The 270,182-nt window shown below is 50.4% G+C and overlaps 12 protein-coding genes, 1 long non-coding RNA gene and 2 other non-coding genes across 18 annotated transcripts; 5 read left to right on the top strand and 10 right to left on the bottom strand.

Annotated features, from left to right (window-relative positions):
• Positions 1-6,070: 6,070 nt before the first annotated feature.
• On the bottom strand, positions 6,071-7,763 carry LRRC10B (leucine rich repeat containing 10B). Its single transcript, XM_049779876.1, has one exon. It carries the CDS (start codon positions 7,678-7,680, stop codon positions 6,793-6,795), a length of 888 nt encoding a protein of 295 aa, XP_049635833.1. The 5' UTR covers positions 7,681-7,763; the 3' UTR covers positions 6,071-6,792.
• Positions 7,764-23,179: 15,416 nt separating this feature from the next.
• Positions 23,180-31,194, bottom strand: PPP1R32 (protein phosphatase 1 regulatory subunit 32). Its single transcript, XM_049779996.1, has 13 exons — positions 31,086-31,194; positions 30,581-30,680; positions 30,228-30,381; positions 28,967-29,095; positions 28,333-28,396; positions 26,738-26,850; positions 26,101-26,160; positions 25,878-25,964; positions 25,586-25,699; positions 25,408-25,502; positions 23,755-23,919; positions 23,440-23,522; positions 23,180-23,274 (listed from the first exon to the last, which is right to left on the bottom strand). The coding sequence occupies exons 1-12, from the start codon at positions 31,192-31,194 to the stop codon at positions 23,453-23,455; spliced, it is 1,260 nt and encodes a 419-aa protein (XP_049635953.1). The 3' UTR covers positions 23,180-23,274; positions 23,440-23,452.
• Positions 31,195-58,533: 27,339 nt separating this feature from the next.
• On the bottom strand, positions 58,534-67,272 carry SDHAF2 (succinate dehydrogenase complex assembly factor 2). Its single transcript, XM_049779924.1, has 4 exons — positions 67,207-67,272; positions 64,100-64,317; positions 63,902-64,011; positions 58,534-58,826 (listed from the first exon to the last, which is right to left on the bottom strand). The coding sequence occupies exons 1-4, from the start codon at positions 67,243-67,245 to the stop codon at positions 58,696-58,698; spliced, it is 498 nt and encodes a 165-aa protein (XP_049635881.1). The 5' UTR covers positions 67,246-67,272; the 3' UTR covers positions 58,534-58,695.
• Positions 67,273-68,036: 764 nt separating this feature from the next.
• Positions 68,037-107,980, top strand: CPSF7 (cleavage and polyadenylation specific factor 7). Of its 2 annotated transcripts, none has more exons than XM_049779681.1 (9): positions 68,037-68,101; positions 81,658-81,876; positions 82,622-82,725; positions 83,101-83,246; positions 88,529-88,943; positions 89,606-89,724; positions 96,213-96,381; positions 98,073-98,240; positions 106,741-107,980. In XM_049779681.1, exons 1-8 carry the CDS (start codon positions 68,048-68,050, stop codon positions 98,233-98,235), a joined length of 1,389 nt encoding a protein of 462 aa, XP_049635638.1. In that variant the 5' UTR covers positions 68,037-68,047; the 3' UTR covers positions 98,236-98,240; positions 106,741-107,980. The 2 variants fall into 2 exon arrangements, with proteins under 2 accessions (XP_049635638.1, XP_049635637.1); XM_049779680.1 differs by having other exon boundaries at positions 83,101-83,273.
• A 5,787-nt stretch (positions 107,981-113,767) lies between these two features.
• On the bottom strand, positions 113,768-114,100 carry LOC126017948 (uncharacterized). Its single transcript, XR_007498905.1, has 2 exons — positions 114,045-114,100; positions 113,768-113,843 (listed from the first exon to the last, which is right to left on the bottom strand). It is a non-coding gene; the product is annotated as an uncharacterized LOC126017948 (long non-coding RNA).
• Positions 114,101-115,319: 1,219 nt separating this feature from the next.
• TMEM216 (transmembrane protein 216) lies at positions 115,320-119,076 on the bottom strand. Its single transcript, XM_049779962.1, has 5 exons — positions 118,990-119,076; positions 118,561-118,662; positions 118,174-118,266; positions 116,139-116,340; positions 115,320-115,867 (listed from the first exon to the last, which is right to left on the bottom strand). The coding sequence occupies exons 3-5, from the start codon at positions 118,217-118,219 to the stop codon at positions 115,852-115,854; spliced, it is 264 nt and encodes an 87-aa protein (XP_049635919.1). The 5' UTR covers positions 118,220-118,266; positions 118,561-118,662; positions 118,990-119,076; the 3' UTR covers positions 115,320-115,851.
• Positions 119,077-125,733: 6,657 nt separating this feature from the next.
• On the bottom strand, positions 125,734-132,730 carry TMEM138 (transmembrane protein 138). The gene is made up of 5 exons (XM_049779927.1): positions 132,717-132,730; positions 130,641-130,918; positions 128,781-128,952; positions 126,259-126,334; positions 125,734-126,133 (listed from the first exon to the last, which is right to left on the bottom strand). Exons 2-5 carry the CDS (start codon positions 130,766-130,768, stop codon positions 126,021-126,023), a joined length of 489 nt encoding a protein of 162 aa, XP_049635884.1. The 5' UTR covers positions 130,769-130,918; positions 132,717-132,730; the 3' UTR covers positions 125,734-126,020.
• A 482-nt stretch (positions 132,731-133,212) lies between these two features.
• LOC126017842 (lysosomal membrane ascorbate-dependent ferrireductase CYB561A3) lies at positions 133,213-144,150 on the top strand. Of its 3 annotated transcripts, none has more exons than XR_007498896.1 (8): positions 133,213-133,286; positions 137,262-137,361; positions 138,265-138,463; positions 141,274-141,482; positions 141,967-142,121; positions 142,756-142,912; positions 143,383-143,573; positions 143,909-144,150. XR_007498896.1 is itself a non-coding variant. In XM_049779904.1 (7 exons), the coding sequence occupies exons 3-7, from the start codon at positions 138,280-138,282 to the stop codon at positions 143,404-143,406; spliced, it is 729 nt and encodes a 242-aa protein (XP_049635861.1). In that variant the 5' UTR covers positions 133,213-133,286; positions 137,262-137,361; positions 138,265-138,279; the 3' UTR covers positions 143,407-144,150. The 3 variants fall into 3 exon arrangements, 1 of the variants encoding a protein (XP_049635861.1); XR_007498897.1 differs by having other exon boundaries at positions 143,383-143,731; XM_049779904.1 differs by having other exon boundaries at positions 143,383-144,150.
• A 1,134-nt stretch (positions 144,151-145,284) lies between these two features.
• TKFC (triokinase and FMN cyclase) lies at positions 145,285-158,940 on the bottom strand. Its single transcript, XM_049779985.1, has 17 exons — positions 158,633-158,940; positions 154,342-154,531; positions 152,064-152,174; positions 151,791-151,972; positions 150,000-150,078; positions 149,767-149,856; positions 149,222-149,256; positions 149,059-149,143; positions 148,892-148,981; positions 147,975-148,091; positions 147,688-147,807; positions 147,388-147,525; positions 146,413-146,519; positions 146,222-146,328; positions 146,079-146,112; positions 145,891-145,980; positions 145,285-145,699 (listed from the first exon to the last, which is right to left on the bottom strand). Exons 1-17 carry the CDS (start codon positions 158,633-158,635, stop codon positions 145,541-145,543), a joined length of 1,737 nt encoding a protein of 578 aa, XP_049635942.1. The 5' UTR covers positions 158,636-158,940; the 3' UTR covers positions 145,285-145,540.
• Positions 158,941-160,178: 1,238 nt separating this feature from the next.
• DDB1 (damage specific DNA binding protein 1) lies at positions 160,179-204,343 on the top strand. The gene is made up of 27 exons (XM_049779975.1): positions 160,179-160,359; positions 162,434-162,582; positions 165,480-165,596; positions 166,801-167,022; positions 172,995-173,109; positions 177,537-177,634; positions 179,616-179,774; positions 180,747-180,830; positions 181,571-181,687; positions 182,249-182,351; positions 188,733-188,808; positions 188,907-189,015; positions 191,635-191,813; positions 191,906-192,069; positions 192,150-192,257; positions 192,418-192,625; positions 193,484-193,579; positions 193,693-193,804; positions 195,468-195,591; positions 195,891-196,055; positions 196,626-196,720; positions 200,079-200,249; positions 200,739-200,848; positions 201,077-201,246; positions 201,431-201,533; positions 203,159-203,282; positions 203,618-204,343. Exons 1-27 carry the CDS (start codon positions 160,299-160,301, stop codon positions 203,699-203,701), a joined length of 3,423 nt encoding a protein of 1,140 aa, XP_049635932.1. The 5' UTR covers positions 160,179-160,298; the 3' UTR covers positions 203,702-204,343.
• LOC126019252 (small Cajal body-specific RNA 18) lies at positions 170,243-170,323 on the top strand. The gene has a single exon (XR_007498986.1). It is a non-coding gene; the product is annotated as a small Cajal body-specific RNA 18 (non-coding RNA).
• LOC126019921 (U6 spliceosomal RNA) lies at positions 185,753-185,859 on the bottom strand. Its single transcript, XR_007499528.1, has one exon. It is a non-coding gene; the product is annotated as a U6 spliceosomal RNA (small nuclear RNA).
• Positions 204,344-210,389: 6,046 nt separating the features above from the next.
• On the top strand, positions 210,390-233,317 carry VWCE (von Willebrand factor C and EGF domains). The gene is made up of 20 exons (XM_049780861.1): positions 210,390-210,484; positions 213,648-213,742; positions 213,838-213,927; positions 214,395-214,520; positions 216,182-216,298; positions 217,426-217,542; positions 218,258-218,386; positions 220,215-220,615; positions 220,694-220,787; positions 223,893-223,975; positions 224,708-224,795; positions 226,141-226,226; positions 226,552-226,669; positions 227,491-227,576; positions 228,358-228,454; positions 228,891-228,973; positions 230,017-230,107; positions 230,203-230,285; positions 230,534-230,624; positions 232,683-233,317. The coding sequence occupies exons 1-20, from the start codon at positions 210,390-210,392 to the stop codon at positions 233,240-233,242; spliced, it is 2,730 nt and encodes a 909-aa protein (XP_049636818.1). The 3' UTR covers positions 233,243-233,317.
• Positions 233,318-236,639: 3,322 nt separating this feature from the next.
• LOC126017687 (pepsin A) lies at positions 236,640-246,120 on the bottom strand. Its single transcript, XM_049779733.1, has 9 exons — positions 246,065-246,120; positions 245,376-245,535; positions 242,992-243,109; positions 241,499-241,617; positions 240,810-241,009; positions 239,690-239,806; positions 238,225-238,369; positions 238,036-238,134; positions 236,640-236,789 (listed from the first exon to the last, which is right to left on the bottom strand). The coding sequence occupies exons 1-9, from the start codon at positions 246,118-246,120 to the stop codon at positions 236,640-236,642; spliced, it is 1,164 nt and encodes a 387-aa protein (XP_049635690.1).
• Positions 246,121-253,385: 7,265 nt separating this feature from the next.
• Positions 253,386-268,724, bottom strand: LOC126018765 (pepsin A-5-like). Its single transcript, XM_049780860.1, has 12 exons — positions 268,672-268,724; positions 266,506-266,633; positions 266,210-266,238; positions 264,271-264,388; positions 264,056-264,174; positions 263,171-263,370; positions 261,940-262,056; positions 261,134-261,278; positions 260,937-261,046; positions 259,258-259,402; positions 255,596-255,790; positions 253,386-253,505 (listed from the first exon to the last, which is right to left on the bottom strand). Exons 1-12 carry the CDS (start codon positions 268,722-268,724, stop codon positions 253,386-253,388), a joined length of 1,479 nt encoding a protein of 492 aa, XP_049636817.1.
• Positions 268,725-270,182: the final 1,458 nt, after the last annotated feature.

The following is a 270,182-nucleotide window of genomic DNA, read 5'->3' as shown; positions in this document are numbered from 1 at the left end:
GGAGTCACCACATTTCTTGTAAATTCAAATTTTTCTCTAGTGTAGTTTTTGCTTAAAATGGGAGTAGGCACCCACCATTCTCTTCAGGGGGGAGGGTGCCCCTCTGGAGGCTGTGTTGAAGAAGGAGGCCTTGTAGACTTGTCCACCTCCACCCCGGCCTCTGACCACCACCCCCTAGGGTTCCTATACTCCCCTCCCTCGGGAAGCCAGTTCACCCCTGGGGTCCATGATCCCAGGGCCCCTAGGACCCTTATGTGTCCAGAGGGTGGGGCAGCCCTTTTGAGCCACGCCCATTGGAGCTTAGAGCCAATCAGCTTGCAGAGAGCATGGGGGGGGGGCGAGTCTATCTCCATCTCATCACCAGAGGGCTCTGGGATGCAGCCGGGATGCAGGGCAGGGGCATCAGATTGATGGGCCCAGGGAGGAAGAGCCTGGTACAGGGGAAAGCAGGGCGGGAGGCGGTCTAGGGCTCTGGGACTAGAGAAAATGGGGGAACTTGAGAGTGGGTGAAGGGCACCGGAGCCTCACCAACCGGCCCAGGGCCTTAGGCAAATCACCCACACTCCCGGGGCCTCAGTTTCCCCATCTGTAAAATGAGGGTAATATGCTTCACCTACCTCATGGGGGAGGTTGTAAGGCCGCCATCACCTGACTTGGGGGGGTCGAAGGAAGAGGATTCTGAAGGTGCTGTCGCGAGCCAGGAAAGCAAGGCCCCCCCCTTCCCGCCTCCAGGCATAGCCGAGGCCCGCCCGCACCCCCCATCTCTTCTCTACTGTGTCCCTGGTTCCTTCATCAGCCTTCTTTCTCTGCTGTCTTTGTGGGCGTCCTAGTTCCGTAGTGATCTTGTTTGGTACCCCTTTTTTGTGACTCCGTCCCCCACGTAACTGCTGTACAAATTCCACCTACCCAGGACCCCTGAACCTGCCCACTCGGCATTAGTCACCTGGAAAGGGGCAAGGAAAACAGCCACCAAAAAAAAAAAAAAAAAGCCAGGGCTTTGGGGGTGTACCCAGATCCCCCCCCAGTCAGCTGAGGCCCCAGGGGTGGGGTTTGGTGGCCACGTGTTTGTATGGTGTTTAAGTCTTTTGAGCGCAAGTGTTTTATAAAAAACAAAACTCACTATCACCAAAAAGGAAAAAAAAAAAACAGTGAAGAGAAATGAAGAGAAAAAACACACACACACACACAAACTGGAAAATAAAATAAAAAGGGAAAAATGAACCATAGCAACTTTCCAGCACACGCGCCCTCTTAAGCCAGCAAGAGTTCCTCTTTGCAAAACCCCTATTTTTGTGGGGATGGGTCCTGCTTTTTGTGGGAAGGCCCATTCTGATTAATAAAGGATCGTGAAAAAGTAGGCCCTTGGCTGTTTCCTCCATGGGTCCAAGTCCTTCCTCACCCACCAGGGAAAAGAGGTAATGGGGTGAGGGGGCCGGGGACCCTGCGGTGGGATCTTCCAATCTGTCCCCTTGGATTTCGCTGTGCTGGGGACGAGGACCCTTCCTGAGCTTGCAGCCGATCCTTTCTTGACATGCCTACCCTCACTGCCATCCTGACTGGCAAGGACTCCCTATAACCAGGGAGGGCAACTTCACCTCCCAGATCAGGCCCTGGCAAGCTGTTTTGGGAGTGTAGAGTAGCCCCCAAGGCAGAAGGGTGGTCTGTCCATCCAGCCTCTCATCCCTCACCACTCTCCCAGGCAAATTAGAGGGACTAAGAATGGACACCTCATTTCTGCAGACATACCCATACTGGTTGGCCCCCCCACTTTCCTTGCCCCCAGAAAGGAAAGCTGGAAAGTTCTGGGAATCTGTGGTCAGGACCTAAAATTTTCCTTTCCTGAGTTAACAGGCAGGAATTGGATTGGCTGGCTTCTCTAGAAAGCTGGGACCCTTCTCCCTTCCTCCAGCTCCTGTGACCCCACCCCATCCCACAGACAAGCCATTCTTTCTTAGACATGTCAACTGCGTTCTTCAGTCACAGAGCAATAATGCCCTACTCCTTCCTGTCTCATATCCAGGGAACTGAGGCCGTGCTCAGGGCCCTTCAGAAGGAAGGTGCTACAGCTGTTAAAGGCACCTACAGAGATTGCATACCCCTATTGCCTATGTCCCCTATCCCTCCAGACTTGGAGGGGCTAGACCTCCTGTCCCCAGCCCTGCCCCTTCAGGACACAAAATGACCCAGTTTCATGTCCCAGGTTAAGGTGATGCTCTGGGCTTCTGGTCTCTTGTGCCTGAGACTGGAGGGAGCCTCAGAGCCAGGTAAGTAGCCCCTAAATTCCCCCTTTTGCCAAAGCTTTTGTTCAGTGTTTCTCTGAGAAATGGGCTCTGGAAAGAGCCCAGTGCCTGAAGCAGAGATCACTAGGCCAGCGAGGGGACCCCTCTACCCTGGGCTTAGGGCCCCCCCTCTGGGACTTTTCTCTTTGGTTTTTGCTTCCTTGTCAGTCCTCATTCATCCCCATTGCCATTGGGCTCTGGGTCCAGCCCTCCCCTGCCTGGCATCTCCGCCCTCTGCTTTCTTCTCTCTCCTGCAAGGCCTTCTGAGTTCCACTGCTTTCTGGAAGACCATCTGGGACCCTGGGCTGCTCTCCTGTATCCCCCTTCCCTCTTGAACACTGGACGCCCAGCCCAGGGCTCCCCTCACCGGCTGTACCCCTCCAAGATGCGCCCGTCTGTGTCTGTGTCTTGTATTGTGTCTTGTTTAGACTGTGAGCCCCACCCTGGGCAGGGTCCCCCTGTCCCCTGTCTGAGCTCGTGTTCTGTGGGGCACACCTGGGTGTGCCAATAAACATTCATCCAAACACTAAGGCACACGTGTGGTCAGGAGGCTTTGGGACTGGTGACGGAGCCAGCATGGGAGGGCACCTGGTTCTGATTCCACCCTATTCTGTTCCCTAAAGTTCCAGGGGTGCATGAGAAAAGGGGGTTTGCGGTGACTAAGCTAGGATGGGACTCATCCTCAAGGACAGGTCTGGCCCACAGATACCCAACTGCAGGGCTAACTGACAGAGCAAAATCAAACCACAAATCCCATCCCCCTGCTACCCCCTGGCCTGTGTGCTAGCCAGAACAGAGGAGACCCCCACCCCTGCAACCTGGGGATCCAGCCCTAGATTCTGACACCTCACTCATTTATAGACAAATCACTTCCCTCCCGGGCCCAGGCTACACCCTTTCTTCTTACAGCCCCCAAAATCACCCCTGCTCAGACCTGTCCACTCCCTTTGCCCTCTGCCCTGCACTCTGGCACAAACATTGCCCTGCCAGGCTTCATGCCTTTTCCCCGAAGCAACTGCCCTGGGACAATGTGGGGAACCACAGACATGGTCCTTGTTACAAGGGTCCCTCAAAAATCATCCCTAGGGCTGGAGAAAGGATGCAAAGGGCTAAAGGCATGTCTTGCATACAGAAGGCCCAGGTTCCACCCTGGCATTTCATGAGCACTGAGCTAGGAGCAGCCCCTGAACATCACTGGGTGTGGGGTGTGACCTAAACACCAAACACAAGCCAAACCCAAAGTCCATCACTTCCCTCTGCTCCTTTTTCACAAATTGGGGAGTCAGGTGAATGGGTTACAGGTATGTAGGTGGGGGAAGGCCAGGACTCCTGATACAGTGTTCCTAGAACACTCAGGGGAGCATCCCTGAAAATAGGCTCCTTGACACCCTAGTCTTCCCAACTTTTTCATGGAGACAGGGATGCTCAAAAGTGCCCTCAGCCAGACATCAACACTCACAAAAGCTCAGAGTTCCCAGGAAGAACTTCCTGGTTCTGGATATGGAATGGAGCATGATTGAGGAGCAGATCCTGGGCAGGGTGGCAGAGGGGGGCACTCATCACCCATCTTGACCTGGGCAAGACAGGCAGGAGCCGGGCAGACAGTGGAGAGGGAGGCTGGGCTGAATTTTCTGGGTGAACTGGAGCACCCCATTCTGATCTCATCCCCAAGGCCTAATATTTGCATGGAGGGGAGGGGGACAAACCCTCAGCTGGCAGAGCACTGAGCTATAGCCCCCACTCTCCATCCTCAGGTACAGGTGGAGAAACTGAGGCTAGCAGGCAGTTTGGGGAGTGGTCCTGAATCTCTGTTCCTGGGGCCATGCTGAGTGGGTTGGGGAATGTAGGCTTTGCATGTAGGGACCCCCGAGTGCCACCCCCAGCACCTCATGATTCTATTAGCCACTGGTAGTGAAGGCCGGGAGTAGCAGCCTACAACATGGGGTTCAACTCCTCTCCCCCAAAGGGCCATTTCTGGGACCTAAGAAAATGATAGTGGATAGAGTACAGTGGATAGGGCACTTGTCTTGCACACAGATGACCTGGATTTGATCTGGGCACCACCATGGTTCTCTAAATCCAGGAGTGATCCCTGAGCACACAGCCAGGTGTGCCCCCTCCCCAATAAAGAAAAAAAGTAAAAGTATAGATTTATCTTAGGTCATCCCCACTGGGGTGCTCTGAGAGCTCAATTTTAACCTCCAGGTTCCCAGAACTCAACAGAAAATATGGGTCCTGGGAAACCTAAGAAGAACAAAGCCTGAAGCCAAACCATGGCCCCTCTGGGACCTCCTTGAGCTGGAAATCTACTCACCAACCACTGACTTTTAAACTTGTTTATTTGGGGGAGGGGGACCCAGAGAGAACATAGCTGGTAGGGTGCCAGGTTCTATCCAACACTCCATATGAACCTGAGTCCACTAGGCCTAATCCCTGAGCAGAGAGCCAGGAGTAAGCCCTGAGTACTGCTGAGTGTGGATCCCCCCAAATAAAAAATTTTTATGGGACCACTGGAACAATAGTATAGTGAGTAGGATATTTGCTTCACATGTGGCCAACCCAAATTTGATGCCTGGCATTCCATATGGTCCCCTGAGCACCACCAGGAGTGATTCCAGGGTGGGGAGAGAGAGAGAGAGAGAGAGAGAGAGAGAGAGAGAGAGAGAGAGCTAGGAATAACCCCTGAGCATTGACGGGTGTGGCCCCAAAACAAAAAACAACAACAACAACAACATTTTTTTCTAAAGGCAACTCATTGCAGGTCAAGTCTCTAACACATCACTTCCTAGCACAGGCCCCGACCAATGGGCAGCAGAACCAGCTGGCGAAGCCTGACCTTTTGGCCCTGTATGACCTCAGTCCTGTTACCATGGAGACACAGGCCTGGCAGGCTGTTCCCAGGAGGGCTGGATCTCTAGGCAAGTTTGACAATTTGCTTTTTAAATCATTTTTTCCTGGAGGAGGAGGTGGAGGAGGGGAGAAAGTACTAGGACTGAATAATAAAGACTCAGAGGGAAAGAAGGAATGGAAAGAGAGAGACAGAGACACAGAGAGACACATAGAGAGGAGATGGTGGAGAGGAAGCTAAGTCCCCAGGGGGAAGAGGGGCAGAATTAATCCCTGTGGAAGGAAAGAGAAAGGTCAGCCCAGCTGGAGAGAGATTCAAAACCAACTCCTGAGCCGGGCACCTGAGGATTATGCTGGAAAAAAAAAAAAAGTAGGAGGGAGGGATGGAGGCTGGCAGAGAGAAGATCCCACCAGCCAAAGGGCTGCCTTGAAACTTAAACCAGAGGGGTCCTGCCTGTCTGACTGTACTGGGGCTCCCAGCACTCCCCAAAGCCTGGGGATTCAATGCTCCCAGGGCTTATAAATAAACAGGCATGTAGAAAACACGCATACTTTCCTCCATGAAATATAATTTATGTTTACAGCCAGTTTTTTTTTCTTCTTCCTAAAGAAGAAGGGTTCCTGCCCCTCCTCTGCCATGTCCCTGAGTGACCCCGGCCCTGCCCCTCTTCCCATCCGTTATTGCTCAGATGGGAAAGCTGCGGGCCCTGGGAACAGCAGAGCCTGGGGCCCCACCGCTTGGCCCCATGAGGCGGTCCCAGCGAGGGAGTGGAGGCACACAGCGCCTGTCCGTGCCAGTCACCCCACTGTGCCCATTTAAGGGCAAGGAGCGTGCAGGCGGTGGGAGCCGCTGGAGCAGGAGACCTGAGAGGCACTATGGCTTCTTTTCAAACTTGCCAGCTGGAAGGTTCCAGCCAGCCGCCAGCCCAAGACTAGACTCCAAGCAGAGAGAGTGCGGGAAGGGGATGAAAGGAAGGGCAGGCGACCCCACCTTCAGTGGCCCCGTGCCCAATACAAATCTTTCCGGGGTCAGGAGTCATAATCCAGTGGGCAGGGCACTTGCCTTGCACGCAGCCGACCCGGGTTCGATCCCCAGCATCCCATGTTTTCCCTGAACAGTCAGGAGTGATTCCTGAGTGCAGAGCCAAGGAGTCAACCCTGAGCAAACACCAGGTGTGACCCCCCCCCCAAAAAAAAAAACTTACAGGGGGATCTAGGGAGGGAGAGATGCACTGTTGTACTATGAACCTCTCCACTCGGAGCTACTGATTTAGGGCGACCCAACCCAGACCCCAAGACCCAAAGTGCTTCCTCATCTGCCTTCAGCCACCTGAAAAGCTCCTGCCTCCCCCCACGCAAGAAGGCGGGTCACCCCCAGAGTGGGCGGCCAGGGAGGAGGGGTGGCCTGTGGGTCCCTGCGCATTGGGACTCAGGAAATCCTGCAATTGTGGTGAGTGTACCCCCCCCCAAGAGAGAACCCCCCCCCCCAGGGGTTGCATTCGGACGCCCTCATCCCTAAGGAGCCAGCAGAGCCGGGTCTCCACACCTTGTGCCTTCTTGTGCCCAGAGTTCATCTTAGGCCTCCCTGCTGCCCGAGGGCGCGCCCCCCACCCTGTCTGCCTTTCGGGGCGCCCTCCAAGGAAGGACAGCCTTGGAGTTGGGGCTCTCAAGTGTCCATCCCAGGAGCCGCTTCCAGGGCGCGCACACTGCCTTGGGGTTCCCCCAGAGCCCTGGAGCTGCCGCCACCTCCTCCCAGGAGCAAATCTTCCTCCTCGTCGTCGTCGAAGGCCCGTACGGGCCGGCGGGCAGGCGCCCGGGCCACGGCAGGCTCATCGCGCTCGGCCATGCGCTCCACGGCGCCCTCGCCTACGAGGAACACGGTGTCGGCGACGCGCGGGGGCCCGGTGACCGGGTTGTGGTCGTAGGAGAAGACGCGCAGGGCGCGCAGCGGGTGCAGGTCGGGGAAGCCTCCCAGGCGGTTACGGTCCAGGTCGAGGATGTGCAGGCGCCCCATGCGCAATAACGGGGGTGGGAACTCCTCGAAGCGGTTGCCGTAGAGCCACAGGCCCCGCAGGCCCGTCATGCGGGGCAGCTCGGCGGGCAGGGCCCGCAGGCGGTTGTCACCCATCTGCAGCGACTGCAGAGCCGCCAGGCGCAGCAGAGGCCTGGGGAAGCGCCGCAGGTAGTTGCCCTCGATCCACAGGCAGCGCAGGCTCTGCAACTGGGCGAAGTCGGCGGGCAGTGCCAGCAGGCGGTTGCCACCCAGGTAGAGGCGCGTGAGCCGGGGCAGGCGGCACAGGCCGTCGGGCAGCCGCTCCAGCTTGTTGAAGTCGAGCGCCAGGATGCGCAGCTCCCGCAGCTCCTCGATCTCCTCCGGCAGCTCCCGCAACCCCGTGCCGCTCACGTACAGCTTCTGCAGGCGGCTCAGGGCGCACACGGCGCTGGGGAGGCGTCGTAGCCGCCGGCCGCTCAGTTCCAGCTGCTGCTCGCCGTTCCGCAGCTGCTCCTCCGCCTCCGACGGCAGCTCGTCCGGCGTGGACTCGGCGATGCCCATGCTCACGGGCCCCGACCGGGGCCGCCGTCGGTGGGCATAGCGCGCCCGTCCCCGGTGCGCCCCGACCTTGGGGGGCCGAGGCCGCGCAGGGAAGGAGGCTCCGGGGACGGGACGGGAGGCCCCCCGCCCCGGCCTGTGCCAACGCCGGGTGGGGGGCCCTGCCGCGCCCCCCCGGGAGGAGGCGCCCACCCCGGGCTTGGGCTCTGGCTGTCCTGTCGCCGCTGCCAACCGCCGTGAGCCTCGCTCCGCCGCCCGCCTCCCCCGCTCCCGCCGCCGGAGGCCGACTGGCACCGCTTGGCGCTGCTGCCGCGCCTTCGCCGCTTAGCGACCCGTCGTCCTGGCAACCCCCGACGCGCGAGCCGCTGCCAATGAGGCGGAGGGAGGGCGGGGACGGGGCGGGGACACCCTCCCGGGGTCCCCGAGTCCCGGCACCCCGGTGTCCCGGTGTCCCGGCGTGCGCCCCTCACCACTGCGCCTTTACGCACCGACCTAGCCCGGAGCGCACGAGCCGAGGAAGCCGAGGTCTCGGCTAGGTGGACTCAGACCCGACGACTGTCGCTCTTGACATCTCCATCTGCGCCCCGATGCACTCCCTCTGGACAGGCCGGCGGGTCCGAGAGGAACCTGGGGACTTGGGGATGCCCAGGACGCAGAGCGAGTGACTCACGAGGACACGGCGAGGGAGGCGCGGTCACTGGCGGGCATTCGGGGCCAGCCGGCCAGAGAAAGTCACTTTGGGGATGATCACTCAGATCATTAGGGCGCTTTCTTAGATTTGGGGTGCAAGGGGGCGTCTCCTCGGATCTGCGGGGCGCACAGCCCAGCTCCAAGGCCCTCTCCTTCTCCTTACACTAGCTTGCCCAGGGCCCTCCCGCCGCAGGGTTCATCTCTTGCCGTGTGTGTGTGTGTGTGTGTGTGTGTGTGTGTGTGTGTGTGGCTGCGGGGGGGCAGAGGAGAAGGACACGTGAACGCCTTTGAGCACACCCCCAAGGGTGCCCACTTCTTCTTGCGCTTCTTCTTGCGCATGCTTCCGCAAACAGCCGGTGCCCCTGCCATCTCTCCCCTCTCTCGTTCTGAGCCCTCCTGCCGGAGTCCCTGGCAGAAACACTCGCTTTGCTAGATCGCCATGTGCCCAGCACTACGTAAAGAGCATTGCGTTGAATCCTTGCCACACCGCCTACGAGCTAGGGACTTCTCATTGGTGTGTGTATGCGTGTGTGCGAGTGTGTGTGTGTGTGTGTGTTTGTGTGTGTTTTCCTGGAGAAACTGAGGCTTTGATTTGAATAGGTGGCAGGCACCAGGTCACCTGCCGATGAGCAGCTGAGATCTGCAACTGGTGGGGCTGACTCTCTAGACAGTGCTCTTCACCAAGTCCCACTCCAGACATATAAAAGAGGACACCCTCTCTGGCTGTGACCTTGCTTCCAGGGCTCCCTCCAACTCTTTTAGAGACACACCTTCAATCTCACACGAAATGGGGGAGGCAGGGTCCTCAGAGGGGTCCCCGTCCCATGGGGTGTTCCAACCCAGACCCACCAGGTCTCCCTTTTGAATTTGGATGGTGGGACCCGTGTCCCCTGACCTCTGAGCCTCGCTGCCAGCTAGGAGGTAGGTTGGCACAAAGCAGAGTGGGAGTGGCAACACTACCAGGCACCTGGTGACCTTCCCCTGCCCCCACCAGCTCTGCAACTCTGTCTTCTTCTCCACAGAGACAGATGTTCACACTCCACTCCGGAACTCAGAGGCAAACTTTGCCTCCAGCGACAGAGCCTCCTCGGATGAATTCTGACAAATGGAAACTTCCCTGTAGGTTTTTTTTTTTTTTTTCTCTCCACTCCCAGATTCCCCGGGAGCCTCCCTCAGCCAATCCCCGGTTCCCAGAGGCGACCGTGGCCCTAACCTCGATCTATGGCTTGCTTGTGCCTGTTATTGCATTGCAGAAGGACGAAATTGCTTCACGTGTACTTTGAGTGTGTTTTTCCTTCTCCTTCTGGCATCCCGGGTGCAGATACTCAATATCTCTCTGTGTGTAAGTCTGATGCGGGAACAGAAAGACAAAATTATTGAAGTTGTAAAGGACCAAAGCGGGGGAGTCAGAACTGGGCAGGCGAAAGGCTGCCAGGTAAGCAGCAGGTGTTGTTCTGAGTTGGAAACCAATCCTAGAGCCCTGAAAGAGGAAACCAGGAATCCAGCCAAGAGATGGGGAGCTAGACACCAGCTTTGGGGTGTCAGACACACACACACACACACACCCCAGCCCAACTCTGTCCCTTTCACTCATTTGGGAGGACTTCTTGGAAGAGGCGTGTCTGGTCTGGTCTCCCCTGAGACCACAAAACCCAGAAAAAGCCAGCGGGACTGTGGAGAGGAGGGTGAGTCTCTCCTCAATCCACCCTCCTTCTGCACCCCCCCTTCCACCCCCACCCCAGCAGCTTTCCCAGGGGAACATTCGCTGTGGAGGAGGAAGCCCAGCCACTGCCCCCCACTGCACCACCTGCTCAGAGGAGCTGCACTCTCAGCACCAGGCAGTCCTCCAGGGATGGCATGGTCTGGGGAGGGGTGGGGGGGTGGCATAACTTCACCAGTCCCCAGAACCTTGAAATCGGCCTGGAGGAACTTCCTGGGTTCAAGGGCACGATGGGGAACTTGCCCTGTTCCTCCTCACGCTCTGGGTAGATGTTGTATCTTTGCCTCCCACCAGGCCCCTTCGCAGTGGGTAAAGGTAAAATGTACTTGCGTTTCTGGGCCCACGCAGGCTGGCAGCAGGGCAATCACGTTGATGAATCACACTGGCACGGCAGGCGCCCGGGCCTTGTTGAGGCGGCACTAATGAATTAGCTACACCTCAGCACGGGGCCTCTCAGCCTTACCCCACTCCCCAGCCAGGCAGGAAACTGAGCCTTGCAAGGGGGGAGCAGGGCAGGGAGAAAAAGGGACTCCCATAACACCAGGCTGGAACCAGACCCCAGCCAGTCCCTTTGTCTACAGCCTAGGCACCACGGGTGCCCAGAAACAGCAGCTCCAGTCCAGAGAGCCTCAGCTGCCAGTTGTTCTGCCCTCCGCTGTCCTGTTCTCTCTGACTTTTGTAATGCAGAATTGGCACAAAGCTTCCCAGTTCGCCACCCCTGTGCCCGGCATTCAGCCATGACAATTGCTCACCTGTGTTGTTCTGGCTTTTCATTTCTTGGCTTTTAAATAAAAAGACGGGAACTTGGGGGAGCTATTGAGGTCTCTGTCTTCTCTCCTGAGTCCCCACAAGCCCTTCCGCTCCCTACCACGGCAACCCTGGTCAGGCCCCCTGTGGTTTTTCATTTCCCCCACTCTGGAGTCAGGACCACTGGTAGCAGCTAACACTGACCTTTAATCCAAAAATAAAATAGTGAGCACTGAGGTTCCGAGTGATAGTATGGTAGGAAGGGCATTTGTCTTGAACTCAACCAACTGAGTTTGATCCCTGGCATTTCATATGGTCCCCTGGAACCTGGCAGGTGTAATTCCTGAACACAAAGCCAGGAGTCAGCCCTGAATATCACTGAGTTTAGTTTGGCCTACAAACAAAAACAAACAAAAAAATTGTGAGCACTGCGGGTTCTTGGAAAGCAAGAAACTGAGCTGATGAAAGCCAGAGCTGGCAGAGTCAGGAGGGGGCCAGGCACTTCCGGGAACTTGCAAGCTGTTTGCTGTAAGAAGGTACAGAGAAAGGGGCCGGAGCAATAGCACAGCGAGTGGGGCATTTGCCTTGCACAAGGACCACCGGGTTCAATTCCCAGCATCCCTTATGGTCCACCGAGCCTGCCAGAAGTAATTTCTGAATGTAGTTAGGAGTAACCCTGAAGTACTGCCAGGTGTAGCCCCAAAACAAAAACAAACAAAACCAGGTACAGACACAGGACAGAGAGATAGGATAGATCATGGCATCTTGCAGGCCCTAGTTCAAATCCTCAGCACCATATAAGGTGCCTTGAACCCTGCCAGGGCTGACTCCTGAACACAGAGCCAGAAGTAAGCCCTGATCATAGCCAGGCATGTCCCCCAAACAGACGAAACAGAAATAATGGTGCCTCCCTTATCTAGGAGAAAATCAGCACCCCAATACTGCATGCAATTCCAGCAAGGTCTTCACTTCCACCCCCCTCATGTGACAAAGAAAGACAGTGACAGTGTCTTAAGTCCATGGTTCTGTACCTTTTAATATAGGCCTTACCTATACCCCCAGAACCGAAGTTTCACTGCCAGGTAGCAACTTCAACAAACATAAAACCCCAGTGTCTGAACCCCCAACCCTGGAAGGGTTTGAATGAATGCAAAGACCAAAACAAGGGTGGAGAGGACCCAGGCAGAGCCCTGGGGGTCAGGGAGGCAATTGGAGAAAATGGAACGGGGAAGAGTAAGTGTAAGCAGGAGGATTCACCCCCCTTTGAGATGCTAATCCGAGTGTAACTGACATACAACAGTCTATTAGCTTCTGGCAGTGGCGTGGAACATGATTTGATCGTTATGGCTCGAGAGATGACAGTGACAATCAATCCAATTACCATCCATTGGTACAAATACATTCTTTTCCAGTGGTAGATGAAAGCTTTTTAGAGCTGCTCCCCAAGCCACTTCCCCGCACGCCCCATGTGACTAACAGCAGCGGGTTGTGCCTGGGGGACATTCGGGGACTCTGATGAGGACACAGGGCCTGGGGAGCCTCGTGGACTGGATGACATTTGCGGGAAGATGGGAAGGAGAGGCACCCGCCTCGCAGACAGATGTCTGGGGGAAACGTGCCAGGCAGAGGGGATGGCAGTGCCAAGACCCCTGAGACAGGAGCATGCCAGGGCACTCCCAGAGCAGCCAGGCAGGTGTGGCAACAGATGAAAATGAGAGGGATGGAGATGGGGGCCTCTGGGGAGGTGCCAGCTTTGATTGTGGGTAACTGCGCAGGCAGTGACACCCCCTCATATACTTAGGTACTTATTTATTTAGATTCTGGTCCACATTTAGGGGCCGGAGCAATGGTAAGGCTTTTGCCTTGCAGGCCACTAACATAGAACGGACCGCGGTTCAATCCCCCGGCCTCCCATATTGTCCCCCAAATCAGGAGTAACCCCTGAGCATCACCAGGTGTGGCCCAAAAACAACAACAAAAAGATTTTGGCCCACACTCGGCCATGTTCAGGAGCTTACTCCAGGCTTTGGGCTCAGGGGCCTCTCCTGGAGATGCTCATGGAACCATATGTGGGACTGGGAATGGATCTGGGGTGGGCTGCATGTATGGAAAGCATCTTACCTGCTATACTTTACACGTGTGACCGGATCTGTTGGGCCCCAGCTGTGACCACAGATTTGTGAGCATGAATGTGTGCGGATATCCATGTGTGTGAGATGTGTGAATGTATGTCTGTGTGTATATATGTGGGTGTGTTAATGCGTGTGCATAACTGTGAATATGTGTGTTTGTGTCAATGTGTGTGAATGTAAGTACATGTGTGTGTGTAGATGGATGAGTGTACATGTGTGTGTTAGAAGAAAAGAGTTACACGACTCCTTTATTGATGGGTTTGGGGGAAGGTGGGTGCCAGGATGGAACTGAGACTCCTGCCACATGCCCGCATCTACCCCTGAGTCTCTTCCCTGGCCCAGCGGCCCCACACACAGAGCATCCCAGAGGGCTCATCGTTGCCCTTTCTCCGCCCTATTACAGACAGGGCCCTTCCTTACTGTCCAGGAAAAAGACTTTCCAGAGTGCTTTCTTGATAGTCCCACTGCCCTTGAGGGTCAAAGCCCAGATGCAAGGCCCATTGCTTTCTCCTTGGCTATGAGAAGTAAGATGGTGGCCATATTGCAAACAAGGCAGTTGGGGCTACCCCACTGGAGAGTTAACCCAGAACCCCTCAGGGCAAGTAGAGGAACCTCAGATAGGTTCAAGAGGGCAGAAAGAACCAAGAGACCCCCATATCCAGAGGCACCCTAAACCTCTGGTGTGAGTTCAAGGTTTGCACACAAGCAAATTTCAGGCTCTGCATGTTCTGGCAACGCTTCAGCCCTCAGCCCTCAATAGTCCAACACAGAACCCTACCAACCTGCCCCGCAGGTCCCCCGAAACTAGATCTGACACCCAGGAGATCCTGTTTCCTGGGACCTGGAACCTGAGCTCTGTAACCACCCACTGTTCTGCTGAAAGTAGAGATCCTGGTCCCTCCCTCTCAGGGACATCAAAGCCACATGACAGAGGCCAAGGGACTGAAGCACCCACACCAGGCCCTCAACTGAAGCCGAAGCTTCATGCCCCAAGTCCAGGGCATTAGAGACAGGGTCTGGAAGCAAACGCTAACACAGGAAATAATCCACAAACAGTAAAAGGGATTTAAAAAAAAAAGGTTCAGGAACTCCCACTCACAAGATGACTTCCGCTCCTAAGAAGCAGATAGCTCAGTGGTGAAAAATTGAAAACTTCAAGCAGGTTTTGCTCTGAGACCCAAGGTCTTTATTAGCAAGCACCAGACCACACCCTGGTGTGGAGAGTAGGTGGTCCAAGGCATTAATCAAAAGGATGCTATCATCCAAAGGTGCTTCCAACCAATGAGTAACAAACATAGACTGAATAAGGTGGAATCCGGTTAATCCAACACCCAATTACAGACTGACACCCCCCCCCAAAAATGATTTAAATGGGCCTCCAGGTTGAAAACTGGGTCTGGACATTGCTGAGGTGTGGTGGAAACCAAACCCCCACTCCTCTAGGTTCTTCTCAGGCTGGACAGGTAAGTACAGCACTGTTAGGTTAGCAAAGAGAAAACCAAATCGATTTCATGACACACACAGAGGAAGACTTAATAGGACTGTGGATTCTAGAGGAAAAGAGAATCCAGAGGAGAGAGAAAGATATTTCCCCGGGGAAGGGAGGAGTGGCTTCAGCTTCTACTCTGAGAGGAAAGAACCTTTTCACGGAGGGATCAAAGTGAAGATGGGGAGGTAGGATGCCTGCCTTGCATGCGGCTGGCTCCATTTTGATCCCTGGCTTTCCATATGGCCTCGTGAGCACCTGAGCACAGAGCCAGGAGTGGCTCCTGAAGCCCACTGAATGTGACTCAAACCACTGCCCTCAAAGAAAGAAAACAATAAGAAAAAGAAAAGATTCCCAGATAAGAGGCTTCTTTACATGGTGGTAAAAGTGCCTGCCTTAGGCCAGAGAGAGAGAGTACAGTGGGCAGGTGTAAAAATAAAATGTAGAGGGCCCGGAGAGATAGCACAGCAGCGTTTGCCTTGCAAGAAGCCGATCCAGGACCTAAGGTAGTTGGTTCGAATCCCGGTGTCCCATATGGTCCCCCTTGCCTGCCAGGAGCTGTTTCTGAGCAGACAGCCAGGAGTAACTCCTGAGCACAGCCGGGTGTGGCCCAAAAACCAAAATAAATAAATAAATAAATAAATAAATAAATAAATAAATAAATAAATAAATAAATAAATAAAAATAAAATGTAGAGGTTGGAGAGATACCATGGAGGTAAGACATTTGTTTTGCATGCAGAAGGATAATGGTTTGAATCCTGACATCCCATATGGTCCCCTGAGCCTCCCAGGAACAATTTCTGAGTGTAGAGCCAGGAATAACCCCTGAGCATCACCGGGTGTAGCCCAAAAACCAAAATAATAATAGTAATAGTAGTAGTAGTAATAATAATAATAATAGTAGTAGAATGCTGCTGGGTGTGACCCCCAAAATAATAAACCAAGAAAAAGATAAAATATAAAATATAAAACCACATATTGGGGGGTTGGAGAGATAGCATGGAGGTAAGGCGTTTGCCTTTCATACAGAAGGTCGATGGTTCGAATCCTGGCATCCCATATGATCCCATGAGCCTCCAGGGGCAATTTCTGAGCACAGAACCAGGAGTAACCCCTGAGCACTGCTGGGTGTGGCCAAAAAAAAAAAACAAAAAACAAACCCGACATGTTGGATGAGACCACACCAGGCACCATGTTTCTAACCCCTCAGGCAGACGGGTCTTATGAAGCAGGCTAGTGACAGAAAAATAATACCAAGCCTGAGGCCGGAGTGATGGCGCAGAGTAGGGCATTTGCCTTGCACACAGCTGACCCAGGACAGACTGCAATTCAGTCTCCCCCACCCCGTGTCCTATATGGTCACCCCAAGCCAGGGGCGATTTCTGAGTGTATAGCCAGGAATAACCCCTGAGCATTGCCAGGTGTAGCCCAAAAACCAAAATAATAATAATAATAGTAATAATAATAATAATAATAATAATAATAATAATAATAATAATAATAATACCAAGCCAGTGAGTTAAAGTTTCATTGGAGTTAGTCCGCTTTTTGCCTCATGGCCTTTCTCTGCCATATGCAATCTTTACCATGTGCTGGCTATGCCATGTGCTTTCTCCCTCGTGGCCAAAGCCAGATCCCTTTCTTTATTATCCAGAACCCTACCCACCAGGGTGGGGGGAAGGTCCTGTCATCCAGGTGGGCTTTTACATGCCAAAAGAAGAGGCTTGGGAAAAAGGAAGTTTGGGAAAGGGTTGACTTTACAAGCAGGTGCTACTTGCCTTACACACCTTTGACCCTGTTCAACCCCCGGCTCTGAGAACTACCAGTAGTGATCCCTGAGCACAGATCCAGAAGTAAGTCCCCAGCAGGAACGGATGTAACCTCCCAACAAAAGTGCCTATCTTCTAAGTGGGAGTTCCATCCCACAATGTTGATGTTGCTCCTAGGGACTACTGGAAGGTGATAGGGCCCAGGAAAGCACCCTGGGTCCCAAAGACTGGCAGATGACACCTGAAACACTCATCTTCCACAGGCTCTTTATTTCTGCCCCATTCATGCTCAGACCCCTGAACCTGGATTCTTAAATCTGGAGAACGAGTGTGAAGGAAGGGCTGGGAGTTTTTGAGGTGATGTCAGGGTGGATGGGAGGAACCACAGGCTTGAGCAGGAGAAAGACAGGATCCTGTCCTGTCTTGGTGGAAACTTCTGGCACCAAAATACAGACCAACTCATGTTCGGGCTTTCGGGATTTGCTTTTGAGAGTTCTTGATCTCCATCCAGGAGTTGGGGGCAGTTCTTTTCATTCTTTTGCTTTTGTGCTAGGGAAAAATAGTGTTTGGCTCACCCCCACCTCCGGCCCGGCCCGACCCTCGGATAGGCACATCACGCATCACACATCACGCACCACACTGGGCTTTTCCCCGCAGTGGCAAGGAGAGAGTGCGCCTGGGCGCTGGGGCTTAGCAACGGGAGTAGAGAAGCTGACTCGCCCAGTCTTTATCTCCAGCTCCCTCGGATCCCAGACCAGAGTTGGCTTCCTACCTTGCGCAGCTCTCCAAGGGGAACTGAGAACAAAGAGTCAAATCCGTGGCTTTGAGTTGCAAAGGAGGCTTTGAAACCCAAGGCTGAGTCGCTTGCCTTGCCAGGGCCTGGCTTTGAGAAGGATCTTTTGCGTGGGACTCAAAGCCGAGCTTTGAACTTGGAGCACAGAAAGCTGGCTGTACTAAACCCTGGAGTGGGGTGCTGGCGTCATCTCCCGAGTTAAGGTCCCACCCAAAAGAACTCAACAAGGGACAAGGGGGACGGGACGAGCATCGTAAAACCCTCAACATGGAGTGGGGGAGTCACACTTTCTAAACCCAGCCCTAAGGCTGCCCTGGAAAAAAGAAAAGGTAGAGAAGGGGACATCCTCTGAGAGGACATCAAGACAGAGGGGACCTGGATGCCCCTTTACCCCTTGTGGCCAGAAGCCAAGACAGCTTCCCACTTCACTTGCCCACAGCTGAATGGAGATGCCTTAAACTAGGGCAACTGGTGGGACTCAGCCCCTCCCTGAACCTTTCTCTTGTCTTGGGAGGGGGGTTCCAGAAGTTTCGGCACCTCCAAGAGGGGTGTGGGTGCACGCATATGGTGGGTGCGTGCATGATCCTTGGAGAGGCAATGAGAGGGCTAATGGTGTGATCTAGGCAACCATTTCTTGCTTCAGCGCAGGATCCCAGAGGGCAGGCAAGGGTGGGCAGAGCCTGCAGAGATGGCGCTGCAGGGAGCAAAGTTCCTCCTGGACCAGGCCCTGGTAGGCCTGAACTCAGTGGCTCTGAGCTCAGAGGCTGTAAGGGAGGGAACAGAGATTTCTCGCACCAGGAATGAGTTGCTAGTGGTTGAGCAGGGCTCAGTGAAACAGCTTTGCTGCCCAGGCATGAGGAGAGCCACGCTCCTGTCTCTCCCATTGTGCCTGTGAAATCAAACCCAGGATTGGGCCTGATTGAGATCCAGAGCTGCAACGTAAGATGTGTCTGCGGCCAGGGGAAGTGGTCACTCTGTCACTGTTTTGTTTCCAAAGGGCTTTTATTTATTTATTTATTTATTTTGGTTTTGGGGCCACACCCGGCAGTGCTCAGGGGTTACTCCTGGCTGCTCAGAAATAGCTCCTGGCAGGCACGGGGGACCATATGGGACACCGGGATTCAAACCAACCACCTTTGGTCCTGAATTGGCTGCTTGCAAGGCAAACACCGCTGTGCTATCTCTCCGGGCCCTCCAAAGGGCTTTTAGACAGAAGTGCACCCGGTTTGTAGGAGCTGGTGGTGCTGGGGAAGTGCCTTCTCGGCTTCCCTGGCAGACTGGTGTCATTGTCGTGGGACTGGACATAGGGTGGTGGAGCAGAAGGGGATGGCCTGATATGGGAGCCCGGAGGACCTGGAGACAGCAGCCAGGACCCAGTTAAGGGGGAGGTCGTGCCACCCCATGGAACAATATCTCAATGGCTTTATTCCCAGAACCACCGGAAGTGCCTTCGAAGCTTCCAGGCTCCTTCCATCTTTTTGTTTCTGCCTCAGGAACCCTGGTGGGTCTGGGCTGGAAAGACATCACAGGGTTTAGGGGCCTTGCTTTGCATTTAGCCCATCTCAGCTCCCACACACACACTCAACACCATCTCCCAGATTCCCCCAATTACCACCAGGAGTGAGCCCTGAGACAGAGACAAGTGTAAGTTCTGAAAATTACTGCATGTGACCCTCAAAACTAAAAAATCAGACTCTAGAGGATTTCAGCTGTGTGTAGAGAGCCCAGGCTGCAGCCTGTATGACCAGAACATGGCCTGTGGCCACTAAGGGGGTGATGGGGTGATAGTAGTTCTGTCACACAGAACAGTGTCTCCTGACCTGGGTTTAGAGTCCTGGTCTTTTTTTGGGGAGATAAGTGGGACCCTCTTAAACTGAACAAGCATTATTTTTGGGGTTTAGTTTTTATTTATTTTATTTTGGGGCCATACCAGCTGGGCTCAGGGTTGCTCCTAGCTTTGAGCTCAGGAATTACTCCTAATGGTGCACAGGAGACCGACCATACCAGATGCCAAAGATCGAACCTGAGCCGTTTTATGCGAGGCAAACGCCCTACCTGCTATTCTGCCACTCTGATTCCAGCATTACGGATTTGTTTGTTTTTGGATCACACCTGGCAGTACTCAGGGGTTACTTCTGGCTCTACACTCAGAAATCGCTCCTGGCAGGCTCAGGGGACCATATGGGATGCCTGGATACAAACCACAATTCGTCCTGGATTGGCTGTGTGCAAAGCAAACCCCCTACTGCTGTACTATCTCTCCAGCCCTGGTTTGTTTTTAAGTATTTTCTTGGGGAGAGAGCGAGAGAGAGACAGAGATAGAGAGACAGAGACAGACAGAAAAGGACACAGAGAGAATGTGTATAGCAGGTAAAGCACTTGCCTTGCACAAAGTCAACCCAAGTTTGATACTCGGCCCCACCATATAGAGTCCCTGGAACCCTGCCAAGAGTGATCCCTGAGCAGAACCAGGAGTCAGCCCTAAGCACTGGTAGGTGTGGCCCCATAGCAAACTGGTTTGTTTGGAATTTTTGGGGGTGTTTGGGGTCACATCCGGCAGTGCTCAGGGTTATTCCTGGCTCTACACTCAGAAATCGTTCCTGACAAGCTCAGGGACCAGATGGAATGGCGGGATTCAAACCACCATCCTTCTGCATACAAGGTAAATGGCCCACCTCCATGCTATATCTCTCTCTCTCTAGCCCAGCAAACTGTTTTTTATTTGTTTGTTTGTTTGTTTACTTGTTGTATTTGACTTATTGGAATTCTTTTCTAATGATTTAAAGCCCCAGCTGTAAGCCTGATACCTTGCTCTTTCAGAAAGCTAAAAGAGCCCCTGCTGTTACCTAGGGGAGACCTGAGGGGCTCAGTGAAGTGAGGATAAAGTCCTTTTTTCTGAGCAGAGTCCCCAAAACCCCTTTGCTGAGCAGAGCTGTGAGACACTTTGTCCCTCAGGACCACACTGGCCCTCATAGAGCCCTTTGTAGGCAAGTTTTTCCATGAGTCTTGGCTAGCTGAGGGGTGACCCTGACAGTCCTCTGTCTTCACAGAGGCTTCCTGGGCCCCTTTGTGCACCTGATTCTTCCAGGAGCTTTTCATGGGGAAAAGAAAGTCTTTCCAGATGATCAGAGAGGCAGTCCGGGGTCAGACTCCAGTGTGTGTACATTTGTGTTTTTTTTTGTTTGTTTGTTTTGGTTTTTGGGCCACACCCGGCGGTGCTCAGGGGTTACTCCTGGCTGTCTGCTCAGAAATAGCTCCTGGCAGGCACGGGGGACCATATGGGACACCGGGATTCGAACCAACCACCTTAGGTCCTGGATCGGCTGCTTGCAAGGCAAGCACTGCTGTGCTATCTCTTCGGGCCCAGTACATTTGTGAGTAGCTCACCCACTACCCTACAGAAGCCCCTGTCAGGGGCCATCCCCAAGTTTCCCAGTTCCCACCAGCTGCCAGGTCCTTGAGCCCAGGCTCTGCGTAGTAGCCCTATGACTAGGACCAGATGGCATCTGTCAACATTAGTGCCACGGTCACATGACAGCCTTGTCTTGTGCGTCAGAAGGTGCCCCAATGGCATGACCCCCACGTCTGTCCCCAGCCTGCTCCCAGCCTCCATGTCACTGCTGTCAGCCCTGCACCCACCTGTATCCCCAAACCTTTCCCGGGGGAGGCCCTCCAATTGCTCCTGAGCACAGAAGGGCCCACGAACTATTCCCAGCACCCCGTGAGCTGTGGGGGTTTGATGAGGTTAATCATCATTGTGCACTGCAGAACTGACGGCTGCTGAAACCTCTTTGGGGTGCAGCTACGTGGGATGGCTCCCGGGGATACAGAGGCTGGGCTTGAGGCTGGTTCCCCACTCTAGGCGGTGCCTGAGGTTCCAGGAAGGCAAGGATAAGGGATGGTTCACCCAGAAGGGGCCGGTTTCCAGAATTAAACAGCCAGGACCAAGTGCAGAGAATCACCCCAATATTTCAACAGGGCACTAGGCTCAGGGGTCTCCCTAGCAGGGCCACTTTCCACCCCCATTATCACCCCTCAGCTCTGAAAAGCTGCTTTGGGCCTCTGCTGGGAGTGAGGGTAGAGGGGTGGTCACAGAAAGTGGAGAGTGGGAATTCAAACCCAGGCCCTCAGACTACAGGCTCAGCCTCTTAAGGCTCATTTCTGGGCCTGGGAGGAAAGGGGTTCCCACTGTGCTTATGCTGGCCTGGTTAGACCTCTGAGACAAGGGTCCGAGTCCTTGGAAATGGAGCGCTGGTTTATCAGTTCTTACTCAGGCTTGGCAGCACTGAGGGATGACTTGGCCCAGAAGAGCTGCAGGGACAGAAGAGCCTGACCTTGCTCACATGGCATCATGGAACCCAGGACTTGGTATATCCTGGGATCAAGAAGGAAATGGGGCTTTTGAGTCCTTGCAGGAGCTGACTGGAAATGGTCTGGTTGGCACATAGCCAGGACAGAGCAAGGGCACCTGGTGAAAGAAAAGCACCAGGCATGCCCAAAACCACATAGGGCCACAAGTTGGGGCACCTGGGCAAGTGCAAGTGGCTAAATGAGGTCTCCCCTGCCTGCACCAGGCCTGGAACCAAAGCTGGCATCACAGTACAGGGAGGAGAGGCTGGCTCCTGCACCTGGTGGGCAGAATTCATTCAGACACTCATTCGTTCACTCCTCCTCGAATCCCAAAGGGCTGGGCACTGTGGAGTTTCTGGGTGAGCGCCGAAGATGGTCCTTAACCTTGGAGAACCACAGAAAAGGACTCCAGCCATGACCCTAAAATCTTCCTCCTTCTTCATGGAACCAGCCCTTGGCCACACTGGTCACCGAGCCCTGTAATTCACAGGCTGACCCCACCTCTCCCTCCACGGGGATATGGCCAGGAGGGTATGGCATGTCTGACTGGCACCTGGCACCTCTGGGCACAGTTCTTGATGACTGGGACAGGCACCCCTTATACTCCCATCAGGGAAATGGGACTTCTCAGCACCCTGTGCCAGGCAGGGGCCCCAGATCCATCCCTTTTCTGCCACCCCTTCTCATCCAGTCATTTCTAAATGCAGTCCAAACTGGGGAGACAGGGAGGGGGGTCTCTGGGAGAGGGGTGGAAGGGCAGAGGTCAGGTGGGGGGCATCCAGGCCCATCTGGCTGGGCTAGTGCTTGAATGGGGCCAGAACCCCAGCTCAGGAAACAGCCCAGAGTCACCCCAACTCTGATGTCCTGGAAACAAGGTGTAGGATGACAGAATGGCAGAGGGTGATGGAGAGAGGGTGTAACCAGATCCGGTGAGTGGGGAGCTGGAGCCGTAAGAGGGTGCATGTGGTGGGGGGAAGCCACAGTGCAGTGGGGCGGGCACTTGCCTTGCACGTGGTTGACCTAGGTTCACCTCATGGCACCCCATATGGTCCCCTGAACGCCACCAGGAATGATTTCTAAAAGCAAGCCAGGAGTAGATGAGCTCCCCACCTCTCCTCTGAGCCCCGTCTGGGCAGACCCTAGACCTGCCAAACCCAACTACCAGGTACTGAGATGCAAAGATATTGAAGTCTGCAAAGATCAAGGGTGGAGTTGGGGCTGGGGGCCTAGTGGAAGCTCTGTGTGCCAGGTAGGACTACAAGAAGCAGGGGAGCTGCTGCCTCTGTCACATGTGACCCCCCAGCATCTCATGTGCCCTTCCTGGCACATTTCCCCTTTGTAGATGAGAACCTAGTGATGTTGGCAGTATACAGGTATACAGTATACAAGCGTGCCCTGCTGAGCTGAGTCACCTATCCACATCTGCCTTACAAGATGCCCCCTTCCTCCCAAACTATGCCTCTTCTTGCCCCCACAGTGTCTGTGCTCCAGCAGGCTTGGGGTACTCATTTTCACAAGGGCTGCCCCTCCCTAGGTCACTGTCCATGTGTCCAGTTATCTGGACCCTTCTTAGTCTCTGGCGAGAGATCTCTGTGACCCTTCTAGTTCCCCCGGCAATTATCCTTTAAACTCTCCTGTTGAGGAGGTATTGGTCCCAGATAGAGGTACACTGAGATAACCAGGACACAGAGCTCTCACCCCTGCCACCCCATGATCCCATATCTAACAGGCCGACCTCCCGTCCCAGGAAGAAGAGCCTGGTCCAGTGTCCCTGGGAATCCAATCAGGCCACAACATGCATCTGACACCAGCTGGGATCCACTGTTCTTTATTCCCTTAGGGATTTAGCCAGTGGGCACAGGGAAAGGGGGACAGTAGCCAGGATCCTGTCCTCGGGAGCTGGCAAACCTGTGGGGAGCAGACAGAGAACTGAAAGACTCAGAATACCCCAGGCACATCCTTCTCCCCTCATGGTGATCCCCATCATGGCGAACCCCCATTAGCCTGTCCCCTCCCCACCCTGTCCATGCTGACCTGGGAGCAGGTATGGGTGGGAGTCCCTCAGCCCCTTACCCAGGTCACAAGCTTAGTTGGGAGCCTTGAAGTTGTTGCTATGAGGTAGGGATCGGTAGAAGGGGTCTGTGGCCATCAGGGTCCTTCAGGCAAGAAGGGGACACAGGTAAAGGTTAGCAATCAGCTAGGTAGCCTCTCCCAGAGGCCACTCTGCCTGCTCAATGGGGGGAACATGGCCACTAGGGTGTTCTTGGAGGAGCTGGGTGGAGTCGGAAGGGCCATTCAGCTTTGTCCCCCAACTGTCCCCAACCCCAACCCTGCAGAGGGAACAGGGAGCAAGCCTGAAAGATGTGTGCCTGGGGGGAGCAACCCTACCTTCCCACATGGGGGTGCAGACGCCTCAGGCTTTCCTCCGGGCTGGGGGTGCTCTCCAAGCGGGTGGGCGACTGGTTGAGAGCAAAGCCCCCAGGCTTCTGAGGCTGGATGCCCCCTCGGGTCCAGCCTTCCCGGTCCAGCCCCTTGGGTATGTTTTCAAAGTAGCTGCGATACATTAAGAAGTTGAATTCAGCTGCCTCTGCAAATTCGTGACCCTTCTCTAGTGGGAATTTGAGTCCTCCCAGCCTCCTTGTCTTGGCCCCTTGACACCCCTCGTTTTTGGGGATCACACCTGGTAATGCCCAGGGGGGTTACTCCTAGCTCTGCATTCAGAATTACTTCTGAAAGGCTCAGGTGATCATATAGAATGCCGGGGATCTAACCATAGGCAAAGCAAGCGCAGACCTGCTGTACTAATGTTGACGCGCATCTTGACACAGGTGGAATTACTTCTCTGGATCCTGGCCTCACCTTCCCTCCTGGCCCTGCCCACCCATCTTGGTCCTCCACTCCCAATTCTGGATCCACTTTCCGTCCTGGGTTTGCCTCCCCCATCCTGATCCCAGCCCTCTATGGCTCTGAGATCTGGCATTTGGCACTGAGCTTCCTCCTGGTAACCCCCTGGATGCCAAGGATGCTTGCTCACTCCTTGCCCAGTGCAAAGCTGAGGGAGCATGGAACCCCTCTGCCATGAACTGGATGGAGTGTCTTAACAGATGCCCGGCTGGGCCACCTCCAGTTCCCTTATTCTTCCCATGCCCATTAGCCTGGTTGGCTAAAGCCAACACTGTGTCTCAACTTTGCCTTGGCCGGGAGCTAGCTGGATTTAATATTGTCCCTGAGGACTGTGATCAACAAAGGCCCGTGGATGCTGGGGTGCATATACGCTTGGTTGGGATAAATCTGAGTTGAGTTGTGCTCCATTTCCTAGAGTATTCCCTCACCCTACATACTAGCTTAGAAACACTCGGTATGGCCTGCCTTCTCCCACACCCTGCTACTCCCTTCGTACCCCATTCCAATAAAGGGCTTGCACTCAAATCCTGGCCAGTCATTGGGGGTAGTTCCTTAAAAATTCACTACTGTGGGCCCGGATGGATAGCACAGCGGCATTTGCCTTGCAAGCAGCCGATCCAGGACCAAAGGTGGTTGGTTCGAATCCCGGTGTCCCATATGGTCCCCGTGCCTGCCAGGAGCTATTTCTGAGCAGACAGCCAGGAGTAACTCCTGAACACCGCCGGGTGTGGCCCAAAAACCAAAAACCAAAAAAAAAAAAAAAAATTAACTACTGGTGGGACTGGAGAAATAGCTCAGTGGTAGGGCATTTGCCTTGCACACTACCAACCCGGGACAGATCTGGGTTCAATCCCCAGCATCCCAGGAGCCTGCCAGGAGCAATTTCTGAGCACAGAGCCAGGAGTAATCCTTGAATGCTGCTGGTACGGGCCCAACCCCTTACCCCAGAAGTTCATTACTGGGGATTAGGTGCTTCCTAGAATAACTGGGCTCAGGGTCTGCGGAAAGGGTCCCCAGAGCTTTACTGTGGCCCCTCCACAGAAGGCTTTGAGCTCCTCACTGTCCCAGCCTTGGCCTTTCTGTCTTCAGAATGGTGGCACCTCACAGTCCACTTGGGTGGCCAGATGGGGGTCTCACCCTTGGTTGTAAGTGGTCAGGTAGTGATTATCCACAGCAGGGTCATGGGGGCTCCGGACATAGCTGGGGTTATTCAAGGTGTACCCTGAGGGCTCCTACACAGTGGAGAGAGGGTGGACCAATGAGGTAGGGGGAAGCTGGGGAGTTAGGGGTGAGAGGTGGTTACTCCTGGCTTCACCTTGTTGCCCACGGCCTCCCGGCCGAGCAGGGGCACATTGGTCTGTTGCATCCGCTGGGGCGACTGGAATTGCCAGAGGTTCGTAGTGCTGGGCTCTGTCATTAGGACCGGCACCTGTGGGGATGGGGGCGCAACTCATGTCCCAATATGCCCCCAGGGGCCCTGGCAGTATGGTCACTATCGAGTCCCCATCTCCCCCACTCCAACTATCAGACTGCTCACAGCCTTCTGCAGCAGCTGCACCCAGAAACACTCCCCCCACGTATAAAAGGAGACCTCCAAAGCCACTCACTTTGGGGTTCACGTTCCGCTCACTGGGTCTGCTGAAGCCCGTCTCCCGTTTGGTCCCTCTGGACAGTATAGGCAGGAATTCATTCCCCTATGAGGCAAACCAGCCACTGGCACGGAGCCCACCCCCCCAAAAGCTGGTTCACCCTCCCAGTTGCCCCCTCTTTCCTCCCCCCATCCCCACCCACAGGTGTTAGCATCAACATCCTTCCCAGAACTTGGCTTACACGAGGGTAGGTTATGGGGACAAAGTCCGATTTGGTGACACTGTGGCTGGGGACAAGGACCTGAGAAGAGGCCAGAGGAGCATCAGCCCTGCAGGTCAGCCTCCTCCCTCTGAGTAACACTGACCTTTCCCCCCATTCCACAACCTGCCACCCCCTCTGGACTGTCCCAGCACTGATGAAAACAAGAAAACAATTGGGGTAGCACGGAAAAGGGTAAGAGATAGCACCATTTGGAGGGCCAGAGTTGTCCATAGTTCGATAAGGTCACCTGCACACCTCCAGGTATGATCCCCCAAATCAAACAATAAAAAGGGTTGGCCATGGTGAGTCTCTTTGTGGAACCTCAGCTTTTCATCCATATAATGGGAGACTTTCAGAGCTTGTCTTGCACGTGGTCAACCCTGGTTCAATTCCTGACACCTTATATGCCCCCCATGCCCTGCCAGTAGTGATCCCTGAGTGCAGAGTCAGAAATAAATCAGTTGTGAGCCCCCCCAAAAAGAAAACTCCAACAAAAGGAAATTTGAGCCAATGCTGCTGGTGAGTTTATCTTGTGTCAACCAAGGCTGCTGCTCAGGTTTTGGGAACATGCTGGAAACCCCCAGGCAGAAGGGGTTCATTTTTCCTTGGGGCTCACCGGGTCCCCTGGGAGAGCCTGGGATGGTGACTGGAAGAGAATGGGGTTCTTGGTAGACGCCTCGGTGAAGCCAGTTTCCTCCTTAGGGCCGATGGATTTCTTCTGCAGGAGATCTACAAAGGATCTTTATTTGGGGGAGACTGATCCTCTCCCTAGCTTCCAGACCCCACCTACAAAGTCTCATTAGATCTCCCATAATGCTGTTTCTAAACCGCCTGACAGATAGAACCCCATAGAGCGACTGTTCTGGGATTCTCCTTGAGCGAAAGCTTCGGGGGCACCGCTCCAGAAAGGACAGCACAAAGAGGGGTACTATGGTCTCCCCATGATTAGTGGTTGATCTCAGGTTTGACTCCAGACTGTCCCTCCTCCCTCACAGAGAGCTGTGGATAAGAGCGATCTCCTATCAACCTTTCAGGCCACTTTGATTATCTACCATATTGCTCTCAAAACATTCCTAAGCTCCAATATTTATATTTATCTTCTGTCTGCTGCTGTTCACTACCCCTTGGCTATGCCTCTGCCATGTTTGGACTCTGTCATCCTGCAGGTATCCCAGTTTCTCTTGTCCTAAATTCGCACTATTAGTAATCAAGTGTCACCAGTCATCATCCTAGGATCCAATCCTTCCCTGTCATCAGCTGGGGAGGACATCCTTGGTCTGAGTGCAAGAAGAGGAGAGAAGTGGACCTTTGTTGGCTGACTGGGTCAACCCAAGTCTCCAGAAGTCCAGGGCCTCATTGGGCTAAAGTGGGGAAGCATCTAGTTCCAAAGATTCAGAAGAGAGCCAGAGGAGTGAGGGTTGTGACATCTGTCACCCCACTGATTGCCAGGGTTGACTTGGCTGGCAAGATGGCTTCCCAAACACTCTCTCTCTCTCTTACTCATTCTCTTACTCTTTTCTGTCTCCTCTTTCTTCTCTCTTCCCTCTCTCTCTGTCTCCGTCTGTCTATCTCTCTCTCTCCTTTTCACCCTCCCCCCCCTCTCTCTTCCCAAACTTTGTGCTCAGTCGAAGAGGCCAGCCTTCCCCTACTAGAACCTCCCAACAAACTCTCAGAGGCAGGATGAAGCTATAGCACAGCGGCTAGGGCATTTACATTACATGGAGCTGACCTGGATCCAATCCCTGGGATCCCATATGGGTTTCCCTCAGCCCCATCAGGAGTGATCCCTGAGTGAAGAGGCAGGAGTAAGCCCTGAGCACTGCCAGGAAAAGCCCAAACACCAAAACCAAACAAACATCTGCAAAACCCAAGGATTCAGCAGTTCAGAGGCCTTAAGTCACTAGCATGGTGCATGCTGGGAGCACTCAGAGCCCAAGGTCCCAAAGGGGAGGCAGCATATGCCAGAAGACCTCTAAAGCAAGCAATGCCATATTCTTAGGGACTGGAAGGCACAGAGGTCAACCGGGCTAGAAAAGTTCCCCGAAATTGTGGGTGTGTCCTCCTTTGCTTCCACTGGGGACTACACCAGAGCCAACCCCAGACACACACACACACCCAGTCTCTCTCCCAGAGGCCTGAATCAATCAGCAGGAGGGAAGCCTGAGGACAGACAGACAGACAGACACACAGACAGACAGATGCATGCCTTACCTGACTGGCTCGGAGGCTCCTTAGTATACTTGGAATTATACTCAGACACCATAAAGCGTGGGCCCTGGAATGCAGAAGGTGGAGCTTTGGGGATGCAAGATCAAGCTGAGGGTGTTCCCTGGAGCTCTGGGGCTTTGTGCACTAAATGTTGAGACTGTAAGGAGTATATCCTGAGAGGGAAGGGCCCATCCCACAGCCCCGAGATGAGTTTCCCTCTAAATGCAAGAGCGGGTCTGCCTGAGAAGGTACATATCAGAAGTCAGTCCATCCAGGATGTAAGGAGCAGCGGTGTCCAGAGCCCTGGGTGGGCTCAGAGGAAAGTAGGTGCAAGATAATGAGGTACCTGTGTGTGTGTGGGAGAGGCAATGGATCCCAGAATCCTATTCAATACTGAGCAATCTGCTATCATTTCGGGGAAGGGCCCCATCCAGTAGCATTCCTGGCTCTGTACTCAGGAATCACTCCTGGCAGGCTGGGAGGACTATATGGGATGCGGGGATCTAACCTGGGTCAGTGTGTGCAAGGCAAGCACCCTCCCGACAGTGCTATCGCTCTGGCTCCCCATACCCCATTATTTCTGAATGCCTGGCCCTCCACTGGGCCTGGCCCTCCCACCCTTGAACTGCCCACTCACGTGCCGGGCATTCTCCCACTCCAGGGAGCCCTTGCCCTGCTGCTGATGGAGCAGGGGCACCTCCTTGGGTTCCAGCCCCGTGATGTTCTGAGGCCCATAGTCTTGAGTGTCAAAATGGACCTTCCTGACCTGTGGAAAAGAGCGGCCAATGACCCCCCTCCATAACAGCCAACAGGTTCCTGGTCCAAACATGGGGCATCGGTTTATGTCCTTCATCCCCTGAGAGCCAGGCAAATGTGGTCACAGAGCTTTAAGAGGAACCCCATGACTGTTTATCCCTCTGTGTGGACAGCCAACCTCTCTCCTTGCTACACCCCAGTTACACTTGCCTCCTTGAAGCTGTCCCTCTTTACCCCATACTCTTCTGCCTCAGAGCCTTTGCACATGCTTTCCGCACTGCCCGGGACACTCCCTGGCCCAGCTGTGCTGGAGGGGACACTCAGATCTCTCGAGTCTTTGTCCGGGATGTCCACAGCAGACACTTTCTCAGCCCCCTCTTTCCCCACCTTCTCTTCTTTAGTTCTGCCTCTTCCTTTTTCTTTCCCTATCTTGTCCCCCTCTGGCATTGATCCTTCAGAATCGGAACCGATGTTTGGGATGAAGGAGTGTCGGTTTCGGTGGTGGTGATAGCAGGAATGTGGGTGATAATGGTGATGGAAGTGGCGGTGCGGGAGGTGATGGCACATATGGAAGTGGCGTGGGCGATGAGGGTAATTGTGGGGGCTTGGTGCTAAGGAGGGCATGGGGTTGTCAAGCTGATGGGGCTGGGGTGGGGGAAGGGGAATTGGGAAGGGTAGGGGTGAGGGGGAGAGAGGAGATGTGAATGGGGAAGAGGACACTGAGGAGGTGACAGCAGGGGGGAAGAGGGTGATCAGTTGTGATGGTGAAATCACTGGTGGTGAGAAGGACAGGGTGGAATGGAGGGGAGGGGAGAGAGAGGGAAGGGAGAGGGCCAAGGTGACAAAGGCAGGTGGACCCCACCCCAAATTGTGTCTCTCCACACTCAGCCTTGGCCCTCAGTGATGCAACCCTGCCCATTGGGGAGACTCCCCAGCCTATCCATCCTGGCCCAAGGGAATCTAGCTCTCACCTCCTTGTTTTAAGTTTTTTGGCCACACCCAGGGGTTACTCCTGGCTCTACACTCTGAAATCATTCCTGTCGGGATTTGGGGGCCATAGGGAATGCCAGGGATTGAATCTGGATCAGCCACATGTCAGGCAAGTGCCCTCTCCCACTGGGCTATCTATCCGACCCTCTCACCTCCTTGGAAGGGATAGAGGAACTGACTTTCTCCCGGGAGAAGCCGGACATGGTCTGGTGCAAGCTCCGAGGCAGCGGGAATTTGCCATCAGGCACCTCCAGGGGCCGGTAGTTCTGGCTGTGCAGGGTCTGGTAAGTGTCTCGGGGGTGCTCCCTGCGGGGGTGGGCAGGGAGTGCTGACTAGGACCGATGGATGGAGCCACTGTTCCCCCTAACCCCCACCTTTGTCCCCTGCAGGGGGTAGTATAGTGCTGTTTCCGGGCGCATCCCCCATCCCTGCCACCCCTCCATTCCAGTTCATGGGAGAAAGCAGCCAACACAAAGGGACCAGCCAGGAGGGTGGCAGCCACTACCCGCTGGCTAGATTGTCCGAGAAGTTGACCAGGGACTGCGAATTGCTCGTGTAGCCTGTACCTCTGTGGGTGCCCAGGCGGGGCTGGAAGTCCTCTCGACCTGAAGGGGGGGGCGAGCAGGGGTGAGGAGAGGGAAGAGGAACATGCTCAGAGGACTCAGGAAATGCCAGGGGATTCCCAGAAACAGGGTGGGAATTAGCGTGACAACTATCCTGGGAGCTCTGGACAGGACAGCAGGAAATGGGACTAGCCTGGTCAGTGTGGGAGCGTCACATGGTCAAGCCCAGCGGAGGGGTTAGGAGGGGCACAGGCTGGCAGCAGGGGTCTGGACCGGCCCTGAGGGGTTTGAGGATTGGATGAACTGGGAGTGTTGAGGTGTCTCTCTCCCTGTGTTATGGGCCAGGATGGGGCAACTCCGGTTCCAGGGAAGCCCCCCCCCCATCTCATTTCCTAGAAGGCTTTTGTGTGTGTGTGTGTGTGTGTGTGTTTGCACATCTGTCCTTACCATAGGCTGTGCAGTAGCTGGTGGCATAGAATTTCAGGGGGTCCGTACAGCCCCCTGAGCTCATTTTCACATAAGGAGAAACGGCCCCGAGGGGCAGTTTCCCCATCATGACGCTCTGGGGCAGGGCCCTGGGGGACCTCAAGAGAAAGTACATACATAGCACCCAGTCAGCCCAGCCATCGAGAGGGTATGAACCCCCTACCCAGGCTTGTAACCTCTCTGAAAACACCCCTAATACTCAAGGGACCATCATGTCCCACAGCTGGCAAACAGAATATGTATGTCAACACCCCAGCCCCTGGCCCAGGCATTGGCCCAAATGGGACAGCCTGAGCTCATAATGGGGGGCAAGGGGTGCTCTGTGGGAGCTCAGCGGCAGCTAGACCCCCACACCCCACCTCCTGGTCAAGCTCTCGGACCCCTCAAGTCACCATCCAAGCCCCAGGCCCCAGGCCCCAGGCCTCAGGCCCCAGATCAGCTTTGACACTGGCCTGGGTCTAGCTGGCTCTGGAATTGGGGGTTGACGGGGGGGGGGGGGGGCAGAGAGCCCACAGCAGCGCTCACCCTCACCCCTCACCTGCCCTCCACGAAGACAGGCCGAAGCTGAAGGGGCAGGAGCTCCTGAGAAGCTGGGCCCTCCGGAGGTGGCCAGGCCAGAGACACAGTGCACTGCCTAGCAACCAGTGCCTGGCAACAGTGTCCCGCCTCTGAGGCCCTTCTGAGGGGCTGGGGGGCCCTCAAAGGGGTTCATCTGGCCCCAAGGACTCAGGCACTTCCCAGGCCAGGAGCCTGGTCCCAGAATACAGATCCTGTTCCCCCGTTTTTTTTTCAGACTCCCTCCCACTCAGTTGGGCCCTGAGGGTCTCTGCTAATCCCCAGCCATGGCGTCCCTTGACTAAGGGCCCACTTGTCAGCAGACATTCTCATTCACTCCATCTCCTTTCCACCCAAAGCCTCTTCCAGGTCGCTATTTTTATCCCTAGTTTCACTCAGGGAGAAGAAAGAGGCTTAACAAAGCTTCGAGGCCACACTGGCCCAAGCTCTCGTCAGGGAAGAGCCAAGTAGAGAAATGGCCCTGGAGGGGACGCACGCTTCTCTTAAGCCTCTCGGTAAATTAATGTTGACTATCTTCTGCAGGAGCCAACATAGGGGCCTGGCCCTTCAAGCACTTCCCTTTGGGCTAATCCCCAACCCAGCAGAGGAGATCAGGCTCTGTTATTCCCCAGCCTGTAAGACACAGCGATTCCTTCCCTGCAGGTCAGAGCCGGAAGAGGGGACACCACCCCCCTTCTCTGTGCCTGTAACTCTTCCTGCCTCAGAGCCTGCTGGCAGGCAGTGGATGCCCCCTTTTAGAAAGCAGCTGCTCCTCCCCCCAGTTTGCAGGGGGGACTTTGACTTTCAGACCAATGACACTAAATAAAACCAATTTAACTGTAGGCTAATGGACCTCAACAAGAGTTAAGTAGGACTGGAGAGAGAGTACAGTGAGTAGGGCAAGGCAAGACACCTGCCTTTGTCAAGGTTTGATCCCTGGCACTCCATATGGTCCCCCTGAGCACCACCAGGAGAGATTACTGAGGGAAGATCCAGGAGTAAAGCCTGAGCATTGCTAGGTGTAGACAAAAAAAAAAAAAATCTAAAAGAAAAAAACAAGTAAGCAAACAAACAAAAACACAGAGAAACTGGAGTCATGTTCCTAAAAACATTAATAAAATTTCAAATAAAACCCCCAAACACTTCTTTTGTGGGAGTTGGTGCTCCTAAATAGTACTCAGAATGCCTGGAGGTAGATTCTAGGCTGATAGTCCAGGCATACATTACTACTTGGATCCTAAAGCAATGCTGGAGGGCCTACACCTGATGTTGTTTCTGAGAACCATGTGGTGCTGGGGATGAAATCAGGGTTGACTTCCTTCAAGACATGCACCTTAGTGCCTATTATTGTCCATCTGTCTGTCTGCGTCAATACTTTTTTGTTATTGTTGTTGGTTTGGGGGCTATACCCAGCGGTGTTCAGGGGTATTCCTGGCTCTGCATTCAGAAATCGCTCCTGGCAGGCTCAGGGGGACCTTATGGGATGCCAGGGATCAAACCTGAGTCCCTCCTGGATCGGCTGCATGCAAGGCAAATGCCGTATTGCTGTGCTATCAGTCTGGCCCATGGGCCAATTTGAATAGCAAACTATCAGACCAGAGATATAGTACAGAAGTAGGGCACTTGCTTTACATTGGCCAACCCAGGCTTAATTCCCAGAATCCCAGATGGTCCCTACCCCAAACATCACTAGGGTCTAGCTCTTGAGCTGTACATACAGAGAAAGAAGTTTGTGAACTGCTTTGAGCCTGCGGGCTGTTCTCAAGACAGACTCAGCTATGAAGGGTAAAAAGCCAAATTTAGGGGCCAGGCGGTGGCGCTGGAGGTAAGGTGCCTGCCTTGCCTGTGCTAGCCTAGGACGGACCGCGGTTCGATCCCCCGGTGTCCCATATGGTCCCCCAAGAAGCCAGGAGCAACTTCTGAGCGCATAGCCAGGAGTAACCCCTGAGCGGCACAGGGTGTGGCCCAAAAAACAAAAAAAAAAAAAAAGCCAAATTTAAGGGGGCTACTGCAATCTCTGAGGTGTCCTGAGCTGACCGTACCTGACAGCCAGGAAGCTTGGGACTCACCCAAGTCCTGGACTCCATAGTGACAGGCTAAACAGAGGTGGGGCAGACACTGCCCTGCAGAGGAAGTGCCTTTGGAGAGCAGGAACCATGAGTGCCCCAGAGAACCCCACCTGAGCTGTGCACAGGGACCTAGAGGTAGAAGGGCACCATCATGATTGGGGGGGGTCCACCCAGTTGGAGGAAGGGAGTTGCAGTTAGAAGCAGAAGCTTGGCAGAGAAGAGGCCACGGGCCCTGGCCTCGCTTAGTAGTACCTGCAAGACAGGGTATGTGTGATTTGTGTCTCTCTTTCCTCTTCAGGAGAATGGTGTGCTGATGGAACATCCCAGTCAGAGGGGCCACAGGAAGGGCACTTGGCACTTCCCTGGCCCCTAGAGAGGATAAGAGGCCCTGAGGAAAAATATGGAGCTCCAGAGCTCAAAACAGAAATTTCCCGGAGCTCTGCCCACAGGCAGCCCAGGTCAGTAGGGGGGTGTCAAAGGGGGCCTCTGTTTCAGCTCAGGAGTCAAACCCCTCTCCAGGTCACTCACTGGTTGGTGGACTCAAACCTCTGAGTTTCTGCTTTGGCAGGCAGAAGACAGAGGGCAAAGGGCAGAGGGCAGAGGGCAGTCTTGGGAGGTCATTGATGGAATCCAAACAGTGTGTGTGTATGTGTATGTGTGTTGTTGTTGTTGTTGGAGAAGAGATTATGTGTAACTCTATGTGGGGTTGTGAGTGTATGTGAGAATGTGTGTGAGATTTGTGAGTATGTTGTGTGTGTGTGTGTGTGATTGTGTCTGTGTGTCTGCAAGTCTCTGATTGTGTGTGGGTGAGGGGGTGCAGGTGGCAGGGGGGCGAGTGTGACTGGGAGTGTGTGGAAGGAACACTGTGTAAGAAGGAGAAACAGCCACCAAGAAGATTTGTCAATTAGCTCTTGGTGGCGGGCAGAAAGGTGTGTTGGGTTTTGTCCAGGTGTCCAGGCGGGCAGAAAGGTGTGTTGGTCTCCAGGCTGCGACCAAACAGGACCTTCCAAGGCACTGCACTGCACTGAGCTTCTCCGAAGGATTTTTTTATCATGAGGCGACACTCAGCGGTCTCCCGGGGAACTGCAGGCCACTCTGCCCTCCTGAGGCTGGGGACTGCAGGTGGGAAGGGGATCTTCAGCCAGCTCCCACCCAGCCCAACCCAGTCCTCTGCTCTGAAGCTGGGGGCTTGGCCCAGGAACCAGTGAGTCCACTCCATGGGGGACAGTCTCAGGGACCTGAGGGAGTCCCTGACCTCAGGAAGAGTGAGTCCCAGACAGAGCAGAGGCTCGGTGATGATTGAGCCCTGTTCAGGCCCACTCAGCTTTGCAGAGTGAGCCTCCTGGGACCCTGGAGAAGGACACCCCAATTGTGTGTCTTCGGCTGGGAACACATGTTTTCAAGATTTGCATTGAGGGCAGGTTGGAGACAAGAAGAGGGTGTGGGAGGCAGGAAGGATTTGTTTACACCCAATCCTGGGGGTGCAGGGGTTGGAAATCTCCATGACAGCAATTCTGCCTCCTGAATCTGCTCTCTCCTTTTCCTCCTCCTTTTCCTTCTCATATCCTCTTCCTCCTCCTCTTCCTCTTTCCCTTTTTCCTCCTTTTCCCCCTCTATCTCCTCCTCTTCCTCCTCCACTTCATCCTCCTTCATTTCCTCCTTCCTATCCTTCTCATTCTCCTACTGCTTTTTCTCCTCCTCCTTCACCTCAACCATCTCCTCCTCCTCTTCTTTTTATTTCCTCCTCCTCTTCCTTCTTATTTTCCCCCGTCTCCCCTCCTCCCTCTCCACATTAACTGTCTTTGTCATCTTTTCCTTTCTTTCCTCCTTTCTTTATCTTCTCCTTTTTCTTTGTTTTTTTTTTTTTGTTTTTTTTTTGGGGGGGGGCCACACCTACTATGCAAAGGGATTACTCCTGGTTCTGTGCTCATATGGGATGCCAGGAATAAAACCCGAGTTGGCCACATGCAAGGCAAATGCCCTACCTGTTGTACTATTGCTCTGGCCCCTGTCTTTTTTTTTCTTCTCCTCCTCCTTCTCGTGCTAACTATTGAACCCAGGGCCTCACTTCTGCAAGCAAGCACTCTACTGGTAGGCTACCTCTCGAGCCCAGATGCTTGATTTTTCTTTCAGTGTGGGGATGAGGAGGGCCTGGAAAACCACACCCAGCGGCACTTAGAGTTTTGGGGATCGGTACTGGCAATGTGGGGAGGACCACATAGTGCTGATGATCGAACCTGGCTCTAGCATGCAAAGCAGATACTTCTGTCCTCTGAGCCATCTTCCCCAGACACAAAGTTGGATGGAATCAAAGTAGTCTCTCTCTTGGGATTCATGAGGCCCCCCCAGGGCATCACACAATAACACATGGAAACCACCCCTGCTTCTGTGTGGTGGGTGGATCTGTACCTCGGTTGAGTAGAAATGGAGATTTGGGGAGGTGGGTTCATGGGCCCTCCTCAAGGAAGACAACAACCTCTCCATGCAGACTGGGCATGACGGAGATCTTATATGTCTCATTTTTGTTCACGTTGGTGAATCTTTGTAATCTTTTTAGAAAAAATAATTTATTACTTTTTTAAACATTTAAGACTGTTGTTCTCACACCATGTCACCACCACAGTGACCTGCACTCCACCAACGTCCTCAGTGTCCCACCCACCCCTTAAGCCTGTTCTCTTGGCAGGCACAAAGTAATTTATTCTATAATGCTTGGAACAACTACATGGCTAATGGAATTTTTGAAAAATACTTCAGTAAGAAAATATTTGTGAAATTTATTTTATTGAGGGGCCGGCGCAGTGGTGCTAGAGGTAAGGTGTCTGCCTTGCCAGCGCTAGCCTAGGATAGACCATGGGTCAATCCCCCTGCATCCCATATGGTCCCCAAGCCAGGAGCGACTTCTAAGCTCATAGCAGGAGTAACCCCTGAGCATCACCGGGTCTGGCCTGAAAACCAAAAAAAAAAAAAAAAGAAATTTAGTTTATTGCACTGGGGTCCTTAAAATCATGGTCTGAGGTTTTACTGAGACGGTTGTTGCTATTTGAACCTTCTGTGGTTTGTTTTTTTGTTTGTTTGTTTGTTTCTGTTTTTGCTTTAGGGCCCACACCCAGCAGTACTCAGGAATTACTCCTGGCTCTGCACTCAGAAACACTCCTGGAAGGCTCAGGAGACCATGTGGATGCCATAATTGAACTTGGGTCAGCCACTTACAAGGCAAATGGGCCTCTGTGCAATCACTCTGGCTCCTGTGTGTTGTTTTTGTTTGTTGAGAGGAGTTGAATTCTCTGCTACTTTCCCATCTCATTTGTGCTTCTACTTGAGAGTCAGTATTGAAAAATTAGAGGGGCTGCATGCCCCAGGAATCCAAGAATCTATAGAATTGTGCTTCTGAGTTTACATGTTGGCTGGGCTCTGGGAATGTGGGTGTTGCGAAGGCTTCAGGCAATAAGGCTGGAACGGGTTCTCGACCCTGCTCAGAGAAGACCTCATAATATACAAATAAATGTAATCATGTACTTTAAAATCTTGGGGCAGGAGAGATAACATAGCCAGGCAATTTTGTGTAGCATGTAGTAGATCTAAGTTGAATCCCTGGCACCATGTAAAGTTCGCTGAATACCACAAGGCATGAACCTTGAGTGCAGAGCGAGGAGTAACCCCTGAGCACAGCTGAATGCGGCCCCCAAACAACAACTAAACAACAGATCAGAGAAATAGCACAGTAGTAGGGCATTTGCCTTGCAGGTGGTAGGCTCAGAAGGACCCAGGTTCAATCTCTGCATCCCATATGGTCCCCAAGTCTGCCTAGAGCAATTTCTGAGTGCAGAGACAGGAGTAGCTCCTGAGTGTAGTCAGGTGTGCCCCCCCCAAAAAAAAAACCAAAAAAACAAAATAAAACAAAGAAAACCCCACAACTTAACAACCCTCCAAAAATATATATGTTTTTCTCTTTCTTCCCTTTATTGTTTCAATGACTACCAGGGACTCCAAGATGCTCCACCACTGGGAGAGCAGTGCGCTGGGGTTCAAACTTGGGGTATCAAGCATGAATGCAGCAGGTGCTTGGGGTCCTTATATCTTTATTCAAAATGCTTCCTTTCCTGCTCTTTCCTGCACCCAGCTCCTCAGTCTGTGCGGGTGTCACTGGACCCAAATCCACAGGAGAACGCTGAATATAGTCCAAGTAGGCCGAGATGATGAAGAAGGGAGAAGCAGGCCCCAGGGACACGTTGGAGAGAGCTGAGGCCTCCTGGCGCGGGAGGCTGCAGCATTTTCATTATTGTGGTTAAGATTAACAGAGCACAAAATCCAGCAGTAACAGGTGAAGCATCGGGTTCTGGGTCCAGGGATGTAGTCACATGGAGCAGTCAGCCACCATCCATGGACAGGATGGTCTCACTTTCCCGAAGGGTCCAGGTCACCAGCACCTCTGGGAAGGGCCCTGCTTTGGGGGAGATGGGAGAGTCTCAAGGGCTGCAATCCAAAATGTTCACTTTTGGGCCGGAGAGATAGCACAGCGGTAGGGTAGGGCATTTGCCCTGCACGCAGCCGACCTGGAAGGGACCCTGCTCAATCCCTGGCATCCCATGTGGTCCTCCAAGTCTGCCAGGAGTGACTTCTAAATACAGAGGCAGAAGAAGCCTTTGAGTGCAGCCAGATGTGGCCCCAAAACCAATCAATCAATAAATAAATAGTTTGGTTTTATTTTGGGTTTTGGGCCACACCCAGTGACGCTCAGGGGTTACTCCTGGCTCTGCCCTTGGGGATCACTCCTGGCAGTGCTGGGTGATCAATCATATGAAATACTAGGGATCAAACTCAGTTCAGTCTTGTGCAAAGCAAATATCTTACCTGCTGTACTATCTGTCCTATCTATCCAGCCCTCCAGTTTTTTTATTTTTGGGCCACAGTCGGTGATGCTCAGGGGTTACTTCTGGCTATGTGCTCAGAAACAGCTCCTGGTTTCCTGGACCATATGGGACACTGGGGATCAAACTGAGGTCTGTCCTGGGTCAGCCGCATGCAAGGCAAATGCCCTACCACTGAGCCATCGCTCCGGCCCTCAATAAATAAATAGTTTTAAGGGAAAAAAAAGTTCACTTTTCTCTTTGTTGATTTTTGGGCCACACCTGCTGTGCTCAGGACTTACTCTTGTGTTCAGGGATCAGTCCTGGAGATACTTAGTAGATCATACACTGTGCCAGAGATTGAACTAGAGACAGCCACATGCCCCAGTACAACTTCTCTGACCCCCAAACAGCCCTTTTCCAAAGGAGACTGATGCTCTTTTCCAAGTGGCCTGATTGATTTCCCTGCCACTCTCCACCACCACCAACCCACTCCTCACTGTGACACAAAGCCTTGTAGTTTGCCGCAGCTGGAAAACCCGAGGTGTCCTGGAAGATCTCTAGTCTGGCACAAGCTTATTTGGTCTTTTCTGCCTGTTTTGTTCTTTGTCTTCTCGGGGTGACCTGGTTCATGTCACATCAGGTTTCAAAACTCCCTCCCAAGCCAGCAAGAAAGCGATGTTCGGGAAAGGGTGGAGCAAGAAGCCTGGTGCTGAATTCCGGGCAGACAGAGACCCGGGTGGGCATACCAGCCCCACCTTTAAGTGGGTTTAGATGGACACAGGTTGAGTTTCAATCTCAGCCTAAGAGAATGGTTTGTTGAGGCCAAAGAGATAGCATGGAAGTAAGGTGCAGGAGGGCGGTGGTTCGAATCCTGACATCCCATATGGTCCCCCAAACCTGCCAGGAGCAAATTCTGAGCATAGAGAGAGAAATAACCCCTCCGTCGTACCGAGTGTGACCCAAAAACAAAAAAAAAAAAAAAGAGAGAGAGAGGGAGAGAGAGAGAGAGAGAGAGAGAGAGAGAGAGAGAGAGAGAGAGAGAGAGAGAGAGAGTGGTTTGTCAAGCTGGAGGCCCAGAGCAGAGCCATAGCATAGCGGGGAGGGTGCTTGCTTTCAATGCGGCCGGCCTGGCTTCAATCCCACTCTAGAGGACCTGACCCGGATTCGATCCCTGGCATCCCATATGGTCTCTTGAGCACCACCAGGATTAATTCCTGAGTGCAGAGCCAGGAGTAACCCCTGATCATTGCCCAGTTTGGCACATGGAAAAAAAAAAGTTTTGTTGGAGAGGTTACAACTGTAGGAAAGAAGGAAGAGAGTTAAAATGTTAGGGCTGGAATAAGAGCACAGCGGGGAGGGCATTTGCCTTGTATGTGGCTGACTTGGGTTCAATCCCTGACATCCCATATGGTCCCTCAAGCCTGCCAGGAGTGATTCCTGTGTGCAGAGCCAGGAGTAACTCCAGAGCAGTGCTGGATGTGACCCAAAAGCAAATAAAACAACTGGAGATTCAGATGGTCAAGGGTTTAAGGTCAAAAACAGTGAAGAGGAGGAAGGGAGAAGGCGGTGGTGCTATTTTTACAGAAAGACAGGCAGGAGCAAACTCTAAGAAAAGCAGTGTCTTTTTGGCTCCACTCACCTCCTCCCAGGAGCATGCAGGGGTCTCAAACTCAATTTACCTGCGGGCCACAGGAGGCAAAGTCGGGGTGATCCTTGAGTGCAAAGTCAGTAGTAAGCCTTGAACATTGGGGGGTGTGACCCAAACAACTAAAACAAAACAAAACAAAAAAAGATTCCTCTAGGGCAGGGCCACAAAATGTTGTATGGAGGGCTGCAAACGGCCCGAGGGCTGCGAGTTTGAGACCGAAGATTCTTGGGGATCCCATCTCCGCTCTTTTGGCCAGTTTTGAAAAGAAATCAGTAGTAGTGGGGCCAGAGAGATAGCATGGAGGTAAGGCATTTGCCTTTCATGCAGGAGGATGGTGGTTTGAATCCCGGCATCTCATATGCCCCCCCCCCAGCCTGCCAGAAGCGATTTCTGAGCATAGAGCCAGGAGTAACCCCTGAGTGCTGCCGGGTGTGACACCCCCAAAAAAATTAATAGTAAAGGGGGTTACTTTCAGGATAAACTTTTGTGGGGAGGAGGCCACTCCTCTAACAAGGCTCTAACTTGGGGATCTTGCAAATTCTGCACTTTGGGGTGAATTCTCAGCTGCTGCCTCACTGGTGGCCTCCCACCTCTGGACTAGACAAAGCCATATCACCAGGTTCTCAAAGGAGACATGTATCTCATCTCATCATTACATGGGTTTCCAAATGCTGCTGAAAGAAATCCTGGGGCTGGAGAGATAGCATGGAGGTAAGGCGTTTGCCTTTCATGCAGGAGGTCATCGGTTCAAATCCCGGTGCCCCATATAATCCCCCATGCCTGCCAGGAGCAATTTCTGAGCCTGGAGCCAGGAATAACCCCTGAACACTGCTGGGTGTGACCCAAAAACCACAAGAAAGAAAGAAGAAAGAAAAAAGAAAAGAAAAAAAGGAAGGAAGGAAGGAAGGAAGGAAGGAAGGAAGGAAGGAAGGAAGGAAGGAAGGAAGGAAGGAAGGAAGGAAGGAAAGAAAGAAAGAAAGAAAGAAAGAAAGAAAGAAAGAAAGAAAGAAAGAAAGAAAGAAAGAAAGAAAGAAAGAAAGAAAGAAAGAAAGAGAGAAAGAGAGAAAGAGAGAAAGAGAGAAAGAAAAGAAAGAGAGAAAGAAAAGAAAGAGAGAAAGAGAGAAAGAAAAGAAAGAGAGAAAGAAAGAGAAAGAAAGAGAGAAAGAAAGAAAGAAAGAAAGAAAGAAAGAAAGAAAGAAAGAAAGAAAGAAAGAAAGAAAGAGAGAAAGAGAGAAAGAAAGAAAGAAAGAAAAGAAAGAGAGAAAGAAAGAGAGAAAGAAAGAAAGAAAGAAGAGAGAGAAAGAAAGAAGAGAGAAAGAAAGAAAGAAGAGAGAGAAAGAAAGAAGAGAGAGAGAAAGAAAGAAGAAAGAGGGCCCGGAGAGATAGCACAGCGGTGTTTGCCTTGCAAGCAGCCAATCCAGGACCTAAGGTGGTTGGTTCAAATCCCGGTGTCCCATATGGTCCCCCGTGCCTGCCAGGAGCTATTTCTGAGCAAACAGCCAGGAGTAACCCCTGACCATCACCAGGTGTGGTCCAAAAAATAGCAAAAAAAAAAAAAGAAGAAAGAAGAAAGAGAGAGAGAAAGAAAGAAAGAAAGAAAGAGAGAGAAAGAAAGAAGAAAGAGAGAAAGAGAGAGAAAGAAAGAAGAGAGAAAGAAAGAAAGAAAGAAAGAAGGAAGGAAGGAAGGAAGGAAGGAAGGAAGGAAGGAAGGAAGGAAGGAAGGAAGGAAAGAAAGAGAGAGAGAGAGAAAGAGAGAGAGAAAGAAAGAAAGGAAGGAAGGAAGGAAGGAAGGAAGGAAGGAAGGAAGGAAGGAAGGAAGGAAGGAAGGAAGGAAGGAAGGAAGGAAGGAAGGAAGGAAGGAAGGAAGGAAGGAAGGAAGGAAGGAAGGAAGGAAGGAAGGAAGAAGAAAGAAAGAAAGAAAGAAAGAAAGAAAGAAAGAAAGAAAGAAAGAAAGAAAGAAAGAAAGAAAGAAAGAAAGAAAGAAAGAAAGAAAGAAAGAAAGAAAGAAAGAAAGAAAGAAAAAGAAGAAAAGGGCCCGGAGAGATAGCACAGCGGCGTTTGCCTTGCAAGCAGCCGATCCAGGACCAAAGGTGGTTGGTTCAAATCCCGGTGTCCCATATGGTCCCCCATGCCTGCCAGGAGCTAATTCTGAGCAGACAGCCAGGAGTAACCCCTGAGCACTGCCGGTGTGACCCAAAAACCAAAAAAAAAAAAAGAAGAAAGAAAGAAGGAAGGAAGGAAGGAAGGAAGGAAGGAAGGAAGGAAGGAAGGAAGGAAGGAAGGAAGGAAGGAAGGAAGGAAGGAAGGAAGGAAGGAAGGAAGGAAGGAAGGAAGGAAGGAAGGAAGGAAGGAAGGAAGGAAGGAAGGAAGGAAGGAAGGAAGGAAGGAAGGAAGGAAGGAAGGAGAAAGAAGAAAGAAGAAAGGAAGGAAGGAAGGAAGGAAGAAAGAAACCCTGAGCACTGAATCAGGAGTAGTCCTTGATCTGTGCCTGGTGTGGCCCAAATACAAAAGAAGAAGAAGGAGGAGGAGGAGGAGGAGGAGGGAGACTGGAGAGATAGGGAGAGATTGTACAGTGGATAAGGTGCTTCCCTTGCACATTTGCTTTGTACATGGCTGGGTTCAGTCCCTGGCATCCCATATAGTTTCCTGAGCTCACTAGGAGTGATCCCTGACAACAGAGCCATTAGTAAAAACTGAGTTCTGCTAGGTGTGACCCCCCCCCCAAAAAAAAAAAAACAGAACCACAAAATATAAAAACAAAAACTTCAGCCACAGGGAGTCAGAGCAAGAACAACCTTGCACACAGATGACTTGGGAAGAACCGGGTTAGATTCCTGGCATTCCATATAGTCCCCTAAGCCTGCCAGGTGCAATTTCTGAGCACAGAGCCAGGAGTAACCCCTAAGCACCACCAGGTTTGGCCCCAAAACCAAACCAAACCAAACAAAAAGAAAACCTTCAGCCACAATCACAATTGCATTCTCTGTGTATAGTTATTACCTTATGATTTTGGCAAGTGATGCCATTGATAAGAGCTTTTCGTTTCTAGTTAGAAATGTTCCTTTTGACGGTAATTGCTGTTAAAAAAAAAAGGGGGGGAGGGGGGTGGCAGAGAGATTGCTTGGTGGGCTGAGCGCATGCTTTGCATATGCAAGCACAGGTTTGATTCTTGGCACATCATGCTCCCCTGAGCACCACTGGAGCAACTGTCGAACCCTGCCAGATACTGCCCTCAGAGCCAAAAATAGATGAATCAATCAAGAGAGGGAGAAAGATAGTAAATAAATTATTAGCAGAGATGGATCGGAGAGAGAATACAGCAGGTAAGGCATTTGCTTGGCTTACAACTGACCCAGGTTTGATCCCACATTCCTCCATAGGGTCCCTGGAGCCCTGCCTGGAGTGATCTCTGAGCTCAGAGCCAGGAGTCAGCCCTGAGCACCGCCAAGTACAGCTCCAAACCCCAAAATTTTTTTAGCAGAGATGCATGAGAAATGCATGCCAGTCTCCTAAGGTCCAGATGGAGCGGGCCGAGTTGGGGAGGGTGAACCCTACAATCCCGCCTGCATTTCTGCCCTGTCTGGCTGCAGCCAATCCCTTTGAGGACAGCCTGGTGGCCCAGGAGACTGTCATTTTGTCTCTGCAGAGCAGAGGCAGAGAGCAGTGCAGCCTGGGAATTGCTATGAGGACAGGGGTGAGGACTGGATAGGAGAGGCCAAGTCCCCTTTGAAGAGTCAAAAAGGGGCTCTGTTTATTGAAGGGTGAAGGAGACAGCACCCTGCTGCTGGGGACCCCACAGACCTCACTCCACTCCTGCTCTTCAACACCTTCTGCCTGAGATAAATGTATTGGCCATACTCAGTGTTTGTTCAGGAATGAGGGCTCTCTACTCCCCACTCTGCCCCCCATGCTGCACCCCTAAAGTATGCCTAGTTTTGGGCTCTGGCTGCTCTTCACCTCCAGGCCTGCCAGAGGCCTGGGCAGAGAGTCAAGCACGACACTTTCCATTGCGAGAGACGCATCTGATTCATCACCATTGTCTCCCAGAGCAGGGCGCCTGCATCCGGGAGAATGGAGGTCTCGGGTGTGTGTGTGGGGGGAATCTACCACAGCAGGGGGCCCAGGAGACCCTGCCCACAGGTGGGAAGATGGACTTTGAGCACTGTAGCTGGGTTGTTAAGGCAACTAGGCATAGTGTGTGTGTGTGTGTGTGTGTGTGTGTGTGTGTGTGTGTTTTAACCATTTTTTTAAACTTCATTTATTGATTGATTAATTGATTGATTGGTTGTTGGGTCACACCCGGCAGTGCTCAGGGGTTACTCCTGGCTCTACACTTAGAAATTGCTCCTGGCAGGCTGAGGGACCATATGGGTGACAGGAATTGAACTGGGTCCCTTCTGGGTCGGTCACATGCAAGGCAAATCGCCCTACTGTGGTACACTATTTCGTCGTCGTCTTCTTCTTCTTCTTCTTCTTCTTCTTCTTCTTCTTCTTCTTCTTCTTCTTCTTCTTCTTCTTCTTCTTCTTCTTCTTCTTCTTCCTCTTCCTCTTCTTCTTCCTCTTCCTCTTCCTCTTCCTCTTCTTCTTCTTCTTCTTCTTCTTCTTCTTCTTCTTCTTCTTCTTCTTCTTCTTCTTCTTCTTCTTCTTCTCTCTCTCCCTCTCTCTCTCCCTCTCTCTCTCTCCCTCCCTCTCTCTCTCTCTCTCTCTCTCTCTCGTTTTTGGGTCATACTCAGTGGCACTCAGGGTTACTCCTGCCTGGCTCTGTGCTCAAAAATTGCTCCTGGCAGGCACATATGGGATGCCAGGATTTGAACCACCCTCCTAAATTGGCTATGTGCAAAACAAATGCCCTACCGCTGTACTATCTTTCCACCCACCCCACTTTTGTGGCTAGTGAGGCTGAATAAGATATAGGTGACACATTCCAATTAGGACCCTCCCAGGCCACCTGCAGGATTTTCTCATATGGGATAATTTGCTTGGCACATGGCTGGTCTGAGTAACACGCATGGGCTGTGAGACCCTCCAAGAGTGATTCCAGATCACAGAGGCAGGAGGGAGCCATGAGCACCATCAGGTATGGCCCAACCCCTAATCACTCCCAAAAGGAAAAATAAATAAAAGAAACAATGTGTGGGAAGAGCTCACAACCATGACCAATATCTACCCTTACATGAGCCAAACGAGCAGGAAAAAAATTTTTTGTGGGCCAGAGAGATAGCATGGAGTAAGGCGTTTGCCTTACATGCAAAAGGACAGTGGTTCGAATCTCAGCATTTCATATGGTCCCCCCGAGCCTGCCAGGAGAGCAATTTTTGAGCATAGAGCCAAGAGTAACCCCTGAGTGCTGCCGGGTGTGATCCAAAAACCAAACACCCCCCAAAAAATTGTTTTTTGTTGTTTTGGGTCATACCTGACAGTGCCTAGGACTTATTCATGACTCTACACTCAAGAACCATTCCTGGCAGTGCTCAGGGAACTATATGGAATGTGAGGATTGAACCCCGGTCAGCTTTGTGCAAGGCAAGGGCCCCATAAACCAACAAACATATTTTTTAGTTTAGTTTTGGGGCCACAACTGGCAGCACTCCTGGCTCTGCACTTAGAAATTACTCCTGGAGAGCTCAGGGGACCATATGGAATGCCAGGGACTGAACCTGGGTTGGCTGCATGCAAGGCAAACTCCTTCCCCACTATGCTATCTCTCTGGCCCCACAAACATTTTTCTTGCTCCTGACACCCACTCACCCTTTCCTCTAGCCCAGTGGTCCTCAAACTACGGCCCGCAGGCCACTGTTGTATTTGTTCCCATTTGTTTCTTCACTTCAAAATAAGATATATGCAGTGTGCATAGGAATTTGTTCATATTTTTGTTTTTACTATCCAACAATCTGAGGGGCAGTGAACTGGCCCCTGTTTAAAAGTTTGAGGACCCCTGTTCTAGCCACAACCAAAATATTGTCCTTTTGCCATGGAGTGGATTGTAGGGTGCTCTGGGGACCCTGATACAGTAGCTGCTTCTCACCAAGTAAGTGTGGTTTCCTACAGGCTTTGAGGAATGGACTCACGCGCCCATTCTTCCCAGGGGCCCCATTTCCTCCTCTAGGACCTTCAGCTTTTTTCACCAACTGATCGGGATGTTCTCCAGAGGGTGGGCCTCTCCCTTTTGCCTTCTGCACTGTGAGTGGTGCTTCTGGGTTGGTTTGGGGGCCACATATGCTGGTGCTCAGGGGAAATTTCCACTGATGCTGGACACATACCTGGGCCTCCCGTATGTCTAGCTCACATAAGAACCCTTTGAATTCTCTCCAGGGCTGCGGAGGGTGGTTTTATAACAGCCTTGTCAAGGATTTTTCCTTTTTTGAGAGGAGTGGAAGAGCAGCTTTGGCTCATAGTTCTCTGAACAATTCCATTCTTCACTGACTTTTCATCTCCTGGCTTCTATTTAATTCCATATGTCCTCGACAAAGCTCCTCTGGATTCTATTTTTCCTCCACTTTCTTTTTAATTTTTTGGTTTTGGGGCCACACCCAAAGGTGCAAGGTAAATACCCTACCTGCTGTGCTAACTCTCCAGCCCTTTCCTTCACATCATGCATGTGTGTGTGTGTGTGTATGTGTGTGTGTGTGTGTGTGTGTGTGTTTGAACCACATCCAGTGTCCAGTGTTGCTCAAGGGTTACTTCTGGCTCTACACTCAGAAATTACTCCTGACAGACTTAGGGGGGCGCGTATGGGATGCCGGGAATTGAACCCAGGTTCATCCTGGGTCTCCTGGGTCGTTCGCGTGCAAGGCAAACACCCTACTGCTGTGCTATCACTCTGGGTTCTTTTCACATCATTCTTGAGCCTGACTTGTTCTTCTGTTTCATCTTCCTGCTCTCACTGGCGATCTTGAGGCTATTGGGGACAATAAGCAAGAGACAGCCTGACTCACTATTAAGGAAAATGTCTCCCTGGGTCTTGGTGACTCAAAATGAGATCATAGCTCCTCTTTTTCTGCCTCAGGTGATGGGAGATAGTACAGTGGGGAGGGCATTTGCTTTGCATGCGGCCAACTGTGTTCTATCCCCTCATCCCATATGGACCCCCCAACTACTACCAGGACTAATTCTTGAGTGCAGAGCCAGAAATCACCCCTGAGCATTTCTGGGTCTGACCTAAAAACTGAAAAAAAAATTTTTTTTTACTTCTGGAGATGAAAGATCTTCCAATAATCTCGTTTCTAGATTTTGTTTTCTCACCATGAAAAGGACACCAGCTACCCTCACTTTCCTTTCCGAATTGATCTCCTGTGTAAATGCTCATCAAACACAGCCCACACTAAGGCACCTTCTTTGGGTCTGCAGAGAGACTGCAGCTGGCCCAGGTCAATTCTTGGTACACAGAGGATCCTCTGAGCATTGCCAGGGTTCACTCCTGAGTCTAAAATCAGCCCCTGAGCACTGTCAATCCAAAACCCTACAAAGGAAAGAAAAGGACATTAGCCCAGAGAGACAACTACCTCTCTATTTCCCGATGTCTTTCCTACAGTTTTCTGGGGATGTGAAAAGCCTGTGGGAGCACCCCAAAATGAAAGGCAGTGAGAACTTCATCTCATCTGGTGCAAGACATTGACCTTTCTCTTCTCCAGGGTCCTGCATCAGCCTTCTACCAACTACCAAGAGGATATGTGCTACCCTTTCCCCAACTTTCTTCCTCTCTCACCTGGATGGTGAGACCCTCCCACAGCTAGGAGGAGTTTGTGGTTGATAATTAAGGTTTGTCTGGGGGGAGGGAAGATGGAGACCAACAAGGGAGAGAGATAAGACCCAGTATAGATGCAGAGCAGCAGGAAAGAGGCTGCTTAGCTTAGAGGCCAGGTGAAAAAAAAAGCACATGGCAATTAGAACCTTGTAATAAAACTGATGTCTCCTGAAACTTCAACTGATTGCCTGTGGATCATTTCTTCGCTATCACCCTGCAACTACAGACCTGCTGGCTGATGGGGCTTCAGGCACTGGGCCGAGCCAAGAAAGGCCTCACCATCCATTCACTAGGACTTTATAAATAACGATTAATATAACATATGTGTGTAACTCAATGTTCATTGGCAAAACGCAGCTGATAGAAGGGCTGACTACAGGGATGGAACCCACCAGGCAGGCATGGAGTTTGCCTGACACTGCTGCTCAATGTCCAAAAGAGGGTCAGGAGATGGTGTTGCATGTAGGACACTTGCCCTGAGTGTGGCTGTCCTGAATTTAGCCCTCTCTGCACCACATATGGTCCCCCAAGCCCTGCCAGGAGTGACCCCTGAGTGCAGAGTCAGGAGTAAGCCCCGAGCACCACCAGGCATGGCCCCCCAAATAACAACAACATAACACAACATTGAGGAGGCCTCATGTCTGCCCACACAGAGTGCTATCTTGCATTCTCAGGAATGTGATATACTAAACAACCACCTTTCTTCGACTTTAATGTCATCAGTTCTGTTGGGGGACAGAAACACCACTCAGGCTTGCCAATCAGCCTTGTTTCTTCTCTGGAAGCAAATCTACTGGGAGAATCCAATTCCCATCTGTATCAGTTACCAATTACTAAGTTAATGCTGCCTAACAAATCACCCCAAACTCGGTCACTTACAGGAAGATGTGTTTATTGAGCTTATGGGCCTGGGGATCAATATTGGGGATTAGATTTAGCTGGCGACTCTGTCCTGTTAGATTATTTTTGTTTTGGTTCCTGGGCTATAGCCAGCAGTGCTCAGGCTGCTTTTGTCCTGGTGCTCAAAGAGATATGTGGTACCAGAAAACCCAACCCAGAATTTCTACTTGTAAAGCATGAGCTCCACCCCCTAAGTTAGCTGTTCTACCCCTAGGTTTAGTTGGTTTGTTTTTTTCTTTTCTTTTTTTTTTTTTCTTTTGGAGTCACACTTAATGGTACTTAGTGCTTATTTCTCTGTGATCTCAGCGATCACTCTTGGAGGCGTTCAGGGAACCATTATGAGGTGCCAGAGATTGAGTCCCAGTCAACTACATGCAAGGAAAGTTCCTGACCTGCTATATGATTGTGCCAGACCTCTGGCACTTCTGTTTGCTGACTTGAATTCTCGTCTCCCAGAAAGCACTGCGACACTGATTTTTATAGGGAGCAAAGTACAGGAGCAAGGACTGATCTAGGAATAAAGAGTTTCTCAAGGCTCTATTTGTCCCAGGATCACCCACATCCTCTTAGCCAAGTGAGGTGCTGGGTAACCTGAGCCCAGGTAGTAGGACCACAAAATCACATGGTGAAGAGCCTGACCAGGGATCAGCAGTCTGAGAGCCTAATCAGTGAGGATGCATTCAGCATTGTGCATTCAGCACAAGACAAGGGATACTCATGTGTGGGTCATAAACAGAGCAAGGAGACAGGGCTGGAGCGATAGCACAGTGGAGAGGGCTCTTGCCTTGCATGCAGTGAACTCGGATTTAATTCCCATAAGTCTCCTGAGTTTGTCAGGAGTGATTCCTGAGTGCAGAGCCAGGAGTAACTTCTGAGAGCTGCCATGAGTGGCCCAAACAGCAAAACAAGCAAACAAACTAATAAAAAAAAGCCACAGCATGAGGATGTACAAACCTATGGGCAACCAACTCTTGGCCTCTGGCAACTAAACTGAGGCTACATGATAGGGAAGGAAAGAAAGACAGTGGAAGAGAGTCTTTTTTTTATGTTTTTTTTTTTGGGGGGGGGGGGTCTGCACCTGGCGGTGTTACTCCTGGCTCTGCGCTCAGAAATCTCAGGAATCACAGACAGTGATTCCATATGGGTACCATATGGGGCACTGGGGAATTGAACCCAGGTTGGCCACATACAAGGTAAGCATCCTACCTGCTATAAGAGGGTCTTCGGTACTTTGATGGTGGAGGGAGGCAGCAACTTTAAACATCAAAGCATAAGCATGACTGGAAACTATGTTAGCTCAGTAACAATGAAATGAAAAATGAAACTTCAGGAGAAGTTTCCAGTGTGCTGAACATACCCTTTGCATGCTGGAGACCCAAGTTCTTAGTCTTGTTTGTTTTGGAGCCACACTTGGTGATGCTCAGATTTTATTCCTGGCTCTTCACTCAGAGATCTCTCCTGGCAGGCTCCAGGGACCATATGGGGTGCTGGTCATTGAACCTGGATTATTCATGTGCAAAACCCATCCCCTACCCCTGTATTATGTCTTCAGGCCCAGCAGAGGTCAAGGTTCTCTCCTGTAAACACTGCAGGGAGTGATGGCCAAGCTCAGAACTGGAACTAGGCAGCCAACATTGCTAAGTGAAGGGGAAAAAATTGGTGTCTCAGGGCTCCATGGCAGGTGTCCCCATCTTTAATATAGGGATAGACATGTCATCTAAGTGGACCATCTCCCAGCAGTGCTCCAGACTGGAGTCTGGGATCCAGGGGCCCATCCCGACTCCTTGTCCATCTCTGTTCACAGGCACTGGGGACCTGGGTTACATCTCATTCATCTCTGCTTCCTGGGCTGGCACTGGGCCTTGAAGAGTGCCAACAACTCCTGCTCAGGAATCAATAAGACAGTAAAGCAGAAACAGCCAGACCTGCCCACATCACTCTGCTGAGGGCCAACACTGAGGGAGAGGCAGTGGTGAATGGTTCTTTTATTTTTTTTGTCCCATTTTTTGGGCCACACCTGGCGGTGCACAGGGGTTACTCCCGGCTCTGCAGAAATCACTCCTGCCAGGCTCTGGGGATTAAATGGGATGCCGGAGATTGAACTCAGGTTCGTCCTGCATCGTCCTCATGCAAGGCAAATGCCCTTCTGCTGAGCTATCCCTCCAACCCCAGTGAATGGTTCTTATTGCATTTCTGAGCAGCACTTGGTCTGTTTGGCCGAGACTGCCCACCTGAAGACATGGGGACTAGTACAAGTCAATTAAAGCCTTCTCACCTTAGTGGGCCCTATTGGGGTGCAGGGGGAGAGAGAAACAAGGGGGCTGGCTTCAGTGCCTGGTCCCCAAACTAAACAAAAGTAAAACTAAACCTCCATCAAGTGCAGTTGTACCAGGCCTCAAGCAGAGGGGGGCCAGGACCAAAACCTGACTCTAGAAATGATTGAATGTTTTGTAAGACCCTTTGTGGAGAACTTTCTCCTCCTTGGGTGTTACCCCTCCCTAGGCTAAATGCTAATTTTATGGCCAGACCAGCCTACTTCTGGGAGGGGTCTATGGAAGGTAACAAAGGGTTGCCTGGGGTGGGGTGGAGAAGGAGATTCAGCAAGAAGCCACAGAGGATGGACTGATGAGGGAGAGAGCAGAAACAAGTTGAGGTGCAGGGCAACTTATGGAGCCTGCTTAAAAGGTTAGCATAGAAGCCACACATGGTGGCTAGGGCCTTATTAATAAAGTTTGTTATCTCCTGACTTCTACTGACTGCTTGTGGATCATTTCCTCGCTGCTACCCTGAACCCACAGACCCGATGGCTGGAAGGGGTTGCAGGCGCCTGGACCAGCCAAGAAAGGATCCACCATCATCCACCACCATCAAGAACAATTATTAATTTAATTAATTCTACAGGGGCCTTCCTTCCTTGCCTTCCTTCCTTCTTTCCTTCCTTCTTCTGTCCTTCCTTCCTTCCATCCATCCCTTTTTCCTTCCTCCCTCCCTCTCTCTCAATCCCTCCCTTCCTTCCTCTTTCCTTCCTTTCTCTCTTCTTCCTTCCTTCCTTCACCCCTCCCTCTATTCCTTCCCCTCCCCTTCCTTCTTCCTTCACCCCTTCTTCCATTCCTCCTTCCTTACTCCTCCCTCCCTTCCTCCCTTCTTCCTTCCTCCCTTTCTTTCCTTCTTCCTTCTTCTTTCCTTCCTTCCTTTTCTTTTCTTTTGGGGGAGATCATACCTGGTGATGCTTAAATTCTATTCTTGTCTCTGTGCTCAGGAGTGATTCCTAATGATGTAGAGAAGACCATATGTGATGCCAGGGATTCTAAGAGGTCATCAGGATTCAAGAATCTTTGGTGGGGAAAGGGGAACATCCAGCAGTATTCAGGGCTTATGCCTGGCCCTATACTCAGGGATCACTTCTAATGAGGCTCAGGAACCATTGGTGTTGGGAATTGAACCCAGGTTAACTGTGTGCAAGGCAAATGCCTTATCTGCTGTATTCTTTCTCACAGGTTTTTAAAATACCATTAATTTTTAAAGTGAATTTATGCATAATAGAAGACTAAAAAAATTTTAAAAACACCAAGAAGCAAAGAACACAATCATAATTATAAGCGATTATATCTGACTGTCCTCCTACTCTGTTTATGTACTTGCACAACTTAACATGATGTTATTAAGATAGTTGGGTATTGAGACAAAGAGATAGTACAGCAGGTAGGGCGTTTGCCTTACACAGGGCCAACCAGGGTTTAATCCCCAGCATCCCATATGGTCTCAAGCCAGAACCAGGTGAACACCACTGGTGTGTCCCCCCCAAACACCACCAAAACAAAAAAATAAACAAAGATCATTGGGTGACGTATTATGCTTTTTTTTTTTACACACTATGAATATTTACCACTTCAAAATACACAAAACTATTTGAGTATTTGATAACCAAGAATACATTACACCAACTTTATCTGGAAGAAAAAAAAAACGCTATCAGCCAGTTTTTCTTGGCAACAAAGATTTTCTTAAAAAGACGAAAATAGCAACAGGCCTCGAGCTAAAGATATTGGCATAGTTACATTTAAAGACTGAATTGCTTTAGTGTTCCATGAAAGATGAGATGAAGCTGCATCACACAGTCTGACACATCTAAGATCATTCATTATCCAATCTATACTAGTAAAATGTTAGCACAAAGGCCAAGTGTTGCTGAAGTCCTGACAATGTGCTCCGACAAGCAGCCAGAGACTCTCACAGCTCCTTCCTCTCCGAATCCTTCTGCCCCTCTGCTGAGGGAACAAGACTTGCTACCTTATAGCTCAGGGATTTATTTGTTTGTTTGTTTGGGGGCCACACTCAGGCATGCTCAGGACTTACTCCTGGGTCTGCACTCAGGAATCACTGCTGGTAGTGCTCAGGGAACCATCTGGGATGCTGAAGATAAAACCCAGGTTGGCAGTGTTTTAGGGACTAAGTCTGGGATTCCATCCTGTTCCCAGAATTGGATCAACAGACTGACAGAAGATGCTACTTCCTAAAACCTTACAAGGAATCGTCTAGGTATTAGTTCACTAAGATTACTTTTTAAGTATACTTTGAGCATTAGGACTTACCCTTTTTCCCTTTGTTTTGGGTCCTACCTGGTGATGTTCAGAAGTGACTCCTGGCTCTCATTCAGGAATTACTCTTGGTAATGCTTGGGGGACCATAGAGGGTACAGTAAATGGAATCTGGGTTGGCCATGTGCAAGACAAGCACCTTGCCTGCTTTACTATCACTCTAGCTCAGGACTTATCGTTTAATATATAGTCATGTGAACTAAAATGCACACATGAAGTGGAAGACAGTCTGAACTGAGGCAAGAGTCTTAGCCTTTGACTCACTCCAATATCCCCTGCCACCCCAGACCGTTGTTTCTGTTTCTTTTTTAGAGTTTTAGGCCACACCCCACCATGCTCAGGGCTTACTCCTGGCTTCTCATTCAGGAATCATTCCTAGAGGGTGTCTTCTGATTCCTTCCAGGAGTGATCTCAGAGCAGAGGCAGGAAGAAGCCTGTAGGCAACACATTATATGGGGAATCAGGGATAAAACCCAGGTCAGCCATGTGTAAAGGAAGGTCCCACTCATGTACTATAACTCTGGCCTGGGCTTTGTCTCTTAAATCCCAAAGAGTACCCCTTTCTGGAGGCCTTGCTCCCCGACTGACATTCTACATGACCAAGGAAGCGTGTCGGCTCCCACTTCCCGTGGGCTCACTGGGAAATGTAGGGACCATAGAATGGCTGGTCCACCTCATCCATATGGCAGCTGCAGAGTGACAAGACCACTATCCTGTGAGACTCATGGGACGCAGCCAGCCCCCACAGTCTCTTAGACCAGACTGCCATTAACTAAAGCTGTTCCTTTTTCTGGCTCTGTCTAATGGACAGAGTCCGACTCAAGGAGCAATGTCAGATGTTCCACCCTCCCTGTGGATCCATCCTCTTTCCTTAGTGATGTTTTAAAATATGGACTAAGGGGAGCCCAGAGAGATAGCATAGTGAGTAGAGCATTTGCCTTGCATGCGGCCGACCGAGATTCGATCCCCGGTATCCTATGTGGTCATCGAGCCTGCCAGGAGTCATTTTTTAGCACAGAGTCAGGAGTAAGTAACTCCTGAGCACCACTGGGTGTGGCCCCAAAACAAAACAAAAGTTGTGGACTAAGGGCTGGAGAGAGTGTACAGTGAGTAGGAGGCTTTGTCTTGTCTTTGGCAGACCCAAGTTTGATTCCCTGAGCCCTGTCAGGTGTGATCCCTGAGCACAGGGCCAGGAGTAAGGCCTGAGTAAAGCTGAGTGTAGTCCCAAAACAAACAAAAAATTAGAAAAATGAAATCAAATATGGGCAAAATCGGTGTGGGGGCTGCCCAGCTGGAGCTGGGGACAGAGAGGTCAGCCTCCAGAGTGCCCTTAGGTACCCCCTGTTTCTTTGTGATCCCCCCCATCAGATAACACCCTCTTTCACAGACTCCAATCTGCATTGGAGGTTGAGAACTAATCTTAGCCCAGAGCTTGGGCAGAAGGTATTTGGCAAATGGAACTGGGTGACTTGAAAGGACTCAGCGGGCAGAGAATGGCCTTCGGCAGCCAGTTTTTGCCACGTCCCATGGGAGCAGGTGCAAAAACTCATGAGACTTCAGCTGATTACCTGGTGCGGTGCAGGCTCGGAATGAGGTCAGGGAGCGGTGGTGTCAGTGGGGACAAGGAGCTTAGCTTCTGGGTCTTGGGGGGGGCTGCCGGCCCTTGCTATGTTTATTAACTGCTTAAAAATGCATGGTGGCCGGCCTAGTTTTTCTGAATGCCTAATAAAGGGAAAAACCGTTTACTTAGCACCCCTGGGTCTGACGCTGAGCAGCTGAAGTTAGCAAGATCCTTCCCTTTCAGAGCTGACACAAGCCAGCAGCAGCCTGGGAAGAAAACAATTCCTTTTGAAGCAGCCTCATTCCCAGGTGAGAGGCAGGGTCTGTGCTTTGTTCCCTGAGGCGAGACGAATTTGGGGGAGCTCAAACCCCAAGGGAAAGTGCCCGAGTGCATCGTGGGCTGCAGTTCCTTTGTTTCTGGGCCACATGTGGTGGCATTCAGGGCTCTTTCGCGCAGGGATCATCTGGGGTACCTGAGCTTGAACCTGGATCAGCCTCATGCAAGGCACTGCTATCCTCTCTATCCCCGGGCTGCTGTTTTTTTGCTGTGACATGCGTGTATGATGTTCTGGGGTGGCTGGGTGAGACATGATGCAAATCATATACATCTTGACAGTCTCTCTTGCTCGTGTGGTGTCTCCACAGCCCATAAAATGAGGCCTGATGGGCAGGAGAGATAGCACAGCGGCAGAGCATTTGCCTTGCTTGCAACTGACCTGGGAGGGACCTGGTTCAGTTCCAGGCACTCATATGGTCCCCTAGCCTGCCAGGGGCAATTTCTGAGCACAAAGCCAGGAGCAACCCCTAAGCACCACTGGATGTGGCCCCCAAATCGATCAATCAATCAACAACTAAAGTTAAAAAAAAATAAAACAGGGCTGGAGCGGTGGCACAAGCGGTGCACATGCTAGCCTAGAACGGATCATAGTTCAATCCCCCAGCATCCCATATGGTCCTCCAAGCCAGGAGAGATTTTTGAGCACATAGCCAGGAGTAACCCCTGAGCATCATCAGGTGAGGCCCCCGAAAAAAAGAGGGAAGCCTGACACAGTGGTCTGTCTGTGGTCAGCTCCGGGGGGGGGGGCACCTCTCCCCACCTCTCTTTCTTTCTTTCTCTTTCTCTCCCCACTTTCTTGCCTGAGGTGAGTGCTGGATATTTCCCTCCAAGGACTCATCACCACGGTCTGTTTTCTCTCCTGTCTTCTTGGTAAGACACACTCTGGTTCCTTTCATAGGCTCAGACCTCCTATCTGCAGACTACCCTGTGGGGACCACACGCATGAACACACACACACATCCCCAATACACACACACACACACACACACACACACACAGTGTACTTTGTCCCCTCATCTGATCTCAGCTAAGACACAGAACAGTACCAGGCCATTTCATAAATCAGGAAACTGAGGCTTGGCTCATCTCCTGAGCAGATAGCAGAACTGGGACATGGCCCCAGAACCAGCACCTGTACTTCCTGTCCTTACCAGGGTGCTTGGTGCTGCCTGTAGACCTTTCTGCACCCCGACATGACTGGCGCCTGTCACCTCTCCTAACCACCCTAACCTTTCTGGACTCAGAGTTTTCGCTCCATTGCTCCGAGTCAGTCAGTCAGCAGTTCCGCTAGAAAGCTTGTGTGCTTAGAGAGGCGTACCGAACTAAATGAGATTCTGGCTCTTCCACTAAATAGCTCCTGGGCCCTGGACAAATCTATTTACTCTCAAAGCCTATTTTCTCATTTAAAGAAAAAAATGGGCCCAGAGCTGGAGCAATAGAACAGCGGGCAAGGCATTTGCCTTTAGTCTTGAGTACTGCTGGCTATTAACCCAAAACAAAAACAAGACCTAACATCATCTAGGCAAAGGGAGGCTGCAATGAGCTCATAAGTGAAGGCCAGATTCTGTCTTTTGTCCTGAGTGCTAAGAACAGGTGGGAGCATCAGCTCTGAGGGAACTTGTAGTTCCAGGTAGGAGCGTCTCTGCTCATGTATACCGATTCTCAGGACACTCAGTGATGATCCGGCTGGTCTGGATGATGACATTCTGCCTGCATGACAGTTGGGGACAAAGTCCCTCCAGTCTCCTGCTTCCAGCTGTCAAGTCTGACCCTTGGGCCAGAGCGAAAATACAGCAGGGAAGGGAGCTTGTCCTGCACGTGGTCACCCTGGGTTCAATCCCTGTCATCCCACATGATTCCCCAAGCACTGTGAGGAGTCCTTCCTGAGTGCAGAGCCAGGAAAAAGCCCTGAGCATCACCCAGTATGGCCCCAATCCCAAAAGCTCCTGACTCTCAACTCAACCTTCCTTGTGTCTCTTAGGGGGTCACCTGTGATGGGGCTGGGGGAGCGCAAAGCTGTACACAGTAGTGTCTGGTTGAACTCAGGGCTTCTAGCATGTGCCCCACAATCTTGGCTATCTTCCTGTGCCCCATTCTTGCTCCCTACATAAGCCTGTTTTGCAACTAAGGTCATTGTCAAAAGTGTAGAAAATGCAGAAAAAACTGAGGTACTACTTAGAGACGTGGCCCTGCAAAAGTTGGACCATGGAAGTCACTAAGGGTTGGGAACGGCGATGTTGCTTTTGTCACTATTCCTGAGCAGACTGTCATCTCTCAGCTGGGGACTTGGGAAGGGAAAAGACAGTTGTCCGGAGCACCATCTACCCCCCTGCGACTCCCTGTTCTCACAGGCCTGTTGAGTCTCAAGTACCTTCTGTGGGCAGAATGATCATGTTGGATTGGAAGGAAGTGCACAAACACAAAGCCTCAGGCGGCTGGGGTGGGGGGGTCTGACACCCCGAACTCACAGCTGGTCTCTCAGCACACCAGCAGGCTGCCAAGTACATTTCCTGGCGGGGCAGAGAAGCATCGCTGCTGCAACACTGCCCTCCTGTGGCCGAGTCGAGTTCAATCCAGAAGCCTTACAGTGACAAATGGATTTATTGGAGGGACCACTCCCTCCAGCAGTGCTCAGGGAACCAGAAGGTGCTATCTCCTGTGTACAAAGCATGTACTCGGCCCATTGAGTTCTAGATCTGGCTCTTTTGGTTGTTGATTTAGACTGGTCTTTTGGCCACACCCGGCAGTGCTCGGGGGCTTGTTCCAGGTGGGGCTGAGATGCTGGAAATTGAACCCAGTTGCATCCATGTAAGACAAGTACCCTAGCCAATATACTGTCTACCTGGGCCCTGGCCCATTTTTCTTGGTGTGTGTTTGTATACCATACTCAGTACTGTTCAGGGGCTACTTCTGGCTCTGGGTTCAGAGGTCACTAAGTGGTGCTTCAGGACTATGTGGTGATGGGGATTGAACTAAGGCTGGCTATGCTCCAGGTGATTCTTGGTCAGACACAGTGAGGAATAACGGTATTCAGGGCCCACCATCACTTGCACCGCCTGGGTCTGTTCTGTACTACCAGAGCTACTGGCCCTGGTCTCCGAAGAGCTGCTTCTGAGGCTCATAACCCAACAGAGAAGATCAGAACGAGTCACATGGAAACTTTACTGGGAGAAGTAAGGTCATAACTGGAGGCTGGACCAATGGTGTGGGTTGGCTGTGCGTCTACGAGAGGCAGAAAGTCAAAGCCAGGTTTGAGCACGGAGTAGGGGTCCAGGCACGTAGGCCACTGCCGATGGAGGGAGCCAGTTCAGTGTGGCTTCTCAAACAAGTACTCTAGGTCCGGTGCCCGCAGCCTCTGCTCCTTGTTTTTGTTTTTTGCAAAGTCTCTCAGCTGAGCCAAAACTTCATTTTCAAATATTTCTGGGGCTGGTTTTGCCTCTGCAGGAGGGGATAGAAATGTTCATATCTGAACCAGGAGCCCCACAGAAAGCATATACAATGGCAGGTATACATCCCCCCAAATATATATATGTATATATATACCTCTATCTGAAGGAATACATGATGGCGATTACACACATGTCCACACACATACCCCACCTGTCAGCATATATATGATGGTGGCAGAAAATATGATAGTGGACACTGTGACACACATCTGTAGGAATATATGATGGCGGCTGCACACACACTAATGTGCACATCCAAATGATCATTGTGTATAGATGCTGTTGCTTATCAATTTTTTTGGCATTATTTGTGGGGGTGCATAGCCGGCAGTTTTCAGGGATTACTCTTGTCTCTGCACTCAGGAACCACTCCCTGCAATGCTCAGAGGACCATGAGAGATGCTGGAGATCAAAGTCAGTCAGTTGCATGCAGGGTAAATGCCTTCCCTGCTGTACTATTGCTCTGGCCCCTACTTAGCATTATTTCAGCAACAATTTTTTTTTTAACATTTTTTACTATGTTGTTTTAAGAAGACATTGCGGGGGCTGGAGAGATAGCATGGAGGTAAAGTGTTTGCCTTTCATGCAAGAGGTCATCGGTTCGAATCCCAGCGTCCCATATGGTCCCCTGTGCCTGCCAGGAGCAATTTCTGAGCATGGAGCCAGGAGTAACCCCTGAGCACTGCCGGGTGTGACCCAAAAACCACAAAAAAAAAAAAAAAAAAAAAAAAAAAAAGAAGACATTGCTATGAAGACACTTTTGTCAGCTAAAGATAAACTTAACTGGGAAGGAGGGGGCGTTGGGGCCACTCCTGATCCATACTTGGCTCATGTGGCTCAACACGATACCTGGTGATGCTGCAGGGGTGTAGGGGCCATGCAGGGTTGTGGAATTAAACTGGGCTTGGGTGCGAATCCTATAGCTCCTGTGCTGTCTCCCCAGCCCTGCAAATTTAACTTCTATGCACTAAGAAAGTGGTGAGATCTGTGTGTTCCCATGTGGTGCACGGGGCTCAAACTCAACCTGCTCAGTCCCCCTGGGAGATTCCACCTGTGAAGGGGCCTCCCCTTCGTGTGCTGATAACTCAGAGAGACAGTAGTAACCCACACAGTCTGGATTTGTCAGTGGTTGTGAGGGAACAGCAGTAGCTGTTGTTGACATACTGTCCTGGGTAGCCTGTGGAGAGAGGACAGAACTGAGCAGTTGAACAGAGATCAGATGGCTGCGAGGCAAGGCCCAATGGTCTTGCCCAAGGCTCTCTGGTCTTTTAGGGCCAAGGTTGTTGGTTGACCTTTGTGCCTGGCCAGCTTGGCTTGTGGACCTGTGCAGGGCTGTTTTTCACCAACCTTGACACATTCCCTTGCAGTAAAGGTTCTTAACTGTCAGTGAGAGGCCAGTAACTCAATGCAGCCTGGGCAGAAAGGAGTTTAGGAGAAGTAACTGGAAGCCAGCACCCCTCAGCAGGAACCTGGGGAACCCTCGAGAATAGCCAGGTGCCAAGGGCAAGTAGAGCGGAGGGAGGGCTATGCCAGCCTCAGGCTTGAGCCTGGAATGGGCTCCATTCCAGTTATCTCCAGGCCCATCCCATCCCACCCCCATTCGAATCCTAAGGGATGCCTCCCACTGGGAAAGCTTAGGGCGTGTGTTCTGGAAAAGTGCTTCCATCAAGACTAAGTACTGTGCTGGGGTAGGCATCCCTCTGAGCAAAGTTCAGTGCACTCACTTGGCACCAGGCCTGGCATCACAATCACAGGAAGATCCCAGGATGCTGGAAAGAATACAGCGCTGCACTCATGCTAAGATAACGCCATTTACGAGCACAGGAAAGAGAAGGCAGCATGTAAGATGCTTGCTGTGCACGCAGCTGACTCCGGCTTCATTCCCCAGCACCACATATGGTTCCTTGAGCCCTGCCAGGAGTCAGCCCTGAGTTTTGTTCCACTCAGAGGAGCTCCACAGTGCTCAGGGTTGACTTCTGGCTCTGCACTCCTGGAAGTGTTCTGGGGACCATCTTGAGTGCTGAGGATCCATCCCAGTTGGCTGTGTGCAAGGTAAGTCCCTTACCTGTGGTGCTAGCATTCCAACCCTCCCAAGATAATTTTTCTTCATGTCACCAGAGACCTAATGCCAAAGGGCAACTCAGGAGAACAGAATCTAAGGACAGGGGCCAGAAGAGTGTGTCAGGATATAGGATCTGCCCAACCAGCCCACTCAGAATGAAAAAGAAAGGAAGCGGAAGGAGGCAGAGGTCCTCGACACAGAAGCTGGACGAAGACACTGGGCATAAAAAAGAGCCAATAGCCCAGTAAAAAGACAATCCTGAATGGCATTAGAGACTGAATCCAGGGATTCTGTGTTCAAGGCACCCAGCCCTACAGCGAAAACAAGTGTGAACTAACCACATTCTTCTGGGCGTCCACCCTCAGCTCAGGTTCCTCTCCACACATCCCTCTGGAGCAGGCTCCTGCCAGAGCAGGAGAGTGGACAAGTCTGATGGCAAAAAGCTCAGAGCCCAGCCTGGCCTCTCTCCTTCATGGCACAGAGGAAAAACACCATGCACGTTCTGGTTCCTGAGCTGTTCTGCCAAGCTGGGCAGTGAGAGGAAGGTAACACCCCACTTCCTGTGGAGTAGGGGGTCCCTAGGGAAGGCCACCTCAGCACCAGGGGCCAGAACGACCTCAAGGTGGCTAAGGATTCTGCAGACAACAGGAAGCTCTAGCTAGGGCGGAAGAGCTGTGGCAGTTTAGACGGACGCACGCGCTCTTTCTGGGATTATCGCACTGGGGTCATGACCATCAGGTGAGACTGGAGGACTGTGCAGGGCAGGGTCTACTTAATACCAGATGCTCTACTACTCAAGCTATAGCCCACCTGAAGGTACCTTAGAGAGGGACAAAGTCGCCCACAGAGAGAGATCAGGGAGGAGGAGAAGTTAAGACCATCAGACTGAGATGCAGGGAAACTGTGACTATGACGAAGGTTCAAAGTTTACTAGGAGCTAAGGAATTCCAGTAAAATTGGAAACAGAGAAAAACCATAAAGTGAAATGCAGATGCGAACATAGCTCAAGGGGAAGAGCACGGGCCGAGTGAGAGTGAACCCCCCAGTCATTACATGTGTGAGGCTCTGAGTTCAACCACTTCTAGTTATGTGTCCCCCCTCCCCAAGGCCTCCTATCACCTCTGTGCAGGGCCACTCAGCACATCCCGGTGGCCCTGAACACCTCTAAGAGTGCCCCTAGCAAAAAAGGAGTTTGAGGAAGTACAAACAACTTCATATCTTTCTTTTTTTTTCTTTTTTTTGGTTTTTGGTTTTTGGGTCACACCCGGCAGCGCTCAGGGGTTACTCCTGGCTCTATGCTCAGAAATTGCTTCTGGCAGGCTTGGGGGACCACGTGAGATACCAGGATTTGAACCACTGACCCTCTGCATGCAAGGCAAACGCCTTACCTCCATGCTATCTTTCCAGCCCCTACTTCATATCTTTCTATGAGAGTGAGTCTGAGAGAAGAAGAGCGTAGACTCACTAGGATGGCTGGATGTAGCCCCCAAGACCCAAAAATCCAACCCTGTATCCCTAATATCCATTCTCTCACTTTTCCTTGGTAATGTTTCCCAAGTTAACTTCACACTTGGAAGAGACTATAACTCCTTCCTCATGGTGTAGTAATAAGACTAAGCCATGGCTGCTGAAAGGTCTTAAGTTTCTTGAGAAGGACCCATAAATCAGGGAGCCAGTGTACAGGGGGGGGGGAGGGAGGGAGGGAGAGAAAGAGAGAGAGAGAGAGAGAGAGAGAGAGAGAGAGAGAGAGAGAGAGAGAGAGAGAGAGAGAGAGAGAGAGAGAGCTCAAAAGGCCAGAGCACATGCTTGGTATATATGAGGCCCCAAAAGAGTTCTATCTCTCATGCTGCATGGTCCTTTGAGCATCACTAGATGTGGCTACAATGGCTCCCAGCACTGCTAGGCCCAACCGATGAACCACCTGGCCTGCAAAGCATGAGAAGGATTGCTGGGGACTCAGAGTCCTGCTAAGGAGGCCTCAATGGGAATAAAAGGGTGCTGCCTACTCTTTTTCTAGCTGAAGCTTAGACAGGATGAACAGAGTGTCAGCAGTTATCTTGGCCCACGAGATGGGCAACTCAGAGGCAGTAAATGGAGGAAATGAAACCTTTGTTCTCTTCAAACTTCCCTGGAGCACTTAGTCTAGAGTGTCCGAGAGAAAGAGTTGCCTTGTTAAAAGCACTGCTGTTTCGAATTTCAGTTTTCTCATTGTGCCAGTTTTTCCATTGTGAATCCGAACTTTGCACTTAGTGTCTGTTACTACAAAACTGGCACCAGAGGGCATCTTCTATGGCTCTTGGACACACAGGGCAAGCCACGTGCTTCTACTCCATCTCCCCAGCCTGGTTTTTGTTCACCTGCCTTCCAATACTCGGAGCTCCCCACACAATTCCATGAACTTCCGCTGGGGACTTAAACACAGAATAGATTTCTACTATTTGCAAATAAAAGAATGTCCATTAGTTAAAACAAGTTTTGCATGCTTTTGAGGGGTTTGTTTTGGTTGTATACAGGGTTTACTCCTGTATTCAGGGTTTATTCCTGGCTCTGGGCTTAGGGATCACTCCTAAAGAATTCAGGGAACTGTATGTGATAATGGGGACCGAATATGGGTCAGCTACATGCAAGGCAAGCACCCTACTTACTGTACTATCTTATCTCTCTGGCCCGAAGTTGTATATATTTTTGTTTGTTTGTTTGTTTGTTTTGGGCCACACCCAGTGACACTTAGGGGTTCCTCCTGGCTAGGTGCTCAGAAATTGCTCCTTGGGCCGGAGAGATAGCACAGTGGTAAGGAGTTTGCCTTAGAGATAGAAGGACGGTGGTTCGAATCCCGGCATGGTATATGGTCCCCCAAGCCTGCAGGAGCAAATGCAGGCAAGGCAGACGCCTTACCACTTGGGGCACTGCTCCAGCTCCAATATTTTGAGGGGGGAAAAGTGGAGAGTATTTGGGTTGACTGCCCCCCCTTTTGGGGGGGCATTAGGCTGTACACCCCATACCTGTGGCCCAGTAGTAAATGTCCCAGTCATTACTAGGTTCATTGATTAGGCGATCGTAGAGATTCAGCTGCTCCTCTGTCATTCGGTGCAAATGCTCTTTAGCAAACAGGCTGAAAGCAAAAGAGAGAGTTGACAAGGCTGTCTTAACTGTCTATCTGTCTGCCTCTTGCAGGCAGCAACCGGCCTCCTCTCCCCTACCTAAGCAAGATGCAGTTTTCCAGCATTCCCCTCTTCCGGCTCTCATAGAGCAGGCGGGCTCTTTTGGTTTCGATGGATTCATCCGTTCGCTCCTGCCACGGAGGCAATGGGATTTCAATCATGTCTTTTTGAGAATCTGTTGGGCTGTCGCCTCTGTAGAATCGTCTGAACGATGTCAAAGGAGACAGGAAGTGGTGCCTGGACACCTGAACAAGCATCTGAAACGAATTAAGAACAGACACCTCTGGAATTAATCACCATCAGTAAATGGTGTTCACGCGTAGTTCAGCTGGCTGACCATGTTCCCAGGCATTTCATCCTTCAGAAGTTAAGCTGACACTGACCCCGGCCTTTCAACAGAGGCAATTTGTTGATATAGAAATATATAGAAACGAAACCAATGATGAGGGCAAGAGAAAACAAGGGACACACAAGAAACAAGAAGATAGAAAATAACAAAATGACCATAGAAATCCCTAGTGAAATCCCTAGTGAATTACGTTCAGCAGGCAAAAGGACAGCATGGCAGGATGGATTTTTTTTTTTTCCCTAAAGAGTCAACTACATGTGTACAAGAAACTCACTTTCAATTTAGATGTACGGAGTTACAGGTTAAAAAGTGAAAGATTGGAAAAAGTTATTTCCTGCAAATGATAACTAAGAGATCACTGGGCAAGATCAAAGTACAGAAGGGAAGGTATTTGCCTTGTACATAGCTAACCAGGGAGCAATCTCATATAGTCCTCCAAGCACCACCAGGACTGATTGATCCTGAGCACAGAGCCAGGAGTAAACTCTGAGCTTCCCCCCGCCCCCATCCACCCAAATGAATAACTTAAGAGGTCAGAGGAGGTCAGGTCCAACAACAACAAAATGATTTTCAGGGAAAGAAACTTTCACTAGATCAGGGGTCCTCAAACTTTTTAAACAGGGGGCCAGTTCACTGTCCCTCAGACCATTGGAGGGTCTGACTATAGTAAAAATAAAACTTATGAACAAATTCTTATGCACACTGCATATATCTTATTTTGCAATGAAGAAACAAAACAGATACAATACAATATGTGGCCCGCGGGCCATAGTTTGAGGACCACTGCATAAAGGATAGCAAATGTCTACTGGAATTGGGTTGAATCAGTAAGGGAGATGGGACATTGCTAATCTATATAGACGGCACCAATATCACAGCATCCACATATGTGAAGGAAGTATTGACAGATGTCAAACACATTTTTCATCATCCACTTTCTTTGTGTGTGTGTGTGTGTGTGTGTGTGTGTGTGTGTGTGTTTTGGTTTTTCACACCTGGCCACGCTCAGGGGTTACTTCTGGCTCTATCCTCAGAAATGGCTCCTGTCAGGCTCAGTGGACCATATGGGATACCGGGATTCGAAACACCGATCTTCTGCATGAAAGGCAAACGCCTTACCTCCATGCTATCTCTCCAGCCCCTCATCATCCACTTTCAAAACTAAACATAGGGGTCCGGAGAGATGGTATGGAGGTGAGGCATTTGCCTTTCATGCAGAAGGTTATTTGTTCAAATTCCGGCATCCCATATGGTCCCCCTAGCCTGCCAGGAGTGATTTCTGAGCGTAGAGCCAGGAGTAACCCCTGAGCGCTGCCAGGTGTGACCAAAAACAAAAAACAAAACAAAAAAAAAAAACTAAACATAGAAGATCACTATAACAGAACTTACATTGGGTCCTGGACTGTGTTGCTCAATAGTTTAAACCACTTGCTCAGGAAATAGGCATTGGGGCAGTGAATCTGACCCATCTGGCTAAGGTGACGAATGGGGAAGGGGGTGTGCTGGGGGCAAGATCTATTCCCAGACCTTAAGCCACAATGTCTAAAATTCGGAGCCTGACAGTTGCAGATTCTAATATGCCAGGAGCGGGAGGACAGGATCTTCTATGCACAAGATCAACCAGGAAGCAAGCGCTTGAAGAACTAAGACGAAATGGGTCAGAGAGACAGAAAACCATCCTCTCTCAACAGAATGAATCTGCATCCTTCTCAAGCACACTCAATACTCTCCAGGGCCAGGTTACCAACCAAGCTGATGAGTTTATAAAAGACGAAATAACCAGCCGCTTCACCCAGAACTATGATAGGCTGAGAATACAGAAATGAACATGAGAGGGGGCTGGAGAGATAGCATGGAGGTAGAGCATTTGCCTTGCATGCAGAAGGACAGTGGTTCAAATCCTGGCATCCTATATGGTCCCCTGAGCTGCCAGGAGCAATTTCTGAGCATAGAGCCAGGAGGAACCCCTGAGCGCCACTAGGTGTGACCCAAAAACAAAAAAAAAAAAGAAATGAACATGAGGAAACATGGAAGAGACACAGACGGTTATGAACACCAAACACACTGGGGTCACGCAGGTCAACGGGTGTAAAATAAAGGACATCTTTTTTTTTTTTTTGTGGTTTTTGGGTCACACCCGGCAGTGCTCAGGGGTTACTCCTGGCTCCAGGCTCAGAAATTGCTCCTGGCAGGCACGGGGGACCATATGGGACGCCGGGATTCGAACCGATGACCTTCTGTATGAAAGGCAAACACCTTACCTCCATGCTATCTCTCCGGCCCCAATAAAGGACATCTTGAGAGGCACCTAAGGAGGAAAACTCTGGAGCTGTAGAGTGAAAGCAACTGACAGCATTAAACTGCTTGGAAGATCTCAAAATACATAAATGATCAGGAATGATTAAGTTAAGACATAAGGATAGGCATAAGGATAGAAGGGAGACCCCCCCCCAAAATCTGCTGGGTAAGCTGCACCTGTCAAATGGGTGAACTGGAATCTAAATTAGGCCCAACCAAGCAAGCCTCCTGGCTCGACAGATCACGAGGCAGAAGCTGGCCAGGGTGCAAACCACCCACCCAAAGTCACCCCCAGATCGCCAGCTCCACGTCTCTCTCCTTGGGGTTGCCCTTGCCCGGAAGAGCTAGCTGCCAGCGGGCATCTCGTCTCCTTCGGTCCCTGCGGGGGGTTGGGGTGGGTGGAGAGAGAGAACAAACCAACCTCGAGTCCCCCCCAACCCACCCCAACCTGTCCCCCAAGAATCCTTCTTGACAATCAACCACCCCTCTCCCTCCTCACCCGCATCATCAGAGAAGGATACGGGGCAGCCAGCGCCATCACGCCCTCCTTCCCGCCTGCCCTCCTGCCCTCGTTTAGCCAGCCAGGCCGCGCCGGAAGTGGCGGTGCAGGCCCACGCCGGAAGTGGCCGGCAGGCCGGAAGCGGCCGTCCGGGCGCACTTCCGGTTTCCCGCGGGCCTCCCGGCGCCGAGCGGAGCGGAAGTGGCGGGCGACGTGCGGCGGAAGTGGCCGCGCGCGTGACGTCAGTGGGCGGGGCTTGGGCCGAGAGCGGTTCGCGCGCTTCGGGCCTAGTCGGGGACTCGGCGCCGCCACCGACGCCGCCATATTCCCGGTAACGGGGGGCGCGCGACCGTAAAAAAAAGGCCAGATCGGGGCTGGCCGGCAGCGCGGTGGGGCGGGGAGGGGATCGGTTGAGTTCGAGGACGGAGCGAGGAGAGAAGGAGCCGAGGGCGTCGGGCCTGGGAAGGAAGGAAGGAAGCGAGCGAGCGGGGCGGGCCTAGCCGGGCCGAGCGCGGCCTTGGCGGGCCTGCCTGGGGGGTGTGTGAGTGTGGGGGGGGGGACTCGAACCCGCGGCCGTTGGAATAGGGTTCCGGAGGGAGCCGAGCCCAGGCCCCCGAGTGGCGGGGCGGGGCCTCCGTGGGCCGCGTCTGAGGGAGACGCTGACCTCTGACCTCCGACCTCTAACCCCTGACCTCTCACCTCTGACCTTTGGCCTTTCCCCCCTCTCCTCCTCCAGCAGTGGCCACAGCTTCTCTCCCGCTGAGCTCCCGTGCCCCCCAACTCGCGATCATCGTCGTCGTCTTCGTCTCGTCTCCGTCCCCGTCCCGCCGCCGGAGCCATCATGTCCGAAGGAGTGGACTTGATTGACATCTACGCGGACGAGGAGTTCAACCAGGTGAGGGATGAGGGGTGGTGATGGTGGGTGGTGGTGGTGGGGTGCCATCATGGGAGCTGTTGGGGGCCTCTCTAAGGGCCTGGCATCAGCCCCCGGAGAAACAAAATAAGATCCAGCAGCATAGGAAAACAAATAAAACGGTTCTGATGGTCCCAGGCGATCTTCCGGGCCTTGGGGATTGATTGATTGATTGATTGATTGATTGGCTCAACCAGACCTCCTCGGGTTGAGTGGGACAATGGTCCCTCTGGCACAGACTTTTTTTCACTCACCATCACCACCGATGAGATGGCTGGCCTGTTCCAGTTGCTTATATTTAAGCCTCCAGGCAAGTTTTTTTTTTTTTCTTTTTCTTTTAGGGCTTTGATTTTTTTTTTTTTTTTATGAGCGCATAAAAATCAGGCTGAATGAAACAACGGTGAATCAACCTGTGGAACTCGCTTTCCTAGTAAGCCCAAGCTGAATGCCAGTCTTTGCGAAGGCAGGCAACTACCCGTTAAGCTCATAATTGTTCCGCTGTGTTAATCGGGAGGGATGCCTCCTTTTTTTTTTTTTTTTTTTTATCCTCTCCAGTTGCAACCTCAGAGTTGTTAATAATAGTTCTTTCCCTACAGGACAGGGCAAATCCCCCTGTTCTTCTCCCCCCCCCCCCCAAACGACTTAGCAGTTAATTTCTGTCCTATTCAAATTGCTTTCACTTGTAACTTGTAACTTTCACTTGTAACTATCTCAGTGCAGTCTTGAGTGTTCATTGGCGATTTGATGTCATAGGTTTTGTTGATGGGTCTTAGTTTTTTTTTCTCTTTCTCTCTCTTGGTAAGCCGGGTGAGAGGAGAAAGATGTGGGCCACAAAGTAACTCAGTTAAAAAACAAGTTAAAAACCACCCTCTGAACACAGTAGGTAGGGCATTGCACGTGGCCAACCTGGGTTCAGTGTCCCAGGATCCTAGATGGTCCCCCGAGTCTTTCAGGAGTGATTTCTAAGCGCAGAGCCTGGGTGTGGCCCAGAACAAACAAATAAAAGACCTCAGCTACCCTCAGAATTTGCTCTCTTTGTGTTGCGTCAAGGAATTTTATATGGTGACTGAAATGGTCGTCTTTGTTTACGTTATAGTTCTGAGCTCTTGAGAACAAATCTTAGTGATTCAGACTCTTCCAACTTACTGAGGCCTTGTATGACTTGTTTTCAGCGTTATACTACGAGGCCTTGTATGACTTGTTTTCAGCGTTATACTACTTGAGTAAGCTGGTTCTTTCAATTGGCATCTTTCCACAGGTATACATAAGAATCTGGAAAGTGGATGAAAAGGACAGACTAGAGGAAAGTGTCCTGGCCATCACTCTTACCTTCCTAGCGGGGGAATGAACCTAGGGCCTTGCACATTTTGGGGGGTTGGGGCTCCCTACACCCGGTGATGCTCAGGTTGCTCATGGCTCTTCACTCAAATTGCTTTTGGCAGACTTGGAGGCACCATTTGGGATGCCAGGAATCAAACCTGGTTTGTCGGGTTGACTGCATGCAAGGCAAACGCCCTATCGCTGTGCTGTCACTCAAGCCGGGCTTTACACACTTAAACGTGAGACAATAGGAACAGTTGACACATGCTGTTGTTTTCACTTGGAATAAGTTTACATTTGAAATTTTAGAGCTGGGCCCGGAGAGATAGCATGGAGGTAAGGCGTTTGCCTTTCATGCAGGAGGTCATCGGTTCGAATCCCGGCGTCCCATATGGTCCCCCGTGCCTGCCAGGAGCAATTTCTGAGCCTGGAGCCAGGAATAACCCCTGAGCACTGCCGGGTGTGACCCAAAAACCACAAAAAAAAAAAAAAAAAGAAAAATATTTTAGAGCTGAAATGATAGCACAGCAGATAGGGTGTTTGCCTTGCATGCAACCAATGGTCCCCCAAGTTTGCCAGGAGTAACTACTGAGAGCACCACTGGGTGTGGCTAAAAAAAAAAAAAAAAAACAAAAAAAAAGCAAAAAATTATATTTAGGGATTGGAGTACGTGCAAGGTTTAGGTGCTTGCCTTGCATGTAACCAAACTGATTCAGTCCATTGCACCAAATATGGCCCCTGGGGCATCACCAGGAGTAATCACAACTGGATATGACTAAAAACCAAAATGTGGGCCCGGAGAGATAGCACAGCAGCTTTTGCCTTACAAGCAGCCAATCCAGGACCAAAGGTGGTTGGTTCGAATCCCGGTGTCCCATATGGTCCCCCGTGCCTGCCAGGAGCTATTTCTGAGCAGACAGCCAGGAGTAACCCCTGAGCACCGCTGGGTGTGACCCAAAAACCAAAAAACAAACAAAAAAAAAAACAAAAACAAAATGTATAATTAAAGCACTGTGTTTTGAGTTGGAAATTTTAAAAGCATAAAGAATAGATAGTGGGGCTGGAGAGATAGTACAGTGGATAAGAAGCTTGCCATTCACGTGCCTGTCCTGGGTTTGATCCCTGACGTCCCCTTAGCACCACCAGAACTAATGGAGTAGCCCTTGAGCATCACTGGGTATGGCCCAAAATAGAAAAGTTTTGATTGTGTGATGCCTTTGTGTTCATTATAGTTTTACTAGATATACTTTTCTTTAGAGGGAATACATGCCTATCTGTGCTCTGGGCTTATTCCTGCTCTGTATTCGAAATCACGATGGATGAGGCCTGGTGCTATATATAGTTCTGGGAATCAAACCCGGGTTAGCTGTATACAAGTGCCAGTTCCATTAGTGCTGTACTAGCTCTCTAGTTTCAGTTAAACATTTTTTTGGAGGGTGGAGATATTTGGGCCATACCTGCTGTTCTCAGAACTTTGCACTCAGGAATCACTCTTGGTGGTGCTTGGGAGACCGTCTGGGGTGCCAGGGATTGAACCTGGGTCAGTTGCATGCAAGTTAAATGTCCTACCCACTCTACTATCCAGGCCCCTAGTTACACTTTTTAATACCCATGTCCTATGTCTCCTTAGCTATACTAGTCATTAAAATATGGCTACAGATTAACTCAAATATATTAAAACTTAATTACAAAAGGGCAGAATTATTTGTGAATTGGGAAAGGTTTAGTCTATTTAGTTATAGGCTATTGTTGTGGGGGGAGAGATGGAGTTTGGGCCATACCTGGTGGTACTCAAGAGTTACTACTCCTGGCTTTTTGGTCCTGAATTATTCCTGACGGGCTTGGAGGACCATATGAGGTACTGGGAATTCAACCCAAATCAGCTGCATGCAAGGCAAGTATCCTCCCTACTCTGCTATCACTCAACCCGGCTATTGTTTTCTGAGCTTCCCATGTTCCTTTGGCTTTTTGGGCCACACCAGGCGCTGTGGATATTGGGAGTGGGGGGTTGGAGCCACACTGGCAGTGCTTAGGGCTTGCTTATGACTGGTAGGGATCTCTCCTGGCAGCTTTGGGGTGTTGTGTTTTGTTTGTTTGATTTGTGTGTGTGTGTGTGTGTGTGTGTGTGTGTGGTAGTGGGGAATGTTATGGTTACAAAACTATTTATGATTGAGTTTCAGTCAAATGTCCAGTAGCCATCTCTTCACCAGGGCACTTTCTTGTCATTGTCACTGATGTTCCCCCACTGCCCTGCCTATCCTTCGGGCAAATGTTTTTCTTTTCTTTTTTTCTTTTTGTTTTTGGGCCATACCCAGTTTACTCCTGATTATGCATTCAGAAATTACTCCTAGCAGGCTCACGGGGATGCCAGGTATTGAACATGGGTCAGTCCTATACTGTGCTATTGCTCTAGCTTCAGGCAAATGCTCTCTCTCTCTCTCTCTCTCTCTCTCTCTCTCTCTCTCTCTCTCTCTCTCTGGCTCTAGCTTCAGGCAAATGTTCTCTCTCTTGCTCTAGCTTCAGGCAAATGTTCTCTCTCTTTCCCTCCCCCTCTCCCCCTCTCTTCCCTTACCCTCCCTCCCTCCTTCCTTCCTTCCTTGTTCCCTTGTGGTTTACAGTATTTTTACTGAAGAGTTATCATATATCCCTTTACCTCCTTTCAGCACCTATTAAAGTGATTATTTCCAACTATCACTGTCTTAGTGGTCCCTTCTCTGCCCTAACTATTCCCCCACTATGCGTGGCAGAGCTTCCTATCATGGACTGGTCTTCCTGGCCCTTGTTTCTATTATCTTTGGGAATTAGTTCCATGCTTTTTTTTTTTTAATCTCACAAATGAATGCAATCATCCTATGTCCCTCTCTTTGACTCATTTTGCTCAGCATAATACTCTATATCCATCGAAGTATAAGCACACTTTATGTCTTCATTTTTCCTAAAAGCTGCATAGTATTCCATTTTGTAGATATACCATGATGCCTTTAGCCACTCATCTTCTTGGACATTTGGGCTGTTTTTGGATTTTGGTTATAATGCTACAGTGAACATAGGAATGCAGATGTCTTTTTTTCTTGGCCCATATGGTATATTACCAGGAGTGGCATTGCTGGGTCATATGGTAATTCAATTTCTAGGTTTTTGAGGAAGGTCTATATTGTTGGACTAATCTTTTTTTTTTTTTCTTTTGACCCACACCCAGCAGTGTATGGGGGTGGGGTGGGGTGTTACTCCTGGCTCTGCGCTCAGAAATCACTCCTGGAAGGCTGGGGGACCACATGAGATGCTGAGGATTGAACTCGGGTCCATCCTGAGTTGGCCGCATACAAGGCAAATGTCCTACCGCTGTGCTATCACTCTGGCCCCTGGACCAGTCTATTTGTATTTTTTTCCTCTTTTTTAGTGCCTGGGATGGAACCCAGGGTGTTGGACTAAATGACTGAGCTACATCGCTAATCCAGTATTTTCTTCCTGTTTCTCAATAATAATCTTTTGGTGGATGTATTACTTTTTTGTTCATCTGTGTATTAGCTGGTGGGCATTTGGGTTATTTCTACCTTTTCTCTTTTGCTGCTGTGCATTGAACAAGTTTTTTATTTAACAGCTTTCTGAAAAATTCACTCACAATGAATTCACCTTTTTAAGTTCAATAGTTCTTTGTATATTATTAATACTTATTTTTGGAAAATATACATGATATGAAAATTTGTAGTTTTGATCATTGTCAGGCCAGTGGTGCTGGGGTCCACTACGTCTATACAGGGGGGCGGTTGCTTAGGGGACTGCAGTGCTGGACCTGGGGCCTCATAAATGAATGAGAGACATCTGCTCTGGCCTTTTGATTCATCTCTTTCCTTCCATATTGCAATCTCTTTTTATCAGAGCTACTCCTAGCTCTGTTCTTTAGGTTTACTCCAGGCTGTTCTCACAGGACCATAGGTGCCTGGGGATGGAACCCAGGCCTTCTTCAAGCAGTCTTTTGGTCACTTGCCTGCAAGGCAAGTGTTATACTTACCGTGTACTATCTCTTTAGCCCAGACTTGGTTGTTTTTGTTTTCAGACTATATTTGGGTATGCTCCAGGCTTATTACTGACTTTGTGCTAGAAGAGGATCCTTCCTAGTAAAGTTTGGGAGATAAATGGGTACCAGGGAACCTGGTTCAGCCACATGTCAGGCAACTGCCCTTACTATACTGTCTCTCTAGCCCTGGGTTTTTTCTTTTAACTTAAAATCAGGACAGCAAAAGAAGGATTCCTTAACTCTTTATTATTATTTATTTTTTTTTTTTTTTTTGGTTTTTGGGCCACACCCGTTTGACGCTCAGGGGTTACTCCTGGCTAAGTGCTCAGAAATCGCCCCTGGCTTGGGGGGACCATATGGAACGCCGGGGGATCGAACCGCGGTCCTTCCTTGGCTAGCGCTTGCAAGGCAGACACCTTACCTCCAGCGCCACCTACCCGGCCCATTATTTATTATTATTTGGGGAAGGGCTTGGGGCCAGATCCAGTGGTGCTCAGGTCTTCTGACTGCCCAGAGGTCACTTTTATTTTTTTGTTTTTGGGCCACATCCGGTGGTGCTCAGGGTTACTCCTGGCTATGGGTTCAGAAATCACTCCTGGCTCTGGGACCATATGAGATGCCGGGGGATCAAACCACAGTCATTCTGAGTCAGCCCTGTGCTAGTCAAATGCCCTACTACTGTGCTATCGCTTTGGCCCCAACCAGGGGTTACTTCTGTCAGTGCTGGGGGCCACTTGTTTTGCCAGGAATCAAACTGGGATCATGCTACCAAGGCAATAATCTCTTCCTTATACTGTCTCTTCACTTCTTATTTTCTATTATTAATGAAAGCTTCCCCTTTCTTAATTTCTGTATCTGTGAATTTATAACAGAGATGCTAGTTCACTTTAGGAATGTGTACAGTGGGGTTCTGCACTATAGAGAGCCATGTTAGAGTTGACAACATGAGATTTCATAACTTCTTTAGCAATAGGAGTATAGGTCATGGAAAAGACACTGTCTACTTGGCACTGCTTTGTTAGGGTAAAGCCTGTGGTCTCAGCAGTTTTTTTCTCTGATGTTTTTCCGTTTAAAAGGACTTACAGGTTTAAGATGAACCATAGGTTGTAGAATCTTGTATGCATTTTTGTCAGTAGATAATATTTAATGTCTGGCAAGTTGAAGTACATCGTAGTTTTATTTTGTTTTCGATTTTTCTTGGTAGAGGCACACCCTGTGGTGCTCAAGAGTTACTCCTGACTGCACTCCTCAGGGATCACTCTGGTGGACTCTGGGGACCATCTGGGGTGCAGGAGATTGAATCGTGGCCGGCTTCATGCAAAGCAAATGCCTTACCAACTCAGTGCTCTCTTTGACTCTGATGTTTTAGAATGTTCCTATGAATATTGATCCACCCCAAATAAACCGAACACAAGAACCCCGTTTATATTTTGCTTTCCCAGAGAAAATAAGCATAGAGCACTTACATGGAGTGCTCAAGTGACAACTTCCTGAGTGCTGAAGAACATGTGCTTCAGGGAAAGGGGTGTGGTTACTTATTGCACAGTTTCATTCCTATTCTGTTGGGAGTCTTGGTTTGGGGACCACACTCTGGTGCTCAGGGCTATTTCTTGCCTCTGTGCTCAGGGATCACTTCTTGTAGGCTTAGCAGACCTATATGGGGTGGTGGGGATAGAACCCAGGTTGGTTGTGAGCAAGGCAAGCACCCTGCCTGTGACCATTGCTCCAGCCTCTGATGGAAGTCTCTGGGATTCCCAGCTGCCTCTTGGGTTGGGGAGAAGAAATGTTGTCAGTGGGAGCTGCTGCTCTGCTGCGGGGTTTGTTTTTGTTCCTTTTGCCAAGACAGGCACTTTGCATGGGTGCTGAGTTCTTGGGTGCTGAGTTCTTGACTGCCGTCAGCAGATCTTGATGGAGCCACTTCCCTCAGCTAGCGTAACATTCTATCGGAACTAGTGAGGCAAAGGAAAAATGGGATCTCTGATCTAGAATCTGTGGCCGGTGCTGAAAAGCAGTGGAAAGTGACAGAAACTGAAGGCATGAAATGAAAACTGAAAATGATAATTATCTAACTAAACTGAAGTATTAACAGCTTTGACAAAAATCCTAGGCTCTATTTTCTTAGAGATATGGGAAAGGGGGCCAGAGGGTAGGATCATTAGGTATACAGGGAGAGACTCTGATTTGAAGTAAAAATCACGTTATTATTAGCCAAGAAACTATAAGAAATCCACAGTTCTTTTTCTGCTGTGTCTTTTTTTTTCTTTTTCTTTCTACTTTGACAGTACTGGTGCCAAGGATGGAATCCAGGTGTATCTCTACCACTAAGCCACATCTTAGCTCTCTACCCCCCCCCTTTTTTTTTTTTTAGTATCCCTGAAATGAAACTATCAGTGTATGCAAAACATCCTATTTTCTACTTGAATTAGGTTTGGCTTTAACTTATTCCATCATTACATAGATCTGTTACTTTGGTTACCAAAAGTTATCTGTTTGCTTGTCTTGCCTTTTTACGCCTAATTGAAGAAGTAAAATGATAGGTGTTGCTCACAGGTCTAAGTCCAAGCCCAGTTTGATAGTTTGTTTCTTCAACAGAATCCTCAACAGGCCGGCCCTGGCCATCAAGACTTTCCGACCAACTTCTTTGAGCTGAGGCTCAGTGGCCCAGAGACCATTTGAGTCTTGTGACAAGTTTGCATTCATTGAATCATTTTGTGGTTTCTTTGAGTGGTAAAGTAGCCCTTAAGTTAAGGTCTTCCAGGACCGAGTCTCTCATAACCTGAGACCCCAAAAGGTTTGCCTAGGACGGGTTTGTGATGTGGGGAGTTGCTGGTGATACATTTGATCTCTTAAGTTGGCTAAATCTCCTGTTGCTTAGCTACCCATTTGTCTGTGGCAGTTTTTATTTTGTCTGTCTGTTTGGGGGCCACACCCAGCACTGTTCGGGGCCCACTCCTGGCTCTATACTCAGAAATCGTCCCTGGCAGGCTTGGGGGAGACCATATGGGATGTCAGGAATCGAATCCAGGTCTATCCTGGGTCCACCGCGTGCAAGGCAAACACCCTACTGCTGTGCTATCTCTCCAGCTCCAGTCAGTGGCAATTTTGTTCTGTGGTACTTTGAGGAATTTTTAAAGGTTGATAACTGCATGGATGGAATGAATTCAGTTACGATTTCTATCTAATGTGGTGTGTTTATTTAAGGCCTGTTTGAAAGGCCTTGAATTTAAAAAGGAAAGAAAGCACCCTGATGTCAAGTGGTACACACCAAAAATTAGTGTCGGGAGGGTCTAGTCACTTATGCCAGTCTCCATTTTTAACAAGGGCAAACACAGCTTCTCTGTTCCATGAATGAGTGAAAGAAAGAGGCAAGGAGCAAGTGATCTGTCTAGATTTGGATTTCTTGAGGAACAGAATGTGAAATGTTTCATTTTGTTTGCTTTGTTTTGGGGCCACTCTCGGTGACACTCGGGTTACTTCTGGTTGTGTGCTCAGAAATCGCTCCTGGGGACCATATGGGACGATGGGGATTGAACCCAGGTCCGTCCTGGGTCAGCCATGGGCAAGGCAAACACCCTACCACTGTGCTATTTGTCCCCCCTAAAGTGAAATGTTTTAAATGCAAAATGTTTATTGCTCTCCTATTTTACCTATTCACCTTGCCTTCCTTCTTCTCACCAATGTAGCTTCCCTTCTGTGCTGCACACTTGTCACTTTGGAATCCAGGCTTTTTTTTTTTTTCCCACATATTTGACTCTAGAACTGTCAATGGTTCTTTCATTGCATTTTTGTTCTACAGTACTAGGGATCAGCCCCAAGGTCTTATGCATACAAGATGTGTATACTCTACTGCTGAGCCAGCTGCATTCCTGGCCTACCTTTTTCTCGATTCTCACATTGCTCTCAAAGACTACTCTTGTAGGACCAGAGCGATAGTTCTGTGGGTAAGGCATTGGCCTTGCATGATGCTGGCCCAGGTTTCATCCTCAGCTCCCTCAGCATCTCATAATGGTTCCCCGATCTCTCTAGGAATGATCTTTGAGCACAGAGCTAGGAGTTACCCTGAATGGATTAAAACCAAAAGTCTACTCTTGCAGTTTCTATTTTGATATATATTCACAGGTTTAAGTAATACCCAGTGAGGTGATTGTTTAAAGCAACGCTTCTTGGGGCTGGAGAGATAGCATGGAGGTAAGGCGTTTACCTTTCATGCAGGTCATCGGTTCGAATCCCGGCGTCCCATATGGTCCCCCGTGCCTGCCAGGAGCAATTTCTGAGCAAGGAGCCGGAAAAAACCCTGAGCACTGCCGGGTGTGACCCAAAAACCACAAAAAAAAAAAAAAAATCAACGCTTCTTAAACTTTTTCTGCTTAATACCTTTTTTTTTGTTGTTTTTTTTTGGGGGGGGTTTGGACCACACCTGCTTGATGCTCACGGGTTACTCCTGGCTAAGTGCTCAGAAATTGCCCCTGGCTTCTGGGGGACCATATGGGACGCAGGGGGATCGAACCGTGGTCCTTCCTTGGCTAGCACTTGCAAGGCAGACACCTTACCTCTAGCGTCACCTCGCCGGCCCCTGCTTAATACCTTTTTTTTTTTTTTTGCTTAATATCTCTTTTTGTTTTGTTTTGTTTGACCATACCAGCAGTTGCACTCCCAGGTTACTCCTGTCTCTGCACTCTGAAATTGCTCCTTGGCAGGCTCAGGAGACCATATGGGATGCTGGAGATCAAACCCAGGTTCATCCCAGTCAGCAGTGTTGCAAGGCAAACTCCCTTCCACTGTCCTATCACTCCTGCCCCTGAAATACTTTTTTTTTGGGGGGTCACACCCGGCAGTGCTCAGGGATTACTCCTGGTTCTACACTCAGAAATCGCTCCTGGCAGGCTCCGGGGACCATATGGGACGCCAGGATTCAAATCACTGTCCTTCTGCATGCAAGGCAAATACTGTCTCTCGGGTCCCTGCCCCAAGCTTCCCATATGGTCTCCTGAGCTTTCCAGGAGTGATTTCTGACTACAGAGCTAGGAGTAAGCCCTGAGCATCACTAGGTGTGGCCCCAAAACAAAAGGATGTAGTTCACCATTTAAGAAATTAAGGTTTAGGGGCCAGAGTGATAGCACAGTGGTAGGGCGTTTGCCTTGAATGCTACCAACCTGGGACAAACCCAGCATCCCATGCTTGTCCTGTTTGTAGCACAGAAAGTGGCACCACTCACCAGTGTCACTTGTTTAAGTGTGATGATGCATTGGATCTGTATGGCACTTGAGAAATAGAACTTGGAAAAATCCTCAGTCAGTCTTCCTTTTACTATTACTTGTATTTGTACTTTTTAATTTAATTTAAATTTCGGGGGGGGGGTGCACATCTGGTGATGCTCAGGGGTTACTCCTGGCTACGTGCTTAGAAATCTATACTGGCTTGGGGGGTTATTTGGGACGCCAGGGGATCGAACCTTGGTCCGTCGTAGGCTAGCGCGGGCAAGGCAGATGCCTTACTGCTTGTGCCACTGCTCCAGCCCCTTTACTTTTTTATTTTAAATTAAAAGATTTGCTCTTACTATGAGATAATTGTGAGGGATTCACTCACTCACTCACTCACTCATACTCTCTCTTTTTGTTTGTTTTGTTTGTTTGAGGGATTCACATACTCTTTTTGTTTGTTTGTTTGTTTGAGGCCAAACCTGGGAATTACTTCACATCCCCAGTCATTAATTTGCCATAGGGACTATGGGGGGTTTGGGGGGAAATGCAAAGGGTCATGTGCTGGGGCTGTAGTTCAGAGTCTTACATAGGCTGGACATGACTTTATATCATTTTAGCTACCACAGTGGCCTTGTAGTGAGTTTATTTTGGGGCCTCCCAAATAGTGCACAGGTCTGGGCACTGCTTCTGGTAATATTTGGCCCAGCTCCTTGGACCAGACAGTTCAGTGCTGGGCCCTAGTAATGCAGCAGTGCCAGAGTTCAGTCTTGCAGCCTGGCACATGGAGAGCAGCACTCCAACCATTTGAGCTATGTCCTTAGCCCTTAGCCCTGTCCTGAGTTTTATAATCAAAAGTTTTTTGTTTGTTTGGGAGAAGGGGATATGGACCACACTTGGAGGTATTCAGGGCTTATTTCTGTTCAGAGGAGCTGCTGTCTATGTAGGCAGTTTCTTCTGGCTGAGTGTGGGTAATCAGAAGGTGGTTGGGTGGGCCAAATGGAGAGCCCCACAGTTGCACTGTTTTGTCCTCTGATGGGGTTGGGTTTCTTTTTCCTGTGGTCCGGTTGGATTGGTCACTCCTAGGTGCTTGAGGGACCATATGCCAGAAATCAAACCAAGGCCAACTGTAGTCAATGCCAGCACCTTGACCTCATACTATCACTCCGGCCCTATGACCAGTAAGTAGTACCAGTCAGTATCTTTGTTGCCTTTGGCACCCCTTTGAGGGGGGGCATACCCGGCAGTGCTCAGGGGTTACTTGAGGCTCTGCACTCAAAAATTGATCCTGGCAGGCTCGAGGGACCATATGCCAGGGACCATATGGGATACCGGGATTTGAACCACCATCCTTCTGCATGCAAGGCAAATACACTGCTATTGTGCTATTGCTCCGGCCCCAGCTGTTGGCACCTATTTTAACATGCATTACCCTTGTGTTCTCTGTATAAATTGACTTAGTGTGTTTTGGGGGTTTTTTTGGGAGGGGGCACACCCGGTGATGTTTAGGGGTTACTCATGGCTATGCACTCAGAAATCGCTCCTGGCTTGGGGGACCATATAGGACGCTGGGAGATGAACCATGGTCCGTCCTGGGTCACCCGCATGCAAGGCAAACACCCTACTGTTGCGCCATCACTCTAGTCCCTGTTTTTTGTGTGTGTGTGTTTTTTAAGCTCTTGCTTTTATATATAAGATATGAAAACTTGGGGCCGGAGGGATAGCACAGCAGTGGGGCATTTGCCTTGCATGCGGCCTACCCAGGAGGGACCCAGTTCGATTCCCAGCATCCCATATGGTCCCTGAGCAATGCCAGGTGTGGCCCAAACACCAATCAGTCAATAAATAAATAAAGTTTAAAAAAAGATACTAAAAAATTTTGTTGGGCCCGGAGATATAGCACAGCGGTGTTTGTCTTGCAAGCAGCCAATCAGGACCTAAGGTGATTGGTTCAAATCCCGGTGTCCCATATGGTCCCCCGTGCCTCCTGCCAGGAGCTATTTCTGAGCAGACAGCCAGGAGTAACCCCTGAGTATGGCCCAAAAACCAAAAAAAAAAAAAAAAAAAAAAGTACACTGTCCTTCACCTGTGTAAAGTTCCCACCACTGATGTCCCCAGTTTCATCCTACTCTCCCCCTACCTACCTCTGGGGTAGGTATTTAACTCTTCCCTCCTTCCCTTTCCCCCCTCTTTCTCTCTGCCCACCTTTTTTTTTTTTTTAATCATTTATTTAATTTAAACACCTTGATTACAAAGTTGTTCATGATTTTCAGTCTTACAATGTATACCACCCTTCACCCATGAACATTTCTCACCACCAATGTCCCCGATTTCCCACCCACCCTCCCTCCTGCCTACCTCTGGGGCAGGCATTTAACTCCCCCCTCCTCCCAAGTATTCTTAGTTGTTTTACATCTTTTGATTCTCTGAGGTGACAAGTCCAGTAACATTGCAGACAACAACAGGGTCTCTCTCTCTCTCTCTCTCTCTCTCTCTCTCTCTCTCTTTCTCTCTTTCTTTCTCTCTCTCTACTCTCTCTCTCTTCCCCCCTCTCTCTCTTCCTCCCCTCCTTCCCTCCTCCCCCCCTCAAGGAAATTTTTTTTTGTTTATTGTTTTTTTTTTTGTGGTTTTTGGGTCACACCCAGCAGTGCTTAGGGGTTATTCCTGGCTCCAGGCTCAGAAATTGCTCCTGGCAGGCACGGGGGACCATATGGGACGCTGGGATTCGAACCGATGACCTCCTGCATGAAAGGCAAACGCCTTACCTCCATGATATCTCTTCGGCCCCCCCTCAAGGAAATTTAGACAAGCATATTTAGATAAAAACCAACGAGGAAGTCCTTCTTGCCTTATTTTGTAGTGAGTTTATTTTGGGGCCTCCCAGACAGTGCAAGGAGATTTTTCTATATTGTTGGGCAGTGTTTGGATTCTCTACTAGAGTGAAATGGAATGAACACCATGAAAGTTTTGCAAGCCAGGCTTTGCCGCCCCTCATTTCCTAGGACCCAGAGTTCAACAATACAGATCAGATTGACCTGTACGATGACGTCTTGACAGCTGCCTCTCAGCCCTCAGATGACAGAACCAGCAGCACCGAACCGCCACCTCCTGTGCGCCAGGAACCTTCTCCCAAGCCCAATAACAAGACCCCGGCCATCCTCTACACCTACAGTGGCCTGCGGAACCGGCGAGCCGCTGTCTATGTGGGCAGCTTCTCTTGGGTGAGTGTGGGTGATCGGAAGATGGCTGGGTGGGCTGAGGGAGAGCCCCGGGAGGTGATGGCATTTTCAGAACCACTGTTGCACTGTTTTGTCCTCTGATGGGGTTGGATTTCTTTTTCCTGGGATCAGGTTGGATTGATCTCTGAAAGAGAGCTATCCTGAGGACGTACTGGTGCCGAAGAGAGCAGTGATTCAGTGGGTAGTTGCTTTTTCTGCCATCTTATTAGTGGCCTTGACCCTGGGGCTTTACGTCTAGCAGGGTCCTTCTGGGGTGAGATTCCATAGTGAGCCCCTTGAACTCTGGGTGCTCTTTAGATGGTCCTATAACAGTGATGGGTGATGGGGATCAAAGACCTTGCTAGTATACCTGGGGCGGGCAATGATTTCTCTGTAAGCTCTTTGTGGTATATTTGGGGGATCGTGGGGGAGTGGTTCTTCCAGACTAGGAAAGTATACTGAGTGGGAAGATTACCTGACTACTAGCCAACCCAAGTGATAGAGTAGATAAAATAGTCTCTAATTTTCCTCATCTTAAGGATGAGAAGTGGTTGTGTTTTGGAAGGGGTGTGGGTGGAGCCTACAGTGAAAGCCTTCGACGATTGGGATGTCAGTAGGCTTTTGGGTTTCTTGTAGGAGGGAATGCTGTGACTAGAGTACCAGGTTTGAGGGAAGGTTTGGGGATATTCTGGGTGGGGGTGGTGTGTAGCTCTTGACATTTCTTCCTTTTCCACCTTGTCGGCCCCAGTGGACCACAGACCAGCAGCTGATCCAGGTTATTCGCTCTATAGGAGTCTATGATGTGGTGGAGTTGAAATTTGCAGAGAATCGAGCAAATGGCCAGTCCAAAGGGTGAGGTCTGGATTTGAGAAGCCCCTTTTAGTTTGTGACCATTAGGATAACAAATGCACGATATCTGACCCTGGATTTTAACCCTTCGACCCCTGCCCCAGTTTACTGGCTTGATTTTGGCAAACTACCAACGGAGGAACCTGATTACGATGTGGTAGGACATTGGAGGGCAAAGTAAACTGACTTCTGATTCCACTTAGGGCGATTGTAGGAAGAAGCATCTTTGTTGCTGGTATTTTTGTATGCATGTCTAGTGTTGATACGATAGCCTTTGTTTTACCAATTTTCACTGAAAGTGGGAGAAAGTTTCTTTGTTTTCCTCTCTGTTGTCTAGTAGATCTCACTCATCTTTTTTTCAATCTCTTCTTCCTCAAGGTATGCTGAGGTAGTGGTTGCCTCAGAAAACTCTGTTCACAGATTGTTGGAACTGCTGCCAGGAAAAGTCCTTAATGGAGAAAAAGTGGATGTGAGGCCGGCCACCCGGCAAAACCTGTCACAGTTTGAGGCACAGGCTCGGAAACGTGAGTGCGTCCGAGTCCCAAGAGGGGGTACGTGGAGACCATCTGTATGACGGAGGTGGGGGGGATTGTGGGTTTGTTTTCTATGGGTAGGCTCTGCCTACCCAATGGCGATGTGGGGATGTTGTGGGGGGGGGGGGTGGTTTGGGGTGGTGGCCTGGTCAGAATGTAGCCCCTAAAAGAGGTTCGTGTGGAAACAAGCACCTGTTGTAAGTCAGGTCAGGTAGGGTTTGGGTGGTAGTTTGGGTCTACCTAAACTCACTGAGCGATATTGGGGCGGCACTACTGCCAGTCTCTTTCTTCCTCCCAGTCTGATACTTCATACAGATTTCTGTAATTTAGAATTATATTAGTGGACCTGCTTTTCTTAATGCCCAAGAAACAGCCACCCTAAATAGAAGATTTATAATGATGACTGGTTTGTCATAAACATATACTGGAAATGTGCTCTGTAAAAATCAAAGGGATTGCTGAAAATAAGAACAACATTTTTTTAACTTAATTTATTTGATGGGGGGCCGGCGAGGTGGCGCTAGAGGTAAGGTGTCTGCCTTGCAAGCGCTAGCCAAGGAAGGACCGAGGTTCGATCCCCCGGCGTCCCATATGGTCCCCCCAAGCCAGGGGCGATTTCTGAGCGCTTAGCCAGGAGTAACCCCTGAGCATCAAACAGGTGTGGCCGAAAAAAACAAAAAACAAAAAACAAAAATTATTTGATGGGGACACACACCTGGTGGTGCTCAGGGGTTTTTCCTGGCTCTGCATTCAGGAATCAAGCTAGCAGGTTGGGGACCATATGCGATACTGGAGATGGGTGTTGGCCATTTGTTTGGCAAGTGCCCTACCCGCAATACTAACTATTGCTTTCTTTTTGGTTTTTGGTTTTTGGGTCACACCCAGCAGCGCTCGGGTTACTCCTGGCTCTATGCTCAGAAATTGCTCCTGGCAGGCTTGGGAGACAGTATGGGATGCAGGGATTTGAACCACCGTCCTTCTGCATGCAAGGCAAATGCCCTACCTCCGTGCTATCTCTCTGGCCCCCCAGTAATATTTATTGCTCCAGTGCTGATGAGAAGAAATTTTTTTGGTGTTTGGTTTTTGCCTCCCACCTGGCAGTTCTCAGTTCACTCATCTCTATGGTTGGGCTCGCTCGCCATGGTATTTTGGTGGGAGATGATCAAGTGATTCCATTGTCCATCATGTGTAGGGATGACCTGCAGGAAAGTTGAGGTCTCAGCCTGTTGAGCCCTCAGCCTGTTGAGCCAATTCGGCTTCTGGAAATCTTGCTTGTATAGTGTTTCTCCAGTATTCCCCAGCACAGGCAGTCCCCTTTCAGCTACCAGATAATTTCCTGCCCTTGCTAAGTATGTTCCTGTTAAGTCAAGTTATAATACTTTACTACTAATAAAAAGCATCATATATACTTAACTATGTAACATCTATTTATAAATTATATCTAAATATTGTATATTACATATATAGAGAGCTAATTTGGCTTGATCATAATATCCTTTAGTTCACTGCTCACCAAGCTACTTCTGATACTAATTTGACTTCCCAACTGGGCTCGCCTAAGAAGAGAATATACTGACCAGCTGACACAAGTCAGGTTGGCAGTTACATTTCTCATTGGCAAGTTATAGATTGATGCTCTTTTTTATGACTCAGTCTCTTGGGAGTTTGGTTCATGTGAATCGGTCTCTCTTGACTAGAGTCTGACCACCCCTTTCTTTGGGTTGCCTGACCTCACAAGGTGTGCTGCCTCCTAAATCACCCCCACATATCCCCTCAAAAGCCTTGCCTCTGGCAGCTAACTACCTCTATTTTCCCTCTAGGGGGATGGCAACATTTCATCACCTATATTTCCTCTCTCCTTAGCAGCTGTTCTCAAAATAATGCTTTGTATTGATTGGCCCCCTGGGATTGTTCGATTGGAGATGGGAATTTGGCCACTTTCTCCCATAAGAAGAACTTATTTTCACTGGATTGAGAGCTTAGGTGAATGTGGCATGAAATGAGAAGGTGTTCATTTTTCCTCCTTGACAGCTTGAGTTTTCAAGTCCCCTCTATTTCAGTTTTTTGCTAATTCTACTCTTTCGAGTTTCCTAAGATGCTTTAATTTTGCAGAAGAAGAACAGTTCTGGGCTGGAGAGATAGTACAGCACCTAGTAGGGCACTTACCTTGTGTGTGGCCAACCTGGGTTAGGTTAGATCCCTCGTACCCCAGATGGTCCAACAAAAGTTTCTGCCTCTACCTGGTTTCTAGTGTCTTATATTACCTTTCTCTGCTAAAATTTTGCTAATGCGTACATCCCACTGAGTTCATCAGTGTGTTGTGGCAGATTCACCAAGTTCAGCTGGTGGACATCTCTGCATAAATATGGTTGTTACTCTGGGATTTGTGGTCATCGGTACAAAACTGAACCCTTGCAAGAGGGGGACAGTAGCTTGGGAAGTTGCTGACTGGCAGAGGACCCTACTGGTTAATATAACATGAAAAAAATGAGGTGCTGGGGCCTGAGCAACAGTACAGTGGGTATGGCGCATGCTTTGCATGCAGTCGGCCCTGGTTTCATCCCCTATACAACACATGATACTTTGGATATCACTGAGGGTGATTATTGAGCATAGAGCCAGGGGTAAGCCCTGTGTACTGCCACTACTGTTGTTGGACTCCCCCATCCTCAGAAAAAGAAAGTGCTGTGGTAAACTTTGGTGGTTTTCTGTAGCAGAGAAATTAAAGTGGTTGTCTGGGTGGTTTGTTCAACATTCTGCTTTAATCGGTTTACAAACAAGTTTTAACTTAAGGAGCATTCTTTTGTTCTAGATTTGTTGCTAGCATTTTGGGAGGATAGGAGGGCCACACTGGGCAGTGCTCAGGTCTTCTTACTCCTGGCTTCATTCAGGGATCACTCCTGGTTGCTAGGGAGAGGCATATGGGGTGCTGGAGCTCACCCCCAAGTGGGCTCACCTCCCACGTGTGAGGCAGGTGCCCTGCCTGTTGTACTGTCTCTCCAGCCCTACGTCGACATCATTCTGTCTTCACAATTCCTGATGTTCTTCCATGATAATCAGGCTTAGAATTTTAAATTGGAGAGGAGACAAGTTTAACCAAATGATTTGACAATGTCACAACTATATTTCCGACCACATAAAAACTTCTTGCAGGAGGAAGGTGGTTGGGCCACATCCAGTGGTGCTCAGGCTTACTCCTGGCTCTCTGCCCAGGATCACTATGGCATTGTTGAGGGGACCATTTGTGGTGCTGGGGACAAGGTTGGCCTGGCTGCATGCAGAGTAAACACCTTAAATCCAGTCCCCTCAGGTCCCCTACAGCCTTTTGAGCCTCTTTAGTTCTTCCCACCATTCTGGTGTCCTTTGATGATGCACGCAGTAACCTGTCCTGTGGAATAGTAGATTCTGTCTATTGAACTTGTTGAACTATAGTGGGAGTTGTTCTAGTCTTTTTTTTTTTTTTGGTAGGGATGGGGTAGGGGTGGGGAATTTGGGCCACACTTGACCGTGCTCATGGGGTTAATCCTGACTCTACTCTCAGCAATAGACAGGGGACTGTATGGGATACTGGGGATCCAACCTGTATTGGTTATATGTAAGGCAAGTGCTTTACTGACTATAGTATTGCTCCAGCCCTAGCCTTATTTGTGTGTGTGTGTGTGTGTGTGTGTGTGTGTGTGTGTGAGAGAGAGAGAGAGAGAGAGAGAGAGAGAGAGAGAGAGAGAGAGAGAGAGAGTATCACTCTTGATGGTGCTTAGGGCCAATCATTTAGGATGCTGGGGTTTGAACCTGGGCAGTGTACAGTGTACAAGGTATATCCCCTCTTCCCTGTCCTATTGCTCCAGCCCTAGTTCTCAACTTTTTTGTTTTTTGTTGTTTATTTGTTTATTTTATTTTGGGTCATACCTGGCAACACTCAGTTACTCCTGACTCTGCTCTCAGAAATTGCTTCTGGGGCTCGGGGCCCCATATGGGATGCCGGGCAAATGCCTTACCACTGTGCTATTGTTCCGGCCCCTAGTTCTCAAGTCTTTTTTTTGTTTGTTTTTTTTTTTTTTTTTTGGTGTTTTTGGGCTAAACCTGTTTGACGCTCAGGGGTTACTCCTGGCTAAGCGCTCAGAAATCGCCCCTGGCTTGGGGGTACCATATGGGACGCGGGGGGGGATCGAACCGTGGTCCTTCCTTGGCTAGCGCTTGCAAGGCAGACACCTTACCTCTAGCACCACCATAATTCATACCTCGGTTTTGCTAGGAATCCTTGCTTTGTTCTGCTTCTTTCTTTTGTAGGTCTTGTTTCCACGTGACTCCCTTTTCTACTTCCCCTCCAACCGTCTACCCTTTGTTATATGTGTTTCTTCCCTCTAGTTGCCTGTTTTGCTATCAGATGGATAAGTACCCTTCCACCCATGTTCTTTCTCTCCACCAGATATCCTGGCCATTCTTTGCCATTGCCGAGAGAAATTTCCAGTGTGCAGCAGAGTAGAGAAGGATGGCTGCATTTAGTCTTCAGGAGAGAGGCTGCAAATTTGGGGCGGTGGGGTGTCAAGTTAGTTTGTACACATATAACTGAGAGGTGACAAACTATCGTTTTCTCATGGGTTATTTGGATTCTCTGCACTGAAAAAATAAAAAAAACAGGCTGGAATGATAGTATACCAGTTAACATGTTGCCCTGCATGCAACCGGCCTAGGTTAGATTCCCAGCACCACTTACGATGTCCTGAACACTACTAGGAGTACTTTCTGAACTCAGAACCAAGAGTAACTGCAGAGCACTGTTGGGTGTAGCCAAAAAACCCTTCCTTTGTATCCCCTTCTACCCCCTCTCCCCCCAAAAAAAGAAAAAGAAAACAAGCTCGAGAGAGAGCACAGCAGTAAAGTATTTGCTTTGCATGCAGCCGATCCAGGACAGACCATGGTTCAAATCCTGGCATCCCATATGGTCCCTCGTGCCTATCAGAGATGATTTCTGAGTGCCGCCAAGTGTGACCCAAAAACCAAAAAAGAGAAAAAAGCAAATCGAGGGACAAATTAAAGTGGCCGTTCTGAAGGGCTCTGAATAGGGTGCTCTTTGGTTCATGGAGTTTAGGGTGGTTCTGTTTTCTGATGCAATAGAAAACAATATTTTCTCTATTAAGTTTCCTTTGACCATTTTTGTCAGTGGCCAAAGAACAGGCAAGTCTTTCAGTTGCTACAGTTTGCTGTCAGGTGACTGAAGGGTCCCATAGCAAGTTTCTGCTGGGGCAGTAACCGGAGCTTTGTTTGCCTCCCAGGAATACCTCCACGGGCCCACTCAAGAGACTCTAGTGACTCTGCTGACGGGCGGGCTACGCCCTCCGAGAACCTCGTCCCGTCCTCCGCTCGAGTGGATAAGCCCCCCAGCGTGCTGCCCTACTTCAGTCGCCCTCCTTCTGCCCTCCCCCTGATGGGTCTGCCCCCACCCCCGATTCCACCCCCACCGCCTCTCTCCTCGAGCTTTGGGGTCCCCCCTCCTCCTCCTGGTATCCACTACCAGCATCTCATGCCCCCTCCTCCTCGATTACCTCCTCATCTGACTGTACCTCCCCCTGGGGCCATCCCACCTGCCCTTCACCTCAATCCAGCCTTCTTCCCCCCACCAAATGCTACAGTGGGGCCTCCACCAGATACTTACATGAAGGCCTCAGCACCCTATAACCACCATGGCAGGTAAGCGTGATCCTATCCCTTTCGCATCCAAGTAGGCATAGGCTGGTCAGGGAATGTATTAGCTTTCTCTCCCTGAGTAAGCCAGTGAGCACTGAGTTCTTGGGTTTTCTCTTGTGGAAACTGTAGTCATGGTGTTGAGTGTTGGGAATAGTTAACTCCCTATTTTTTTATTGGTGTCTTGTTGGCATCTTAACACTTGACTTGAGTTATGTCCTTGAGGCTTGTTTTTTAAAAGGGCCTCATTAAATTATATCCTCAGTAGCTGTTGATAGTGACTGGGCTCATGCCTGGATTATAAAAGTGCATGACACTGTGGGTAGGGTACAGCATTTACGGTGCATGCCTATTATGCGCCTTGCCTGCCTTTGATTCCTTGCGCTCTGTGGTCCCTGGTGCATACTGGACCCTGGAGCTCCTGCAGGGTGGCCTAGATATCTTCAGCACTGCAGGGCCAGAGAAGCACTGCAGCCATCGAACTTCTGACCTGAGAATCGCCAGTGGAACACACACATACAAGCACATGCATCCATAAGTGACATAAATCCTGCCCTTGAAGAGAATACAGGCTGAGAACTGTTTAAGACATTCTATAGGAAAGTACACTAGAAAAGATGGTAAGTAATAAGGAGTGTGGCCAGTCAGACTGTATCTTCTCTCTGTAGCCGAGATTCGGGCCCTCCGCCTTCTACAGTGAGTGAAGCAGAATTTGAAGAGATTATGAAGCGAAACAGGGCGATTTCCAGCAGTGCCATTTCGAAAGCGGTATCTGGAGCCAGTGCAGGTAACTCACCCTCCCTTTACTGCCTTTGCTGTACCTTCATTTTTCCATTCTTTTATTGTTTCTATTAACAAGTTCAGCAAACAGAAAATTGGAGCTCTGTTACATTCTCATGAGCAGTGCCATTTGAAAAGCAATACGTAATCTGATTTTGATTAGGGGGAATTCCAGTTCCAACACTTATTATTATTATATATGAATGCCATTTAATCGTGATCTTGTACAGTGAAATTCCCACCTCCTGTGGACCACTGGATCTAGTGTCTGGTGGGTTCAATGTCAAGTGTAGACCCTGGATTTTTTTAAACTATCCCTTATTTAGATGATGGTTTGGGTGAGATTGGATTATGTTGAGGACTTAGACAGAGCAGGTAGCCTCCATGTACTGTATTCTGGAAAGCAGCATATCTCTTTGGTGTCATCGTAAGGCATAGCATACAGTTTCTGTGTTTGTGACTGATGGTGGAGACCAAATTCAGACCACTGAGCCATTCTTCATCCAGGCATTAGATACTCTCAGAGCTGCTTTCACTCTGGTGGCACAGAGCCCTGATAAAAGATTGGTCTTTGTTTTGTTTCTTTAATCCTACAAATAAATCTGATCATTTTTTTTTTTTTTTGGTTTTTGGGTCACACCCGGCAGTGCTCAGGGGTTACTCCTGGCTGTCTGCTCAGAAATAGCTCCTGGCAGGCACGGGGGACCATGTGGGACACCGGGATTCGAACCAATCACCTTTGGTCCTGGATCGGCTGCTTGCAAGGCAAACGCCGCTGTGCTATCTCTCCGGGCCCTAAATCTGATCATTTTATGTCTGTCTTCTTCCCTCTTACTCATTTCTCTCAGCATGATACTCTTCCCTGTCTATCCATTTATAAGCAAATTTCATGACTACATTTTTTCCCCTAACATCTACATAGTATTCCACGGTATGGATGTATCCTTGTTCTTTTATCCACTCATCTGTTCTTGGCACTTGGAATGTTTCCAGATTCTGATCCAGATTTCACATTATAATATTAGTCATATTGAATTACTTTTCCATATAAGTGTAGACTGTCAGATGCCCAGTAAATAAGTTGATAATAAGTGAGTCGTATTTTAGCTGTAACTGCTCATGTGGGGCTACAAAATTTGGATTTACACAGTAGGTTAAAGACATTTTTATTTTTATTTTTGGGTCATACCCGGCCGCACTTAGGGGTTACTCCTGGCTCCATGCTCAGAAGTCACTCCTGGAAGGCTCAGGGGACCACATGGGACACCAGGATTCAAACCACCGACCTTCTGCATGCAAGTCAAACGCTTTACCTCCATGTTATCTCTCTGGCCCCCAAAGACAGTTTTCTCTTCTCTCTGTAGTCTTTCTGAATTAAAAGTAATTTATCCTCAGGCTGGAGGAAAAACACAGGGATTAAGTGTTTGCCCTGCAGAGCCAGAGCACTAGTATAGAGGGGAAGGCTCTTTTTTTTTTTTTTTTTTTTTTTTTTTGAGTTTTGGGCCATACCTGGCGATGCTCAGGGGTTTACTCCTGGCTGTCTGCTCAGAAATAGCTCCTGGCAGGCACGAGGGACCATATGGGACACCGGGATTCGAACCAACCACCTTTGGTCCTGGATCGGCTGCTTGCAAGGCAAACGCAGCTGTGCTATCTCTTCGGGCCCTGAGGGGAAGGCTCTTGCCTTGTACACAGCCAGCCCAGGTTAGATCCATTACATTCTTGCGATCTTCCAAGCAGAGCAGGAGAGATCCTGAGTGTGGCCAAGAGTAAGCTCAGGCTATGGCTAGGTATGACCCAAATCCCCCTGTCTCTATCTAATGGTGTTTTTCTCGCATCTGATAGACCTTGTGGTTCAGTGTCCTGCATTGTATGTGGTCCTTTGAGCACCACGGATACTCTGTTGGGAGGGTAATAGGTCACACCCGGCGGCGTTCAGGGATTACTACTGGCTCTGGGCTCAGAAGTTGCTCCTGCCAGGCTTGGGGGACCATATGAGATGCTGGGAATCGAACGGGGTCCATTCGGGGTTGGATGCATGCAAAGCAAACACTCTACTGTTGTCTTATTGCTCCGGCCCCAGGGATTACTCTTGATCAAAGAGCCAAAAATAGCCCCTGAGCTCCACTTGAGTGTAGCTCAGAGAATTCCTCTCAAAAGAAACAAAAATAGTCCTCAATGAAATTAGTCAGATATGTGGGGGAATAAAAAAAAAAATGGGCTGGGGGATAGTACATGAGTAGGGTACTTCTTTTACACACAACCTGACCTACGTTCAATCACCAGCACCCCATATGGTCTGCCAAGTTCACCAGGAATGATCCCTGAGCACACAGACAAAAAAGAATCAGACCATGGAGATGGCTTATAGGAACTGGAGCACATTTTATACCTTCAGGAGCCCTGATTCAAGCCCTGACCCACATGGTCACCCAAGTACCACCTTAAACAGCTTCTGAACTGCAGTGGTCCTGAGCAACCACTAGGTGTAGTCTCAAACCAACAGCATGTGTAATGTAATGTTCTTTTCCCCTATTATTTACTCATAGTCAGGTAGGTAATCAGTGAAGTAATCTCTGACTCCCTTTATATTCTCGTATTTATCACATAAGCCACATCTGTTCATTTGTCTTTTTTTTTTTTTTTTTTTTTTTTTTTTTTGGTTTTTTGGGGGGCCACATGCAGCAATGTTAAGAGTTTACTCCTGGTTCTGCACTCAGGACTCACTCCTGGCAGTGGTCAGGGACCACATGGAATGCCAGGGAGCGAACCTGTTTCTTCCGTGTGTATGCAAGGCAAGTACCTTACCAGGTGTACTACCACTCTTGCCAAACCACAAATATTTATTGAATGCCTACCAGAAAGTACAGAATTACCTGTCTTCATAGAACTGTTTTGGTATTCCTAGAATTGATAATCTGGTATTCCTAGAATAAAGAATAAAGTTAGTTTCTCCATATTTTTTTTATTGGCTTGCACAGAATAAATTGTCCATCTTCATTTCCACTGGGCCCCTGTTATTTAGTATCATGTTTTCCTCACACTGTCATTAATGCTTTTGGCTTAGCTTGAGAGAAAGCATTGTACAAATCTCCACCCCATGAACCACTTCCTGAACTAGGCATGAACTCGAGTTTCAGGAATAAAGGAGCTGATTCTTGATGGCCTTATTTTATTTATTTTGTGTGTGTAATTTTATTTATTTTTTGCTTGTTTGTTTGATTTTGGGTCATACCCAGAGGCACTCAGGACTGTGCCTTCAGGGATCACTTCTGGCAGGATCTGGGGACCAAACAGGGTTCAGCCTGGTACAAAGCAAGTTCCTACCTGTAGTACTATTGCTCCAGCCACCACCACCTAAAAACATGCTTATACACATAACACATACAATTTGCTCAATGTGTATTATATAGTTGTACCATATCTGATGGTATATTAAAGTAATTTAGATGTGGGGCTGGCGAAGTGGCGCTAGAGGTAAGGTGTCTGCCTTGCAAGCGCTAGCCAAGGAAGGACCTCGGTTCGATCCCCCAGCGTCCCATATGGTCCCCCCAAGCCAGGGACAATTTCTGAGCACTTAGTCAGGAGTAACTCTTGAGCATCAAATGGGTGTGGCCCGAAAAACCAAAAAAAAATAATTGAGATGTAGAAATAAGTAGTATTAGGGGTTGGAGTGATAGTATAGCTGGTAGAGCACCTGCCTTGATCGCAGCTGTCCCAGGTTTGATCCCCAGCTTCCTAGATGGTCTCCCAAGCAGTGCCAGGAATGGTTCCTGAGCACTGTTGTTTGTGTCCCAAAACCCAAAAAATAAATTTTAAAATGCAAGGAGCTGGAGCTTTACAGTGGGTAAGGCATTTATCCTGGCATGCAGCCAGGACCTGTGTTAGATCCCTGACACCCCATATGGGCCCCTGACCATTACTGGTAGTGAGCCCTGATCACCAAAACAAAAATAGATACAAGTAATCCAAGAACTGTGAACAGGATTTTTGCAATTTAGTGTCTACCCTACAGGGTTTAGTTCTTGTTGTTCATATATGTGTAATTGTGGTTGCTTTTATATAAATGGAATCATTTTGCAGCCTTAAGAAGTACATTTGAGGGGCCGGGAAGGTGGCGCTAGAGGTAAGGTGTCTGCCTTGCAAGCACTAGCGTAGGACGGACCACGGTTCAATCCCCCAGCGTCCCATATGGTCCCCCCAAGCCAGGGGTGATTTCTGAGTGCATAGCCAGGAGTAACCCCTGAGCATCAAACGGGTGAGGCCCCCCCCCCCCCAAAAAAAAAAGAAGTACATTTGAGTGGGGGCTGGAGCTGTGGCGCAAGTGGTAAGGCATCATCTACCTTGCCCACGCTAGCCTAGGATGGACTGTGGTTCGATCCTCCGGTGTCCCATATGGTCCCCTAAGCCAGGAGCAATTTTTCTGAGCGCATAGCCAACAGCAACCCCTTAGCGTCACTGAGTGTGGCCCAAAAAGAAAAAATAAATAGGGGCCGGGCGGTGGCGCTAGAGGCAAGGTGCCTGCCTTGCCTGCGCTAGCCTTGGACGGACCGCGGTTTGATCCCCCGGTGTCCCATATGGTCCCCCAAGCCAGGAGCGACTTCTGAGCACATAGCCAGGAGTAACCCCTGAGCATCACTGGGTGTGGCCCAAAGACCAAGAAAGAAAGAAAGAAAGAAAGAAAGAAAGAGAGAGAGAGAGAGGGAGGGAGGGAGGGAGGGAGGGAGGGAGGGAGGAGAGAGAAAGAAAGAAAGAAGGAAGGAAGGAAGGAAAGAAAGAGAGAGAGAGAGAAAGGAAGGAAGGAAAGGAAGAAAGAAAGGAAGGAAGGAAGGAAGGAAGGAAGGAAGGAAGGAAGGAAGGAAGGAAGGAAGGAAGGAAGGAAGGAAGGAAGGAAGGAAACATTTTGGGGGCCTGAGTGGTGGCACAAGTGGTAAGGTGTTTGCCTTGTTACCACTAACCTAGGTCAGACCTTGGTTTGAATCCCTGGTGTCCCATATGGTCCCCCAAGCCAGGATTGATTTCTGAGTGCATAGCCAGGAATAACCCCACCGGGTGTGGCCCAAACCCCCCCCCCCCAAAAGAAAAGAAGAAGGAAAAATATATTTGGAGGCAGAGATAGTACATTTGTAATGTTCCTGCCTTGCATGTACTTGACCAGGATTTGGTCCCTGGCACCTCAGTTGTTTCCCCTGAGCCATACCAGCATGGCAGAGTGAGAAGTGAGCTCTGAGCTCCTATAGGTGTGGCTCAAAAACGAAATATAAAATTTTAAGATAGATTTTGGGCTATCTGTTATAGTCAACATAAAATAATACCCAACATTTATTGGTCACTTATTATGTACTTGGTACTTTCCAAATAAGCAACTTAGATGGATTACTTTTTTGTTTTGTTTTTTTTTTTGTTTTTGTTTTTGGGCCACCCCGAGTGATGCTCAGGGGTTACTCCTGGCTATGCACTAAGAAATTGCTCCTGGCTTTGGGAAACTATATGGGACACTGGGGACTAAACTCATGTCTGTCCTGAGTCAGCCACGTGCAAGGCAAACACCCTACCCTGTGCTTTCACTCCAACCTCAGATTACTTTTTTTATATACAGATTGACCGCGTGCTTTTTATTTTTTTTATTCATTTATTTACCTCATACATCAAGACAGGTTTTCTACTACTGCACCACATCCCTCATTATCCTTTCTGTACCTATAAAGTATTCTCTTAAAATAATATTCATAATTGATGTAGCCAGATCCTGTTGGTGGAGCTATTAGTATACGACACAACAATAAAACTGGCATTGTTAAACACACATTCTTGTTTTTTGTTTGTTTGTTTGTTTTTTGGGCCACACCCGGCGGTGGTTACTCCTGGCTGTCTGCTCAGAAATAGCTCCTGGCAGGCACGGGGGACCATATGGGACACCGGGATTCGAACCAACCACCTTTGGTCCTGGATCGGCTGCTTGCAAGGCAAACGCCTCTGCTATCTCTCCGGGCCCAAACACACATTCTTGTGAATTGAAATAGAACATTTTTAGAAAGGCTGAGTCAGAAAGTAATGCACGTTGTTTATTTCAGTGGATGCTGTCAAGTAGCCCTCCAAACAGTGATGCGCCAGTTTAGATTGTCTTGATTCTAATCTAGTGTTTCCCAAAGTGGGTGATGATGGGGCCTAATGAAGGGAGAGATGTTCAGAACCTCTGGTGCAGTTGGAGCCACTGTCTGTCTCTTAGCTTCTGTTCAGTGGACAGGGCCAAAGACTGGTTTTATTTACCCCTGAAAAAGGGGCACAGCCAGATAAGTCAGTGGGCCTCCATCTGAACCATGGCAGTAGGTGCTTCACCCAGTTTTTTGAAACCTGCCATTTCTCCCTCCTTCATTTTTCTGGGCATCTGTGTGATAGCACAGTACTCCTATTTGAGTCCTCCTATGCCTGCAGTTGGTTGGCTTACTTTACTGCTTCTGCTAACCCATGGTCCTTTTCTGTCCCTTATGTCAGGAGATTACAGTGACGCGATTGAGACCCTACTCACAGCGATTGCTGTTATCAAACAGTCTCGGGTCGCCAATGATGAGCGTTGCCGAGTCCTCATCTCCTCTCTTAAGGACTGTCTTCACGGCATCGAGGCCAAGTCATACAGCGTGGGTACCAGCGGGAGCTCGTCCAGGTGAGTCGATGGTGCGAGCAGTGCTGCAGGGATGGGCAGGGCAAGGAAAGGCTCCCTCCGAACAGGCACAGGTAGGCTTGAAGGGGAAGAATTTGAACATTTGCATCAATAGAATATCTTGATTCTGCTTTGGGTCAGTCAGTTGGCTTATTCAAGGGAAAAGACTTGTAGTTAAAAACATGGACTTTGGGGCCGGCAGGGTGGCACTAGAGGTAAGGTGTCAGCCTTGCAAGCGCTAGCCAAGGAAGGACGGGGGTTCGATCTCCTGGCGTCCCATATGGTCCCCCCAAGCCAGGGGCAATTTCTGAGCGCTTAGCCAGGAGTAATCCCTGAGCATCAAACGGGTGTGCCCCCCCCCCCCCCAAAAAAAAAAAAACATGGACTTTGAGGGAGATTTGGGACATTGGTGGTGGGAATGTTGCACTGGTGAAGGGGGGTGTTCTCTACATGACTGAAACCTAACCACAATCATGTTTGTAATCAAGGTGTTTAAATAAAGATATTATTTAAAAAAACAACTTCCAGGCAAACTGTCCAGACCACACTTCTTAATAAATTTCTAGTTGGGGCCGGGAAGGTGGCGCTAGAGATAAGGTGTCTGCCTTGTAAGCGCTACCAAGGAACGGACCGCGGTTCGATCCCCCGGCGTCCCATATGGTCCCCCCAAGCCAGGGGCGATTTCTGAGCACATAGCCAGGAGTAACCCCTGAGCGTCAAACGGGTGTGGCCCAAAAACCAAAAAATAAATAAATAAATAAATAAATAAATTTCTAGTTGTTGGGCCCGGAGAGATAGCACAGTGGTGTTTGCCTTGCAAGCAGCTGATCCAGGACCAAAGGTGGTTGGTTTGAATCCCAGTGTCCCATATGGTCCCCCGTGCCTGCCAGGAGCTATTTCTGAGCAGACAGCCAGGAGTGACCCCTGAGCAACGCCGGGTGTGGCCCCCCCCCAAAAAATTTTCTAGTTGTTGAAAAAGATGTAAATGCTTAAGAAAGCCTTTGTTGAACTATTTTTCCAGACCCCACAACAATATTGAGATATTGGGTTTAAGACTTTTGTCATGATATTCCAATATATTTGAAAAATCAAGAACAAGACAGAGGCACATTTTCACTGCCCCCATCCTACAGCATTCTTTTTAATTCCCTTTTGTGCTCTATCCACTATAACTAAATTTCCACATTATTTCCACATTTCACTTGTTCCTTATTGAGTAAATTAGAACTAATGTAATACCTGTATTAAAATATTTTTGATGGAAAAAAGAAAAGAAAATTTAGAGTAAACCCACAGCAGAAGGTCTGTGGGGAGGGACATAAAGGGAAAAAAAGAACATGGACTTCGAGGTCACATGTGCTTGAATTCAGTCCCAGTTATAGTCATAATTATAGCTAAGCCCCAGTTTTCTTATTTGTAGAAAAGGGATGCTAGTAGTATTTACCTTATAGATGAAGGTGAGGTAATTAATATAAAGCTCTTCTTATCACTGGCTGACAAGAGACATTAAGTAAGACCTCAACAAGTGTAACTTTCTCCCACTCTCCTCCCCAATGTATGGGCCCTCAGAACCGATGCTTTCACACAGGACTGTGGTAGAGCGATGACGGTGACGCTGTGTCCCAGGAGAAGCCATATTCTGGTGCTTTGGTGGGGGGAATGTCAGCATCGAGGCTGAAGAATCTTTCTGATAGGAAAAGACACCGGTCCCGAGAGAGGTCGCCCAGCCGGTCCCGAGAGAGCAGCAGGAGGCACCGGGACCTGCTTCATAACGAGGATCGGCATGACGATTATTTCCAAGAACGGAACCGGGAGCATGAGAGACATCGGGATCGAGAGCGGGACCGGCACCACTGAGAAAGGTGGGGGAGACCCGTTCTGCCGTGCTGGTCTTTTGTGAACAAAACACGTTATTAGCAATGATTTTTTTCTCTTCTTCATAAGGCAATTAAGGGGAACAATGGGGGGCTTTTCCTTAGATATCTGAAACAACTTCTGGAGGACAAATTTGCTGATTGTTTCTGTGGAGTCTCCGTTCGCCCTTGAGGCTGGGCTGTTCTCTATTTGCTGAGGACTCGTGGTGCACTGCTAGGAGCAGGGACTGCAGGCAGATGCCCAAGTGAGGCTTGCCACTCCTCCAGCTGCAGCGCTTTCTGGTCTTAGGGTTTCCTCAATTGTAAGTGAAGATAAAATCATCTCACTGGACTGCCATTGAGCTGATCCGCGTAGAGCTTCAGTCCTTGCGGTACTTGCTCTATGCTCAAATGAGAACCGTTGCTCTTATCATCGTTATATTAACTCCACCAAATCCTCAACAGTTGAGAAAATTGGCCAAGTCAGAAAAGAAAGAAAATTATGTACTTGGTAATTTTTCAAAGTTTAACACTAATGATATGAACTTAATATCAGGACCAGAGAAATAGTACAGAGGTAGGGTGCTTGCCTTGCATGCATCCGACCTGGCTTCAATCCCTGGCACTACATATGGTTATACAGAGTAAACCCTGAGCCAGGAGCAAGCAAGGTGCTTGCTTGCTGTGTGTGCATGCAGCCAGCCTAAGCACCTCCCTCCCCCCGACATAAAGATAGTGTCCAGGAGCTGATAGATTGCAAATCAGTTAGGGTAAGATGCTGAGCATGCACTGACTTGGATTTGATCCCCATCGTCACTTGACCTTCCAAGTGGGTTGCTCTGGTGCCAAGGGATGAGCAGCATTTTATCCTTGGTCCTCGCATAGCTGCTAGCTGGTTGATGAGGGTTGCTGAGAGTTTTAGAGCATTGCTGGGCGGGGGCAGATTCCTTCCTCTACCGCCCCCTCTTGCCCCCTAACAAAATTTTTCTTTGTCAAAGGGCTTTGAAAATTGGGTTATTTATTCAGAGTGATATTACAGCTGCAAATAAGGCACTTGCCTTGCATGTGGCCATCCTAGGTTCCATACCCAACACCCCATTTGTTGCCCCAAGTTCATTGGACTAAGCACTGATCACAGCTGGGTGTGTCCCAAAAATAGGTGAGAGAGATAATTTAGAGGTGTGAATGCTAATCTGTCCTCTCTTTTCTGGGAAGGGGAAAGGGATACGATCAGGAATCTAACCTAGGATTTCTCACCCGGAAACAACTTCTGACTCCCTTAGATAGCTGATCTATCTAAAATGAACTCTCCTCGGAGCTGGAGCCTTAGTACAGCAGGTAAGGTGCTTGCTTTGCAAGGTTGCCAACCAAGATTCTTCCCCCAGCTTCAGTATGGTTTCCAAGCCCTGCTAGGAATGATCCCTGAGTGCAGTCAGGAGTGTGCCCTGAGTACTACTGGGTGTGGTTCAAAAAAACAAAAAAAAAGTTCTGGTGTCACCGTGTAGAACTATTAGAGCACAGTGGGGAGGACACTTGCCTTGCATGAAGTTGTCCAAGACTTGCCCCAGGGCCACATATGGTCAGCTAAGCACCACCAGGAATAATTTCTGGATGTAGAGCCAGTCAGTAGAGCACTGCTGGGTATTGCCTATCTTCACCCTCACCACCCCCCAAAAAGCTTAACAACTGTCTGATAGCCTTATGTCCCAGAAGAACATCTTGATTTAAAGTGGGAATGTGGGGAAATACCTTACTGATAGCAGATTTGCTTGTTTTTGTTTTTGGGCCACACCCAGCAGCTCTCAGGAGTTACTCCTGGCTCTGCACTCAGAAATCACACCTGGCAAGCTCAGGAGACCATATAGGATGCCGGGGATAGAACCTGGTTGGTCCCAGGTTGGCAGCATGCAAGGCAAACACCCTACCACTATGCTATCACTCTGGCCCTGCAGATTTGCTTCTTAAAGGAAAATCATTGGGTTAAGGGTAAGGGGCTTTTTTTTTTTTTTTTAGGTAGGGGGGCACACCCAGAAGTGCTCAAAGGACCAGATGATGTTGGGGATCAAGCCTGGGCCTCCTGCATGGGAGGAATGCTCTCAGCCTGTTTAAACTCCATCTCTGCCCAGAAAGGATAGCACGAACATCTGAAGTTGAGTCAGGCTTAGCAGGACCCAGGGCCTCTGTCTTCAGGACCTCATCTTCTTCTTTTTTTTTTTTTTTTTTTGGTTTTTGGGCCACACCCGGCGGTGCTAAGGGGTTACTCCTGGCTATCTGCTCAGAAATAGCTCCTGGCAGGCATGGGGGACCATATGGGACACCAGGATTCGAACTAACCACCTTTGGTCTTGGATCGGCTGCTTGCAAGGCAAACGCCGCTGTGCTATCTCTCCGGGCCCTCATCTTCTTCTTTCAGCTTTGTTTTTCTATATTGTTTTCATTCTTGGGCTCTGTATGTTGGGAAGAGGCTAATGATAGGTTATATTCCACTAGCTTAACAATTCAATTAAAACAAGGCTTTCAGCAAAAATTGTTCCCCATCTGTAAGCAGGAGCAGTTGTTGACTGCTTCTGTGGTGATCTTTGAACGGAGTCTAGACTGTCTGGTGATCTATTTGTGGTTCCTGGATGCTGTCGCATGACTTGGGTTACTTGAGGTCTCTTAGTTTTGTATTTTCAGACTTGAAGTCTGGGGTTTCACATCAGGGACAATAAGAGGGTTGTCTGGGACTGGAGAGATCGTGCAGCAGGTAGGAGAGTTGCATGTGACAAACCTGGGTTCGATCCCAACTCACTGCTCAACCTAAAAACATAAAAGGGGGTGGGAGTGTTGTCCTTGCTTGCGTTTCTTCCTCCAATTGGTTCTGAAGAAAGTGAGGACTGGGAGAGAGGGACAGTGTTGTGTGCATACGAGTGACCAACTGGAAAAGGATAAGAATTTACCACCACCAGCAACAGTGGAGGCTCAGCCCTTGAGAATTCTGCAGTATTTTACCTCGTAATAAACCTATTCAACCTACTAACAAAATTTGTCTTGTACATTCAGCGCTACTCTTTCCTTTGTTATTTGGCATTATGAGTCATATATATATATATATATATAGAGAGTCAACACTGAAGTCTGCCTTCTGTAAGAAGTAGATAGTGGGGAAATGAAAAGTAACTGACTTTTTACCTCTTTCCTTTCTTGGGTTTGGGTTTTGGTTTATGGGATTTTGTTTTTGTTTTTTGTTTGTTTTGAGCCACATCTGGCTGTGCTCAGGGCATGCCCCTGGCTCTGTGCCCAGGGATCAATCCATACTGTGCTCTGGGAGGTCATATTGCAGTACAGGGGATCGAACCATTGACCCAGGGTTGGCTACGTACAAAGTCAAGCATTTATACCTGCACTTTCTCTCTAAAGCCCTTCTTTTTTAGTCAGTGATTTACAGTACTGTCAATAATAGGGTTACAAAGTTCCAGTATCTCAATCCCTACTGATGTGTCCATTTCCATCCACCATTGTCTCCAGGTGTTCCCCTTTCTCTATTCCTAAACCACTTACATTATGAGTGAGGTTTGGGCCCGGAGAGATAGCACAGCAGCGTTTGCCTTGCAAGCAACCAATCCAGGACCAAAGGTAGTTGGTTCGAATCCCAGTGTCCCATATGGTCCCCCGTGCCTGCCAGGAGCTATTTCTGAGCAGGCAGCCAGAAGTAACCCCTGAGCACTGCCGGGTGTGGCCCAAAACCCCCCCCCCCAAAAAAAGAGAGGTTTAGGGGCTGGAGAGATAGCATGGAGATAAGGTATTTGCCTTTCATGCAGAAGGACAGTGGTTCCAATCCTGGCATTCCATATGGTCCCCTGTGCTTGACAGGGGCAATTTCTGAGCCTAGAGCCTGGTGTAACCCCTGAGCACTGTCGGGTATGACCCAAAAACCAAACAAACAAACAAAAAAAGAGTGAGGTTTAGGATAATCCACCTACAAGGGGCACTGGAGAGAGTGTGCTGGGTTAGTAAGTGCTTGCCTTGCATGCAGCCAAACCTGATTCTACCCCAGCATCACATCCAATGCCCTGAGCACCACCGGATATTACTTAACACCCATGTCCATCTCATTCCCCCACACCCAGTGCTTATGACTTCTAGATATTCCATTCTAGAGTCTCTAGTTGTGTTCTAGAAGGGACCAGATACCCCGGAAAAGCCAGCTCTGTTGAAAAGCCATAAAGAGCTTCGGGCTAATCCAGGGATAGGACAAATGTTGGACTGGGTTTGTGGTTCCTTCCATAGAAGCTGCTTACGGTTCAGTAGGTGTTTTCTAGATGGGCAGTATTGCAAGCCCTCGGGCATTGTCAGTGGGGGCACTTTGTGTTTGTCTAAGAAAGATAATGATTGTTGACCGGAGCCAGTAGCACAGTGGGAGAACATTTGCTTTGTATGTGACCCACGTGGGTCAGTCCCTGGCATCCCATGTTCCCCTGAGCCTGCCAGGAATGATTCCTGAATGCAGAGCCATGAATAAACCCTGAGCACTCCCAAGTGTGGCACCTTTCCCCCAAAAAAGAAGGTAGAAGGGGTATGGTTATGAATCCATTTTTTTTTCTCGGAAAAGGGGATGGTAAGTTTAATATGTTTGGGAGCTCCTGTTCTGGTATCACAGGCTGCCTTTTCCCTGGTCCTGCAGCCAATAGTGTGTTTGATGCTACCCAGGATAAAGTTTTGAGCGGGGGAGGCATTATTTGCCTCGTGTCTTTGAGGTTAGATTCATGTACTGGTTAGCACAGGTCACCGCATGCTATAATTGTGGTTTTGCTGCCAACGGTATTTACAGAGAACCATTGAGCAATACTTTGACGCTGAACATCCAGATCTGAAACTTCATCTTTTTTTTGGGGGGGGGGGGTGTTGGGTTTTGGGTTTCACCCGGCAGCGCTCAGAAATCGCTCCTGGAAGGCAAAGGCCTTACCTTCATGCTATTTCTCCGGCCCCTGAAACTTCATCATTTTTTCAATTTTCCGCTCATAAGATACTGTTTATTCCATTGCATGATTCATTTCAAATAATTCTAGAAAAGCCTACAATACATTAACTGGTTATCTGAAATTTGCTGCAGGCTTATGGCAAGACAAAGAAGATAAATTCTGAGAAAGGCTTCCCTTCCTTTTTTTTTTTTTTTTTTTTTTTTTTTTTGTTTTTGGGCCACACCCAGCGTTGCTCAGGGGTTACTCCTGGCTGTCTGCTCAGAAATAGCTCCTGGGGCCCGGGGAGATAGCACAGCGGTGTTTGCCTTGCAAGCAGCCGATCCAGGACCAAAAGGTGGTTGGTTCGAATCCCGGTGTCCCATATGGTCCCCCGTGCCTGCCAGGAGCTGTTTTTGAGCACAGAGCCAGGAGTAACCCCTGAGCACCGCCGGGTGTGGCCCAAAAAAAACAACAAAAAAAAAAAGAAATAGCTCCTGGCAGGCACGGGGGACCATATGGGACACCGGGATTCGAACCAACCACCTTTGGTCCTGGATCGGCTGCTTGCAAGGCAAATGCCGCTGTGCTATCTCTCCGGGCCCCCCTTCCTTTTTTCTTTTTCTTGTTTCTTGTGCTGCTCCCATGCGCAGGGCTTTTGGCTCTGAGTTCAGCGATTGTCTTGGTGGGCATGGGGACCTTATGGGGTACCAGGGATTGAACCTGGGTCTGTCGCGTCCTGCTTTTCCTAGTTATCCTCAGATGTATGGTACTCCATCTAGAAATAATGCAGTCCAGAAATAATAATGATCAGATGCCTCAAAATGTGATTTCACAACATTCTTATCCTAGATTTTTTTTGTTTGTTTTGTTTTTGTTTTTGGGCCACACCTGGCGGTGTTCAGGGGTTACTCCTGGCTGTCTGCTCAGAAATAGCTCCTGATAGGCACGGGGGACCATATGGGTCACCGAGATTCGAACCAACCACCTTTGGTCCTGGATCGGCTGCTTGCAAGGCAAACACCGCTGTGCTATCACTCCGGGCCCCTAAATTTTTTTATTTTAACTATGAATTAAAAAAGAATGAGTTCCATTTCTAGGGTCTGAAATTGACTTGGCGCTCTGTTGGAGTCTGATGTCTGCCTGCGTTCAAATATTACCGCCAGATGCAACCATAGATTACCTTTAAAGAATGGGAGCGATACTAGAGGGTAGGTTTCTTGCCTTACCAACCTAGTGCCATTAGGGATCAAACCCAGGGCCTCCTATTATTGCTGTAATTGGGCTCTGGCTCTCTCTGCTCTGGCGCCTTTTTTTTTTTGAGTCACACCCAGCAGCACTCAGGGTTTACTCCTGACTCTGCTCAGAAATCTCTTCTGGCAGGCTCGGGGGACCATCTGGGATGCCAGGATTCAAACCACCATCCACCTGCGTGCAAGGCAAACATCCTACCGCTGTGCTATCTCTCCAGCCCCCTGTTTTATGTTTGTTTAATTTTTGTTTAGAGACTACACCTGCCAGATCCCTGGGGTTACTCTTGGCTCTGTGCTCAGAAATTACTCCTGGAAGGTTCAGGGGGCCATATGGAATATCTGGGGGTGAGTCAAACGGCCTGCCCAATGTGTATTGCTCTGGCCCCATCTGGCACTTATTTTTAATAGAAATTACCCTCGGCAAAACTGGTGCCATGCAGTGCCACGGCTCAAACTCCAGGCTTCACACATGTTTAAGCGCGTTCTCATCACTAGAGCACGCTCTCCAGGCTCCATATAGTATTTATCCTCCATGTCTGTTTTGTAGGAACTGGCTGCAAGCTGTGGAGCTTGCTGGTGTTTCTGTTGTTTCTGTGACTGTACATCTTAGGGCTGCCTCATTAGTTTAGTATGTTGCCCTCTTGAAATCCATCGTTTCACTTTATCCTGAACTTTGTGGTTCAGTGAAAATTACACTTTCTTCGGTTTGAATTCAGTGCTTAGATTCTGGGAAGTTGAGAAGACGGTCAGGCTTTAGTTTTCTTTCCTCTCTGCTAAATGAGACAATGATACCTTCCTGCATAGAGAAATGTGAGGTAGAATCATACCAGAGTCTGAGGATCCAGAGAGCCTCAGGGAGCCAGTGGGTGTCTGATTCTTGGGTTGTTCCTATCGATTATAGAAGCGCACAACTAATTTGAACTTCACTGTGGTGTGAGGAATGTGTGGACAATAGCCCCTATGCTCAGGTGTGATGTTTGGTGGTGCTAGACGAGGATCATATGTGATGCTAGGAATTGGGGAGGAGGAGGTAGCAAGATACAAGGTTAAGTGCTTCAGCCCTATACTGTTTCTTTTCTCCAACTGTGTCTTTTTTATTTGGAGGTTGGGGTGGTGGAGGGTGGAGGCACACCTAGTGGTGCTCAGAGCTTACCTTGACTCTGGGCTCAGGACTCACTCCTGGCATTGCTTTTTGAACCGATGCTATTTGTTGTGGTCAGTTGATCAGCCATCACCTGTACACTGATAATGCAAGGAAGGACTTAGAGTGCTAAGGGCCTGCAGTGCACTAGAGATGTGCACTATCAAGTTGGCTTCACAGCACTCAATACTGAGCAGAAGTGAGTGTTCGGGGGCCACACCCAACAGTGCTCAGAGCTTGCCTCTGACTCTGCATTGGGATCACTTCTGGCAGGGTTCAGGGGACATATGGGGTGTTGGAGATCGAACTTAAGTCAGTTGCAGGACAAACACCTACCCACTGTAATACCGCTCTGGTCCCTGGACAGAAGGTTTTCACTCCTTTTAGGTTTCCTGGATGGTGACTGCTGGTTTCCTTTGACTTCCATGCTGTGTTGCTGAGCGGATCAATCCTGAATAGTGTTGAATAGTGTTAGTATGGTTTTTAGACCCTTACATCTCAGTTGGGAAAAGATTTGTCTGCAACTCAGAACATCTCATAAGGACACTGGAGTCTGTTTTAACTAGGCTTCCCCACAAAAATTTTTTTAGAAGTTTCTTGTTCACATACTCCTTTTTTAGTGCTTGGGGGTTAATGGACTTAGTTATATATATACATACACTTGATTTCTTACTATTGTACCTCCCATTTCCAGATTTTTTTCCCTCCCCTTAAGGTAAGCTGTGACTTGCTCAGAATAGATTTTCTGAAATGGTATTCACACTCACCATATTCCTTTATAGCATCTTTTCTTACAGTGTGGTAGACCCATGTTTCCCTACCTCTGTCTCCTTTTCACCGACTCATTTCACTGTCTGTTTTTTTTCTCCTAATCTCAAAGATGTCATTGCTTTGTCCTCTCTACTCTAGTAACTTCCCCTGCATTGTCACTATTCGCATTGTCAGATTCTCGCCAACCCTGTGTTCTTATGACCCTTGATCTTTTTCACTCTAGTTTCTTTTCCTTTGAGATCCATATTCTTTCATTCGATGCATCACCTATTTTTATAGTCATTTTTAAAAGTCTAGTGTGATTCATAATACTCCCTGTTAATCCACAAGTAATTTCTTTTTTTTTTTTTTTTTTTACAAGTAACTTCTAACTTGTTTTCTCTTCTCTTCTGATGTTCTCATTGCAGGAGTCTGGTTGGAAGCAAATGTTTTTTTAATGGACTTGCATCTCCTCACCTTGATCAGGACTAAAGGACGGAGGCCACTCCACCCCTTCCCCTTCTTCCAACCCCCTAACTCCCTTCAGACACCCAGGGATACCCTCTGCCCTTCAGATTGAAGATGCCCGGCAACCTTCCCAGTCCCACAGCTCCTGTTTGCTAGGGGAAGTAACCTAAAGACTTGAGGTGCTGGGGTGGGGTGGCAGGCAGAAAGAAAAAACGTCCGGCCCCTGGTTTCAGTAGAGAATGGTGCTTTGTCCAAGGAAACGAGTTTCTGATGGTCCAGGAGCAGCTCGGTGGGAGCCTAGTGGGAAGGCTTCCTTCCCAAGGAAGTGGATCCTCCGTCCAGGATCTAGGAGAGCAGCTGGGTGTGCCAAGATATGCCCAGGGTCCTGCCCTCAGCACTATGTTTGATGGGGCCAAGAGGGTCGAAACCCTTCTCTGATTCACCACTACTTTGTTTTGTCCCCTTCTCCTTCCCAGCCCTTTGAAGGAGGGACCATGAGGATAGAAATGCATTCAGGAAAAGCTGCTCTTGCTTTTCCTTCCTACATAGACGGTTGTTTCCTGACCTCCCCAAGGGCTGCACCCTCCTCACTTCCTGCTGTCCAGCCTCCTCATTGGACGAGACCTGTGAGGGTGCTTCTGTGAGGAGCCTGGCCTGGCCAATGACCTCCCTCTGCTGCTTTGTGCTTGGTTGCCTCTTGTAATACCAGCTCTCCTAGGTGTTCCCTTTCCCTGGCGCTTCCCCTGTCACATGGGAACCCTTCTTCCAAGAGGCTGCTTCCTTGTTTTAGAGGAAGTACAGCCATTGGGAGCTTCGGGCATCAAACCTCATGGTGAAGAACCCTGGTAAAGCCCCAAGAGGAGAGGGGAAGGCTTAGTTGGGTTGGGTCTGGCCAACTTCCACAGGCTTTTTATCCTTTTTTTCAGGTGTGATATAAGGGTGGGCTTGCATCCCCTAGGTACACACTTTGACTTATCATGGGAGCACCTGGCATTCATAGGCACACTTGGTGTCTTTCCACCTTTCATTTCCAGAGGTACTTCTGCCTCTGCTAGGGAGCCAGGAAGTAACTTGAGTCTGACTTGAGGATCTCAGCTCTGCCCACCAAGGACCACCACTCTCCAGGGTCTGATTTCCACGCAGGCAGATGGAATTGCTTTTCCATAATGTCCTGCTATGGTGTGGTTCCTGCTGGAGAGAGTGTAGAGGGCCCCAGGGCGGAACTCCCTGTGCATTTAGCATGAGAAGAGGCCAGCGAGGGAGGAGACAGAGCACGGAGAGGGGCCAGGGAGCATCTTGTGGCTCCTCAGGGGAGGCTGAGTCAGACTGAGCTTTCTCTGTGACCCTTCACATTGGCTCGTAGAGCCGCTGTGGGGGCTTCCCTGGCCTGAAGAGGGACAGAGGCTTTGAGGCTGTGGCTCCCCCTGCCCCTGGGCCCCAGCCCCATCCCCACCTCTCCTTCAGAACAGGGCACCCTGCCCAGCCGGCAAAGTGTTAAGTAATGAGCTGATCCTCGAGATAAGCTCCTGGGGTCTTTTTAAAGTGTAGGAGAAAACCAAGTAAGGTGACATTTTAAGGGGGAAAATAGAAAAAAAAAAGGTGTTGACCTGGATGGATACATTTTTTTCTCCCCAATATTTTGTTTTTATTCAGTGAGACAATTTTTAGTTTTATTTCCTGACGGCAAAAGATAAAAAAAAAAAAAAGAAAGAAACCCAACCCTTAAAAAGGCCAAGGCCCCGGTTCCCCTGTTGTCGGTGATTTGTTTGTCTTTCTGATAGGTTGGAAATTGTGTAATAAACTTGATGACGCTGTCAATCTTTTATACTGCATCATATTTTTTTCCTTTTGTAACAGAATATTTTTAAATAATAAATGGGGTGTGAGCTGTTTTATGGATTCTGCATTGAATAGATTTGTTGAGGTGTTTGGGACATGGGCAACGGGCTCCTGAAGAGGCTGTGGGGGGGTAGCGAGCGAGACTCGCTTCTTAGCTGGAATTGCATGTTGGACTTGTAAGTACTTTTGGAGACACTCCTAGGAGCTCCCTAGAACAAACCTTTGAAAGTGTGAGCTCCTGCCTCTAGCTTCTTTATGTAGTCCTCTCAACCTGCTTCAAGAATCCCAAGCCAGTCTTGAATACCTTTAAGAACTCCCAAGATTTATTCTCACGATAAGTACCCAAATTGGTATAGAGTTTTCCAAGGGCATCAATCAGTTCAGGAGGGGAAGAATTCGGTAGGGTTAGATGCTGCTCCTTGGTGCCCACTTCCGTCCACTTGACCATGGACAAGCAGCATAACTTCCAGCTCATCAGTAAAGTGAAAAGGATGGTGTTCTGCCATCCACCAGGCTGTTCTGTGGTGAACTGGATTGCTATCTAATTATGAGAAATACATGGGCCGGAGCCGTAGCATAGCGGGAGGGCATTTACCTTCCATGTGGCCAACCCGGGATCGATCCCTGACATCCTACCCTGAGCCCCGCTGGGTGTGTCCCAAAAACAAAAAACCCCTCCCAAATAAATATGAGCAGTACAGATTAGAAATCGTAATTTAAGGAAAAAAAAATTTCCTTAGGTGATACAAAAATGTAAGGGAAAATATAATGGGAGTGGCTCTGGATGAAACCAGTAGAGGGATTTTACTTGGTTTCATGCTGGACTCACTCGTGTTCAGGGCATCAGGCCTGAGTTTAACTACCTGTATCCGATACTCTTCAGCTTGCTAAAATGTTGCTGTTGTGCTGCAGCAATCTCTATATAAAGTCTAAAAATCTACTGTCCTGTGTTCTATGAACTTAGAGAAGGAGATATTGTCTTTAATTTCATCTTGAAGGTACCCTGGTGGTGAGAATAGAAAGGGAGTGAGCTCTATATTACTTTTAGGGGTTGGAGAGATAGCATGGAGGTAAGGCATTTGCCTTGCATGCAAAAGGACGGTGGTTCGAATCCCAGCATCCCATATGGTCCCCCTAGCCTGGCAGGAGCGATTTCTGAGCACAGAGCCAGGAGTAATCCCTGAGCACTGCGGATGAGACCAAAAAAAAAAAATTTTAGATTAGTGAGGCTGGAGAGACAGCAAAGCAGTAGGATGTGTTTGCCTTGCATGTGGCCGATCCAGGACTGATCCAGGACTGACGGTGGTTCAAATCCCAGCATCCCATATGGTCCCCTAAGACTGCCAGGAGCGATTTCTGAGCACAGAGCCAGGAGTAACCCCTAAGTGTCGTGGGTATGACCCAAAAGCAAAACAAAAATTTAGATTAAAAAATAAATAATTAAATTTAGATTAAAAACTTATCAGGCGGGTTGGAGAGATAGCATGGAGGTAAGGCATTTGCCTTGTTTGCAGAAGGACGGTGGTTTGAATCCCAGCATCCCATATGATCCCCTGAGCCTGCCAGGGGCAATTTCTGAGCGTAGAGCCAGGAGTGGCCCCTGAGCACTGCCAGGTATGACCAAAAACCAAAATACATACATACATATATACGTATACACACACATCAGGAATTGTAAGACTTCAAAGTGTCATAGAATAGAGCCTGAAACCTGAGTGGCTTTTTTGGTGTGGTTTTGTAATTTTTGAACCACACCTGGTGGTGCTACTTCTGGCTTTACACTCAGGGATCACTGATGGTGTAACTTAGAGGACCTTAACTGGTGCCAAGGATCAAGCCTGGGTAGGCCACATGCAGGGCAAGCACCCTACCTGCTGTGCTTTAGCTCTGGTCTCTATTATGTGTTTTTAGGGGTTTTGTTTTGTTTTAGGCCACATCTGGCAGTGCTCAAGCCTTATTCCTGGTCCTGCAATCAGGAAATCACTCCTGGTGAGTTTTGGGGAACACATGGGGTATTGGGATGGAACCCAAGTCGGATGCATGCAAAGTAGGTTCATTACCCATCCTTATTATATTTCTTTTTGGGGGAAGAGATGGGAGTTACACCTGGTAGCACTCAGGGTTTACTCCTGGCTCTGCACTCAGAAATCCTGGTAGGGATGCCGGGGATTGAACCCAGGTCTGTCTGGGGTTGAACATATGCAAGGCAGACACCCTACCACTGCTATCACTCCAGCCCCCCATTATGTTTCTTGATTGAATTGGGCCAGGCCTTTGTCCCTACGAATAGCCTTTGCAGTCCCTTGACAGTTCTGGCCACAATGTGGAATATCTTTTTTTTTTTTTTTTTTGGTTTTTGAGTCACACCCGGCATTGCTCAGGGGTTACTCCTGGCTCCACGCTCAGAAATCGCTCCTGGCAGGCTGGGGGACCGGACCATATGGGATGCCGGGATTTGAACCGATGACCTTCTACATGAAAGGCAAACGCTTTTACCTCCATGCTATCTCTCCGGCCTCACTGTGGATTATCTTACTCGCTCGTGTTAACTGCACCTCACTGTTCAGTTTTCTTCCTGTTCCAGAATGTTCGCCACCCTCAACACTGGGTCTTAAAGTGGCTCCCACAGCACGCCAGTAAACAGCATCTGGCCATGTCAACTGGAAAGAGTAGCTGCACTGTTCCATTACTCGCCAGTCTGTTTCTGTCACTTTCATTTTGAGGGTTAATGGAACTGGAGGGAATTTTTTCCACACTTGGCTGGCACTGCTCAAAACTTACTGCTGGCTCTGTGCTCAGGGCTCACTCCCAGTGGGGCTCCAGGGACCAGTGTGGTGTGGGGGATTGAACCCAAATCAGCCAAGTAAGAAGAACAAATATCCTCCCTGTCATGCTATCTGGTTCTGGCCCTTGGTTCTGTCGTACGATGTTCTGTTCTGATGCGATTTGGATTCATGCAGGTGACTGCAACAAGTACTGAGACTGAACATTCCTGGACCTATTTAATCCCAGGAAACACAGTGTACTAAGGTTCTGGAAAACAATGTCAGGAATAAAGAGATTTTCCAGTTCTAATCACAACCTCATTTCCAACCCCTCCTTTAAACAGTCTCTTAAACAGGAGACCTCAAATAATTAAGCAGAAACTATGTGGCTGCTCTCAACACCAATCTTTAGCAAAATATTTTAGTTTTGGGGGCCAGAGAGATAGCATGGAGGTACGGCATTTCCCTTACATGCAGAAGGACGGTGGTTCGAATCCCGGCATCCCTATGGTCCCCCGAGCCTGCCAGGAGCGATTTCTGAATGTAGAACCAGGAGTAACCCTTGGGCACTTCTGGGTGTGACCCAAAAATCAAAAAAAAAAAAAGTTAGTTTTTGTTGATTTATATGATCTTAAAAAAACATAAAACGGGGTTTTCTTATCTTCAGCTGATAGCTGTTGCATAGGATTTACTTCATCCAAAATGAGCTGTAGACAACTTTTCTTTTCATTTTGGTTGGTGAGCCACACTCAACAGTGCTCAAGACTTTCTCATGACTTTGCGCCTCAGAGATTGTTCCTGATGGTGCTCGGGTCTGTGGAGTGCCAGCGTCAAAACTGGGTCAGCCACTTGCAGGGCAAGCTTACCTGCTGTAACTATCACTCGTTTGCCCATAACAGATGTTCTAGTTCCATCTTATAGTTGGGCTCCATTATTTCTAAGATTGCAGAGTGGGACAATTTGATTGAATTGAATTGATCCCTCTCTAAAGTCTTTTTTTTTTCTGGTTTTTTTTTGGGGGGGGTGGTGGCCCAAACCCAAACCCAGGGATCTCAACTGGTAGACTCAGGAGCCATGTGGGGGTGCCAAATTTCAAACTGGTCAGCCACTGCAAGGCAAATACTCTACAAACTGTACTATCACTCCAGTCCCTTTAAGCAGGGGTCCTCAAACTTTTTAAACGAGGGACCAGTTGACTGTCCTTCAGACAGTTGGAGGGCTGGACTATAGTTTAAAAAAAACAATGAACAAGGGGCTGGAGCGATATAGCACAGGGGTAAGATGTTTGCCTTGTATGCAGTCAACACAGGACGGACCCCAGTTCAAATCCTGGCATCCCATAAGGTCCTCCAAGCCTGCCAGGAGTGACTTCTGAGTGCTGCCAGGTGTGACACCCCTCCCCTCAAAAAAGAACAAATTCTTGTGCACTCTGCACATATCTTACTTTGAAGTAAAAAAACAAAACAAAACAAAAAAAAAAAAAAACATGGGAACAAATAGAAATATTTAAAATGAACAAGGGGCTGAAGCAATAGCACACCGGTAGGGTGTTTGCCTTGCATATGGTCAACACAGGATGGACCCTGGTTTGATTCCTGGCATCCCATATGGTCCCCTGAGCCTGCCAGGAGCAATTTCTGAGCACAGAGCCAGGACTAACCGCTGAGCACCACTGGGTGTGACCCCCCCAAAAAAAAAAAACAAAAAAAAAACAAAAAAATGAAGAACAAGTAAAGTTAAATCAACAAACTTTTCAGTATTTCAGTTGAACTATGGGCCTGTCTTTGAGGACCCCTGCCTTGAAAGGAATAAGAGGAAGAGTAGAGAGACCGAGGAGGGGAGTTGGAGAGGATAGCATACATCCCACACTCGCCTTCTGTGGCCCGGGACGAGTCAGCCGCTAAGCAGATCAGGCAGCAGCGGCAAAAACACTGGGTGAGCCAGATAAATATCCTCAGCGGCCACATGTGGCCCACAGGTCGTAGTTTGAGGACCTCTGATCTAAAGGGCCTTTGAAATCTAGCACTGGCTCTAAATCTTTGGTTTTAAGGCCTTATGTGGTACCTGGGATCAGATCTGGGTCGGTGCAATGCAAGGCAAGTGCTTTATTCTCTAATCTCGCCAACCTTTTTTTTTTTTTTTTTTGCCAGCCTCTATTTTTTTATTTTATTTTTTTCTTTTTCTTTTTTTTTTTTTTTGGTTTTTGGGCCACACCCTGTGACGCTCAGGGGTTACTCCTGGCTATGCGCTCAGAAGTTGCTCCTGGCTTCTTGGGGGACCATATGGGACGCCGGGGGATCGAACCGCAGTCCGTCCTAGGCTAGCGCAGGCAAGACAGGCACCTTACCTCCAGCGCCACCGCCCGGCCCCTGCCAGCCTCTATTTTTAATGCTGGGGATTCAATCCAGGGCTCACACATGTAAGATAAAGCTCAGTGTTTTTGTTTTAGTTTTACATCTCTTTTTGTTTTTGTTTTGTTTTGGGGCCACACCCATTTGGTGTTCAGGGGTTACTCCTGGCCATGCGCCCAGAAATCGCTCCTGGCTTTGGGGGACCATATGGGACAACGGACGGGGGATTGAACTGTGGTCCGTCCTATGCTAGCACTTGCAAGGCAGACACCTTACCTCTAGCGCCACCTTCCTGGCCCCTAGTTTTACATCTCTTTTTAAGGCCTCTTTGAATTCTAACGATCATTACCAGCCTTCTGGAAACTTTGGCGCCCTGCATAATATCATTGTCTCTGTGCAGTGGTGCTTCCTGTGTTGCTGGGAGGGTGACCTTTAACCATTGACCCTCTAAATGAAATAGGGAGGCCATGGGGAGTGGTGTCTCTAGTTTAATGCCAATGATTCCTTCAAAACAGGCCTGAGAAAGTGGCAGAAAAGCAGGATATTATGGGATTTGTTTGTGATCAAAATGTCAGAGAAGTTTGTGTGAGATTTTTTTTACTCATGTCTTAAGAGTTCTTGGTTCTACCCAAGGATAGCTAGGAAGCAAAGGATCATCAGAAAGAGCTAGGAAACCAGCAAAAACATAGTTGCTCTGGACAAAAGATCTTAGAATGAGAAACTTGATCAAACCTAATTACAGAAAGTAAAAAAAAATTAGGGGCCGGGCGGTGGCACTAAAGGTAAGGTGCCTGCCTTGCCTGCGCTAGCCTTGGACGGACCGCGGTTCGATCTCCCGGTGTCCCATATGGTCCCCCAAGCCAGGAGCAACTTCTGAGCACATAGCCAGGAGTAACCCCTGAGCGTTACCGGGTGTGGCCCAAAAACCAAAAAAAAAAAAAAAAAAAAATTAAAGCATGAGATAAAGGAAAACCATGAAAAGGGAAAAAAAGAGAAAAAAACCATGAGGTGCTTATTTTCTGGGATTCTTCGGACAGGTGGAGGTGCCAATGGCTCAAGGTTTCCTAAAGTGGATTTCTTTTTTTTTTGGGGGGGGGGGGTCACACCCGGCAGCGTTCAGGGGTTACTCCTGGCTCTACACTCAGAAATTGCTCCTGGCAGGCTCAGGGATGCCGGGATTCGAACCACTGTCCTTCATGCAAGGCAAACGACTTACCTCCATGCTATCTCTCCGGCCCAAATGTGACTTTTTATGTTAGAATGGAATTGTACAATAATTAACTCCCCTTCAGAAAAGTGGAGGTTCAGAATATGCTTCTTCCAGGTGCTCAAGCACCATCCAAGAGAGAACTTTCCTGAGCTGTAAGAATAGGTGACAAGGGGTCAGCTTTAGGGCTCTGACCACTACATGCCAGCAGTCTGCTGTAGGATGAGTGGCTCATTCACGCTGCAGCAGGGGCCAACGGCAGGAGTTCCTTGATGCTGCCTGGTGTCCACACTGATCACTAAGCACGACCAGGAACAGACAAACTTCAGGGGTGGATGGCATGCTAGAAACAGGTGCCAGAAGGAAAAGGCTGCAACCCTCGCAAGAGAAAATATGTATTTATTATAAAATTAGGAAGGCTTCATGATGAGGCTAGAAAAATAACTGAGTTACTGAAAGCTCTGGAGCTCAGTCTTGGAGGGATGACGAGGCATCCACGCCGTTCTGGGAGCACCGTCCGTGTGACAAGTATGTCACACATACCATGTGACGAGCACATGGCTTGGTCCTGCTGAAAGCCCAAGGAGCTTGTGTGGTCCCCAGAGATGTTCTGGCCATGATCAAAGAGGACAGTGTGAGGTCAGCAGGGATTTGGTTTCTAGATAGGGCGAGGATGGGGCCAGCCTTGCCCCGCCCTATCCTGGAGGGCAAAAGAGTCTCTTCTCAGGCTCTTGGTGGAGAACTTGCAGTGCAGCGGCCTGACACTGGCTTTGCTGCCCAAACATCTGTGCTGAGGAGAAGCAGTGGCCTTCCCCAGGCCAGCAGGACTTGTCACGTCTTACTGGCATGGCTAAAGACCTGCCTGCCGTGTCTCAGCTCCTGAGGACTACTGGCTGAAACATTAGTGCTTCAAATCCTGTCCATACTGAAGGCAGAGAGAAAGGAAAGGACATGTTAAGAGACCAGAATGAAGGCTACTGGCCTCAACCACTCTACATACCACAAAGAATAAGACTTTTCCCTAGTAGAAAACTGCCTAGATGGGAGAAGAAAGTCCCACAGATAGCAGCTCCCCCCAGAGCTCTCTTGATCAGTCAGGCTTTGGAAGAATGATTCCCTCCCTGGGACAGAAGGACACCCCTGAGCCTCCAGTGCTACTTCCCTCCTCAGAAGGGCTCGCCCCTCAGCAGCAGTACCTGGAGAACGCAGCCAGGGTAAGCACCTCGAGTAGCAGCTCCGAGCCACAGAAGAAGAGCAAGATGCAGTTGAGGATGGCTTCCAGGCGGAGCACGTAGGTCTGCAAGAGCAGGTAATAGGAGGCCATGGTGGCAGACGGGAAGGTCAAGGCCACACTAATACCAAGTGGCACCTTGCGTTGGCAGAGGTTTCCCTTTGAACCTGTCGGACACACACAGCCCATGGAGTCATCCCCAAGGGTCCTGCTTTCCCTGGCTGCAGAGGGAAGGGTGGGGTACCACGGGCCAACACGGTGGAGGAGCATGATTCTCAGTGGGGAGGTTTCTAAAGGCTCCCACTCTGAAATATTAGAGGTTGTGGGCAGGAGTGTTAATACAGTGAAGAGGGTGCTAGCCTTGCACATAGCCAACCAGGGTTTTATCTCTGGCATTCCACATGGTCCCCTGAGCACCACCACGAGTAATTCTTGAGTGCAGAGCCAAGAACCAACCCCTGATCGTTGCTGGGTGAGGCCCCAAAACAAACAAAGAATAGAAATGTTGGAGATGGCTCTTGATTACATGCTATGCCTGTCGCAAACCCTTTCAGTCACCTCGGAGTCCCTGAGCACTATTAGGTGTGGCCCTCAAACAAAAAGATGCTAATTTTACTTAGGATAAAACTATTCCCCAAAAAGGATGTAGTTGGGGCCAGAGCAATATACAGTGGATAGGGTGCTTGCCTTGTGCATGGATGACACAGGTTTGATCCCTGGCATTCCATATGGTTCCCTGAGCCCCACCGGAGTAATTTCTGAGTGCAAAGCCAGTGGGGAAGTCCCGAGCACCACTGGTGTAACCAGAAACAAACGAACAAAAAGGTGTAGTCATAGACAACTTACATAGTCCTAAATAGTATAGTGTAGGAGGAGGACAGAGTGATAGAACAGTTGGTAGGATGAGTGTCTTGCATGCAGCCAACCTGAGTTTCACCCATTTGGTCCCTGACCTCTGCATGGAGTAATTCTGAGCTGAGCCAGATTTAAGTCCTGAGCATCAACAGGTGTGGGTCCCTCCCCCCAAAAAAGTAAAATATAGAGAGATACAAATACCAGCAAATTCCATATGAGCCTGCAAGGGGTAATTTCTGAGTGCAGAGCCAGGAGTAAATCCCTGAGTGCTTCTGGGTGTGACCCAAAACCAAAACAAGGTGTGGATTGAAGACAGAGGGCCTGCATCATACTTCTCTAAATACGCATTTTGGAATCCTTTTAAATCTGGAGTGGGAGGAAGTACCTGTAGTACCTTTTCGATTTGTGGATAAGGAGTATGGCCATTTTGTCACCTTTAGTGGTCATCTGTGAAACTGTTCTGTCGTGCCCCTTACCAATTTTAAAAATTCAGCTGTCTAGTGCTACATAATGCGAGCTTTCTTACCCTATACAATTCAGTGGTCCTCAAACTTTTTAAATGGGGCCAATTCACTGTCCCTCAGACTGTTGGGAGGGCTAGACTATAGTAAAAACAAAAACTATGAACAAATTCCTATGCACACCGCATATATCTTGAAGTGAAGAAACAAACGGGGACAAATACAGTATGTGTCCCACAGGGCTGTAGTTTGAGGACCACTGCACATGTTACGAGTACATCTTTCCCTTTCTGTGCCTTAACATTTCAAGGACTAAATATCTAATCTGGGATTTATGCTGTATTTCTGGAGATATAAAATGGGTCCTTTTGCAGAGAAGTGGAGTGGATCTTAGCCCTGACCTGTGCAGACATCCTGTAGCCTGGATAATAGTTTCAACTGAACCTACTGCCTCCAGAACACCAGAGAGTGGCACCATTTTTGTAGCAGGAAGGCAGCTGGGAAGGAGAACCTTGGTACCTCACGCAGTTGTCTGCCTCAGGTCCTACAGAACCACCGAAATCTAGTTCCTATTACAAAGCAGCTAGTGGGTGAAGGCAATGGAATATCCCACTGGACCTAATTCATATCAAGTGACAGATGCCAACTTAATTGGGATGGAAATGTCCTGTGGACAGCACTCACCGAAAAAAAGCCGAATGACTTCGATTCCGAGATACAGGAGGAGCATCACTACATCCAGCACTAGGTTGGCTGTGGGATACGGGAGCAGCAGACCTGCCAACACAAAGGCCAGAGCCAACCAATAAAGGGGGGACCCTCCTCAAGGGAGCGTGGGCAGGAGTTCAAGTCCAAACAAAGCCCCTGGGGATGCCCTCCCCCAAAGTGATCAGACAGATGTGGATGAAGGCAGCCAATGCCCACTGTACTCCACTCCTGGGCACACCCGCAGAGAGATGATGGGCGAGTGTCACCAGGGAGGAAGAAGCCACATTTCCTAAAGGCATCTTGGCAGAGGTTGGTCTGGGTCCAAGTGGGAAACGGAGGCGGACTCCGGCCCTTCACCTTTACCTTTGTACAGAAAGATGAAGAGCTCCAGCAAGAAGTAGGCGGCGAAATACCACCGGTTGAGCGACAGCAGAATTTCCAGGGGGGTAGAGGACAACCGTTTGCCTGCAGAGGGGAGCAGAGAAGAAGAGGGGTGTCAGGCAGAGGGGGTTTCTCAGGCTCTTAAGCCTGCTTGCTTCTTTCTGGGGGTCTCCCGGGGTGGAATCGGGGTCCTTGGGGTGCTGGTGCATGCAATGGCTGGGCTCCCTGCAAGACCCTGCATGGCCCGTCAAAGTCAAGGTCTTTCCTAAGAGCGGGGTGCAGGCCAGAACCGCGCTTCGAGGCGCCGTCAAGACCTCGAGATGGGGACCCCCGAGGGCGCGAGGTCTGGGCTGAGGGAAGTGGAGCGGTGGGGCCCCCGCGGGCATGAGGACCGGCGAGCGACTCACACACCTCGGGGATCTCACCTCGCGGCGCCATCTTCGGTCCCCATGGAAACTGCGTACGCGGCCAGGACCACTCCCAGAGCAACGAGGCGCGGCCGGAAGCGCGGGATAGAGCGGCTTCCGGCTTCTGGGTCCTCGGCTTTTTCTCCGCCCCCCCCCTTCCAGCCCCCGCCCGGCTCTCTATGGTCAGACCCGCTCGACGCGGTCTGCGCGTGGGCGGAAGGATGGGGTTTTAGCCCGAGGGTGTTGCTGGCTTTTGTGCTATTTGGACTGCGGGGAAAGAGCTGCCTTTTTCCCCTTTGCAGAGCTGGAGTCCGCTGCACCCGGGGTACAGGACTTGGAAGTTGAGCACCTAGTAATAGCGGTGTTTGGGGCCGGAGAGATAGCACAGCGGTAGGAGTTTGGCCTTGCACGAGGCCAACCCGGGACAGACCCAGGTTGCATCCCTGGCATCCCATATGGTCCCCTGTGCCTGCCAGGAGCGATTTCTGAGTACAGAACCAGGAGTGACCTCTGAGTGCCGCCGGGTGTGGCTCTCCCAAATACAAACAAAATATATATATATATATATATATATAATAGCTGTGTGACCTCAGGATTGAAAAACAGACCCCCGAAGTCCCATGATTTTATTTCCTAAGAGTGATCCCAAGCCGGGTGTGCACCAGGCTGCCTGCAGGCATTCATTAGACGTTTGGGAGAAAAACAGGAATCACACACGATACCCGTGGGATGCACAGCGTGCATTTACAGCCCAGCGGACAGAGTCCACCTTGCTCGTTTCCTCGCGGACCTGTTTATGTTGGAGAGTGGAGAGAGAGGGATTGTTTGCATGGACTCGGTTGTCAACTGCTATCAGGCTGGTCAGGACAGGAAATCCGTGCAACCCCACCAGGCCTTTAAGTCACGTACTTGCCCCCCTGGTCCGTGGGAAGGAGGCTTGGCAGGAATTGCTACAGCTGGGACAGTTCCCTGAACCCTAGAGACGCATGTGTATGAAGTCCTGCCTTGGGAAGGGAGCAGAGGGCCCCGCAGATAGGACAGCAGGGCGGGCACTTTGTCACTCATGTAGCTGGCCCTGGGTTAGTTAGGTCCCTGGCATCCCCTGTGGTCCCCCTGAGACAGCCAGGAGTGATCCCCCCGAGTACAGTCAGTACACCTGAGCACCGCTGGGGTGGCCCTCAAGCAAAACTTACATGTGCCTTACATGTGGATTGGGCTCAGTGCCTGCTTTGGCATGGTCCTCGAGCACCGTCGGGATCAACCAGATGGAGAGTAGCCTCTAACACCCCTACCACACACACCCCCAAAACACAGATGGAAAGTAGAATCTAGCATCCCCCTACACACACACACACACACACACACACACACACACACACACACACACACACACACACACACGGATTGACATTGCCAGCCTGAAACTGTCCTTTCTTCCTTTCTTCCTTGGGAGGCTAGGGCTGTTGCTTAGAACCTGAACTTCAAAGTTTCCACCACTTGACAGAATTATATTATTATTATTATTATTATTGGTTTTTGGGTCACACCCAGCAGCGTTCAGGGTTCCTCCTGGCTCTACGCTCAGAAATCGCCCCTGGCAGGCACAGGGGACCATATGGGATGCCGGGATTCGAACCACCGACCTTCTACATGCAAGGCAAACGCTTTACCTCCATGCTATCTCTCCAGTCCTAACCCATTTTTTATGACTATTAAGTAGTCATTCCTTCTTTTCCAGTGTTTAATATCTGCTTCATGATTTCCATTACTATAATTTTCAGCTAGTTTTTGTAGTACCTAATACACTGATATATTTCATTTTTATTTTTTGTTTTGTTTTGGTTTTTGGGTCACACCCGGCAGCGCTCAGGGGATCCTCCTGGCTCTAGCTTAGAAATCGCTCTTGGCTGGCTCGGGGGACCATATGAATGCGGGGATTCGAACCGGGGTCAATCCTGTGTTGGTCGCGTGCAAGGCAAATGCCCTACCGCTGTGCTATCACTCTGGCCCCTTGATTTCATTTTTGTTCAGTTTGCGGCCATGTGACTCTCCTCTTCCTAATAATCCAGTTGTTGTTTGTAGAAAGTGTCAGTCTAACGTTGTGTCACTAGAGGGCACTAGAGGCGCGCAGCAGGAGGAAAGGGGCGTCTTCTAGTTCCAGCATGCTGGACCTTTGGTTTTTGTTTTTGATTTTATTCTTTTGGGCCACACCCGGCGGTGTCAGGGTTTACTCCTGGCTCTGCTCTCAGGAATCACTTCCATTTAATTCGGGGGGTGGTGGTGGGGAAATCATGTGGGATGCCTGGGAACAAACCTGGGTGGGTCGTCAGCAAGGCAAGCACCCTACCTGCTGTACTATGTCTAATCCGTTTTTGTTTTGATTTGGGACTTTATCTGCCAGTGCTCTGGGGCCACCACATCTTTGGCTCAACAGGTACTCCTGGTGGTGTCAGGGGACCATCTGTATGTATGTGGTGCCTGGGTTTGAATCCAGGCCTCCTGCATACAAAACAGGTGCTCTGGCCCATTGTGCTCTTTCTGACCCTATTTTGACTCCTCCTGCTTTTGCTATAATCTGGGTTCCTTTTTTTTCTTTTCATTTATTTTTTTGGGTTTTGTGATCACATCTGGCAGCTCTCGGGTCTGACTCCTGCCTCTGCACACAGTGATCTCTCCTAGCAGGGCTCAGGAAACTGTATGTAGTTCTGAGGAATCAAAGCCAGGTTGACTATGTGCAAGTCAAGCACTCAATTCACTGTACTATCATGCTCAATGGTGTTCAAGGCTTACTTCTGGCTCTGCACTCAAGAATCACTCCTGGTGAGGCTTAGGGAAACATTCGTGGTACCAGACATTGAATTCAGGTCCGCTGTGTATAAGGCAGACACCTTATCTGCTGTGCAATCTCTTTGCCCCTGCCTTCATTATTTTATTTTATTGCTGATTTTTTTTTCCTATGGCGAGGACCACCCTCAGTGGTGGTGTATGTGTGGGAGGGAGTTGTGTGGTGCTAGGAAATAAACCCAGAGTTTGACACATGTAAATCATGTGTTCTGTCACTGAGTCACACCCCAGATCTGTTCTTTCCACTGTGCTGCTGTGGCCTGTTTTGGTAGAACTTGCCCAGGTGTGACAGCGCAACTCCCCTAGAGTCATGCTACCTGACTGTGTTGCCCAGTGAGTCTCACCCTCTGTAGTTGCAAATTCGTACACTTCCGGCTCTTGCCTGCTTCACCGAGGGAACATGGACAACAAAGCTCAAAAAGTAGGCATGGGAAATAAGCTTAGTGCACGTGATTGAACTCTGGCCTTGGGCTTGTAAATCAAGTGATCTAGTTCTTCTGATGCACAAGCATGCGTTAGCGTGTAGTACGTGTTTGTACTTGGGTGTTGGCGTATGTTTGCTTGTGTGTATGGTGCCAGTGCTGGAGATGGAACCCTGATCCTCACCACCTGCTGGGCTGCTGAGCTGTATCCCATCCCCTTGACCATTTTCTTTGGTAAACAGTTGTTTCTTTGGTGAATTATCTCAATGTAGCCATATGATGTACTGAAGTGGAGGCTGCAGTGACTGCACAGATGGTAGGGCGAAGGACTGCTGATCTTGCACACAGATGATCTGAGTTCAATCCCCAGCATTCCATATGGTTCCTGAGCACCACCAGGAGTGATTCTTGAGTATAGAGCTAGGAGTTAACCCTGAACATTGCTAGATACTGTCCCCCAAAACAAGAACCAAAAACCAGAAACAAAAATTAGGGGGCCGAAGAGATGGCACAGTAGCAGGGCATTTACCTTGCACGCAGCCAACCCGGGACAGACCTGGGTTTGATTCCCAGCATCCCATATGGTCCCCTGAGCCTGCCCAGAGTGATTTCCGAGTACAGCCAGGAGTAACTCCTGAGCGTTGTTGGGTGTGGCCCCAAAACAAAACAAAAAGAAAAACCAAACCAAAAAAACAAAAATTAAAACATTCCATTTCGTCCCATGTGACTGTACTATGAAGGGAAATAGACAAACATACAGACATAGACACCCCAGAAACTTTAGACCCAAAGTGCCATGACTACTACAAGGAAAACAGCAAAGACCACAGAATAACCTTGCTGATTCTAAGTTATTTTCTGTTGTTGTTTTTGGGGTTTCTTTGAGGGCCACACCCAGTAATGCACAGAACTCACTCATGGTTCTGCGCTCAGGAATTACTCCTGGCATGCTCAGGGACCATCATGGGATGCTGCGAATCATACCCAGGTTAGCCACATACTAGGCAAACTCCCCCTACCCACTGTGCTATCAACTCTGACCCTGGATTTATTTTGTGCTACCAAAACTGCTGACCTTTCAGGAATTGTGGTGAAGAAGAGTGATAAGGGTCTTCCAAAACAAGTTTTCTGAAAAAAGTCAAAATCAAAATCATCATTTTGGGGGCTAGGGAGAGAGTTCAAAAGACAGAGTGCGAACTTTGCATGCAGGGACCCAGGTAAAATCCCTGGGCACCACCTGGTCTGACGAACTTAAAAACCCCCAACTCTTGGGGCCGGAGAGATAGCATGGAGGTAAGGCGTTTGCCTTTCATGCAGAAGGTCATCGGTTCAAATCCCCACGTCCCATATGGTCCCCCGTGCCTGCCAGGAGCAATTTCTGAGCATGGAGCCAGGAGTAATCCCTGAGCACTGCCGGGTGTGACCCAAAAACCAAAAAAAAAACAAAACAAAACAAAACAAAACAAAAAAAACCCCAACTCTTAAAAAAAAAAAAAAAAAAACCAACTCAATCTGACTGCTTTTTATTTCCCCCTGTGAGTCACATGTAGCAGTACTCAGGTTTTACTTCTGGCTCTGTGCTCAGGGATCATTCTTTTTTGTTGTTGTTGTTTGTTTATTTGTTTTGGGTCATACCTGGCAGCGCTCAGGGGTTACTCCTGGCTCTACACTCAGAAATTGCCCCCAGCAGGCTCGGGGGACCATATGGGATACCGGGATTCGAACCACCGTCCTTCTGCATGCAAGGCAAACACGCCTTACCGCTGTGCTATCTCTCTGGCCCCAGGGATCAATTTTAATGGGCTCAGGTACCGTATGTAGTACCAGGGGTTTAAACCTGGCTCAGTTGCATGCAAATTCCCTCCCAGCCATATTATTTCTCCACCCCCCCTTTTTTGAGGGGGTTGGGCCACACCCTGTGACACTCAGAGGTTACTTCTGGCTATGCACTCAGAAATCGCTCCTGGCTTTGGGGGTCCATCTGGGACGCCGGGGGGAATCAAACCCAGGCCTGCCCTAGATCAGATGTGTGTAAGGTAAATGCCTTACTGCTTTGCCACTGCTCGGGCCCCTCTGCCCCCTTTTTTAACAGATGAAGCAGTAATAAGAGCATACGGTGACTATTTTGGTTCCGGGGCCCTGGTCATGCTTTAAAACAGTGACACTTAAGGAACCGTGTGGTTCTAGAGGTCAAACCTGGGTCTTCCAAATGCAGAGGTACCCATCGTGCAATCTGCAGCCCCTTCTGCCATGTTTCTGGAGCACAGCTTAGCTGCTTCGTTGGGTATCACCTGGGGCTGGCTGCTCTCACAGCTCATAGTTGAGTGGTTATACCAGAAAATTCGGCCCCCAGATCTACCTAAATGATCTTCCCAATGGATCATCACCAAAATGATTGGTACCCAAGACTGTGCTGCTGAACTCCGAAGAGGATTGAGTGGCTGAGCAGTGGACAGAGGACTGACCAGCCCTGTCTTCCTGCCTGGGCCTGGGAACTACAGTGCTTCATCCCTCCGGCCTCCTTGCTATGACCAAGGAGACAGTGTGCAAATAGGCTTGAGGTGGGACTACACAGTGGGAAGTGCTGCCCTGTGGACAGGCCCGGGCTAGAGGGCTAAAGGGCGAGGCAAGTCACATGAACTGGGCCTGAGCTGTCCAGTCACTTCAGCTGAGGCCCGCTGGTCTGTCTGTGCCTGCCACACTGACCGCACTGCGGGTGAGCCCAGCATAAATCACCTCAACCAGGCTCCCAGACTGAGACAAAAGCTGTGTCATGTCTGCAGGTGCCTTCAGAAAGCTGGTTTTATGGTCACACAAATTGTCAATGTTTCTTTTGCCCAAATAAGTAAAGGAACTTTTTTGTTTTGTTTTTGAGACACACAGGATGATTTTCAGGACTTACTCCTGGCTCTGTGGAAACAAATAGGGTGCCAGTAAGCCCTGGACTAGCCTCGTGCAAGGAAAGCACCTTCCTTTTTGTCTTATCTTTCTGACCCACAAAGGAACATTTCATTCTTCTGGGGCAATTTAGGCATGTAATGAGGGGGGACAAAGTCTGTGTGAAACACAAGTGTGGAACTCCAGGGGTGGGGCATGAGATGACACCATAAATTTCTGCAGGATTATCATTGCACCACATAGCTCTGTCAGTATTTGCTTGCAGCTCAGACTGCTCGCTCGGTGCCATAAGATTTTGTTTCAGAGGTAGTGGCCTCTGAGGCAGGCCTTGACATGCATGGGAATGAAGAAAAGATCGAGTCATATGGATTCCACCACTGATGGGAAAAATGTCCATTTATTTCCTATTTGTAGAATGTAAAAAAAAAAAAAATTGCCTGGGATAGAATATCAAAATGTCTCAGTCCAATGAGAACAGAAACTCATTCCATGCGCTCGGTTCCGTGTATGGTTCCAGGGAAACACTGTGGGGAGTCCTGGGCCAGGGTACAAACCCCAAAGTCTCTGAGGCAGAACGGGAGATCGGAGAAGGGAGGGGATTCTGCACTGGGGTCTCCTCCATTGTTTTGTTTTTGGGTCAGAAATCACTCCTAGCAGGCTTGGAGGACCATTTTGGTTTCCGGGTGTGAACCCAGGTTGGCCGTGGCAAGGCAAATGCCCTACCCACTGTGCTATCTGTCCGGACCCTGGGGGTCAACTCCTTGAAGCTGAACACAAGTGAGCAGACCAGCTGGCTCTGGGGCCAAGCGTTAGCTGATCTGGCCCAAGCAGGCACCACAGTGGCTGTGACATCCGGCAGGAACAGAGATGGTCACCTTCGGATTTGCAGGAAAGCCTCTCGTAGCCAGAGCGAGTCCTGGTAGAATCGTGGGTCGCCCAGCCGTAACGCCGTGCGCTTGTAGAAGTAACAGTACAGCACAGCCGCTGTGGGCAAGGGGCTGTGTTCAGTGTGGCGAGGCCACAGGACAGGCCTCCCCCTGTATGACTGTATGGGGAAGCCAGGGACACACCCTCCACCCAGGTAAGACCCACCAGCGCCCAGTCCTTACCTAGTCTCTGGAAGACAAACAGCGTCTGGAGTCCATCTGTCCAGACAAAGCGCTTGGCGTCTTTCCAGCGCAAGTTCTGAAAGAAATGGGAACAGGAAGGTGAATGCCCAGCTCAGGCTTGAATAGCCCTGCTGGCTGGCCATAGCAATGCCAGTGTGGTTTAAATTCATTCTCAGCTCACCCTCTTTCCCCCCCGCAAAACTTTTCAGTGTTTCTCAAATGAGTGACCAGAGCAATAGTACAGTGGGGAGGGAGTTTGTCTAGCATATGGCTGACCCAGGTTCGATCCCTGGCATCCCATATAGTCCTGAGCCTGACAGGAGTGATTTCTGAGCACAGAGCCAAGAATAACCCGAGTGCTGCCGAGTGTGGCCCCAAATCAAAAGACAAAACAATCAAATGTGGGGCCGGGAAGGTGGCGCTAGAGCTAAGGTGTCTGCCTTACAAGCGCTAGCGTAGGACGGACCTCTGTTCGATCCCCCGGCGTCCCATATGGTCTCCCCAAGCCAGGGGCGATTTCTGAGCTCATAGCCAGGAGTAACCCCTGAGCATCAAATGGGTGTGGTCCAAAAACAAAAACAAAAACAAAACAAAACAAAAAAAACAATCAAATGTGCCTTAAACTCTTTCATTTTGGCTGCAACAGAAACAGCCTTTTAAACCCTGAGGAAGTTGGAATGACTATTTCCTTTCATTCCACTGTTTTTGCCAAGACTTAGGGAACAGCTTATCTCAGGAGGTTGGTTGGTCACCTGTCCTGTCTAAAAGCAGCCTAAGATCAGCTCTAGCCAGATAAAGGCCGGCACTCAGCTACCTTAATCGGCTCAGTGGCCTCCATGCACAAAGCCAGGACCCATTTACCCTGTGGCAGCAGCTGAGACTTGGCACTGCTCTGCCTTTCCTGGATGGATTGGCCTCTCCTAAGGTCTGGTGGATTTGGAAAGGAAGGGACTAGGGTTTTTTTTTTTTTTTTTTTGGTTTTTAGGGCCACACCTGTTTGATGCTCAGGGGTTACTCCTGGCTAAGCGCTCAGAAATTGCCCCTGGCTTGGGGGGACCATGTGGGACGCCAGGGGATCGAACCACGGCCCTTCCTTGACTAGCGTTTGCAAGGCAGACACCTTACCTCTAGTGCCACCTCTCCGGCCCCGGGACGGGGGTTTTCACCTGGAGGTTTTCACATGGCCCATCAAAATGGGAAGGAACATGGGCAGCAAGTAAAGCACTTGCTTGCCATGCAGATGACCCCATAAAATCTCCAGCCCTACATAGGGTCCCCTGAAGTATCACCAGGGGGTGATTCCTGAGCAGAGAGCCAGGAATCACCCCTAAATACCACTGGGTATGACCCTAAAATCATCCGACCCAAAACGGGCACATGAGAAACACATAATATACAAGATAGAAACATTTGTGAGGCCAAAAAAAAATCCACAAAAAGTCTACAAAAGAGGGGGCCAGAGAGATAGCACAGCGGTAGGGTGTTTGCCTTTTAAGCGGCTGACCCAGGACCAATGTTGGTTTGAATTCCAGCATCCGACATGGTCCCCTGTGCCTCCAGGAGTGATTTTTTTTTTGGGGGGGGTCACACCCGGCGGTGCTCAGGGGTTACTCCTGGCTGTCTGCTCAGAAATAGCTCCTGGCAGGCACAGGGGACCATATGGGACACCGGGATTCGAACCAACCACCTTTGGTCCTGGATCGGCTGCTTGCAAGGCCAAGACCGCTGTGCTATCTCTCCGGGCCCCAGGAGTGATTTTTTTTTTTTTTTTTGGTTTTTTTTTGGGCCACACCCTGTGAGGCTCAGGGGTTACTCCTGGCTATGCGCTCAGAAGTTGCTCCTGGCTTCTTGGGGGACCATATGGGACGCCGGGGGATCGAACCGCGGTCCATCCTAGGCTAGCGCAGGCAAGGCAGGCACCTTACCTCCAGCGCCACCGCCCGGCCCCCCCAGGAGTGATTTTTGAGCAGAGAGCCAGGAGTAACCCCTGAGTTACTGCCTGCCCCTGCCAGGTGTGGCCCAAATGCCCCTCCCCCCCCAAATCCGAAGAGGATCCCCTGGGCCCGAGGCACTATGGGTAACTGTGCTCATGTGTGGCTGTATCCCAGGTGACATAGCTGCCCACACAAATTCTGTGTCCCATCACCCAAAGCCTGAAGAACTAACTAAGGACGACAGAGATTTGCTTCCTGACTCGACCTTGGCAGGCGAACAGACTGAAGGTTTCAGGAGCGCAACGCTACGGGGGAGGCTGTTCAATGCACTAGAAACATACTGGCCGAATGCCAGACTTCTGCTTTGGTGGTTTCAGTAGTGCTGATTCCAAGGGTCTCACACAGGCCAGGCAGGCGCTTCACCACTCAACTTGTCCAAATCGCGCCTAGAACCCAGGCTCATCTCCACTAACCTCCCTGACCTTCCTGACCAAGATTCTGTGCAAAGTGCAAGCAAGGGCTGACTCCCAGATAGAAGCGGCTCCTCGCCCTGCTCCAGTCAGACTCAAGATTCACTCTTGAACTTACCATGACCCAGACATGAAGGGCAATGCTGAGGGCGAGGTAGACAAACGTCAGAGCGATGGTCCCTTTGAACTTGTGGAACAGCAGGTTGACCAGGCCGGCCTGGAAGACGAAGGTGTTGAAGAACATGAGGAAAACGATGATGATGTTGAAGAGGATGGCGATGTCCTGGATGCTGTGGGCAGAAAGAGCAGTCACAGGGAGGCCAAAGTCCTCAAGGACCATGTGGTCCGACTTCCAGGCCCCTGAAACTTCCAGAGAAAAAGGGGTTTTCTGCCCCAAACAGCAGGGAACAGAAATGACCCGCTGGCCCCAATGACTGAGACATTCCTTGCTGTCACTCAGCTTGTGCCCGTGAGAAATCGGAATCCTGGTGCGCTCCAGAAAATTCTTTAGAATGGGCGGCCAAGCTCTTGCCTAATCTAAGCATTTAAATGGCGTACAGGCCTCATCTCAAATGGCCCCTCTTGGAAAAGTGTTTGCTTTAATGCCATTGCCTCGAGTAAGCAGCTGTCCCTGCACAGCCCCACAACTTTTTAGTCACAGTGTGACACCAGTGAAGAGCAGAGGTCACTATGCGTTACCACCAAAGGAGCATGGGCCCAACAGTCCTAGCAATGTGTGCTTCCATATATGGGTTTATTCTCCCCCTCCTCCTGTCCCAGTTCTTCTGGACACCCCTACCTGTCCTGCCAGTTTTTCTGTCTCAGCTATGCTCAGGGTTTCTCCCTATAGAGGTATAAGCCCCAGGCATGCAGGGCCTAGACATGGCTGCCAGCCTTGCACATGCATGGCCTATTGCTGAGGGAAGGAAGGTGGAGCGAACTCAGCTTTTCAGTTTAGGCCTTACCTCAGGAGCCTTACAACAATCAGGGAGGGACATCCAAGAGCTACCATTGTGTTATCCTTTTTTATTTTTTTTTTTTTTTGGTTTTGGGGCCAAACCTGGTGATGCTCAGGGGTTACTCCTTTTTTATTTTTTGGGGAAAGGGCTCTGTGCTCAGGAATCACTCCTGGCAGAGTGTAAGGGACCCTATGGGATGCAGGGGTTGAAACCTAGGTTGGCTATTTGCAAAGCAAGCACCCTCCCCGCTCCTGGCAATGTTATGGCAACAGAAGATAACCTGCTCAAAGATGAGGGAAAGGAGCATTTGAGCTATGTGACTGGTATTCTCTCTCTCTTTTGTTGGTTGGTTTACTTTAGAGGTTACACCCAGCAGAGCTTAGGGATTATTCCTGACTCTATACTCAGGAATCACTCCTGGCAGGCTCAGGAGACCATATGGGATGCTGGGGATCAAACCTGGGTCAGCTGCATACAAGGCAAGTGTCCTACCCATTGTGATATCGCTCTAACTCTTGGCTGCCATTTGCTTTCCTGGCTATGACTCAGAAATAATTCCTGGCTTGGGAGACCATATAGGACGCCAGGGGATCAAACCACGGTCTGTCCCAGCTTAGTACATGCAAGGCAAATGCCCTACTGCCTGTGCCACTGCTCTGGCCCCAGGGCTGCCATTTTGGGGGGGTCAGACCTAGCAGCGCTCAGGGGTTACTCCTGACTCTGAGCTCAGAAATTGCCCCTGGCAGACATGGGAGACCATATGGGATGCCAGGATTCGAACCACCATCCAGCATGTAAGGCAAATGCCCTACCTCCCTACTATCTCTCCGGCCCCAGGGCTGCCATTTTCTATGTGAAATGCTCTCCTAAACCCAGGCAGTAGAGCCTGTGACATGTTAGGGGGCTTTGGAGTACCCAGAAGCTGGATTCTTCCTACAGTTTCTCCATGCACAATTCTGAAATGTTAAGTCACCGTGGCCAGAAGCACTGCCCACAATGCCACCCACCACTGAACTCACATGAAGAGCACCAGCTGGATGACAGGGGCTGTGCGGAGCAGCTCCGAGAAGGAGTTGACGAAGAGGTCATAGGACAGCAGAAGGAACTGCAGCAACAGCACCAGGCTGTAGTTACTGGTCTGCAACATTGTCCACCCACCCTCAGGCCCCGTGGGCACATGCCCAGTTCCTTGGCAACAGCTCTGGGCTCCTTCCCCAGGACGAAGGGAAAGAGAGGGAGAAGGGGAAGTGTGGGTTCTGTAGAATCACAGCTGTCTCCCTAGCTTGAAGGCCACCACCTGTTGAGACACAAAAGTGGGGTGAGGTTAGAAATGCATGAAGCCAGAGAGATAGTACAACCAGTAAGGGTGACTGATGGGGTTTGGTCCCCTACATATTGCCAAGAGTGACCCTTGTGCGCAGAACCAGGAGCAAGCCCTGAGCACTGTTGGGTGTGGCCCAAAAAAAAAAAAAAAAACAAACGAAAAAGCACTTTATTCTTCCAAGGCCCACATGGACAGCCAAAAGGCTGAGTGCATGCAGACTAGTGGTTAGATCCTGTCACCCACAGGGTCCCCAGAATACGGCCAGGAGCAACTTTCTGAGCAGAAGAGTTGGGAGCATCCCTGAAGCACTTCTGGATATGGCCGAGAAAAGAAGGGAAAAGAAGTTCATAGACACAGTAACTCTTTAGTGAGGACCTACTATATACCAGGCAGTGTTCTAGGTGACGGGTTCAGCCATGAACAAAACCATCAACACAAACAAGCAGCTGCTCCCTGCGACAGGCTCTCCCTTCAGCCCTCACTCCACACAGACCTCTGTTTGCACAATAACGAGAGTCCCTGAGACACTGCAGAGTGTGAGTACTGAGTTCTGCTTGGCTACTGTGACCAACAGTGGCCATACCTTATTCCCTAGCACACCTCAGAATGTTCTAGGCATGCAGAAAGGAGCCATGGCAGTGAACTTCATCAAGATGTAATTTGGAAAGGCATGTCAGCCACCAGCCAGCTCCACACTGAACCCTCCAGGACCACACAGAAAGTACGGCCACTTCTGGAACAAAGGGTTTTTGGGGAATCAGAGAGCCCTCTCCCCACAACTTCTTCCACTCTGCCAGCACAACCAGCTTTCCAAAGCAATCCCACTGGGGACTAGAGAGATGGTGATGATACAGTGGGTAAGGCTCTTGCCTTGCATGTGGCCAACCCCAGTTCAATCCCCAGCACTCCACATGATCCCCAGAGCACTGTCAAGAGGTTATTCCTGGGCCGGAGAGATAGCATGGAGGTAGAGTGTTTGCCTTGCATGCAGAAGGATAGTGATTCGAATCCTGGTGTCCCATACGGTCCCCTGTGCCTGCCAGGAGCGATTTCTGAGCATAGAGCCAGAAGTAACTCCTGAGCGCTACCAGGTGTGGACACCACCCCCCAAAATAAAACCAAAAAAAAAAAAAAAAAAAAAAAGGTTATTCCTGAGCACAGAGCCAGGAATAGTCCCTAAGGGTACCAAGGGCAAAAGCTTGTAACATAAAACTGTTTTTAAAGGGCTCAATGGTTCAATGGGGGTGAGTGCATGCTTTGTATGTATTCTGGGATCCGATCCATATGTGGTCCCTGGAGTACTGCCATAAATTACCCTTTAAGCACTAAGCCAAGAATAGTCCCTGAGCACTGCTAGGGATGGCTCCAAACACCCCCCTTACAACAAACACACAAACAACTTTATTTTTTTTTACTGTTAGATAAACGGTAAAATAGAGGGGCAATCTTAGCTCAGGAGTGGGGAGGTGGTGTTGGCAGACAAAAAAACAACAAAACTAAACAGGTAACAGGTTCACTTGCCTGCAGCCTCTATGGAGAGGCTATTGTGGAAAAGATGGGCCTTTCTTGTCTTGTTTGGGGCTCTCCCCTGCAGTGCTCAGGGCTGCTTATTCCTAGTTTTGCAATCAGGAATCACTCTTCTGCAATCAGGGGGTCAAACCAGGTGCAAGGCAAGCGCCTTGCCCACTAGTCTTAACTCTCCAGCCCAGGGCCTTTCATTCACAACAAGTCCCCAAAGCCGTTCAATGCTCATCCCGAGCCTCCCGCTCACCTCCGAGGCCCAGCGCCGGTTGCCATGGAGACTCTGGCCCCGCCCTCGGAAGTCCACGAAGACCGGAAGTTGGTGGGCGGGGTCCCTGCGTTCTCGGCCCGCTCTGTGGCCAGCCCGGCCGCCATGTTAGCCTCCGTCGTTGGACCGGGCCCGTCCCCCGACTCTCCTATCTCCGCTTTTTTTACGAGGTGTGGGATGACGAACCAGGGTGTCGGCATAGTTGGTTCCCTGGAATCCGGGTTGGAGGAATAAAACGGCCGCAATGGGAATGACTTGGAAGATGACGGACTCGGCGCGCTGGGTGCAAGCGGCGGTGGACTTCAACTCCCAGAAGGCTGTGCGCGCGAGAAGCTCGCCACGGCCGCGGACTCCAACTCCCAGAAGGTTGTGCGCGCGACCGGAAGTGGAGTCAGCCTATAAAAGGGCGAGGCGGCCCGACTTGCTATGCATTAAGTACCGCTGTCAAGTGAGTGCGGCCAGTCGGGAGTCTGTGGCATCGCCTGTCATCCGGAGAGAGAAACGTTGACTTCGGAGATTCCAGCCCAGCGGCGTCCCATTGTGCTTTTGGGGGTGAGAAAGAGCCCAGTCTGGGACCTGGGTCCGAATGCTGACTTGGCTCCCAGCTCTCGCTTTCTGCTGCTGTCAGCGCAACCGGTTTTGATCATTTAGGCATTTGTAATCATTTGTTCTCCTGGACCCCTCCTGTCACTCTTTGGAGCTTAGTTTGCAAAGGCTTGGAAGCTGTTCGCAAGGAAGTTGCAAGTCAGCAGGCGGAGCCCCTCGTCTTTAAAACTACCCCCCCCCCCGAGGTTAACTTTTGGTTTCTGATCCCAGCAAGAATCAAGAATGGGGGTACCCTCTGGTTCTGGAGCGTTTCTTCGGACTCTTGACCCGGACCAAGCTCTGCTCTGTTCCAACGGCGGGTCTCTTAACCTCTGGTCTTGGCTTACCTCCCGATGGGGATTTCTGGAAGTCTGAAGCTACCTTGGCAGTGAGGCACCCTTGAGAGCGAGGGAACCAGACTAAGGCACCTTAAATTTAACCAAGTTGCTTTAACATTCGTGGGGCTTTGGGACTTTGCATCTGTGCTCAGGGATCATTCATGATTTTATGATGTGCCAGGTATTGAACCTTCTTGGGATGCCAGCTGCATACAAGGCAACCAACCACTTTACCCCCTGTTCTGTCTCTGACACAAGTTCTTCCATTTTTTGGAATTAAGGGGCCAGAGCGATATAGTACAGCGAGGGTAGGGATGCTTGTCGTGGATTCAATTCCTGGCATCCTCATTTAGTCCCCCTAAGTCAGGAATGATCCCTGAGTGCCAAGCCTGGGTGTGGCCAAAAAATAAAATTAAGTCTCTTTGCTTTGGGGTCACACCCCAGGGTGCTCAGTGACTTTTCTCAGCTGTTCCAACAGTTGCTTCTGTCGGTGCTCTGGGATCATGTGGACACAGAGCCAGGGATGAGACCAGCTTCCCACACACGTGCCAAGCATGTGCTCAGCCCAATGCGCTCTTTCTCCAGCCTCTGGCTTTTTTAGTTTTGGGGATACTACACCCGGTGGTGCTCAGGGATTACTCCTGGCAGACTCGGGTGACCAGATGGGATACTGAGGATCAAACCCAGGTAAGCCACCTGCAGGTAAATAAATGTCCTACCCAATTTGCTATTACTCCAGCCCCACCCACCTCTTATTTATTTATTTATTTATATATTTTTTGCTTTTTGAGCCACACCCGGTGACACTCGGGTTACTCCTGGCTATGCGCTCAGAAATCGCTCCTGGCTTGGGGGACCATATGGACGCCAGGGGATTGAACCGTGGTCCTTCCTAGGTTAGCGTGTGCAAGACAAATGCCTTATTGCTGTGTCACCGCTCTGGCCACTCACCTCTGACACTTTTGTTTTTGTTTTTGTTTTTGGGCCACACCCGTGACGCTCAGGGATTACTCCTGGCTATGAGCTCAGAAATTGCGCACAGCGGCATTTGCCTTACAAGTAGCCGATCCAGGACCAAAGGTGGTTGGTTCGAATCCCGGTATCCCATATGGTCCCCCGTGCCTGCCAGGAGCTATTTCTGAGCAGAGAGCCAGGAGTAACCCCTGAGCACTGCCGGGTGTGGCCCAAAAACCAAAAAAAAAAAAAAAAATTGAGCCTGGCTTGGGGGACCATATGGGACACTGGGGGGATCGAACCACAGTCCGTCCTAGGCTAGCGCAGGCAAGGCAGGCACCTTACCTCTAGCGCCACCACACCAGCTCCATGACACTTTTAAATGATTGGGGATGAATGAAAGAATCATACTTTGTGCCTTATAGATGTATGACTCTAAATTCTAGTCTCCATAAAGTGTTTTGGGAACATGGCCATGATCATCTCTGAAGGTGTTTTTGTTTTTGTTTTTTTTTATTCTGACACAGCCACAAAATTGATGGTTTAATTGTGTGTGATCTCAGAGATGTCACAATGAACAAAGCCTGGACTACTTAGCATTCTGACTCTTTCCAGAAGCATCTACCGACTTCTGCCTCAAAAATTTTGAGTGGTCTTGGCACCCAAATTATAGTGGACCCCTCTAGAAACCGTTGCATTGCATTCTTGGAAGAAAGGAGATGAGGGGCCAGAAAGAGCACAGTGGGGAAGGAGCTGGCTTTGTCCACGGCAGACTGGCACTTGCACTCCTTATTGTCCCTCGAGCACTGCCAGAAGTGATGCCTGAACACAGAGTCAGGAATGGGCCCTGAGCACAGTTGGGTATGGCTTCCCTTGCTCCCCGCCAAAAAGAAATGAGAAGATATTCCTGGCCTCTGGGTTTGATTTTCACTGCATTGTCTGCTTTGATTCTATTTCCGGCTAAGAAAGGCCCCATAAACAGAATAACATTCAGTTCCTATCAGTATAGTGACTCATACTCACACCCCGGATTGGTCTAGTTCACCCCAGAGCTGTAATCCAAGACCTGTTGGGTGGGAGAAGAGCCAGGTGGAGGGATGACATCGTTCCCTAGGTTTGCAAAGCCTTTGCTCTGAGTCTCATGTCTGGCTGTGCTCATGGACTATTGACTCTCTGGTGTTGGGAAGGGTCACTCCTGGCTGTGCTGGGGGTTGAACTCAGGATCTCCTTTCTCTGCCATTGAACCACTTTGCTCCTAATAAAATTTCTTTGACATTTTGTTTTTGGAATCACTTCTGGCAATCTCAGGGGTTACTACTCCTGGCGAAGCTCGGGGAACCATAAAGATGCTGGTGATGGAACCCGGGTTGGCCACATGCAAGGCAAGCCCCTTCCCTGATACTCTATCACTCACAAACCTGTTTACTTTTACTTTTTTACACAAAAGAAACACGTGAACGTTAGTTACTATTTCCAGTGTCCACTTCCCCCTTCTTTGTGGGCTTCGGGCTGACCATCTAGTGACCTAAAGTGTTGCTTCCTCTGTCCTTGCTGGAGCAGAAGCCATTGCTTGTGCCAGGAGTGCATCTTGGCACGTGTTTTGGATTTTTAGGGAAGCTGGCGGCATGTTTTCTCTTGTCAGGTTCCTGGAAGCTTGTATCTTTTGTTTTGGGGGATCACACACTAAACAGCAGTGTTCTCGGGCTGCTCCCCACTCTGGAGTCACTCTGGTGTTTGGGGGGGATCACGCAGTCTGGCCTCTGGTAGGCAAATCTAGCCCCTTGAAACTTCTCTCTGGCCCCTTTCTTTTGAGTTTTGGGTCCCACTTAGTGGCACTGTAGTAGACTTCTGGCTTGGAGCAGCTGCAGGGGACACCCCATCCCCCAGGGTAGGAGGTTGCACCTGCACCTCAGAAATGTGCTTACGAGAACCCTCTTGCACCTACAGAATAAATTTGCTTTTTGCCCAGCCTCAAGCTCTTCCTTTCTCGGAGATTCTAGCCAGTCTGGGTCACCTTTCTGAGCCTCTTTCTGATCAGGTAGAGAGCGAGGTTTGAATGGGGATCCTGAGGATTGGGGTTGACATGCAAGGGGGTACAGGGTGGGAGTTAAGCTCCAAAGCTTTGAGGAATTAGAGCCAATTGCTATGCTGGTACTATATTTCCCATTATGCTGTGTCTTTTAATCCTTTTTCTCAGTTGCCCAGGCAACCTGTGGGCCACAGGGGAGCCTTAAGGCCTACTAGGCCAGATGTAACTCTTGTGCCCCCCAATCCCCGGCCCATCATGCTTGCTTTTTTTTTCTTTCTTTCTTTCTTTCTTTTTTTGTTCTTTTGTTTTTTCGGGCCATACCTGTTTGATGCTCAGGGGTTACTGCTGGCTAAGCGCTCAGAAATTGCCCCTGGCATGGGGGGGACCATATGGGACGCTGGGGATCGAACCATGGTCCTTCCTTGGCTAGCGCTTGCAAGGCAGACACCTTACCTCTAGCGCCACCTCACCACCCTGCTTTCTGTTTTTCTGAGCCTCAGTTTCCCCCATCTGTAAAGTGGCTACTTAGAGGAGAATAGGGATCAAAGGTATAAGGTTTTGGGCGTGCTCTGCTCCTCACCACCTTCCAGCAGGTGACCCACTTCTCGCTCTGCCCTTTAGGCCGAGTCCTGCATAAGCCCAGGTGACTTATTCCGGGAGGCCCCAGTCCTGAGTGTTGGGCACAGAACCGCCACTACAGCCACTGCCTCCGACTCTGACGGTGAGATGGGACCTTTAGCCTTCTTGGGGGTTCCAGGCAATGGTCGGGGCTTTCTCTCTAACAGCTGGTTGAGAGATGAGAGCTCCATGTCCCCCTCCAGCTGAGACTGTACAGCAAGTTCTGCCCAGAGAGCGGGGCCCATGCTGCCACCACAGAGGCTTAAAACTGGCAGTGCCAAGACCTGTGCCTGCGCCCACTGTGCCTCAGGCCCATTGACTGGGTTCCAGTTACAGCTACTGGTTTGCCCCAAGTTCCTCCCTGGTTTCAGAACTTACCCAGCTCTGAATCGAAATAGATTCTTGATTTTCTAGACCATAGCTTGGGCTTCCTCTTTTTCCCCTGGGTTTTTCCCAGCTGAAGAGAAAGCAGAAGAGGCAGAACTGGGGGAATGAGGCCGCCCACCCAGTTTCTGGTGTGGGTGACGAGGAACAGGCGTCATCCACAGAATTCCCCCTCTGAGGAAGAAGGTTTCTCGCCCAAGTAGGAGCCTATGGGAACCGGAGTGATAGCACAGCAAGTAGGGCGTTTGCTTTGTATGCAGCCAACTGAGGTTTCATTCCCAGCATCATCCCATATGGTCCCTCAAGCCTACCAGGAGTAACTTCTGAGCACCACTGGGTTTTGGACCTCCCCCCCACCCCCCAAAAAAAAGCCTGTGGCCAACCTCTCAACAGGCCTGCCATGGGCCTGGTTACTGGAAGGATTCAACTAGTAATTCCTCCAGGTTCTGTGAGCACAGATTCTGGGCTGGGTTGTGGGTCCCAGTTGGGCTTTGGGCTGCAGCAGAGGCAGCCCTGCCATGGGCCTGAGTTGGCCACCCTGTGACAGGGGGAACACAGCCTAGATCCCTGGGCTCTAAGTGGGCCGAGCAGGGATCCATGACATGACCTGTGCTGCTTCTAGGCCTAAAGTGGAATCATGGCTGCCGGCTGCTTCTATGTGTCCTGCCTGGCCTTGGGCTCCCTGGGCTCCATATGTCTGCTCTTCACTGCCTACTGGATGCATGCCTGGCGCGGGGGCTTCGCCTGGGATAAAACCTTGCACATGTTCAACTGGCACCCCGTGCTCATGGTCGCCGGCATGGTGGTGCTCTACGGAGCTGGTGAGTTGGCAGTGGGCACAAGAGCACTGGAGACCTGGTCGAGTAGAGCAGCATTCTCCTTCTGGGGGGGGGTTGCTCTTAGTCACTTGACTTATGGGTCACTCAGAGGAAGGGTGACTGGGAGGGGAAGGCATCAGAGAGGGCAGCTTCACATGAAATTGAGAGCTGGTGGCTTAAAGCCCTTCCAGGACTGCATGACTTACTTGGTATTTACTGGGGAAAAAAAAGTCTGTGATTTTTTTTCTTTTCTTGGCTCTGCACTCAGAAATCGCTCCTGGCAGGCTCCAAGGACCATATGGAATGCTGGAATTCAAACCACTGCCCCTCCTAGATCAGCTGCATGCAAGGCAAATGCCCTATGGCTGTGCTATCTCTCCGGCCCCATCTTTATGATTTTTTTATAAGGCTTGATTCTATATTCATGTTGATATACCTGCATATCTAAGTTGTATACAAATTTATCTGGTGAGCAGCTAAAGTGATAGCAGAGCGAGTGAGTAGGGCATTGGCCTGGCACAGGACCAGTCTGGGCTTGATCCTCTGCATCCCCTTTAGTCCCTTGAGCCTGCCAGGAGTGATTTCCAAGTTCAGAGCCAGGAGTAACCCCTGAGTGCCACCAGATGTGGCAAAAAAAAAAAAAGTTAGGTAGCAGGTAAGGTGTGTGCCTTGTATACAACCCGGATTGTTCTGCCATGCACACGCACAGCCCCCACTCTCAACCCTCCAGTTTCAATTTCCAATATCCCACATAATCCCCTGAGCACCTCCAGGTGTGGCCCAAAACAAGCAAACAAACAAAAATTCTCAGGTGAGGAGCCAGAGAATTAGCATGGGAGGAAAGGCACTTTTATTTGGGGGGGGGGGGGTCACACCTGGCAGCACTCAGGGGTTACTCCTGGCTCTACACTCAGAAATCGCTCCTGGCAGGCTCGGGGGAACCATATGGGATGCTGGGATTCGAACCACCATCCTTCTGCATGCAAGGCAAACTCCTTACCTCCATGCTATCTCTCCAGCCCCAGCATAGGGCCACTTTTGAGGTGGAGAGGGAGGTTCTAAATCTAGGACTTACTTCTGTGTCTGTGCTCAGGGATCACCTATGACAGACCATATGGCGTACTGGAGATCAAACCTAGCTTAGTCCCATGGCAGGAAGTGCCTGCCCCACTGTGCTCTCTTAATAGCTCCACACATGGCCACCTGGCCTTCTCTGGTTCAGTGAGCAGCAGTTCTCTTGGGGAAAAAAAAAAAAAGAGCTCACTGGTGAAAATGGTTTAAGGAGCCCCTTGCCCCTCTTGTTGGGTACCGAGGTGCACACCTATCCCCAAGGGGCCAGGTAGCACAACCTTTAGACTCTGCAGGCCCTGGGCTCTGGACTCCTCAGCTCAGCCCTATGGGCACGACCACGTAATGGTTGTTTCAACAACTTCACCAGAATAGAGAGGGGGCCTGGGAAGTCGTTTAATAGGGAGAGAGCCCAGTGCTTTCCAAATGTGAGGCCTTGGGTTCGATCCCCAGTACCAAAAAAACAAACAACATGGTCAGCAGCCTGTGGTTTTCGAATCGGTGCTAGGGAGCAGGAGGGTAAATGTTCTTGGGTGAGGCCTCTGCACCTCCCAAGGACCTGGCTTTGCCTCATGCAGGCAGAACCAGGGCCCAAATGGGCTTTTGTTCCCAGGAAACTGGGCTTGATGAGGCCACCAACTGAGAGTCTGTCCTGTGTATGGGGAACCACAAGGTCCTAGTCCCTGCAGTCAGGAACGCTGGGGACAAACCAGCAAAGGGCAAAGCTGAACCTGAGCTGACTCAGGCCCCTAGGACACAGCCTTGCCCTTAGCCAAAGTGCCAGAGAAACAGGGGGAGGGTCTGGAACACAAGATGGCCAAGCACCTCTCTATCTTTTGGAGTGCTCTGCAAGGACTTAGGGACCCTGACTGTCTTGTTGGAGGCAGTGACTTCAGAGCAGAGGTTCCTAATCTTGGACCACCTCCAACCCACCCAAGTGGGTGATCCTCAAAACCTGTGTCTGTGCCAGCTAAGCCCAGTTGTACTGCAGGCTGCACTGGGGTTAACCGAGCAGCTGGGAAGGGCAAAGAAACCCTACATGCCCCTCCCACTACTGGCACTCTAGTCTATCTTCTTGGCTGGCTGCTGTCCCAGAGATAATTTGAGGCACTGGAAAGATAGTACCGTGGGGGAGGGCGTTTGCCTTGCATACAGCCAATTGCTGACTGAATTCAATGCCCAGCCCCTCCTACGTTCCCCCCAACCCCCCAGCACAGCCTGGAGTAATACTGAGTGCAGAGGTGTGCTCCTCCCAAAATAAACCCACAATAAAAGGGATCCATGGGATGTCCTCAAATTACTTTCTTTTGTTGTTGTTGTTTTGGTTTTTGGGTCACACTCAGGGGTTACTCCTGGCTCTATGCTCAGAAGTTACTCCTTGGGATGGTGGGATTCGAACCACTGTCCTTCTGTGAGCAAGGCAAATGCCTATCTCCATGCTATCTCTCCAGCCCCCTCAAATTACTTTCTTTTCTTTTCTTTTTCTTTCTTTTGCCACACCTGGCAGCACTCAGGGGTTACTTCTGGCTCTGCATTCAGAAATGGCTCAGGGGACCATATGGGATGCCGGAATCGAACCGGATCCCTCCTGGGTCGTTTGCATTCCAGGCATGCAATGCCCTACCACTGTACTATCTCTCCAGCCCCATCAAATTCCTTTCTGTCCTCCTGAGGAAGCTGCCTGGGTTGAGGCTGGGTAAGGGGGCAACCTGCGGTGTGTGTGAGCCCTGACCTTTCTCCTACAGCCTCACTGGTGTACCGCCTGCCCCAGTCATGGGTGGGGCCCAAGATGCCCTGGAAAGTCCTGCATGCGGCCCTGCACCTGGCAGCCTTCATCCTGACCGTGCTGGGGCTCTTCGCCGTCTTCCAATACCACAACCAACAGAAAATTGCCAACCTCTATTCCTTGCACAGCTGGCTGGGCATCACCACCGTCTTCCTCTTTGCCTGCCAGGTGGGTGGACCCCTCCATCCTCAGCTCCCCTCTGCTTGCTGATGTCAAGGGCTATGTCAAGGGGAGGTCCATGGCTCCTACTCTCCCCCATCGCAGGGGCTGCTCTGGGCTGCCTGTTCTAGCGCGCACCACGCCAAGCTGAGGCTGCCTCTCCTGCCTCCCTTGCCCCTTGCGGCCAGAAATGGCTCACGTGACCCTGATGCCTATGTATGGAGGGAGGCAGAGCGGCTGGGAAGGAAACTGGAGCCTTTACGGGAGACGGGTGCATGTCACATCATGGTCTGGCAGCGAGTATCAAGGTGTGGCAGGACCTACGCTGCTGCAAGGAGTGTCGAAAACAGGGTGACCATGGGCCAGGTGCCCAGTGCCAGCGGGGCAGCTGCTGCAGCGCTCATCTGTGGCAATGCAGCTGACAAGTGCTCCATCGGCCTCACCTAGTCCACCTCACCCACTGCGACCGCCTCTTCCCTTCCTGTGTCCGCAGTGGTGCTTGGGCTTCTCTGTCTTCCTGCTGCCCTGGGCCTCTGAGTGGCTGCGCGCCCTCCTCAAACCATTCCACGTCTTCTTTGGAGCCTCCATCCTCTCGCTGGCCATGGCGTCCGTCATTTCTGGCATCAACGAGAAGCTGATCTTCAGCTTGTGAGTGAAGGTTCCCCCTTCCCTGAGTGGCAGGGCAGGAACAGGGGAAGGCAGAGAGGAGTCTCTCTCAGGCGAAGTTTTTCGGCAAATCTGTGTGCAGCATCCTGTGGACTCAGCCCCTCCTGTGTGTCAGGCCACTGTGGAGGTGTCCTCATCTGTCCTCAGGCATGGTCACTGCCGCCAGTGAGGGTCAAGCAGGGCTGTGTCCTCTCAACCATTGCCACCTCCCTTCCCCCATAGCTCCCATGCACAGGGACTGGCCAAGCACGGCCATTCTTCTTTTTGTTGTTTTGTTTGGGGGCCAAACCCTGCGGTGCTCAGGGGTTACTTCTGGCTCTGCACTCCAGGAACCACTCCTGGCGGTGCATGGGGACCAGGTGGGATGCCAGAGATCGAATCTGGTTTGGCTGCCTGCAAGGCCAATACCCTACCTGCCATGATATGGTTTTGGCCCATGGCCGTGCCTCTTATTGCGGGTGCCAAGTTCTGCAGGCACTGCCAGGTTCCTCAACAGTCATAGGCACTTCCCAGATTGTGGCGGGGACCCTTTCATGTCTTCCTGGGATTGTGTGTCTCACAGGGCACAGGGAGGTGGAAGAGTCTCTGAGGGGCCCCTGCGGTTTGTCCCCTTCAGGAAAAACTCCACCCACCAGTACTCGACACTCCCCAGCGAGGCCGTGTTTGCAAACTGCACTGGGATGCTGGTGGTGGTCTTTGGGCTGGCAGTGCTCTACATTCTCCTCGCTTCGCCGTGGAAGCGTCCAGAGCTGGGGATCCTGACTGACAGACAGGTACGGGTCTTGCTCCCGAGTGCAGTGCCAGGTTGGAGGCAGGAAGTCTGGGCGGGCTGGCCGGCCAGCCCTCAGCAGGGACTTCACTGGGCAGCTTGCAGTCAGCCCAAAGGAGCAAGGGGTTTAGCTGGCACATCTGGGTCTTCTTGGGGTCTTGGGAGGAGAGGGGATTTCTCTCCTGTGGTTCTTCAAGGTAACATGTGGTCTTATCTCCCCACCCCCCAAGGAGGGCTTGAGCAGGATGAGGGGGTTTGTAACTTCTTTGCTTGGAGATAATTGAGTGCTTGAAGCAAGTTTTGCCTGGCCCTGGCCACAGGGGGCCTTGAGGGTTGTGAGATATGGGGCATCTCTAGATTTAGGGGCTTAAGGACTTCCTTGAAAGATGTGGTTTGGGTCCCCGTGGTGTGACTTCTGTGGGTCAGGGGTACTTCAGGTCTCATGCCATTAACATGTGTGCATCTGTTTTTTAGCCCCTACTGCATGACAAGGAGTGACTTGGGAAGGGGCGTCCACGAACAGCTGGTGTCCCTTCAGCAGTTCTACTGTACCCTGGCTCCCCCTTGGCCGTCTGGACACAGCAAGACTAGCACTGGGCGCTGGGCCCGAACCCCTGCTCGCCTCCAGCCTAGGCCTGCTCCATCAGTCGCTGCCTGCCTGCCTGGTGCCTTTGGCTTCACCCCCATCTCAGCCCACTTTGCAGGCTATTTTGGGTCCTCCCTTTCCATACGGCCACCTTCATCCTGGCTGATCCCAACTGCGGGACGTGGATGACACAGTCCTGACGCCTAATCTCCCATGGGTCGGAAGGGACTCAGAGCGGTTGAGTGTGGGGAACCAACTTTGGTTTTCCCCTTTGAGAGGTACTTTGCATGGAACAGGTTGCCCTCTGATTTCAGGAGCGGTGATGGACATGGGGCACAGGTGGCGGCTTCGCTGAGGTGCTAACTGCTCTCTGCTCTTCTCTTTCTTGCTGCTGCCTCCTGTGGCTACTTCTAGCTGCTGCCTCAGCTGGGACCTGGATTCTGGCCTTTCCCTGTGCCCATCGCCTGCAAGCAGCCCCATGAGCCGTGGTGACCCTCCCAAGAACAGCCTGTCAGGTGGAGAGTGGGGGTCTTGGAACAGCTTCACTTCCTTGACTGCTGCAGGGCTGTCCCGGACACACGCCATTTTGCTGCTTTCTGAATGGGCCCTGGCTCTGCTGCTTTCACCCTCCAGCTTGCCATTAACTGTGCCTAGCAGAGCAGGAAAGGGGCTGGGAGGAAGCCAACTGATCCTCTGAAGTTGGCATCTGCCTTCTTCTGCCTGCTCTGAAAGAGCCTTACTCTCATAAGGCAATTGTCCCCCTGTTGCCTAATAGCCAGTGTTGGAAGGAGAGCACAGACGGAAGCCTCAACTGGATAAACCTGGGCTGGGGTACGCTGGGCACCTTGTGACATGACTGCCCTGCCCCCGGTGGCATGCACTGTTCACCATGTGTGTGGTATTGCACTAAAGTGTTTTTAAGTCAGATCCTGCTCTTGAGACTCATCATGGTGGTTAGAGCAGTTTGTCCAGAGCAACCTGCAAGAGTCTTGGGGGGTTCTGCTCCCCCTCAGAGATGGGGTTGGGGATTTTGGGAGCCAGAGGCTGGTCCCCTGCAGGACCAGGCTTTGCACAGATGGGATGAAAGGAATCCGGTCCTCGGCGGGAAAGGCTTTGAAGCACTGTGTCCTGTCACAAGGAAGGAAATGTCTCCTCAGCAGGATAAGACTCGAGGAATCAGTGCCAGAAGTGGCTGTGGTGAGCCGCAGGGCAGGTGTGTGGTGCCAGCCTCGCTTCCTGCCTCCGGGCACTCAGGCCTGAGGAGCAGCCTCAGGACAGCACCCAGAGCAGGGGCTCAAGGATGGGGGAGCCTACAGCCAGGCTTGACTACAGTGGGGAAGGGAGCCCCTCCTGGGTGACAGTGACCTGGGGCTGGGAGCCTCATATCCTGAGCCCTGTCACCAGCTGGGGTTCCAGCTGTCGGTGGTAGTTGAGTCAGGATTCCTAGTCCTGGCACGTCAGCAGTCCCTCCTGCTCGTTTAGGTTCCACTGTTGAGTCTACGTGACGAGGCCAGCCAGGTGCACTTTCTGTTCTGCTACTAGTGGTTTCTTTCAGGGGTCTCATTAGTTCCCTTGCTGCATGAGGAATCCCTTAACTGTTCGTTAGTCATGATGAGAAAAGCACATCATGTGTGTCTTAGGAGAGCAAGAATGGCATGGGGTCCCCAGTGGAGCTTACTTGGGGTCATGGTGGCCAGGGAAGCATCAGGCCACCAGGGGCTGAGGGCTCAGCTTCTATGGCATCTACAGCCACTTTCGCACGCTTGGAAACAGGCACCAGGAAGAATATCTCTGGCTCCGAAGTGGTTTATTAGGTTGCTTCCTGTTGGCAGGCAAAGGCCCTTCATGGGGTGTCTTAAAAGCCAAACAAAAGGCCTGCAAGGCTGGTTTGCTACCCTGGGAAAACATCATTGAATGATCCTGGAACCCCACCCTCCTACGGGTAACAAGGCAGTGGATCCACCCAGGAGTGGGTTCTGGGCCCGCAGAGGGGTTCCTGCTAGGCCCCTGCCCAAGAGCCTGGGCTGAGGGAGCGGGGAATGAGGTTCACTTGTTGCTTCTCAGGCCCTCCAGGATGGCCCTGAGAATCGCAGCTGCTGCCACAGCTCCAGGATCTGGCCGGTCCAGCTTCCCCGAGGCGATGTAACTGGCTCTCCCAGCCCCGGCTTCCATGTTCTTGGTGGCCTCAGCGGCCTCCTCAGCACTCTGATGGGTGGCAGTGGGACAGGCTCAAGGTGAGCCAACATTACTTCCTGCCACGGGGTCTGGGTGCTAACTTAGCTTTGCCAACTCCCTTCAGGGTCACCAGGCTGAAGAGGCACCCTCATCTTAGGGCCTGTGATCCCAGCTCCAGGGCCAGAGGTGACAGGGCAGGCAGTTGGCCCAGTCTCACTCACCTTGACAGCTCTGGTCAGAACTTGGAGTAGGTCAGCGCCTGGCTTCTTCCAGGCCTGGAGCTCCTGTCCTGCCGCCCACAGAGAATCCAGCTACACGGGGTGGGAGGGGAGGACTAAGAGCAAGTCCTAGTAGGGGGCTGCCTTCAGGGCTTGGGGCCTCCAAAAGGAAGGGCTAGCCAAATACACACCATTGTCCTGTCCCCCGGGGATGCGTTTCCGTACCTGGCAGAGAAGGCCTAAGTGAGCATGGAGGGGATGGCGCTAGGGAGGAGACTGGGAGCAGATGGGGTGCTCACCTCCCCTGGCCTCCTGATCCCAGGCCCCCACTTACTTCTGCAGGGTCTCCAGGCCAGCGTCCATGGCACGAGACCAGCTGGGGAGGTCAGTATTATTGGCCCTCAGCGCCTGGGCAGCAGCCATCAGGAACAGGCCATAGAGCTGGGGGCAGGCAAAGCATGTAAACCTGGAGCCATCTCAGAACTCCCCTCCAACCCTCTGCCTGGAAAGGCTGCTGGTACTCACAGCTCCCGAGGAGCCCCCCATTTTTTCCAGCAGCAGGAGGGACAATTTGGAGAGGAGCTGGGCAGGACTGGCAGGAAGTGGTCCCTCCTTCAGCCAGGCCTGGATGGCTGCAGGCAGAAAGGTAGGATTCTGAGACACTCCCTCCCCATGTCTGGCTTCACTGCCAGAGCAGAACCAGAGCAACAAAGGCTCCTTTCCCAGCATGTGGGCCCGTTCACCCTCCCCTGTACTTCCTGTCCTGCTAGGCCTCTGCCCCTTCATGGCTCTCAGCACTGCCCCCTCTGCACTACTGAGAGCCCTGGTGGAGTACTCTAGTCTTGCAGAATTTTCCCTCCAGCAGATAAATGCCAAAGGCAGGGGTGTGAGCCGCATTGCTCCTTAGGTTAGCCAGATTCAGAAAGTAGTGCCTGGCCCATGGTGGTGGGTGGAAGGTGGCATGCTCTAGACCTAATGGTGGTAGACAATGAAAGAAATGCTTTTCCAGGGCCAGCGAGGTGGCGCTAGAGGTAAGGTGTCTGCCTTGCAAGCGCTAGCCAAGGAAGGACCACGGTTCGATCCCCCAGCATCCCATATGGTCCCCCCAAGCCAGGGACAATTTCTGAGCGCTTAGCCAGGAGTAAGCCCTGAGCATCAAATGGGTGTGGCTCGAAAAACCAAAAAAAAAAAAAAAAATGATGCTTTTCCTGGGTGTGGGGAAGTGGAGGGGAAGTGGGAGGCTAAGGAGTGTCACTGGTGTTGTGACCAGGGGCACTGCAGGATCACAGCGCTGTCCAGCATTGGCCTTCCTTGGAAGCTGCAGACAAGCCTCAGGCATTGGCCTCAAAGCCCTTGCTTGCTCAGGAGGATCCAATGGGTAATCCAACCCACATTGGTACCTGTCCTGTCCTCACACTTGTTCCAGCTGGTAAAATGCCTCAACTCAAGCCTCCATGTGGCCCCCCGCCCTCTGCTGGGTGTACAGGGCCCGGACCTCACCTCTGGCTGCGCGGCTGTGCGTGGTGCCACAGTCGCCATCGCCTGAGGCCCGATCCAGCTCATTGAGCTGCTCCTCTAGGTCCAGGAGGGTGTTGCACACCTGCTCCAGCACACACACCAGGCCCCTGGGGGCTAAACCTGCAGGGGTGAGGGGGACAACATGGCAGCGAGTGGCATGCTGGGCCCTTCTCAACCCAACTAGACCTGCATGGACAGCAGGTGCTGGGGGCCCTTGGTCCCTTTTCCCACAGCACCCCACTTCGGGCTCAGGCCAGCCTCTCATGTCACAGGGCTTGGTACCTCCTGTGTCGACAGAATCGGAGGCCTCCGGGGGCTCAGCAGGGGCTGGCCGGCTCTGCTTCCTCTCCGTCACTGAGACCTTGGGCAAGTTAGGCCAGGCCGGGGCGGTGGTTTCAGCATCTGGGGACAGCAGCCAGGAGACAGGTGGGGCCTAAATTGTCCATTGGTCAGCCCAGCTCCCTCCACTGAGTACTTACTGCCCCCCAGGAGGCCCCAAACACCAGTAGTGCCCAGTTAAGTGAGGCATGTGGGAGGCTACAGAGGAGAGAGGGTCCATCAGGCCTCACCTATCAGTCTCAGGAGGGGCTCGTCCACCAGCAGGAGGGTGAGAGACACGCCGGGCATCTCCAGGGCGGACATGAAAGTGCCCACCAGGGCTCGGGCAATCTTCACCCCACGGCCCTCTGCAATATCCAGGAAGAGAAGAGGGGAGGGTGGCGCTCCCACCCACCCCCACAGAGTTCAAGAAACATGAAATAAGAGCAAGTGGGGCTGGAACAATAGCACAGCAGGTAGGGCATTTGCCTTATACATGGCTGACCCAGGTTTGATCTCTGTATCTCATATAAATCCTCTGAGCCTGCCAGCAGTGATTTCTGAATGCAGAGCCAAGGAATAATCCCCGAGCTCGGCCAGGTTTGGCCCCAGAACAGAACAAAACAAAACAAAACAAAACAAGACAAGAGCAAAAGAACTTGGGAAGAGAACAGAGAAATCGCAGACACCCCACAGTGGTCACCTTCTGGAAAGGGCTCTGCTCTCTCAGTTCACAGATGGGGTGCCAGCTGCTGCTTGGCATGAGCTAATGTGCCCTTCTACCCTCTCCATAACCCTGGTGGTAGGACTCCTCTGCACAGAGAAGGAAGCAGGCTCCGGGCTCACCACTTGGGCCCCTTAGGAAACCCTCTGCTACCTTTCTTAGGATTCTGGGCTTTGTTTCCATTCACACTTGTGGTGTTTGGAACCACATAGTAATGGGGACAGCACCCAGGCATCCTGAAGGCCAGGCCTGGGCTCCACCCTTGAGCCCACTCATCGGCCCTCAGTTGATTTTCTCTTGAATACAGGAGTCACAAGTGCAGTGGTGGGGGACCAGGGTACCACCCTAGAATCAGGGGACAGGTCTCAGCTGCTGCTCAGCTCCATGGGGCCAAGGGTGGAGTGAAGCCTCTGGGGTTGGGAGGGTCCCCCCTGGGGGGCTTACCCAGAGCACGGACTGCGGCGCCTGCTACGATGCCCAGCTCCAGGAAGGACAGGCCACCCAGGTTGTTGACCACGAGCACCACCGTGGAGCCTGTTAGCAGATGTGAGTCCAAGTGAGACCCTGTGAATGTGTGGGCTGGGATGGGGGTATGTGTGGTTGCTCCTTACCAGACTGCACGGACACATGGGAGATGTTGGAGGGGTTCAGCATGTGGTCCAGCATGATGGTCACGATCTCCTCGGCAGTTGCCATCTGTCAGGGGGAGCCAGAGGTGAGCTGTGTGCAGGGCCACAGTGCCTGAGCAGCCAGCACCAGGGAGCACCCCCCTACCTTGATCCGGCGCACACCAGCTTCCCCGTGGATCCCTGTGGAAAGATGCACTCAGTCCCTGGACTTATATCAAAGTCTCTATGGCACAAAGGCAGTAATCGGGCAGCTCCAGTCTCCAGTCAGTGAGAGTCACCCTCAAGTACTAAGCATTACTGGGTATGACGCAAAATTAAAAAATAGACAACTGGGTCTGGTGAGGTGGCACTAGAAGTAAGGTGTCTGCCTTGCAAGCACTAACCAAGGAAGGACTGCGGTTCGATCCCCCCGAGTCCCATATGGTTCCCCCAAGCCAGGGGCAATTTTTGAGCACTTAGCCAGGAGTAACCCCTGAGCATCAAATGGTGTGGCCCAAAAAACAAAAAAACAAAAACAATAAAAATAAAAAATAGACAACTAAGACCACTTAGGCAGCACTTCCACAGGACCAGACAGGACCAGGCAGTGGGCCAAACACCAGGAGCAGGCACGACAGACTGGGGTCCTCCTCTAAAGATACCCATGACATTCTTCAAAGAAGTGGTCAGAATAGGGGTCCCCAAGCTTACCCAGGCCCAGCTCGATCTCATTGGCTGAGAGCTCAAAGGTGGCTTTGGAGCCGGGGACGCAGCAGGAGGACAGGCTCACTCCCAGGGTGCCTGAGGGGCAAGCAAGTGAGGGCATGTGTTTCAACAGGCTTCAGTGGAGAAGGGCTGCCAGAGCCCCTCTGCCCTGGGGGTAATGGGGGGGCCCTCCTAGGAGGTACCAGAAACTCACCTCTGCCTCCCACAGCCCCACTCACCCAGGCCCTGGACAACTGCGTTCACCCGCTCTGTGATTTCCTGTAGTCCCACACCTTCTTCGGCCAGGGCGCCTGCCACCTGGACCCACAGACACGAGTCCCCAAAGGGCAGAAGACAAGCGGGGGCAGGGGCTAGTTCTCTAGTTGGGCAGGAGAGCTCAGAACTGCCCACCAGCTTGGTCCTTCTGAGAGCAGCTGCATGTCCCCCCCCCCCCTTGTGCCCAATCACCATAAGGCCCCTCTCCACAGCCGAGGGTCTTTATAAACATCAGGCCCTGAAAGGGGGCTTATCTAATGTCACACAGTCATGTGGCAGCCTCTGCCCACTATCTGTTGTGATGTCTGGCAGATGGGCAAAGGTGCGCCCCAAGCTTGTGGGTCTGAGAGCTAGCAGGGAGTGGGAGCAGAGGCCTACACCCTGTTTGAAAAGGGGACAGAGGTCCCACAGGGCCTGCCACTAGCCTGCTCGTGGTCTTCGGAGGATCACTGACTCCCCAGAGCTGGACCTCTCAGAAAGAGCCAGGACTAGACATAAAGTACAGAGGTGGGCTTTAGTCACGGAGAGCAGGGACAGTAGGGAGGAAGGGAAGGAAGGCAGGAGTGGCACCCATGTCCACTCTAGGAACCTCAGTTGACACAAGTGCTCAGACACCAACACACATTTTGTTTGTTTGTTTGTTTTTGGGCCATACCTGTGGTGCTTGGAGCTATCTCCTAGCTCTTATTCAGCAATCACTCCTGCGGACTAGGGGGACCATATGGGATGCTGGGGATTGAACCTAGGCCAGCTACATAAAAGGCAAATGCACTGCTATACTATCACTCCAGACTTACTATTTTTGTTGCTGTTACACCCGGTGATGCTCAGGACCTACTACTGACTCTGTGCTCAGGGATCACTCCTGGTGGGGTTCAGAAGACTATATGGGGTGCTGGTTGGCCAAGTGCATGGTAAATGTTTACCTGCCCCCAGAAAAACATGTTTATTTTTTGTTTTATTTTGGGTAACACCAATCATGCTCAGAGATTAGTCCTGGCTCTGCACTCAGGAATCACTCCCACTGGTGCTTGGAGGACCATAAGGGATGCCATGGATTGAACCTGCGTTGGCTGAGAGCAAGGCAAATGCCCTACCCCCTGTGCTATAGCTCTGGCCCACATATTATGTTTTTTCGGGGGGTGGGTAACTTGGGAAGCTGGTTTCTGGCCCTGTGGCTCTATTCCTGATAGTGCCCCGGATCACATGTGGTATTGAAGATTGAACCACTGCAAGGCAGGTACCTTACCCTCAGTACCAGCTCTCATTTTAGAAGACCCCTGGGGCTGGGAGGGAGATGAGCATTGGAGCACCAGGCTGATCTCTATGTGCACATGGGGCCCTGAGTCCTGTCCCCACAGTGCAGGAGACCCACAGACGTGGTCCAGGACACACACTTAGCAGCTGAGTGTAGCTGCAGCATGTGATACTGTCAGGCGTGCCCAAATGAAGGCAGGTCAGGAGCCCTGTGGGAAGCAGAGAAGGAAACAGGCAAGCCAGGCCACCCAGTGGAAACTCAGCAGAGAGCTGGAGCTCGGCTGAACCCAGCAGCGGAGCTCCTGTAGGGTGGCACTTAGAGCTGGGCCTAGCCTGCAGCACAGGGCAGCTGCTAGACATGGGATGGGCAGGAGGACTGGGCAATGCCCTGGCACTGGGCTGTCAGGGAGAGTGGCACAGGGAAGGGTAGGTGGTGAAGGTCTACATCTGGACAAGGAGGGGCTACTGGTGTCCCTGAGAGTGTTGGGGGAACTCACCTTGTGGACGAGCAGAGTGCCACAGAGCCCCCGCCGGCCTGTCTTCTTCAGGACGCTGAAGGCGCAGTCCTCACCCACGATCACCACCTCCACCGAGATGCCCTCAGCCCGGGCGTGCTCCCGTGCCAGGCCAAAGTTCAGCCGATCCCCCGTGTAGTTCTTCACAATGAGGAGAACCCCCGCTGCAAGGGCCCAGAGTGAGGGACATCAGCATCATCGGCCTTCCCCACCTCCCCATGCACCACTGCAGCCCTCCTCCTCCATTGCACTCACCTGTGCCCACCTGTGCCACCGCCCTGATGGCTGCCAGGATGCTACCCACGGCCGGGGAGGCAAACACAGCTCCCGCGATGACTCCCGTCAGCATCCCCTTCCCTATGAACCCTGGAACGAACGGGGGAAGGCAAGTGGTGGCAGGGATCCCCCTCTTCTGGGCTTCTTGGTGGTGTGATGTTTCTACTTCACTCAGGCGCCCCCTTCTGGAGAGGTGATGCCTGCTGCTCCCTTTTTCCTTACTTCCCCACAGAGGGTAGAAGCTTCCTTCCTCTAATTCGCTGTGGCATCCCCAGGGCCCAGAACAAAGTCAGGCACACAGAGGGTGCTTGTTAATGTCTGCCCAACAGAAGGGCAGGAAAGCCTGACCCCTACCCCTCCGGACAGCTGCCAGGTAAATATTGACAGGAAATGGTTCAGGACCGTCCCTGCAGGGTGTGAAAATGCAGGGTGGGCTAGACAGATAGGACAGCAGGTATGGTCAACCCAGGTTCGATCCTTGGCATCACATATGGTTCCCCAGGCCCCGCCAGATGTCATTCCTGAGCACCCTGGGGTGTGGTCCAAAACACTTCTCAAAAAAAGAAATGAATGCACCTTCCTTGCATGCAGCTGACCTAGTTCAATTTCCAGTATCCCATATGATCCCCTGAGCACTGCCAAGGCAGTTCCTGAGCAGAGGCAGAAATACGTTCTAAGCACTGCTGGGTGTGGCCCCAAACAGGCAAAAATAAAAAAGGAACAGGAAAATGCAAGTGCCCGAGCAATAGTACAATGGATAGGATACTTGCCTTGCATTTGGCTGACCCCTGACCCAGGTTCAACCTCCAGCATCCCAGATGGTCTCAGCCTGCCAGGAATATGCCTGGAGCACGGCTGGAGGTGACCTTAATTCCTCTTCCCCCCATAAAACAAAATATAATGTTGGACCACCATGATAACACAGATGTAGGGTGTTTGCCTTGCATGTGGCCAACCTGGGTTTAATCTCTGGCATCCCATATGGTCTCCTGAGCCTGCCAGAAGTGATTTCTGAGCACAGAGCCAGGAGTAACTCCTGATCACCAGTGTGTGTGGCCCAAAAACAAAGGAAAGAAGGAAGAAAGGGAGGAAGGAAGGGGGGAGGAGGGAAGGAGGGGAGGAAGGTGAGAAAGAGAGAAAGAGAGAAAAAGAAAAAAGAAAATGTAGGGCTGGAGAGAGAGTACCAGTACACACAGCAGCCCAGTCCAATCCCTGGCACCACATCAAATTCCCCAAGCTCTACCAGGGAGTGCTCTCTGAGCAGAGTCAAAAGTTAGCTCTGGGGCCAGAGCGATGGCACAGCGGTAAGCATTTGCCTTGCACATTGCCAACACAGGACAGACCTCGGTTCAAATCCCGGCATCCCATATGGTCCCCGAGCCTGCCAGGAGGCAACTTCTGAGCGCAGGGCCAGGAGTGACTCCTGAGCGCCGCCACTGGGTGTGACCAAAAAAAAAAAACAAAAAACGAACAAAACAAAACAAAAAGTCAGCTCTGAGCTCTGAGAGGACTGATAGATGTGGCCCAAAAACACCACCCAAAAGAGAAGAATGCAGAATGCAGAGTGGGGTTTCAGAAGGTAAGTGCTGCATTAGACTTGAAAGTCAGGAATGTGGGCCCGGAGAGATAGACAGCGGCGTTTGCCTTGCAAGCAGGACCAAAGGTGGTTGTTTTGAATCCCGGTGTCCCATATTGGGCAGATAGCCAGGAGTAACCCCTGAGCACCGCCGGGTGTGGCCCAAAAACCAAAAAAAAAAAAAAAAAAAAAAGAAAGTTAGGAATGTGGGGGCCAGAGATATAGCATGGAGGTAAGGTGTTTGCCTAGCATGCAGAATGTCGGTGGTTCAAATCCTGGTATCCCATGTGGTCCCCTGAGCCTGCCAGGAGCGATTTCTGAGCATAGAGCCAGGAGTAACCCCTGAGCGCTGCCGGGTGTGGCCCAAAAACCAAAAAAAAAAAAAAAAAAAAAGTCAGGAATGCTTCCTGGAGGAAGGGATGGTCAACTAGGGCCTGAAAGCCAACAGATCTCACAGAATCACAACTCTCTGTGCTTGAGAGGGTGCAAAAGACCATGGGGGCCCACTTTGCGCTTCCACAGGACAAAGAGACTGTGGCCCAAAGAGAGAACAGGAATGGTCCAGGTCACAGTGAGGGACTCAGAGACTGGAAACACGGTTTCTGAATCTTGGATGAGTTCTCATCCCAGCACCCAGGAGCCCCCATCCAACGGCTCGGCATCCCCACCCAGAGCACTCACCGATGTGGGCGGGCTCATGGCCAGAGCCCCCACCCGTCAGCACTGCCACCCGACCCTTGAGGCTGTCCAGGTCAGTGCGCAGGGCGACTCGGTGGCCTTGCAGAAGCTGCAGGCCCGGGTTGCAGGCCACCATGCCGGCAAAGGCGTCATCGGCACAGCCTGCAACCGAGTTCACCAGTTTCTTGGAGGACTGTGGGAAGAGAGTGAAAAGGTTCTGGGTGAGGTCAGCAGGGGTACCTCCATTCTCTTGGACACACTGATCTAGTTAAGATTCCCGGGCCCGGAGAGATAGCACAGCGGCGTTTGCCTTGCAAGCAGCCGATCCAGGACCAAAGGTGGTTGGTTCGAGTCCCGGTGTCCCATATGGTCCCCCATGCCTGCCAGGAGCTATTTCTGAGCAGACAGCCAGGAGTAACCCCTGAGCACCGCTGGGTGTGACCCAAAAACTAAAAAAAAAAAGATTCCTCTCCTGGGCCAGATTACATCCTTTGCAGGCAGAGGCCCCAAGTTTGATCGCTGGCACCAAGAAGCTCCCTGTCCCCAACCCACATAACACCAGTAGGTGTGGTCAAAAAAAACCTCAACAAAACGTGGGGGCCGGAGAGATAGCATGGAGTTAGGGTGTTTGCCTTGCATGCAGAAGAACGATGGTGGTTCAAATTCCGACATACCATATGGGCCCCTGAACCTGCCAGGAGCGATTTCTGAGCGTAGAGCCAGGAGTAACCCCTGAGCACTGCCGGGTGTGACCCAAAAATCAAAACCAAACAAAAAAAAATCCCCAAAACATTAGGAGTTTCTGCCTTTTTTCATAAAACTTTGGGACACAAATTACTTTATTTTACCTCATATTTTTGTATTTTTCTATAATATTAAGAAGGGGATAAAAGATAAAAAGAAAAGATAGGAACCAAGGTCCAAGTGGTCATAAGTGCATTGGTGGAGATAAAAAAAAAAAAAGGACAGAACTAAATATGCAAGCCAAAGTCAACAACAGATTCAAGAGACCCAAACTCTAACCATCTAAACTTTAAATGGGCCTGTTATAGTGGTTAGAATACATTCTGGGAACATGGTAGAGGAAGTCGACACTGGTGCTGGGATTGACCCTGATTCATTGTATGTCTAAAATCCAACTATGAAGGACTTTGTAAATCACAATGGTTTCAATAAAATAAAATAAATTTAAAAGGTACAATCCAGGGGCCAGATTGATAGCACAGTGAGATGGCGTTTGCCTTGCATGCAACTGATGCAGCTGACCCAGGTTCCATCCCCTAGCATCCAAGCCTGCCAGGAGTAATTTCTGAGCACAGAGTCAGGACTAACCCGAGTGCTGCTGGGTGTGGCCCAAAAACCAAAAAATAAAAACTGGGACCAAGAGTCTTTTCCGTCAGAGGAGAAGCACTGAGGCAGCTTTCCAAGGTCCTGAGACTAGGGGAGGTTTGGACAAACACACACACACACACACACACACACACACACGCACGCACGCACGCACGCACGCACGCACAAGCATACACTCATGCTCCTGCCTTAGAGGAGCCCCTGAGGCAAAGGAAGCAACAGCTTGTCCTCTGCAGGTGCCGGTGAGCTTAAGGAAGGGTGCAGGGTCCCGAGGAGTTGTGGGGGGGGGCAGTGGGCGGAGATGGGATGAAGGGGGAAACCCACTGCACCAGGCAACCCACCTGCTGGGATGTCTTATGAGCCAATCAACAAGACCAGTGAGGCCAACCCTGATCTGCAGGGAAGCAATATAGGTGCCTCCCGAGAAACTTCATCCCAGGACTATTGGGACCCTGTTGGAGAGGGTTATGGGCAGGCCGGCTGGGAGCACAGCAGGGGAGAAGGTAGCAGCGTTGGGGGTCTGCAGTCATGGATGTTTGGACTCCAAACCCCTTTCTGCCTTTCCTCAGAGATGAGACTCAGAGCAGATGCCTCAAGTGTTTCTCTGCTAGATGCACCCGGGTGCACACCTGTCCTTATTTACAAAAGCATGAAAAGGTGCTTCCAGCAGGTTCTAGAAAATTGCAAGAGGTCCAAGGGGTCTGCAGAGCAGAGGCAGTGCAGGCTATGTTCCCATTCTGGACCCAAAGGTACCCAGTGCCACCTGGTGGCCTCAGAGAAACCAGCCCTGGCTTCTTCTGCTACTTACTACCACCTCATTCCTTTGTGCAAAACTTAGAATTTCTGCTCCTAGCAAGGGCCAAAGCCTAGCCCCAAGCTTTAGAGAGATCCAGACCAGTGGGGAGAAGCAGGGTACAATTCCCTTTACCCAGCAATGATTAAAACAGAGGCTTCCGAGGCCAGAGAGATAGCACGGAGGTAAGGCATTTGCCTTTGCAAGCAGAAGGTTGGTGGTTTGAATCCCGACATCCCATATGGTCCAGGCGCAATTTCTGAGCATAGTGCCAGGAATAACCCCTGAGCACTGTCAGGTGTGATCCAAAAACCAAAAACCAAAAAAAAAAAAAAAAAAAAAAAAGGACAGAGGCTTTTGAGTATATTTCATTTAACTAGCCCTTGGGATTAAGAACCATTACTCAGGCCTGGAGAGATAGCACAGCGGCATTTGCCTTGCAAGCAGCCGATCCAGGACCAAAAGGTGGTTGGTTCGAATCCTGGTGTGCCATATGGTCCCCCATGCCTGCCAGGAGCTATTTCTGAGCAGACAGCCAGGAGTAACCCCTGAGCACCGCTGGGTGTGGCCCAAAAACAAAAAATAAATAAATAAATAAATAAAAAAAAGATCCATTACTCATTGTGTGTATGTGTGAGTGTATGTGGTGAGAGATAGAGATATTGGGCCGGAGAGATAGCATGGAGGTAAGGCAAAGCCTTGCATGCTGGGCAGTGGTTCGAATCCCAGCATCCCATATGGTCCCGAGTCTGCCAGGAATTATTTCTGAATGTAGAGCCAGTAGTAACCCCTGAGTGCTGCCGGGTGTGACCCAAAAAACAAACAAACAAAATAAAGTGTTTTAAAAAAAAAAGAAGAGGAGCCGGAAAGATAGCATGAAGGTAAGAAATTTGCCTTGCTTGCAGATGGTTGGTGGTTCGAATCCTGGCATCCCATATGGTCCCCTGAGCCTTCAGGAGCAATTTCTGAGTGCAGAGCCAGGAGTAACCCCTGAACGTTGCTGGGTGTGACCCAAATACCAAAAAAAAAAAAAAAGAGAGAGAGAGAGAGAGAGAGAGAGAGAGAGATATCGGTATGTGTGTGTGAGAGAGGGAGACACGTGTGTGTGCTTATGCACGCATGCACGCCAGAGACTGAACCCAGATCCTCACACATGCAAGCCATGTGTTCTACTGAGTCATCCCAAGCCTTTAGCTTTGGAAAGGTCAGAAAATTAGGGCCAGAGTACAGCTGGGACAGTGTTTGCCTTGCATGTAGATGACCTAGGTTCATCTAGTCTCTCGAGCACTGCCAGGAGTGATTCCAGAATATAGAGCTAGGAGGAGTAAGCCCTGAACACCACCAGATGTAATTAAAAAAAAAAAAGAAAAGAAAGAAAGAAGAAAATTTACCCCCTCCCCATCACTGTTTTTCCTGCTAGCAGTATGTGATTTTCCCCCAAATCAGAGCTAGAGGAAGGCTTGCACTCTAATGGGCATGAAGAAAAAAAAAAAAAAAAAAAGGTCAGGAAGTCCAATGGGCACTGTGAGGAGTCCCTGCGATTCTAGCCTGATCAATATCTCTAGTCACTTGGAGGCAGACCTTTGTACACCTGGTACAGCAGGAGAGAAAGAGGGGGCTCAGAGAGATGAAGCTGTCCATGGAAAAGTCAAGAGCTGGTCAGGGGCAGGATGAAACATATTATCCCCCAAGCCAAGAGCGATTTCTGAGCACATAGCCAGGAGTAACCCCTGAGCGTCACCGGTGTAGCCCCAAAACTAAAAAACAAAACAAAAAAGAGCCAGGTGTGGCCAAAATCCTGGGTGGAACAAGTACTGACCACACCTCCCAAGTCCAGCCGACAAAAGCCCAGCTCTGGGACCTGCCAACACAGCCCTGAGGCTGGGAACGGTTCACAGTTCTGGAACTGCTCATGAATCATTTAGAATACATAAAGCACCCCCTTTCCTGGGGCAACTCTCTTGCAGGCACTAGCTGGCTAGTGCACAGTGAAACAGGGGTCTAGCCCTCAGAATGACTGACATCCTTCTCACACTCTCTCTCTGCAACAGTCTGTCTTGGAGGAACAGCTCAGCAAGCTCTGGACCAGCAAGCCCTATGACCAGTACCTCGCTTCCTCACTTCCCTCGCTCTGGTTCACGCAGGACTCACCATGGTGCACGCCGAACTCACACCTTGACTCTCAGAGGATGGGCAAGCCTACTTGTGCCACCGGGGGGGTCTGGCCTGCAAGAACACAGGCAGCACTGAGACTGAAGGCACTTGCTTTCACGCTTCCAGGGCCCTAGTGATTAGCGAGCAGCCCGAAACTCTGATCCAAGTCCAAACTCCAGGCTGTGGGCTGCAAATGGACAGGAGCAGGGTGTGAACCACCTTCCCCCGTGCCTTGCACAGTTGCCAGGAGAAGGGTTAGGCAGTGGCTCCCTCCTGTTCTGCCCAGGAGTGGTGCCCTCATTGTCACCCCCCTCTCTCACCCAGGCATAGCATGAAGTCAGATGTTTACAAAGATCACCACACACTGTCTGGTGTGTTGGTTGGTACTGCTGGCTCCTGGTGGGAGGAAGCTGAACTTGTGCTTCCAGTGAATTTCTGGCAAGGTCTAAGGTTAACCTAGGGCAAGAGCTAGAGCTCAAGGCAGGTGGTAGAGTCAACAATGTTTTGGTGGGGTAATAGATAATAATAATTTGGTAGGGTGGCTTGCCTTGCGCATGGCAGGCAGACCCAGGTTCAATTTCCCAGCACCCCATATATTCGCCTGAGTCCACCAGGAATAAATCCTGAATGCAGAGCTTGGAGTAACTCCTGATTACTGCTGGTGTGGCCCCAAACAAACAAACAAAATCAAAACCAGCAATAGTTTGGTGCTCTGTACTGCTTGGTTCTGGGAAGGTGACGTCTTGGGGCCACCCCTAGTCTTGAGGTCCTTGTCTGTGATCCAGAGAGATGCTCCAGCTCTTGGGGTTACTCTCTGTAGCTTCCTATTTGGAAATCTGTCTGTAATGGGGTGCACACTTCTCCCAGGATCCTTAAGATTCTCAGAGGATAGGTTCTGCATTTTTGTTTGAAATCCATCAGTGGATGGGGGTGGATGGGTGATCAGATCCATTGGTGGATCGGGGGGGGGGGGACCTCAAAGGTGGGGATCCCGCCCCCCCAATAAAGTGGGGGAGAAAAATAGATCCTTCTAGAGCCCAGGTGAAGCACTGACGAGAGACTTGGAAGCACTGGATGGATTCAGGAGGGGGCCCCTCACTTCTTTCCTTGCAGACAATCAATCTATAGCCAACTCCCTCCATTTTTTTTTTTTAGGCCTTCCGGTTCCACCAGGAGGAGGACCCCCTCCCACCTTCACCCCAATCCCCCGCCATCATGGCTTCTGGAGCCACCGAAGAAGTAAAGCGCAGCTCGTGGGCGGCAAGGCGAGGGAGAGGAACGGGCCGGGCGCCCCCTTTCTCCCTCCCGCCCTAGCCACCTGCCTAGCGGCCCGTCGCTTTGCCATAGGCCTTTGCACCGCGCGTGTGTGTATATGCCGCCACCATCCGGGTCCTGCGGCTTCTCGGAGCGGAGCGGGGGCGTGGTCTGAGGGGCGGGGCCTCTCCTGATTGGCTGCTTCAGACGCCCAGCAGTCCTCCAAGACGCCCGGGGAGGCTGTCCCGTGATGCCCCGCGCCGCGGCCGCTCTGGCCCTGCGACGTGTCTATTGGGGCGGAGGCAGCTCGGCCTCCGGAGTTGGCTGCGCGCGGGTTCGAGCTCCGGGTCTCGCTCTTCGTCGCCTTCCATCTCTTCCTCGACCCTTGCGCTCGCGTCCCGTCCTCGCCATGTCGTACAACTACGTGGTAACGGCCCAGAAGCCCACCGCCGTGAACGGCTGCGTGACCGGTGGGTGAAAGCTGGAGACCCGGGCCAGGAGGGAAACTGAGGCCTAAGACAAGGTTTTGGGGTGACCCGACCCCCCAGGGAATGGATCTGGAGATCGAGGGGCGAACCACCTCTTAACCCCAGGAGCCTTGGCTTGGAAGAAGCTCTCAGAAGAGGAGGGGAAGCTGCCCTGGCTTTTGTGGGGCTCGGGGGTGAACCCCCCTTTTGCATCTGGGGATGCAAATTTAATTAAGATCGGGGGGTCAAGGGGTGATCGGGGTCCCCGGTGCTATAGGCCGAGGGGGTTAGGAGCCTTTGGAGCCCTGAGTGCATCGTGGGATAGATCCTGGGGTCCCCAACCCGGAGTTGGGGGGACAGGGAGGAATGTCTGCAACCTCAAGGCCAAGCGCCCGGTTGTTGTTGTTTTTTTGCACGGTGGAGCTGCGCGCCCTGCCTTGCTCCTGGACTACATACAGGGCTGGGGGTGCTGCTTCAGGCCGCACTTGACCTTGCTGACCCTCCAGATAATGCCAACATCCAAGCCCCAGACCCCCCAGGAATTATCATCCAAACCCAGTTTTCTCCCCACGAATCATGAAGATCGCCCACCTTACCTCCCTCCCATATCTGGTTTTTATGAACTTCCTAAATTAAATTAAGTGTTGCTTGAGATTAAAACGCATCTGTGGCCTGCAAGGGCCTTGGTATATTGACTACTGGGAGCTGACGAGGTGGAGGGGAGAGGGTGTTTTCCTTGTTTGCGTCTTCTTGCAACTTGTACATTTTTCCTTTCATTGTTTTTCATGACTTGGTGGGTTTGGGGAAGGTGAGGGGCTGATGGTTGAAGGTGGATCCCACAGCATTAAGGTGGAGGGGAAAGGAACACCCCAGGGTCAGGGCCATTGCAGAAATAGTCCTAACCCATGTGGCTTGAAGGTTGAAATCCTGTCCAAATTGTCCATCTGCTTTATGGGAATCCTAGTCTTGGATGAAATAAGTCTCTGAGGTGCTGGATTGGGCCACAAAGTAGTGAAATGGAGGAGCCAAGAAAGTTAACAGGAAGTGTTGGAGAGTCCTGCAGGTATTTAGGTGGAAGTGAGCGGTTTGGTTTCAGAAGTTTGTAGATGGCTCTGAGATAGCTCAGTGGACTGAGTGTGCTGAGGCCCTGTGTTCTTTGTTCTGGGCATTGCTGTGAGCAATCTCAGAGCACAGAGGCATGCAAGTACAGAGGCATGCCCACCTTATCATCAACCTTCACGCCTTTCCTCCCCAACAAAGAAACCGTCCACACACCAAAAAATGAATGGGCTGGAACAATAGTACAGTGAGTACGACATTTCACATTTGCCTTGCACGTGACTGACCCAGGTTTGGTCCCTGGAATCCTATAATATTCACTGAGCCCAAAAGGAGTAATCTCTGAGCGCAGAAACAGCAGTAAGAGGCTGGGGAGATAGCACAGTGGTATGGGGTTTGCCTTGCATGCAGCCGACCCGGGACAGACCTGGGTTCGATTCCCTACATCTCATATGGCCTCCCTTGCCTGCCAGAAGCAATTTCTTTTTGTTTGTTTTTTTTTGGTTTTTGCGTCACGCTCGGCAGCACTCAGGGGTTACTCCTGGCTGCTCTATGCTCAGAAATCGCTCCTGGCAGGCTCAGGGGACCATATGGAATGTCAGGATTTGAACCAGCGTCCTTCTGCATGCAAGGCAAATGCCCTACCTCCATGCTGTCTCTCTGGCCCGTCCAGGAGCAGTTTCTTTTTTTTTTTTTTTTTTTTTTTTTGGTGTTTGGGCCACACCCGTTTGACGCTCAGGGGTTACTCCTGGCTATGTGCTCAGAAATTGCCCCTGGCTTGGGGGGACCATATGGGACGCCGGGGGATCGAACCACGGTCCTTTCCTTGGCTAGCGCTTGCAAGGCAGACACCTTACCTCCAGCGCCACCTACCCGGCCCCTCCAGGAGCAGTTTCTGAGCCCAGAGCCAGGAGTAACCCCTGAGTACCACCAGTGTGACCCAAACACTACAACAAAAAAGAAACAGCAGTAAATCCTGAGTGATAAATCCTCCACTCCAATGCATCTTTTCTTCTAGGACACTTTACTTCAGCTGAAGACTTAAACCTGTTGATTGCCAAAAACACGAGATTAGAGATCTATGTGGTCACCGCTGAAGGGCTTCGGCCTGTCAAAGAAGTGGGCATGTATGGGAAGATTGCTGTCATGGAACTTTTCAGGCCCAAGGTGAGTTTAGGGAGAACTGGGGGTTGAAGATGGTTTTAATTTGCTTTATGCCGTTTTATGTCATCACTTGGATGAAATATGATTTAAGAAAGAATCTCCCTCCCTTATTTTGTTTTGGGACCACATCTGGCAGTGCTGCCTGCATAATGCTCATTAACCTTTCAGTGCTGGGACTCCTACACTCTCAACATATATTCTCATCCTTTGAGCTGTCTCTCTGGCCTAAGTCGGTTTTTTTTTTTTTCTCTCTTTGGATGATCAGACCTGCTGTTAGATGCTTGTGCAAGCTTCTTAGATGTATCGGGAGAGATTCATTAGGAAAAGAATTTCACAAGTTGATTTATTTATGGTTTTGTTCAGTTCTGTTTGGGGGCCACATTTGCAGTGCTCTGGACTTATTTCCTGTGCTTAGGGATCACTTCTGGTGATGGCTTGGATGGTATGTGGTACTGGGGATGGGTTCCGGTTGACTATGTGCAAGGCAAGCGCTGTACTCTCTGTACTAGCGCTCCCGCCCACAAGTTGATTTCTTTGAAGGGGAAAGTGAAATGTGATTCATCTTATTGTGGTCATCTTAGTGAAAGTCAAGGTTCCAAGTTAGATCTGTTGACTTCGTCCTTTTAATTCTAATCTTTGATGGTGCTTAACTAACCTTTCTGAGCTTCATTGTTTGTTGTCTTTCCAGAACCCACGTCTCTCCAAGTTGTTAGCAAGTATCCGAGTTTTGTTGCTGGGTCATTGTGAACAGTATGAGATTTTGTAACTCAGTGTTCTGTACTTAGCAAGTATTCCCTGCTGGAGATAATTATGTTATTGTCATCATTATTTTACAACTGTAGGTTTTTCTGGTTTGTTTTTGTGTTTGGACCTCACTTGGTATTGCTCAAGGCTTACTTCTGGCTCTGTGCTCAGGGATCAATCTTGGCAGTTCTTGCAGGGGATTGTATGGGATGCTGGTCAGCCATATGCAACACAAGTGCCCTATCTATTGTGCTGTTGCTACACTTGACTTGCACTAGGTTGATCCTAATGTGATCTCTGTATGGTCCCTGGAACCCAATAGGAGTGATCCCTGAGGGCAAAGCTAGGAGAAAGCCTTGAGCCCCTCCGGTTGTGACTCGTTCCCCCCAAAGAGGGGGTTTTCATCCAAATGAAACTATAATGCTTCGTTATATTGTTGAGTTTAACAGGAAAGCAATGGGCTTAGGGGGGTTATTTTATTTACTTTATATATATTAGGGTTAGACTTGTTAGACTCTTGGTGGATTTGGGAGACCATCTGCGGTGCAGGTGCTCAAACGTGGGTCTGCTGTATGCAAGACAAACAGCAATCCTCTGTACTGTCGCTCTAGTTCCTTAATTTTAGTCTAGTTTGATGAGCCACATCCGGTGGTCTTGCTCTGTGCTCTGGGGTCATTCTTGAAGTGCTTGGGGGACCATATAGTGCTGGGAGTTTGAATTGGGGCTAGCTGCATGTACTGCAAGTGTACCTCCTATACCAGGGGTGGCGAACAAGTTCGACACAAAGAGCCAAAATTTTAAGCTATGAGAGTCAGAGAGCCACACACCACGCAGTGACCTGCCAAAACAGACAAACACTCACACAAAAGCGTACGATTTTAACAATAATCTATTAAACACATATTGCATTTTGCCATTTTGGGTGAGGGTCAAAATCCTGCAGTGATGGTGAGGGTGTGCTGCGTCCTCCACACTAAGAACTAACGGCAAGATGTGACCCAACATGTGACACACGGGTCCCCCCGCTCGCTGGCCTGTGCACTTATTTCTGAGGGATGGGAGATGGGATGCTGCCGCAGTCTGGGGGTGGGACTCCGCGGAGATCTCTCCTCAGAGGTTCCCTCCCCTCCTCAGAAGCAGCAGAACAAAATCCAAACTTGGCAAAGAGCCACAGGATACAAAATAATGAGAAGAGGCTAAGAGCCGAATTCATTTTGGCTGGGAGCCGCATGAGGCTCGTGTTCGCCACCCCTGTCCTATACTATCTCTCCAGCACCCTCATTTTGGGATGCCTCATTGGCAGTGCTCTGGGGCTAATCTCTGTTTGGTGTTTGGATGGGGTCACTCACTTACAGTGGTGCTCAGGGGACGTTGTGGTATCCTAGATTGGTCTGAGGCTTCCTTCATACAGAACATGTGCATTTAGCTTGTTGAGCTCTCTCCGGCCAGGTTCAGAGTTTTAGTTGTAAACCTTAAGTTTTGTTTTTGTATTTGGATCGACCCTGGCTGTGTTCAGGAGTTACTCCTGACTCTGCTCACAGATTACTCTGATTGGGAGACCTGTTGGGGAGCTGAAAATCGAATCAGGATCAGCCGCAACAAAATTCTTCCTTTGGAGGCAGAGGTGTCTGCATCATGGAAGACGTTGTACCTCACATTTTTGGGTCCTCATTCTCAAAACACTTGAAGAATTTAATTTGGAGGGATGAGTGAAATGAACTTGAAATGGAAACCAGTGAAGACATTGTAGGTAGAACAGAGAGATGGAGAATTGTTGAAAAGACTACATGTTTTCTAGCCTCAGTTCTGGCCTTCGATATTCATCCTTAGAGCAGAGATTTTCAAACTTACTTGACCTGTTGCCCCCTTTTTCCAGGGAGGGGAAGAAAAGTCCTCAGCACCCCTTCCCTCCTACTTATTTAAGTGACCAAATAGAAAGCTCCTAATTCTTACAGAGCCCTGTGCTCCAACCCCATCATTGGGGTGGGGGACTTTATCACCTACTTTGGAAAATACTACCTTAGGTATATACCTATACTGACTTTGACTGTTTTTCTTGGGTGAAAAAATGAAATTTGACATATTCGGCGATGACAAGCAGGTGGGTATTTCTGATATCAGAGAAACCTCTCTGATAATTGAATGTTGGATTCCAGGGGGAGAGCAAGGACCTTCTGTTCATCCTGACAGCCAAGTACAATGCCTGCATCTTGGAGTATAAGCAGAGTGGCGAGAGCATTGACATCATAACACGAGCTCATGGCAACGTCCAGGTACGGCAATTGCTTTGGGTGGCAAGGGTATTCCTGGTAGAGCTATGAGGAAGCAGCAAAAGAAAACTCCCTAGTCGTGGATGCAATATTTTTGTTTTTATTCTTTTTTTTTTTTTTTTTGGTTTTGGGGATGTATCACAATGTTCAGGAGTTACTCCTGGCTCTGTACTAAGGAATTACTCCTTGCTGGCTTGGGGTACTATATGGGGCGCCAGGGATCGAACCTGGGTTCTGGGTTGGCTGCAAGGTAAGTGTCCTACCCACTGTAATTTCTTCAGTCCTAAAGAAACTTTTTGGTCTTGGAGTCGCACCCAGCAGCGCTCAGGTGTGATTCCTGGCTCCACACTCAGGAATCGCACCTGCAAGGCTTGGGGGACCATATGGGACGCTGGGATTCGAACCAGTGACCTTCTGCATGAAAGGCAAACGCCTTATCTCCATGCTAACTCTCTGGCCCCCTAAAGAAACTTTTTGGGTAGGGGGTGGTTTGAGACGTACCTGGAGGTGCTAAGGGGTTAATTCTGGTTCAGCATCCCACTCCTGGAATGCCAGGGGTCAAATCTGGGTCACATGAGTGCAAAACAAGTACCCTACCCACTGAATTATCTCTTTAGTCCCGGAAACTTTTTTCTTTTTTTTTTTTTACAGGCCACACCTGGCCATGTTCCAGGGTTATTCCTGGCTCTGCACTCAGGGATTACTCCTGGCAGATTTTGGGGCCACCTGGGATGCCAGGGATCAAACCCAGGTCAACCCTGTGCAAGGCAAGAGCTTTAACTTACTGTGCTCTCTCTGCTGAGGGTGCAATACTTTGAATGAATGGGAAAAACCCTCTGTCCACAGCAGGGTGGCCAGTGAGGTCAGTGTTTTTTTCTGAAAAGTTTGGCACTGCCTTGCGGACTAAATGCCACAGATTTTCTTTCTTTCTTTTGTTTTTGTTTTTGGGCCACACCCGGCGGTGCTCAGGGGTTACTCCTGGCTGTCTGCTCAGAAATAGCTCCTGGCAGGCACGGGGGACCATATGGGACACCGGGATTCGAACCAACCACCTTTGGTTCTGGATCGGCTGCTTGCAAGGCAAACGCCGCTGTGCTATCTCTCCGGGCCCACAGATTTTATTTCTACCCCTGACAGCGTGACATCTGGTTTCCAGGGTGTTTGTGGGTGTCAAGGTTCTTCTCTTAACTGCTTTTTCACTTCTCAGGACCGGATTGGCCGTCCCTCAGAGACCGGCATTATTGGGATCATTGACCCTGAGTGCCGGATGATCGGCCTGCGCCTCTACGATGGCCTTTTCAAGGTCATCCCGCTAGACCGGGACAATAAGGAGCTCAAGGCCTTCAACATCCGGCTGGAGGAGCTACATGTCATCGATGTCAAGTTTCTCTACGGTTGCCAAGCACCTACCATCTGCTTTGTGTACCAGGTACTGACGCGTGAGGAAACGGAACCTGCTGTGTGGTTTGGCATGGAGGGAGCGAATTTTGTTTTTGTTTTTGTTTTTGTTTTTCACTGTCTGGATTTGTAGTATGGTACGAGAGTTGTTAATATTTGTAACATATTTGTCTTGAAATGTTTTCAGTGGTCATGGGATCAGTCGTGGTTGCTTTTGTGTGTGTGTGTGTATATGTGTGTGTGTGTGTATGTGTGTGTGTGTTTGTGTGTGTGTGTGTGTGTTTTTGGGCCACACCTGGCGGTGCTCAGGGGTTACTCCTGGCTGTCTGCTCAGAAATAGCTCCTGGCAGGCACGGGGGACCATATGGGACACCGGGATTCGAACCAACCACCTTAGGTCCTGGATCGGCTGCTTGCAAGGCAAACGCCGCTGTGCTATCTCTCCGAGTCTCGTGGTTGCTTCTTGGTCCAGTAATGCTTACAGTGAAGCCGACGCTCTCTGGGGCTTGTAGGGGGACTTACTCCTGAGATTATACTCTGGTTATGGGCCTGAGAGGTTTTATAGGGTGACCCAGTTTATTCTTCAAATCTCTTTCTGGCCTTTTAAGGGTTTATTGTAGCTGTGGGCAAATGAACTGGAAATTGGCTTTAGATGCAAAAGGAAAAGGTCTTGATGATACCTTATTTATGTCTTCTAAGAAGACACTGTCTGGCATTCTGTTCAGCTCTTCCTTTCTGGTGACCTGTTGGCTCTTGACTTCTATTTTAGTCTATGCCTAAATCTTCAGTAGCGCTGATCCTGGCAGCTGTTCTCAGCCATTTCTGTTGGGGGGGGGCGGGTTTGGCTGGCAAGAAGGGTGACAGTGGCAGTTTAGTTTCACACCTAACATGTCCATATCTCGTAAATTACCTTTTTGATTTTTAAATACAACTTTTCAGATGGTTGTTTTGGTAACGTGTTTGTGGTGGCAGTTTAGTTTCACACCTAACATGTCCATATCTCGTAAATTACCTTTTTGATTTTTAAATACAACTTTTCAGATGGTTGTTTTGGTAACGTGTTTGTGGTAGTGTTAATGTTTGTGGTCTTCATGTACAGTTCCTGCACTTCATACCACCCAGGGGGAAGAAAAACAGCCTTTTAGGACTGTGGACATAAGGTCGGTGTGTTGCATAAGCAAGGCCACAGATTTTATGCCCAGTAATGTTTAAAAAAAAAATCAACCTTTTAACAAAGAGCTTTTAAAAAAAATGAGGTCATTTCACTCACTGGTTGAATAAATGACGGAAGGAAACATTTTCCAAGCCCATGTACAATGTGTGGGCATGAAACACTTTGGTTGCTATGTTGAGTACTGGAAAAAGATGTATTTTTTTTTTATTTCTTAGTGTTTTCATAAGTACTATATAGTTCTGAACACATAGGAATAAAGGTTGAAAAGGTTGAATCGTCTAGGTCAGGGGTCTTCAAACAATGGCCCACGGGCCACATATTGTATTTATTCCCATTTTGTTTCTTCACTTCTAAATAAGATATATGCAGTGTGCATAGAAATTTGTTCATAATTTTTGTTTTTACTATAATCTGGCCCTTCAACAGTCTGAAGGACAGTGAACTGGCCCCCTGTTGAGGACCCCTGGTCTAGTGTTTATTTTTTGTTTTGTTTTGTTTTGCTTTGGTTTGGTTTTGGTTGATGGGTTACACCCAGCGGCACTCAGGGATTACTCCTGGCTCTGTGCTCAGAAGTGGCTTCTGGCAGGCACAGGGATGCCGGGATTCGAACCACCATTCGTCCTGGATCAACTGCGTGCAAGGCAAACACCCTACCGCTGTGCTATCTCTGCAGCCCCCCCCCCTTTTTTAAACTTATGAAGAGCATTAAATTCAGAGGGCTGAAAATAAAAACTTTGCCATTTTCACGTTCAGTTTGATAGAATACTGATGTTGGTGACTCATAGATTCTTTTGTTATTTTTGTTTATTTTCGCTTTTTGAGTCACACCTGGTGCTGTTGAGGGGTCACTCCTGGTCCAGACTCGGGTCACTCTTGGCTGTGTTCGGGGACCATATGGTGCTGGAGGTCAAATTGGGGTTAGTCATGTATAAGACAATCACCTTAATCCCTGTTACATCTCTCCAGCCCCTTAGCTGATTTTGTTCTGTTCCTTGCCCAAGTGCTGCCAGTTGTGAGTGATTTTCATTTTCTGTCTCAGGACCCCACATCCATACACCAGTTTGAACTTTACATGAGATTGAGTTTCATTCCTCTTTGTTAATGGGAACTAATTGATTAATTAATCTTTCACCACACAAAATGATTTTTCTCCTGTTCTGTGCCCCTGATTTGATTTGCGCACCTAATCTGGGGGTGGCGGCCCTGCTAAATTCTCTGCACACAGAACTGAGCTTGTATAAATGGTTCTTGCCTTGAAGCACACCGTCATGCTGTCATCTTCTGTGTGGCAATATTTAGCCTCCAACCAGACAGAAGCCTTCTCTACATCCCCTCCTTTCACTCTCCCAAGCACCTTGGCAGTCCCCCGGCAGACTGAGTCATGATTCAGAAAAAGCAAAAGAAGGGGAAGAAAATGGCGCTGGCAGCGCCCTCATTGAAGGGCTCCACTCACTAATGGAGCACTCTCTTCTTTTTTTTTTTTTTTTTTTTTTTTTGGTTTTTGGGCCACACCCGGTAACGCTCAGGGGTTACTCCTGGCTATGCGCTCAGAAGTTGCTCCTGGCTTGGGGGACCATATGGGACACCGGGGGATCGAACCGCGGTCCGTCCAAGGCTAGCGCTGGCAAGGCAGGCACCTTACCTTTAGCGCCACCGCCCGGCCCCAGCACTCCCTTCTTTACTCTCCTGTCCCATCAGAATGCTTTGTGGAATTGAATCTCTTGGGTGTGTTTAAGGTCTTACTTGTGCTGCCTCTTAGCTATATTATAAGTTTTTTGAGATCAAGGAATAAGGGTAATAGAAGTGTGTGTTTTAGGGATGACGCCTAGGCCTTGAGGCGGGCAGGAGGGACCAGTTGGGGATGTAGGACCCATCGGGTGGCGGGTGGGGTGGGTGTGACAGGCCAGGGAACTCCCAGCCCCTTTCTGCAGCCCCTCCGTGAGCCCGAGGTATTTCCCTCATATGATCCAGCCCCACTGTGGGACCGGAGAGGATTAGGACGCTTCTGGCCGAGAGGGCACTGGGCTGGGTGGAGGGCGGGTTAGCAGGGAGGCCTCTGCGCCACGTCTGCGAGCCCTGGTCGATGATGATAAGATCACTGCGTAATCTGAGTTCTCGGGAAGCCTGATGATGGAGCTCTGAGAACGGACTGAGACCCTGGGAGAAAAAAAGAATAAAAAGAAGAAAAAAAAAGAAGTGTGTTATAATATATATTTATACGTGTGTATATATATGTACATAGCATATGGATGTGCCACAATGTATATGTTATATAAACACACTTTGTAGTTATGTACAGTATATGTATATGTAGTTTCTTTTTTGGTCTTGGGATTACTTCCAGCAGTGCTCAGTGGTTACTCCTGGCTCTGAGGTTAGAGATCATTCCTAGCAGTGCTCAGGGGATCATAATCATAGGGAGTGCTGGTAATCGAACCTGGGTCAGCCACATGCAATGCAAGCACCCTACCCACTGTGCTATCAGTCTGGCCCAATTAAGTGTTTATATATACAAATATATATATTTTTCCCCTGGGTATTTGGTTCATACCTGGTGATGGTCAGGGGTTAGTTACTCCTGACTCTGTACTCAGGAATCACTCCTGACATTGTTCAAGGGACTCTGGGATGCTGGGAATCAAACTTATCAAACTTGGATTGACTGCATGCAAGGCCAAGTGCCTTACCTGCTGTCTTACCTCTCTGGTCCTCTATTGTATATGTCTGTCTTTATTTAGTTAGTTAGTTTTGGGGCCATAACCAGTGATGCTCATGGGTTACTCCTGCCTCTTCACTCAGGAATTATTCCTAGTGGTGCTTGGGGGATTTGAAATATTCCCACTTGGATATGAAATCAAATGCAGGTGGGCTGCGTGCAGGGCAAACTCTTTACTCACAGTATTATCACTCTGGCCTTCTATTTATGCACATCAGTGTAGCTAAGTGACGGTATGATATCTCCTGGTGGTAGGGACTTGTTGCATTAAATAATTAACGATGGGGCTGGATGGTGGATGATGCCATCCAGCCCACATGGCTCTGCAACCTCCATGCAGCCGGCGAGTTCCAGGCCCAGGTGAAATCACTCACACGCAGGCTTCAGGAAGAATCATCTTTATTTATGCCCTAGCCACCACAGGTGTGTGGCCTATGTCAACCTTTTAAGCATTCAGCTATATTTTGCTAGCCCTGCATCTTATCTCCTGTTAGCCATCTTCCCTTTGGGCTCCATGCGGCCCAAAGATCCAAAAGCCAGGAAGCCAAGCCGGGCCAAGAGAGAAACGGCAAAAGGCCCGAATCCCCTGGCTCAGAGGTTTATCTATCCTTTTCCAGACCCCTCCCAGAAATGGGAGGTCTTGCAGGTAGTTACACCTATTATCCGGTTCCCAAAACTCCTCCCAGATATGGGTGGGTCTTGGGGTACACCACATTTCCCCCTTTTTTAAATATTTTCATGCGCCAACGTAATAAAGTGAAAATTAATATACCAGCCCTTTTCAAAAACATATCATTTGCAAAATATACTTTACACCTGTAACCTAAAATTCTATTAATGCTTTTTTACCAAGCACTATTTCGGAACTTTCATGTTCCTATATTTTTAAACTATATTGGGGGAACTTCACTGTTCCTATATTTTTCCTATACACAAGTACTTCAGCATATATGCATAACATACATTTTAAAAACAGGCTAAGTACATTAAAATACACAGTAAAACATTTTGCAATTGAAAATATTAACTCTGAAAGACAACAAAACACATTTAAATTATAAAGAAAATGACTTAAGACAAAGATGCAGGTGGTTAGAAATTAGATGTTTAAATGAGCTAAACTGAATTACTTCCCTTTTATTTTTATTTTTTAACTACTAACTAATTAAAACTTATCCCATACCAACTATGAGTAAAATATTACTACCCACTAATTTTCTACACCTAAAACCATAGTTTAGATTAATTTGTCCCACGCTGATCTCACCATGTGGCTTTTGTAAACTTTTAAAGTTCAGATGTTGGTTTGTTCCACGCTGATCTCACCACGTGGCTCTCTTTTATAGTTTCAGGCCCCGTAGACGGTTTTGTAGACCATGAGGTTGCCGGTTTTGCTGCCCACTGCCGGTTCGCTGGAGGGTGGATTCCAGGTTTTTCGCTTTTCCGGGCAAAGCTGAGCCCAGCCAAGCCGATTCCAGCCGAGATCCCAGCCCAGCGGAGCCCAGCCGCTTTTCCCCTCTGGGCATTACTTTGGACGGTTTTTTTTTTTTTTTTACTCCTGCTGTTTTACCTTTTCAGGCTTGCAGCGGAGCAAAAGCTGAGCTGAGGCATTCCTGCTTCTGGGCCGATAGGAGCCTTTTGCCGCTTTTGTGATGCTGGAGGGGCTTCACCACAGGGACTGGCAGTCTTTCTCCTGATGGTGGAGTCTTGATAGTTTTTTTTTTCTTTTTTTTTTTTTTTGGTTTTCTGGGCCACACCCGGCGGTGCTCAGGCATTACTCCTGGCTGTCTGCTCAGAAATAGCTCCTGGCAGGCACGGGGGACCATATGGGACACCGGGATTCGAACCAACCACCTTTGGTCCTGGATCGGCTGCTTGCAAGGCAAACGCCACTGTGCTATCTCTCCGGGCCCTTGATAGTTTCTTGATGGAATTCCTCAGAGCAACAGGCCTTAATACCAGCTCTTGCCTGGACTGTGTGGGGCTCAGCTGCTGGTGGGTGAGGATCTGGGGGCTACATGTCAGGACTGTCTGATATGAGTGTTGTTGTCTTGTTCTTTTTAGGACCCCTCCCGCCCATAAATTGACAAACTGTTGTATATTCCTCTAACAGGACCCTCAGGGGCGGCATGTCAAAACCTACGAGGTGTCTCTCCGAGAGAAGGAGTTCAACAAGGGCCCTTGGAAGCAGGAAAATGTAGAAGCTGAGGCCTCCATGGTGATTGCAGGTTGGTTGGGTGTTCTAGAAGTGTATTTTCACCCCTGTTTTGGTTTATTGAGGTTTGGGGGAGGTGTTTTTGGCCTCACCCGTGTGAACACCTTATGTTCAGGACTTACATGTGGTTCTGTGCTCTGAGATCCCTCCTGATGGTTTGGGACTGTTAATGTTTATTAGATTTAGCCAGGCTGTTAGCTTCGGATTTCTAAATTCACTGTCCTGCAGTTCCAGGTTCCCAGGCCCCTCTGCCCCTGATGATCCCAGCAGCTAGGCAGTAAAACATTTCACTGATGCCAGTGAGCTACAGACTGGCCCAAAAAGATAAGAGACAGCTGTATGTGCTTATGAAATATAGAAAATAGTCAGGTAAAGATTACTGTTGCTTTTAGCTCTGTCATTGTTTGCTGGCTCAAGGCTATAAAATAGCTTTGAAACCCTAATGGGCCAGACTTCTCCCAAAGACCCCCATCCTGGTGGGTTAAGAGGCATTTCCAAGGAGAAACAAACAGACCACCGGAATGTGAGCTGAGATAAGCAGCGCCAGGGAAAGGGATCGTATAGTGTGAACTAAAATTTATGTAGACCTGTGGAATGTTAGAAAGATCACCTTTTGTAGTTTTGTGTAACGGACATAAGATGTAATAGAATGATCTGAAAAGTATAAAAACCTGCTTTTTCCTCAGGTGGGGGTTCAAGACAGCTTTTTGTGCTCGAACCCAGGCTTGCCTCAATAAAGCAACCTCCAAAAATCCACTGATTGACTCGCCTCAATTTTTGTAGTTCTAACAGGACCATATGTGGTACCAGGGATTGAACCCAGGTACACCCAGCCCAGTACTATGGCTCCAGCCAATCCAGCCCTACTGGACACTGGTTGCCCCTTCTCTTCCTTCTTTCAACTTGGTATGTGGGTATTAGTTAGTACACATCGGTATTTCTCAGCATTTCCTTTGAGCTGTTCTCTTTTTACTATGCTTTGCTTTGCCTTATTTTTTTTCTTATTAAATAATTTACTTATTTGGAGGAGGCACACCTGGCTGTGCTCAGGAATCACTCTTAGAGGGGCTCGGGACTGTAATGTGTGCTGTGGGTTGAATTTGGACCAGCCATGTACCCTGCCCATTGTACTCTCTTTCTGGGCCCCTGTCTTTTCTCCATTTTTTGTCTCTGGAATAGTTTTTTATTTACCCCATCTTCAACATAATCTGTCTGCATTTTGGGATGGAGGAGGTGACACTGAGATTGGTAGGCAAAGTGGAATATGGAAATGATCTCTTTTACATAGTGATCTTATCCCTTTTAACATTAAAAAGTTAAAGAATCTGTTTGTGGGGCCGGGCGGTGGCGCTAGAGTTAAGGTGCCTGCCTAGTCTGCGCTAGCCTAGGACGGACCGCGGTTCGTCCCATATGGTCCCCCAAGCCAGGAGTGACTTCTGAGCGCATAGCCAGGAGTAACCCCTGAGCGTCACCGGGTGTGGCCCCCCCCCCCCAAAAAAAAAAAAAAGAATCTGTTTGCCTTGCAAGCAGCCGATCCAGGACCAAAGGTGGTTGGTTCGAATCCCGGTGTCCCATATGGTTCCCCATGCCTGCCAGGAGCTATTTCTGAGCAGACAGCCAGGAATAACCCCTGAGCACCGCTGGGTGTGCCCCCCCCCAAAAAAAAAATACACCAAACTTAAGAATCAGGGTCCTGGGGCAAGATACCGTATTTTCCAGCATATAAGACGACTTTTGAAACAAAAAAAGTCAGCTGAATATCCCGAAAATATATATATATATATCCCGAAAAATGTTTCAATCTGCCACTAAACGAAACAAACGAACAAAAAAAAATCAGGCCGAGAGTTTCCAAATCTCTTTCTTGGGGGTTCCCAAACAGTACTCAGGAGATCTGGGGGCCACTTTTGGCAAAACCCAGCTAACCGTGTTGGTGGTTCAGTGCTAGGGTCCGAGGATGGGGTGTTGTTTGGTTCATGTAGTGGGGGAGATTAACTGATGCCACCAGGGAATTGCCAGAAAAGTTGCCTATGATAAGGGACCAATCACTGCAAGGCTATTCGGACCGCCTCTCTAACTCAGCCAATCCAAGCAGGCTTTTTTTTGTTTTGTTTTGTTTTGTTTTTGGGTCACACCTGGCGGTACTCAGGGGTTACTCCTGGCTGTCTGCTCAGAAATAGCTCCTGGCAGGCACGGGGGACTATGTGGGACACCGGCATTAGAACCAATCACCTTTGGTCCTGGATCGGCTGCTTGCAAGGCAAACGCTGTGCTATCTCTCCAGGCAAATTAGACAATGTTCTGGACCCGAATCTACACTGTAAAAAGCCTGCTCAGATTGGCCAGAGTCAGAGAGGAAGTCTATTACAGTATAACCTTTGAGCCTTTGCTTGTTGTGATTGGCTCACTGTGGTACATACAGGGGCAGAGGGCCTGGGAACCTGGAACTGTAGGACAGTTGCAGTTCCGTCTGATACAGCGAATATAGATCTAAACCTATGTTTTAACTGCAAAATTAGGGGGCTCCTCTAACACGGTAGCTCAGGTAGCAGAGCATTCACCTTGCAGGCCCAAGGCTGCAAGTCTAAGTCCTGACATGGTTCCACAAGCCAAATGCCTGCCCAGCAGTGCTGCAGTTGTTGAGATCCCTGGTGCCATGATAGTGTAGGATTGTTGGCATATCACAACTAAGTAAGGTCACCAGAAGAAGGGTGTGACCCCTCTTGTCGTGGTTATCCCCCAGTGCCAACAAAAGGAAGAGAAAGTAAGAATTTTTTTTTTTTTTTGCCATGCCTGGCTGTTCTCGGGGCTTCCTCCTGGCTTTATGCACTGGGATCACTCGTGGTGGGCTCGAGGGACCATATGGGGTGTCAGGGATTGAACCATGTTCAAGGCAGAACCTTATAGTGGTGTTATCTGTCTGGCCCCCAGGGAAAAAATCTTAAATGTACTTAAATTTTTTTTAGATTTGAAGGGCTTTATCGCGCTTACTTGATTCTTTTACTACTGAGGAAACAAGGGACTTGGCCTGTTTCTAACTGACAAAGCCTGATTTCCAGGTCCTTCTGCTCCTTATTCTGTCTGGACTGTTCCCTCTACATTTTCTCAGCTCATGGAGGCCAGGAGACATGATGGCTCTGATACGAGTAAACCAAGATAAAAGGGGCACAGATTAGATATTTAGGGGATATATTTAGGTGATCATCGCTGGGTATGACCTGAAAACAAAGAAAAATAAAAGAAAGAAAGAAAGAAATTTAGGAGAGGAAGGAAGAATGGAAGAACATGAGCCTTGTCAGCTCTTGGAATTCACAAAGTCTATAAAAACAAGCAACAGGGCTAACGAGGTTGTTTAGCCAGGAGGGTGCATCCTTTTCATATAGTTCACCCTCTTGGGATCCCCAAAACCCCATATCATCCCCCAAGTGATTCTTGAGCACAGAACCAGGAATAACTCTTAAGCACTGTCAGGTGCGTGCCCCCCCCCCCAACTCCACACCTTCCCCTCTGCTGAAAAAATTTAGATAAGACCAGGATTAGGTAATGACCAGCCTAGAATGTTTTAAGATGGGAATCTCAGGAAAAGGCTATTTTGTTCCTTGGATGTTTTGTTTTTGTTTTGGGGCCACACCCTGGGATTCTCAGGGCTTACTCCTGGCTCTGTGCTCAGAAGTCATTCCTGATGGTGCTCAGGAGACCTTGGGATGCTGGTAATCAAACTTGGGTCAGTCTCATGCAAGGCAAATTCCCTCTCCACTGTGCTATTGATAACCTTTCTAAAAAATAATTGGCTTTTGGGGTAGGGACGAGAGAGTGAGTGAGAGAGAGAAGAAAGAAAAGTGTGTGTGTGTGTGTGTGTGTGTGTGTGTGTGTGTGAGAGAGAGAGAGAGAGAGAGAGGAGAGAGAGAGAGAGAGAGGAGAGAGAGAGAAGAAAGAAAAGTGTGTGTGTTCAGGGGCCAAGGTGTACGTCTTCATGTGGCCAGCTTTAGTTCAATCCTAGGCTCCCCAGATGTTGCTGTGTGCAGCCTCCAGGGTGCAGCTTAGCTCATTGCCTTGATGCCCCACTGGTGCTCTGGCTTAGGTAGCCTGAGTGGCCCAACCAGGATTGCTAGCAGTGTGGCCCCGTGGCTCCTGAGCACTGCTAGGAGGTGCCGCTCTGAGTTAAAAGAAAAAAGAAATGTTTTTTGTTCCTGTTTTGGGGATATACTCTGCGATGATCAGGGGTTTGCTGCTGGCTCTGTTTAGGAATCACTCCTGGTGGTGTTCGGGGGACCATGTGGGATGCCGGGGATTGAACTCGGGTCCGTTACATGCAAGACAGTGACCTACCCATTGTACATTCTCTCCAACCCCTAGAAGAAGTTTGCCCATGTACAAGGTGCCCATGGCACCTCAGGGTTTGGTAGGTCCAAAGTGCTAAAGCCATGTTTTCTCCTGCAGTCCCAGAGCCCTTTGGAGGGGCCATCATCATCGGACAGGAATCAATCACCTATCACAATGGTGACAAATACCTGGCGATTGCTCCTCCGATCATCAAGGTAAGCAATGATCTTATCCTTCTTGATTCCTGTCCTTTTCCCCATTGTTTTCACCCAGTAAAAGGTCTTCTGTTTCTCTCTCTGTCAAAAAGTGCGTGTATGCTTCATATAGACGAAATTCTGTGTTGGTCATTGGAAAGAAAAAGGGAAATGGGCCTGGTTTTGCTAACCATAGAGCTTGCTCAGGGGCCACAAGAGGTATATAGCTCAAAGGGGTGCCTGCCGGTGGTTCGGCATGTGAAGAAGCCAAGATGTGATTGATCTGCTGCACTGCAGGGAGAAGCACTTCCTCCTAATTTCTTATCCTAGAATCAGTGGGAATGTTTCACCTCCTAATAAAGAAAGAGGGAGGGGCTGGAGAGATAGTACAATGGCTACGGTGCTTGCCTTGCCAATGGCAGACTTGGGTTTGATCCTTGGCACCCCATATGGTCCTTCAAGACTGTCAAGAATAAGCCCCAATTACTGCTGGGTGTAGCCCCAAAACCAAACAAAGAAGAAAAGGGAAAACCTGCTAAGATAAATGATAATCAAATATGGTTTACCAGTCTTTTTTTTTTTTTTTTTTTTTTTTTTTTTGGTTTTTCGGGCCACACCCGTTTGATGCTCGGGTTACTCCTGGCTATGCGCTCAGAAATCGCCCCTGGCTTGGGGGGACCATATGGGACGCAGGGGATCGAATCTCGGTCCGTTCCTTGGCTAGCGCCTGCAAGGCTGACTCCTTACCTCTAGCGCCACTTCACCAGCCCCAACCAATCTATTTTTTTTTTTTTTTTTTTTTTTTGGTTTTTGGGCCACACCCGTTTGATGCTCAGGGGTTACTCCTGGCTATGTGCTCAGAAATCGCCCCTGGCTTGGGGGGACCATATGGGACGCCGGGGGATCGAACCGAGGTCCTTCCTTGGCTAGCGCTTGCAAGGCAGACACCTTACCTCCAGCGCCACCTACCCGGCCCCCTTTTTTTTTTTTTTTTTTTTTTTTTTTTCAATCTATTTTTTGAGCCTCCCACAGCCATGTGTGAGGACTAATTCTGGACCAGTGCTTTTTTTTTCCCCCCAGCAAAGTGGTGGAATTGTAGTTTGAGTATTTGGGCCATAGTCAATGTGATTGGGGGACTACTGCTCGGACTACAGGCTCGGAGGTGCAGTGCCAGGGATTGAATGGGATTGGCCATATGCAATTGGATACCATAATCCTTCTACCATCTCTTTGCACGCTCTGCCCCCTCCCTCCATTGATGTCTAAGGCATCACTCTGTGCTACTCAGGGACCATGTGGTGCCGGGAATCGAACCTGGGCTTCACATGTGTAAGGCAAGCACTCTACCACTGAGCCTTATCTTACTGTACTGTCTTGCTAACCCCTCTATTTTGTTTTTGCAGATGAAAATAATAATCATTAACATTCTCTGGGGCCCAGAGAGAATAACTTGAAAGGCCTTACCTTGCATGTAGCCTACTTAGATGTACATAGCCGGCATCTCATATGGTCCCCTGAGTACTGCCAGGAATAATTGCTGAGTACAGAGCAAAGAGTAATCCCTGATCATCTCTGGGTATTGGTTTCCCCTCTCAAAAAAAAAAAAAAACCATAAAAAATTAACATTTGGACCAGAGCAATAGTACAGTGGATAAGGAATTTGCCTTGCTTGCAGCTGACCTGGGTTCAATCCCCAGTACCACATACAGTTCCCTGAACAATCACTGAGTGTAGAGCCAAGGTCAGCTCAAACACTGCTGGATATGCCCCCCCCCATTTAATATTCATAGTCCAGTGCATATTTAAGAGTTCCTTCCTTGTCAGTGTTTTTCTGTTTTCTAGTAGATTAATACATGAATAAGCTTTCAGCACAGAATTAGTTCATTGATTCCTTGTTTGTGAGATGACTGGGCTTGGTAAAAGGAGTGACAGTCCTATAGGATTTGCTCTGTGATTGTGGAAATGGTGTGTCAGGGAATAACTTTGTCTCCCCTGTTGGTAGCAAAGCACAATTGTTTGTCACAATCGTGTGGACCCCAATGGCTCACGCTACCTGCTGGGAGACATGGAAGGGCGTCTCTTCATGCTGCTGCTGGAGAAGGAGGAGCAGATGGACGGCACCGTCACTCTCAAGGACCTCCGGGTGGAGCTCCTAGGAGAGGTGGGTTTTCTCCTGCTCTCCACCCCACCCACCCCACCCCCCGCCAAAGCCCAAAGTACAGCTCTGTGCTGTGACTGAGGGGTAACATTAGCTCGCAAGCAGGGATAAAATCGAGCCTTGCTGCAGATGTTGATATTTAAACTATTAAATAGATGTTGGCAAATCTCACAAACCGCCAGGCATATCAAGCATCAAAAGACAGACAGAAGGAACACAGTCTGGGATTAAAAGATGAGTAATGCTGTTAATCGGATTCTGGGAGGTGGCTCCCCCCATTTTTAAAGACTTAGAGCCGGATAGAAGGAGGGAAGAGGCTTACCTTGCATATAGCCAAAACAGGTTCAGTTACTGGCACCATATATGATTCCTTATACCCCATTAGGAGGGATCCCTGAGCTTAGCATCAGAAGCACACCTTTTTTATTTTTTAAAGCAGTTTGTTGTTTATTGGTTTTGGGGCTATACCCGGCGATGCCCAGGGGTTATTCCTGACTCTGTGCTCAGAAATCGCTCCTGGCAAGCTTGGGGGACCATATGGGATGCCAGGAATCGAACCAGGTCGTCCCAGGTTGACCACATGCAAGTAAAATGCCCCACTGCTGTGCTATCATCCAGCCCCAGAAGCACACCTTGAGGACAACCAGTTGTTTTGCCATCCCTCAAAAACAAAAGAAAGGCAGTAAATTTTATGTGGTTCTCATTCATTATTTTGAACAAATTTGAATGGTTGGGATTAACAGTAACAGTAAACACCTCAAAAGGTGGATTCTAGATTTTTCTGTTGGGTTGTGATAAAGGGAGCCACCCAGTTTAGAGACTCAGCAACCTGGGTTCCCTGTGATGTGGGGTTTGAAGTGGGGGGTTGTCTCAGGCATCATGGAGCAGCTAGCTCCAGGTTGGGAGGGATGGAGTCAGTCAGGGTGCCCCGTGGGGTCCATTCTGATTTCATTCGTGCCACCGACTGTCTTCTAGACTTCCATTGCCGAGTGCTTGACCTACCTTGATAATGGCGTTGTGTTCGTTGGGTCTCGCCTGGGCGACTCCCAGCTTGTGAAGGTAAGAAACCATTTTATCTCTTCCCCTGCTTCGTTTGATGCCTCTCAGAACTTAAGCTCAGCCATGTTCCAACTCTATTGTCCAGCTTGCTACTTGGTGGATTTAATGTTCCTTCTGGGACTAGTTCTTAAAGGTTCTTCTCACAAATGAACTAGGTAAAGTTCTTTGTGCTGTTGGAATGTTGAAGGAAAAAACCAACCTGCTTCTTACCTCCAGTGTTGGTCCTAACTCATATGAATTCAGAATTCGTAGACTATGAGCATTTTCGACTTTCTCTGCAGATCAGTGCATTTGAACATTTGGATTAATTTCCCAACTGCTCTGGAATCCTTTTGTGGAACTCTAGATTAGAAATATGACTACATAGCGGGTCATCTGTAGAACATCCATGTTTCTTGGTAAACAGTCCTAGAAACATCCAGTGGAATTGAAGGAGGATTTCTAATACAACTGAGGTGTTTTTGTGTAACAGCTGTTCTTTTTGTTTGTTTGTTTGTTTGTTTTGGGGGGTCACACCCAGCAGTACTCAGAAGTTACTCCTGGCTCTAAGCTCAGAAATCACTCTGGCAGGCTCGGGGGACCATATGGGATGCGGGGATTCGAACCACCGTCCTTCTGCATGCAAGGCAAACGCTCTACCTCCGTGCTATCTCTCTGGCCCCAACAGCTGTTCTTTGAAGGTGGGTTTGTGCAAGTAATACTCCGGGGATAACCTTTTTTTTTTTTTCTTTTTCTCTCAGCTTAATGTAGACAGCAATGAACAAGGCTCCTACGTAGTGGCCATGGAAACCTTTACCAATTTAGGGCCCATTGTGGACATGTGCGTGGTGGATCTGGAGAGGCAGGGGCAGGGACAGGTAAGACATTCATCCTGGAAATGGGTGCTTGGTGCGCCCTCTCCAGCTGTGTCCTCCTTGGCTTTGTTGTCCGGACAGGCCTGTGCGCTGGAGATGATACTGAGGAGCCTCCTCACGAATCCCAGTGATGCAGAGTATCTCCTGTTTACTGGGCCCCTATCAGGGCCTACCAGACGCCTTCAGCATGTTATCTATAGTACCCAGTCGCTGTTAGAAGTCAGGATCTTCGGACAGAGAAAGGTGGTCCAAGGTCAAGTAAGCTAATAAATGACAGGCACATCACAGCAACTCCTTATGCCCCTTCTAGTCAGTTAGGTTCCAGGGATGGAGGCATTGGTGCCGGGAGCTTTTTGGGCTCTTGGACTAGTACAGCCTGTGTGCTCAGTCAGTTTGAGAGATTTGGGACAGGGGTATTTACTGAGTGTGTGTCCTCAATCTTAGCTCCACAGTGAGTCCTTAGATTTCGTAGAGCTTCCTGAACTCTCTGGACAGCAGGATGACACCCCCACTCCCCCTTAATCTCTGGGGGAGGTTCTATAGAAACCTTTTCTCTCCTTGCAGCTGGTCACTTGCTCGGGGGCTTTCAAGGAAGGTTCCTTGCGGATCATCCGGAATGGAATTGGAATTCACGAGCATGCCAGCATTGACTTACCAGGCATCAAAGGTAGCCTTTGGGTTGACATAAGACTCGGGTCTTACTTGAGTAAACTTGACCTGTGTTTGGGCTTGTGAAAGAGGAAAGTGGATCAAATGAAGTTTTTCAAAAAGTCGCTTTAAGTGGTTGGGGCCAGAGAGATAATTACAGGGGTTGGAACTCTTGTCTAACATGGCTGGCCCTGATTTGTACTTTTTTTGGTATCACAGATCATCTCATGTGTGATTTTCTGAACACGGCTGGGAATAAGCCCTGATTGCTGCTGGGTCTGGCCACCTTCCCCCAAAGTCTTAATGTCAGAGACTTAAATATTTTAAAGTAGAATTAGGTTGAAAAAAAAAATATTGATCAAAAAATTGAATAGTGTGGGGCCGGGCGGTGGCGCTAAAGGTAAGGTGCCTGCCTTCCCTGCGCTAGCCTTGGACGGACCGAGGTTCGATCCCCCGGTGTCCCATATGGTCCCCCAAGCCAGGAGCGACTTCTGAGCGTTACCGGGTGTGGCCCAAAAACCCCAAAAAAAAAAAAAATTGAATAGTGAGATAGAGGAACGAGATGGAAAGATAATAAGTTTAATGCCGTTTCTTTAATGAAAGGGGACTGAGGATATTAAGATAGAAGTATAAGAATAAAGTACTTCTAGAATAAAGTATTTGGCTGAAGATGTAGCTCAACTGTAAATATAAAACAAGGAGTCGGAGAGATAGCACAGTGGCGTTTGTCTTGCAAGCAGCCATCCCAGGACCAAACGTGGTTGGTTCAAATCCCAGTTTCCCATATGGTCCCCTGTGCATGCCAGGAGCTATTCCTGAGCAGATAGCCAGGAGTAACCCCTGAGCACCGCCGGGTGTGGCCCCAAAACCAAAATAAATAAATAAACAAACAAATAAATATAAAACATTACCCTCCCATGTGTGAGATTCTGGGCACTCCCTTGAAAATTCCAGAAAAAGAATTGCTATATAGAGGGAAATTCCTTTACATTCTGTAAATAGTCAACATAGTCTAATATAAACCAAGATCAAACCAAGATCAAATATCTAAGTGTCCGTACTTGGTGGACCAGTTACTTTTTGTTATTAACTGTAAATGGATTCAACTCTTTTATCCTCAGGGTCATGTAGGAGCTATATCTGAAAGTAATTCAGAATATGTAAAAAACGAGAATAAGGGACCAGAATGATAGTACAGCAGATATGGTGCTTACCTTGACAATGGGGAAGCTGGGTTTGATCCCCAGATTCCCATATGGTACCCTGAGCACTGCCTTGTGTAATCCTGAGCACCATTGGATGTGTCCCAAAACCAAAAAAAGGAAAGAAAATGTGCAAAAGCTATAGAAGGAGCACTTTATAATATTTTTAAAAGATTGATCATACAGGGCCGGGCGGTGGCGCTGGAGGTAAGGTGCCTGCCTTACCTGCGCTAGCCTAGGAGACGGACCGCGGTTCGATCCCCCGGCGTCCCATATGGTCCCCCAAGCCAGGAGCGACTTCTGAGCGCATAGCCAGGAGTAACCCCTGAGCGTCACCGGGTGTGGCCCAAAAACCAAAAAAAAAAAAAAAAAAAAAAAGATTGATCATACAATGAACAAGGCATGGCAGTCTTTTAAGTTAACATAAACTCTCTTTCACATACTTTATTTATTTATTTTTTGTTGTTGTTGTTTTGGGGCCATACCCAATGATGCTCAGGGGTTACTCCTGGCTATGCACTTAGAAAGCACCCCTGGCTTTGGAGGACCATATGGGACACTGGGGATCCAATCCAGATATGTCCTGGATCAGTCGCGCACAAGGCAAATGCCCTACCACTGCGCTATCACTCTGGCCCTTCTTTGACATACTTTATATTTATTTATTTATTTATTTATTTATTTATTTATTTTTGGTTTTTTTGGGTCACACCTGGCAGTGCTCAGGGGTTATTCCTGGCTCCAGGCTCAGAAATTGCTCCTGGCAGGCACAGGGGACCATATGGGGCGCCGGGATTCGAACCGATGACCTCCTGCATGAAAGGCAAACGCCTTACCTCCATGCTATCTCTCCGGCCCCGACATACTTTATATTTAAAGTAGCTTAATAGAGATACCAGTCGAGGGGCCAGAGTGATAGAACAGTGGGTAGGTCATTTGCCTTGTATGTATCTGACCTTGGTTTAATCCCAGGCACCATATGGTTTCCTGAATTGGCCAGGAGTAAGCCATAAGCACTAATGAGTATGACCCAAAAAAAAAAACAAAAACAAAACAAGAAACCAAACACTTGTTTTCCTGGACCTAGTTAGTCAAAATCCAAATGGCTAAAGGAGGAAGCAAGAATAGAGACACTTTCCAAAGAGCAGCAGGATGAAAGAAGCCCATTACATTCTATACGCATACTGTCATGCCTTCCTGATCCGAAGAGAGCTTCCCATGTATGAAGAGGCAGAGTCCTGCAGGCAGACTCAGAAGTCCAGAAATAGACACAGTTGCACATGGGAATTCAGCGTGTCATCTCCAAGAAAGATGATGCTCGTTGGAGTATCTGGCAGTCATTTGGGGCAAGATCAGTTTGGATTCACTCTGCACATTGATCAGACAGTGAACACTAGGGAGCCAAACAGAAACTGAGAGGAAAAAGTTGGGGTTGGCCAATATTTTGTTTAATGCCTGTAACTTTGACTTTCTTTTTTGTTTATTGGGTCACACCTGGCAGCGCTCAGGGGTTACTCCTGGCTCTCTGCTCAAAAATTGCTCGTGGCAGGCTCGGGGGACCATATGGGATGCCGGTATTCGAACCATCGTCCTTCTACCTCCATGCTATTTCTCTGGCCCCTGTAACTTTAATTTTGAGATGGAAAAAGTCTTCTAAATTTTGATTCAAAGTAGAAGCCAGAAGCTATGACAAAACAAAATTTAACTTTTTATTTATTTATTGTTTTTTTGGGGGGCAGCACTTGGGTTATTCCTGGCTCTACACTCATAAGTCACTCCTGGCAGTTCGGGGACTATGGGATTCAACCTGGGGTTCATCCTGTGTTGGCCATGTGTAAGGCAAACACCTTACTACTATTGTGCTATTGCTCTGGCCCAACAAAGCTTAACTTTAGGCTAGCAGGAAAAAAGGGCAAATTTTATTAAAAAAAAAAAAAATGTAGTTGGGGCCAGAGTAATAGCACAGCAGTAAGGCCTTTGCCTTGCTTATGGCCAGCACAGGACAGACCCAGTTCGAATCCCGGCATTCCATACGGTCTCCCGAACTTGCCAGGAATGATTCTGAGCGCCGAGCTGGGAGTAATCAGAGTGCCGCTAGGTGTGACCCAAAAACAAAACAAATAATGTAGTTGACCTTTTCTTGTTTCTGGCTTTAGTGTCATACTTCCAGCAGTGCTCAGAGCTACTCCTGATTCTGTGCTTTGAGGGAGTCTCCTTGGATTGCTTGGAGACAGTGTGATCTGGGGGAATCATCCTTGCGCAGGGACCATGCTAATCTTCTCTGTATCGTTCCAATTTTAGTATATGTGCTGCCGAAGCGAGCACAATCTGGAGGAATTGAACTTGGGCCCCTGGCCTGAAAAGATTTTTTTTCTGCCTTTTTTTTTGTCTCTTGGGCCATACCCTGTAGTGCTCAGGAGTTACTCCTGGCTGGTCTTGAGGGACCATCTGTGGTACTAGAGATCCGACCCAGGCTAGGACAGCCCTGTGCCACGCAGGCATCCTACCAGCTGTGCCTGTTGCTCTGGCCCCAGCCTCTTCCCTCCTTCTGAGCTATCTCCCTGGCCTCTCTTGCTCATTTTATTGGCTTTATTTTGTTTGTTTAAAAAAAAAATTTCCCCCTCTCTAAGTTTATTTTAAAGATTAAAATGTCTTAGCTGGGAATGAGGCTCAGTGGGAAAACATTTGCCTGGCTTGGGTGAGGGAGGCCTTGAGGATATTTTGGGGGGGCTGTGGGGGGGTTCATTCTTGGCATCAAGTGAATCCCTGTAACCCCTGAACACTAACAAGCCCCTAAGCACACCCTGGTGTTGTCCAGAACACACAGCAGAACCAGACCAAAGCCTGATCTTTATAAAATGTTCAGGGGAGCTCACTGTTTGTATTCCCTACAACCAGGTCTCAGCTAACCAGGCAGAATATTCAACACGAGAACCCAGCGGTTCGGTGCTACTTCCCAGGGATAACTGGCCACCCCAGCAATCCTTGATACCTAAAGAAAGTTTTAGAAAGAAGTTTCAAATTTCATATCCTCAAATTGGCAATAAATAGGTAGATCACAGACCTGCTTCTGATTAGAGAAATGAAAATCAAATCACAACTGAAAAATGGTTCCATTCCTTAAAAAAGTGTATTCAAAACTGATTGCTTTTCGTGGCAAAATTTGTTGGTATTTTATTTCCTTTTTGGTTTTTGGGCCACACCTGGCGATACTCAGGGGTTACTCCTGGCTGTCTGCTCAGAAACAGCTCCTGGCAGGCACGGGGGACCACATGGGACACCAGGATTCAAACCAATCATCTTTGGTTCTGGATCAGCTGATTGCAAGGCAAAAGTGCTTGTGCTATCTCTCCGGGCTCTTTTATTTCCTTTTTCTGTTGGTTTGTTTGTTTGATTTTGGGTCACACCCGGCAGCGCTCAGATAACTTTTGGCTTTAGCTCCTGGCAGGTTCAGGGGACCATATGGGATGCCAGGATTCGAACCACCATCCTTCTGAATGCAAGGCAAATGCCCTGCCTCCATGCTATCTCTTTGGCTCCTGATTTCCTTTTTTATTGCTGTTTTTGGGCCACACTCAGTGCTTATGGCTTAATCTTAGCTCTGTGCTTAGTGGTCACTCCTGATTAGGCCTGAGGGACCTTCTGCAGTGCTGGAGATTGAACCCAGGTTACCATGTGCAAGGCAAGTGCATTAACTGCTGTCCACTCTATGCAGCCCAGTTGATATAATCCTTCCCGAGAAGATCAAAGTCCTAAATTTAAGGAATTCATCACATTGGGGTGTCAGTGAGAGAAAAAGTAGGTCAGGCCCTTAAGCAGCATCTTTCTAAATTCTACTCAACGGCCACCTGGCATCTATCCAGCAATTCTGGGCATCTGCCTACGAAACTTCTTGTGTATAAAATGACCAGAGTACAAGGTTATTATTGTCTGTTAGAGCCAACTGCCATTAAAGTGTCCCTCACACAGAGAACTGACACAATTATACATTATATATAGGAAACCAGCCCTGGGGCTGGGGGGGTGGTTACTGAATGTAGGGTGAAGGGTTGGTGGTGAGAATGGTGGTGAGACCTGGGAAGCAACCATTCAGAGCTCTCAATGTGGACTTCCCTCAAATGTTTTGCCTTTGTTTTGGGGACACACCTAGTCATCCTGCTTGGTGCTCAGAAGATTGCTCTTGTGGTATTGAGGCCACCAAGTCAGTGTCCACGTTGTATCTGGGCCTCCGGCTAAATCACAGAGCATGTGCATTAGCTATTGGAGCTATCTCCCTGCCCAGCCTGCCTGAAGGTTAAACTCTGAAAAAGAAAATATATAGATATTTTTTTCTTTGTGGGGTTGGCCGCAGATGATATAGTACAGCGGACTGGGCACTTATGTACCCTGCTAACCTAGGTTCCATCCCCAGCACTACATATAGTCCCTAGAGGACCAATAGGAATTGGTCATTCCTGAGCACTAGGAATAGCCTGAACCCAAACCCCTACAATCCCCCTAACAAATGAGGAGCTATTCAAAAAAGACTTCTTTTTTTTTTGGGGGGGGGGGCCACACCTGGCGATACTCAGGGGTTACTCCTGGCTGTCTGCTCAGAAACAGCTCCTGGCAGGCACGGGGGACCATATGGGACACCGGGATTCGAACCAACCACCTTTGGTCCTGGATCGGCTGCTTGCAAGGCAAACGTCGCTGTGCTATCTCTCCGGGCCCCAAAAAAGACTTCTAAAGAGGATAGTGCTGAGTCGTTACTATAATCTCTCTATTTTGTTCTTGTTTTTGTTTTGTTTTGTTTTGATATGGGGCCACACCTGGCCATGCTCAGGGGTCCCTCTTGACTCTGAACTCAGGAATTAATCCTGGTGGTGCTCAGGGACCATATTGGGATGCCAGGAATTGAACCTGGATCAGCTGTGTGCAAGGCAAATGCCCTACTTGTTATTCTACGGCCACTAATTCTCCCTTTTTCTATTTGCTTAGTTTGTGGTACTGCTAGAAAAAAGCGCAAGAAAGATAAACAGGGAACTGTCAGTGATTCCTTCTTTGGGAGTTGGGTTGGAGAGACAGCCCCAAGGGTGGGTGCTCCAGTTCAAAGCTGACTCCAAAGGTCTGTCCTCCCTGGATCAACCGGCATCTTCCTTCCTGTGAGGTGAGCATTGGCCTCCAGTGTTCATCCTGACTCTGGATTCTTGTTCCAGGCCTCTGGCCGCTTCGCTCTGATCCTACCCGGGAGACCGATGACACTCTGGTGCTCTCTTTTGTGGGCCAGACAAGGTACGATGCTCTGGCTCCGGGTAGCAACTGTGGGTGCATGGGTGAGGTTGGAAGGTGGGGAGGCCAGACAGCTCACCTGTCCTTTGGCTCTGCTCCAGAGTGCTCATGCTCAACGGTGAAGAGGTGGAAGAAACAGAGCTGCTGGGCTTTGTGGACGACCAGCAGACGTTCTTCTGCGGTAACGTGGCTCATCAGCAACTTATCCAGGTAATGACAGAGAGAGGGTGGCCCCTGTCTGCATTGGGAGTGGGCCTGGCTTGCAGTGCAGCACTGATGGATTCTGTAAAACAGTCTCTTTGCAGTGATCCGAAAGGAAGGTAGCTCTGCTAGAACCAAGTTAAACTTTGATAATCCACCACCCGAAAAAGACACTTTGCACTTCTTCCTCATAGCTTTATTTTTTCTCAATAAATGTAGGTACATAGTAATAATTATTTTCTTCTTGTTGTTGTTATTGTATTTTTTGTATTTTTGGTCCACACCCATTTGATGCTCAGGTGTTACTCCTGGCTAAGCGCTCAGAAATTGCCCCTGGCTTGGGAGAACCATATGGGTCGCTGGGGGATCGAACCGAGGTCCTTCCTTGGCTAGCGCTCGCAAGGCAGACCTTACCTCTAACGCCACCTCTCTGGCCCCAATTATTTTCTTTTTTTTTTTTTTTTGGCCACACTCGGCCGTGCTTAGGGGTTATTCCTGGCTATCTGCTCAGAAATAGCTCCTGGCAAGCACTGGGGACCATATGGGATGCCGGGATTCGAACCAACCACCTTAGGTCCTGGGTCAGTTGCTTGCAAGGCAAACGCCACTGTGCTATCTCTTCGGCCCCAATAATTATTTTTTTTATAGCCTTGGATCACTATGTTTAGCTATAGATATGATTTGGAATACTATTTTAACAAGTAGTTATATTAGTTTTTCCTTTGTAACAGTAGTCCATAGTTATTTATAAAAATTAGGAAGGAGTTGGGGCCAGAGAGGTAGCACAGCAGTAGGGCATTTGCTTTGCACACAGCCAATCCAGGACAGACAATGGTTTGAATCCCAGCATCCCATATGGTCCTCCGTGCCTGCCAGGAGCAATTTCTGAACACAGCGCCAGGAGTAACTGAGCGACCTCCAGGTGTGATCCCAAAACATAACAAAACAAAACTGAAAGCAATTAAAGACTGGAGAAATACTACAATGTGTAGAAAGCTTGCCTTGCATGCTACTGACCTGGATTCAATCCCTGGCATCCCATATAGTCCCCTGACCACTGTCAGGAATGATGCCTGAGTGCAAAATAAGCCCTGCTGGGTATGGCACCCCCCAGTTTTTTTTTTCCGGCCACACCCATTTGATGCTCAGGGGTTACTCCTGGCTAAGCTTTCAGAAATTGCCCCTGGCTTGGGGGGACCATATGGGACGCTGGGGGATCGAACCGTGGTCCTTCCTTGGCTAGCGCTTGCAAGACAGACAGACACCTTACCTCTAGCGTCACCTCACCGGCCCTCTTTTCCTCTTTTTTTTTTTTTTTTGTAAAGTGTCAAAAAGCATAAAGAAAGAAAAAATAAATTCTCCTAATGTTACCCATCAGTATTTGGTTGTTAGCAATACTCTTATTGTTTATATTATAGGCAGAACTCTTTGGTTTTGATCCTTATTTACTTATTTTATTTTGGGCTTCTCAAGCTGTGCTTAGGGAAGCCACTTCTGGTGACACTTAATCTACTAGATCAGTTGGTTCAATACTGGAGGCCACCATGTGTTACCAAGTGGGCCTACAGTGTATGCTGGACTGAAGCTTCACAGGCAAAGCTATCCCCAGACTCCAGAGTGCTCTCTGGCCCGCTATGGCTTATCACTTTATCTAATCTACCTTTTTTGGTTCACACGCAGCAGTGCTCAGCATTGCTCAGCTCAGGGACCGTGTCTATGTATTTGGTTCCAGTAATAGAACCGGGACCTGTCTCATATCCTTGTTCTTACTGTCCAGCATCTCACCTTATTTTAAACCGCTCTGTTGCAGACCTGGTAACTGTTGGGTCCTTGTGAGCTGAGACCTGGCTTCTGTGGTCTCTTTGCCTTGTGTGCAAGTTTCCCTGCCCCGGTTTCAGGCAGATGACTTTGCTTGCAATAGTGTTTTGTTTATTATCCATTTGGGGGGGTCTGTTTTGGAGCACACGTGACAGTGCTCAGGGCCTGCCTTTGGATCTATGGTCAGGGGTCACTGCTAGTGGTTCTTGAGGAATCATGTGGTTCCAGGGATCCAAGTTGAGTTGACAGCATGTATGTGTTGGAGGGGGGGGCATGACACTCCAGTGCTCAGGGGCTACCTCTGGCTCTGTGCCCAGAAGCTCTCCTGGCATCATTCAGGGGACCTTGCTCCTTGCTCCTCCCATATGCAAAATATGTGCTCAACTCATTGAACTCTCCAGCCCATTCCAGTCTCTCTTTGGATTGAGGAAAACTGCTAATAATCAGGGCTTCTTTTATTGTGCTTCATTCATTATAAGGCTTAGCTATACTGTCAGTGTTTGTGTTACCTCCATCTTAATCAGAACTGAACAGGTCTTTTTGTCCCACTGTACAGAAAGTGGAAACTGCTTTAGGCTAGTCTTCAGGGCTTCATCTAAAAGCGACACCAGTGGCAGGAAATATCTCTTGTCACAAAAGGAAGGAGTTATTTCTCAGGCTCTACGAGGTCAGCTTTGCAGGTGCTAGATATTTTGTTTTGGTTTTGTCTTGTATGCCTCTAGATCATTTCAGCATTGGTGAGGTTCGTTTCTTAAGTCATCCTTGCAGGTGCTAGATATTTTGTTTTGGTTTTGTCTTGTATGCCTCTAGATCACTTCAGCATCTGTGAGGTTGGTTTCTCAGGAGCCCAAAGCCCTCGTGAGTGAATGGAAAGAGCCCCAGGGCAAGAACATCAGCGTCGCCTCATGCAACAGCAGCCAGGTAGTGGTGGCCGTGGGCAGGGCGCTCTACTACCTGCAGATCCACCCCCGGGAGCTCCGACAGATCAGGTGTGTGCCCAGCCTTCTGCTCGGGCTTCTCCCTGGCTACCAGGGCTGCTTCCATATTCTAGTCTCTTCTCCTACCATCTCCCCCTGTTCAGCCACACAGAGATGGAGCACGAAGTGGCCTGCTTGGACATCACCCCTTTAGGAGAGAGCAACGGGATGTCTCCTCTGTGTGCGATTGGCCTCTGGACCGACATCTCGGCCCGGATCCTGAAGCTGCCCTCTTTTGAACTCCTGCACAAAGAGATGCTCGGTGGAGGTGGGTACCTTGGAAGGCCCTGGGCTGCCCTCAGAGTCGGGCCCCTGCAGAAAAGACTTGACGCCGTCTCTTCCCCACAGAGATCATTCCCCGCTCCATCCTGATGACCACCTTCGAGAGTAGCCACTACCTCCTCTGTGCCTTGGGAGATGGGGCCCTTTTCTACTTTGGACTCAATATTGAGACAGGTGAGGCCGGCAGTTGGGGTGAGGAACTGTCTGAAGGAGGCGGAGGAGCAGAATGTCACAACTTGGCACACCATGTGCTAGGGCACTGTCTTTGAGCTTTCCATCTAGCTGTTTGTCATCTCTTCTTTTCTTCTTCCCTTCCATGCCGTTCCTTCTGTAGGCCTGTTGAGCGACCGTAAGAAGGTGACTCTAGGCACGCAGCCCACAGTTCTAAGGACTTTCCGTTCTCTTTCTACCACCAACGTCTTTGCTTGCTCTGACCGCCCCACTGTCATCTACAGCAGCAACCACAAATTGGTCTTCTCCAATGTCAACCTCAAGGAAGTCAACTACATGTGTCCCCTCAACTCGGATGGCTATCCCGACAGGTGAGCCTCTCTTTGGCGGGAGCACACTTGAAGGTCTTGTGACATTTCCTCCCTCAGCCTCCCAATTTTCTTCGCTCTTTCCCATTAGCTCTTCCCATTAGCTGTTTGAACCGAAAGTGTTACTTAGAGCTTCCCTGATCACCCATTGGAAACACGCCTGAAAGCTTTTTCAAAAGTGGTTGGTTTTGGGGTTGGAGCACGGCACAGTGGGTAGGGCATTTGCCTTGTACACGGCCAACCTGGGTTTGGTTCCTGGCATCTCATGGTTCCCCAAACCTGCCAGGAGTAATTTCTGAACCACATACATACACACACGGTCTGATTTCTGGTGGAGTTTCTGAGGACTTTCCGTTCTTAGTTTCTTAGTTTGTAAGGTGCACTATAGTTTGGAAAGACTCACTGGTCTGGTGGCCTGGAAAGATCATAGAGGGGTTAAGGAATTGGCCTTGCATGTAGTCGACCCTCGTGTGACCCTCAGCACTTCATATGGCCCCCTGAAGTTAGACCTCTAGCCGTGATCCTTGAGCACAGAGCCAGGAATAGCCCCTGAGCACTTCTGGGTATGTCGTGATATCCTCATCCACATGCCTTTCCTCCCCCCGGAACCACTTCCAGATGCTAACACATATATTCAGTGAGAGCTGCTAGATGTATCCTTCTCTGCCCACGTAGACCCTTGAAGTCTGAAGAAGGACTAGGCTTGGGCATGTTTTGTCTCAGCTGGTGCTGTTATAGTAGGGCTCGGGTGAAGCACTGCCCTGGGGTGTGCTGCAGGACAGCTCCATCCTCTGTCTCTTTGAGGTTGCCTCACTCTCCTTCCTGCGCCTCCTCCATCTAAACTCATCCTCTTCCTTCCAGCTTGGCCCTGGCCAATAACAGCACCCTCACCATTGGCACCATCGATGAGATCCAGAAGCTGCACATTCGCACTGTCCCCCTCTATGAGTCTCCCAGGTGCGGGCAGGGGCAGGGCAGGGTAGGAGAGCTGGGACTGTGTGGTCGGGGAGTTGGGCCGAGCCCCTGCTGCTGGTATCTCTGAGAGTCACTGTTCTCTGCTGGTTCCCTAGGAAAATCTGCTACCAGGAAGTGTCCCAGTGTTTCGGGGTCCTTTCCAGCCGCATTGAGGTTCAGGACACGAGTGGGGGCACGACTGCTCTGAGGCCCAGTGCCAGCACCCAGGTGAGGGGGGTCAGCAGGAGCCCTGAGAGTGGGGTCGCCTTTCTTTTTTTTTTTTTTTGGGCCACACCCGGCAATGCTCAGGGGTCACTCCTGGCTGTCTGCTCAGAAATAGCTCCTGGCAGGCACGGGGACCATATGGGACACCGGGATTCGAACCAGCCACCTTTGGTCCTGGATCGGCTGCTTGCAAGGCAAACGCTGCTGTGCTATCTCTTCGGGCCCGGGGGTCGCCTTTCTGTTGACAGGATTGACCCGATGAAGCCAGCATGGCTCTTCCATGCTGCCCTGACGAGGAAGGGACGGAGCTGAGCTGGCTGTGGGGTGGTCTTGCTTAATACATCAGGGCAGAGCCCTGGACGGTGAGGTGAGAGGAGCCTGGGAAGTGTGGGCTGTGGCTCTGCTCCACGCCGCACAGTGATCTCCTGGATGAACTGTTACTGTCCTCTTGTCATCAGTTTGGGAACTTTATGTTGGTGTGTGTGTGTGGGGGGGGGGGGTGTCTGGTTTATTGTAGCCGTGTGACCTTTAAGTCTAAAATGCCATTTCATCACCTGCCAAAGGTAGTTACGAAGAAGGGTGATCAAAAAAGCAGTTGACAGTAGACTCAGTAGAGGGACCAACCGAGCGTTTAGATTCCTCAGATCCTCAGCCTTCCCGGTTCTCGGCCATTTGGAATTGGGCTCCTGAGAGCAGATCTTGACCCTCTTTGCTTTTGGGTCACCTGGGCAGTGCATGCACTGCCGGGCTCAGACCTAGAGTTGACGTGTGCAAGCATATGCTGCCGCCTTCCAAGCTGTCTCCCTGCCTCCAGAGTGTCTTGCCTTTTATTTTGTCTTTCATTTTATTTTTTTAAGTTTTGGGGTTATATCGGGTGATGATCAGAGGTCACCTCTACCTCAGCATTCAAGGATAACTCCTGGGGCTGGAGAGATAACACAGTGGTAGGGTGTTTGCCTTGCAAGCAGCCGATCCAGGATGGATGGTGACTCGGATCCTGGCATCCCATATGGTCCCGTGCCTGCCAGGAGTAACTTCTGAGTACTACCAGTTGTGGCCCCAAAACCAAAAAAATAAAAAAGAATAACTCCTGACGGTGCTTGGGGGTGGATTATATTGTCATGCTGGGGATCAACCCTAGATTAAGCACATGCGGGGCCAGAGAGATAGCATGGAGGTAAGGCGTTTGCCTTTCATGCAGAAGGTCATTGGTTCAAATCCCAGCATCCCATATGGTCCTCCAAGCTTGCCAGGAGCGATTTCTGAGCGTGGACCCAGGAGTAACCCCTGAGCACTGCTGGGTGTGACCCAAAAACAAAACAAACAAACAAACAAACAAAAAGATTAAGCACATGCAAGGCAGGTGCCCCTCACCTGCTCTGGTATCCCTGTACCCTCTGCATTGCCATCCCTACTCCTGATCAAAGGTGCACTCCTTACCTACCTTGCTGAGCTGTCTCGGTCTTGGAGCTTGCCCATCTTTGACCCTTTACATCCATGGCTATTGGTGCCACAGGGGATTTGGAGCCCTTTGTTCAGTGGCTCTGTCCTCTGGTGGGCATGGCTGCCCTCTTCCTGGGCTATACACCCTTGGAGTGTGCTTGGTTCTGACTCCCCCCCGCTCCCACACCTGACCTGTCTTTCTGCTCTGCTCGCTCTGTCCCAGGCCCTGTCTAGCAGCGTCAGCTCCAGCAAGCTCTTCTCCAGCAGCACAGCCCCTCACGAGACGTCCTTTGGGGAAGAGGTGGAGGTGCACAACCTGCTCATCATCGACCAGCACACCTTTGAAGGTAGTGTGCCTGCCCTCTCAGCTCCCCGGGTGCTCCGGACGAGCCTCTGCACACTGTTGCATGGGAGGACAGAGTGACCGACTGTCTGGGCAGAGCTGCAAGGGTGGAACTCCTGAGCTGGCCGTGATCGGAGATGGTGGTACCACCTCAGGTTGCCCTAAGCCATTGACGGACGCACTTTGAGCCGGGACCTGTTGGTGCCCGTGGAATCTCCTCTGAGCCGGGTGATAGGCCTCAAATTCAAGTGCGACGTGTGCTGGGGACAGCAGCCACTCACCTCTCTGCTCTTCTCCTCCTAGTGCTGCACGCCCACCAGTTTCTGCAGAACGAGTATGCCCTCAGCCTGGTGTCCTGCAAGCTGGGCAAAGACCCCAACACCTACTTCATTGTGGGCACAGCCATGGTGTACCCCGAGGAAGCAGAGCCCAAGCAGGGCCGAATTGTGGTCTTTCAGTACTCAGATGGTGAGTGGCTGTGACTTGAGAGAGATTTGGCTTGAGGGAAAGTAAGCCCTGTCCAGGACAGCGAGGGTTAATAACCTACCGGACCTAGTCTGCACTTTAGGGAGGGTGAGCGGAGACGCAGTATAATGCGGCATTTTCATTTCTTTTACTTGGGCTGAGGGTTGAGGGCACCTTGTCGTTGGACTCCTAGACTGGTTTCTGGCTGCTTGGCGATTCAGATCCTTTTTCCAATTTCAGCATTTTGTGTTCATTTTTCTGCCTTTTTCCCCCCTCATCTCCCCTATCGCCCGATAGTTCTAAATAAAGACTCGAAGTCAGTCCAGAACTCTGGTGCGAGGCCAGGAGGGATCAGGTTTCTCTCTCGAGGCTGCTATGGCCTTCAGGGTGGCAGCGGGCCTTGGACACTGTCCGCACCGCTGTGCCTGGGAGTGGGGCTCAGAGACCCGTGGCGCTTCCCTCCGTCGTGTATTTTCAGACCAGTAGTTTTAACGGGAAGTCAGAACTCTGTCGATAAGTTCAAGTGTGGCCTTGTAGGGAAACTCAAGAGTTCTCTTTCCCCCTCCCTCCCAGGAAAACTGCAGACTGTGGCCGAGAAGGAAGTGAAGGGGGCCGTGTACTCCATGGTGGAGTTTAACGGGAAGCTCTTAGCCAGCATCAATAGCACGGTGAGGCCCCTCCCACTCCTGGACACAGGCCGCAGGTCTCTCCCCGTTGCAGACAGAATCTACCTCTGTGGTGTTCCTGAGCTGTGTGTGTTGCTGTGCTCCTGTGCTGTTCCCCCTCACCCTGTTGCTGTCAGGGTCACACTTAGTGGAGGCCACCGTTAAGCTTGTGGTGCATGCAAACACATCCCTCCCGTTACAGTGCTCACTATGGAGAGCACCTTTTCTGTGACGTTCCCACACCGGGCTGTAGCAGGCCTGGACAGAGCTCATGGCTCCAGGGGTCACAGCGATGCAGCCTCCGGACTCCAGAGGCAGAGCATCCAGGGTTGTGCTCAGTGCATATGAAGCGCTGGGAATTGGAACTCATGACCACGTGCTTGTGTTTGTGAGGCAGGACCTCAACTGAGGTGCTGGGGGCATGAGAAAGGAGACGTGCAGCCCCCGCAGGGTGTGTCCTGGTGGGAGCCATTTGTATTCCTCAAGACCAGTGAGCCACATCACCAGGGGCACATTCCTGCAATTCTAGTCTTGTGAAGTGTTCCATCTTCTCCTGCCATAGCACCTTTTCTTATTTACAGAAAGAGGGAATCAGCGATAGGATAGTGGGTAGGGTGCTTGCGTTGCATGCAGCTGGCCATGGTTTGATCCCCAGGTGCCTCCCATATATATTGTCTGCAAGCACTGCCTGTAGTAAATCCTGAACCTTGCCTGGTGTGGCTCAGAAATAAAAAGCAAAAACCCACAAAATTTGAGACACCACGTGGTGCTCAGGGAGTCTGGGGGAGGCAGACTGCTTCGATGACAGGTCAGTGGTTGGGCTTGGTGAGCTGAGGCCTCCAGGATCACATCTGATGGCACTTTTTTTGGGTGGGGGTGGGCGGCAGTTGAGGATGTCAAGCGCTCAGGGCTTATTCCTGGCTTTGTGCTCAAGAATCAACCTTAGCAGGGCTCAGGGTACTCTGGTGTGCTGAGGTTGGATCTTGGTCGACTATGTACAAAGCAAGACTTACCTTCTGTATTCTCCCTTTAGCCCCAGGGAAATTTTCTTTCTTTTTTTTTAACTTTTTTTTTTTTTTTTTGGTTTTTGGGCCACACCCGTTTGACGCTCAGGGGTTACTCCTGGCTATGCACTCAGAAATCCCCCCTGGCTTGGGGGAACCATATGGGACACCGGGGGATCGAACCGCGGTCCGTCCTATGCTAGCGCTTGCAAGGCAGACACCTTACCTCTAGCGCCACCTTCCCGGCCCCAATCCTTCTTTCTTTTTTTTTTTTTTTAAATTAATTTTCATGGTCAAATGAATCTGGGCAGTGCTGTGTCCTGATGAACTTTTTTTTTGTTTTTTTGTTTGTTTGTTTTTGGGTCACATCGATGACACTCAGGACTTACTCCTGGCTATGCACTCAGAAATCACTCCTGGCTTGGAGGGCTATATGGGACACCAGGGATTGAACTCAGGTTTGTCCTGGGCAGCTGCGTGCAAGGCAAATGGCCTACCACTGAGCTATTGTTCTGACCTCATTTTATTTAATTTTATTGGGGGGGGGGTGGGTCACACCTGGCAGTGCTCAGGGGTTACTCCTGGCTCTATGTTCAGGATTCATCCCCAGCAGGCTCGGGGGACTATATGGGATGCCAGGATTCAAACCACTGTCCTTCTGCATGCAAGGCAAATGCCCTACCTCCATGCTATCCCTCCGGCCCTTATTTTTATTTTTTATTTTTCTGATGAACTTCCTTTTTTTGGGGGGTGGGGGTTTTGGTTTTTGGGCCACACCCGGCGGTGCTCAGGGGTTACTCCTGGCTATCTGCTCAGGAATAGCTCCTGACAGGCACGGGGGATCATATGGGATGCCGGGATTTGAACCAACCACCTTTGGTCCTGGGACAGCTGCTTGCAAGGCAAACGCCACTGTGCTATCTCTCCAGCCCCTCTGATGAACTTCTTAAAGTTCCATAGTGCTTGGTAATCTATGAAAGGTAACAAGAAGACCAAAAAAACACACACACACACACACACACATTTAAAAAGATCAAAAGATCTGAGCTCTGTGCATTTGTTTATTCATATTCCGTCAAAAATAACATTGCAGTGCTACCAGCACTTCCCCTGTATGTGTGTGTGTGTGTGTGTGTGTGTATATATATATATATATATATATAGGCTCAGTGGAATTCCTGAGCACTGCTGGGAGCAGCCCCAGAACTAGGAGTTTCCCAGGTACTGAAGAAAATCAAAGTAAGATTTAAATTTATTATTATTATTATTATTATTTTTTTTTTTGTGGTTTTTTTTGGGTCACACCCGGCAGTACTCAGGGGTTACTCCTGGCTTCATGCTCAGAAATTGTTCCTGGCAGGCACGGGGGACCATATGGGATGCCGGGATTCAAACCGATGACCTTCTGCATGAAAGGCAAACGCCTTACTTCCATGCTATCTCTCCAGCCCCTATTATTATTATTATTATTATTATTATTATTATTATTATTATTATTATTATTATTTTGGTTTTTGGGTCACACCCGGCAGCACCCTGAAGTTACTCCTGGCTTTATGCTCAGAAATTGCTCCTGGCAGGCTCAGGGGACCATGTGGGATGCCGGAATTCGAACCACTGACCTTCTGCCTGCAAGGCAAACACCTTAACTCCATGCTCTCTCTCCAGCCCCTAAAATTATTTTTTTAATTATTTATTCATTATATTTTTGGTTTTCTTTTTGGTTCCATACCCAGTGATGATGCTCAGAGGTTCTGTGCTCAGGAATTCCTTCTGGCAGTGCTTAGGGGACTATCTGGGTTGCTGGAGGATCAAATAGGGCTCGGCTGTGTGCAAGACAAGTACTGATTGTTCCAGTCCCTTATTATTTTTTTAATCTGAAAGTCTAGATGAAGTCACCTAACTTGTCTGTCCGTTTTGGCTACAGTATTCGGCAATCAAAATCTAGAGTACTTGGGAGTCCTATGTTGGTGATGATCCTGACCGTGGCCTTTTTCTTTTTTTTTAGCATTCCTGCTGGTGTCTTGGGTGGCTTTGAGTGTGGGAGGTGTTGAGGCCCAGACAGCATTTTCTAGGCATTCCTACCTAGCCCATGAAGGGTGCAAGACAGTGTCATACTAATGGGCGACTCTTGGGATTTGAACTTGTGGGTGCTGGGGTTCTTTCCACGCTCCAGAGAGAAATCAGCAGACTGCCTGCTGTCTGGGAGTGTCTGTCTGTCTGTCTGTCTGTGCAGAGACTGCCAGATATCTGCAGGGTCTGCCAGGACGTCTTCCCCCAAGTCCCACCCCCCCCACATTGCCCTAGGGAAAATGGAGGGTGGGAAAAGCACCCAAGAGCTGCACTGCCCCTCGCAGGTGCGGCTTTACGAGTGGACCACGGAGAAGGAGCTTCGCACCGAGTGCAATCACTACAATAACATCATGGCCCTCTACCTGAAGACCAAGGGCGACTTCATCCTGGTGGGCGACCTGATGCGCTCCGTGCTGCTGCTCGCCTACAAGCCCATGGAGGGCAACTTCGAAGAGGTGAGCGGCCAGTGTCACCCTGGTGAGGGATTGTCCTCTCAGAGGGACCGCCATAGTGACCTGTATGGAGAGACTCCTGAAAGGAGCGTGGGGCAGGTGCTGCTGTGGGTGACGGCACCCCAATGGCTTGTGTTGGCCGGACACTGGGTGGAGCCTGTTGAGCGATATTCATTAAACTGGGTTTAATAAACTTGGGTTTCGAGGGGCCGGAGAGATAGCATGGAGGTAAGGCGTTTGCCTTTCATGCAGGAGGTCATCGGTTCGAATCCCGGCGCCCCATATGGTCCCCTGTGCCTGCCAGGAGCAATTTCTGAGCCTGGAGCCAGAAATAACCCCTGAGCACTGCCAGGGTGTGACCCAAAAACCACAAAAAAAAAAAAACAAAAAAACAAAAAAAACTTGGGTTTCAAGTTAGAAAAAGACAAGTGCTGTGACTGACTCTCCCACACTGCTGATTGGCCTTTCTTGTTGCCCCTTGTCTGTCTGAAGATTGCTCGAGACTTCAACCCCAATTGGATGAGCGCGGTGGAAATCTTGGATGATGACAATTTCCTGGGGGCTGAAAACGCGTTTAACTTGTTTGTGTGTCAGAAAGACAGGTGAGTGGCCTGGGACGGGGGACGCGTGAGGCCGGGGCCCCTGGATGGTTGAGGTGGATGAGGTCCTTGGGTTTCCTCTGGGACCCCGGTGCTTTTCATGAGAATCCAAGACCACAAAATCAGCCACTTGGAAGTGAGTGGCTCCGTGGCAGCAGAAGTAGCCTATTGGACTTGCAGGGGCCAAGCAGCACATAGTGTTCCAGGGGGTGACCTCTCACTGCCTTGCAGCGCCGCCACCACCGATGAGGAGCGGCAGCACCTGCAGGAAGTTGGCCTCTTCCACCTGGGCGAGTTTGTCAATGTCTTCTGCCACGGTTCCCTGGTCATGCAGAACCTGGGCGAGACGTCCACTCCCACCCAAGGCTCGGTGCTCTTCGGCACGGTCAATGGCATGATCGGTAAGGCCGGAGGGCCGCTCCTGAGTAGGCCTCCCAGGGATCTCCATTCTGAGGGCAGTGGAGGGCACTGGGAGATGACCCTGCCATTTCCCTGTGGCAGGCCCTGGGCCTTCCGTGTCCTGCTGCCCAGGCTGTGGTGGGCAGAATGCCCATGAATGCAGCTCCCTATTCTCTGCTACTGCAGGCTTGGTGACCTCACTGTCAGAGAGCTGGTACAACCTCCTGTTGGACATGCAGAATCGACTCAATAAAGTCATCAAAAGTGTGGGCAAGATCGAGCACTCTTTATATCCTTCCCAGATGTGACCCCTAGCTGGGCAGCATATCCTAGGCCCAGTCAGAACCATGTTGCCTCCAGCTGTTGCTAAAAAATGCTCTCCCCTCTGTAAGGGATTGGTGTGGGCTGTTATGGGAATGTTCTTTATTTTCTTCCCTTTTTCCCCCAAATGTTTCTGCATCAGAATCGTGCTCGGGGCTTACTCATGGCTCTGAGCTCAGGAACACTCATGGTGGGCTCAGGGGACTGGCTATATGGGGTGTCGGGGATTGGACACAGGCAAGCGCCTTTCCATATTGTTGCTTTGGCTTCATTTTTTTCTCATGGAAAATTTCAGTAGTAGGAAAAGTGTAACAATGCCCTATATTGTGTATTTACATTCAACTTCAGTTGATTCCTAAACGTCCATTTCTGTTCTTTGGTGGGAATGGGGTTACTTCTGGCTCTGCACTCTGGAATCACTCCTGGCATGCTCAGGGGACCATACAAGATGCTGGGGATTGAACCCTTATTAACTTGCCTGCAAGGCAAATTCCCTACCCGCTGTGCTCTCACTCTGGTCCCCCTTTTCTGTTCTTGAAAGAGTCCACCTCTGGGTCTCTGGGTGCTTCCTGGAAGGCTAGTACACTGGGTCAACATGTAGCTGGTCCTTTCAGAGAGCTGGCCAGAGGCAGCAGTACGAGGCTCCTCACTAGCAGGCTGTCAGAGGCAGCTCCAAATGAAGAAGAAAATTCTGGGTTGTGTTGTGTCCAAATGCTGCTGGAATCCTGTTTATTACGGAGAGGAGGGTCCACCCGGGGAGATTGGTCATGTGTTGTTTACGAGGGAGGCAGTCACCATGTCCTGGCTCTGGTCGTGGGGGAGGAGATAGGCAGTGGGCTGGGTTTGCTAACTTGGCAAGTCCTTGGGGACGCCTTGTCTCAGTAAAGCTGTTCTTTGGCTGTACATAAATAATAGAGGGTGGCTAGATTTAGAAGAGGGCTTCCCAGGTGCACAGTCTCAGGCACCAGAGCCCTTGTCAGAAAACAGCTTGAGCTCCACATTCGATGCCAGCAATCAGACGGACTGCACGTATGCGTGTAAGTTGCATGTCAGAGATCACTTCAGCTGGTGCCATGGTCTTAGTTGGGAGGGGCTCTGCCTTGTACAGCCCAGGTTGATTGCCAGTGGTGCCAGATCCAGGATGCAAAACATGTGGGGCCAGAGAGGTGGCGCTAGAGGTAAGGCATCTGCCTTGCAAGTGCTAGCCTAGGACGGACCATGGTTCGATTCCCCGGCATCTCATATGGTCCCCCCAAGCCAGGAACAATTTCAAAGTGCATAGCCAGGAGTAACCCCTGTACATCAAACGGTGTGGCCCATAAAAACAAAATAAATTGTCTATCAGGATGCAAAACACGGCTCATGTGCCAGCCTGAGGAGGCCATAGCTCTCTGGCCGTGACTACTTAGTCTTTTTAGGAGGTGCCTTTAAATCCCCCCGAAACAATCCCTAAAGCGGTGGATTTTGATAGGAACCAATTTCTTGTTCTTGTCTGCTGCTTGCTTTGGGTTATGGTCTTGGCAGAGCAGGGCCATCTGAGCAGAGTGGAAAGATGACTCCAAATAGTGAGACTTTCCTTGACTCACCTTCCACCTGGAGATCCTTCCACACTGAGCGGAAGACGGAACCGGCCACTGGCTTCATCGATGGGGACTTGATCGAGAGTTTCTTGGATATCAGCCGGCCCAAGATGCAGGAGGTGGTGGCCAACCTACAGGTGAGCTCTGCTTTCATCCAGCTGTGCCCAGGGGGTAGTGGTGGGGTGGTAGTGGTGGTGGTGTCAGAACTTGGGGTGTCTCTCTCTTTAGTTTTCCCTCATGGGCCCTAGACCTCACTTCACCCAGGAGGAAAGCAGAGCTGGGATCCTGCTGAAATTTCCACAGAGCTTGGTTGCAGTTAGTGCTAGAGTGTGCTTGCTGTCTTTAGGATGCCAGTTGGGAGGAGAGAGGACTGTCTTGGGCCACTTGAGTCTGCCCACCCCAAGGAGCGGGATGGGCGTTGGGAGAAGTCAAGGGTCCCAGGGAGACCCTCACACCCTGCCTTTTCTCACAGTATGACGACGGCAGCGGGATGAAGCGCGAGGCCACTGCCGACGACCTGATCAAGGTGGTGGAGGAGCTCACGAGGATCCACTAGTTGAGGCCCAGGGTCCCCTTTCCCAGGCGATGCTCAGCTGCTCCGCCCCCCTTGCCCTTCCTTGTCTTCTCGGCCTTGGGAAACCTTTCCCTCCACCAGAGCCCCAGAAGCCACAGGGCACCTTGGTGGGAATGGGGGTGTCTTAGGACCCGTTCACTGGAGACCTGGCAACGGGCTGAAGGTGAACTTCTTTCTCCGGGGCTGGATACCATTCTCCCCTGATTCCACCTCACACCTCAGACCACCAGCCTTCTTGGGTGTCATCCATGGCCTCCTCCTGGGGAGGGCGCTGCTGCTCCGGCTGAAAGGAAGCTCTGGGCAGGAGTGAGCCATGCTGGCACTGTCCGCCCCCCCCCCCCCCTCTTCATTTAGGGAGACCGTGGGTTGGGGAAGTGGGCTGGGAGGGGTTCGTTGTCTCTTGAGGTGCAAGCTTCTTTTGACTTTCTGCAACTGCCTCTGAGAGCTTTGGGGTCTGGGGTCACGGGGCTGCCTGTGTAGGAAACCCGGAGATGGTAGATGAACCCACGCCACAGCCTTTTTGTCTCTGGGGAGCTAACTGCCTTCTTCGAAGGGAAGGAGGCTCGGGATGTGAATTGGTTGTTAGTTTTTGAGTTTTACCAAATAAAGTAGACTCGAAAAAGATCCGTTTCCTTCCTCTCTGCTTCCTGCTGTCTAATGCCAGGCACACTGGGCTGGAGTCACTCACACTCTCCCCCTTCATGGCAACTGTGCCAGTCACTGGCCTTCCTGCAGAGGAAGGGCCTCCAGGCCTCTGCTGGCCACAGTACCATTTTGGAGATCGCAGGGATGATGGAATTCAGGGTTTCTGAAATTCATTGGGCCTGACTCAGCTTATCATTGAATGCCCCATAATGATTTCATGGGGCTGGGGGTTGCTGGGTTGCTGACCCAGAAGTGATTTTACACTCACTCGCACATGGGGGTCGGTGACCAGCCAGTGAGCCCCCAAGACCTTGCTGCTCGTGCACCTTCCAGCTTCCTGTGGCTAAATGGTTTTTGGGCCATGCCTGGCAGTGCTCAGGGATTCCCACACTCAGGAATCCTGGTAATGCTTGGGGGGCCATATGGGATGGTAAAGACCCAACCAGGGTCTGCCACCTGCAAGGCAAGTTCCCTACCTGCTGAGTTATAACCAGTTTTCACCCTAAACAAAGCTGGCTCTTTCCCTGCCCTCTTTACACATCAGACTCACCCAGGCAGTAGTTCCAGGTAGACCTTCACCTTGCTTCCTTCCCACCCTTATGCCCATGGTGTGGTCTCAGTTCCTAATAAAGCGAAAGCTTTGAGATTCCTTTTTCCTCCTGCTCCATGTTGAGAGGGTCCCAGATCACACAGATTTTGCCCTCATCAGCTTGGATTTTTTTCTGCAGCGACTCCCTGTTCCAGACCCAGATCCATTCTCCCCTGGGGTGGGATTACGGAGTGTGGAGCCTTTACAACTGGTGCCTGAATCGGGGCCGCCTTCACACCTACCCACTGTATGTATTCTCTCCTTGATTAAATTTGGATTCTTTGTATTATTTTCTCAAGGAATTCTATGGTTTGAGAGTAGACAAATCGGGACAGACACACTGGAGGGCTCACCTCTATTCAGAGAACAAAGTGTCTTGGAGCTCAGTTTCCACCAGTGACCCAATGAGAATAGAGGCTGCTCTGGCCCTGCAGTGCAGCGCATCAGATGGGCCTGGGCATAGGGGCAAGGCTCTTCGAGACCAGCCTTTGGTACAGCGGTAGGAAAATTGTGGTTTTAAACTCCAGCTGTGGTTTGAAAGCTCCTGGCTTAAAAGGAAAATAGCCAGGCAGCATCTCTGCTTTTTGAGGGTCGCCTGGAGTGAATCTTCTTCCCTGGAGCCACATTCCTTGTATTTCAGGACTGTTCTTTAGCCCTGACTTTCCTGGGATTTGGGAGGGAAGGGGAGGGGAGGGGAGGGAGAAGGTGCATTCTTGAGAGAGGAAAAGAAAAACTGCATCTCAAAAACCACAAACTAAACTGGAATCTCAACACTGATTTGAATTCAAGTTCTGTTTTGTATGGAAAACGCCTGCTGCCAGGCTGGGGACTGGTTCATCCAGTCTTCTGGACTTAGAAATATCTAAGTTTTGGGTAAGTGAGGGGGACTTTGACTCTATCTAATTGGCCAGGGTCAGAAAGAGAATGTGGAGGATTCTAGTATTTCTGCAGGGCCATGGTAACTATTAGGCTCATGCCCCCTCTTTGTTTTTTGGACCACACCAAGCAATACTCCGGTTACTGTTGGCTCTACACTCAGGAATCACTCCTGGTTGGCTTGGGAGACCCTATAGGGTGCAGGATATCAAACCCAGGTGGACTGCATACAAGAAAAACAGCCTCTCTGTAGCTCCGAGTTTCACCCCTGCTTTCTATCCACTTTGAAAACTGGGGCTCTTGGAATTTTTTGTTCCCCTTGATCTTGGTTACTTACTCAAGAGTAAATTCTGACAATCCTTTGGGAACTCATTCTCCTGCTACACACCCATATCCCTCTTCAAAACCATTTATCATAGGGCCTGGAGAGATAGGACCATGGGGAAGGCACCTTCTGTGACTGACTCAGGGCTGATCCCTGGCATTCCATATGGTCACCTGAGACTGCCAGGAGTAATCCCTGAGCACAGAGCCAGGAATTGTAACTCTTAAGCATCACCAGACATACACCTCCACCCCCAAATACCATTAATTACCCAGAGGTGAAAGGTCACCTTTTGGAGTTTTGGCAGCCACCTGGGCTCTAACAAGAGAGCCTCACTCCAGTCCTGTTCAGGGACATCTTTGGGATATGAATAGAAACGTCACTCATCACAGGATGCTTTGGAAGGGTCACTCAGGCCAGAGGCTTCCTTTCTGCCAATAGCTTACCTTTCCCACCCTTTGCAGGGTCCCTTTTCTGAGACATTTCAGGGTCCAACTCAAAAGACCAGAGAAGGTGCTGAAGATATTGTACAGCAGGTAGGTCGCTAACCTTGCATGTGACAAACCCAGGTTCAATCCCATATGGTCAGGAGTGATTCCTGAGAGCAGAGCCAGGAGTAACGCCTGAACACTGCCAGGTGTGGTGCAAAAACAAAAAGACCAGATAAGAGGGCGGAAACCAAAGAAAGAAGGAAACTAGTTCACCCAGTGATTGTCATGAAGTCCAGGGAAATCTGAGATGTGAACTAGTGACTAGCCTCTGTCAGTGCCAAGGAGCAGAGTCCTAACTCCTGGAGCAGCCGACCAGCACACAGAAGAGCCACATTAAAAATTGTAAAGAGCTGTAGCTTGCCGACCACTGGTAGAGGATGGCATTTCTTTGAGGATCACAGGCAGAATTTACAATCTCTTCAAATATCCAGAGCTTCTAAGGCTGGAAGGGGATTTTTCATCTTTTTGTTTGTTTGTTTTTGTTTTTATTTTTGGGTCACACCCAGCAGCGCTCAGGGGTTATTCCTAGCTCTATGCTCAGAAATTGCTCCTGGCAGGCTCGGGGACCATATGGGATACCGGGATTCGAACCACCGGCCTTCTGCATGACAGGCGAACGTCTTACCTCCATGCTATCTCTCCGGCCCCAATTTTTCATCTTTTATTTCTTTTTTGGTGGAGCTCAGGGTCATATTTAGGTTTCACACACCTGGCATATAGCTCTACTACCAAGCCACATGCCCAGCCTTAGGGGAGGATTTCCTTCAAGCCCCAACTGGTATCTCAACTGGCCCAGCTGATCACTGACTAAACCCTGCATGAGTTACTGGGATGAGGCAGGATAGGGGGGTGCCGTGACTGTTCAGAATGGAGTTGCCGAGTGTGCAGGAGTGAGGGAGGTGATGGGTATAGGTGTATAAGAGAAGGTTGGGCTGGAGGCAGCCTTGTGGATTCCATGCATGCTTTATATGCAGGACATCGGGTTCTATCCACAGCACCTCCAGAGGCAACCAAATCACACAAGTTGCCATATGTGATCCCCAGACCACAGGAAAAAAAGGAAGTTTGTTGAGAATTGATGGGCGGCTTTTTGGGCTGGGAAGGAACACCCACCTGACTATGATGTACTGATTAGGAAATAATTTGATTTTGGGGGTATGTCATAGGTCTTTGCTTGCTAAAGTTTAGTGTGTGTGTGTGTGTGTGTGTGTGTGTGTGTGTGTGTGTGTGTGCGCGCGCACGTCATACCCGGCAGTGCTCAGGAGTTACTCCTGATTCTGCACTTATAGGTTATTCCTGGTAGTGCTCGGGACACAGTATGGGATGCTGGAGATCAAATCTGGGTCATCAATGTACAAGGAAAGTGCCTTACCCGCTGTGCTATTGCTATGGCCCCTATTTCTAATTCTTGGGGGGGGAAGGCTAATTCCCCTCCCTGCCCCCCTCCTTTTGGGGGAGGCTACATCCTGCAGTGTTCAGGAGAGCCATCCTTGTCCTATTGCTGGGCAATGCATGTCACATGTTGCTAGGATTGCAATCTGGACTCCTGCATGCAAAGCGTGTGCCCTTTGAACCATCTCTCTGGCATTACAGGCCTCACTTCTGAATGGGTGGACACTGAAGGTGGACAGTGCGGCACTTTGTATCCCTGCTGAGGAGAACAGGAGGAAGCAGGAAGGTACAATCTGGGGTTGGGGAGTGAAAAGAAAAGATACTATGGAGTGTTTGCCTCAAGACAAATGCCAGAACTTTCTATATTCTGAAGGGATAGGGCTCAATATGGACAGTGTATGGAAGATGTTTTCATCTTCCCCTATGGAACATTTACACAACTCACTAAAAAAAAAATTATTATTATTTTTGTGTGTGTGTGGTTTTTGGGTCACACCCGGCAGTGCTCAGGGGTTACTCCTGGCTTCATGCTCAGAAATTGCTCCTGGCAGGCACGGGGGACCATATGGGACACCGGGATTGGAACTGATGACCTTCTGCATGAAAGGCAAACGCCTTACCTCCATGCTATCTCTCCGGCCCCACAACTCGCTAAAATTGTATTGTTTAGGAGATAGATGCGAACTAAAAAGGTCTGAGAATAAGACCTAACTAACCATGACCATCTGCAAACCAGTCCCACAGGCTCCAAGAAAAAAAATCAGCAGCGTGTGCTCAGTCATCAAAGCAATAAGAAAATAAGACAGCAGGGGCCCAAGAGGACAGTGGGTAGGGTGTTCATTCACCATGCATGGGGCTGACCTGGGTTTAATTCCCAGCACCCCTTAGAGGAGCCCAAATTCAACCAGAATTGTTTCCTGAGCACAGAGCCAGGAGTAAGCCCTGAGTGCTGCTAGGTGTGGCCCCAAAACAAACCATAACAAGACCATACCAAACTACAATATTTTCTTTTTTTCTTTTTTTCTTTTTTTTTTTTTTTTTTGGTTTTTGGGTCATACCTGGTGGCGCTCAGGGGTTACTCCTGGTTCTGTGCTCAGAAGTCGTTCCTGGCAGGCTCGGGGGACCATATGGGACGAACATCATGCAAGGCCAACTGTGTTATCACTCCGCTGTGCTATTGCGCGGGCCGATATTTTCTTCTGTAGGAACACCGGGCTGCCCAGAATCCTAAGCAACCCTGTGTGGTGGAGTCTGCTGTCCAGGAGGAAGCAGCCGGAAACCAGGCTATGTTGGCAGAGCTGGCCAGGGGACCTTGGCTAACGGACTGAAGCAGCCAGTGAGAGGGCACCTGTCAGAGCAGAACCAAAGGAAGGGGTGTGTGTGGAAAAGATGGGGGACCCAGCTGGGAAGTAAAATCGCTTCTGGACAGCTGTAGTTCCCAAGCCCATCGCCAGGCCATGCCGAGTTCCTCAGCTTGGATAAGTGTGGTAGCAGGTTGTGCACAGTGGAAGGTTGAGTCTGGTCATTCTTTAACCTGCTCCTGCCCTATGATGACCCTGGCTTCCCCCCACTGCCACGTAACCTCCTGCCAGGTGCCCCAGGTTCTGGGATGGTTACACCAACGACCTCTTCCACATACTTTCTTAGCTCTAAGACAGGGGTACCCCAAGGCTAGTTGGTGCTTTCCATGAGAAAGAGAAAGTTTGGATGCAGACCTGTGGGCTTGCCTAGAACTGTGCCCAGAAGCCAAGTGACCCAGAGTCCCAGGGGCTGGATTTCCACATCTGGATTCCCACATCTGGATGAAACTGGATGAAACTGGCATCTTGGGCTCCACGGAGGCGAGCGATGATACCTAGACTTCGAATCTCAGGTGCTAGCCAGCCATGCTCCCCTCCAGGCCTTAACCCAATGTCCAAGGCCTCCCATTGCAGGAAGCCTACGACCCAACCCCAGTGGCTGTCGTTGTCGGTGTCGGTGCCGGTGTGGGCCCAGGGCAAAACCCCGCCCCCAGGGGTCCTTGATCTTTGCCCCAGCTTATTCCTCTGCACCTCCCCTAGAGGCTCTCGGCGGAGCGGGGTGCAGCCTTTTGTGCCTTGCGCTCGGAGGTGCTGGGAGGTGGAAGAGACCCCCTCACCCGTCCTGTCTAGGCCCCCAGCCCCTCCTTCCTCTTGGCGTCCGTCTCCTGCTCCCCTTCTTGGCTCGGCTTGCCAGCTCCAGGCTCGCTGGTTCGCTCCCTGGAGCGCCAGGAGGTGGGGCGACGGCCGGCAGCCCCCTCCTCCCCTGCGCGCCGGAGTGGGGAGCCCGGCGGAGAGAGTTGGGGACCCACCGCCGCCGCCGCCACCGTCCATCATGTGGGCTGGACTGTTCCTCGGGGCAGCCTGCGTCGTGCTCCTGCAGCCGGGGAGCCCGGCCCGAGGTTACCCCGCGAGGAAGCCGGTCGAGAGGTAAGCACCCCGCGCCCTGCGCCCCGCGCCCCGCGCCCTGCGCCTCTCTCCAAGCCCGGCTGCAGGAGCGCACCCGCCAGTTTGGGGGTCCCCTTTGGGCGCTGTCAGGGACAAAGAGAACAGAGGGTGCATCTGGCGGGAGATCTGCCTGTCTGCTCTGGCTGGGACCTCCCTGGGGGAGACCCTGGGGAATGGGGGGGAACCCAGTTGAGTCAGTCCCAGGGCGCAAACCTTGGATAAGGAAAATTGGGGACGTGCCTCCCAATCGATCCAAACAGTTCCAGGGCCTCCCCCAGCCGCGTTGGCCTCCCTGGGGGGCCCTAGCTGGGGTTTAAAGGGGTGTCTGGGTGTTCTGCAGGATGCAGACCTCAGAGGCAGCCCCCCAAAAGTCACCCCCGGGACTGTTTCCCTCTTGGAGAGGCCACCCTCCCTCTCCAAGGCTGCTGGGACAAGCGGCCACCGCCTCCCCGGAGCGTGTGCGTGATGCTCCGAGCGAGGGAACACGGTGTCAGCGGACGGCCTGGCCGGCGGCCACTGCCTGGGGGGCGCGCAGGGGGCGGCCGGCGGGGCCCTCCACGCCAGTTCCTGCGGCGTCTCGTCTCGGAGCCTTCCTGCCACCTGTCTGCCTCCTGGAGCGTCTTGGGGGGCGGCCGCCCCTTCTCCCCTCCTGCAGCCTGCGGGCGCCTCTTCCCGTCTGCCGCGTGGGGGGACCCTCTGTCTGCTTCGGAGCCCCTCGAAGGAGCAAGAGACGCACGCCTCCACCCTTCCTCCTCCTGCTCCCCAGAACCCCCCTTCTGTCTTGGCCTCAAATAGGGGGAAAAACTTCTCCCCGCTGCTGTTTGCTACGTGCCTGAGCGCATCGCCCCTACTAGAATTCTTACTTATAAACGCTGGTCAGCGACTCTCCCAACCTGTGCCCCACATTGGCTGCCGGGAGCCCTTCCGTTCTGGGGTGCTCTCTGAGCTGCCCGACCTCCAGCTCATTTCCAGTAGCTCCTGAGCTCCCCGTGTAGGAGTTTGGGGGGTCGAGGATGGGGGTCTGGAGAGGTGGCCCTGGTCTGTCACATTCATAAGCAATTCAAGGCAGGCTGGACTCTCCTGCCCCTTGTCACTGAACCCACAGCTTCCAGTCACCCCCAGTTCTCTTCCATGGCTGATGAGAAAGCTGACCCTTCAGGCAGTCTTGGGGCTACCCAAGGCCCAGTGCCCCTCCTGCTTGGCACTTGTCATACTGTGTGGTTGTCACTGCTTGTCTGCTCAGTGTCATTTAAAGGTGCTGACGAGACTTGTTGATGGCTGAAACGCCTTTCATTTGAGAAAAGGTGGGGGGTTGTTGACACTTGATGGCGCTCACTTGGTAGTGCTGTGGGGTTACTCTGATCAGTGCTCAGGGTTGCTCCTGGAGGTGCTGAGGAACCGACTGGTGGTTTTCCACATGCAAAGCCAGAGCCTTAGCCCTTGTCCTATCCCTCCAACCCACTGCCTGGCACCTGGCAGGTTCCCCTGGGGCTCTTTGCGGTCCCCACCATATTGAGGTCACCTTTGGATGCCGACTGCCTGCTGTGGCCACGAGCCCCTGACTTTCCACCTGCCTCTCCCTACACAGCATTTTCTAAACTGCACTGTACAAGCTCAGGTGCACTGTCCCCGAATGGCAGGCGACAATCAGTGAAATATGACTTTAACATTAACAAGTCAGACAGATAGTACAGGGGTTAAGGTGTTTACCCTGCAGGACCATTTGGATCCCAGCCCTGTCAAAAGGTTCGGAGCATAGAGTAAGTCCTGAGCGTGGCCCACCTAAGGTGGGTCACCTAAGGGTGACCCCCAAATAAACACACATAAAAATAATCCATTGCCCCCAGAAGCAGGGCCCAGGGTGTGGCGCAGGGACTTGTGAGCTTCTGATCTTGTGTTCAGATACATTCACCAGGTTTGATTCAGGCAGTTTTGCTACTCCAAATCCCTGGATGGGGGGGCCATTAATGCTTTCCAGCTGCTTCACAACCAGAAGCAACTGGAAAAGGTGTGTGGGATCAGGGCTGGGAAGTATGCCCCCTGGCGAGCAGGTTTAGGATCAGCGCCAGGATGCAGTTCCAGACTCATCCCCAGAGAACACCCCGTTGGTAGGTGAAAAGCCCAAACAAGGCAGACTACCTGTGGAGCCACCAGTGAGCACTTCGGCTGGGAGGGGTGCATGTGCGACCCCGGGGGGCTCACTACAACATCAGTAACAGCAGCGAGGGGGAGGTGGAGGGAGAGAGAATAAGGCGTGGGAAGGGAGATGGCCAGGCCTCTCTGGGAGGTACCTGGAAGGAGCTGAGCTGGGGGGAGTGAGTGAAGTGTCCAGGAAGGACCTCTAGGAGGTGACAGCCTATGCCCTGCCCTGTCACCACCTTCTGCTCCCACCTTATTCTTATTCTGGTCTTATTCTGCCTCAGGAGACCCACCCTCCCTCCTTTTATCTCTTTCCCTCCCTCCCTCCCTCCTTTTCTTCATGTTTCTCTCCTTCCTTTGCTCCTTCCTTCCCTTCCTCTATCCTTCCTTCCTCCTTCATTCCTTCATTTCTCTCTCCTTTTCTTCCTTTTCCCTCTTTTCCTCCCTCCCTCCTTCCTTCTTTCCTTCCTCTTTCCCTCCTTCTTTGCCTCTTTCCCTCCTTCCTTCTTTCCCTTCCTCCCTCCCACACCTTCTTTTCTTCCTTCCTTTCCCTTCCTTCCTTCTTTTCTTTCCTTTCCCTTCCTTCCTTCTTTTCTTCCTTCCTTTTCCTTCCTTCCTTCCTTCTTTCCTTCCTTCCTTCCTTTTCCTTCCTTCCTCCCTCCCTCCCTCCCTCCCTCCCTTCCCTTCCTACCTTCCTTCCTTCCTTCCTTCCTTCCTTCCTTCCTTCCTTCCTTCCTTCCTTCCTTCCTTCCTTCCTACCTTCCTTCCTTCCTTCCTTCCTTCCTTCCTTCCTTCCTTCCTTCCTTCCTTCCTTCCTTCCTTCCTTCCTACCTTCCTTCCTACCTTCCTTCCTCCTTCCTGCCAACATTGGTGAAGAGGGTCACAAGGTCAGGGCCTCTATGTCTTCAGCCTTTGCCTCTTGCTTCTCTGGAAACTTCCCATTGCTCTCTGCTGTCCTGTCCCTCTTCCCATTACAGACCTGGCCCGTCTCTCTTCCCTGTTGCAGACGTCGACTGGGCCCCCATGTCTGCCTCTCAGGGTTCGGGAGTGGCTGCTGCCCTGGATGGGCACCCTCCATGGGCAGTGGGCACTGCACTCTTCGTAAGTGCCAACCCTGGGTCTCCAGTATCCCCGGGGCTGGGTTGAGGGGTGTGTGGGGTTTCCAGTGTCGCTCTTCACTACTTGTTCCCTCTCAGCCCTCTGCTCCTTTGGCTGTGGGAATGGCATCTGCATTGCTCCCAACCTCTGCTCCTGCCAGCATGGAGAGCAAGGGGCCACCTGCCCAGGTAAGTGGATCACCAAGTGACACAGGGTTCTCCCCCAGGGTCCTGGCACCCTGTATTCACACCTGGCAATAAAGGTGCTTTTATCCCATCATATTTCTTTACGTGAACAGTTGGGCCACACCTAGCAGTTCTCAGGGCTTACTCCTGGCTCTGTTCTCAGGGGCCATTCTTGGTGGGATTTGGGGGACCAAGAGACTGAACCTGGCTCAGCCATGTGCAAAGCAAGTGTTTGTGCTACCATATGGGATGCCAGGGAGCAAACCTAGGTTGACTGCGTGCAAGACAAACCCTTTGCCGCGGTGCTATCACTCCAGCCCCTCACTTCTGTTTTATATGAGGCCCGGAAGAAGCTGAAGACTCACGCAGAAAGTTGAGCTAGACTGAATCCAACGGGCCCTGGGTGGGGGCTGGTGCCATAGATGAGGTGCTGCATGCGCACAAGCTCCCCTCTTTCCCCGTTCTAGAAGCCAATAGAGCTTGTGGGGAGTATGGCTGTGACCTTGCCTGCAACCATGGTGGCTGCCAGGAGGTGGCTAGAGTGTGTCCTGTGGGCTTCTCCATGACAGAGACAGCTGTGGGCATCAGATGTACAGGTGAGAAGCCGGTCCACTTTCAGGGGGCTCCAGTACTGCTATAGGTTATTTTTTTGGGGGGTGGAAGGAGGAGTCACACCTGGTAGTGCTCAAGGGTTACTCCTGGCTCAGCACTCAGGAATCACTCCTGGCAGGACTTGGGGGGACCATATGGGATGCTGGGGATCAAACTTTGGCCAGCAGCATACAAGGCAAACTCCTTCTCCGCTGTTCTATTGCTCCTGCCCTACTAGTCATGGTTCTTCTATGAGAAGAGATCCAAGGCCAGAGAAATAGCATTTACCTTGCGTGTGGCTAACCCAGGATGAACCCTGGTTCTGTTCCCAGCATCCCATATGGTTCCCCGAGCCTGCCAGGAGTGATTTCTGAGTGCAGAGCCAGGAATAACCCCTGAGTGCTGCTGGGTGTGATCCAAAAACCCCCTTAAAAGAAAAAGACCCCACAAGGCAGAAATAGAGTTCTCCCATCTAGCGTGACCCCCAAAAAGGGACTTTTCTCCAGTCAGCTACCTGGACAGAAATTTTAGGAGCTCTGTAGTCTGAACCCCCTCAGCTCTGTCCCCACGGAAAATAGTATCCACAGGCCAGGCTTTGGGAAGTTCCTGGGCTTCCCGGATCCCTCACCCCTGGGCCTCTGGGTCCCCTCAGCCTGTCTCTCATTCAGAGCACACTTGCCGTGGCCGGCCTTCCTGAGGTTCTGTGTGTCACCGGCCATCACCAGACCCTCATACTGTTATGGCTCTGAAGACAGTGGGTCCAGTGTGGGAAGGTTGGTGCTGCCTTAATCAGATGTGTTCTCAGCAGCCCTGTCCAGGATGGTGCCCTCTGGGATGCTTAGAAAACCTTGAAGGATTGTAATGAGCCTTTACGCCACCTCCCCTTGCTTTTTATGCTTGTTTGGTTGTTTGTTTGTTTTTGTTTTTTGGGTCACAACCGGCAGTGCTCAGGGGTTACTCCTGGCTCTGTGCTCAGAAGTTGTTCCAGGCAGGCTCGGGGGACCATATGGGATGCTGGGATTCGAACCACCATCCTTCTGCATGCAAAGCAAATTCCCTACCTCCATGCTATCTCTCCGGCTCATTTGTTTGTTTGTTTGTTTGTTTTTGAGGGGATACACCAAGGCTATTATTCCTGGCTCTGTGATTAGGGGTCATCCCAGTGGTGCTGAAGGCCCCAGAACCCAGGCCTGTCACATGTGATTCTGGCACCATTCAGAGGTGCAATGTAGCTCCAGGGGCAATTGAGGACTACCTGTTATTTTTGTTTTTCGGGCCACACCATTTGATGCTCAGTGGTTACTCCTGGCTAAGCGCTCAGAAATTGCCCCTGGCTTGGGGGGACCATATGGGACGCCGGGGGATCAAACCTCGGTCCTTCCTTGGCTAGCGCTTGCAAGGCAGACACCTTACCTCTAGCGCCACCTCTCCGGCCCCTGAGGGGTACCTTTTGTTTGTTCATTTAGAGAGGAGCTCTGTGGCTGACAAAAGGGAGTAGGCCCAGCAAGTTTGGGCATGGATGGTTTGGTGGGTGGGAGAGGAAGTGCCAGCCTCTAGGCCTCTCATTTCTGGGGGTTCCCTGTGACTTCTCATTATCTGATTCTGAGTAGACTTCCTCCCTGCACCCCATCCACATGCTCTGAGGGGTCTCTCTCTTTCTTTGCAGACATCGATGAATGTTTAAGTGCCTCTTGTGAGGGCCTCTGTGTGAACACGGAAGGTGGCTTTGTGTGTGAGTGCGGGCCAGGCATGCAGCTGTCTGCCAATCGCCACAGCTGCCAAGGTGAGGCTCTGAGGGGTGCCCATGTCACTCTGTGAGGGTACCCGCCGTCCCTGCTGAGAATTGCTGGACCCAGCCAATCTCTTCATTGCTCACTGCTTTTCAACCCCACCTCTGCCCTCTGAGAGACACTGTCCACACCCACACTTTCCTGAGGGGGGAAACTGAGGCAGGACCGGGGATTTCCAGGTGCATAGGCTCAAAGGCTCTATCTCAGAACTGAATGAGAAATCAGTTCCCTGAGGGGAGAGCTTGGGGTGGTGGACACAGAGATTACGGGTGCAGAATGAAGGGAGAGGATGCAGTCCTTCTTTCACTCATTCATTTGTTCTGCCTGCCACCAGCTAGGCTGGGGTCTGTCGCTACACTTGAAGCACATAAGCAGTCTATTCTCCAGTGGTCTGTGGGTATGGGGAGGGAAGTAACAAGGAGGTGAGGGATGTGCCACAGGAAAGCTGGGAACAGTGCCAGCTTTCCATATTTTCAGATAATGGTGGAAGAGGCTTTGAGAAAGGAGGTCTTGAGGTATAAGTAGGAGTTTTCTGGTCAAATGAGGCGAGAATCATTTCAGGCCTAGATATTATCACAAGGGGCCGGGCGGTGGCGCTAAAGGTAAGGTGCCTGCCTTGCCTGTGCTAGCTTTGGACGGACCGCGGTTCGATCCCCCGGTGTCCCATATGGTCCCCCAAGCCAGGAGCAACTTCTGAGCGCATAGCCAGGAGTAACCCCTGAGCGTTACTGGGTGTGGCCCAAAAAGCCAAAAAAAAAAAAAAAAAGATATTATCACATGAATAGGAGTTTCCAGCCAGATAAAGTAGATAGGCATTACAAGCAGACAGAAGAGCATAAGCAAAAGGGAGGCCTGTGAGAACTTGGTGCATTTGAGATGTGGTAAGAATAGAAGCCAGAGCCAAGATGAGGGACAGGGGAAAGAGGTGAAAAAGGCATAATGGGAGCCTTGCTGGGTGTTTTAAGCAGTGTGGTCTGAAAGCGATGGACTATGGGTTAGAGGCTGAGAAGGAGTAGGCTCAGTGCTGAGTGGAAAAGGTGTTCAGAGAGAGAGGAGAGGACCCCTTGGATCGCGGTGGTCCTTGTAGACTTGAGCTGCACCCTCATCTGTTCCCTTGTAGACACGGACGAATGCCTGGGGACCCCGTGCCAGCAGAGGTGCAAGAACAGCTTGGGTAGCTACAGATGCTCCTGTCGAACAGGCTTCCATCTCCATGGCAACCGCCACTCCTGCGTAGGTAAGGGCCGGACACCCTGATGGCTTGGTGCCCAGCAGGATTATGGACTGGGAGAGGCAAGGAGAGGATGGGGGATCCTTCATTCTTGAGTGCTTTCGAGCACTTGCTCCTCTGCTGAGAAGGCACCTGCCTTTGCTGGGTTTTTCTGGGTTTAGAGTGGCCCCTCCAGGGAGCCCCTGGCTGGGGCTTTGGCTGGTGATGTGTCCTTCATCCTGCTGCTTCTCTCATCCTTCTCCCAGATATACCCCAAGGATTCCTCTCTGCTCACCTATTTTCTTGGCTGCCTTTGCTCCCCTGGGTAAATAAAGCACGTTATGTCTTGGTTCCTCTGGCTTGGAAGGAGACCCCTGTTTTCTTAGCCATGACCAGTAATTTCCAGAAAGGGATTGGCATGACCTGCCTTGAGCTTGGCTCACAGTTGAAAGGTGAAGTCCCGTGGGCCTGCAAAAGACCTTGTTCTGGTGGTGTGAGGTCTGTGACCCGAGCCCAGATACAGGCCCCTTGTGACTTTTGTGATTTTGCTCACACCCATCAGACACATTATCTGGTGCAGTTTGGAGGACTTCCAAGAGGGATCCTCTCCTCCACATACACAGAGTCCTGGATGCAAAGTGTGGGGTGCAGGGCACAATCTGGCCTTTGGGCTAAGGGATAGGCGGGAGATGGACTTTGTAGATGCAACCAGACTGTGGGCAGCAGCAAGGCTCTTCTGCAGACGTGAATGAATGTCGGAGGCCGCTAGAGAGGAGAGTCTGCCATCATTCCTGCCAGAACACCGTGGGCAGCTTCCTGTGCACGTGCAGGCCTGGCTACAGGCTCCGGGCTGACCATGTGTCCTGCGAAGGTGAGTCACCTGCCATAGACATATAGACACATAGCTGGGTCGCTGGCCCAGCCTTCCCCAACTCAGTTCCTGTCCCTCTATTTCCAGGTCCCACCCTGCAAGTACAAGACCACGCCCACTAGACATCAGACCCCGCCCATTCCAGTGATAGCTCTGCCCTCCCACTCCAGGCCCTGCCCCAGGCCACGCCCACCTGGTTCCAGCCCCTCCCACCCCAGTGATATCTCCTAGGCCCTGCTCCAGGCCATGCCTTACAAGCAATAGGCCAAGCCCACTTGGTTCCAGCCCCTCCCACCACAGTGATGGCTCCACCCACCCACTACGCCCTGCTCCAGGCCACGCCTTACAAGTAACAGGCCACGCCCACCTGGTTCCAGCCCCTCCCACCACAGTGATAGCCCTACCCACCCACTCTAGGCCCTGCTCCAGGCCCTGCCTTACAAGTAATAAGCCACGCCCACCTGGTTCCAGTTCCTCCCACCACAGTGATGGCTCCACCCTCCTACCCCAGGCCACGCCCACCCAGTTCCATATTCCTCCATCCACAGTGACAGCTCTGCCCTCCCACCCAGGCCTTACCCCTGCCCTAGGCTCCACCCTACAAATACCAGGTTCTGCCCATCAGGTTTCAGGCTCTTCTCTCTCCTGTGAACTCTGCCCATCTGGCACCTTCTACTTCCTTCATTCAGTTCATCCATTTCTTTTTTTTGTTTGTTTGCTTTTTTGGGGGGGGTCACACCTGGCAGCGCTCAGGGGTTACCCTGGCTCTATGCTCAGAAATTGCTCCTGGCAGGCTCAGGGACCATATGGGATGCCGGGATTCGAACCACTGACCTTCCTTCCGCATACAAGGCAAACGCTTTACCTTCATGCTATCTCTCCAGCCCACAATTCATCCATTTCAACACCTTTCTCAATAGTTATTTCATTCATGTCTTCATCTATCTGTATGTCTTTCTTTTTCATTTCACCATTTTCCCCCAAGTGGTCAAAGGAAAAAGAACCTCCATAAAACAAATGCTGAAATATCAGGTGACTTAGGCTTCTGGGTGTCTTGCGTTCCAAGGAGCTGTGACAGCCCAGTCGTGCTTTGACACGGTGCCTGTGAACGTACGTGTAATGTCCTGTACAACACTGAAGGTGTTCATCTTCATCACGGCGAGTTTTCCATGCTGTAATCTCCAGGCGCCTTGGCACTTGGCATCTGGGCCCCGCCTGGCCCTCTGCCCCTCTTTCTCCATCTTTGACTCTCATCCGTCTTCTCTCAGCCACCTCTGCCTCCTTCTCTCCCCTTTGGTTTTTCAAACGCTTCTTCTTTCAGACTGGGCGGCAGTTGGTGGCTCTCTGCAGGCAAACGGCCTTTCCTGTGCTGAAGCGTTTATGTGTGTGTGAGTGTGAAATGCGTGAGTATATGAATGTGAGTGACTGTGAGACTGTTTGCATGTGTATGTATGTGCATGTGTGCAAGTGTGTGTGAGTGCCCTGTACGGTGTGGGACTGTGTGGATATGTGTATGTAGGATGGGGCACATCTTGGGCACTCTCTGTGGAGCAGCAGAGAACCTTGGACTGACTGTCGATCTCAAGCCTCAGCGCCTTTCCCAGGAAGCAGGGGCCTCACTCCACTCTGGTTGGGACAGGAACAAGGCGGACAGCGGAACAGACAGGAATGGGTAGCCCAGTGATCAGGTGTGCAAAAGATGGTGTTTCAGTGTCATTCTGATGAAGGTGGCCCTGAGATAGGCTGTGACTCTGGAATGGAGTGGGCCTGAGCCCCCAGTCTCACTCAGACCCAATCCCCTGCAGAGACCACTGTGCTCCCTTTCCAGCTTTCCCCAAGGCCATGCTGGCGCCCTCGGCTATCCTGCAGCCTCCAGAACAGTCACCTCCCATGTTGGTTCTGCTGGAGACAGGCCGACCTCCGCACTCCCCTGGACATAGCCCACCTTCAGGGGCACCTGGGCTTCCCGCTGGAGTCAGGACCACCCACCTGCCGTCTCCCACACATGCTCCACCAGCATCCTTGCTGTCCACCCCAGTGGCCTCCCCATCGGGGACCCGAATGCCAGCCTCACACCTCTCTGAGAAGGCGCTGCATCCCCCATCTTTGCCCGGGGGCCCTGCAGCCACATCACTGGCCCCAGCACCCTCTGTCTGCTGGCACCTGGGGACCATGTACGAGTCGGGGAGCCGCTGGACGCAGCCCGGGTGTTCCCAGTGCTGCTGCGAGGTGGGTGTGGGGGTCAGGGGACGCCTGGCCTGGTGTCTTGAACTTGGGGTGGCTGCAACTTCCTGCTTCTGCTTCTAGGATGGAAAGGTGGCCTGTGAGAAGGTGACATGTGACACTGCGTGTTCTCACCCGATTCCACCCCCAGATGAGGGCTGCTGCCCCTCCTGCACAGGTAGGTGTTGGACTGTGTCCCCCACGCCATTGGGCCTGCCCCTTCCTCTCCAACTGAGCCCTGCTCTAGCTGAAAGTCTGCTCTTTTTTTTTTTGTTGGTTTTTGGGCCACACCCGGCGTTGCTCAGGGGTTACTCCTGGCTGTCTGCTCAGAAATAGCTCCTGGCAGGCATGGGGGACCATATGGGACACCGGGATTTGAACCAACCACCTTTGGTCCTGGATCGGCTGCTTGCAAGGCAAACGCCACTGTGCTATCTCTCTGGGCCCTGAAAGTCTGTCTGCTCTTGAGGTCCTTGCATGCCCACTTCACTCCACCCCATTCCTTTTGGTTTGGGAGCACACTTGGCTTTGTGCTCAGAAATCACTCCTGGCAGGCTCGGGGGACCATATGGAATGCCGGGTATAGAACCCAGGTCTGTCCTGGGTCGTCTGCATGCAAGGCAAACACCCTACCACTGTGCTGTCGCTCTGGCTGCCTTAAAAATTTTTTAATCACCATGAATTACATACTTAGAAAGTTATTCATGATTGACTTTCAGGCATACAATGCCCCAACACCCCATCCCTTCACTGGTGTCACTTCCTCCACTTCTGTGTCCAACCTCCCCCTCCACCCCCCAGTCTGCCTCTAAAGCAGATGTTTTCCCCTCCCCATTGCCCTAAGGTCCTTTCCTCTGATTTATCCCCCTCCTCCACCCAGTGGCAGGCTTCCAGTTGAAGACCAGCTCTGCTCTTCCTTTCTGTTGCCTTTTGGACTTCGTTACCAAGTTTCTTTCTTTTCTTCTTTTTTTTTTTTTTTTTTTGGTTTTTGGGCCACACCCCCAGCAGTGCTCAGGGGTTACTACTGGCTCTGCACTCAGAAATCATCCCTGGCATGCTCAGGGGACCTTATAGGATTCTAGGAATCAAACCCGGGTCAGTTGTGTGGAAGGCTAATTCTCTACCCACTGTGCTATCATATCACTCCTGGGCCACAGTCAGTAGTAGAAATTACTCCTGACAATACTCAGGCATGACCAAGCTGAGTTTGATTCTTCCCCTGCCCCCCCCCACCACCCCGGCGGTGCTCAGGGGTTACTCCTGTCTGTCTGCTCAGAAATAGCTCCTGGCAGGCACGGGGGACCATATGGGACACCGGGATTTGAACCAACCACCTTTGGTCCTGGATCGGCTGCTTGCAAGGCAAACGCCGCTGTGCTATCTCTCCGGGCCCTGAGTTTGATTCTTGGCATCCCATATGTCCCCCGAGCCTGCCAGGGGTGATTTCTGAGCACAGAGCCAGGAGTAATCCCTGAGTACCGCTGGGTGTGACTCCCTACTCCAACAAAAAATATCCTCAGGGGCCCATATGGAATGCCGGGGATCAAATCTGTGTTGATCACATGCAAGGCAAATGCTCTCCCTGCTGTGCTCTGGCTCCACAAAGATTTTTTTTTTTGGTTTGTTTTTTTGTTTTTTTGATTTTTGGGCCACAGGCAGGCACGGGGGACCATATGGGACACCGGGATTCGAACCAACCACCTTTGGTCCTGGATCGGCTGCTTGCAAGGCAAACGCCACTATGCTATCTCTCCGGGCCCTCCACAAAGATATTTTATATTCCATTTCACTGGATATCCTATATCCACTTTCTTTTAGTAGTTGAGCCAAACCCAGCAGTGCTCAGGGCTTACTCCTGGCTGGCTCTGTACTCAAGAATCACTCCTGATGAGACTTAAGGAACTATAGAGTGCCTGGGATCCAACCCAGGTAGGCCACATGCAAGGTGAGAGTTCTACCCACTGCAATATCTTTTTGGCCTCAATCTCCAGCATCTCTTGGTCCCCTGAATCTGACCAGAGGTGTCCCCCACAGTCTGAGTAATCCCTGGCACCACAGGGCCTAAGCAGCATCATGTCCTTTGGCCATTGTATTGAGCCACTGGCCTGATTGGTCAATCACAGATGGGGTCTCTGGCCTCCTGACCTCAAGTTGGGAACACTCCACAACCCAAGGCAAAAGGAAAAAACAAACAAACAAACAAAAAACACTTTAGAATGCTCCAAAGGTATTCATCCAAAGGCCTTCGGGCCACTTATGACAATACTCAGTCCATTTTTGTGTCCCCTCCCCGCCGGAACAGTTCAATGGTTCTGCTAATGTGTCACCTGGGCCCAGTGGTGCTGGGGACTAGCAGGGATCCACTAAGCAGTGCTCAGGGGACACCAGACTCTGCTAGAGGTGGAATTTGACACCTAATACTTGCCAGGCATATGCCCTTTGAGAGATCTCCCTGTCCCCCCACGTGGGTTTCTTTCATTTTTTGGGTGCTTGTGTGGGAGAACATTGGAAGTTGGGTTACTTCTAACTCAGTTCTCCAGTGTCCTGAGGTGTTCTGGGGGCAGGAACCTGGGGCTCAAACCTGGGGCCCACCATGCAGCACAGGCACCCGGCCCTTTGGCTCACCTCCTTGGGCCCTGGTTGACTACCTTAGTGGCCACCGTGACACTGACTCATGGTTGCATGTCCTCCACATCCTGACCCTGCAGACAGTCGGGTCTTCCCTTTCCCAGGAAAGACAGTGGCAATCTGAGAGATTTGGGGACCCCATTCCAGACCCACAGCACCTCAAGGGCTTACCCGGTTTGCACCCAGCTCTGTGCTGCTAAATAGGTGTTGAGTTTCTGAGGCTGGATGGGAGGCCACTGACATGGTGGGTGGTTCTAGAGGGGTTTCCTAGACCCCACTTTGGTGTGTTCCCCTGACTTTCCATCCAGAATTGTGATAAAAGAAAGTTCCAGAAACGGGCTGGTGTGGTGGCGCTAGAGGTAAGGTGCTTGCCTTGCCTGCGCTAGCTTAGGAAGGACCTAGGTTCTATCCCCTGGTGTCCCATATGGTCCCCCAAGCCAGGAGCGACTTCTGAACGCATAGCCAGGAGTAACCCCTGAGTGTCACTGGGTGTGGCCCAAAAACCAAAAAAAATAAAAAAAAGTTCCAGAAACATGATGCCAGGGGGAAAAAAAATCACACAACCTCCAGTTTCCCCTTTGGTAATGCCTCTGTCTGTCTGTCTGTCTGTCTGTCTGTCTGTCTGTCTGTCTGTCCATCTGTCTATCTGTCCCAGGCTGTCTGCACAATGGCATCCTGCATTCCGAGGGGGAGGTGTTCTCTCCCCCCAATGAGAACTGCACACTCTGTGTCTGCCTGGTAAGCACTTCGGAATCCCCAAGTCTCCTGGGGGAACTTCTTGGCACTTGGGGTCCATTTCTGGACAGCAGAAGGGATGGGGCATCACCCTTAGGCCTCCCTCTGCCTGCTCCCAGGAACTGTTTTCTCTGCTGGCAAATGATTTGTCCATCATGAAGGCATTAGGTGGGAACCCGAGTTGGCCACATGTGAGGCAAGCGCCCTTTCCACTGTCTTACCACCCTGGCCTCATGAAATTCAATTATTTGAATCACCAGTGTAGTTACCTGGTTCAAAACTCACATGTGGGTGGGCTGCGGAGAGGGCTCTGAAGACGGAAGTGTGTGATTGGCATGCACAGAGCTCCCAAGTTCCACCCCTGCTCCCCGCTGTGTTCTCTGAGCACAACTGATCACGGTCCTTCTGAGACCCCACACCCAAGAACAATAAACAAAAGGAAACTCTGGTGCACAGGAAGAAGCTTTGGGTGGGGGTAACCATTGCACTTCCCAGCCTCCTCCCAGATCTTTGATGTGAGGAAGAGGGTTACCAGGAAGGCTGTCTGCTCTTCTCTCATCTAGGAATGAGGGGTGTTCTCAACCACACCCCAATAAACACCAAGAAGGGGTCCCTACAGACCGTCCTGGGGACAGTCTTGGGGTCTCTTTGAGAAATTGTAGTGGGGTCCAGGGAGAAATGACTGGTTCTCGCTAACCTGCAGCCCACTATTTGTACCCCTCCTCTCCTCTTTAGGCTGGAAACGTGTCCTGCATTTCCCCTGAGTGTCCTCCTGGTGCCTGCCAGCCCTCCCCTCCATCAGAATGCTGCCCATGTGCTCCAGGTCAGTGGGATCATGGAGGGACCTGGGGGGTTGCGTTTTTTTGAGGTGCTTTTTTTTGTTTATTGGTTTGATTTTTGGGCCGCAACAGTCAATGTTCAGGGGATACTTCTGGTTCTGCACTTAGGAATTATTCCTGGCAGTACTTGGGACTATATAGGATGCTGGGGATTGAACCTGGGTCAGCTGTGTGCAAAAGCAAATACTCTATCCACTTGCTGTGCTATCGTTCCAACACTCTGGGAGTTTCTTGAGAATGTTTAGGGGTATTTTTTTGTGGTTGTTTTGTTTTGTTTTATTGTTTTTGCTTTTTGAGCCACACCCAGTGACACTCAGGGGTACTCCTGGCTATGCGCTCAGAAATCACCCCTGGCTTGGGGAACCATATGGAATGCAAGGCGATCAAACTGTCCATCCTAGGTTAGTGCATGCAAGGCAAATGCCTTACTGCTTGAGCCATGCTCCGGCCCCATCTTGAGAATGTTTTGGAGGAGAGAGGAAGGAGGTTGGCTTTTGCTTCTGAAACCCGGTTCCAAGTGCCCACACGTCCAGTCCCTCTCGAGTACTATTATCAGAAGGACTGTGAGCCTCACCATGATCCTTGCTTGCTCTAACTCTTGCTGAGGTGGGGGTCTCCCCATGAGCGAGGTGGGCTTTCTTTTCTGGTGTACCCCCGCTCCCACTGGGAACATTTCTACCATCTTTGTGAGTGTCTGGGCACTTTCTTTTGTTTGTTTGTTTGTTTTTTGGGGTCACACCCGTCAGTACCTGGTAGTACTCAGGGGTTACTCCTGGCTCCACGCTCAGAAATCGCTCCTGGCATGCTTGAGGGACCATATGGGATGCCAGGATTCAAACCACCATCTGTCCTGGGTCTGTTGTGTGCAAGGCAAACACCCTACTGCTGTGCTATCTCTCAGGCCCAACTAATTAAACTTTAATTGATTAATTTTTTGGTTTGAGGGCCACATCCTGGTAATACTTAGGGCTTACTCTGTGCTCTGGGTTCATTCCTATTGGACTCTCCTGTGTGCTGGGATTGAACTCAGATGGGCCTCGTTGTAAGCAAGCACCTTACGCATTGTACTAGTGCTCTAGCCCTGGGGGCTTATCTTGACTCCATTGCGCAGATGGGAAATTGAGGCCTGAGTGCATAAGGGTCTGGGTCCAGGGCTTGAACCCAGAAAGCCTGCAGTGTCCTGCTGTAGTGTCCCCACCGCCATTTGTGACAGGGCTTCTGGACCACACAATAGCCCTTTTCACTTCTCAATCCCTGAGGCCCATCATGGACTTCCTACTCTCATGGGTCCAGCCGTGCACCCAACACCTTCTCCTTTTCCCTATGCAGTGCGGTGCTACTTCCATGGTCGGTGGTACGCGGATGGCGCCGTGTTCAGCGGGGGTGGTGACGAGTGCACCATCTGTGTGTGCCAGGTAGGGGCCAAGGGGAGACTGAGGCAGCCCAGGGTGGGGAATGGGCCCTGTTGTTGACCAGGCCTCCCCAAGTCTCCTCAAATCTCCTTCTCCAGCCCCATTGTGTTGTGGGGAGCAACACCAGCCCAGGTCCTCCTGCCAGGTGGGATGTTGGGGATTGAACCTGGGTCCATCTCTGATTGGCTACATGCAAGGCAAATGCCCTACCTGCTGTGTTATCACTTTGGCCCCCTTCCTGCCCTCTTTGGGGTGCTCTTGTTACTGTGAGAAGGATGGGGGCCACTGGGGTCTGTTTTGATGGGTCGACCCTGCTGCTGTCTTTTAGAAAGGGGAAGTAGAATGTTCCTTCACCCCCTGCCCCGAGCTGGACTGTCCCCGCCAGGACTGGAGGCTGGACCCAGGCCAGTGCTGTTTCACGTGCAGGGAACCCACACCAAAGGCAGGTGAGCTGTAGCCAGGGACACACACACACACACACACACACACACACACACACACACACACACACACACACACACACACACTTACTCCTGGCTATCTGCTCAGAAATAGCTCCTGGCAGGCACGGGGGACCATATGGGACACCGGGATTCAAACCAACCACCTTTGGTCCTGGATCGGCTGTTTGCAAGGCAAACGCCGCTGTGCTATCTCTCCGGGCCCTATGTTTAGTTTTGTTGTTTGTTTTTGGTTCACATCTAATGGTGCTCAGGGATTACTCCTGACTCTACACTCAGAAATCATCCCTGGCAAGCTTGGGGCACTATATGGGATGCCGGAGATCAAACCTGAGTTGGCCAGATGCAAGGCAAATGCCCTACCAACTGTGCTATCACTCCAGTCCCCAAAGTGAGTAGTTTCTGGATAGAGTGATAGTATAGTCAGGGGTAGGATGCTTGCCTTGCATGTGGCCAGCCCAGCTTTGGTTCCAGCATGCCATACGGTCTCCCAAGCATCACCACGAAGGATCCCTAAATGCAGAGCCAGGAATAAGCCCTGGGAATCACTGGCCGTGATTACTGATTCCAAAACAAAACAGCAACAAAAATTAAAGTGAATGATCTAATGGTCTGTGTTTGTGTGCCTGTATGGCTGTGAGAGAAGTGTGTGTGTGTGTGTGTGTGTGTGTGTGTGTGTGTGTGTGTGTGTGTGTGAGGGTGAAATCTTGGAGGAAGGCGTAGTCAGACAGTGAGCAATTCTGTGCGTGGTCCCAGGCCTGGCAGCCGTCACCTTCAGCCCCAACCCTTGCCCCTCCCTCCACCAGGCTGCTCTCTGGACGACAACGGGGTGGAGTTTCCGGTGGGACAGATCTGGTCTCCGGGTGACCCCTGTGAGTTATGCATCTGCCAGGTGATTGACAACCTGCGCTCCTTCAGCTACTTCCCCATCCTCTCTCCCCAGCCCTGCACAGGAGCAGGGCCACCTGGGGGCTCCATCCTTCCACCTGCCTATGGGATTCTGAGGGCTCTTGACCAACCCCAGGTTGGTGACCCCTAATCAAGGGAGCACCCCCATCAGAGTGGCAGGGGACAGAGGGAAAACGCCCAGATCAAGGACCTGGGTGTCATTCCAGCCTGCTTGAGCTCTACAGGAGATCGAGGACCCTTAGAATTTAGCACCTCCATTTATCTCCCTTATTTCCTGGTGTTTTGAGCTTTAATTCTCAAAAGAATTAAGTGGCTCACACCAGCTATGCCTGGCCTCACACTCACACCACCCCCATTGAACTCTAAATCTGCATTTTTACTGCCTGGGACCCATGTCGGGTGGGCTTTGGGGGGCAGAGCTCCAGAAGCACCTATTGGAAAGTGACTCAGAAGCTTTGGGGTGAAAGACCCCGGGGAGGAGCATTTCCCAGGATCCCTAGGGGTTTGTTGTGGGCTGCTTGTCTGAGAAATGTAGATATAGAGAAATGGGCACCCCACACCTAGTTATACCCCTTCTCTCAGTTGTGGGAGGACTCTCTGGAAGGCTGACACCCCCTACACCCCCTCTTCCAAATGACTGATGCCTTTGGCCATGACCTGCCAGCCATGTCTGCGCTGTATCACAGCACCCTCAGTCCAGCGCTGGTCAGTCTCAACCCCTCATTTTTGGGGGGCTGGCGGGGTGAAGCGCATCTTTCCTTCAGGCAGATGGTTCTGTGAGCTGCAAGAGGACAGAGTGCTTGGACTCCTGCCCACACCCCATCCGGATCCCTGGACAGTGCTGTCCGGACTGCTCAGCAGGTAGTTCTCTGCCCAGAAGACCTGCTCAGGCACCCCCACTCCCACCTTGTCTCTAGGTTCATGCTGCAGGGCTTCCCCATGGTGCATCTCAGGATATGCTTAGGGGAGGAAACAAGCTCCTGGCCTGGTCTGGATGCTGAAAGACATGGAGAGTCTTAGAGTGCGGTGACAGGCAGGGGACAGGAAAGGACTAGAAGAGACAGAGAAGTAGCAACTGGGCTACTGGTTCCCTGCTTGGTCAGATCTCCAGGGATATCGGGTCCCCACAATAATGGGGAGCCCCATCCTTAGCTTAGGGCCTCTTACATGCTAGGTATGAATCTAGTTGGGGTGTATGGGTGCCCCTCCTGCAAGCATGCCCCAAGATTGGGTGGTGGATGCTACGCAGAATAGCCTTGGTCCTGCCCACCAAAGGTGACGGGCGCTGCCCTCGCAGGCTGTACCTATGCGGGCAGAGTCTTCTATAACAATGAGACCTTCCCCTCAGCGCTGGACCCGTGTCTCAGCTGCATCTGCCTGGTATGGAAATCCCCCCAACTCCCCTACCCCCCACCCCCAGTTGCAGGTTGCAGAGACAAACCCAGCTCCCAGGACAGAAATCCCCACCCTGAAGGTCATACTGCGCTCTCTCCAACTTGGCCAGGGTGGACCTTTATCTGGACCAAAGGATTTTGTTGGTTTGTATTTTGGGTCATACCTGATAGTGCTCCCAGTGATCCTTGGGCAAAGGGGTGGGGGAACAAGTTGCTGGGACTCAAAACCAAGGTTTGAGCCACCTCTCAGCCTTAGAGAGTTTTTTTTTTTTTTTTTTTTTTTTTTCTGGTTTTGGGGCCACATCAGGTTGTGCTCAGAAGTTACTTCTGGTTCTGCCTTCAGAACATGCCCCTGGCAGGCTTGGGGATCATATGGGATACAGGGGATCGAACCTGGATTCGTCCCATTTCAGCTGCATGCAAGGCAAACACCCTACTGCTGTGCTATCACTCCAGCTCCTTTAGAGAGTTATTGTTGTTTTTTGTTTGTTTGATTTTTGAGTCACACCCAAAAAACACCTGGCAGCGCTCAGGGGTTACTCCTGGCTCTATGCTCAGAAATCACTCCTGGCAGGCTCAGGAGACCATATAGGATGTCGGGATTCGAACCTCCGTCCTTCTGCATGCAAGGCCAACACTTTACCTCCATGCTATCTCTCCAGCCCCAAGTTATTGTTATTTTATTTATTTTGGTTGTAGTTGTGTTGGGTCCATAATCAGCAAAACTCCTGGTTCTGTGCTCAGAAATTACTCCTGGCAGTGCTGGAGTGTTTTCTTTCTCTCTATTTTGAGGTTCCTTTCCCATGGGTGTGTGGATTTGTTTTCCTACTGATTGATGGACCCTAGGCATGAGCTTGGGTCCTTGTAGAGCTTGTGTCTTAATAGATAAACAGAATAACTGCTATCTTTAGGCCTCCCTCCCTGCCCCCACCCCAACGTCTTCCCACTTGTGACCTGAGAAACCCTTGAATGCTGTGAGGTGCTCAGGCAGTTCTAAGGGCCTTGCTTAGGGTTTTTCGTGGCCTACAGCTAGGCTCTGTTGCCTGCTCACACGTGGACTGTCCCATCAGCTGTACGTACCCCTTCCACCCGGATGGTGCTTGCTGCCCCGTGTGCCTAGGTGAGTGGGACATGGGACCGCCGGCAGCCCCCTCACTCCAGCAGAGGCGTCTGTTGTGGCCTTGACACTCATGGCCATGGCTTCTGCCCCTGCAGACTGCAACTACGAGGGACGGAAGGTGGCCAACGGGCAGGTGTTCTCGTCAGATGATGAGCCCTGCACCCAGTGCACGTGCCAGGTGGGCTGCGCCTGGGAGCCAGCAGGGACACTCGGAGCCACTTAGCCAGAGTGCGGCCATCTTTGTGCCTGGAGAAACATGAAAGGGATGCACCCTTTCACATGGTGGCTCTTTTGCCCCCGAGACCCAGGCTCTGTGGCCTTAGTCCTGGGTCCCCCTGCCCGGTTTCTGCTGCAGGGGTCGTTGGAGGTGCTGTTCCTGCAGGCAAGTGCTGGGGCTTCCTTATCCGTGTCCTTCTGCTTTCCTAGCTGGGAGAGGTGAGCTGTGAGAGGGTCCCCTGCCTGCAGGCCTGCTCGGACCCTGCTGCACCCCCTGGGGACTGCTGCTCCTCCTGTCCAGGTAGGCTCCTGGGTCTTGGGAGATCCCCACAGCCTGCTTCTGCTTTGCTCCTTTTCTTGGAGATAGGGACCTGATAGAGGTCCTTCCTTCCTTCCTTCCTTCCTTCCTTCCTTCCTTCCTTCCTTCCTTCCTTCCTTCCTTCCTTCCTTCCTTCCTTCCTTCCTTCCTTCCTTCCTTCCTTCCTTCCTTATGTCCTTCCTTCTCTCCCTTCCTTCCTTCCTTATTTCCTTCCTTCTCTCCTTCCTTCTTTCCTTATTTCCTTCCTTCTCTCCCTTCCTTCCTTCCTTATTTCCTTCCTTCTCTCCTTCCTTCCTTCCTTCCTTCCTTCCTTCCTTCCTTCCTTCCTTCCTTCCTTCCTTATTTTCTTCCTTCTCTCCTTCCTTCCTTCTCTCCTTCCTTCCTTCCTTCCTTCCTTCCTTCCTTCTCTCCTTCCTTCTCTCCTTCCTTCCTTCCTTCCTTCCTTCCTTCCTTCCTTCCTTCCTTATTTCCTTCCTTCTCTCCTTCCTTCTCTCCTTCCTTCCTTCTCTCCTTCCTTCTCTCCTTCCTTCCTTCCTTCCTTCTCTCCTTCCTTCTCTCCTTCCTTCCTTCCTTCCTTCCTTCCTTCCTTCCTTCCTTCCTTCCTTCCTTCCTTCCTTCCTTCCTTCCTTCCTTCCTTCCTTCCTTCCTTCCTTCTCTCCTTCCTTCCTTCCTTCCTTCCTTCCTTCCTTCCTTCCTTCCTTCCTTCCTTCCTTCCTTCCTTCCTTCCTTCCTTCCTTCCTTCCTTCCTTCCTTCCTTCCTTCCTTCCTTCCTTCCTTCCTTCCTTCCTTCCTTCCTTCTGCCATACTCTGTGGTTTTGGGGGATACTCCTGGCACTGTGCTCAGGGGACTGGGCTGTGCTGGTGATGGGTCTTCAGACTCTGACATGCAGCGCATCTGCTGCAACCCTCCGAGCATTTCCCCCTGGCATCTGTTTCTGGAGCAAACTGGCCTCACTCTGCTCACTTCTTTCTCACCAGAGCTTGCTTTGAGGAAAGAATGTTTTGTATTGTAGAGTCTAAGAATTGTTTCTTCTTTTTTTTATTACAAAAATATGCAGTCCCTTATAGGTGAGACAGTCCCCATTCTTCTAATCTCACAGGCAGAGCACACAAGTCACTCTTGTGTGGCTGTCCGATGTGATTATTTTTTCCTTGGGGGACTGTGTGCTTGGGAACTAAGGGTTAAGCAGAACCCAGAACTGCTGGTTGGGCTACAACTTTGGTCACCACAGTAGTGATCAGGGTCCTTCAGAGCTGCACCAGGTGGTGGAGACCATGTAATTTCAGGGCTCTAATGGGGTCAACTGAATGCAAAATCTGCAATTGATCCCATATATTATTTTCCTGGTCCCTGTTCTGGTTCAATTCTGAACTGGGACCACCTGAGTCTTTATGGGTAAAGACATACCTGCTCCCTTCATGCCTTGCTCCTTTGGGGTTTGTCTGCATCTGCCTGATATATTTTTGGTGTGTGTGTGTGTGTGTGTGTGTGTGTGTGTGTGTTTGTGTGTGTTTGGGTCACAACCAGGATGCTCAGGGCTTCTTCCTGGCTCTATACCCAGGAATCACTACTGCCAGGCTCAGGGGACCATACTGGGTGCTGGGGATTGAACCTGGACCTGCTGCATTCATGACAGGTGTCCTCCCCTCTGTCCTATGGCACTGGCCGAAGCATTTGTCTGCTTTTTCCCTTGTCTCCAGCTGCTCGGGGTCCTCCTGGTTTCTTCCCAACCCTGTGACTGGCTTGGCTGCTGTCAGCGGTTATCCATTAGCCACACTGATAATCCCCTGAGCACCAGTTTGTTTTCCATCCAGGCTGTGGCTGGGCCCCGTGCTAGGTGGTGGGTCTTGTGGTGGGGAAATGTTCTCACAGGTTGCAGGGAGCAGAGCCCCTGTCCTGGTCTCCCCAGAAGCCACTTCACCTCTTTACTGTCTACAATGACTCTGGAAAACTTACAGGGTTCCCCTCCACACAGTGGCTGCTCCCTGCACCACATGCACCCTTGGGGAGCCTTTGCACCTCATTTTCCTTCTCCCCAGATGCCTTGTTTCTTCTGTCCCCTCCTGAAGACGCGGCATTTGACAAAGGTGCCCGGACTCCCCGTGAAGATCCTGAGCCCTCACAGAACTGCAGTTCTTGCTCTGGTCCCCCAGCAGAGCTGCCCCCAAGGTCAGCACCTCAGCTGCTCCACCTCCTCTTCAGAGCAAACTTGTCTCATGGGCAGACACCACCCAGCAGCCTCCCATGGAAGGCAGAGATTACATTCTCAGGGGGGCCTAGGACCTCGAAGCCTCCTCAGCCATCATCAGAAGCCACCACTCTACTTCCGGCTGCACTGGGGACTCTGGGGCCACATCCTCCCTCTCATGGGGAGCCCCCCGACACAGCCGCCACAGTGTGGACACTGACCCAACCTCCCTCCACGCTGACTGGCACTGCAGCTCTTTCCTCCACAGCCCCCAGGCCCTCACAGACCCTCCGCAGCCTTCTCAGGCCGCCCAGATTCTCCCCCACAACTTCCGGACCCCCTGCAGATCTGGCCAGGCCCACAACAGGGACCCCAAAAGATGAGGAGGAAGTGGAGAGGCCCACCAAGTAATCAGGGTATGGAGGGGCACCCCACACTGACAGCTCTGCTGGCAGAGGCTGAGGTCCCCAGGCCACTCCCCTGGGGGTCCCCACACATAACTTGGTTCTCAAGAAGCATCTGGAATGTTCCACGAGACCTTGAGCCACTGGTGGCTCCATCAGCGCCCTCCCTGGATGTGTGTTCAGCTTCTCTGAGACTGGGGGGCTCAGAAGGTACAAGGGGTGCACCATGCCTGCTCCTCCCAGAGTCCCCATTAAAGGTTGTCTCAGCTTCTCAGGCTGCTGGCTGCTCTGCTCTTCGGGAAGGTGGGAACACATAGGCAGTGAGTCTATATCCCAGCTGGAACCTCTGCTTGGAGGGAGAAGGAAGGAGGAGCAGGAGGTAGCCCTGGGCATGCGCAATGACTACATGAGGGAGGGGTCAGGTGGGTCCCCCATGGCTCAGGCTCAGAGGCTGGGGGTGCTGCAGCTGACCTGAGGGTGTGTGTGTGGCTCAGTGGTAGGGCACCGGCTTGCAGGTGTGAAGTAACTACTGGACACAGAGACACACAGACAGACACAGAGATACACAGACACAAGACAAACATATATACAGATATGTATACACAGACACACAATGATAGACAGATATACACACAGACTATATGTACAGACACACAAAGAGATAGACACAAAGTAAACACAGACATAGATATGCAGACACAGATACATAAAGATAAAGATGTACAGGCAAACACACAGACACAGAAACAGAGACACACAGACATAGATGCACAGACAGACATGGAGACATGGATACCCTGAGACACATATAAAGACAAACAGACATGTAAAGACATAGACACAGAGACACAGTAATAGACACACAGACACACTGAGTCACACAAACACACACAAGACACAGAAACATATACCCAGGGCTGGAAAGATAGCACAGCAGTAGGGCTTTTGCCTTGCACATGGCTGACCCGGAATGGACCCGAGTTCGATTCCCAGCATCCCATATGGTCCCTTGAGTCTGCCAGGAGTGATTTCTGAGTGCTGCTGGATGTGCTCCCCCCCCAAAAAAAAGAAACATATACCCAAACTCACACCCAGATGCACACAGGCATGAGGGCAGGACTTTGGGGCTTAGTTGATGGTGGTTTCCTCAGGCCAGCCCTTTGGCCAAGGTGGTTCCTAAAGTCAGACTCCAGGCATTCAGTTTGCAGGAGGGTCTCAGCAGAGCAGCCCATGGAGAGGGAGGGGCTCGTGCTATGCTGATGGGCATTGAGGTGAGGTGGGAGCCCCAGGTCATCACCAACCTACCTGCTGTCACCTTGAGTCTCTTGCAGATGATGATGATGACGATTTTTGGGCCACTCCCAGCATGTTTCAGGAATAACTCCTGATATGCTCAGGAAACCATACAAGATGGCATCGATTGAACCCAGGTCTGCAGCCTGCCTGCCAAGCAAACACCCCCCCCCCCCCGTACTATCTCTCCAGCCCTGGTTGTTGTTGTTGTTTGTCCCCACCCTGTTGTTGTTTTTAATTATTTCTGGTTCCACACCCGGCAATGCTCAGGGTTTCACCCAGTAGCACTCAGGGCTGTATGTGCTGCTAGGGGTCAAACTGTCAAAGAGGGCCCCGTGTGAGAGCTGGGATCCAGGTGTTAGCACCTCAACATGACAAGGGAGCGTGAACAGAGTGTAGGGATGGGGCGTGGGGAAAGTGTGGGAAGGGGTGGAAGGACAGTGCCAGTGATGGGGACTCATAAAGGGCTTTAAGATGGGGAGAGGTGTGATCACGTTTATGTTTCCAAAATTCTCTCAGCCCTGGAGCATGAGCTTAAGAGGGTTCGAGTGAGTCTGGGAGGCCTGGGGCATTGGCTGGCGTGGGGAGCTCAACCACCTGGAAGCAGCAGCATCTGTGAAATAGATGGGACCTCATCTAATAGGCACCATAGGCACTAGTATTTATGGCCACTCAAACACGGCGTGTCACTGCCCTACATCATACATGCATAGAAACATGCCCACATGCATGTTCAGGTGTGTATGCACAGTGCATATTTCTCAACTGCCCTCAGAACCTGGAAAGGACCCTGCCTTGTGCACCTCCAAGAACGGTTTCACAGGGCACCTGTACTGCTTAATTGGGAAAATTTATTCTCCGTGGGAACTTGGGGTTCCCCAGGGTACCCCAAAAGGAACAGGTGTCCTCTGATTCCCAGTGGGATAGCCCAGCCCCTTCATCCAGCTGGCTGGAAAAGGAAAAACTCCTGACATGCTCCATGTGATGGGGGTGAGGAGAATGATGTGGCAAGAGAGGGTTTGGGCACCCTGTCTGGGTACCCCTATACGCCAAAGACATGCCCTCTGCAGGAGTCCAGCTGTTGGAAAGGCAGGAGCTAGTGGACATTCAGGTGAAATAGGGATGGGGTTGGAGTCATAGTACAGGGGAGGGCGTTTGCCTTGCTTGCAACCGACTGGGGTTCAATCCCTGACATCCCATATGGTCCCCAGAGCCTTGCCCAGAGGAATTCTTGAGTTCAAAGACAGGAAAAGCCCTTATAAATCACCCGGATATGGCCCCCCAAACCAACTAACAAACAAAAAGGTGGGACTGGAGTTCCATAGTGTTTATGGGGAGCACAGGACTGAGGTAGAGTGACTGAGGAGAGAGACTGAACTCATTGGATGCCCTGTGAAGTAAGACTTAATTCAGCCTATGAGGGGCCCCCAAGAAGGTCTTGGGCAGAGTCTGTTGCACCCTAACTTAGAATATTTAGGTCGAGAGAAGGGTGGACCACAGTTGTCTGTGTTCAGGGCTGACTCCTGGCTCTGTGCTCAGGACTCTTGGCTGTACTCGGGGACCATATGGAATCCTGCTTGGGTTGGCCACATGCAAAGCAAACACCCTCTTCATTGTGCTATAGCTCCAGTCCCATGGTTGTGTTTTTATGTGACTCTCCCAGTTGGATCTCCAGGTTTTCCTGGCTCTGTTAGAATTATCTGTGATGGAGTGAGTTTAGCAGACTGGAGCTCAGGGTTTGCATGTGGAAGACCCAGATTCAATTCCTGGCATTGCCTGGTCCCCAGAGAATCGCCAGGTAAGAAATCACTCAGGGAGGGCTGAAGAGATAGGAGAGGGGTTCAGGCATTTGCCTTGCAAGGCGGCTGATCATGCTTCTATCCCTAGCACAACCAGGCGTCACTCTGGAGCATACCTGCCTATGGTTCCCAGAACCAAACCGCCCCCCCCCAAATAGAAATCACTCAAATCAACAGATGGTTTCAGAGGAGATAATTTTATTCTACATCATGGGTGTGGGGCCTACAACCCCCTTCTGTGATCCAGCAGAGGGAGAGTCAGGAGAAGGATGGGGACAAAGGTTCTGGAGGTGGTGAAGGCCACCTTCAGGCTTAGGCCACGGGTGCCAGGCCCACCCTGTTGTTGCCCCTGTCGAAGACGGCGAAATATTGGCGGATGAAGACATCACCCAGGATCCAGAGCTCGCCAGATGGGGTGGGGATGTCCATGCCCTGGAAGCCGCTGGTGCATCCTTGCTGGTTCTGGAGAGAAGTGGAAGGAAGTGAGGAGATGGGAGCCTGACTGGGATCAGGCCCTTGGGGTCTGGGGAGGGAGGGTGGCGGTGGGCACCCCAGGTGAGGTCTGCCGGGATGGGCTGCTCAGTTAGCTATGATGCTGGTTGCAGGTGTTTGTGTGTGTGTGTGTGTGTGTGTGTGTGTGTGTTTATTTTTCTGGCAGACACACAAACCCCATCAGAAAGAATGAAGAGGTGTTTGTGCCTTGCTGCGGAATGGGCCTGGCCCAGCCTTTCCTCATATTTTGCATAGCACTGTGTTCAATCCCTTGGTCTCTTGGCCACTGTCTGGGCTACCTGTTCAGTTACTCTGGGGGCTTTGAAAACTCTCCCTTGCTCAGGCTTCACCCCACCCCCTGAATCACCATATTGTGGAGCCCCCAGATTTTAGTCCTTCAGGCCGAATCATGCTGCTGCCCTAGACATAGTTCCTCTTTTTGTTCCTAGACATAGTTCCTCTTTTTGTTCTTTGGGCCATACCTGGTGGTGTTCAGGGGTTCCATTTGGATCTACCCTCAGGAATCACTTCTGGTGGTGCTCAGGTGATTATATGGGATGCCAGGGATCAAACCCAGACTGACCGTATGCAAGGCAATCACCCTCCCCACTGTGCTATCGCTCTGGCCCAAAGCTTCCCTCCACCTGGCATGCAGGCTTGCCACACTGCTTATTTCACTAAAGGTTGATGACTGGGGGTGACAGAAGGTTTGTCCTAAGCCTAAAAGCTCTGATTCCTATAGTTGCAATATTCTGTTTCCCATAGTGCCACCACAGCCTAGTTACAGACCTACCATCTTGTGTTTGAAGAAAAATTAAGGGGCTGGAGTGATAGTAAGTGGAAATGGCATTTGCCTTGCACACGGTCTACCCGGGTTCATTCCAGACATCCTTTATAGTCCCCTGAATACCTCCAGGAGTAATTCCTGAGTGCAGTCAGGAGTAACCCCTGAGTAACTACTGAGTGTGGTTCCCCCCACCAAAAAAAAAAAAAAAAGGAGAGAGAGAGAAACTGAGTCTGAGAGAAGTTGCAGCATGCTCCAAATCTCATCAATATCAAAGGAACTGGGCCAGGCCAGTTCAGGGTTGGGGGGGGGGGCTTTGTCCACTCTTCAACCCATGCATTTTTCCTCCCACATTCGTGGTCCACAGCAGGAGTCATCTCTAGCATGTGGAAATGTATACCCCTCACAGCACAATACAGGGCCCCCTCTCACCTTCAGGATATAAGCACTGGCAGGCAAGGGGTACTGGATGCCATTGATGGTGAAGACTATGTCTGGCAGGCTCTGGATGGATGAGCAACTGACCACCATCTGCAAAACGGGGACAATAGGAGAACTTGGTGTCCTCTGCCCTGCGCTCAGTGCACGGGGCTCGGACTAGGCCTTTTGGGCGGGACCCACCTGGCCGTTGGCGTTCCGGCTGGCTCCGATGGAACTCTGGATGTTGGCAATGGCATTGTTGGGACCAGACAGCAGTGAAGTTCCAGTGTCCACGATGGCCTGGCAGCTCCCACTGCAGGCGATGGTCTGTCCGTTCATGGTGATGCTGAGGGTGAGAGGCAAGTCAGGGTTTGGATCCCCCAGAGAAAACATCTGCAGGGCAGGGGTCCTGGATAGTCAATCCCTCCTAGCCATTCTCTGGATCATTCAGAATATTTTTCTTTTTTCTTTTTTGGTTTTGGTGGTGCTCAAGGCTTACTCCTGCCTCTGTGCTCAGGAATTGTTCCTGGCGGGGCTCCAGGAACCATATGAAATGCTAGGGATCAAATCCAGAACAATTGTGTACCAAGCAAGCATCGTCCCTGCTATACTATCTCCCCAGACCATTTTGCAGAGTTTATTATTTTTGTTTGTTTTAGGGTCACAGCGATGACGCTAAGGGGTTACTTATGGCCCTGAGCTTAGAAATTGCTTCTGGCAGACTCAGGGGACCATATGGGATGCCGGGACTCAAACCACTGTATGTCCTGGTTCAGCTGCGTGCAAGGCAAACGCCCTACCACTGTGCTATCTCTTCGGCCCCCATGCAGAGTATTTCTGAGTTGCTCTTTCACCCTCTATGCTTCCCTCCATGGTCCAATGCAGCCAACATTGACTCTGAGCACTGTCACCGATGCTGACTTCTGGAAGTAAAGACCCATATGGAAGAAAATAAATATGTGGTGACAGGAAGAGAGGAAATAGAAGCAGAAACTCACTGGGGTGGTTTCTGGGGAAACAGGGGCAGTAAGTTGGCTCAGAGCAAAGGGTGATGGAGACAGAAGGCAGGAGTCCTTGTTACTACAAGGACAGATGCAGTGAGTGACTGGTATTAGCAGGATTATAAGTGTTGGGTCCCAGGGCCCTGGTCACTCAGGGCAAAGCCAGTAGACTGGCCCCAATGGGAAAGAACTGGAAAGTGACACTGAGGGAGAAGGGCTGAGTTTGCTCTGAAGGGGAAAGTGTGAAAAACATCTTTGGGGTCTTTCATTTTGGCTGAGTCCTTAACAGCTGCCCCTTGACTTCCTTGGGATCCCTCTTATTGGTCCTCTCCATTTGTCCTCTTTGCCCTGTGTCTATTTATCTGAGTGATTGTTCTGTTTTGCCTTTTTTTTTTCCCTTTCTAGATCATAATCGTCAATGCTCAGGGGTCACTCCTGGCTCTGGGCTCAGGAATCACTCTTGGGGGTGCTGAGGTACTGCACGGGATGCTGGGGATTGATCCAGAGTGCTTTTGTGCAAAGCAAGAACCTTGCCTGCTGTGCTATCACTCCAGCCCCTATCTGAGGGGTACTAGACTGCTTAGTTTGCTGGGACACCCTAAGAAAATACTGGGAGTATTTTTGGGGGCCCTGCCAGGCTGTCAGTCGCCTCTGCCTGAGCTCACCTGTCCACGGTGATCTGCCAGTAGCCCTCGGCGGACAGGGGCACCCAGTTGAGGTTTCCAGTGTAGTAGGAGGAGTCGATGCCACCGAACATCACCACACTGCCGCTCTGGTCATTGCTGTGGAGACAGGAAGTCATTCATTCATTTACTCTCTCATTCGCTCCACAGGTCAACCTTGGTCAGCCTAAGAGTGAGCCTTAGCTGGACTCTTGTGATTCTCATCCTTGCCCTAGGTCCTGGCCACAGCCACTGTTCTCAATGCCACATTACAGAGAAAATGCAGCCTGAGAGGCCATGGCTGTTTGCAGAGGGTTCACTTTAAATTTTAATTTTGGTGGAGGGGGGCAGGAGAGATAGCACAGCAATGGGGTGTTTGTCTTGCACATGGCGGACCCAGGACCAAAGGTGGTTTGATTCCCGGCATCCCATATGGTCCCCTGGGCCTGCGAGGTGTGACTTCTGAGCCAGGAGCATAACTAGGTGTGACCCAAAAACCAAAAGAAAAAATTTTTTTGGTGAAGGGGTGTTTTGGGCCACACTTAGCAATGGTTGAGAGAGGATGGAACCAGGGTAGCTACATGCAAGGCATTGCCTTACCCTTCTATTCTATCTCTCTGGCCCAAGAGTGGGTTTAATTTCTTTTTTATTTAAGAAAATGTTGTAGCTACACCCAGCATTGCTCAAAGATTATTCTTTGTTCTGCACTAAGGGATCACTCCTGGAGATGCTTGAGGGACCATATGGGAAGCCAGGGACCAAACCCAAGTGGGCAGCATGCAAGGCAGTGCCTTAACCCTTTATTCTATTTTCCTGGCCTAAAAGTGGGTTCATTTTAGACCATGTGGGGGACACAGCTCTGAGGACTGGTGCTAGTAGAAATATAGCTCATTTAAGCCTCATAAGTCAAAGTGACAGAGGCTTTGGGGATTATAGAAGATGAATGAGAACTATCCTCCCGAGAGGGCCTTGGTGTGGTTCTCTGCACATCTCCTGGCTTCCACATCTGGTGGAAACCTTCTGCTCACCAAAAAGCCTTTTTGTGGCCCAGCTGCCCCAGACGACCCCGAGGCCGGGTCAGGTACCCCTTAAAGTGCCCCAGAGGACTGTACCCTCCACTCACGAGCTCAGATAGACAGAGAACAGATCCTGGGAGACCAGGCCCTGATTCCACATGTTGTCAAAGACAGGGGTGGCCCCGGAGGAGGCAATGCTGGGGTAGGCCAGCCCCAGGATGCCATCGAAAGGTGAGTAGTACAGGAAGGAGCCCGGCTCGGTCTGGCTGAGGCCGAAGATCTGGTTGGTGTCAGCGATGCCGGCGACCTGCGGGCGGGACATCCACATGTTAAGTCACCAGGATTTCTCCCACTCACTGCTTGTGGGTTTTAGCTTTGGGGTGGCAGCTGGAAAGGGGTATGGGCTGGTTTCTGGCAACCCTGACCTTCAAACCAGACCTCATCCTCATGACCACTAAGCTGGGAACGTTTGCTGTTGCAGCGCCCATGGGCACACACAGCAGGTCTGTGTCCCTGAGAATTCGGGGTTCACTCAGTGGGATTATTGGCCAGAGGAGAAGGTGAGACAGAGAAGCTGGAAGAGAACTGAGTTTTCTTCCCCCATCACCTTGAGTCCCTGTCAGAGCATTCGGCGTGGTGGGGCTAAGGGGGCCAATCAGTGTCCTTTTGACTTCTCAATCCCTTCTTTACCTCAGCAGATTTCACAGACAGACCCTGGATCCCGTGTCACAGGATGTGCAGGTTTTGGGGTGCAGCCTCCCCTATCTAGAAACTGCCCCTGGCCTGTATTGCTCACCTGGACGGTGTCGTAGCCCAGAACACCGGTCATGCTCCCGGTCCCATAGGCAATGGACAAGGTCTGGCTGGTGGACTGGAAGGTGGAAGACTTCTGGGGGTTGAAGCGGTTGTGGTTGGCTGCAGGAAAAGGAGCCCCAGGTCAGCCTTCGAAGGCTGACCTGGGTCCTAGGATGAGGCATCCTCAATCTGGTCTAGCTGCTGGGAAGTGGGTGGGGAACCTTCCCCAAACCTCTACTCCCAGGGGCCCTCCCTCTGCTCTGCAGATACGGCAGCAGTCAGGGGCGACACAGGAACAGCTGAAGTAAGGATATCGTGGAGCTCTGGGGCCACTGCCACTGAATAAAAAAGGGTTAAAAGCCAGGCCCAGAGAGATAGCACAGCGGCGTTTGCCTTGCAAGCAGCCGATTCAGGACCAAAGGTGGTTGGTTCGAATCCCGGTGTCCCATATGGTCCCCCGTGCCTGCCAGGAGCTATTTCTGAGCAGACAGCCAGGAGGAACCCCTGAGCACTGCCGGGTGTGGCCCAAAAATAAAAAAATTAAAAAAAAAAGAAAAGAAAAAAAGGGTTAAAAGCTGATGGGCTGAAGTGATAGCAAAGTGGGGAGAGTGTTTGCCTTGCCCTGGGCTGGCCCAGGTTTGATCCCCGGAATCCCAAATGGTCCCCCGAGCCTGCTAGGAGTTATTTCTGAGGGCAGAGCTAGAAGTAACTCCTGAAAGCTGCCAAGTGTGGCCCCAAAACAAAACAAAACAAAACAAAAAAGTGTTTAAAAGCTGGAAGCCCTAAGAGAACAGCAACCAGGAATTTTATTTACTTTTTTTGTTTTGTTTTGTTTTGTTTTTGGGTCACACCCGGCAGCAATCAGGGATTACTTCTGGCTCTACACTCAGAAAAAGCTCCTGGCAGGCTCTGGGGACCATATGGAATGCCGGGATTCGAACCACCACCCTTCTGCATGCAAGGCAAATGCCTTACCTCCATGCTATCTATCCAGGACCCCTCCCCCCTTTTTTTCCTTCTGGCAACATTCAACAGTGCTCAGGTCTTTCTCCTGACTCTGAATTCAGAAATTTCTCCTATCAGTGCTAGGGAACCATATAGGATGCCAGGATCAAACCTGGGTCAGCGACTTGCAAGGCAAGCTCCCTTCCCATTGGGCTATCTCTCTGACCCTACACTGTGATTTCTTTAACCCAGTCTGTTCCTCACCACCCCCACCCCCAAGGAAGCCTCCTTGTCCTGCTTCCCCCACTAAGGTCCCTGCTGCTGACAATGCACCGCCAACCAGTCTCAGTTCTCTACTCCCCTATGGGGTTCTTTGGGGGGAACTTCTCTCTAGCATGAGCTCATCTGAGGGCATGACCCAGCCTTGGATCCTCAGCTCAGCCAAGGTCTGATGAGAAACTGCACCATGAGGCCAGCAGACTAGCAAGTAGGTTAGCTTGACTGTTGATCAGCAGGTGCTGGGGGGTTTTGCAGGGTGGGGCTACTCACAGCAGGCAGGGCTGGAGCAGTAGACTGAGGGCACCCACAGGTTGGAGGAGCCGGTATCAAAGATGACAGTGAACTCCTGAGGGGGGGTCCCGATGCCGATGGTGCCGAAATACTCCATCTGCAGGCAGAAGCAAAGAGTGGCTCAGGAGTGGGCTTTCTCCACCCTGGGCCTCCCCAAGAACTGTCTTGGGGCCCTGTCCTTGGCTACCTCCTTCCTTTTCCTTCCTTTTTCCCTCTTCTTTTTGCCTTCCTCTCCCTGACCTTCCAGGCCCCTTCTTCCAGGGAGTCTTTACTGATTGTTCTCAATCTATTCTGTGAAGAGCTGGGAATAAAATATGTCCCTTCGACCCCTCTCTTGTTTCCTGTGTCTCAGCCCTGCTATCTGAGAAAAAGGAACCTGGTTGTCAGAGCTCAGGGATGGAACCTCAGAATACTCAGCAGAGTGAACGGTCAACCAGGTGTGGAAAATGTCACCCAAGATGGAACTTCCAGGAAAGAACTGGAGACTGCCTGGGGCTTGGGACAGATGCTGGTAGTTCCCCCGTGGCCATGTCTTCTCACCCAGCTCTGTTACACCCCTGTCTGATTTTATTCCCCCTTTCTGATCAGAGCTCCCATTCCATAGCCTTTGCATTTGCCGTCTCTGTTCCAGGAGAATATTTGTTCCTGACCTTTCTGTGGCCTTCTGTGCATCGATTCAGAGCTTTTCTGACACGTCACTTCTGCCAAGAGATCCTCCTTGATTACTTGATCTAATGGATGTTCCCCCATCCATTCCTCTCTTTTCTTCCTCTTTAATTTTTCTTATCCTTCCTTTTCATTTTTTTAAAATATATTTTTATTTTTTTTTTGCCTATACCCTGCAGTGGTCAAGGTTTACTCCTAGCTTTGTGCTCAGAAATCATTCCTGGGAGCTTCGAAGGACCATATGGGATCCCCGGGATCAAACCGGGGTTGACCGCATGCAAGGCAGAGCTGTGCTAGCTCTCCAGCCCCCATTAATTTTTTTGGAGGGGGGAAACTTGTCTTTTCCTGAAACTCTCTCACACTCTTGCTTATTGATCTTTTATTTGTTGTCTCTAATACAAGCTCCAGAAATTAGGTTTCCCCATCTCTTTTCCCTTAGCTCCTTCCCCAGAGCTGCTGTTTCTAGAAGGGACTTTGTACATACTTGAGTAAAAAAAATGGATTCACTTTCCCTTACTTGCCAGATTCTATGGTAAGCATTCATCCTTCCTCTTCCCTCAAAAAAAAAAAAAATCAGAAAAAATAAACCTTCTCCAGGGGCCAGATAGCATGGAGGCAGGATATTTGCCTTGCATGCAGAAGGATGGTGGTTCAAATCCCGGCATCCCATATGGTCCCCCAAGTCTGCTAGGAGCGATTTGAGCATAGAGCCAGGAATAACACCTGAGCGCTGCCGGGTGCAACCCAAAAAACAAAAACAAAAAAAAAAACAACAAAACAAACAAAAAAAAAAAACCCCAAACCTTCCCCAAATCTTTTACTGTACCCTCTTACTCACAGGCACAATGAGGAAACTGAGGTTTCTACAAAGAAGTTGGGTGACTTGCCCATGGCCACATGCCATAGGAGCATAGAGCCTGGACTGGCACAAGGCTAGCAGGTTTCATGGGCCAGGTTCTTCAGAACAGACCACACTGGGGCCGGAGAAATTGTACAGTGGGGCCAGCATTTGCCTTGCACTCTGCTGATCCAGGTTTGATCCCCGGCATCTCATAGAGTCCCACCAGGAGAGACTCCTGAGAACAGAGCCAGGAGTAAATCCTGAGCATTGCCGGAAGTGGCCTCCCCCAACATAACAGGCCCCATTATTCTCCTGGCCACAGTATTTCCAGAAATGTCAATGACCTCACAGGGCAGGGACCTTCCTGAATCTCAACTCCGAGAACCCTCCTGAGAAGGTGATCCCATATCTTGGGTCTCTGCATCATTTCCCTCTCTGCTCCCCCAGCCCTGACCTCTCTTCCTTAAGTGCTCTGATGCCCACCCTGCCCTCTGCTTTCCTCCCTTCTGTCCTCTCAGAAGCTTCATCCTGCCTCTGGGACACCCACACTGGCTCCTGGTGACATTTCCACAGCAACATTCCATCACCCCGAGTGCTCTGTTATCTCTGCCTTGCAAGACCCTATGTTGACCATTTCCCCTTCCTGGTCCGGGGTCCAGCCTTATTCTAGGCTCCCCAGGGTACAGGAGGGCCCCACAACAGAGAAACCCTGAAACTCAGTGTCCATTGGGATGAATGAAGAAAAATTGAACGAGAGCCTGGCTCAAATTTTCCGGTGCGCCCTGCCTCTGAGACCCTGTGGGAGACAGTCCCCTGCCTGCCCGCCCCAGGTGCACATGGCATGTAGTTGACTCACATCCATGAAGTTGACCAGAGGCTGGTCAGCCAACTCAGTGGCAGCCTCGTTGGGGAAGTACTTGCTGGCGGGGTTGATGTTGTGCTTGGCAAGGAAATCCTGCAGCAGACCATTCTCTATCAGGTTCTGGCGCAGAGATTTCTTCCTCACCAGCGGGACCCTGCGGGCCAAGCATAGGCATATGAGGGTTGGAAGCAGAAGAGAAAGGAGGCAGGAGCTCTTTCGAAGGCCCAGGAGGAGCTGGGCTAAGAGGGGGGGTGGGGACAGAGGCAGGTAGAAGGAGAGAAGCCAATGCAAAAGGGACCCAGTGCTGGTGTGGTTTATGCAGAAAGAGACAGTGGGCACTGAGGTGCCAGGAACTAACTGGGCTAACCAGAGCCAGGTGGAGCTCTTGCCAGGCTACCCAGAGAAAAATGAAGGAGCAGGAGAGATGGCTGGAGGGGGAAAGAGAGGCAGGGAAGGATAAAAGTGGGGGAGAGAGGAGCTGAAGTGGTGGTACAGAGCGGTAAGGTGTCTGCCTTGCCGGTGCTAGCCTAGGATGGACTGCAGTTCAATACCCTGGCATCCCATATGGTCCCCCCAGCTAGGAGCGATTTCTGAGCCAGGAGTCACCCCTGAGCGTCACCAGGTGTGGCCCCAAAAACCAAAAAAGAAAGGTTGGGGAGAGAAAAGCAAATCGCCAGACTCACTTGTACAGGCACTCAGAGAGGGCCACCAGGCCCAGCAGAAGTAGCAGCCTCTTCATGGTTCTTCCCACTTCCACGTCTGCAGAGAAGGGAAGGATGGAGAAAATTCTGCTTCAGTTGGTGGCTGCAGCCCCTTATATACAGCACGAACTCAGGGGCCCCTATCAGCTTCCAAATGTCACCTATTCTCTCAGGTCCAATGGGAGAAGGCTCTGATAAGGTCGTCTCCTCCCCCAGCCTGACCTAGGGGACTTCCCAGGGGGTAGCTTTCCACTGGGGACAAAGCCCTTGGCCAACAGGGTCCCTGCACAGAGCCAGCCCAGCCCTGTGGCTCTCTTCCAGAGAACAAAAGGGCTGGCAGGAAAACATGACCTGCAGCATGTTTAGACAAGATGGGGCGAAGGTGATTGCAATTGGGCAGGTATACAGGGGCTCAGTGGGCCCTGATGGGTCCCCAGAGGATAGTGTTGAGATTTTTAGGGACAGCTCCATATTGGAGCAATGAGGCCAGCTCCCTTTTGCTGCTGCCCCCATGTCTATGAGTAGGTTGGTGGTCTGGGATGCAGGATGTGTTTCCTACAGACTTGGGGTGTGATGTGGGGTAATATGGGTCTACTCTTTGGGTCTTGTTAGACTGTAGATTTTGTTGCAGGTGTCCTGAGTGAAGGAGGGAGTAAGGTGGGTCATAAGGAAGAGAGAGAGATTGAGAGAGACACACAGAAAGAAATATTACCTTAACACGTTCCAGTTCAATCCTTCTTGGCCCCCTGGAAAGTGATTGGGGGGGGGCTCAAACTGTAAAGTCTGTCACAGAACCCACACTGAGTAGATACTCAGCCCCACTGGACAGCCTTGAAGACTGCTCTGAGAGTTACTTGATCCTCAAGACATGAGACCTTGTCCCCACCTTACCTTTGAGTTCTTGGGGGAACTCTGGGCTCCTGCAGGAGTGAGGAATCATTCTTTGTAGAAAAAGGAAAATCAATCTTGACCCTTGTGTGGGTTTCTTTGGGAATGATCAGGAGAGAGACAGACAGAGAGAAGAGAGAAGGAGAACACAGGCTACAAGCTTCACCAGAGAGGAGAGAGCTGAGAATATACCCCTCAAATTGAGAGGCAGGTCCAACATAGATCCTCTTGGAAAATAATTCCAGGGGTGGCCAGAGTGATAGCACAGCGGGGAGGGTGTTTGCCTTGCATATGACCTTCCCGGGTTCAATCCCTGGCATCCCATATGGTCCCTTGAGCCTTCTAGAAGTAATTTCTGAATGCAGTAATCCTTGAACATTGCTGGGTATGGCTCAACCAACCAACCAACCAACCAACAAACAAATAAATAAAATAGCTATATTTGGGAATGATCAGGAGAGAGACACACACAGACAGAGACAAGTAAAGAAAGAGAGGAGAGAGGGAGAACACAGGCCACAAACTTCTCCAAAGGGGAGAGAGCTGAGAAGACACCCACCCCAAGGTGAGAGGTAGGTGACCCAGAATGAGCCCAGGCATGTCAGGGGCCAATGACAGCACAGTGGGGAGGAAGCTTACCTTGCATGAGACCTATCCAGGTTCAATCCCCGGCGTACCTTAGGGTCCTCCGAGAACTTCCAAGAGTGATTTTTAAGCACAGAGCCAGCAGCAACCTCTGAGCCCTGCTGGATGTGGCCCAGAAAACCAAACCCAAAATAAAGAACTACTACCCACCCTCAGTACCCCCCCCCCCAAAAAAAAAAGTTAAATAAAACAAAATACTCCTTTTCCTTTGCTGGAGTTAATCCTAACTTCTATATGAGTACTGCCTCAGACTTTCCAAAGCTTAATCATGTGGTCAGTTTTTCCTGTGTTTAGGCGAACAAGACTTTGCCACGAAGCATCAAAATATTTACTGAATAGCGTCAAGAAGAGAACGAAGGAAATGTGGCATTTATATTAAGACTAGAACACAATCTGCCCATTTCCTGAAGAGTTAGAGGCAAAGAAAGAAGAGTCGTTAAAAATCTCTCTTCCTCTTGGCTTTTGATCAAGCAACAGTAATTGTATTTATTTCGTCCCCATATTGAAAAGCTCGGTTTCCTGCAATTTTTTGCTCATCACGACAAATTTGGACTCTGCAGATCCCTCAGAACACCAGGCTTTCGAACAATTCTACGAATGCCACAAAAACCTTTAGAATCTCACAAGTAACCATCTTTTCTGTTGGCAAGAAGGTTTGCTCACAGATCTTAGAAGGCTAAAAACACTGATCCACGAAACAAGCAAGGATCTCAAAGTTGCAGAAACAAACCAACCGACAAAAACACCCAGTTCTTTGCAGACCAGTGTTAAATTTACTTGGAGACCTGGGGACAAAAAGGCTGTAAAATAAAGTTATTTCAAGACAATTCATTTATTCAGCAAACTAATAAAACCATTTGCTAGGGAAAAGACCGTTGTAGTTATTTTCCTCCTCTCTGTGACCAAATTCTCCAATTCCAATAAACACAGAAGTCAAGGAACACTCCATAACAGCTGGTATTTTATTTTTTAAATTTGGGGTTTGGGGCCACACCCAGCAGTGCTCAGGACTTTCTCCTGGCTTTATACGTAAGGGTTGGGGGAACCATATGGGATGCTGCAGAATCCTTCTGCTGGTATTTTAAAGTGTCCTTGTTTTTTATTTTTATTACTCTTAGTTTGTGCCAGGGACACATTCATCAGCATGTTTCTAATAAGAGATCCCACTGGAAGGGTTTTCTTGGCATAACCCACATTTTAAAGGGAGCCGGAGCAATAGCACAGCAGGGATGGTGTTTGCCTTACCTATGGCTGACCCAAGTTCAATGTCCAGCTCCCCAAATGGTCCCCTGAGACTGCCAGGGGTGATTCCTGAGTGTAGAGCCAGAAGTAACCTGCTGGGTTTGTCTTTCCCCTCCAAATTAAAAACATTTGGCTAACCCAAGTTCAATCTCCAGCATTGCCAGGAATAACTCCTGAGCTTTTGAGTTTGGGCCCAGGTGTGGCCCAAAAGCAAAACGAAAGAACACGAAAGTGCTTTTCCATCTTAAGCATCTTAAAGGAATTTTTTTCGTTTGTTTATTTGATTTTTTGTTTTTAGGCTACATCCTGCTTTTGTGCTCAGAAATTGCTCTTGGCAGGCTCGGGGGACTCTATGGGATGCCGGGAATAGAACCAGGGTCAACTGCATGCAAGGCAAGTGCCCTACCTGTTGTGTTATCACTCTGGCCCCCAAAAGAAAATGTTTCAAGGCTGAATTTCCCACACATTCACTCCAAGTCATAGCAGCTGCAGAGACTCTGAAGCGGGAAAACCGAAAACAAGATGTTTCTTGTGTTTTCCTTCTCACAGAGCTTCAGTTGCTCCCTTCCAGGGCACTTTGGCCCCTTCTGACTTGAGGTCCCAGTGGCAGCTGTAACTTGGGCAGTGAAGGGATATAATTATTGGAGGTATAATATAATTATTGCCATTCCAGGAATGGCAGGCCTGGTTCCCCGGTAGGGAACCCCTGAGGCTTTTAGGAGTTGTTCCATTGGGGTCCTTCCTCAAGGACCTCTGTGTCAATGACCTAGGCTGCCTTGGATTTGTGTCTGTCTTGGCCCCAGTGACAATTAGTGCCTGAAGATCTCAACTTCCACCAACAAAGGGAGAGAGAGCAAAAGCGAGTGAGTGAGAGAGAGAGAGAGAGAGACAGACAGAGAGAGACAAAGACAGAGACAGAGAGACAGAGAAACAGAGATACACTACTACCTGTTCAACACACCTCAGTCCCCTGGAGAAGTACCTAAAGTCCGATAAAGTTGGTTCTGGGTACCTGGTCAAAATGGGCTTTTACTTTATTTTATTTTAGTTTGGGGGCCACATCCAGCAATGTTCAGAACTTACACCTAGTACTACATTCAGAAATCACTCCTGACAGTGCTCAGGGGACTATATGGGATGCCAAGGAATGAACCCGGGCCGGCTCTGTGCAAGATAAGTGCCCTGCCCGCTGTACTAACGCTCCTGCCCCATGGTTGTGTTTCTATGTGATGCTCACAGTTGGATATTCCTAGCTCTCTTAGAACAGAATTATCTGAACTGGAGTGAGTTTAGCAGGCTGGAGCTCAGGCTTTGCATGCGAGAGACCCAGATTCGATTCCTGGCATTGCCTGGTCCCCAGAGAACCGCCAGGTAAGAAATCACTTAGACAGGGCTGGAGAGATAGGACAGAGCTCAGGCATTTGTCTTGCAATGTCGCCAACCCTGCTTCTATCTTTAGCATTACCAGGGGTTACTCTGGAACATCACTGGGTATGACCCCCAAATTAAAACCCTCCTCCCCCAGAAAATAAGGGAGGGGAGATGGAAACAAAGAGGAGAGAAGAGAGGAAAGAGGAGAGGAGGAGACAGGAGAGGTTTATGAGCACATGTTCAGCTTTGGCTGCAGTCACCTTCTTGGGGTGCAAAATGGAAAGACAAGGGGAACACATGTGCCTGCCATGTGTTTATAATGGCTTTGGCATGATCCCCCCAGCTGAAAACAGCACGCATGGCTGTTCTCTGGATGAATCCTTGGTACTCATGTGAGGGTAGAGAAACAACTGAGCTGGAGCAAGGAGCTTGGCTAAGGTTCTTTTGGGCCTTGGTAAAGGGTGGGGTTGGGGGCTGGAAACTGCTCCCTGCTTTCTGGGGCTGGGAGCTGGAGGACCAGGAGATTCGAGGGCCTTAGTTTGGGGGGTGGAAAGTTTCCTCTTCTCATAGACCCCATGCAGCTGGCTTAGCCCAGACCAGGACTTAGCTGGGGACAGCTGTGTGTGGGGAGGGAAGGGGACACGGGTATCAGACATGTCGGGGGGCACTTGGGACACCATTGATAAAAAGGCTGGTGACTAGCCCCCACCTCCATCAGGTCTGCCTACACTTGCCCTTTGCTGCTTTGAGTGTCTGTGTATGTGTGTGTGTGTGTGTGTGTGTGTGTGTGTGTGTGTGTGTGTGTGTGTGTGTAAGCTTCATGGAGACCCCCCCAGGCTTCCAAGGAGGCTCTTACTTTTTTTTCAAGGAGGCTTTTACACTCATCTTGGGGTGATAGGGGTGGGGACAACATGTGGGATCCTGTGGAGCAAGCTGACTGGCTAAGCCGGAGGGTGGGTGCCAGTGTGTGGAGGGCAAGGCTTGGCAGAAACTTTTGATCAAATTGCTAGTTTCCCTATGTTTGAGTACTTGGGGGAGGGGTCACACCTGGTGATGCTCAGGGATGACTCCTGGCTGTGTGCTCAGGAATTATTCCTGGTGGGGCAAGAAGGACTATATGGGATGCTGGGGATCAAACTCAGGTTGGCCTTATGCAAGGCAAATGCCCTCCCTGTTGTACTATAGCTCCAGCTCATGTTTGAGATTTTTTTTTAACATCCCAAGGATGGGCCCCAATTCTCCCAGCCTCTGGGTGGCCTGCCCCATTGTCACCTGTCCTGAACGGAATTGGTACAGGTGTCTAAGTCGGGACCAGTAGTAAATTGCAGGGTGTGTGGGCCAGCTTGCCACTGGCCGGTGATCACTGTCCACTACAGGGTGCTCTGCCCAGACTTTCCCAAGATAAGAGATACTGACAGCCAGGGGTGTCTCAGGGGGTCAGGAAGGGACAAATTTTCCAATCTCTGTGTCCTGCCAGCAGCTGGCCCATGAGGGGGCTCTAGTAAGGAGTGACATATAGGCTGAGGTTTTGGGAGGGACCTTAAAACTGGACCTTGTATGGAGCCAAAGTGACAGCACAGCAGGGAGAGTGCTTGCCTTGACGTGGCCAACCTGGGTTTAACCTTGGGCATCCATATGGTCCCCAGAGTACCACCAGGAGTGGTTCCTGAGCATGCCTGGTGTGACCTCAGACCAAATGAAAACAATAAAAACTGGACTCAGGAAAACTGAGCCTGGTTCTGATTCACAGATACTGCAAGATAATCAATGGGAATTTTCTTGCTCTTATTTCCCCCTTTAGGCCACTTTTAGCCAGAGGTTACTCCTGGCTATGCACTCAGAAATTGCTCCTGGCATAGGGGACCATATGGGACACCAGGCGATGGAACCACTGTCTGTCCTGGGTCAGCTGCGTGCAAGGCAAAAGCCTCACTGCTGTGCTGTTACTTCCACCCTGATTTGCTTGATTTTATTTTGTGTTCGACAGCACCCTGAGAATCCCTTCCCAATGGGGTGTCCTTTTCCTCGTGTCTCTTAAGTCTTTGCTTGCTTCCTCCCTTCCTTCCTTCCTTCCTTCCTTCCTTCCTTCCTTCCTTCCTTCCTTCCTTCCTTCCTTCCTTCCTTCCTTCCTTCCTTCCTTCCTTCCTTCCTTCCTTCCTTCCTTCCTTCCTCCCTCCCTCCCTCCCTCCCTCCCTCCCTCCCTCCCTCCCCTCCCTCCCTCTCTCTCTCTCTCTCATCTCTCTCTCTCTCTCTTCTTTCTTTCTTTCTTTTCTTTCTTCTTCTTTCTTTCTTTCTTTCTTCTTTCTTTCTTTCTTTCTTTCTTTCTTTCTTTCTTTCTTATTCTTTCTTTCTTTCTTTCTCTTCTTCTTCTTTCTTTCTTTCTTTCTTTCTTTCTTTCTTTCTTTCTTTCTTTCTCTTTTCTTCCTCACACCTGGCAATGCTCAGGGTTATTCTTGACAGGTTTGGGGGACCATATGCCATTTTGCTGCCCCCTTTCATGTATTTCTATTTTTAATGGTTTTGGTCTTCTTTTGAGGCCACACCTGGCTATGCTCAGGGCTTTCTCCTGGTTCTATGCTCACTCCTTACTCCTGGAACTCCTTAGGGGATCCTATAAGATGCTGAAGATCTAACCCGGTTGTTCGTGTGCAAGGCAAACACCCTACCTATTGTACTATCATTTTAGGCCCCCCACTTCATGCATTTCTGATTACTTAGAGACATTTGCTCTAAAGTAGGAATCCCCAAACTAGGGCTTACAGGCCACATGCGGTCAGCCAAGGACATTTATCTGGGCCACCTGGTGGTTTTGCTGCTGCGGCTGCTGTCTGTCCTGCTTAGCAGTTGACTCATCCTGGCCCTGCAGTGCTCACATGCGATATGTTTGTCTGCACTCTCCAACTCCCCTCATCCTCTCTGTCTCTGGACTCCTCCTTTTAGTGTTGGGCAGGATCCTCAAACGATGGCCCACAGTCCACTATTGTTCACAGGTTTTTATTAAACTATAGTCTGGCTCTCCAATGGTCTGAGGGACAATGAACTGGCTCCCTGTTTAAAAAGCTTGAGGACCCCTGCTCTAAACGGTCATTTTCCTCCTCATCCTCAGTGCCCAGAGGTGATCCCAGGGAGGGGCATTTAAGTGCTGATCCAGGAGGGGCTAAAACTGGCTCACACAGAAGGTTCTGCACATGGCGTGAGCCAGCTCCACTAGGTTTCTCTTCATCTTGAGAGTGGAGAATGGACACTCTGCCAAGACCTCAGCTTTCATCAGGACCCTCTGGGAAGCTGACCGGCTCAGCAGGGGGAGTTCCGGGGAGGGCAGGGGGCTTCCGGGATCGCCATGTCACCTGCCCCAGTGCCCAAGGGCTGACTGCCAGGGCACAGCGGGAACTGCCACGCAATCTCATTGTGCCAGACGTGCCTGGCAGGGAGATTAGACAACAACGTTTACCTTGCCATTAGCCCTGCCTGGCACTGGGCTTTGAGGGGCACTGAGTGGCCTGGTGAATGCAGGGCACCCCCTGCCAAGGACACAGGTGTACAGAAAATTTCCAAGAACATAGTAAATTACGCCATGGCATGAACCCCAAAGAAACCCGCAAGACAAGACGGCCAGAAGCATTAGGCACAATGATAAGCTTTATCAAGCCACACTGATAGGCCTGGGACGGCCGGTTCCCTGGGTACTTTCAATCAAGGTCTCACCCCTGGCATGGGGGCAACTGCCACTCTGGGGAACTGAGCCCCATGTCCTAGCCCAGACCTGCCAAGTTTCACCAAAGACCTAGGTGACTTTTAAAAATGAACAATGCTCATCCGTTGGCTTTTGTTTGTTTGGGGGCTATACCGCAGCTTTCAGGGGTCACTTCTGTGCTCAGGTCTCCTGGCAAGGCTGGGGAGACCATATGGGATGCTGAGGATCAAACCTGGGCTGGTGATGGAAGGGAGAGCTCTACTTCCTGTTTTATCACTCCGACCCCTCATCATGGGATATTAATAGGTGAATGAAAATTTGAGAGTAGTGCTCAGGGTATACTCTTGGCTTGGTGCTCAGGAATCACTCCTGGTGGTGCTTGGGGGATTATATGGGATGCTGAGGATTGAACCTATGTTGGTTACCTGCTGTACTATCTCACTTCTTTATTACTTTGTAGGTGTCTATATCAGTGACTTCATTTTGGAAGATCTCTCCAACAATACTTGGGGAACTGGAGGCCACTTTTGATTAGTGTCAGCCCAGCTGGATCAGTCTGTCAGATTGTTCTGAACCCAGCAATGTTGCGCTGCTCAAGCCAAAAAATTCTAGGGGCCACTAGGGCCATACTTGTTGGCACTTGGGCTCCATGCAGTGCTGGTTACAAACGAAAGCCTGGAAGAGGCCAATCATGAGCTCCATTACTTTGAGCTATTTACTTCACTCCCATAATTAAGTTTTTAGAAAAGAAAAACTTGGAGTAAAGTCTGTCATGCTTGCAATGCCATTACAGAAAAGCAGTTAAAGACCCATGCTAGAAGGATGAAGACCATGGGGGGGGGATGTAGCATTGCTTGGGTACATGAAGTTGTTGGTGAGTGAGGTGGACCTGACTCCAGGGGAGCTATGAGAGCTGGTTTCCATCTATGTCAAGAGATAGTCCGTATAGATGATGAACAGATGAGGGATGAACATGAATTGAATGAGAGAATGGAAGTATGGGAGAATAGATGGATGAATGGTGACAGGATGGATGGGTTGATAGTGAATTATTGGAAGAATAGGTGAGTGGATGAATAGACTGATAGGTGGGCAAATGATGAGCTAGAGAGATAGCATAGTGGTAGAGCGTTTGCTTTACATGCAGCCAATCCAGGGGCTCCGGCATCCCATATGGTCCCCCATGCCTGCCAGGAGCGATTTCTGAGTGTGGAGCCAGGAGTTACCCCTAAGTGCTGCTGGGTGTGACCCAAAACCAAACAAACAAAATGATGAACAGATGGGTAAACAGGCAGACAGATAGATGGATGATGAGTGGATGGATGAATGAATGGATGAATAATGGGTGATTGGTGAATGGATGGTTGGATAAATTGATGATTAAATCAATGTTCCTAGGAATTGTTGAATCTACTTATTTTTGTAGGGTACCTATCTGAGACCCGGCCCATTCCTGGGAGGGGTCTTGGAATAGGTACCCTACAGTTGAATCTACTTATTTTCAGGATCCAGGAGAGTGGGAAGAAAGAATCATCTGGGCCCCAAGAACCTCCACTCTGGGTCTCTCAATTCAGGAAATTCAGGGTACAGAAAAGAGGTGCTGCCTTAGGGAGGGGGACCATGTTTGTAGGGTGTCCTGGAGGGAGGAGGCAGGACCTGCAGCCTCCACTCACCTCTTCCTTCAGGACAAAATCTGATTCTTGCTGAGGTAATGGGAAAATACAGAAGGACTTGGGGGGAGGCTCAGAGCAGGTGGCTGAGCAAGGGTTAACCAGAAGCAGTGGGATATGGGGGTGGGCTGGCGAGGGTGGAGATAGTAACTGGGGCCTGGAAAATTCCAGGGCACTGGAGCGGAACAGGCATTTGGCCTGAAATCTCACAGCAGAGAAAGGGGCTTACAGAGACCCCTGCCCCTACCTGGACCTTCCTGGAGCTGACCCTGTTGCTGGACTTACAGATGCTGGTGGCCTGGGGTAAACTAACCTTGGGGACAGAGTCCTGGGGACCACTGATCGGCTGGGCTCCTCTGGGCTTCTGTGTCTCTGGACACCTCACCCTGGTACCATGCCTACCCCTCTGCCCTTCCCTCTGATGCCACATCTGATGCCATCTCACCCCTTCCCTTTCGGTCATGCCCTTGTCCCAGGTTGTGACCTGTGATGTGACCATGTTTGTTGTAGGGGAGGAGCTTCCCCACGGCCAACGTGTATTTAACACCCTCGTCCTGGCCCTGTGGCCCAGATGGATGGCATTATTGGGACACCCAGCATCTCTGGCGAAGGGCAGCTGCACCTGAGGCTCTCCTGGACTTAGCCTGAGGTGGGGGCAAGGCTGCAGGACCCCACTAGTAGTGCCCCATTGTCGATCCTTTGGTGCAGAGCCTGGGACCTGATGGGAAAGGAGAGGCTCTTCCTAGGGCCTGGCCTTGTTAAAGGAACCCTTCAGGAAACTGGAAAACTTGCAATCCTTTTATTAGAAAATATTCCTGCAGTAAGATGGCAAGAATAGTACAACAATCTTCTGTGTGAACTTCCGCTGGATTCACACCTTCACAATATATTTCATCATTATCAGCCTGAGCCTCTCTCTCTTTTGCTCTCTCTTACCCTGTTACTAGCCCACAGACTCTCTGTCTCTTTCTCTCTCTTTTTTCTCTCTGTCTCTCTAACCCTGTTACTACACCACAAACTCTCTCTTTCTTCTCTCTCTCTCTCTCTCTCTCTCTCTCTCTCTCTCTCTCTCTCTCTCTCTCTCTCTCTCTGACCCAGTTACTGCAGCTTCCTTATCCACCTGTCAGTAGGCATTTAGGTTGAATTTATAACTTGACGATTGTGAGTAATACTGTAAACATAGAAGTGCAAACATCTTTTCTTTTTTCTTTTATCACCCGGCCCTGCAAACATCTTTTCTAATTAGGATTTCTAATAGGGTTTCTTTTCATCCTTAGGACAAATAGGAATGAAACTGCAGACTCGGATGGAATGTCCATATGGAATTTCCTCTTACTTAAGAAAAGAATCTTGGTGCCGGAAAGATATCACAGCGGCGTTTGCCTTGCAAGCAGCCGACCCAGGACCTAAGGTGGTTGGTTCGAATCCTGGCATCCCATATGGTCCCCCGTGCCTGCCAGGAGCTATTTCTGAGCAGATAGCCAGGAGTAACCCCTGAACACTGCCGGCTGTGGCCCAAAAACCAAAAACCAAAAAAAAAAAAAAAAAAGAAAAGAATCTTATGCTCATGTCGGCAGCATTAAAATTGGGACATATGCTAAAATTGGAATGATACAAGGATCATTCTGCTCAAGGATGACGTGAAAATTCGTGAAAAATTCCATATTTAAAATAAAATAAAAAGGGGATGGAATGGTGGTATAAGTGGTAAGGATCTGTCTTGCCCAAGCTAGCCTAGGATGAACCGTGGTTCTATCCCCCGGCATCTCATATGGTCCCCCAAGCCAGGAGCGATTTCTGAGCACACAGTCAGGAGGAACCCCTGATCGTCACCAGGTGTGGACCATAAAATAAAATAAAATAAAATAAAAAAGAAAAAGAAAGGAGTCTCTTTTCTGTATTCCATAGAGGCGACACTGCACTGTGCTGATGGACATCATGCAGGTGGAGTGTCTAGTAATACCTACTCTGTGCCACTAGATGGCAGCCTCTGCCCTTCTGTCTTGGAAAATGCTTTTCCTCAAAGAACTCATTTTCTCTAGCAAGTATGGGGTCCTCTCTCTGTTGGAAGCTTCTGTCTTTTTCAGAACAGTGAGTGGTTCCCCCTCATCTTAAAAGGAACCTCCAAAGAAATCTAAGAAAAAAAGAGAAGAAAATTGTGCTGCCTCCTGTTTAGAATCACTGGTTCTTATTTTCAGCTCATGAAGAGTATCAGGATTTTCAATTGATTCACTTAATCCTGTCTAGTCCTGTTTTCTTGGGGACTGAGATGCATTTGTCAGTGCTTCGGGGGTTATTCCTGCCTCCATGCTGGGAGGGCAGCTCTTCGTGGTGTTCAGGGGACCATGTAATACCAGGGCTTAAACTCAGACCTCCAACATGCAAAGCATATGTGCTCAGCCTCTTGACTCATCTTCCTGGCCCAAGTTCAGCAGGGTTGTTGCTGTTGTTGTGATTGTTTTTGTTTTATTTGGGTTTGGGGGTCACAGCCAGCAATGCTCTAGGCTCTGTGGTCATGAGTGACTTTTAGTGATGCTCAGGGGACCACAGATGGTGCTGGGCTTTTCCAGCAGGGTTGTGAATAACACAGCAGGATGCAAGACAAACACCTTCTACATTTTTTTTTATCTAAATGTATTTTATTTTTAATTTAATTTAATTTAATATTTTGGGGAGGCCACACCTGGTAGTGCTCAGGGGTTACTCCTGGGTCTGTGCTCAGAAATTGCTTCCGGCAGGTTCGGGGGACCATATGGGATGCTGGGAATCAAACCCGGGTTTATCCTGAGTCAGCCATGTGCAAGGTAAATGCCCTACCACTGTGCCATCTCTCTGGCCCCTGCTTTCATACTTATAAGTGTTAAGTCCAGTCCCAGTGGTTTTGATAAAGTGGACTTGCTTGTTGTGCTGATTATTTCATTTTAGGGAGCTTTCAACCCCACTCCTGGCAAGAAATCCCCTGCAGAACAGTTGTCACCTCCCATCCCTACCCTTCTTGTCCAACCACAGAAGACATCATTGGTAAGGTAAAGTTAATTACTTATTTATTATAATCAAGACATTAAAGAGGGCTCTCCCCCCCCCCCATTTTTCTTTGTATTTTTGTTTTGGAGTCACATCCAGTAATGCTCAGGGTTTACTCTTGGCTCTGTGCTCAAGGATCACTCCAGGAGGGTTCCGGGGACCATATGGGATGTTTCAGATGGAACCCAGGTCAGCCGCGTGCAAGGTAAGTGCCCTCCTCTCTCTAGCATCCTGCCCTGAAACAGTTTTTGTGCTTGCTCTGGGATGTCCTTTCAGCCACTGTCCTGGTGCTCATGGCTGGCACAATTCTTGTTTTCATGGGAATTTGGGTACCAGTTGATTGAGGTTTCTGTATCTCGACAATCTCCAAGGTCTGTCAAGGACGGTCAGGTAGGCCCTATTCATGCGTCCTGAGGTTTCACAGGGGAAACTGTGCTCTGGGGGGTGTAGTTCAAGGGAAACTCTCTGGGCATGGAGGGTGGTGCCTGTTTTGAGGTCCCCTGGGTATTCTTGTGGTTGCTTTTTGAGGTGGTGGAAGCATGAGCAGTGGGGACAGTCTCTGATGATTCAGTGCTAGTCTCCGCAAACGTGTTGACAATCACAGTTGGTGAAGCCTTGGTCGCCATTGGCTCAGTCCTCACTGGACTCCCCATGGCAGGGGCCAGGCCAATTCTATTATTGCCACGGTCGTAAACCGAGAAGTAGAGACGCAGGAAGACATCTCCCAGAATCCAGAGACTGGGTCCACCCCAATTGTTTGCTCTTACGAAGTTGCTGTAGCACGGGCTCCATGTTGTTTGCTGGGGAGAAGGAAGCAGACAGCACTCAGCCCAGCTGCTCAGCCAGCTCCCTCCCTGCACCCCAGAGGGCACCCACCCAAAACAGCACTGCCAGTCCTTCAGCACCCAGAAAGGGGCGCCCCTATACAGGTGGGGAGTGGAAACTACATTCATATGAGCGCCCTCTTTTGGCTTTGGGGAACCTGCACCATGCATTCTCTTAAAATCCAACTCTGCCTTCTGCTATCTACAAGCCTCCCTGCTTAGCTATTCCAGTCTGGGTTGGGCCCCATTTCCCCAGTGTTCAGTGTCCAGTGTTCTCCAGCATTCAATAGTGGTCCTTCTACCCTGGGTGTAGCTCCCTGGAGCACTTCCTCCTGTTTCCAGGAGGATTCAAAAGTATATATTTTTTCTTGGGGCTGGAGGGATATAGCACAGCAGATAGGACGTTTGTCTTGCAGGTGCTGACTTAGGTTTGATCCCGGCATCCCATAGGCTCTCCCAAGCATTAGCAGGAGTGACTCCTGAGTGCAGAGCCAGGAGTCATGCCTGAGCACCAAGTGAAAGACCCCTTTTTAAAAAATAAAGCATGGGAGAGAGGGCAGGAGTGATAGTACAGCAGATAGGGCATTTGCTTTGCATGCAAAGGACCTGGGCTCAATGCCCGGCATCCCACATGGTCCCCTGAGCACTGGCAGGAGTAATTCCTGAGCTCAGAGCCAGGTGGTACCCCTGAGTGCCCTTGAGCACCGCCAAAACAAAGCACCCCATACAAAGCACCCCAAACAGAACAAAACAAAAATTCAATTCTCTCTTTTACAGAGAATCTTCTTGGTGCCCAGACATTTCCTGGAACTTACTCAAAGGAGTGGGTTGGGTGACCCCTTTCACAGATAGGGACTGGGGACTGGGAGGTGGTTGCTGAAGGTGAGGGGGACACAAAAGTTCTCACCCCAAGCAGTTTCTAAATTTTGGAAGGAAACTACAACACAGGGCCCCCAGAAGTCCTGCCAGGACTCCCCCTGAGGTCTGAAATAATGCCCCCCTGTAGCTGGTTTATGGGTCACACCCAGTGGCACTCAAGGGTTACTCTTGGTTCTGTGCTCAGAAATCACTCCTGGCAGGCTCTGGGGACCCTATAGAATGCAGGGAATCAAACCAAGATCGGCTATGTGCAAGGCAAACACCCTACAGCTGTGCTATTGCTCTATCCCCTGCCCCCAGATGTCTTTCTAAACTTCCCCATCCCAGCTTGCTGACCAGAGGCTCCTTGAGAAATGAGGTTCATAGTTCCCCCTCTCCTTACGCCTTGCCCCGAGTGGATACAGAGGGGTTGCATCTGCTAAGTTGAGCAGAATGGCTCTTTGGCATTTGGAGGATTGTTTTACGGGGTCCCTGGCCCAGCCTAAAAGAATCACTGGTGAGGTAGGTGTCAGATGGTGCCTATCATGGCACCACTTGGCCTCCAGGGGTCACTCTTCCCCCGAAGGCTGCCAGGGCAAGTCCCCAGTTGCAGGCCCTGCCTGCAACCAGGCCTAGGCTTGGTCCTCACCTGTCGGATGTAGGCACTGGCTGGCACCGGGTACTTGACCCCGTTGATGGTGAAGACAATGTCAGGCAGGGTGTTCCTGGCTTGGCAGCTGGTCACGTACTGTGAGAGAACAAGGGAGTGGTGAGGCTCCATGCAGGGGGGCTTTCATGTGGGGGTCCCCTAGTGGCCCCGGCCATGACCCTTTACCTCGCCGCCGAATAAGTGCCAGGCGCCAATGAGCCTCTGGATGGAGAGGATGTCATTTTGGGGGCCGATCACCAATGAGGTCCCGGTGTCCAACATGGCCTGGCAGCCTTCTGAGCAAGCAATGATCTTCCCGTTCATGGAGATGCTGCAGGAAGGGGGGGGGGACACACCTCGGGTCTGACCCTCCATAGCCTTCCCTGGCCTCCTCCTTGGAAGTCTCTAGAACAGATCTTGTAGCTTTTGCCCCACCTCTAGCCTCAGTCCTTTTGTGTTGGTGGCACAGAACTGACTTTTTTGTTGGGGGGGGGTCACACCTGGAGGCTCTCAGGGGTTACTCAATTTGTATAATCAGAAATTGCTCCTAGCAGGCTTGGGGGACCATATGGGATACTGAGATTCGAACTACCATCTCTCCTGGATAGGCTGCTTGCAAGGCAAACACCTTATTGCTGTCTTATCTCTTTGGCCCCATAGACCTGACTTATATTCAGATTTGAAAGATGCAGCATTTTGGAGCCCCTGGGCCTTTGCACCAGCTGGTCAGCCCCTCCTGACCCCAATCTCTGACCAGGGCTCTTGCTTTCCACATGGTTGACCCAAATTCAATTCCCCACACCCTTCTGGTCCCCTAAGCCCTACCAGGAGTGATCCCTGAGTGCAGAGTCATGAGGAACTCCTGAGCTCTGCTGGTATGGTCTCCAAATCCCAAAAATATTCATGGATAAGTGTCTGTGTACTTGAGCCTATGTATGAAGGCTTGATTTGGGAGCCTGACCCACCTCAGTTCCCCAGTATCAAAGACTCACCTGTCCAGAGTCAGCTGCCAGTATCCTGGTCTGGTCACCGGCACCCATTTGAGCTCCCCGACATAGTAGGAGGGGTCTACCCCACCAAACATCACCACGCTTCCCTCTGGGTCTTTGCTGAGGGAGGGGGCAGAGAGGAAAAGTTCATTGTGGGGAGAAAAACAGGGGCATGATGTGGTCCTGCTCAGCTTTTCAGAAGCGGAAACAGGCCTGGCTATCTGCCCAGGTTGGGCCACCTGACTGAGGAGTAGGGATGCTAAGGTCGGGGCTGGATGGTCCTCTGGGTTTGCCAGAATATTCAGGGCCACCCAGGATGGGTCAAGCCCTGTTTGGGCCTGTCTGACTTTTCTTAACTTCTTCCAGCCCTTTACTTATCACACAGCTGCCTGCCTATTGGGTCTCAGAGAGATTGAACCCCTCTCAGACAGAGGAATCCCTCCCTGTTACCCCATGGGCTCCATCAGCCAGTTCCAGTCCCTCTTCTTCCAGCAGACGAAGACTCCCTCCTGCATCCACTCAACCCCTTTCCTCCCCAGCCTGCTCCTAGGGGCAAGCCTCATCCCTGCCTCACTTCCTGCCAATGGTTTCTGCTCCCTACCCCTAGAACAAGGCCCAGGGTAGCCTTGTTTTCTGGTACATAGGAGCTGCCCTACAATATCTATGGGTGACCCTTTTTTTTTTTTGGCTCAGGCTTGTCTCCCTAAGATGCTGTGCTCATGTTATTGGCCTGTGATTTGGACTCGGCTCCAACCTCAGCCATAGTCTACTCGAAGGGGACGGCCTCTAGTGGGGAGACCCAATCTGTTAACAGGGTCCCTCTGGGATTCCCCTGTCTGCAGATCCTCAATAGTTAGAGGGCTTCAGCCATAGTGACTGGAGACTCTTAAATGCTGGGCCACCCACAAAGGGGAAAGCCCCCTGAGTTCAAACTCTGCCCCTCCCAGTATTGACTCTCTGAGCCTCAGTTTCTCCATCTGTCAAGCAAGGAAGTTAAACATAAAGGGTGGGGGCAGAAAACAGCTTTTGCAAAAGGGTTGTCTGGGGGGCTCTACTATGTAAATGTATGAGCATAGTTGCGTCCTAATAAAGTTTTGTTTACAAAAACAGATGTTGGCTTCCAAATAGTTTGTGGAGGCTAGATGGTCTCTCAGGAAACTTGTGAATGGATGTTTTTGCAAGCACATGGGCCCATGTGACGTGAGAGTGGGAGCAAAGACTGACCCAGCCTTACCTGCTCAAGTAGAAGGCAAAGATGTTCTCAGAAATGTGACCCTGCTCCCACATGTTGTCAAAGATGGGGACGATCCCCGGGGTGCCAAGGTTGGGGTAGGCCAGGCCCAGGATGCCATCGAAGCGGGCAAACTCCAAGTGGACGCTGGGTTCCTCCACGCTCAGCCCAAATGCCTGGTTCTGGATCACGATGTTGGAGATCTGCAGGAGAAGAGGGGCCTGTAGTGGGCCAGGGCCGGGCTGGGCAGCCAGAAAGGGAGAGGCCAGGCCTGCATTGCCAAACCTGTGTTCTCGAGACATCACAGCAAGACAGGGGAGCAACAGTGCAGACGAGTCACATGGGACTGATGCACTGAGGTAGCCTGAATGTCCCTACTGAGGTCAAAGGCCCAGAGACCAGCCGGGTCCTGGTGGAGGGTGGCTGTTGATGGATTCACCGCCATTCCCCTTGGGCTCTTCCCACAGAAGCAGAAACCAGGTACCAGGGGTCTCCATTCCTGCCTGGGATAGGCTCTTGTGTGCTTGCATTGCATGTGCATGTATAGATATGTTTACATGTATGGGTGCATGTATATATGCATGTGTGTATGTGAGAGAGTTTGGATATTCGGGGGGGGGGGTGCCATTAGATTCTCAGGACTCCCAAGAACCTGGAGTAAGAACTCAAGCAGCTCTTGCCCCAGCTGAAAGGGGCCATGGTTCTCCATCCCAAACACCCACTCTCTGGGGTGGCCATTCTGGGCAAGGACATGTGCCCCCCTCACCCTTCCACCTCCCTCAGGACTGAGGATTCTGGGAGATTCAGGCGCCCCAGCCGGCCTGTCTGGCTGGACTCAGGGTCCCAGGCTCCAGCCCCTTTGCCCCCTTGTTCTGGGTCTCCACATACGTTTACAGTGTCATAGCCAACGATTCCGTTCATGGATCCCGTGCCGTAGGTCACGTCCATGATCTCCCCAGATGGGTGGAAGGTGGAGGACTCGTCGGGGCTGAACATCCTGTGTTTCACTGTGGAACACACACAGGTGGGTGAGGAGGACTGCCAGGGAGGGGCCTGGCAGGGAAGGGGTGGGCATGTGGGGTGTGGGCACGCTTGAGACTCACAGCAGGCCCTGCTGGCGCAGTAGACGGACGGCACCCATGTATCCGTGGAGCCCGTGTCGAACACCATTGAGAACTCCTGAGGGGGTGTCCCGATGCTGATGTTGCCCACGTAGATCATCTGCAAGTGGGTGGGGTCAGGGCAGATCTGATGGCCTGGGACCCTCATTCCCCAGAGTCCCTCTTAGGGCCTGTCTTTCTCTCTTTCTCAAAACATCCTGGCACCTACCCACATTAGAATAAATGCTCCAGTCTGCCCTGCTGCACCCTAAATATTTTCCATACTTTTAACTTATTTTTTGTTGTTTTTTTTTTTGTTTTGGTTTTTGGGCCACACCCGGCGGTGCTCAGGGGTTACTCCTGGCTGTCTGCTCAGAAATAGCTCCTGGCAGGCACGGGGGGACCATATGGGACACCGGGATTCGAACCAACCACCTTTGGTCCTGGATCGGCTGCTTGCAAGGAAAACGCCACTGTGCTATCTCTCTGGGCCCTTCTTGTTGATTTTTTTGGGTTTTGGGGTCATATCTGGCAGTGCTCAGGGTTGACTCTGTGCTCAGGAATAACTTTTGGACAGCTCAGCGGATCCTATAGGGTGCTGAGGATTGAATCCCAATCAATTGTTGCAACAAAAGCGCCCATCCCTGCTGTACTATCGCTCTGGGTTCTTTCTATTCTTTACGGCACAGCCAAAATGGTCCTTCCTCCAGGTAGCCCTTCTGGGACACTTCCTTTAAATTAAAACATGTACTTATGGAGGCCATACAGTCAGTCCTCTTATTGTGAATGATTTACTCGCAGCTTTTCAGACTGAACTAAACATTTTCCCAGAGGAAAGGACACCCTTCCTTATCAGCACCCCGCAGCACAGTGCTAGTTTTTCAGAGCAACACAAAGCACGGGGACTCAGCTCCTTTCCTGGGAATGGTATGGAAGAGCCACACTGGCAGTTTAGGGGGTATGGACCCCGAATGCAGCACTTGATTGCCAGCTTGAGCACTGTCTCCTCAATCCCTCAACACCATTTTCACAGGACCTATTCTAGGGGCTGCGGGGGTCAAACTCCCTCTGTCTTCATTTATCTGAATTGATTTACTGTGTCAGCTTGGTCTTTTGGTCACACACATTAAGTCAATTCAACTCATGATCAACATAATACAGAAAGCATAGAACTAACACAGATAGCACAGCAGGGAGGGAGTTTGCCTTGCACAAAGCCAATGTAGGCTTTAGCCAATTTAGCCAATTCAATCCCAGCATCTCATAGGGTCTTCTGAGCACTGCCAGGGGTAATTTCTGAGCATAGAGCCAGGAGTAATAACCCCTGAAAACCAGCCGATGTGGCCCTCAAACAAACAAACAAACAAACAAACAAACAAAAAAGAGCTAGGACCAGAGTGAAAGCACATCAGGAAGGACATTTGCCTTGAATGACAGGTTCAGTCCCCAGCATCCCATATGTCTCCCAGAGTACTCCCCTGAGTACAGAGCCAGGAGTAATCCCTGAGCATTGCCAGGTATGGCCCCCAAACAGAAAACAAAACAAAAAGAAAGAGAGAGAGAGAGAAAGAAAGAAAGAAAGAAAGAAAGAAAGAAAGAAAGAAAGAAAGAAAGAAAGAAAGAAAGAAAGAAAGAAAGGAAAGAAGAAGAGAGAAAGAAAGGAAAGAAAGAAAAAGAAAGTTAACTCCTTCACATACCAAGACTCATTTTGAGTCCCTAGGCACGGATCCTTGGCACAGAGACTGGTGCATATCTTCCCTCTGGACTTAATGACCATAGGCCAAGAGGGCAGGGCAGGCGGGCCATACCTTCCCCCTGTATTGATGGGGTTCTGCCCAGGATCCTCCCCCCCTGCCCCCCCCCATCCCAAGGTGGTCTGGGTTTTGCTCCTGTGTGGAGCTGGCAGCCAGGAGGCGCTGTGGAGCTCCATCCCTATACTCACATCCAGGTAGTTCCGCAGGTGTCCCTGGACTGCAGAGCCCTGGCTGGTGCTGGATGGTTCGGACAGGATGTAGGGCTTCCAGATCCTGTCCAGGTAATCCCGCAGCTTGCTGGTGCTAGACTTGTCTGATAGGATGTAGGGTCTCCGGGTCCTGTCCGGGTAACCTGGAAGCTGTCTGCTCCTGGATTTGTCAGACAGGATGTAGGGTCTCCGGGCCCTGTCCAGGTAACCCGGAAGCTGGCTGCTCCTGGATCTGTCAGACAGGATGTAGGGTCTCCGGGCCCTGTCCAGGTAACCTGGAAGCTGGCTGCTCCTGGATTTGTCAGACAGGATGTAGGGCCTCTGGTACCTGTCCAGGTAATCCCGCAGCAGGTTCTTCTCCCTCAGGTTCTCCCGCATAGACTGCACCTTCCTCAAAGGAATTCTTCAGCGTGTGCAGGGAAAGGGGGACAAATAGAGAATGGCCAGGTCAGTGTGGGCTCCCTTCCTCGGACCCAGGCCCAGTGGGCTGATTCTGGCCCTTTTGCAAAAGGTCTGGGCTCCAGTGGGAAGGTCACGAAGGCAGACGTGGGCTGATACACAGCACCTGGTGGGGATTGATGGGCCAATCCTAGGAGACCTTCCCAAGCCTCAGTTTCCCCCCTTTATTAAAAGGCACAATGAGGGGCCAGAGTGATGGTGCAAGCTGTAGGGTGTTTGTCTTGCACAGGCTAACCTAGGACAGACCATGGTTCGACCCCCCTGTGTCCCATAGGGTCCCCCCAAGCCAGGAGTGATTTCTGAGCACATAACCAGGAGTAACCACTAAGCGTCACCAGGTATGGCCCCAAAAAGCAAAACAACAACAACAACAAAAACCTGCCCCATTCCCTGTGGTCCCCAAGGAATGATGCAGATCTCGAGTGTGATGGTGAGATGTCATGCTCAAAGTCAGTGGCAGAGACTTGGAGGCCATGGTTGTCACCCGACCCAGGCTTGAGAGGAATGGGGAAGGAAACAGCCTGGAGCTTGCTGACCAAAATGCAGAGTGTTTGGGAGTTGGGGTTGCACGGTGAGTTCCGACAGTGAACTTGGAACCCAAGAGGGTGAAGGAACCAAAAAGAACCCACACTGGAGATGGACAGATGGACTGAGCACTGTGTGGAGCAGGAGCCCCACAGACTTGAATGCAGAAGCTGCTATTCCAAGCAAGGACCCAGGAACCCTCCAGGAAGGCTGTGTCCTGATCTGCCTCACACAGTGTCGGATGCAACAGCTCCCTACTACAATTCCCCTGGAGATCTGTGACCCTCACAGACCTCTTGATTCAGTTCAGCAGCCTTGGAGAAAGTGACTGAGCTGGACCTGGCCGCCAGGGGGCACCAAACTCCCCCTCCATGACATTTATGGGACAAAAAGGGGTTGGGGATGGGGCCGGAGCAATAGCACAGCGGTAGGGCGTTTGCCTTTGATCCCCAGCTTCCCATATGGTCCCCCAAGCCAGGAGCAATTTCTGAGCGCATAGCCAGGAGTAACCCCTGAGCGTCACTGGGTGTGGCAAAAAAAAAAAAAAGGATAAAAAAAATGGGGTTGGGGAAATGCCAGCTCAGCGATGCTCAGGAATTATTTCTGACTCTGTACTCGGGAGTTACTCGAGGTGTTGTGGGATCAAACCTGGATGACCTTATTCAAGGCAAGAATCATAACCCTGAACCATCTCTAAGGACACAGTCCTGCATTAAAATGTCAAGGCTACCCAGGTGATTTTGGGGACTAAACCCTTTTTAAGCCCTTGGGAGTTGGATCAGAGATGGTTGGAAGGACATGCGCTTTACCTGGGAAAGTCCTAGATTTTATCTCCAGCACCTCTTGGTTCCTTGAGCACTGCCAGGAACATCCCTTTCCAGTCCCCCTCCCCTGATTCTGAGCTGGTGGGAGTAACCCCTATTCACTGCCAGCTGTGACCCCCTCCCCATATATTGGAGGGTGGACTCATGCAAAAAACTACCTATCTTGCAGTGGAATAAAGTAAATCTTATTAAGGCCCTTTGCTTGCTTTTTAGAAATTCAGAGGTTAGAGAGAGAGAATACATTGGATAGGGCACTTGCTTATCCTCCAGTAGCCCAACTACTTCCCAAGCACCTCCAGGGGTGATCCCTGAGCTCAGAGCCAGGCATAAGTTCTGAGCACCGCCGGATGTGGCTCCCAAACCATACATAAATAAATTAAACACCCACCACCTCCAATTTTAACACTTGTTCCTTTAACTAGTGACCGCATCACCCACCGCTCTACGATGAAGATCCGGACTTACAGACGTGTCAGAAATGGTGGTACTGGGGCGGGGTGAAAAAATTAAAAGAAACGGTGGTACCTCCCCAACCCTTCTGCTCCTTGGACCCTCTTGCAGGAGAGGGAGGAGAAGAGGCCAGAAAGAGGTGAAAGCCCAGAAAGGAAGGAGGTGCCCTGTGCCCATACTCACTTGACTAAGCATTCTGAGAAGGCTACCAGCAGGAGGAGTCCAAGCCACCTCATGGTGTCGGCAAATCTCAAGACAACACTCAAGACCGTCTGAGCTGAGTGTGTCCTGTCTGTGGCAGCTGCTCCTTATATTGGGTTTACAGGCCTTCGAGGTTTCCTCCAGGGCCACCAAGGGGGACCCCTGATAAAGGTGGCTGACCTCCCCGATGATAAAATCTTTACCTCCTCACTTAGCAGTCAGGAGAGGACACATGGACCCTTTTCCCCAAACAGAGAGTTCCATTGCAATCTTTCCCCTAGGGGCTTAGCTAAACAAGAAACACCTCCCTCCCCAAATCAAGAGACCTAGACCAGATGGACAGATAGATCTCGCCTATCTGGGAGATAAGGTCTCTGCGAATAATGTTTTGGAAGTAGGTGCCAAATGTCATACTTAGCATTCCTGGCCCCTCTGCAGACTTCCCTACTCCTCAGTGAGGCCTGTCTCTTTCTACCTTTCTCATTTTTGAGGGATTTGGGGGACATGTTTGGCAGTAGTCACAAGGTACTTGATATCCTGAGCTCAGGGGGTGCTTAAGGGGCACCATATTCAGTGCTAGATAGCCAAAATGGGTTGACTTCCTGCAAAGCAAGCACCTTACCTCCAGCTCTATCTCTTGGTTTCTTTTGTTTGTTCGTTTGTTTTAGGGTCACACGGTGGTGTTGAGGGGTTGATCCTGGCTCTTTGCTCAGAAATCACTCTTGGCAGGCTTGGGGGACCATATGGGATGTCAGGAATCGAACCCGGGTCTGTCCTGAAAGGGAAATGCTCCGGCCCTTGTCTCTTGCTTTCTGCTTTTCTTTGGAGCAAAGGGAAGGAGATCCAATGGCTGAGTGAAGATTTGGGGGGCAGCCCACAGGCACATAAGTGGCTCTAGTATCAGTTGCAGCACTCACAAATTTGGGCATTTATGAGACTGCTCTTCTCCAGACTGCTCTTCTCGGCCAGATCAACATGGTCATGACAATGGCTTATTTGGTTGGTTGTTTACTTTTGAGTCTGACAGGGCTCACTTCTGGTTCCATGCTCGTAAATCACTCCTGACTGACCAGACAGGGGATTGGGGTTTGAACCCGGGGTCAGCTGTGTGCAAGGCAAGTGTTCCTGGAAAGATTTTTTTGTTTTTGTTTTTTTGGGCCACACCCAGTGATGCTCAGGGGTGATTCTTGGCTATGTGTTCAGAAATCGCTCCTGGCTTGGGGGAACCATATGGGGTGCCGGGGCTCAAACCCAGGTTGGCCACATACAAGGCAAACACCCTACCACTGTGCTATTGCTCTGGCCCCAAGATGTTAATGTTAGCTTTTGAGCCACACCGGTAGTGCTCAGGGGTTACTTTTGGCAGGCTCTGGGGACCTTACAGGGTTCCAGGGATCGAACCTGGGCTGGCCATGTGCATGGCAAGTACCCTCTCTGCTGTGCTGCTGCTCCAGCCCTAAAATATTGATGTTGGAGGGCTGGAGAGATAGCAT

Source organism: Suncus etruscus, chromosome 9 (assembly GCF_024139225.1).
Source record: "Suncus etruscus isolate mSunEtr1 chromosome 9, mSunEtr1.pri.cur, whole genome shotgun sequence".
In the NCBI taxonomy this organism is placed as follows: Eukaryota; Metazoa; Chordata; class Mammalia; order Eulipotyphla; family Soricidae; genus Suncus; species Suncus etruscus.
Note: the sequence above shows the minus strand (reverse complement) of the source record. Positions and strands in the feature narration are given on the sequence as shown.

Excerpts from the sequence above, each read along its gene's own strand:
- LRRC10B (XM_049779876.1), bottom strand. The coding sequence starts at position 7,680 with ATGGGCATCGCCGAGTCCACGCCGGACGAGCTGCCGTCGGAGGCGGAG.
- PPP1R32 (XM_049779996.1), bottom strand. The coding sequence starts at position 31,194 with ATGATGGGGAAACTGCCCCTCGGGGCCGTTTCTCCTTATGTGAAAATG. Across the intron at positions 28,397-28,966 it reads AGTGGGAGAATGCCCGGCAC|GGCCCACGCTTTATGGTGTC; the intron begins GTGAGTGGGCAG and ends TCTGCATTCCAG. Across the intron at positions 26,161-26,737 it reads AGGCTCTCCCAGGGGACCCG|GTCCTTGTCCCCAGCCACAG; the intron begins GTGAGCCCCAAG and ends GCCTCTTCTCAG.
- SDHAF2 (XM_049779924.1), bottom strand. The coding sequence starts at position 67,245 with ATGGCGCTGGCTGCCCCGTATCCTTCTCTGATGATGCGG. Across the intron at positions 64,318-67,206 it reads ATCCTTCTCTGATGATGCGG|ATGCTTGTTCAGGTGTCCAG; the intron begins GTGAGGAGGGAG and ends AATTCGTTTCAG. Across the intron at positions 58,827-63,901 it reads CATTTACTACTGGGCCACAG|AGGCAAAACCAGCCCCAGAA; the intron begins GTATGGGGTGTA and ends CCCCTCCTGCAG.
- CPSF7 (XM_049779680.1), top strand. The coding sequence starts at position 68,048 with ATGTCCGAAGGAGTGGACTTGATTGACATCTACGCGGACGAGGAGTTC. Across the intron at positions 88,944-89,605 it reads CCCTATAACCACCATGGCAG|CCGAGATTCGGGCCCTCCGC; the intron begins GTAAGCGTGATC and ends TTCTCTCTGTAG. Across the intron at positions 96,382-98,072 it reads ACCAGCGGGAGCTCGTCCAG|GAAAAGACACCGGTCCCGAG; the intron begins GTGAGTCGATGG and ends TCTTTCTGATAG.
- TMEM216 (XM_049779962.1), bottom strand. The coding sequence starts at position 118,219 with ATGCTCCTCCTGTATCTCGGAATCGAAGTCATTCGGCTTTTTTTCG. Across the intron at positions 116,341-118,173 it reads AGTCATTCGGCTTTTTTTCG|GTTCAAAGGGAAACCTCTGC; the intron begins GTGAGTGCTGTC and ends TGTGTCCGACAG.
- TMEM138 (XM_049779927.1), bottom strand. The coding sequence starts at position 130,768 with ATGTTGCAGACCAGTAACTACAGCCTGGTGCTGTTGCTGCAGTTCCTT. Across the intron at positions 128,953-130,640 it reads ATCCAGCTGGTGCTCTTCAT|CATCCAGGACATCGCCATCC; the intron begins GTGAGTTCAGTG and ends TTCTGCCCACAG. Across the intron at positions 126,134-126,258 it reads GTTTGTCTTCCAGAGACTAG|CGGCTGTGCTGTACTGTTAC; the intron begins GTAAGGACTGGG and ends CCTTGCCCACAG.
- LOC126017842 (XM_049779904.1), top strand. The coding sequence starts at position 138,280 with ATGGCTGCCGGCTGCTTCTATGTGTCCTGCCTGGCCTTGGGCTCCCTG. Across the intron at positions 138,464-141,273 it reads GGTGGTGCTCTACGGAGCTG|CCTCACTGGTGTACCGCCTG; the intron begins GTGAGTTGGCAG and ends TTTCTCCTACAG. Across the intron at positions 141,483-141,966 it reads TCTTCCTCTTTGCCTGCCAG|TGGTGCTTGGGCTTCTCTGT; the intron begins GTGGGTGGACCC and ends CTGTGTCCGCAG.
- TKFC (XM_049779985.1), bottom strand. Across the intron at positions 149,144-149,221 it reads CTGGTGTGCGCCGGATCAAG|ATGGCAACTGCCGAGGAGAT; the intron begins GTAGGGGGGTGC and ends TCCCCCTGACAG. Across the intron at positions 145,981-146,078 it reads CCCCGGGGGACAGGACAATG|CTGGATTCTCTGTGGGCGGC; the intron begins GTGTGTATTTGG and ends CACCCCGTGTAG.
- DDB1 (XM_049779975.1), top strand. The coding sequence starts at position 160,299 with ATGTCGTACAACTACGTGGTAACGGCCCAGAAGCCCACCGCCGTGAAC. Across the intron at positions 177,635-179,615 it reads TTGCTCCTCCGATCATCAAG|CAAAGCACAATTGTTTGTCA; the intron begins GTAAGCAATGAT and ends CCCTGTTGGTAG. Across the intron at positions 188,809-188,906 it reads TCTTTTGTGGGCCAGACAAG|AGTGCTCATGCTCAACGGTG; the intron begins GTACGATGCTCT and ends GCTCTGCTCCAG.
- VWCE (XM_049780861.1), top strand. The coding sequence starts at position 210,390 with ATGTGGGCTGGACTGTTCCTCGGGGCAGCCTGCGTCGTGCTCCTGCAG. Across the intron at positions 227,577-228,357 it reads GTGAGTTATGCATCTGCCAG|GCAGATGGTTCTGTGAGCTG; the intron begins GTGATTGACAAC and ends TCTTTCCTTCAG. Across the intron at positions 228,974-230,016 it reads GTCTCAGCTGCATCTGCCTG|CTAGGCTCTGTTGCCTGCTC; the intron begins GTATGGAAATCC and ends CGTGGCCTACAG.
- LOC126017687 (XM_049779733.1), bottom strand. The coding sequence starts at position 246,120 with ATGAAGAGGCTGCTACTTCTGCTGGGCCTGGTGGCCCTCTCTGAGTGC. Across the intron at positions 245,536-246,064 it reads CTCTCTGAGTGCCTGTACAA|GGTCCCGCTGGTGAGGAAGA; the intron begins GTGAGTCTGGCG and ends CTTGGCCCGCAG. Across the intron at positions 238,135-238,224 it reads GCCGGAACGCCAACGGCCAG|ATGGTGGTCAGTTGCTCATC; the intron begins GTGGGTCCCGCC and ends CCCGTTTTGCAG.
- LOC126018765 (XM_049780860.1), bottom strand. The coding sequence starts at position 268,724 with ATGAGGTGGCTTGGACTCCTCCTGCTGGTAGCCTTCTCAGAATGCTTA. Across the intron at positions 262,057-263,170 it reads TTTGCCTTCTACTTGAGCAG|CAAAGACCCAGAGGGAAGCG; the intron begins GTAAGGCTGGGT and ends CCCCTCCCTCAG. Across the intron at positions 261,047-261,133 it reads GGCACTTATTCGGCGGCGAG|TACGTGACCAGCTGCCAAGC; the intron begins GTAAAGGGTCAT and ends GTTCTCTCACAG.